The sequence below is a fragment of the Chiroxiphia lanceolata genome, chromosome 9 (assembly GCF_009829145.1).
Source record: "Chiroxiphia lanceolata isolate bChiLan1 chromosome 9, bChiLan1.pri, whole genome shotgun sequence".
Lineage (NCBI taxonomy): Eukaryota > Metazoa > Chordata > Aves > Passeriformes > Pipridae > Chiroxiphia > Chiroxiphia lanceolata.
The window spans coordinates 22838380-23080026 of NC_045645.1; the positions used below are offsets into that span (position 1 = coordinate 22838380).

The 241647-nt window shown below is 38.9% G+C and overlaps 5 protein-coding genes across 12 annotated transcripts; 3 read left to right on the forward strand and 2 right to left on the reverse strand.

The window, feature by feature from the left end:
• Nucleotides 1-4904: 4904 nt before the first annotated feature.
• CRB1 (crumbs cell polarity complex component 1) lies at nt 4905-105418 on the reverse strand. Of its 2 annotated transcripts, none has more exons than XM_032695893.1 (12): nt 105115-105418; nt 79144-79707; nt 73044-73239; nt 69862-70001; nt 68333-68515; nt 45357-46310; nt 41352-41902; nt 40792-40957; nt 37240-38146; nt 36095-36223; nt 32995-33121; nt 4905-9657 (listed from the first exon to the last, which is right to left on the reverse strand). In XM_032695893.1, the coding sequence occupies exons 1-12, from the start codon at nt 105188-105190 to the stop codon at nt 9529-9531; spliced, it is 4122 nt and encodes a 1373-aa protein (XP_032551784.1). In that variant the 5' UTR covers nt 105191-105418; the 3' UTR covers nt 4905-9528. The 2 variants fall into 2 exon arrangements, with proteins under 2 accessions (XP_032551784.1, XP_032551783.1); XM_032695892.1 differs by having other exon boundaries at nt 4905-9739.
• A 1623-nt stretch (nt 105419-107041) lies between these two features.
• On the forward strand, nt 107042-138699 carry ZBTB41 (zinc finger and BTB domain containing 41). Of its 4 annotated transcripts, XM_032695896.1 has the most exons (12): nt 107042-117044; nt 118916-119116; nt 122251-123454; nt 124626-124833; nt 125497-125566; nt 127928-128075; nt 128757-128886; nt 129238-129333; nt 129830-129936; nt 131394-131499; nt 132527-132615; nt 133374-138699. In XM_032695896.1, exons 3-12 carry the CDS (start codon nt 122332-122334, stop codon nt 134015-134017), a joined length of 2721 nt encoding a protein of 906 aa, XP_032551787.1. In that variant the 5' UTR covers nt 107042-117044; nt 118916-119116; nt 122251-122331; the 3' UTR covers nt 134018-138699. The 4 variants fall into 4 exon arrangements, with proteins under 4 accessions (XP_032551787.1, XP_032551785.1, XP_032551789.1 ...); XM_032695894.1 differs by having other exon boundaries at nt 107042-119116; nt 122219-123454; XM_032695898.1 differs by lacking the exons at nt 107042-117044; nt 118916-119116 and adding an exon at nt 121538-121612.
• A 294-nt stretch (nt 138700-138993) lies between these two features.
• ASPM (assembly factor for spindle microtubules) lies at nt 138994-166344 on the forward strand. Of its 2 annotated transcripts, XM_032695880.1 has the most exons (29): nt 138994-139301; nt 140605-140748; nt 141122-142475; nt 143378-143479; nt 144209-144355; nt 144957-145202; nt 145359-145426; nt 145963-146104; nt 146182-146312; nt 146972-147147; nt 147248-147393; nt 147472-147557; nt 148920-149135; nt 149991-150201; nt 150289-150434; nt 150536-150664; nt 151915-152109; nt 153058-157680; nt 158654-158803; nt 159132-159298; nt 160148-160307; nt 160856-161065; nt 161577-161726; nt 163595-163786; nt 164241-164433; nt 164925-165079; nt 165344-165520; nt 165764-165936; nt 166018-166344. In XM_032695880.1, the coding sequence occupies exons 1-29, from the start codon at nt 139011-139013 to the stop codon at nt 166121-166123; spliced, it is 10386 nt and encodes a 3461-aa protein (XP_032551771.1). In that variant the 5' UTR covers nt 138994-139010; the 3' UTR covers nt 166124-166344. The 2 variants fall into 2 exon arrangements, 1 of the variants encoding a protein (XP_032551771.1); XR_004358457.1 differs by lacking the exons at nt 164241-164433; nt 164925-165079; nt 165344-165520; nt 165764-165936; nt 166018-166344 and having other exon boundaries at nt 160856-161064; nt 161575-161726; nt 163595-163698.
• Nucleotides 166345-167495: 1151 nt separating this feature from the next.
• On the forward strand, nt 167496-177848 carry LOC116790687 (coagulation factor XIII B chain-like). 3 transcript variants are annotated; one of them, XM_032695883.1, is made up of 13 exons: nt 167530-167623; nt 168973-169156; nt 169288-169488; nt 169996-170181; nt 170624-170800; nt 170937-171113; nt 172284-172463; nt 172800-172892; nt 173549-173731; nt 175366-175569; nt 175956-176138; nt 176482-176723; nt 177198-177627. In XM_032695883.1, the coding sequence occupies exons 3-12, from the start codon at nt 169368-169370 to the stop codon at nt 176691-176693; spliced, it is 1716 nt and encodes a 571-aa protein (XP_032551774.1). In that variant the 5' UTR covers nt 167530-167623; nt 168973-169156; nt 169288-169367; the 3' UTR covers nt 176694-176723; nt 177198-177627. The 3 variants fall into 3 exon arrangements, with proteins under 3 accessions (XP_032551773.1, XP_032551772.1, XP_032551774.1); XM_032695882.1 differs by lacking the exons at nt 168973-169156; nt 177198-177627 and adding an exon at nt 177721-177848 and having other exon boundaries at nt 167496-167623; XM_032695881.1 differs by lacking the exon at nt 168973-169156 and having other exon boundaries at nt 167496-167623.
• Nucleotides 177849-178901: 1053 nt separating this feature from the next.
• Nucleotides 178902-233187, reverse strand: CFH (complement factor H). The gene is made up of 36 exons (XM_032696758.1): nt 232957-233187; nt 229292-229477; nt 227401-227506; nt 225986-226062; nt 224013-224207; nt 221640-221810; nt 219413-219592; nt 217717-217917; nt 216265-216438; nt 214560-214736; nt 213505-213681; nt 213177-213350; nt 210904-211086; nt 210061-210243; nt 208991-209173; nt 207548-207727; nt 206934-207140; nt 206164-206340; nt 205348-205524; nt 204171-204344; nt 203490-203672; nt 202560-202760; nt 202087-202281; nt 191887-192075; nt 190484-190657; nt 188655-188831; nt 187912-188085; nt 187176-187352; nt 186409-186582; nt 184580-184756; nt 183516-183692; nt 183188-183361; nt 181363-181545; nt 179858-180058; nt 179388-179579; nt 178902-179243 (listed from the first exon to the last, which is right to left on the reverse strand). The coding sequence occupies exons 1-36, from the start codon at nt 233015-233017 to the stop codon at nt 179227-179229; spliced, it is 6108 nt and encodes a 2035-aa protein (XP_032552649.1). The 5' UTR covers nt 233018-233187; the 3' UTR covers nt 178902-179226.
• Nucleotides 233188-241647: the final 8460 nt, after the last annotated feature.

Consider the following 241647-nt stretch of genomic DNA (forward strand, 5'->3'; position numbering starts at 1 on the left):
ACACAATGCAGCTGCAGCCGACCTGAATGATGGACAAAATATTTAATTTTCTTCCAGAACTCATTGTGTGTTAACCTCATGTTCACAAAATGAAAAGTAACTTTATCAAATTCATGGGTTTAGATTTTATTTGATGTGACAAGCAATAACAACAACAAAAAAAATCTGAGCAATGCCTGGAGTGTTGTTGTGTGTTTGCTGGTATTCAGATAAAGCAGAGTCGAGTCAGTCTGCAGATTTTCATCAGTCAGAAAAAATACTACAGCTCTTGCACTTCAAAAAGCCCGAGGCTGTCAATCCTGTTAGAAATTCTGTTGGAAACATAACAGTACTAGTTCTAAAAGCAAAGTTTGGGAAGCACATTTGGAATATGCTGTGGGCTGTATATCATTTCCTTCCTTTGGCTGCCTGTTTCACACTCCTCCTGAAAGTCAAAGGGGTGGGCTCCTGATGGTGTACTGCTCCACTCGTTTTTTATTTTTGGGTCCACTGAAACTTGGGGAACAAACAGCAACAAAACCCAACGTCACAATACTGAAAAAGAAGGTGACCTACAATGATCTGTTAAACTTGGTTTCAAACCTTTTCCTTTTAGGTCTGTTATCTGGTTTTAATTGTTAAGTCCAGCAAAATACTCAGTTTGGTGAATGAGACGCAGTAAAGATGTACTCTGCCTTGTAGAGTTTACACAATGCTTATTTGCTTACACAAGTTTTTTTTTTCAACTATATATAACTCTATGAATAACTCAACTAATATACTTTCAAGGTGGGTATTTTTGTCCTAGTACAAAATTAGTTCATTTGGTTTATTTTAAGATAGTTCCTAAATGGTGAGGAGGAGCGTTTCTGTTGTGTTCAAGATGGGCAGAGGGTGCTTTTCACAGCCTGGACTGTTGAAAAGCCAAATATTAAAAACCATCTTGTGACTTTCAGGTTTTATCCTTGAGATACTCATCTGGAGTAGGTCAACTTCTGGAGCCCAGTTTTTTTTAGAGTGGTTTAGCATTGGTGACTTAAATTGTGGTAGATGAATTCTGAGGCTCTGCCTTGAAATGTGCTTTAGAAGTCCTAGATACAGCAGAAAATTGGGGCTCCCTGCTCTCCCCATCCTGCCTGCAGACCTCTGCTCAGTCCCACACTAGTGTTGGCTCCACTTTCAGTAATACTCCACTTCATAGTATCAGCTGTTTTCTGTTCGCTGTCCCTTTTAAGAAAATAACCTGTTAATATAATACCACCTGTTTAGCAATGAGGAAGATTATGTACTAAAATGTTCAGCTGAATAATACATACAAACATCTGACATTTGGCCTGCTCTGAGAATAGGTGACATGCTTATTTAACGATTTGGAAAATGTTAAAATGGTGAGGTAGAAATTAAAATGTAATTTTAAAATATTTGTATTTAACTTATGTGATTCAGTCCTATTCTGCATTTCCCCTTGGCATGTTCGTACTGGGGGTCATGGTAGCAGTCTGACACTGCGGATACTTTGAACGATATACTGAACATTGTTGGCATTTCAGCCTAATTAATTGCATCCTATTTTGTGATTTGTCTTTGGTCCTTTGGGTTGCTGGCCTAGGATTTTTTTTTTAACCTTTTTTTTATACTCGTCATTGTCTCATTTTAAATGTCAACAGACCAGTACTTGTGTAATTGTTTTTTTCCCCTTCTTTTCTCTCCAGTATCAGAAAAATTGAGAAGTGATTTCTTTGTCTCAGGCAGGCTACACAAAAGAAGTATATCCCAAGACTGAGTGACAAACAGGCTAATCCAGTAAGTGCAGGCACATGTTTTTCTGGCCAGTAGTCACTGTTAGCCGTGGTTTTGAACTAGAATAATCTTCTCTGGGGCTGGTTTAATCACTTGGCCACCCAAAAAGGCAGATCTGCATCTTCTCCGTTGAACTCATTTCTCATGCAAAAACCTACTGGAGCCTCCTTCTCCCTGGAGTCAGGTTTAACACGGTTGTCTATGATCCTGCCACAGATCCCTCTAAAAGAAAATGCTTGGCACTGGGCTTGTTCAACTGGACCTTGCAGTTTTATACACTTCAGAAGGAAAGTGTCACCCTGCTGATTTGCTTTAAACAACCCACACTTGACATATTGGTATGCCCAAGGGAATATTTAAATCTCTGGAAGAGCTGCAGCCACTGACACGTGAGGAGGCATTGCCAGAGACAGAGGGAGAAGAGCAGAGCACCTGCATGGTCTTCTGGTTTGCTTTTTTTTCCTGCTTTGTCACTGGGATCGAGGTTTCTCCTTTTGTGGATGTTTCTTGGTCATTGCAGCCAAAGCATGAAGCAGTGTTCCCACAGTAGTGCTGCAGGCAGCTGGAGAGGAAAGCCTTGTGCATTTTCCTCTGAAATGATACCTGGGCTTCTGGCTGGTCCTGAAGGCGCACAGCTGTCCCTTGTGTGGGTATCCTCTCCCTGCTTGAGGAGACTGAGGAGGCGACTGGAAGCAGCTAAAGCTGCGTTTACTTCTTTAAGCTGTTTTGCCCTCCTAGGAAAAATACGTGGAAACATTCTGCTCATCTTCCCTTCAGACTTACACTTTTCTAGTCTGCCTAAAGATTGTGAAATCACTTCAGGGTGACAACACCTGAAATTCTGTTAGCCTTGTGCTAGCTGCATGGAAGACATTTAGTTGTTTATTTTGTGGGACAGAAAGCAGCCACGTAACCCGAGGCTGCCCTGCACTGTGACTGCTTGGGCGTTGCAAACATGCTGCGGTGCAGGTGCTGCTCATGCAGGTGACAAGGGCTGGCAGCCTGAGCGGTCACATCGAGTTAGGGTTGCTGGGCAGAGCCTGCTCTGCTGCTGTCGCTCCTCCTGAATTTCTGCTGCCAAGCAGGTTTAGCACAGGTGCCAAGTGAAACTAAGTGGGTTTAAATTGGAAACACACATTTTTGTCAGCGCTGGTTATTACAATACATGCCAGTGGAAATTGCACTTTTGCTGAAACTACAGGTGAAATCCGAAAGGTCACACACAATATTGAGCTGAGGAAAATGGCATGCTTCAAACAGTGCCATGAAGCACATGGAACCAGATGAAGGCCAGCGTAGTTTTGCTCTGATCAAAAAAAGATGATTTAAAGCCATGGTTTGGATATGTCTGCCTTGCTGGTGTTTGACAACGTTAGGTGAATTGCTGGTGAATGTAATTGCTTTGTCAAATGGCTTTGAGGAAAGAAAAATAATGGCCTGATAAAAACAACAATTAAAAGCAACTTTTGTGAAATAAAGTCAGAATACAATAAAGTTGCTATAATTGGCTGCAGTATAAAATCTCCAATACATTTTTGTCTAATAAGTATCATTTGAAAGAACACAAACCCAGGAAAATCACCATTGAACTGAGAACTCTGCCTGGCCTTCAGGACTCCACCTGATTCATAATTTATGCTCTGGCTTTTCACTGTGCAAGAGGTCTTCACACCTCATGACATGCATTATAGATGGAGGAGTTTAGGTTAAAACATGCTTTTACTGTGAGGCATGGGTTATCACCCACTCTCCGCATTAGATTCATGTGTGCAATTTAAACAAGACCTCACTCTGCTCCCAATAAATGCACACCAGATGTATCTTTTATAAATGTTAGGTTTTGCTGCATCTTGACACATGCCAGTGGTTTGAAGCCTGTGCATGCTTCAGTGGGGCATGAAAGCCCCATCCATTCATTCAACTGTGACATTTTGCAATAGGCAAAATTCTAGTGTTGTCAGCTATTCGCTGTTCAACTTTATTGAGTTACAATGCCTAATCTGATGCTCTTTTTTTTGAATTATTTTCAGAAGTGTCAGTTTTCTTTAGCTGAGAGGTGATTGAATAGTACAGGAAAAGGAACTTGGCCAAAGTCCTATGATCCATGATTCCTGGTGTTATGTGACATTACACATGTAAGGGTTGTCCTTCAGTGAGACTTGGGGCTTATGTTAAATAAAACATAGTAGAGAAATCTTGGCCTGGGAAAAAGACTTTACTGTCTCTTATCTGGGCACAAGCTTTCTGCTGTAGGACTGCATGTATTATGACCATTTAAAAAAGTTGTATTTACTATGTTTTTTATTTAATACTGTAATTTAGGTGATGTTTATTATTAATTAGCACCTGTTTGAACAATAGTCACTAGCCAGACTTGCAGATGTAGACAATGGCTTAGCTTCTCATTGACCTGAAAGCTTGATGGGCCAGATGCTTTCTCGCTTCCTCCAGGGCCAGGAGGCATGAGTTTTGGAGGTTTGGGAAGGGGAGTGTCTTCCCTGGAAGTGTCCTGGGCTGTGGTCACGGCAACCAGGCTGCAGAGGAGCTTGCAATGCAACTGCAAGCACCAGGATAACTGAACTGGTCTTAGGGGACCTTTCCAGTGGCAACTACCTGATGCCTTTGGGGCAGTAGGACTTGTGGTGTCTGAGGTGGTTGATCTTTATTGAAAAGTAACAGACTTTTGAAGTGAACAGAAAACCCCTCATAAAAATGGGACGTATTAAGTGGAGAAAATTGTTTCAGCTCTGCCATTTTTTCTGCCTGCACTGTCCACAGTGTTGGAAAGATAGCAGTAATTTCAAAAACAGAGCATCTGCTTCTCAACTTGTATAAATTAGTTCCATGAAGCTCTATTGATTTGTGCCACGTTGGTAGTTGGTCAGTGTGGATGTAGACAGTCGATGGTACACATTGCAGTGCTGAGGCTGGCAGCTCTGACCACCGCACAAAGCATATTCATCTCATTTCCAAGCATGGAAAATGTTTCTTGATCACTTGATCCCAAATGTAAATTTGAATTTTTAAACTGTAAATACTGTTCTGTCTTGGGGATAATTTCCTTTGTAATTGCATAATGAAATAATCCCACAAAGCAAAAAAAAACCAGGCTGCATGTGGCTCGATATAATCTTTATTTGTTGGTCATTTTGATCCTGTACACAGCAAAATTGTAATACGGATACAGCATCTAAACTATAAAAATACTATAATACATATAGAGAAGGAACAGTTAACTTTACATAAAATGGTGAAGGCACATAATGCAAGGTAATGCTCACTGTTTCACAGGCTGATTGCCGCCTTTTTTCCAAGGGAAAAAGGGAGTGGACCATGAAAGGGAGGTTAGTTTCATCCTTCCCCTGCTTCTGAGTATGTTGAGGGGTTTGGTGCAGAGCAGATTGTGCTCTAACATAGCACCCTGTCTTTTTTTGTAAGGCTATTAGACATGAAGAGAAATCTTAAATGTGTAAAGTTTTGGAGTATATTGAGCTTTTTTTCTTTAAGGGATAAGTTGCAAGTGATCATGAATAATTTGTTTAACTTGAAGCTTTTGAGTCAAGTAGATTAAACAAATGTAATTTTGAAATATTTAAAATATTTTATATAGAGATACCTGAACATTATTGGAGATTACCAGTGCTTTTTGGGGAACCAGAAGCCAATTTCAGTATTTTTTTCCTTATAGCAGCACAAATACTCTCCACAACTCCTGGATGTTATTGCTCCTTCCTGAACGTCTGTGCTTCTATACACATTTTGTTATACTCCTGGGCTGAGAAGCAGAAAATAGTTTGACATCTGCTATATTGGTTTTAATCTGTGGGTTAAATTTTATCAGTGATGGTATAAGACATTCTCTACATTGTATTCTCACCTGTTTTAACTGTTGTTCCCTGACTGAGATATGGCCCGGAAGGGTCAGTCTTCCTAACCATGCATTTCATGGTTGCTATAGCATGTTCTTGTGGCGACAGCTTTGGGACTTTTGTGCTTCTCCAGGCTGCCACTGAGCATTTCCAGCTGCAGCATCTACCTCCCTGCTGCCTTTGGATGTTGCTTCATTAATTCAGCTTTTCAGAAAGTGTATTTGGAACTGACATTTGTTGCCTTCTGGGCCTTTTCCTGTTTGTTTCGTATAAGATCATAAATAGAGTTTTGAATATTTCACATTTTAATCCCTATTTGAAGTAAAACATGGTCCCTCTAAGTTATCTTACACAGATCTGCTTCGGTAGGCAGTTGTCATTCCTAACTCACCGTCATCCTCCCTCCCTTTCCTGTGGTCTCACTGCTGTGAAAGTCCAGCTTCACCTTTGCTGCAATCCAGCGTTTGCCTCCACCTCCCTCAAGTGCCATTCACTTTCATTTCCTTTTCTTCTCTCATTTTTTCTGTGAATTTCCACCACTCTTATTTTTATCGCTTCCTCTCCACTGAGACTGACAGCAATCACAACTTACTCTAATCTTAGTTTAAAGGTTTTCCCCCTGCCTTCTGTCTCCTTGACTTACCTTCTACGAACCACGCTCATATTTCACTGTGAGATTTTTCCCTTTTTTGTGCTTTTATGGGTGTCTTTTTAATTCTCTAGGATCACATTCCTCCAGAACTCTCTTTGGTCTTTATAAAAAGTCTTCAGGCTTTCATCTTCTCTGCCTTTTCCTTACTCTGTACACACTTCTGGGTATCTTTTTTAGCCCTATAGATTCTATCTGCGGCAACACTTCCTGGAGTATTTTACTACCTCTGTACCGAGTGTTTTTCTACTGTCTCCAAAACTTCATCCAGAAAGTCAAACCATCGAGAAGAGCAGATTTACTCTCCATCTACTCCCTTATTCTTGCTCTATCTTTCCCTGTGAACAATAATGCTTTCCTTCAAGTTCCATTCAGACTGCCTCCATCTTCAGCTGCCTTCTCTCTTTTGTCCTTTTCCTTTGAATCACATAATAATTTTGCCTGGAAGGGACCTGCTGATGTCATCCAGTTCAAAGAAGGGCAAACTTCAAAGTCAGATCTTTATTATAACCATTTTACTGCTATTTCTGATATTACTTAATTTTTCTTGGTTTTCTTTTTTCATCTCTGCTATTCCCTGAGATCTCAATCAATTCTATTTCTCCTTTAAGCTTATTGACCAAAATACCAAGAACATAAAGCAGGTGTGTGGAAGCATCTTCTTTGTATCCAATTTACTAGTTCAGTGCTGCTTCTGCTGCTTGTGCCTAATTCTAGATTTGCCCTGGTGTTCAGAGCTTGCTGTCCCCAAGCGCTCCCCATCTCCTCTGTACTCACTGCTTGCCCTCAGGTTGTCACAGCTTCCCGTGTCTCTGCCCACTTGGCCACTTTCTAGACAGAGTTGACCTTGCCTTTGGGTCTCTCACAGCTTTTTTGTGTGAGGCAAAAGCCATGTGTTTGAGTCCACAGTAATCACTCCTGCTTCACTTGTGGTCTCTCATCCTCACACACTGTTCTTTGCTCTCTCTTTTAGTTGGTGTTTTCTGCTTCGAACTGTACGCTCTGTAAGTTAATTTCATCTTTTTTCCCAATGTTTATGTATCTTTCTAGAAATGATCACACCTAACTAACTTTATGTTATTCTCTATTATGCCTCAGCAGTGTCTCATAGGGGAAAAGCTGGGTTAAATCAAAAGTTTCAATTAAAACCTACTGCATCGGTAATTACATGAAGCTATGTTTTGAAAAGATCTACCCTGAATTTCTGCTATCTCTTATCATAATTTTAGTAACTTATTTTTCCATTCTTAGTTGTCATTTGAACTCTCTGAATTTAGTCTGCAGCTGTACGACAACGATTGCATTAATATAATAAGCTTCAGTGGTAAAGCTGTAAATTGGGCTAGAATAAAATCTGTTGTGCATTTTCGCTGTGACTACATTTTGTGCTTCTATCTCGGCTTGAATCCAACCATCTACTTACATTTTCTGTAGGCCTTTATTTTGAAAGATATTGGTGAGGACTGCAAAAAATCCTGAGTGTGCTTACTATCATAGTTACTGCTATTCATCTAATACAAAAATAAATGTGAGTGGCATTGATCTTCAGTAATCCCTTAAGGGGCTCATTCAAAATGAATTATGAATTGATCATTAATTAAAAAGATGAGTTAAATTCTTGAATACTGAATGTGCATACTCTATTATGCAACTCCTGGAATAATCATCTGGGGTTTGATGTGTCTGTCTGGGATGTTTCACAACTGCAGGAACATGTAAAGCTGATGTGCAGAAGAAGGAAATGCCATCGTGGACCTTCTGCTCTGTCGCCCCTTTATTGTGAGTTCAGTTTGTGTGGGAACAATGTTTATACATTAATTTCTTGACTACATCTGAAAATAACCTGCCTGAGTTATGGCTAAAATTTGTCCCTACATTCCAAAAAAACCCTTTAACTTGGGTGTGGTTTTGGCACGTATTTTTGGTACAATTGTTAAGGCTGGAAAATACTTCTAAGACCATTGAGTCCAACCATTAACCTACATTTTCAAATGTCTATTTCATTACAAGATTCCATTGCATCAAATGTCTATTTCATTACATTAAGTGTCAATGTAATTTATATAACATCTATGTAAATGTCTATCCCATTACAAGCTTACAAGCTTCTCCATTACATTTTATGCGTTTGTTTCTTTTTCAACAAAGCAACCCTTGTGCTGCTGAGGTTTATGAGGTAGTTAAATGGGATTATCTCTTTTAAAAGAGGAAAATTGAGACATAAAAATTTATTTTCCCATGATCATATGAGAAGTCTGAGCGTCAGGAGAGGCACCAACTTTGTTATAATTATTTTCAAGCCAGTGTTTTACCTGTAGGCCACTTCTGTCTCTTTCCTGCTATTTTCCATGAGCTTTGGGAACTGTTTCTGAGTATGCTTTTTGGCAGCCAGTGTATGTTTGCAATGTGAGAAGCAATAATTTTCTAAAAGGGGCCATCAGGTAATATTGTAATGGGAAAAAGGCAGTAGTGTGGATGCACACAATTTGTTTAGGATGTTTAGATTCCATGTCTCCTAAGAGGTCAGGTTGTGCCCACTGGATTTTTTAGGATACAGTCATTTATACTCAGAGAAATATGTGCTTTTGTGGAAACTGAAATTCATTTCACCTTCATTTCGGTAGAAGGTGGAGGGATGGCAGATAAAGAGAAAGAACTGGAGGAAAGAAAATTAAATTTGAAGCATTTATTTTGGAGAGTTTTCACACAACTTCCTTTTAATCCCTGATTAACAGATGAAAGTAGATATGCTGAGACACGGTTCTAGTACTAAACCCTTTGATAACAGAATTACAGTGTCTTTATTGTACAGGCTTGGTTGATTTGTCTGCATCAGCTTCTGCAGCAGTGATTCCTAGACAGTCAGAGAAGAGCACAAATGAGGAGCTGTTATCCGTGTTGTGTCCAAGACAGGCACTTACATGTATCCCAGGAGCCATTACTGTCTGTAATGCCTACTGCTGATTATCAAGGCTGGAGCTGCTAGTGCAAATAAAAATTGTCCTTGGACAGGTTGGTCCAAAGCAATGATAAATGTCATTGGTCACTTAAATGCTAAAAGAATTTTTGTGTTATTGAACTTAAAAGGAAAACACTGAAAGCCCAAAGTCATCGTAATATTTATAATGAGCATTCATGATATCAGAATGAAAATTAATGTATCTAACATATGTACACTGTCCCCTTTCAGCCATCTTCCAGGATGGAGGAGCGCTTTTGCTGTCTTCTAAATCAGTCTTTCCATTGGCGGTGGCTGCACCATGTTCCACATCTCCACCCGGGATCCCTCCTTTTCCTGCCGGCTGGGGCTGTAGGTCCCTTGAGTCGCCCGTTTATTGGCAGCGATGACTGAAACCACAACTGCCAAGAAGAGGATCAATAACAAGGCCAGCGTTACTGAGCCAATGGAGGTGAATATGTTCGAGATCAAGTCAGTTGTCAACTGGAAGGATTGAAATAATTCCAATATAATTTCCATCAAGAGAATACTGAGACACACTTGAGCTACCGTGGAAGGAAAAGAAAAAACACTCTATGGACAGACTCTGCACAGACAAGCTACTACTGAAGCAGTAGAGAAGTACATTAGCCCCTCCAGGTTTTGTTCTTTGGACTCCAGAAAGTTACACACGTGGTGCTGGATGTTTAGTATTCAAGGCAGAGCTGGATGAATTTCATGCAATGACCCATTTCTTTTGACAGCTTCCTTACCTTGAAAATAACTTGTAAGTTAATGTGTCTGCAGACTATAGTAGTAATTCAGCAATTATTTGTTTATTCACTTAAATAATAATACATTATTCCTGGTTTGGTTGTGAACATGTTCTTACTGGTCTTTGCTACTGCAAGTTAAACATGAGCTAATTTGACTGGATATATATTCAGCCACATTTCTATTTCTCATGCTGGAGGAGTCAATTTTATGTGAAAAAACCCCAAACATATATATACACACTTATATGTATAGATTATATATACTTATATTTATATATATAGATTATATATAGAAAATTTGCTTTCATAAATATTTTTGTAAAATGTACTATTTCTACAGGCATTCCTGCCAATAAACTGTTCTATCAGCTTGTTTGCATGATATATGTATAAAGGCTGCACGGGAGCACAGCTAAAATCTATTGCATGAGAAATTAATCAGTACATTTACACAAATATGTTTTAAAATATTCATCCAGCTCTTCTTCCACATACAGGCTTCATAGTTTCATCTACAGAAACACAAGCAGCACAGTACAGGATGAATGTAAGGATGCTCTGATTTTTTTAAAATTTTTTTTTTGAGTTTTCACGTGGCAGTGGGAAAGGTAATAATGTTAGAAGGCACAGTGCATATAACCAAATCTATCAGTTGAAAAGCTTTAGACCAGAGAAACTTTATAGTTGGTACATGAACGTTTTATACACATCTATGTGTAAAAAATGCTTATGGTGAGGTGAGCCAAAAAAGTGATGTGGTTAGTGTGGAAAAGTGGTCACTATGGACAGAATGACCCCAGCAGGAATTGAACTTCTGGGCAGATTCCGCCATCCGTCATCTTTTGATTTGTATTATGAGTGACAGCTGAACTACCCGACATGAATGTGTGCTTCAGGCTGAACTTTCAAATCCCAAAATATTTAGAAATGGAAAAGAGCAGGTCAAAGCCCATTTCCCAGTTAGATGCTCCATACTACAGGGTATTTTAGTGACCTGCTTACTCGTCATTTCTAAGGAAGGGCAGTTACAGTCCAGGGAACGACGACAATCCTGCATTCAGCAATGGGTGCACTGGAAAGTGGCTGCTGCTGGTGTGTGTACGTCACTTGGACTCCTGCCTTTGCAGGAGATCAACAATGCCACAGGGAAAACGTTAAAACAATCCTTCATCTTTTTAACTCTCTCCAACTCCACACTGATGTAAGAGGTCCCACTAGTAATAGTAAAAGCAAGTTTAGCTCAGGGATTCTCTCTAGGGCATATATGATCGACTAGGATGTTTTCCTCTGTCCTTGATGGCTAAATATATGGTCCCTATTATTTAAAAATTTTTTTTCCCAATAGAAATAGTCTAGTCCAGGTGACAGACCACATGAATCCAACTGTAAAACAAGGTGGCATAAGACATGTTGATCTATTAAATAGTACTGGATTGGGAAGGTCATTTTATCTTTGGATGGTGTTACAGATATATTTGTGATCATAGTTTTGCTCTGTACTCTGTTAGACTATGACCTTTGTTCCTCTTCTCTCAGAGATACTGCAAATTTTTAATGCAATTTTTTGTTCTCAGAAGCTCTTATATTTTCATTGTCTGGTCTGGGAAACTGAGGACTGAGATAGTCAAAGTTAACTCTATCCTAGGGTTGAACAAACATTTGTGAAAGAAATTCAGTACCATAGGCAACTGGATGGTATTGCCTTGTCTCTGGTACGTGAAATGTCTGAACTTATTCTTGTTTTCCAGTCCATGCTCTTTCCATTCCTGTTGTAAGCATGTCTGTATCTATTGAGACGTTTTCATTTATGATATCCTTCAAAATAATTTGATTTCTAAAAGAAAAGTTTTATGCAAAGAATTGGAGAGGAAAAAAAGCCTGTTACTGGTTAAAATGCAGTCACATATCTAAACCTCATTCTCAATTTAAAATCATCATAACAAGGCTTTTTTTCATTTTGCAATAGTTATTCATAACAGAAACCTTACCCATCCTGAGCCACTATGTAAAAGAAGTTACTTCACTGATTGATATCTAGACAGCTGGGGTTTTAACCATGAGCAAGGACATAAACTAACTTTATTTCTGTGTTTATGTTGCTCGTAATTTTTAAATATGAAAAAAGGGCCCTTTCTTCATCTTTTTGGGTATATTCTATTGATCAAAACCCCTCCACCATGCAAGTGCTGTCTCCTGGTTTATCAGCCCACAGCTCCCTGCTGAAGTTTACAATATAGGTGGTCCCCTTAGCAGTTGCACTGAACTGCTAACAAGAGTTGCCAGAAGGCTCTGCAGTCTGGTCCCATCAAAATCAACTGCTTCTTTAGTAATTAATGGCTGAATAGTTAAATTAATTTGGAAAATCAGCTGGCTGATCTGGAAAAAAAATCTGAAAAGCTCTGTCCCCTGTCATCTCAGAGTCTGTTCATTGCATATTTGTTGATGATGATAGACTAGATTGTAACAGGTGATCCCAAAAAGAAAAGGATTAAGCAGTATTTTTAGGAACATAGTGCTGCTGAGACAGTGGAAAGAGGGGTTTCTGTCACTGACCCTACCATGTACTTTGCATAATGGTAAGGAGCGGGCTTTTAAAATGCAGTTTGAAATTAAAGCTCCCATATCACTCTTTCAGGTTTTTCTGGTAAGTCCTTGCCTGTTGCTTCCCCCCTCGATGAATCACACAGGCTGCTATTCCCTTCCTGACATGAACTAGTTAAGATCTGGTTATTGAACTGACTGGTTGGTACATGGCAAGATACAATTTTTTGGTGTCTTTATCACAAAACTGTGGCAGAGACGTACACAAGAGATGTTCTGTGGCCTAGAGATACAAAAGCAGAAGGGGAAAGCCCAGGAAAGGAAAGAACAGAGCAAGACAAACTATTTTGTGTCAGCACAAGAAACAAACAAACAAACAAAACCCCAAACCCCAAAACAAACAAAAAAAAACCCCAAACAAAACAGAAACAAAAACCCACAAGACTGCTGATAGCCTTTCAGAAAGAATTCTTGCTAATAAATACCACATGGTGATCACAGCTATTTTTGAATGTAACTTCAGCCCTGCTTATGAATAATTAAATATATGTAGGGGAAATGAAGGAGGGTTAATTAACTGACTGGGCAATACCTTAGAGATTGTCATTACACTTTGAGCAGGAGGCTGGACTGTGAGAACTCCTGAGGGCTCTTCCAACCTGAATTATCTTATGAGCCTGTTTAAAAGGTAATTGGTGACAGAGTAGTTGTGAAAGTTCCCCTACCCCTAATATAGAGGAGCTGTCAGTAAAAGCTGTATCCTTAGTGGTAATGGATGCTGATGGCAAGATGATGTCATGTCCCATGGTAATACCAGCAAAATGAAGTCTGATGACACTAAAAGATCTATCCGCTTCTCACTAAGTTATTTTATGTAGCATGTTCTATTTATATGTCTTTGAATGTCAGCTGGAGCAAGACAAATGTATTTTGGCAAAATTAAAAAAAAAAGAAAGAAAAAATATTACTGAATTTAGTTTTCATGTAGTGAACAGTTTCATCTGCAAAGACAGGAAGAAATGCAGGAAAAATCTGTCTTTTTTTGAAGTCAAGTCTTTTGGCTTTTTACTGGCGGTTTCATTTCAAAGTTGATTAATTTTTTTAGGGTTATTCTAATTATTAAATTAAAATTATTTAAAATATTTAGATTAGAGAAAATAAATCCTTGGATAGAGTGAAACTCCATTGTAGGACTGGGTTTTGCTTTTCATTTGGTTATTGAAATAGATTTATTGTTCCACTTTGGTTCCTTGATTTGCTTTGTAGATGAACAGTTTGGATAAGGAAGGCCCAGTTCACAAGTCAAAGCTCAGAGGCATTTATCAGTCCAGTATATGTATGCTTATCTTTAAGCAAGCTGTCCCTGAAATAGTCATTTTATAAGAGGGAACATTAGGGATTTGCTATATATGAACGTTTCCATGTGTGCCAAGTGTCAAAGGCAAGTGGAATTGCACAGAGAGGAAGCCAGCCAAATACACAGGGCCTCTTCCCCCTATGAGTTTTACCTCAGCATGACTTAGCTGATCTAATCCTGCCTTGTGTCATTACAGGGATGAGAAGCAGGGCCAGAGACACCAAGGCTGAGCCAGATCAGGGAGAGAGAAGAGTGAGCTGTGGTGCTGGTGGAGAAATCCCTGCAGGTAAGAGAAGCAGGGTGTTCTTCCTCGGGATGCTGCTGCGTGGGCACGAGCTTTGCATAGGAAAGTGTGGTTTGGATGTGTCTTTGCGATGTGAAAGGCGTGATGTGCTCTGAAAGCAGCAGCATTCCTCTGTTGCTGGGCATTAAGAATTAGCCAGCTTTCATTTCAGCACTCGCACAGAACTGTGCCTCATTCTGGATTCCTTGCCAGACAGAGACATCAACACAAGATTTAAAATACACGGATTGTCAAACCCTGGAGAATTCCCTTCTCTGCCACGTGCGGGGCTTTCTGGGAGTTCTGCAGCTGCTCTTGAGCACCAGAGCTTTCACTGGGAAAGTCTCAGGATCCTGAGTCCTGACACCACTCACAAGGTTATCACTTCATTCCTGATAAGAACATCTGATCCATGTCATCCAGATTTACTGCCCCCAAATCAAAACCATTTGCTATAGTAATGAGGACTGATTGGCTTGAGTGGTCCTAGTCTATGTCAGAATTTCTTTGAAAGGTTTGGGGGCATATAGGGGTAATAGTGAGCAGCCAAAGAAAAGCCATTTACTTGATTAAAAAGCCCATAGATGTGCTGAGTTTATTTCATAGAGGATTTACTGCCATTCTTATCAGAATTTTCTTCTGTTAAAGGCTGAATTCATATATGAATCTGGGTAGTTCAAGAAGAAATCTGGTCAGTCATATACAAATCTGCTATTATGAGATGCACTGATAACCCCAGCCTGTGAGACAACAGTTTATTTTCAACAGCAGCAAAGTGGCCATAAATCTATAGATTGACTTTATTCTAATAAAAATTGAGTGGCTATATTCTAATAAAAAAGAGTGAACTCTCTTTTTCTGTGATTTTCTTTTTTCATCTTCACAAGTCATCACCTGTTCCTCTCCCTCGCATCATTTATAAGAGGTAGCTGCTCTGCTTGTCCTAAACACCAGCCACTAGGTCCCAAGAGCTGTGTTGACCTGTATGTTGGGCTGTTGAGTTGAACTTATAATCCATTTTGGACTAATTTAAGGAGAACAGATTCATGTCCAGTTGATCTAAACACTACACAGGCACTGGAAATGGCAAACTGTTTTAAAGATTTTATACACGTCACCTATTTTCTTTAACTGCTTTATCCTTTAATGGTTTCCTACTTCATGCCCATGTGGGCACTGAACTTTGAGTGTGTCTATACACAGTTATTTTTCAGGTACTTGAATAGTTTACTGCTTTCTACTCTGGTACCTCTGGCAACAAAGGAAGCAGCACTTAGTGCACCTTAGCTGATTTTCTACTGTTTGTCACCAGTGAGACCACCACTGCTTTTCCTTCTACACACCTCACAACTTTCCAGTTCATCTTGTGGGCTTCAAAAGTGGCAGTTGCATTACATAGACATTCTTCTTGTCCCCATGTGTGAAGAAAGTAATTTCTGAAAGGTGCAGTATTTGCTGTATTGTAAACCTGGTGCTTAACAAGTTTCAGAATTATTTGGTAAGAAAAGTGAATTCTCAGAAATTGATAAGCAGAAAGCAAGAGTTAAAAACAGACCTAGGAAGACTTCAGGTCCAGTTCAGGATGGCCTATAGTTGCCACATATTGGCTGTGGTACCTTCTGTATGCGAAGTAACACCCCAAGGCAAGCATGACTGCTTTTTTCCTCCACGTCTTAGGAACTTCTCCCTGACACCACGCTCACTGAGAAGAGGCTATCCTTTTTGTCCCTCACCTACCTCTACAGTCCTCTGAAAAATCTCTCTGTATGACATAAAGAGTTGTAGATCATCTTGAAATTCCATTATTGCCATTGCTGTTTCTACCATCAACCTCTGAGTTGTTTTCCTGATATCTGCAGGAAAATACAATCCCATTGGTGGAGGACCTGAATGAGACCCCAAGTCCTGTATGTACCCCTATGGATATTGCTGAAGAAAAAACTTCTGATGAATGCAGAATATCCACAGTATAATACATATAGGCAGTTCACCTTGAAGAAGAAGGATTGTAAGTAATTTATTTTTTTTTTTTCCATTATCTGTTGGATTATTATCTGAATATTTTCTTAAAATGTCTCTGAAGAAATTACATTCACAATGACCTCTATGTAGTATATATGTTTTTTATAAATTGTAGTTTGAATAGTTTGTCTTAGTCGACACATGACAGTTTTAATTGATTTCTTCCTGGAAAATGTCAACTTTTAGTTTTCTGACAGTTCTTGAAATCAAAGCAAAAGTGGAGAGAGAATTCGTGTTAGCTGCTATAATGATAAATTGATCATCTGGCTTGACCAGTTATACATCAGAAAAATGCAATCTTTGCTATCAAGGAAGAATTACATCTCTGGTGTTCTATGAGAAAATGAAGAAGATGGAGATGACTGAAATGTAGGATTTAGCTGGGCTTGCAAGGAACATACCTCATTAAGAAATTCTGACAACCTCCCTCCTGGCACATGAAACCGCACTGTTGTGACACTACAGAAGTTAACGAGGAAGTTTGTTCTAATTATAGTGGAGCAAGAAATTGGAGATTGGAGATGGAGCTCTCTGAAGTGTTGCAACTAAATTGTAAAGCGGACTTTGGTTAAACATGGGTTTTGTTCATATTAGTCTTGATCTTCCAGTCAGATTGGCATACCCAGACCTCCTCCTCCCCACACTAGGTTCCAGGACCATTACTAGATCGCTTTAAACAGTGTTGTGTTTAAATCAAAACAATTGGCCCCTTCCTCAGTGCTAGTACATGCAGTAATGTTCAGCTTACGTGACCTTCTGTTGACAATATTAGCCTTTTGGCCAAGTAGCTTTTTGCAACTTGGAAGCTCACTTTTAGAAATTAACCTTTAAAGAACAGGCTACATACAGTAACTGTAATTTTTTTAACTACTTGTGCTGTTGATGTCTGACTTGTATTAACTGTTTAATGAAAGTGGTCCAGCTGTGAAAAAAGTGGTGTTTAATATGTCTGGATGGTCTGTCTTAGGCAGATGGAATTATATTTCTGGTTTTGGCCACTATACTGTACATGAGCCATGGACCCAAAAGAGACAGAAGTACATAAGTAGGCCCTTAAAATCTCCATCAGATATTTTGCTGGATTAGTATCTCACAGGATAAAGTATTAAATGCCTTTTCTCTTAGACAGCAGTGTTGGTTACACAGAGAGAAACGACTTGGGTGGCAGTTTGGGAGACCAGCTCTCATTAACCTGTGGGCTTTGAGAAGGCTCCTTGATAGCGCTTCTGCAGCAACTGCCAGTGCTATTTTTATAAGGGTTCTCCAGCTCTTTTTAAGATCATCTCGTTGGTGCAGCACAGATTAAATGTGCAGCTCCAATGTGTTGTTATGAGATGCCTTTTAAAATTCTATCGACAGCCTCTGGTGTAGGAACTTCACCATCTGCTGCAATCTGAAAGGATAAGAGGGAAAATCTATAGCTGGTGCAAATCCAGGCAAACCATGCTGAGGAGGAGTTTGTCCCATACTTGCTATATCACTGACTAGACAAATGTTTTAGTAAAGGTGTCAGTCTCTGGGGTGCAACATCCCTTTCCAGTTTGGGAAATGCTTTGGGGCATCATATAGAATTATTTTTGTACATGGCTGACAACGCAGTGCATCAGGTGGTGTTTCTGCACAGGGAATAACTGCTTTACAGCTTTGAGGCAGCAGATTCTATATGAGTAAATCTTGGTGGTGGATTAAATCCTTCTCAGGCAAGCGTCTTGCGGGAACGAATGGATGATATTTAAACTCAAGACTGTTGCTGAAAACAGTAACTTTCTCTCATTGCCCTGTGTGTAGCTGGATTGAGTTTACTGCATCCCTGTAGTCACCACTGCAGAAATGACTCCTGAACAGGGATTTGGGAGAACACACAGTAGTGGCCTTTTGAGGAAGTCTGATCCTGCTTCATGAAAGAGTGAAGTGGGTGTAAGGGGATCAGTAGATTAAATCCCAAAGCAGAAGACAACAATAAAAAGATGCTACAGCCCTGAAGATGAGGGCAGGACAGTTCCTGAGGAAAAGAGCTGAAGAGCAGTTTAGTAGTCAGGGTGTAATAGTTAAAATAATGAGATAGAAGAATGGATTTCAAAGCTGCTTTCTTCATTGATTCCATAGGTGCTGATCAGGCCAGCATGTGGAGGATGATGTCTTGATACTCAAGATGGAGCTGATGTGAATGCCAGCATTTGGATAAGAGGGGCAGGAAATGATAATGTAGGGTATCAACAGCTAAATCAAGGGGGCAGCTAAACCATTCCTACTGCAAACTGCTGCTTTCCTGAATTTTGCATGTATATTTTATCTCTCACCCTACATTCTATTTTTTTCTGTAAAAGGGGGGAAAACTATAGAAATGTTGCTGAGGAATTTGCAATGTGGAAGCCCAAAGTCCATCTGTGTGGACTATTGTGTCTCCTCACTAATGCATTCATGTGCATTTTTTTCACCATGATTCTCCTGTGTTCTGAATTAGTAATCTCAGTTAACTTTAACTGAGTTGCACAACCTGAGTTGTGCGCAACCTGGAGCTGCTCAAAACTCCACTTTTCAGCACACAGCAGTTGGGATTAAAGATCTCTTTCTTAATTAGTGATGTTAGAGGTAGATTTTTTAATTTTTATTTCTGTAATCAGATCTTTGAGAACAGCACCAAGTACCCATCAAAGACCAGCACCACATACAAGTACAGCCACCTTCTGTGGGCTGTGGTTCCTGACTGTGACAATGTGTAGCAGGGTCTGGTCCTCTTGCCCCCAAGTCCTGGTTCTCTTGCATAGGTGCAACCTGTTCTGAAACTCAACCCTGTCTCCTTCCACTTTCTGTGGGAATAAGAAACTGCTCTGTTTGTCCAGTGATGTGTACTAGGTGGGTCAGCAGTGTATGATATAGCAGAGATCATTTTGATTTCTGTCTGATTTTGTAACTGCCAGACACTTTCCATCCCTACTTCTCTGCTAGTAAGCAAAGCCTACAATCTCAAAACTGCTCCATGAAATTCTTCTCTGTATTTGGTGCTAAGCTCCTGCAAAACAGCCATGTGTTGCTACCTAGCATTAATATTATGCTGTCAAGTGGTGATGAAGTAAGTAGCTATTTGACTGTTTCACACTGTCAGACAACAAGGTATCAAGTCAGCATCTAGCCTTTACTGGGTGCAGCACTTCAATTGCAGCCATCTCATGCTTCCAACTGTAAATATTAATGGTATAAGATAGATCTTTATTGGCTACATAATACTTGCCTTAGCACGCTATGTGACACTGTCACGTTACTCAGCTAATTATATTACTCGATAAAAACTTTGCATGTGGTTTTATCCTACTGGCTTTTTTTTTCTACCAGAAAGTTGATTAGAGACAACATCACTATGGTTTAGCTTCAGGAAAGACTTTGCTGGAGATGCATACAGCAAAAGTGTAAATGAAAAAATTATAAACTTCCATGTTAGTAATTATTCATCGAAACCTTGTTTAAACTTGATTTAGACTTCTCATTTGTTGGATTATTTTTCTTATGGCTTTTTTTTTTTTTTTTGGTTAGTGTACTTCCATCTTGTTGATAGAATCATATGAATTTGTGTCTCTCTACTTGTGAACCTTACCACTGTCCTCAAGGACTCCTGGATCAAGTACTGCATACCTAATATAGTATCTAGTTATTGTGTTGATAGCACTGGCATTCAACAGGTTTGCATCTGACTGTGAACTGGATGAAGCCAACTGTAATAATTAATTTTTGGATATCTGCTGAAGATGCAAGTGTTTTAGAAAGTCTCTTTCTATGGTATAGCTAGCATAGTACATGAGGAAAAGGTCTCTAAAATGCGGTAGAGATTTCTCTCAACTTTCTACTCCATGCTTTTACCTTACTGCCACCTAAAGATAACTAACAGAAAATACATTTTACTTCGGATTAGAGAGTTTTACTCTGATATGCTGGGAAGAAATGGCAGCCTTGTCAATGTCTTTCTTTTGAGAAGAATGCCTACACTTTCAGAAGATTTTCTTGAAGATCATACTGAGGATAGGAAAAAAAATCTGCTGACTCAGCTCACTGAATTTACCTCTGGTCTTCCAAGACAAGGCATATTGACCATGAAGCCAAATCACCCTGTTTCTAACTAGAGGATTAATTTTGATCTCAACACAGGCCGAAAGTAGCATTTTCTGCAGTGCATGGAGTCAGGTCAAAACCCATCCTGCAGGTGTAAGGTATTTCTGATCCAACCCCCCTTTGAGTCCACCTATCTCAAATACTGGAGTTCTACACAGTTGAACAGGCAACCTAAGCTGTTCGTCCTTCTCAGCTCCATCCTTGATGCCTTACTTCTTAAATAGCAGTTTTCAGTTTGGAGAACCCCTTTAAAGCAGGCCTTCTGTCAGAGAGGGAAACTGAAGCATCAAATAAAGACGCAATTAGCTAATGATTAGTCACACAACCCGTGGTGGAAATGGTAATTGAATTTAATCTGTTCATCCTGCCTAAACACTGCCTGCACAATACCCATGGTCTGTCACACCAGGGCAGTGCAGCCCTGTCCAGGCTCTAGCACTCCCTTTGCGATGAGAACTAGCAAGGTCTGGCTTAGAGTGTGCCCTCCAGTCTCTGCCTAGCTGGTGTTTGTACACTTGAGGCATGAAGCCCTGAGCAACAAAACTCGAGCCTGACAGGTAGTCTTTCATGGAGCTGTTGCAATCAGACATTTTTACTGTATGACATTTCTTTTTTGGAGTGAAGTATGACATTCTCTGTTGTTTAAAGCACAGGAATATTGCACTTGTATAGGTAATAAATCACTCATATGTACTTGCTACAGGCTTACAGTCTAAACTTAGTCTAAACTCACATTTCCACGTAAACTGACCTGTTGTTATTTATTGCCCGAGCACCAGAACAGATGCTTTTTCCCAGGCTGACTGGTCAGTCAGTCCTCTTGGGCAAATGCACTTGAGTGCACTCCTTACTCCTGTGTGCCCGAGGGCTCAACTCCATGCCCTGTGGGACTATTACAGATTAAAGACTGCTGAAGGGTCTTGCTTTGATTCTACATATTCTCAGATATTGAAAGGATCTGGCTCCATCAGTCTCATTACCTGTAACTGCCTCAAGCCAACAATGACCCCCAGTCTGTTAAAGTACCTGGCTCTGCTCATGTTACACTGTTTGGAGGTAGTTCATCCTCTGTCAAAATTCATACCGTGAAGTCTCCAGACCTGACACTTTGCTTGTGGCTGTCTTGCGTTTTATATCACAAACAAGCCATTTAATTCAAATAGTAATTTAATCAGGGATTTCCAAGATGCTTCTTTATTGGCTACGAGTTATTCTTCTGATTGATACTTACGTGCTTCCTTAAAATATTTCCAATCTCATATGTATTTCAATATCAGTAAGGTAACCATGAAATAAGCAAGTATATATAATTCTGGCAGAAGTGTCAAACATTAGTGTTTTCTCCTGGAAGAATACCCCCGCTTCTCATCTTCAGTAGTTTTGGGAGAGGATAGAAAAGCAGTGACCATGAGCTAGGAATTTTCAACTCAAAAGTTTCTTGAGGTGAAATAAGTTGTTTCAGAGTTCTGAGTCCAGGCCAGTTGCACTCTGACCAGCCTGAGTGCTTCTCCAAGGGAGTACTGAATGGAAATATAGCTTCCCTGCCTACTTCATCTAGAGAACATCACTGTTTTGGAGACTGTTGCTTACCAGCAGGTTATACCAATGTTATGACTAAAATATCATTGAGTAGATTGTGGTCTCTCTGTCCAGTTCCTAGTGAAGAACAAGATAATAACACTTCTGTACCTTACAGATGTGCATAAGCATTCATTTAAAATAATGAAGTTATTCTTACTGTGTTAAGATATAGCCCAGGTGTTCAGTACTGCCCCCATCTGTTTGATTTTTACAAATCCATTTTACTTACAATTTTCCTATTTGTGTAATTTCATTTCCCTGAGTATCACTTTATGCTCCCAGGATCTCCTTCAGAAGCACCTTTTTTGATAGTTTCCAGTAATGATAGGTAACACTGACTGCATTGAGGATTTATTGGGACTCATCTCTGGCTTCCCCAGGATCCTCAGCACCAGTGAGGTTCCTGACAATATCACTTACTGGAAGGATGGGGAAAATTTTGGATGGAGATGATAACTTCCAAAACCTGTAGAAAGTGACAGAAGACACCACTTTTTACTAGTGATGTACTAGGTCTACTAGAAAGGATGTGTTACATTTTCATACGTATAGAAACCAAACATTTTCTTTTGGCATGAATGAGTTTTGTGTTTGATTAAAGGAAACAATAAAATAAGAAAGGACCAAATGGAATTTTCCATGAGACACAGCACGGTGTCTTGTCTGGCTCTCCTGTGCAACATGCTGATCAGTTCACCAAATGGTAAGCTTTGGGATAAAAAAAGGTAACAGTTACATCACTGTGTAAACTCTGTGGAGGAGTTGGATGCCTATGCTGGCATTTCACTGAGAGTTAGGGTAGCCAAGGTAAGAGGACTAAATGTTAGGCTTTGTGAATACAAACTGAAAGAAACCATGCAAAAGATGTGATGTTGCCAGGCCTCCCAGGGCCTGGTCTCTGGTTCCTCATCGATTTTAGGTAGGGGCAGGTATGGGTTTTTTTCTGGTTTTGGGGGGTTGGTTTTGGTTTGTTTTTTGGTTTAGGTTTTTTTGTGTTCCAGGATTAGCTGGTCCCATGTGTCAACCAGGCTAACTGTGTTCAGACCATGCATCCCTTTCCTGGATAACTGGCAAAAAGTCAACAGGGGAGAAAAAGTCATGTTACAGGATGATGAGGGAAGTAACTGCACCTTTAATTTCACCTGGAAATGATTACTGCTTGGAGAAGAGGGAACAGAGGGTCCTGTCCCTTGGGGGATAAGAAGACCACAGAGTGTGAGTGCTACCAGTGCTGCACCAGACAGAAAGAGAAATATTCCATTTATTTTCTGTAATGGATACATTAGACCCCAAACTATTAATGTGCTTGAGAGTTACCAGAATCCCTACCCTAGCATTTCACAGGGACCACAAACAACCAAAGCTGCCTGCAGTGGTGTAGAATCTGTTCACTCTAAAAAATTGCAAAGATTTTTTAAAGCTGCTGATTTTCTTGTCCTTAAATTACAGCATTATCACATTTTTTACTTCAGTGCTCTTTCTTCTTGAAAAATGAATAGTCTGTTCTATCAAATATTGTTTGAATAAATTTGAGGACTGTTGTATTGCTGCACGGTTAGATTGGTAAAAAGCTCAGATATTTGTATAACAAGCCCTGCCTCTCATTTAAATGGCTCTCTGTACCAAAACACATAAATGTTCTTGATCTTTTGAAATCAGCCTGTTTTTCAGATCTTCTGGAGCAGGAATTATTTTATTTCTTTTTAGTGGAAAAAAATATTCTATAAACCTACCAAAGTGTTTAATTTTTTTCAGACGTTATTGGGAATGGAGTCTCATATCAAGAACTGAAAAACAGTCTGCAGAAGAATATACTCTACAAGCAGAGTTTATCAAGAGATACTTAGGCAGATTAACATGCCAGCTTGTTTTATCTGGAAGCATCATAATTTATGGATGTTTGATAGTAATCTTAAGCACATGATTAGTTTCCAAGGCATCAACACTACCCTATAAGAAATATTTGTAGGGGTTCAAATCAAGGACTGTGGTTCCCATCCAGACACCTGAATAATGGGTAGATTTTCTGAAGTGCTTAATCTGTTATACCTGGGAAATCTCCATAATTACCTTTTGTCTGGCATCCTACTAAGGTAATTTTTGTTCTTTCTAATGTAATGGTGGATAATGAGCTTCCTTTGAAGCCACATTGATAAAGCCTAATTGGAAGCCTAATCCAATGATAAATTCCCTGTAAAACTTCACACCCATGTTTCAGTTCTGTTGATTTTAAAGAGGGCAAACATGGAATCCCAAGATACTGCTGCTACCACACACTCACTATGAGATAAATTACCTTTTCCATTTCATGCTCCTTAACTTCTGCCCAGTTTCCTTTTCGAGAGTACTCAAGTGAAAGCCCAGACTATATTTTTCAGCTTGAAAGGGAGGTTGAATTTTCTTTTCTTTAGAAACTTTTGGTCAATTTAGCTATTTGGAATTTATGGAATTAAAACAGGTTTATGGTCTTGTTTCACTCAGTATCTATATTTTTTATATATCCATTTTTTTAATCCATGGTTTTTTTAAAGAACAAGTTTTAAAAATTACCGCTGAACATAGCATTGTTTCCATTTTCAGTGGAAAACAAACACCAAAATACAAACAAAAAATTTTTTTCAATACTTGCAGCAAAATAATTTTCTTATCAATTGTATTTTAAGAAGCAAAGTAAATGGAAACATGTAAGATTTCAGCACTAGATCACAGCAATAGTCAGAAATACCAGAATTACCAAAATGTTCATTCATGTTTAGATAGTTCTTAAAAAGAGATCAGAGTTACTGTTCATCTACAGAGATAATCTACAGAGACAAAAGTATTTGTTCCTGCTTTTTTAAAAAAAAAAGAAAGGAAAAAAGAGAAAAGTTGAGTATATTTTTTTATGTTTATAACTTAATTGTTCTAAAGGAATTTTCAGAATATCTTCCCTGGGTGCTGCATTATTTGAAGAGAGGGAAAAAAAGATGAAAGAGAAGAGGACATTGTCTCATGAGTCATATGAGGAAAAAAAAGGACATAAAATTTAGTATCTGAACAATGCATGCAGTGCATGAATGTGTTATAAAGTAAGCAATGACTGAAGTAAATGCCCATGTGATGTGAATGTGAGTCTACAGGGAAAACATCAGAAGGTGAGAAAAGGGAAGACAATGCCATTACAACAGAAAGGATGGTGTACAGACAAAATGTGTTAGTCTGAATACTAAACGTGTTATGTGAGTCCTGTACTTGAGCTGATTCCTCTACTGCAGAGTGTTATGCTGTCATATGTCATCTGGACTCCCTTTTCTGCTTATATTTACCATGCACATTAAATATTCAACTGCTTCTCACTGATGCATGCAGTAATCCTGGCCTTGTGAAGAGCTTTCTTGTCTTTCCCAGCTAAGACACATCAGATAACCTTATTGTCTTTGCATCCTAATGCTTTTGTACCTTATGTTGTGACACACATTAAATGTGTTCCTTGCAATATCCTTTTAGAAGTTTTAGTTAAATCCTATGTTTTGAATACAGACTAATAGAAAATAGCAGAGGGTATTGAGGCGTTCTTCTGCTCTGAAAAACAACTGTAAAAATGGCTTTGTGACATTTCCAATGAGTTCCAGAGCAGAGCTGCTCGTTTTACAAATCTAAAGATGTTTCTTCTTACCCCACATTTGGCCTGGCACAGGAATAAAGCTGAGCTTTCCCTGGCTCCTACTGTCAGTGGTAACAATTCTGCCATGATGGGTGACCTACAACCACATGAATGACGTGGAACCAAATAAACTCCAGCTTTTTCCCAGCTCAGTTACACTGATCCTGCTAGGCTAATAAAAATAACAAAAATTTACTACAGATGATTGAATAATATTATCATCACACTGTATTAAATTTATTGGTGCTGTACAGTTCTTTTCTCCAAATAGTTGCCATGATGAGGGTTTTCTCAAAGTAAGGTGCTACAGAGGGTAAATCAGAAATACCAGGAAATACCCTTTATGCTTCCAGCAGCAGCCTCACAGGATGGAAGTTACGGGGCCCAGACTGTTTTTTTTCCTTTCCTTAGTCTGCTCCCTGTCTAGGTCTTCGGAGTGTCAGGAAAGTTGATAGCAGAGCTATCAGAGAGAGCTTCTGCCCATTGATAGTTCTGCTATCCCAAGGCTTGCCTGGGGAGAAATGCCAGCAGGAATGTGTCATGGGCTGGCTGTGCTGACCACGGGTGCTGGAAGCTGAGGGCTTCGGTTTTGAACTGGGGTTCAGTCCTCTCTCCACTTTTACTCAAGCACTGCTGGCTTCAGTATGACGTTAGAGCATGCTCATGAGTGGTTTCAAATACCCCTGATTTCATGAGGTTGTATTATCACAAGGCAAGCACCTCAACTGCAGTGGAAATAGCTACGTGGGACAGGGAATTTCAGGAAAATGGATTAATGCTGAAAATATTACACTGTACATACTGGTCTTTTCAACAGGCTGCAAGAGCTCTGGAGAAGGCAAAAGACAGAAGATACAAATGTGCTCACTTACTAAGACATCAGTCTGATGCTCCCCAACAGCTTGACCTGATCTTGCTGCCTGGAGTCCTGGGTTGTTCGGCCGCCCTATACGAGGAGAACCTGGAGCTGACCTCCACGCATTGTGAGACCCTCTGCTCACCTTCTGTAGGTTGTGACAGATGCAATAAGCTTGTCAGTGAGCTGGGGCACCCACAGTTCCTCAGCTGGTGCTGTGGAGGTGCAGTAGGTGAGTGGCTTGTCTGAAAATCAGGGTGGCAGTACAGCTTTACTTCTGTGTTTTCTCACACTCCTGAGGCTGTCAGCTGAATATTACTGTCTTAGTGTTGTCAACATTGAGCATTCAAGCTTAGACTAAGAATAAAAAATATCATATTGCCTTAAAAGACATTTTAATATGAATTTTTTTTTTTAATTTTGTATTGTATTTTTTGTCGATATATAGCTCTTAAAGTCTTCTCTGGAAGACTGGAAGGTCTGGCAACTTCTTTGCTTACATGGAGGCTGAAATATGTATGTGAGCATAAATCTGGGGCAGAATTGTTCAATATGAAGGTGTTTCCAATATTGCTACCCTATTTTTTTAATATTGCTACCCTAATTTCACAAATTAACAAACTCTGAAGTATGACAGTGTCTTAACCATCTGCAGTAGGAAAGAGCACAAATTCAGGACAAGAACAAATCTATACTGATGACAAAGAGAACAGAGTGCTTTCAAATTTTTGCAATCTCACGACAGAAACTGATGGGAATACTGGCTCAGAACTGATGCAGTGTGGAAACTAACTTGCATGACTGTATTTGCCAGTAGATTGCTCTATAGGTCTTGAAAATAATGTACTGTTTATATTTCTGTGTATGAGGTACAAGATATGTATACATATGTATACAAGATATATACAAGAGCAAGACATACAGGTAAAGCCATGATGAGATTGGGGGAAAACAGTGTAGTTGTTACATTCCTGATGTCCACATCTTTTAGTCAAATGATAATTATCCATTAATAGCCTCATAAGTATGAATATGTAAATAGCTATTGAATGCATTATTCATGAATCACCAGGCATTAATTATTGTAATTAAGTATCATTTGCTACGCTCATATTACTAACCCTTCCAGTTAATGAATACATTAGCTAATCACTGTAGAGCAGATTCAATCAAAATTCCGTGTGTCTGTGCTATGGAAGCCTGAGAGAGTTTTATTGAATTTAGATTCAATATTGAACATACCTTACATGCTTATCAGTGTGTTTTTAATGACATTAAATGTGAATCGTAACCTCCAGTGCATGATGCTTGTCCTTGTGCCCAGGAGGATGGATTGGTACCAGCTGGAAGTGTACTGAATGCAACAGTGGTGCAGCTCTGTGAACTAAAGAGAACTTCAATTCTGGGACATGAAATCCACCACCCCTTTCAAGTATCACATATATTCACATGTACAACAGGAGAGGGTGTGCTTTGTGAGGAAGTGCTGTCCCAAAGGTGCTGCTGATGACCATGTTCAAGAAACAATTTCAAAGTATGGAGGGAGCTGTTCACCAAGTCTGTGCTTTTTTGCCAGCACCAGCAGAACACAGCACTGCAGCGTGTGCTCCTGAGTCTAATAGGGCCTTGGGGCACGCTTCAAACACAAAGTAAAATGAACAGCCAAACCCTGGTTTTTGTTTTTACTCTCTGGAAATCTATTTAAAGTAATGGTAGTCTCAGTAACACAGAAAAAAAGATTTGTTGAAGGGAGTTTTTTTGTTGCCTTTTAAGGTTATAGTTCTTAGGACCAGACTTTGGGGTTCTTGAAGTAGAAATTTTGAATAATTATTGCAAATGAAAGTTCCCTTCTTTTTAGGAGAATCACTAACTAAAGATTAAAATATGTAAGTTCAAGTGCTGAAGGTTAATAGATACAAGTAAAGTGCCCTCTTGGTTGAACTTTTGGCTGTCAGGCCAGGAAAAATATTTGCAACAAAAGAATGAAACCTTATTTCATCACTGCTAGTTTGAAGCAGATTTTTTTCCCATTTTTAGGTTCACATGCACTGAGTAAATGATTGGATCTAGTTTCTTCAGTAATCTGGGAGTAAGAGAATCTAAAAAAGCACACATCATCAAGGATATTTTCAAATACACAAACACATGGGCTCTTTCTAGTTAAAGCTGTGATAAGATACTGCTGGCAGAGTTCAGATTGTACCTGCAGAGGAGGGTCAGTCAAGCCTGTTTTGTAAGGGCCAGAAGTAGAAATGGTCAATAAAGCAAATCTACCATTCCCTGTATATACTTCCTTAGTGGAATACCTCTCATGTGTTTGCCAAACACAGTAAAGAATATGCTTTCATTCATCCCACAGCTGACGCAAATCCCTTTGCTCTCCCTTCCATCACTGCTGTCTTTCCTTTCTTTTTAGAAATCTTAATTCTGCCTCAAACCCAAACGCTGTTACTTATCATTACCCAGCTTTCTGAATGACAGTCACTGGCATCTGAAAAACAGTTTGAATTGTAGTATCATAAAGGGATCCATTAAAGATAATACCAGTACTGAGCATCACAAACCATACCTCTTGTGTCCCTCATCTAATTCTGAGTATATTAAGATGATGGTTTCCCAAGCTCTTCTCAATGCCTAAAGTGGTAGGAGTGTGTTTTTAATTTTTTCCTTTTTTTTTGTTTGTTGAATAATGAGATTTTCACAAAAGTATGAACTCAACATGGAGTTTATGTTCTAAATAAAAAAAAAAATCAACCATCAAAAGATCTGCAGTACAATTGCAGCATTGGAGATGTATGAAGATTTTGCTGTTATAACTTAATTTTAAATATGAATAATGGCCTTTTAAAGCCCTTGAATTTTAAAAAATCTTAGCAAATGGATGTGTTTACAAAAAGATTAGTGCTTAGAGTTAATATTCATCCAGCTATTTTTTAATGTTTGCTTCTAGACCTGGTTCCCTTTAGTTGTCTGACACCTGTATCTCTTGAAAAAATAGAGAAGAAAGTTATATAAATTAATCTGGAATTTGTTCATTTTTTTAACTTTTAAAACTAAAAATATCAAGTCTGTTCTCCACTGGGTGTGTTGGAAGAGCTCTGAGTGTGACAGGTCCAGCCTATGGACCGCGATAGCTCAGTGAAAAGGGGTGACCCAACAAAAACTGGGCTACAAAGACTTTGTGATGCCCATCAGTTTTCTCAGTATTGGCTGTGCCTAAGGAGGAGCCAAGCCATAAGAGTCACTTTAAGCCGTGTGGATAAAATCTGCTCCTCTGAATTGTTGCTATGGGGGCTTGTTAATTTAGTTGTGCTCTGTACGGTACCAAGAGCTACCTGGCAGAAGTGATTGCCCTGAGGGGTAACACAGCACTGCAGCTGGGGTGGTTCAAGTGGCTGGAGAGCTTTTTTGGGAAGCACCTGCCTGGCCTTGCAGTGTCAGAACTCCTGGAGAACACACCGGGGTGAGTTAGCCTCAGGTTTTGTGTGGTGTTCCTCTGAAGTGCAAGTGTTCAGAAAACATGGCACACTGAAAGCAAATGAACAGAGTCAGCAGCAGAAAATGAGGAGCAGACGTAAAGAGACAAAGGCAGAAGGTTTATTTTGTGTATAAAGGTAGGAAAGTTATGTACACGTGCACGATGTAGTTGAGGATACAGAAGTACAAAGAGGAAAGGAGCAACATTTCTGAGGTCAGGGGATGTTTCATGATGACAAGGCATTAGAGGAAGGAAAGAATTAATTTACAGGTGAGTGTATTCAGTAAAACAAAGAGTGAACTCTGCTAATATAATCTAGATTAATAACTTGCATATTGCTGTAAATTCATATAAAACCTGTATTTAATATTATATGTACACTCATATCAAGTTTCTAGTATTGGAAGAGTTTTGCAATCTCTATACAAATGTGTTCTTTGTTTTTCACATTATGCTATATAGCTATATAGCTATAGTGGGACAGATGCACTGTTGTTACATGTATTATTTCTACCTTTCTTCACCATTAGCACTAGGATGAAATTTCTGCTTAATGTAGCGTGTCCTGTAGCGTATATTCTATAAAGTACATAACAGTTCAATTTACTTATGTGGAAGCTTAATTAAGCCCAGTGAGAAAAAAAAAACCAAACCAAACAAAAATCCCAAACTTTATTGTGATTTTCTTAATTTTAATTATTTTTAAAAAATTTGGTTTAGTTAGTGGCAGCAGTCTTTTTCATTTGAATTTTTAAAATTTCTTCTTTCTTTGCCTTTAGTTAGCATTCTGAAATATGATAGCTTTCTTTTCAAGTTATTTGTGTTTAAATTTTTCATTTTTTATTTCAATAATATTGCACTGAGTAATGTTTTTGCTATGATTAAATATGAAAGCTACAGTTTGGAATAAAGTTCCCAGCATAATATGCTACTGTTTTAAATTTTTCCATATGAAAGAAAATGGACAAAACTCTAAATAAGGTAAATATTTTCATTTTGTTTTGTCATTGATATTTTGAACCCAAAGGCAAACACATAAATATTGATTTCATTTAAAAAAAAAAAAATGAAAAAAAAAAAGATAAAAGCAACTCAAAACATAAGTTTGACCCCATTATTTTATCTGGAGTAAAAAGCAATTTTCCAAAAATATATTTTCATTGGGGAAAAAAAAAAAATCCAAAATGCAGTTTGATTTGGTTTTTTTTCTTTTTGCTGGTGTTCTACAATTCCGAGTATTACATGTGATTCCCAGTAAGTAGGATAACTAAGCCCTACATCTGATAGAATATACATTTTTGTTTCTGACCCCGCTACATTAATTTCATTTTTGCTGCTGGAACATGCATTCCCATCTAGTGTTTATTGACTGCTTTCAAAGAGGAAAAGATTTTTTTGCTAGATTATTATTTTTATATATATTTTAGTTTGTTTGTTTTTTTTTTTTTAATTAAGAAAATTGCCCCAATCACTTTTCAGGTATGATAAAGACAGTAAAGAAATTATCCTTGAATACAATTATTATAAGTGAATATATTGTGCTTAATTTTTATACTAAGGCAGATGCTTGAAACAGGAATATGTGACATAGCACAAGGATGGATCACATTTTTTCCCACAAATGTGTAGAAAAGTTTGTTCAGTTTTTTTCCTCCCCCTGAAAATAGGAGTAGGCTTTTTAATAGCACAGACATTGCTGCAATTGTGCACTGAATGGTATTCAGAGAAATAACACAATTTGGGACATTTATGAAAGTGGAAAATAAAAGATAGAAGTCAGATCCACTTGCAGGGGCTTCTGCTGTATCCTTCACATCTCACTTATATACTCTTTTAATAATAAAACACCATCTTACACATGCTTATTCTTTTGAATCTTCATTCAAGGACACTATTCAAATGAGTAAGAGTACAGAATTTATGCAAATATGATAATGAGTGCCCAAAGAGATGTTTTTTCACCATTCATAAATGGGGGATTTTTGCCTTAAAGAATTGTTAGAAAACCAAAACTAAGCAAAAATTTACTTTTTACTACTGTTTTGTGTTTAAAAATATACTTCAGTTGTGTCTGCACTCTCAAAGGCAGCTACACAGATATTTTGCTATTTTTTGCTAAACCTCCTGTGTTTATAATTTTCAGGCCCCTTATTTTCATTCTTTTAAGAATCCATGGACAACCAATCAACTGAATTACCTTGCTTGCTTCCTAAGAAGGAAAAATCCCATAATTTTTGTCTGATGACACTCATCTATTATCAATAACACAGATCTACTTAAAGTTGTAGAAATCTTTAAACAAACAACAAATCTATGATTTTCAAGTCTGAGGTACTTACTGGGCCTTTCTTGAAAAGGGAACAATGGTAAAGATTGAGGTGGTTGTATTTTGTCTCAGGATAATGTATTGGAGGTGTGCAGGCTACTGGAGCAGAGGATCAGGATTAGTGATATCAGTGCAGGATTGCCACTAATTCAAATAGATGTGGGAGCCTCCTCAGCAGGTTGTCAATTGCTAATCCAAACCATTATCTAATTATCCAAAAATATCCTACACAATTTCACAGGCGTGAGACCTAACTGCCCAAGAAACAGCAATGAACGTAGTGTGTGACATAAAGATAGTGACCATCTGTAAGATTTAATGTAAAATTAGCCTTATTGAAGGCAGTGGGTCTTTGTCACTCTATTGTTGCAGTAGAGTTTGAATGCCACCATCAGTAAATCTGAGAGTTCTTGTTAACATGAATTGCCTGCTGGTGTGTCCCAATGTCACCCTGTGGCAGTGCCTGTGCAGTGAAATGCTCCAGTGAAGGTGGGATGAAACACTTTTTAATATTTACTAACATTTATTCTAAAACTAAGTGGTTAATAGAAAACCATTCAAAGAAATATAAAACAAGTTTCAAAACTCTGATATTTGTATTGCTTTGCTAAGTTATTTGGTCAAGGCATCTTCTCCTGCAGTAAAAGACAAAACTTTAAAGATTGCTTAGTAGTCTTCCTGATCACCCCACTCGACTGCTGGTTCATCATCCATTCGTAGAATAAGATAGGAGAGAAGCTGAAAGAGATTCTGCCACAACAATAAAGAGACAAAAAAGGAGAGGTCGCTTACATCTATCTCACAGCGTTCCCCAGCATAGTTCACGTCGCAGAGGCAGTGGAACTTGTTGAGCAGGTTCTGGCAGAGGCCCCCGTTCAGACATGGGTCAGAGCTGCACTCATCAATGTCCTTTTCACACCTAGAGGAAAGACTGCAAATTCTAAGCCTCCAAAATCACGAATCAAATGCGTCAGACAGACATATTTTTAATTCAAAAGCTTTTGGGGGAAGGGAGAGGAAGATGCTCTGGGGCATATTTCCACATGTGTTTATGATTTTATTAACTACCTGATTAGCCACATTCAAATCCTGAACTTCCTGTATTATTTTCAAACACAGATAGTTAACCAGGCAATTTCATATCTGTAAAGCATTTCATGGTTAATGGTGCTTAGCAAGGTGTAATGAAAGCTTGCGTATGATTTTAGAACTAACTCTGGCGCAAGTCCTGCTGACAGCTTGCTTATCCTTTTCATTGTTCCAGGAAGCTGAGGCCACATTTTCCTTCTCAGTAATCTGGATATAAGTCAAACAAATGTGTGTTTTTCCCAGCTGAGTGCTCCTGGAAATATTCACCTGCCTGTTTTTTGTTTTCCCTTTTATTTTTTTCCCCTCAGTCTGGAATATCAGTAGATTCCAGCACAACCTTCGACCCGGTCTCTCTGAGTTGGGCCCCAAAAATGATAAGAATGGTGTAGAACAGGCTTTTAAAAGCCTTAATATGTATCATCAAATGTTTTTGAGTTAATTCTGATGATAAAGGAGATTTGAGTTCTCATAATTTCTCAAGGTGACCAATGGAAGGATAATAAGGGATGTGTAAAATTATCTGAAAGCTATTAATGATTTGGTGATTTAGTCCTCTGACAATGCTCCCTTTTAATTCCCTGCTCCCTTTCATTAAATAATGCTAACAGTTAATCCTAATTTTTCCAGATAAAAATGCAGGTTTGTTCTTGAAGAAGAATGTGAGAAACTCCCTCTCAGTTATAAGGAATTGCTTTGTTCAATCATATTCATAACTGTGCAATAGAAGTTTAGTGTTACATCAGAGAAGGGCAGTTTTTTATATTAAACACTTTTACTTTATTAATCTCTAAAAATTTTTCAATGGCTTCTTTAAATGGTAAATTATATTCATGTATTTCAAACAGCTAAAGTATTTATCCAGTGTATAAAAATTGTATAGCTATGAACTTATGCAAATTAAAAAAACCCCAACAACCCCTCAAATCTTCCAGGGAACCAGGCACCTGAATCCAACTGATATTCAGGAACATTTAAAGGCCTGACTCCCTTTAGGTAATTTTGAATGTCCCAACCTGAATTAAATGAAAAATTTGTTTTCAAGAGACAGCTATGTCTCCTTTTATGAAAAGTAATATTTTCATATTTCCCTTTCTACCTGTTTATTGGGCTTTTGTGTGTGTGTGTGTGATCCCAAGTCAATTGATTGGCATAGAAAGATACTGTTTTCTCTATACAGTACATCAGTGGCTTTTTAAGGGATGAAATATTGTCTTAAAGGAAAATGCCTGCTTTATCAATCTAATACATAAATGTACAGAGGGATTTGGTTTTAATTTTCTTATTAACTGATATATTTGAATTTGTTCTGAAAAAAAGGAGTGAAATTTTCTCATTTGATATACTAAGACCTTCAGCCACAGAAGTACCACTGGTTTATGGTTTGATAGCCTGAAGGAAAAGAGGACAAACAGTCCACTTTAGACGTTGGAGAAGAATGTCTGGCTGTGATAGTCGGTTAGTGTGTGCCTCGCTTGGTACATGGCTGTGTTCAATACGAGAATCATGGGAACTGTAAAATAGAGATTATTGCCAGCCAGTGGGATGGATGTAAGGAACACTCATTCCCAGAGCTGTAGTTAGCAAGTTGCCTGGCAGGGGAAGGAAGAAGGAAAAAAATAATTTCCTTCTACCTTAAACTCCCAAGAAATATACACAGTGAAGAAGTATCTATGAATATGCTTTTACTTCTTAAAATTTCATTTTATTTTATTTTTTCACCTCTGCTGAATGTTGTGAATGTTGGCACAAAGACAACCCTGCTGTTACCAGTGCAGTGCAGATGTGTCTGCTGACAACACTGTGCGTTGAGTGGGTGGGAATTTTCATTTCACCTGTCTTTTATACCTTAGTGTACTGTTTTCACAAAATCAGTGGGCTCATAGGTTTTTGAGAGAACGAAAACCTTTTGTTGAAAACTTCTCTGTGTTACAGCTTGCTCCAGTTGCACTTTTGGATATTATACTCGGATGTAATTCTAGTTTCACTAGGAGTACGTATGGTATTTCTTTTCTCACTTTCCGAAAGATACCCTTACCTGTTCAGACCATAACAATGCCTTCCTACCTTTTTACAGACCCTAATGCCCTGAGGCTGTCAGCCCTCCCTGCTCCAGAGCTGTTTGTAGACCATTATTAAATGGTAATTAAATTGCCAAACATGCTACAAGATGATACAAATTTCACTGTGAGGAAGGTCCCTCTGTTCCAGGCTAAACAATAACACGTAAAAAGTGTTTCTTAACCTGTTCTAAAAATAATAATTCTGTTTTCATACTTCAGTATTCAGTAAGAAAGTAGTGTGCTGCAATACCACCAGTTATGTCACCTCATCCCATAGATTGTATATTCACAACACACATCTGAAAATCAAACAGCTTTGCATATTCATGTGTCAGTGTATGTAGCTAATTTATACATATGAGCAGGGTCTGTGTGTTTATGTGTCCCCACCTATAGAAAGATAACATTTTAGAGTGTCATACAAAAATTTGGCACAGAAGATAAAAAAAAGGCACAGAGAAGCAAGCATTCCGTGCTGTTTAAGAACTAATAGCTTGCTCTGGAGTTACTGGTGCTACATTGGACTGAATCTTCCTGTATTCATTTGTGATTTTTGTCTAAGTAAAACTGCTTTACTTCAGAGCCTCAAAGTCATTCAAGCAAGGAACTGCTACACTTAAACAGCTACCTTGTCTGTATTTCTGCAGGAGGGCAAAACCCCTATGGCTGTTACCCTCAGGACTCTTTTGGAACAGCTTGTGGAAGAATTGCTCCACAAAGATCTGCAGGACAAAGCATCTCACCGTTCTCCAACAAATCCCGGCAGGCACGCACAGGTCAGCTCACCGCCCAGGTCGGTGCAGTTGCCATAGTTGAAACATGTGAGGTTCCTCTCTTCGTTCCCACAAACTGTATATGGTAATCTTCTATATCTAGGTAAAGAAGAAGGCAACAGCAGTTATTTGCACTTCCCTTGTTTCTGGATGTCTCATGCTCTCTCAGCTGAAGCAGGGGAGCAGTGCTGTTACTGACTGGGGTATTGTCCAAAAGAGTGACAGCAGCAACTGAGATTTGAGACTCACAGAACATGTATTGCTGAACTTTTTTAATTTGATGAATTTAGTATCATTCTAGTTACATTACTAATGTGCCTCTATGAGATACCCGGACAGGATTCTGCCTTCTCTGAGAGCAATGGGACATGCTTAGAAGGGAGAAGTTTATGGTCTGCAGAGAAGGGCAATAAAAGGGAAGAGAGGTCAGGGAAGAGCCTGCAGTGTTTCCAGACAAGAATCTGAGATGAATAAGAAGCAGTAATGAGTGTATCAGAAGTGATGGAAAAAAAGGACTATGTGGTGTTTGCAGCCACCAGGAAAACTGGGCTGAGAGCAAGCTGAGAGGAGAAGACCCACTTAGCAAAGATGCTGTACATGAGGAGAAAACTTCTTTGCCAGCCTTTTTATTGTTATTTTCTCTTACCCACCAACTCCGAATGTCTTTATTTATAGTTCTAGAGCTCTATTGCTCTAATAAAAATATAGTTTTAGAGATTTAAAAACCTTAAAATATTTTTCTAAAAAAAACATTTATTTTCAAGCTCTGGAAGACTTGTAATCCTGTCATCAGAGAGCTTGTAGGACCAATGCTGGCAGCAGAACAACAGATCCATGCCTTGCTCCCTCTGCCCTTGCCTCATCAGTCTCTGCCTGAGCTGCCAGCACTTCAGCCTCAGTCCACATCTAATTGATCCATACAGCTTTCTGTACTGCAGAATCCTTATGCATTGACTCTGCAGCCATAACTAATATATAGTTACATGCATAACATGTAACTATATATTAGTTATGGCTGCAGAGTCATAACATGTTTAAAACAGAGACATCAGTGATGTAATAACCCTTCAGAAGAGACTTGACAAAATCATATGGATCAGCTTTGTTTATAGTACCTGCAAAATCTTCCAGTGAAGTTAGCAGCACACAGGCAGGAGTATCCATTAATCCCGTCAATGCAAGTGGCCCCGTTTGCACACTGGTGGCCAAGGCAGTTGTCTATGTCCTCTTCACAGTTTTCCCCTGTGTAACCAGGTTCACAGCTGCACTCATAAGAGGTGACCCCGTCGGTGCAGTTTCCATGAATGCAGGGGTTTGAGGAGCATTCATCAATGTTGACTTCGCAATGGCTGCCAGCATATCCATCAGGACACGTGCAACGGTAGGAAGTGTACAAGTCTTCACATGTCCCCTCGTGCATACAGGGATCTGAGCTGCAGACATCTACCTGCAAACAGCCAGTATGAGCAGCGTTTGCAGATATTTTGAGAAATTGCTCCTCTTGAGGCTTTTTAGTAGGGATGTCAGCATTTTCAAAGTATGAGAGATAAATGCCACTGATGTCTATGGTGCTCATACATCCTCGCAGACCATCCAGGCTATCAAAAGCCTTGTCAGCCACATAGATGTCTGTCTCTTCTCTTAAAAAGTTGAGGGTTCCTGCAGCAGCTGTGCTAGTTGCAGTGTCTTTTTTGTTATCTATATCCATGTGCCATCTAGAGGACTGGGACAGGGGCTCTACCATAGAAACCATCACTTGATGCCATTTCCCATCACTCACAGGCACTGAACTAGCAAGGGTCAGCCTATAAAAGCTGTTGCCGCTTTGTAATTGAAAAAGTAACTTGGAGTTGTGAATACTGATGATAACAAACTCTGGCTCCTTCTCCGCATACAACAGGATCACGTCAGTGTCCCTAGTTCGAAAGCCAAACACGATATTGGTGAGGTCTCTGCTGATTTTTCCGTTGCTTCTGTAAAATATCGCGCTGCTCCGGCCACTAAACACTGCATTAGCAAGACCTGTGCAAAGATAATAATTGAGAAACCAGGCCAATGTTAAACCAATACCTGTGGAACAATATCTCTCTGTGGTCCCTGTCATGTAAGTCCTTTTGGGTTTGCTGAAAAACAATCAAATTCCACCAGTGTTTCAGTTATCCCTGTCTGCCTCTTATGACTATGGAAATTACAGGGCAGTGCCAGCATCAGCTATACTGACATCAAAAGTGTGCTGCTTTGCATCATCTCGAGTCAACACTCTAATATACAATTCTACATTAGTGTCATCTCTGTATTTCGAAAGAAGACATACATTTGTCATTTTATGTTTCTTCCCTAAGTACAGGCATCTAGTTATTCCTCATGACAGATCTGGACTGGGTGAACATTTCTTCTCAATTCTTTTTTTTCCTAGGTGTTTCTTAAGATGTTTTAGAAAGGATTTGATTGGATCCCAATTTACTCTCACTGATGCAAAAGGATGAATTTAATTGAAGTTAGTTGACAAACAGCCGCCTCGAAATCCATGTAAGAAGAGCTATGCCTGTCACATTTAAAGCCAGCTTCTCCTGCTGTGTAGGCTCTGCCACAGCCCTGCTGACAGCAGTGAGCCTGTGCTGGTGGGACTGGGAGGGCAGCAGCACTCAACTTGCACTGCTGTGAGTGAAAATTGATGGGCTACGTTGTGGCAGTTTTATGGACATCTTCACAAAGGTATTTGACATCATTCATTAGCATGGTTTCTACTAAAATGCATTAACTCACTGGGCTGTAAATTTACACGTTCTGAGATTTATGAGGATTATAGACAGGGAGGACAGACAGGAAGGAATGTCTTCTGTCTGTATTTTAGAAAAAATTAGCTTTGAAAGATCCTAGCACTGAGATAAGATGGGTTTCTGAACTATCTGCGGGCTTAGTAAGTGTTGAGGAAAAGAACCCCTGGGAGTCCCAGTATGAAGTTATTGACTGTATATCCTGATACTAAGGCAGCAGAGGTGTAAATAAATTTCCTGGTGCATCAAATGTAGTGTCTTTCTCATAGAAAAAGTTTCCTCAGATGAAATCGTACTAAAAATCAGAATTTTTCCAAATTATTTCTGAATTTTTAAAAATGTCTTACAAAGCAGCTGAGTTTTTTTTAACTCATAAAGCTGAATTACCCCTGTAGAACTCTTACAAAGTCCTGAGCACAGCCAGCTGCCTTGATGTGCTTTTACTCTCAGCTGTGCCACTGGGCATACAATTTTGCTGTTACTTAATATTCCCCACATCAGCTTCTTGTAATGTTTTGTTCTCTTTTATGGAGTATTGTGTAATGTTTTGTTCTCCTTTATGGAGCATATGCCTTCCAAAAGGGCTTGCTAATCGTAGCCATCTAGGTGGAACTGTGGCCACAGCCTCTGAAAAACCACTTTTTTGCTGCCTTGGCTTAAAATTGTATTCAGATCAGTAGACACCAGGCTGGCAGAGAACTCACTGGCCAGGAAAGCTTTTATTACCATCTGTTGAACAAGAAGTTTATCCTGTAGCTAAGAATACAATTAGTTTAAAATACAGCTCTACCTTGCAGGAATTTTGGAATATCTATTACGGAAACTCCCCACTGTTGCCACGTAAAACAGCAAAGAAATCTTAAAGTGATGACATTGAGATATTGAAAGTGTAAATGACCTTGAGTATACCAGAAGGAAACAGTTCAGATATTTTTCCCTTTGCTGTATCTATGTTCATATTCTACCATAATATGCAATAGTAAATTTTATGAGAGAACATATATTGATGTTATCATTAAAGCCATCTATGAGAGAAGGTGCAATTATTCTAATTTCAGTTATAAAGTTGAACAAGTCCTGCAACGCTTATTCTAACAATCTTCATAAAAATAGCATCGTATTGGTCTGTCTATGATAGAAGTCTTTTGTTGACCAGCATTCTCATTCCTAAAACTCAGCCATTCTAACAGCTTCAATCAGATTGAGTGTGAATTTATCTTCCTTCACAGCTTCATTAGGGCTTTCTTTGATAGCAAAAAGAAAAAATATTTCTTCAAGATCCTTACTTGCTTTTTTTAATTCCACTCCAGAGTGGGAAGGAGAAGGAAAGAGATATGCAGGGTGGCTAATGATCTAAGGACAGCTAATGCTCATCAGTGTCCAAATAGACTGCTGTGCAGGTGCCTCTTATGAAGACACTAGTGGAGTAACTGTTCTGCTGGTATTAAGGTGACTTTCTTCAAAGCTATTGAAGTTTTAAGAAAATCAAATGATGTAATGTATGTTATGTATCTTGTCTTTTCAGGAAGATGGAGAACATCCTGAGGTTAATCCAGCACTGGATATCCTCTTCTCTCTTTGCAGTGGTAGTATGAGGGGTACACTCACACTCTGGCAATGTACTGTTGTACAACAAATTGTGCTGAATAAGTAAATATTAAAGCTCCTGTAAACATTAGTGTCTGAGTCAGGGTGTCTGTCTGGCAATTTCTGGGCTTGGTAGGGCAGACTCTTCCCATTAACCTTACTTAAAATTGACATAGTTATTATTTTAATACAGAAATAACATTTGAATGAACTTCAGAGGCAGTGAATATTTAGTTTCAAGGCAATGCTGATGAAAATTTTGCTGATCTCCAAAGATGATTGGAATAACTGAAATGTACCTACATTCAAATCCTTGGTGCACCAGCTGGCATTGTGCTTCATGAGGACAGGGCCCAAGCTCACACCACTTAACTTCCTCGCATGCCTTCCCCACTGTGTTGGGGGGGCACGTGCAAGTGAAGTCATCCCAGATTGAATAGCACACACCACCGTTGTGGCAAGGGTTGGACTACGGGGAAAGAGAAGAGATAACCTAAGTATGAATAAAGTTTGGTGGCCTCCCAACTCTAGGGATGGGGGACTGTTTGGCAAAAAGGAGTTTTCTGTTTATTTCAGATGGAAGCTGATAAAGACGAGTACTATGACAGCACAGTGTGTTCAATAATTGGTGAAAAACAGTATTTCAACCTTAAAATAGTTTAATTCTCCCCTATGCAAATACATTTTCCTGCTGATATTGATCATATGTAGCATAACTCAACAAAATCTGCTCCTTTTAGCATTTTTGCTTGTTTTCCTAGGATGTCGTTATAATCAAATAATGTGCGGAAAAATAAAAAAAAAAATAGAATAAATTCCCCATTATAAATATGTGAAAATGGTCTGAAAAATGTCATTCTTACCTTGCAGAGGTTGTCACCAGTGCAGCCTTGGGTGACATTAATAAGGGTTCGGTTGATAAGAGAATTCAGTGGATTGGTGGTGGGAAAGAATTCCAGCGGCTGGTTATTCACTCTTACATCTTGGATACAGCCTTTGAAATACCTGCCATTTCTATCAGTTTCTTTGTTGTCTGGTAGGCCTCCAATGTAAAGAATATCCTTACTTTGGATGGTTAGTAGTGGAGTAGATATAAAGCCTAGGTAGTGAGAGGATTGGAATAATTCCATCTTATTTGGTTCTATTTTTAATGTTATTAGGTAAAAGTTTCCATCGTTCACAAAGTGTTTTCCTAATAACTTAATGGAATTTAGAGCTGACATTGTGAGTTTCCCACCTTCCAAATAGACTCTTATGTAGAGGTAAGTACTGTTTCTCAAAGCCAGTAACAAGCCAGAAGACTTGCGTGTTCGGACAAACATTGATATGATGAAGTTCTCATTCTGAGTTGCATCAATGGAAAAAGCAGCATAGCCTGAGGAGTCCTCAGATCCAAACCGGCCTGGAATGTACTCTTGAGATTGGACATATGGGAGGGAAAAAAAAAGGAAAAAAAATAAAATGGTTAGGGCTAAGCAACATGGGGGCCAATGCAACAATCAAATAACTACTTATAGTAATGTTTATGTATGGTAGTAAGATGTGCCTGTATTTATGGATGAATAAAGATTTGATCCAGCTGTAAATAGGTTCTATTTGAAAATTCCTATTGGCCTCCATGGCCATAGCATTAAGCCCCTGTACAGGACCAGATGTTATATTACTGGGCATATTTTTCCCCTTTATCATGTGCTGTGTAATGCTGTGTTTTCAAGTGGTTAAACAAGGACAGATTTCTATAGTTTCATGGACTGGTCCTCAGAAAGATCATTTTGGAAAGAACCTAGCTGCTTTGATCCTCTGATGACCATGGAAGTTACTGTAATTCTGGAATTTTGTGATATTTTTTGCACAGATTCCAACTGCAGAAAGCTGATCATCCTGCATAAATAGGGCACCTACGTGGTGCTGCACAGGCTCCCCAGTTCTCTGCCAGACTTTTTGTTCCTGGGGCTCAAGATATGCTCATATACATCAACTTGTATCCAGTTATGAATCCTGCAAAGTCCTGTGAGTGCCCATCGTGCTGTGGTGTCATGGTGGAAAAATGATCCTACATCAAGTAAGCTTTCTTTTTTTTTGTGCTTATCAATTAAAATTATTAAACCAAAACCATCTGTCTCTCTTCCTTACTCCTTATTTTCAGTAATGATTTTCAGACTTGTAAATACAAAATATGTAGCCAAAACTGTATTTTATTCTGATGAATCATCTCATTAAAAAACAACAAAGTGTTTCTATTTTTGCACTGTAAGTTTTGTGATCATGTCCTCAATATTATAGTCTTCCTGCCTAAACAATTTCAAGAGCTATTTTTAATATATCAAATTCATAGAAAGAATAAACTAAGCTTTTGTTTTTTAATGCTCACATAGCTAAAGATTCAGTCCTCCGTTGTGCAGTAAAACTCCTAGAGTGAGATCTCATAGGCCAACTGTCTGCCTGCAGCACTACTTTTTAATATGACTACATTAAAAAACCCAGTGAAAATAGGGACTGACTGTGAAGCCCCAACAGACCCTTAATGACCACACTGCACTACTATGTGGTATGATCATATTATTTAGCAACAGGAATAAATCCTAACTTGTTCCTAAACAGGCAATTTCATAATTAAATTTGAACTAGTTTATTTCTATTAATAACATTTCCTATTTATCTACATCTACTTATTAAAACTCTTCCATGTAGAAATAAATACGTGTTGAAATTGGTGTTTTGAGGCATTAAGTCAGTTTATATGTTCTCTGTAAGGGGGTATCAGAGACTGAAACATTTTTTCATGAGGGTAAAAACAAAATTTCTGCTGGAATGAGGATTCCACAACTGCAATATTAGAAAGAACCATTAATCTTCAAAAAGGTATTTTGTGTTTACAATGACTTTGTTACATTTCTCTCTATTTATAAATATACACATATATCATCAATCTGATCTGTTTGATGAGATGACTGGTATCACCTTGGTTAATATTAACCTCTTGGGTCACAACATCTGGATGCTGATCAAAATGAGTCAACATCTGTTTGTTATTTTGTATATGTAGAGAAAATATTGCCTCTTGTCAATTAAATACTTGGCAGCAACTTTTCTTCAGAAAGACACCAGCATTTCTTATGTTATCCTTTACCACAAGTCTCTCCCTCTCTGCCTTTTAAGAAACCTGCCACAGTCTTTTAAATATGGCATATATCTAGAACCTATGTATCAAAATGGCACAGTGCCATGATTAGCAAGGAATATTGTGGTCAGCAGGAAAAAAAAAAAAAAAAGCATTGCTTTCTAACCATTCTCAACAGTTCTAATGCCAGTATAAGCCGCTCCTGGCCCTGACTGGTTTTAATTTTGCTTCATATAAGGAGGCAAACATATTTACCAGATGTTGTCCTATACTCCAAAGTTGCCTTCCAAATCTTTGGATAAATTACAGCTAGACTTCAAAGAAGTCTGTTACAATTACCTCTCAGACTTTGTCATTTTGCAATAAAGCCAAAAAGAAAAACTATTGAAAGGTATTGATAAGTATTAGGTATAGCATACAAAATGAAATTGTATTTAAACATTTTGAAATGTATTTGGAGCCACAGCTTTCTGCAGCAATGCATTCAATAAGCCCCTGAGGCCAGTTGTTCAGCTGATGTAAATCAATGTAGCGTCCCCGGCGGCACCGCAGCCATGCCAGTTTACACCAGTTTAGGATCTGTCCGTTCCAATCTGACCGTGGCACTGCTGTTGTGCTTAATTTTTTCCAGCCCACTTGGCAAATATATCTACGTAAATATACGTATGTATGTATATGCGTATGTACGTGTATGTATTTCCTGCTCCCTAAACATTGCCCTGTTGACCATGTGTGGATGGTTAGTAAGGGGACAGAGGGGAGCAGCAGCAAGGGCGCTGCATGGAAGAGTCCTGTGCAATTTTCTTAAACAAAACCGCTTGTTTGAAATTCCTAAAACTTTATCTGAGGAAGAATTGCAGAGTTCACCCCAAAATGTTCCTGAGAGTTGCTGTGTTTAGAGCTCCAGAGGGCTTCATCCACCAGACGCAGTGTAGCTGAGAGTTGGGCTGTTGCCCTTCCACTTTGCCTCAGCCTGCACTTGGAAAGATCATTTGTAGCAGGGAAAGTGCTACAGGCATCTACAGCTTTTGTATTCCTACCCATCACTGCCACAGAGGCTGTTTGCTGAGATGTGCTCTTCTGTTCCCTCACACAGAGACACGTTTCCCTCTGGTCCCCGTCCAGCTCCCTGGGAACTGCTGCCTGCGCTAGCAATCATCCAGCACTGTCTTAGGACAACTGAGAGATGAATGGCCCTTGTCTCCAGCCACTGAAGCTCTGCCTGCTCCTTGGGCTAATCAGATTAAGCTAATAGTATAATCTCATTAATTTTTTAAAATTGGAATCTGTCTTTTTTTAACTTGCAGTACTTTTGCTTGCCTTTCATTGCCTTAAATGAGTCTCTTTATAAAAGCCTAGAGAGCTTGAGGATAAAATTTTCAAAGAATGCATTGAAAATAAGTCTTAAACTCTAGTTGACTTGGTTGCTTTCTAAATTTTACTCAGCATGGATAACCTCCAGTGAACTACAGTTTTTCAGAGTTTATGGAGTGCTAAGACCACTAGGAAGATTTTAAAACAAGATGAGTGGAATCCACCACTTTAGCCTGACTTTTTTTGTCAGGTTGAGAAGCAGCCTTCCTGGGAAAGCAACTAGAGAATAGCAAAGGTGTGCTACTACTAACCTCTTGCACTTTCTTACCAGTTGACATTAAGCTCCGGAGATCCTAAGGGTCATGCCATTTCATCTCCAGGTAAACTGTTTCAGCACCCACTTAAAACACAAATGCCAGCAGCACTCCCTTACCTGTTGCACAGTCTGGCCCTGTGTATGGCCGGTAGCAATCACAGTGGTAGCTCAGCCACAGGTTGGTGCAGCGTCCCCTGTTCTGACAAGGGTGGGTGTCACACCAGTCCTTTTTAGCACATCCTATCCTGACATTTAAAGATGACTCAGATGATACGTTCTCTGGAGTAATAACATTCAAGTCTATTTCAATATCCTGAAGACAGCCTACAAATGAAGGTGCAGAATGTATATTATAGGTGTTAAGCAGAGAGTTGCTGCTAACGTTCCCCACTGGTAAGCCGCCCAGAAATGTGCTCTGAAATGCAAGCATCACAGGATTGCTATCTATCTTAGCAGATGTTTTATTGAGACAGGATTCTACACAAGAGCTGTCAAGCAAATTTAGAATAACAGCTCTTGCCAAGGTTACCTCCACTGAATGCCATTCTCCATCACTGACATTATGTGGAATATGCAAAAGAGCCTGTGGCTGATTATTGACTTGCACAGATAAGTGTAAGTAGCCGTTCAGTAACTCCAGCTTCGCAAATGTGCTTTTCTCCCCTCGGTAAAACAGAAAAGCTGTGGGTTGCACAGTTTGAAACTTCAGGTTTATGTTATAGAAAAAATCCTTTTTGTGGGTCAGGGGATTCTTCAACAAAAGGAAACTGTTTCCTTGAAAAGAAAACGTGGTTATGGTTTCACAGTGTATTCCAGTATACCCAGGTGAGCATATGCAGCTGAATCCGTGTTGACCATTTTTTAAATGCGGGATGCAGATTCCGTTGTTTTGGCATTGATGATCAGTACAGCCATGAAGAACTTCTGTACAGTTCCAGCCACCGTAAAAAATCCCTTCTTTGTCTGCAGGTGGGCAATGGCAAGTGTAATTCCCAGGAAAATTCTCACAGATTCCACCATTTTGGCAAGGGTTCATGTAACATTCATTGATGTCTTCATCACAGTGAGTACCTGAAGAATAAACAAAGAATTAGGCATTCTGGTTTGAATAACTGAAGCCCGGAATAACTTTTAATAACATGTGTTTTATTAAATTATCTTTTCTTAGAGGGGAATGCCTTGATAAAATAGATGATTGTCTGACAAGTATAACATATGTTAAATATTAAATTACATTCATTTGCCATGGTTTCCTTGTGCAGAGTATTATACAAACACCTTATTGATAATCACACTTTGGCGAAAAGAACCAAACAAATGGACAATTTTGTTATGGATAATGCGATGAAATTAAGATAGACATCATCAGAGGCGATCAAGAAATTGTTTCCCACATTTCCTGAGGTAGAAATTTAGAATGCTTTGTGAGGAACTGAATTAATTATCACATACAAAAAGCCAAGAATTGTTGCTTAATTCCTATCCATTATATAGTATGCTGATGAGCTGGAGTATGATCTGCTAGTCTTTCCCTCTTTTTCATGTTCATTCAAACAGTATAGGAATTACAGACTAGTATTCCTGGTCCCATATGAAACATCTTGGAGCAACAATCTTCAAGCAAGAGTCACAGGACTTACAAGTGATATATGATGTGGTGGGTCAGACTGAAAAGTGGGTGAACATGCCTGTAAATGTATGTACAGCCAGCTGGCTGTCTGAAGAACAAAATTCCCAGTGTGAGCAGGGAGATGCACAATGTGTTAATAAGAAATCCAAAGAGCTTAAACCCACTGATGGCCTGGGTAAGATGCAGTGGGATGCACCCCATCCACATTGAGTGGGCAGGAGCTGCATTTCAGGGTTAGGTGAGTACTGCAGTTGCAAACAAATGACCCATGGATCTCAGAACTTCCAAATATAAGACAGCAGTGACTTCTGCTCTGTCAGCCATGCTCTTGCTTTGAGGAGAGTTCACTTGGGATGTGAGGATCTGAGAAAAGCTGTTAGAGGAGGTGGAACCTATATGTCCCAGCAGAAATATTCCCAGTACCATGTATCTGCAGTGGAGCTTTTTAACCACTCATTTATACATAATATAAACTAAGAAAAAATGAAAGGAATATTTTTTTCAAGTGTCTCAGGGTTTGATCGGTGATGAGAGCACTTCTGTAGAAGATTGGCGATACAGACTCATATTTCTTCTTCCATATAATTTTTGGCTTCTGGTATATCTGGTAAAAGGAGAGCTCCTCATCTCAACTACTCTGTAATTTGATAGATGTGACCTAAGTAGGTCTGCTGGATCACATTTCACAAAGAAAAACAAATCTGTTCCTCTTGTAAAACTAATCTGTTTACCCCTCTGCACTGTTGTTCATCAGTAAAGTGGTAATTACAGTAACTTCTCCCTTGAGCAATCAAGTGACTGATATGTATGCAATAGATCAGGGAAAATCTGTTCCTTATCTCTCTTTGAAGTAGTCAAAATATCCAAATACTTTTTTGATAACTCGTGCTAAGGGCAGCTCTTAGTATTTCCACTTCCCTTCATAGTTATTTTAGAGAAAAAAGAAATACTTTGCAGTTAGTTTTAAAACTAGTATCATCAGCACAAAGTAAATAAATAAAATTTCATCCGTCCCAACAGCAAAACTGGTGCCTGTAAAGCAGATAATGAGAAATGCTGAGACTTAGAGTTGCAGCTACGTGTACCAGGCACCACACCTAGCTTTATGTACAAATTCACATCAAGCTTTATCTTTACAGCAAAATACAGCCATTTTTCATGGAAAATTACAGAGCAGCATTCAGCCACAACGAATTGCTTCAAATAGCAGTAGATAAGTGTAGTTACTCGGGCTAATTCCTTGCCTGTCCACTTTACTCAATCACAGTTGTAACTAGATCCATCTTGGAGAGTGGTAAGTTACAGGAGAGCCAGAAGGGAACTGAGAATTGGGTAAGATTTGTTTAAAAGATTAGCCAGAGTGAAGTGGTCATAGCATGTAAAGAAAAGCATGGTCAGCTCACTTACCAGTCTTCAATTAGAAGACTTTCCACTTGAAGCTTCATATTATCAAACACAGCTAGTGCTATCTGCCTGGTCTGGCAGTGAGGTTTTACAGCAGCAGTCTCTGTCTGTTTTCCAGCCAGGCTCATCTTTATTCCAATGTGAAATGTCTATGTATACCTTAATGTTTAGTGGCATCTGGCAGAAATATGACTCATTGGCTCTGACTTCCTCAAAGTGAAGTGCACTTCCCAAACTGTTCTGACTGGGGGCCAGAACAATGTCTGCTTTGTCCAGTTTGTGGCAATTTCAGTGTTAGCGACTTGTCCTGCTTTTGCTATTCTACTATATGAAAAGTGAAGTTACTGTGAGCTGTTTCCTGTTTTGGTCAGTGTTTCAGTACATCTCCTGCCTGATATTGCTCCCTTCTCTGCTTTGACGTGGAGGACAATGTGTCCTGAGGTCTTTTATACAACTCAGTCTTAATATGATGGCTGTAAAAATGCAGATTTCTTTGGGTTTTTGTGTCAGAGATAAAAAGTAGTCCAACCTACAAGCAGTTGGATCAGAGTTGTACTTAGCCTTGTCATACAGCTTCAGAGTGGACAGACTGTGCTTAAGGATTTATAGACTGAGATGCCCTATTAAACCTTTCATAAAAAAATCAGCATAGCGAATGGCTAGGTCCTTAACTGTTACATTTTCAGTAATGTTTGATGACTCTCTGTGTATTTGTTTATTATCCCATGGCACCTGCCATACATCCCCTTTGCTTTGTAACTTGTGATCTGAGTCACAGTTTGCAATAGTTACTTGCCTCTGGAAAGGATGATACAGATGCATAAACTGAATCCAACTTTACAATAATGTTTTAGCGTCTGTGTTTTTCTCTACTTCATCAGATCAGATATAAAATGAATGAATTTATTTCATGAGAGTGCTAAATTCTTTTGGAAATAATATATATTTCTATTTTTAATTTTAGATAACAAATTTGACCAATAAAAAAAAATCAGTGTCCAACAAAGAAATAAAATGAGCTTTATGAGGAGGTACACTTATTACTATTATTAGTGTATTCCTTGCCTATGCAAAATCAATATTATGAATGAATAATTAAATGCAAAGTGACTCTCACAGAGCCACTTAAATGCATGTAATTTCAGAAGCATTTCAGTGCTTATTTTTTAAGTAATGATGTTAAAAATATGTTGCAAGGAGTTTTTTTATCAGGTTGTGTATATATATACACAAATGTATACACATATATATATATATATACGCTTACTATTTCATAATAAGATTAGCACAAACACAAATATAGGTCACACCAAAAGACAAATAATAAGTAATTTTTTTCATATAAAAAATAAATATATCAGCTGTTCTTGCAGGCATTGTTGATATTGCTTGTTATCTGGCAATTGCTGTATGAGCAAAGACCACTGTCACTCAAGATAAAAGCACTCTAGATAAAAGGATTAGTCAATATTTATAGAACTGTATAAGCAGTTCAAATAGCTCAGATTGGAAAAGTTAGCATGTAAAAAAAAGTATTCTCAAAAGATGTAAGACATACCAAAAGTAAATGTAAGTAAATATTTCTTTTCAGTGGTTACATGCATTAGCTCAGCTAAGCATATTTGTGTTTTTAGAGCAAAAAGTAAAGTAAAATCATTCAGCATTTCCTCTTCTAAATATATTACACACTGACCTAAAACTTCAGATAATGTGAATATTTTTGTCATATTTTTATAGATGATTTCTTTTGCAGCCTGTGAAGTTTTATTCAAAACAGAGATGAAACAGTTCCTTTGACTCAGTTTTACAATATCACTCATGTGTCTCCTTTTTCCATTTACACATTATTACTATATGGTGCCTATTTTCTAACTGTTAACCTCTTAATTAAACTCTCTGTTTCAAATTTAGCAGCAAAGGTTTCCTGCAGAAGCAAGATGACAAAAGCAATTATTCAAGAATAATTCTGCTGAACACCACTAATTTTCATTTTGATTAAACAATTGTAAAAGTATTATCCAAATTACACACAGCTTTGGTTAGAAATCTTTTGCCTTTCCAACTCCCTGACACTAAATAAATATCAAGGAAGTACAGGCATAAAACCTGGATATATGCTACACATTCAGTAGTCTAAATGCACTTACAATGTCACAAAAAATTCACAGAAAGTAAATATTTACCTGTAAACATTGTCATTAAAATGATGTAAACTTGTATCCTAGTGGCACCCATCTTTTTCCAAAGGAAAATTTCCAGAAGAAAAAGATTGTTTAGCACTTAAGGAGTCCACAGAGTAAGTTTCTGTAAAATTCACAACAGTTCTTCGTATAAAAGCTTCCTTTCCAGGATTAGCTTGCTCCACTTCTGTACCTGCTGATGTGGTCTGGTGTATTTTGCCCAAGCCAGATCAACAAGGCTTAAAGTAAGTCTCATTAAACTGCTTACACAATAGATATGTATCCTATTTAAATTCTTTTTCAGTACGTCCTCCAAGTGTGCTCACACCAAACTTTGTGTTTCCTAGAAAAGTGTATTTTCAGGATACATTCAAAACTGATTTGTCACTTTTTGTTGTTCTACAAGGTGTTTTTTAAGACCTTTTTTTTTTCAAGGGGTTTGTTAATCCAGATCAACTCTGGTCACTGTCATTCAGAGAAACTGTACATCTCAATAAGCAGATTGAAAAGACCTAAAATTTGATCCTGTTTCTTTATTTTATAAAATATTTTTGTTCCATTTACTCTCTTTACCTGCTGGAAGTCTATGTCTCTAGATTTTTTTAGTGTGCTAAAGACAGGAAAAAATAATTTACCAAAGCATTTTTTTTTCTTTGGATCTTGAGCAAGACATTTTAATTTGGACCAAATTTAATTAGAGGAAAATAAAGTTCAGGAGATTTAACTACTTATTTCTGTGAAAAATTTAGCAGCAGACATTATTTTTGGCACATGTGTTTATCAATTTCTTCTTTTCCCTTATCTCGTTTATTCATTAATTAGGAAATTCCTCACCTTGTGTCAAATGTGTTCTTAGGCTGACCAAAAGACTCATACACCGAATACCATTTTGGATTCCTTTAATCTACAGTTCACAATTGCTTTAACGGAGATGCTCAGAAAATTGCTGCTTCTTCCAGCCTGGGACATAGGCATTTTTCCTGTAATACTTTCAAATACCATGGGATAAGGATGTCATCCAGACTCTTTGAAAGGTAAGTAAGGAAGCTTTCAACAAAGTTCATGCTGATAAGTTAATGTGTATGCACTTGATTAGTAGTGCTTATCAGATGTCTTGTGCTACAGCTTGACGTTTAATATGCATTTTATTTTGAATATAAGAAGAAAAATTTGGAGACTCTCAGTAATTGTCAGTCTTTTTAAAATATGACCTTGATAATATGACTGAGGTAAGATTATGAACATACAAACAGTCAACAGGTGGGGATAGACATATGTTATTACAGCTTGGTGACAACGTGGGGCTGATGGCACTCTGAGACAGAGGAACTTCATAGCAGGGAATTTAGCAAATGCCTGAAGCCATGTCAGAACCACTGGTGGGTATTTTGAACAAACCTGTCAGGAACAGACACTCTAATTACAGTAAGGGTTTGATGTAGTCTTTAATGACATTTTCATATACAAACCAAGGAGCAAAATCTACATGAAACCACCATAAAGTGGGTAAAAAATGTGTGTAATCCTGTCCAGAAAATAATTGTCAGAGGTTCCCTGTCAAACTGGAAGGCTCCATTGATTATGGTTTGGGATTGTCTAGGGTTTGCTCTGGTTGGTGTTTTCATAAAAGATGTGGATGTTGGCATAGAAAGCTTGCTTATTAAGTTATCTGATAAAACAGGGTTAAAAGAAACTTTTGGTTGTGTTAAGGACAAAATGACCTTTGTAGCTGAACATAAGAAATTGGAGAAATGGCCTGAAAAATATTGTATTCAATTTTGGAAGGGCTCACTGAGTTTCCGTAGTCTCAGGCCAGAATAACCAGCAATCAGGTGGAACAATAGTTTCAGTCTGCAAAGCCTCAGTCATGCCGCGGCAGGAACACTGAGTTCATTTTTAGTTCTGCACTGCAAGGACAATTTGGATCAATTGGGAGGAGTTCAGGAATTATCACAGATCTTGAAAATATGGCTTCTGAGGAGAGGTTAAAAAAGTAGGGCTGTTCAGTCGAAGCGCAAGCAGAGGAAATGGGACACAGTAACAGTTTTCAGTGTAAAAAAGAGAGCACACTGTTCCCTGAGACCACAGTAAACAAATGAAAAAGTCACAGGTTTGGCCCTGCGCAAAGAACATCCAGGTCACACTTTAGGATTTCTAATGGCAATAAGACAAAAAAGCCTTCACATAAGATGCCTGCTGGGAGCCATAAGGTCTATTTTGGATCCTTAAAAATTGGTTAGAGGCAAAAGTGCAGTGAGACATGAGCCAGCAGATCCTATCTTAGACACATAGATAGTCCAAATGATACCTGCATGTCAGTCCCTTCCAATTCTACTTTTTCCATGTTTCTATGCCCTCCTTGAATAAAATAATTCCCAGCAACTAAGCTGTAGATATGTCAAACTCTACTTGCACATATAGAATAGGTATCTATGCACATAAAGGTATCAAATGCAAGCAGGAGCAAACCTTGGAGAAACTCAGATTGTAGCACACCCTTCAGAATATACTTTATGGAAGACAAAGAGTTTGCAATAATGCTCCCTCCACCTATATTTTACAGTTTTGGAAATGTCTGTTACAAAATCCTACCCCAGGTTCAAACAACTCTTTTCAAGGCTCTCATTAATCCTGAGGCCAGGGGAAAGATCTGGCAGAGCACATATTCTTCAGGGCCCCAGGTCTTAGCAGACAATCACAAAAATTCTAACTTTGCCACATCTGTGCAGATAATTGCAAAGAGATAATTACTCTTTGCTGGAAGGAGGAAGTGCACGTTCATGAGTGAGTAAGCGCAAGGAAATAAATTGACCATCTCTGTGTCATCATAATTAAAACCCATCCTTCTGGGCATAAATCAGTCACCATGGAGGTCAGGAAGGAGGCTCTACTCTTGTGTGTATCAGTGTAGAGCAAGTGAGGGGTATTTAAATGGATTTTTTTTTTCTCCTATTTTTATTCTGTAAAGAACTGGCTTACATTCAATGCTGAACTTAATGTGACCAGTGATCTGATCTTGTATGGCAATTTCTGTTGCTGTCTTAGCAGAAAAGGCCTGTGTAAAATGAAGGACAGAATATAGGGCAGAGCTGGAGCACATGGAAAATGGGATACTTTTAAAAAGTGGGATAATAAGCATTTGTTAACATAGGGCTAATTGGCACATGATACGTTTCACACAGAACTCTAATTCTGTGAAGCCGTAAGACCTTGCTAGTTATTCCTATTGCAGACAAATTCACTATTCTGCTATTTTTCCTTTTGCCATCTCAAATGTATGTATAAAGTTAATACTGGCTAGGAAAAAAAATTAGAATAGAAATAAAGTTGAGTGGCTTGGCTTAATCATTAAATATGTCATTCTAGTTGAGGTATATGAAATTCATAATGTGCTACATTCAGAATGGCATGCTGTAATTCAATCTTTTTAAATGTTGCTGGCCTGAAGCTTCATAGACTAGGTTGAATTTTCAGTAAAAATGGATTTTTTTGAAGTAGTAAAAAACCCCAGTCCCTTAATCTCTTCAATCATTAAAGATTTTCTGAGAGCAAAAGTACTTGGAAATGTTTTTCCACTTGTTTCACATGTTTTGTCACACCTAAAATAGTTTTCATTTGAGGGGGAAAAAAAAAAAAAGAAGAAGAAATCATGTACATGCTGTAGGTGATTAGTTGTTTAGTGAGATCTGGTGTGTTTATTTTATTTTATAAATATTGGAAACAGCCGGCTGAGTTCAGCTTGGCTTCAGCTCCTGAGTGGACGAGCCAGTCCCTTCCAGAGCCTGCTCTGTGAGTGCTCCGTAGGCAAAGCTGCACGAGAGGTCAGGCACACACAGCCTGGCAATGGGGAGGGGCCGTGTCCTAGAAGGGCAGCACAGCAAAACTGCTGCTTGTAGCCTACACCTTCATCCCATATTTCAATTTACACTACCAGCCATGTGGATCCAATTGTAGGATTAGGGTCTGAATCTGGAGTAAAGGAAAACCTCGTTGAAGAAATATGTCCCTGCGTGGCGCTCATTTTCCTTTCATTTCCCTGCTCCTGGAGTCAGCTTTATATACAGGTAAAATGCTGTTGTATTTGACTGATGGAGGCAGGGAAGAAAATGAAATGGTGGCAGCCCAGTTTTCCCAGGTAGTATCCTTCTTGAGTGGGTTTTCTGGCTGCACAAATGTGTTGTAGCTCTGGCCAGGTTGTTGATATGAGACAGGGAGGGTAGATGAGAGGAGGGAGAGCACAATTACAGGGTGTGACAGGTTAAAGTGGAAAAGGATGATCTATGAAGGATACCATTAAGAAAGAAAAGATTTTGGAGACTAAACAGATGAAAAAGTAGAGGAAGATGTGAATGGGGAAAAGGAAATAAAAGTAAAGAAATCAATGGTACCCCCAAAAATACTTGTGTTGGCATTTCAGACAGCATTCTTGTTAGACACATGGGCATTTATGGGTAGTAAGAGGAGAGAGAGTGTATGGTTATGGCCATTAATCTGTATAGGACATGTGAGGGATGCTAAGAAAGACTGCACCTCATAGATAAGGTCTACACAGAGATCTGAGAGTGGAAAAAAGTACACCATTGCAGCAATTCCAAAGACAAAAGATTGAATAAAAATTAGAAAAAAACCAGTCGTAGTTGTTTGGGTTTTTTTGGTAATTAAATAGTCATGTGCACTGGAGCAGAGAAGTCAATTCACAAAACAGAGAATTAAGAGAGAATCATAGAAAAACTTAGGTTTAAAAGGACCTTCAAAGGTTGTCATCTGGTCCAGTGCTCCACTCATCCAGAGAAGAAATTGTAATAGCAAGTTTAAGAGAATTTGTTATTTTATACCTGATTATGGACCAGATATTTAAAAGTCAAAGAAAGTTATTTGGTGTTCTACTTTCCGGGGAGGGGTGTGTGTGTGTGTGCTCTTTAAGTTGTAAAAAGAGTACATATAATTCAGGAATTTTTCATGTTTTACCTTTTAGAAAACTGTGGCAAGACTGTCAAATTCAAAGCATTAATGATCTGATTTGCATTTTTTGTAGATTTATGAGCTTGTACATACAGATGATGTGTGTGCATTTGAACTGAAGTATATCCAGAGGGATCTTAAAACAACTAATACCTTTGAGTTGTTTAATTAGATCATACAAGGTCATGTTTCATTGACTTGAAAATCTGTTTGGAGCATATGATTCACTTTGGAATTAGAAAACAAATTAATTTTCCATTCTACAAACACTTAAGGGCTTTAAAAGAGTGGCTGTTGCTGATGAACACTTCCATTGAGAAATGTATGCTGTGTCTAGTCTCCCCTAAAAGGGATTTTCTACCTTGTCTCTTGTTGGCTGTTTTCTATTTGTTTTAACTGAGTTAGGCAAGCACAGCCACTGTGCTGTCTAGTGTGAAACGGCTTCTGCCCTGGAAATGGTGCTTTGAAAAATTTCAGTCATTTGCAAGATTTTCTCAATTTGCTATAAGTAATGTGAATCTCCACAACATGCAAAAGTGACTGTATTTACATAACTTCATTGTCAGTCCTTATTGAAACCAACTGAAAAAGCCAGTAGGCCAGAAAATCATAGTTTTAATAGGACCTATAGAGCTTAATTGAGAATGGAGGCCTGACAATAGAAAAATATAAAACTTGAATGTGTGAATGCACATAACGTGTTTATGCTCTGTGTGTTTTGAGCTGTGCATAGCATAACTGTATAAAAAGCATGGATATGATCTGTATCTGTGCTATATATAATTACATTTCTCCATTCCTACAGTACATATTTCTATGTAATTTGTTAACACTTTAAATACAAGAAAAGACAAGCCTTTTACACTGAACTATGCACTCTTTTTTTTTTTTCCTTCTTTTTAAGGCAATTACTCTACATGGTGTGTGTTTTCTTCTCTATGTAAATAGCTGTGACTTGCTGTAGAGCAGATGTAGACGCAGAAGATCCCGGACTTTGGACTGGGATCTTTCATTCCAGTTCCGTATGAATGGTAATGGCAGGAGATCATACCTGTTTTCACTTCAGCAGCAGGGTTCATTTCCCTCGTTCCCTTCAGTGTTAGTCCTTTTGTAGTTTGAAAACTCATCTCAGTGGTGGCTTTGTTTATTCAAAGTTTCATATGCTTAATTCATCTTGAAGCTGGGAAGCTTGAGACACAAACTAGCTTCGTTTTTGCTGGGTCACCTAACAGTCCCAGTGGAAATGGTACAGCATGGACTTCAGCTAAGACTGTGTGTGCTTTCCATGGTCTGCTGCCTGTCTTTTGGGGGATTTCCTAGATGATAGTATAGGAATGTGATTTAGCTAGATTAAATCTAGTTTTTCTATATCTTTATGTGTTACAGGTAACTTCTGTACCTGTGCAGACATATTCGCAGTACAGCATTTAAATAGTTTTCTTTATTTCGTATGATAGGTAGTGATTTACCATAATGTTTTGGCCTCACAAACAGGCCTGATAACAGATTCTGAACCCTCTTTGTTAAGAAAAAATAGTGCCCATAGGACAAAGACTACAGCCATAATTGTATTGATCATTATGATTCTCTGTATTAGTGTCATGTTGTTAGCACAGCCAGACTCGAAGAGTTACAGCAGTGGGAGAGCAATCTGAGTCAGATCTACCAAATCTACTTCCAGCAGTTAATTATCAGCATAAATTAGCTGTTCATACTAGGGTTTTTTCTTCTCTCCAAGACTGCTTACTGAAAGTGCAAAGTTCATTGTCAGCCAGGGAAGGAGTGTGCCTTCCTTGATCTGGTTCTCCTTACCCAACCAGCAGAAGTCCTTTTTCTTAGTTAATTCAAATATTTTTAAAGGGATCAGCACCCGGGTCATCAGTAAAAGGCTAGCTTAACTTCTTATGAAATTCTCCTTGTACCTGAAAAAATTAGTCCAGGTACTAAACAGAAGCAGGTTGTGCCTTATTATAGTCACCTCAGAGTTTATTTCAAACAGCACAAATGAGCAGATGTAAAAATACTAGACATTATCAACTGTACCTCCTATTAGCAAAGAATAAATAATTAAGAGCTAGATGCTACAGGGAACAATTAATGTAAGAGCTTTTATGGAGCATATCACATAAAATTAGTTTTGGTGCTCACTTTATCAGCTTATTTTTATTACTCATCAATGATAATTAATTGCCATCAGACTGTAAAACTCCTGAATCCAATCCAACAGAAGCATTAAAGTGATTTTTTTTTATTTATTATCAATTAAAATGGGAATTGTATGTATGTGTATACAAAATTAGAAAGAGTTCCCTACGCACCAGAGAGTTTGCACTGCCATTCAGAGGGACTGAGAGGCTGGAGAAACAGGCAGTCTTCAGGAACCTCATGAAATTCTGCAAAGGGATTCACCAAGTCCTGCACTTGGGCACAATTAAGTCCATCCACCAGTGCATGGTGGGGTCCAGCTGGCTGGAAAGCACTTTGCCATGCTCTGAACAGGCTGGGCATGAGGCAGCAGTGTGCCCTGGCAGCAAGGAGGGCCAGCAGCCTCCTGGCCTGTGTTAGGAATCATGTTGCCAGCAGGTTGAGGGAGGTGACTCCTCACCTCTGCTCAGCACCAGTGAGACCACACCAAGTCTGGGTCTGGGCCACCCAGATACAGGAAAGAAGCAGACATACTGGAGCAGGTCCAGAAAAAGGCTGTGAAGGTGATTTAAGAGATTGGAAAATCTGTCATGGGGAATTTGGATTGTTCAGAAGTTGAAAAGAAAGCCAATTTTAAAGGCAGGAGATAGCCTTCAAGGAAAAGAGATATATAAACTTCTTCCCAATTCACCTGTTCCTTCCCCTTGAAGAACTATGTATTGCCTGACCTTGCAAATGTGATTGCTCTCATGGATGGAATTCTTCTTAAGACATGTCACATAAGTGTGAGAGTCTCAGTTGTATAGATATCCTGCTTTTAAATTTAAAATGCTGAATGTTGTTAAATAATTCTTTATAACAGCTACAGATGGGAAATATGACACATAATTGTACCGTAGAAGTTAAGAATATTTGGGTTCTTTACTCCATCCTTCCCTGTATATAGGCTTGGCAGCATTAATTCAGGAAGGTTTAGAATATGTGTATATGACAGCCCTGAGGATTTCCATCATTGTGATTTTCCTTCCAACTCTTTTTTTTGAGAAGCATAATGACCTATGACAACTAAGTTTTATTCTCTGTGGAGTCTGACATTGCTTCTGTTTAATGGATCAGACAGTTTGTGATACATCAGTACTAGACACTTTCTTCCCCACGTCAACCTAGGGTACCTCTGCAATATTTCCCATCTGTGCTGACCTGTGTGATCAAGAGGTCATGTCCTGAAGTCAAACCCAGAATCGAAACACTCACTTCTACCACGGGCCAGACTATTAATGTAACCCATTTAATTCACATCAAGTTGGAACCTGACATTCAATTTCTCTCTCCAGAAGCAATTATTTTTAAAGGAACATGCCAACAATATTGCTTGGCTTAGAATAGCAAAAGTTCAAAAGGGTAAAAAACATTTCACACCATAAATAAAGAATTGATTATACTTGAAAACAAAGTTTGTAATTACTACTGACATTTCTGAGCCTAGATGAGGTGCCTTTTATGCTTTAAAAACTGATGTCACTTATGCCACCAGCATTATGGGAACCTTATGTAAGGGTCTGAAATAGTCCTGTGCTGGTATTTCAGGTACAAAGAGGAAAATATGAACATTTTGCATGATGCTTGGGTTAAATATTTACTTTTTGTCAAGAGACGGTGCAAAATTCATTGTGGATGCCTCCTTTCACCCCAATAGCTCCATCAGCAGGACCACTGACATAATAAGTAAATTTCTTAATTTGTTATTCTTCTTACGTGAAAACTAAGGCTCCAAGGTGCTAAGAAATCTTAACTAGGAATAGCCTGTCTGGGTCATCAAATTTCTCTTTTTTACGTAAAACAGTGCCATTTTTTTCCATAGCTTTTACAGCCCTGGGTGGACTTTGCATGACTGGCTGCAGACCAATATCCCTGAATTCCATGTGGAAGATCCTGCTAATCAAATTGTGTGGTGCAAAAGCTAAAAATTGACTCTAAGAATTTGGATTAGCAAACAGTGTTCAACACAAAGTCTGAGAAATAGCATCTTCCAGATCAGGCTCTAATGACAGTGTTGAAATATCAGCTAAAGCTAGAATTTGCTAATGTCTAGCAGATGCTAGACATGGACAGTATTCTGTGCTCCCTCTACTGGCTCACAGGAACAGAGGGGATACAGGGAACTTGGTTCTCAGAACTCTCAGCTGTGCTGGTACCAAAATACTGATCACAGTTCAAAAAAATTGCATATTTTCACATATTTTTAGGGCAGTTTATACTTTTTTAGTAGACTAATGCAAATAGCATTTTGCCAAGTAAAGCACTTTACTAAGGGTAAACAGCAATGCCATCCCACTGCTATGGGTTATTTGGGGATGTTTATATGTGAGAAATAGTATTTCAAAGGCATGTAAAAATTTGCAAGTGTGAAAACAGAGTAGCTAAGCTGCATAAAAACTGTAACCCCTACAACAATGAAGTGATGAATGGCATTATGCCATTTATATTTGATGCCATAGCAATTTAACAGCAGCCTGCATTCTTTGAGCAAGTTTTCTCATGCATCTTAGCTTTTTATTACAATGTAGGTCAATATTGCTTTCATAACAAATATATACAGGTTTGGCATGCAAGCATCATGCATTTCTCACTGTTACAAGCCATGCAATTGAAATAATTATTTAGTAATGAAGACCAGCATAAACTCTGCTTATTAACCATCATACTCATGGCGTGCTGCAAAGTTTGCAGTAAGGAATGAAGAAAAATCTTTTATTCCTACCACAAAGCAATCCTGCCAGAAAACTGTGCCCTTCAAAATAGAAAAGATGCAAGTTGTGGACCTTTTAACTAAGGATCACAGAAAGGCTTTCTATAAGCAGAGCAAAAAAGTGCTCTGAAGTAGTATTACGTAAGTAGTAGCATGTATGTATTTATATGTGTATTAACACATATATGTGTGTGAACACACATTTATACATACATGAATATGATTCAGACTACTAGCCCATGTACTATTTCTGACTGAACTCCTCCAGCTTCTCCAATGTCACTCCTGAATTCCTCCGTTATGGGAAGGAGAGAGAAGTAATACCTCTTAAATGTTTGGTTGTATAATTTACTGTATTTCCAATAAACTGGATTTTAATAGGGTTCACAATGGTGACATTATTAAGGCTGGTTTTGAAATCATCTGTTGAGCAAAACACTAAACTATTAAATTGGGTCATTTTGTTTATCGCTTGACATTTGACCTTAAATATTCCATAAATTAGAATGTATTGAGAAAGTAAAATACATTAGTCCCATAGCACAGGTCCTCTGTTAGTGTCTACTTGTTAAGCACTGTCTCTAGGGTAGTGAAAGCTGTATGATGTGTAGATTTAAAGAAAGTTCCTGTCTGTTTGGGGAAAAGTTGTGCATCTGCTTGACTACAATTTGACTGTAATTCAACCAGAACAATGTAGGCTTACACAAACCAGTGCTAAAAATCATATGCTGTAAAGTAGCTCCTGAGATGGACAATCAAATTCTTTAGAAGACAAGCAAAATTCTGCTGTCAGTTTTAGTGTGTGCAATACCTTTGATTTCGCCAGGGTTTGTGACCACACTTTAAAGGCTACTTTCATTAGTGGTTGTCTTTGCCATTGGATGTTGAGCATGGTGTTGGTCTGGGGCAAAACAAGCAAGAAATGAAAAGGCCAGAGAGATTCTTCAACAGGGAAAGATTGAACTGAGCAAATTCATAAGCTCAGTCAAGAGGAGAGTATAAATATCTGAGGTTTGCCAGTCAAAAATGCTAGGAGAAGTTTATTCACAGATTTAAGAAAGAAATCAAAAAGGTAGGTAGGCAATGCCTGAAGAAGGCACCAGACAGAAAATTCTTACTGGATAGACTAGATTTAACAATTAGTCATATGATGGAATGACCCACCAGGAATGAGTGAAAGGAAAATAATAGGTACTTGAAAAGGATTATCCTACTGCCAAACAACATACAACTGCCTTGTTTGTTTGTTTGTTTTTGAAAGCATTTTCTGCTGGGTACTGGTCATACAGATTTGTTAAATCTAAGGACATTTTCTGTCTCTGTGTTGCAAGATCTGGGAGCTTATGGATTAAAAACCATTCATCCCCTCCTCCTTCCCTTCAAGGAAAAAAGCTTTTCATGCTAAAAAGTGTTTATGTGCAACACTGTTTAACACAGAGAGATGTGCCAGATTCAAAATATCCACTGCTTGCAGGCTCTGTCAATCACATTGGACTACATAATACAAATTAACATATCAGTGCAACTAGAGAAAATAGATCATAGTAATAATGGGTCAGCTGTCAAATTTTAAAGAATAAAACTCTATACATATTCTGAAAGTAATATTGGTAGATGCTTCCTAATGTTTTAATTTTGTATATTTCTAACTCAAAAAAACACCACAAAAGATCTGATATTCATGCATTCTTTTGATGCTGAATAATGCACAAGTGAGGGCTGCAATCTCTTTGCATTTCCAGTTGCAACTTGCAACAAGAAGAGGAGAGAGATTTCTCATGTAATACATCTTTATCATTAAACAATATACATAGGTATATCAGGGCTCTAAGTATCATTCTCAGTGCTGCAAACCAAGTTTGGGGGCCAATTCTGTGAAGAGTTATAAAAAGCTCGAGAGCTCATTTCCTAATGGTCATGGTTCAGCTTTTATAAAATTCTAACATAGATTGTCATTACTAGTAAAAGTACTCTCCTGTCAGAAGGTTCCCTTGTACAATATGAATAATAGCAACAAGCTGAAATTTTCAATAAAGCTGAATTTTATTTCATTAAAAGGAGTCCTCTGCATAGTTAGTGCCCATGCCAGGTGTATATTTTGTTTCTAGAATCTGAAACTATTTCAGTCTCTACTTGGAGCACATTAAATGAGGTAACTGGATTTGATAATGATGTACAAATACATCCTCCATAGGCTATGAGACTCCACTGTTCGTTGAAGTAATGTCATTCCTTATGATCATATTGGACCTTATTCTATGTTTTCTGAATCAGGGATAATGCTTACACAAACATTCAAATTTTAGTGAGGTGAAACCCAAGCTGCAGAATATTGTAAATACAAAAATGTTATTAGGTGGTATCAATATCACTGAAAGACATATGCTACTCTTTCCTCAAGTGCCTCCCACTAAGTCAGAATTCTTTAACCAGTGATAAATACTAGGTAACCATACAACTACAGTCAGTGCATTTAAGCAATCACTCTCACAGTCCACTGCCATGTAGGGGGCAAGGTAAGTCATAAGAAGATTAATTTTTGCAAAAAAAATAAAACAGCTATTAGGCTTTCATAAAGCGTCTCAAGATATGGGCTGTTAAGGAAAGAGCTGTCATGAAAAACACAAGTCAGTCTTAGTTACTGTGGTGATTTATATGGTGGAAGAATGTAAAAATTACACTTTCTTTCACTAAATGGTATTTCTTACAATTGTTCAAGAGAGCCACTACCTGCAGTAGAAATGAAATTGGAATGCTCCAATGGTTCTCCAATGGTAACTGATAAAAGAATGGCAAATTCATAAGTTCTTCTCGCTATAGCCTAATTTCAGTGCTGCCCACAATATTCTGAGTTACGCTCCCTTTGTATGGCCATTACCATACAGAGTGCATGAATTGTGAACCCAACCTCAGCCTTCCTTCTGGGGACTGCCCAGAGAATGACTAATCAGACTAACCTAAACAGTGAGCTTGGTCTGGGAGTTAGGCATGGGAGAAATTTTTCGTGCTTATTGCAAAGACAGCAGTTTGATCCTCAGTAAAGGAACAAACAAGAAACTAGTGAGAACGCTGTATTTCTGGGGTCTGAAAGCATTTGCCTATCCCTGGAGTAGACCACAGACCAGGTCTGAAGGATACAATTTGTCTTTCAAAGAGAATATTCTGACCATTTCCAAAGATTAAGAAAAAAGGGGAGAAGGAAGAACTGCGATGGAAGTAGAGGAGGGGCAAACTGAGAAAGAACCAATTCTGACAGTGTGAACTTCTCCTTACCAGGATGCTGCTGATAGAAGAAATGTTAAATGGTATTAGTGGATAGAATCATTAAAAGCTTGTCCAAATGTTCTTTCAAGATCAGAGGCTTTAGAATAGATGGAAAAAGAACTTTAAAGTGCTAATTTTCTGTTTTGTGTAGGGTTTTTACAGGCAGTAAGTGCCTGCCAGGCCCTGAGGGCATCCTGTGTTGGTACAGCCTTTGACTAGGCTGGCCCTGTAACGCTGGAGCTTCCAGACTGACTGGGAGCAGTGAGAGGAGGTGGTCCTCCTCCTTCCCCTTGTGCTTTTGAACACAGGAATACATGGAGATCACAGAGGCTGGGACAGAGACAGGGCAGCACTGTAGAAATCTCTCTAGGAAAGCAATAACTTCTTTCCCATGCTCAGAAAATAGCTGCGGTTTTCTGTGTTTTGCTGCACAACTGCCCGATACCACCGAGTTGATTTTGCAAGGGAACTTTTCACAGCAGTCTAACAGTGAAAAGGGGATCCTGTACTGACTGTGAATCGAATTTAGGCAGCAAAGATGTATGTTTGCATCTCAGATATAGCCTCTGTGAGGTTCCAGAGGGGTAAGAAGCCCAGAGGAAGAGATCTCTAGACCTAACACTGTTTTTCAGCAATTTCATGTGTGTAGTGTTAGGAATTTCGCCTTAAACCAGCTAACTTTGAATGGGTACTTGATGGTAACATTTTCCTTCTTGAAACTTTGCTTACATGTGAATAATAATTAGCTAGCAGTACTTCCAGACCTGTTAATTTTGAATTTGAGTGCCTGTCTTGCTTGCAGGAGAAGCCTGAGTCCCACTGAAAAGAGGAGCTGTGCTCTTGAAAGCTTCTTAACTTGAAAATTGTATTTTCTCTCTGTGTCTTCTGCTTTTTTATCCTCATTCTTTCCTTGAACAGCCTTGTCTTATTCTGAAGTTTCAGAATGAAGAGAAAATAACCTTTTAAACTGTGATGACAGGTCATGAAATAAAATGAATTAACCTGGTTAATGGAGCAATGATTGACTACTGTGGTGTGAGCAGCTGAAGAACAGACAAGGAAATAAAGGTAAAAATAAAATGTGGAGTTTGGAGATGAGATATTTGCTATTCAACTCCTTGACTTCATTTTTGTAAGTCACATTGCTTTATATATCTAAGGACAGCAGCTGTGTGATCATTGTAAGGAAGGAGATTAAAAATAAAGAAAATATATAATTATTTTTATAATTATAAAGATATATGCATGTATTTTAGGCTTCCCAAGTTAGTGGTAATATGCCCACTGTCCTATTCATTACCCTAAGTAATATTTATGTCTGTACCATGCTGTGACAGGCCAGGGGAGAGGAGGATGTCTGGCTGAGACAGTCTGCCCTGCTGTCTGCTGGGTGGTCTGCCCATAGCAGCACATAAAGACATGCTGGGAAATGGAAGCCTGATGCCCTGTGTGCTTCTATGTTTCTGTCACCCTGACTTCAGTGCAGAATGAGAGTCCAAATGGTTCAGTTTTGAGGTACTGGCCCCATGATGTTCACAGTTCAGTGTCTGGGTGGAGATTTTCTTTACTTAGTTGAGTGCTGAGTACTCTCCCATACTGGCCATTTATCTGCCTCATCTTCTGGCTCTGGAAGACAGTTTCTTTCCCCCATGCATATGCCAGGAATTCAATACCCATACGACACCAGTCTGATCATATCATTTTCTCTTGCATTAGTCCAACAGACTGGGAAAAGGGCCAAGGAAATTTAAAAGAGAAAACCAGAAAACAAGACAAGTAAACGAAAAGGCCAAAACCCATTTAGGAATTCATAATGCCAAAGCAAGCAGCAGTGCTAGTGGCACAGCTGGCACACAGCAGATAACAAGATGCCAGCAGTGGTAAGGCACTGAGAAGCCAGCACTCGTCTGCAGGCAGCAGTCACCCTGCTACAGTCAGGTCAGTGGGCTCTGCTCCTCTTATCCTTATTCTGCTGATGCAAAATGGACAAGCTTCACCCCTGCCAGCAGCACTGTCCTACCCACCCGGGGACCAGGCACAGGGAGCAGGACCTGCCTGCCTGCCACAATCACTGCTCCTTGGGCTCGGTTCCACACTGAGCTGGATTGTGTCACTTGGTAGACCTTGCAAGTTCAGAAGCTCTTTAATTTTGACATGGTGTTAAGTTTATTACAACCTGGTGAAATGAGTCACTACCAAATCCATAGCTCTGCCTTCCTCCTTTCTCACATATTTTCATGAGCAAAGTAAAAAGTTTAACCTCTCAAATAACAGTCTTTTTAACAAATGTGCAGTGCTAGAGCAATACAATATATCCACAGTATGAAAGGACACAGTTCTAGGGTAACTACTGCCTTTAGCCAGCAGTAACAAATCACAAGACTTTAAATGAAAGCCCAATTTATTAAAAGTACTGTTGTGCTAGGGGCCAGCAGACCAAGGTAATATGAAAAAATCTGGGGCTTGCTACTGCAGAAGTACTTCGACCTCTTGAAATCTGAGTATCCCCAAACCCTTTGATTTAAAAGGGAGCTGCAGAAGTTTAACCCTTTGTAGAACTTGTGCAGAAATTTTCTATTTCAGATCTGGATAAGGCATATAACTAATGTCCTCAAAGAGTTTCTAGCCGGGATGAAGTTTCCAGACTGGGATTTTTATTTTTTATTTTGTAAGAACGAAATTGTGTAAATAATTTTATTTGCAGATTTGTTCATTTCAAGACTTTCAGCAGGGCTACAGACTATTTTCAAGTCACCTGAACAATCACTATCTGTAACAAGATGCTGCCAGATAATATCTATTCCTTTCTACCAGCGTGGTGGGGAAATTTTTATCCTGACATAGGTGTGTGTTTAGGCTCCACTATCTCCTGCCCTTAGGTCTAAAACTATAGTCCAAAAGGCAGATATTCTCAATTTTCAGTTCAATTACACTAATTTGTTTGCAATCTTATCCAGTAAGTTCAAAGACACTGTTTTGTGCTTGTTACATATTGGCAACTATCTTCAGTTTAATTACACCTTTCCATTGATTTCAATGGCTTTTAGATCAGGCCTTCATAATGCAGGGTATGTAGATTATTATTTCTGCATATTACCCCTGTCAGTGAAGTATGATTATAATGTTATGTGGATGTTTTACTGAGGAAAGAGTCATAATAAAATGAATGTGATTTATTAAATACAGTCTCTGTCCTGTTGCAATAGGAATCTGAGGGGTTATATCTAAAGCACGTGCAACTACTCAGGTGTTAAGGCTGGAAAAACTCCTGTTCTACAGCTGCAGAAATGTAGGATTTTTGGTGTTAATGAAATACCCAGATGAAACAATTTGACCTATTTTCCAGGCGACTGTTAGTTCATCTACACTAGATAAGAACCCATCTACTGAGTGGTCCTGATCAGGGACTGACCTGCTACCTTGAATCATGCTACTGCTATCAACTCTAATCTTAAATCTTCTTTAATTTTCATTAAAACTTGTGGTTTATTTACTATTTGACTATAATTGGAGAAATTACTTTTCCTGGTCAGAGCCAAATATTTCCAAGTTAGTTGGGGGAAAGAGAAGTGCCAGAGAGAGATGTGCATTGTTACTGCTACCACAGTGCCCTGCTAAAGATTATGGTTTTCCTGCCTCCAGTTGCCTGGGCACACTGTTTGGTAAGAATAATTATTTTGGGTTTTCTTTCTAATGAAAGTTATATGTCTACCATCCAATAGGTATGTGATTAACTAGAATTACTTAAGGTTTTCAAAAATGTAATTTAATTTTCATGTGAAGTCAGCAGAAATGTCAGGGTCTCCAATACTTTCAGTCATATTTTGAAGAGTCTTGCATTGTGATTGAGGAGCTTATGGATTGAAAAAAGTGATTCAAGATTAATAGATTTAAGTACGTTCTTACACTCTTTTTCTCCATACCAGTTAGAGCCTACCTATACTCCCTGAGGAGTAGGAGAACTCCATGTGAATGAAACCAGTAGAATCACGACCCAAGTTAGGCAAACAAACAAACCAGGTGAAGGCAATTGATAAGGAAATAAGAGGATAAAGGATGATGATTAAACAAGGAAATACCTTTCAGGTTGTCTCACAGAACTTAGAAGTTTTTAAATTAGGACAAGACAGGAGGAAATGAAACTGGAAAGCTGGACATCACTGGAAGGAGGTCAAGAGAAAGAATGTGAGGCATGTGAAGAGGTAAGGGTGCTTAGGACAGCCTGGGAGATATCAAAAACCTTGGTAGAAGCCTCGTGTTATGCTCTCTTAGGCAGAACAAAAGCACAACAGCAACACTTAGTGACAGGATAGGGAAGGACAGTTAAGGGGAAGGGCTGGAACAAAAGTAAACAAGTCTCAGTGCCACTTTGAAGAAAAATAAAGAGGTAACAAAGTGAAAGCTCTGGTCTCCATGTACTTTAGTACTTGCTGTGTTGGAGACAGCAGTCATGCAACTCTCAAGAAAGTTTATAAGCTGCTTAGGAGATGAATAGAATGAGAAATTGACAGCTGGTTAAATGAATCTAGCTGTTAATTATTTTTTCTCTTTCAGAAGAAACAAGCGGATGGAGTTGACAATAAAATGTTCGTTTGTTTGATTGTTTGTTTTTCCCTTGAGAGCAGAGCTACGCGCGCACGTGGAGGTTATATTTAATTTGGGCGGCAGAACGCCCCGACGGCCGGCGCTGCCGGCAGAGGGGCTCTGCGCCCCTCGGGACCCGCATCGCACCGACGGCACCGGACCGGGGGCACCTTACCGGAGAAGCCCGGCGGGCAGCGGCAGATGTAGCCCTCGGCCCGGTCGTAGCGGAAGGCTGGCGGCAGCCCCGGGACGCGCCCGTAGAGCCCGGCCCAGGAGCGCTCCACGCAGTGTCCTCCAGAGAGGCAGGGGCTGCTGCGGCACTCGGCGATGTCCTCCTCGCAGCGGGACCCCGCGTACCCTGCGGAGAGCACCGCGACAGGGCGGTCAGTGGCGTGACACGGTGAGGTTCCGACCCGCCTACCGTGAGCAGGGACACTTTCCGCTAGACCAGGCTGCTCAGAGCTCCATCCAACCTGGCCTTAAACACTTCCAGGGACGGGGCATCCACAGCTTCTCCGGGCAACCTGTGCCAGTGCCTTACCACCCTCACAGTAAAGAATTTCTTCCTAATATCTAATCTAAACCTATTCTCTTTCAGTTTGAGGCCATTTCCCCTTGTCACTACATAATCTTTCTTGTTAGGCTCTCTTCAGGTAGTGAAAAGCTAGATGATCTTTAAGGTCCCTTCCAACCCAAACCATTCTGTGATTCTATGTGCTATTCATCCCTTTCAGACCCTCAAATATACACCAAATCTACACTGTGAATAGTAGCTGAAACGTGGTTTCAGGCTTTGTCATGTGCTAAAAGTTTTCCTCAGTTCCTTGAAGGTGTGAACGTTCCCTCGAGCTCCCTGCCAGGGCTTTGGCAGCAGGACATTGCTATGGCTATTTTGCATTGGGGAGCTGAGCTGTGCTAGGCAGAATTTGTTTGGGTCTTTTTTTGGCAATACGGTGAAGATCTGTGTGAGTAACAAGGCGCTGCATTGTGGTGTGTACACACTTTCAGGTTGTAGAAAGGCAGAGGAGGGCAGGAAGTATAAATCGCTTAGTGTTTATAAAGTGTTTCATCTGGAGTTTGAAGTGCTACGAGGCTCCCCAAGTTTTGGAAAATGTCAAGGGTTCTGCCTAATTTTTCCTTTTCTATTGCACCAAGAACCGTGTAGTCCAACAACACAGAGGCATTTACTTCCCACAGTGCTGTTTGTGCTCCTGCATCCTCAGTAAGGTCACGGGCGTTAAACTCCTACAGAGACTTTTTGTAGTTAGTCCATGCGCTGAAAGAGTTGTGTAGTCTCTCCAGAGAGCAGGGTCTGTATCCCCACTGTGGGTGTGGGGGCCAGTTTGCAAACAGTTGGATACACAAGCCCTCTGGTAGAGAACACAGCCTCACTACCAGACAGAAGGACTTGCACTGGTACCATGAAGGAGACCAGTTTCCCAGCATACCAATACACCTAGTTTAATTTTTGTTCATATATAGACAATGTTTTGCATTCACAAATGAGATTTTGGCCTGGTTTAAAGGTTGTCTGAATGAAGACTAAAGAAAGGGTCACCTGCAGCTGTGATGTATGTATCACACAGGCTGAAGGATTACAGTAACCGAGAGGTGGATCCCAGCTTTGACTGATGTCCCGTTTTGACTCCACAATACTAGTGCTTTTCGTTTTGCCCAGTCCTGCTGTGAGAACTTGGAGCTTACCTGGCCAACAGTGGCATGTGTAATTGTGAGCATTGTCCTCACAAGTGGCGTTGTTGTAGCAAGGCTGTGACCAACATAAGGGAACGAGGGTCTCGCAGTGCAGCCCCATAAATCCAGTACCGGTACAGTTGCAGCTGTACCTGCAACACAGAATGCAATCTTCCCTCAAACTGGAAGTCAAGAGACCTGGGCTTTGTTCCCAAACCTGCAAAGGCTTCTTGTGCAACCTTTGCTAGCAGCTTACAGGGTTGAGTCCAGGCTCGAGACCACCATCTGGTGTTTTAGGAGAAACCACAGAAATTCGGAACCAACAAAGAGCTTTTTCCTGAAGTATGTGATTTTGTCTGGGGACAAAGAACTGCTTGTGAATTCAATTTGGTTTTGACAGACCATTTCTTCTAAGAAATATGCATCTTTCTTTTTTTCTTCCTTTAAAAAAAAATTTGGGGGGAAAATAGTTTGTATCTTTTAGAAATTATAACATTAATATTATTCACAAAATTAAAAAGGGAGGTGGTAGTAAGTGTGTTAGTATCCCTTGCTCTTGGACTGGTACAAATTGAATTGGCAGAAAAAAAAGGGAATTTCTGTTCCTCAACTAAGTGATATTTTTTCTTTCATGAAAAACAGCCTTTTATTGTTAGGTTAGAAAAAATGTCAATTGCTTGCTTAGTTCCAATAATAACAGTAATAGAAGTTCCCTTTTCATAGCAATGTTACTACAACAGTGGTAAACAAACTAGTATATACAAATTAATTAACAACATGCAGGTAATCAGTAATGTCTGGGGGTTTTTGTTTGTGGGGTTTTTTTAGGTGAGCTGAGTATTATAGAATGTATCATTCTATTCTTTGATGATCATCAAAGATGATCAACATGTACATGTCATACGAGAAGACAGGCTTTTGCAAGGTACGTGTTAACTGTGCATGCTTGCATGGTCTTGGTCTAAAAATAACTATCAGAAACAAAAAATTATTCTTATATTTTCTTTTATATGATACACCATTATTACACAATTGAAATCATGGGGAATCTTGCTGAATGAGAATTTCTCTGCTAAATATCTAAGTCTTAGCCTTGGAGTAAATATAAGGAGAGAAAGTGAAATTGTTGAACACAACATCAGAGATCAGCTGGTTCCTGCAGCCTAATGGACCGAAAAATGTAAACTTTTTACTACACTATTTAAGGGTGTACATGAGCAGAAACTTCTGGCAGGCCAGTTTATTACTAGTGTACGGATTATTCTTAAATCAAAATCAGAGATTACTTAGACCAGGTGGCATTTGAATTTAGGATATAAAAAGTAATGAGGAAGATGTGAATCAGAAAAAGAATTTTCATTCTGAGGTATGGTCTCAAACCAGAAGTCACTCTCTTCTGTATTTTTCACACACTTCTTCCATGTACCTTCAGTTTGATGCTGCTCAGATTTGTGGTGAAAGGTTTTTTTCTGCCTGTGTTCATGCTACGTTTTCACTTTGGTTCAGAATCATGGAGTAGTGAAGTATAAATCCACAACTCACTTTGTAATGTGCAGTAGAGTTTAAATAAGAAATGTGCACTTACACGAAAGTGGTTTTTTAAGAGATGAGTTCTACTTTGTTGCATTCATGAAACCTCACTGGAAGATCAGTCTGAAATTTGGGAGAGAATTTGGTTTGTTGTTTGTATTTACAGCTTTTCATGCTAAATCCATTGCCTTGCACATTTCTGTGAGAGCTGGTGGCAGACACAAAAGCCTCAGCTGCACTACAGATTAGTCAGAAAAGGAAAACTACTATTTAAAGAATAAAATTCTTCATTTACCCCAAAAACACAAAAAAGGAAGGAAATTGCTGAACACCCGTCTGTTTTGAACTGCTCTGTTGTCCATCCCTTTTCATCGCAGAACAAATATGGCAAGAGCTCCAATCATTCTCCAGATACCCTGTGGTATTCCAAGCCAATTAAAATTGATTTTACATGTACCTCAGCTTTAAAAGGAGAAAAATGAACAGGATCAGATCTGGCCTGAACGAGCATCCCAGTTGCTCACCTCATGTGTGTATCCTCAAAAGGCTTACAGGTTACACAGTGGGTCTGCTGTGAGCTACTCAGCTACAAGGTGACCTCCCTCTCCCTGCTGTCATGCTTTAGCTACACTGGGAAATAATAAATTGCTTTGTCCTGCTCAGAGCCATTCAGCACTGCTGAAAAGGGGCTCCACAAGGTTGGTGCCATGTCACCACACTGTACAAAAGCTCATTCCCAGAATTCTCCCTTTATTAAAGGCGAGCATGCCTTCTGCTGGTGTGACTTTTGGGCTGATTTGGGGGGCGCTAAAATCTTCAAAACTGCTTTATAAAAACTAGAAAATACACAATAAAGGACAAATCTTATTCTGGCGAGAGGAGCACCTGCATGAATACACTTGGGAACTTTCAGACTGAGCTTATATACCTATGTGTTTTCAGTGTGGGCATGTCATGCTGAGTCAGCAAAGCCAGTATTGGTGAGTGAATGCCAGAGCTCTGGCTGCCTGGGCTGCAGTGAGACCTCTGCAGAGGGCTAGTAACAGTAGGTGGAGAAGCTCACTTTTCTATTTTCTGTTGCCTTGCATTCTCTTTTTTTTTTTTTTATTTCTTTCCCCATACACTGCAGGTTATTTTCAACAATAGCTGTTGTCCTATATGCCTGTAAAGTTCCTGACATATTTCCTAATGATATCTATCACTATGGTTACTATTATTACAGTTTTTCTCTGCCTCTCTTTTCTAATGCTTCTGTCTGTTGTATGTGGGCAGCTGCTGTTGGCAAATTCAGTTTTATACAATCTCACATCTTTCTTGAAAACTAAAGTCTGATAAGCGTTAGAAACAGAATTCATCCCTAAATGACAATCCTCGGGGGCAGACAAACACCATGTTGTGAATTTTTAAAGTGCAAATATGAAAAATGTACTTTTTGGTCAGTCTTTGCCATAAATATTTTGTTGTCCTATTGGCTCTGGCAGCAGCCTCGCATTCTTTAATCCTTTTGAGATTTAAAGTGAAATTAGCGCAGGATCAAGGAGCGAAATCCGCAATTTGAAGCGAACCAAGCGCCCTGGCAGCGCAGGCTCCCTCAGCGTTCCCACCCACAAGCGCAGGAGCTGCCAGCACCTCACGTTGGTGTTACCCGGGGGCTGCAGACGTACCCATTGGCACCATCCGTGCACTGTCCCCCGTGGAGGCAGGGCCGGCTGGCGCACTCGTCGATGTTGGTTTCGCAGAGCTCTCCGAGGAACCCCGCTGGGCAGGAGCAGGAGAAGCTCCCCAGGGAATCGTGGCAGGTCGCACCGTTCAGGCACGGCTGTGACGAGCACTCGTCTATTTCCAGCTCACAGTTTGTACCTTCAAAGGCAAAGAAAATAAGCAACCCCAGAGGTGGGAGAGAGTTTTGGAGATCTCAGCAAGGACTGCTTGAAGAACAGTAGTTACATAATTTTTCCTTTTTTTTTTAAGCAATTACCTATTTTTAAAGGGGTTTCCTCCTCAATGTGCTTTGAAAGACTGATTTTTTCAAGGCTAAGGAGAATATACAAAAGAACAAGCCAGCTGTTATCTCAAAAATCAGTAGAAAACCCACCTTTTTATGGTAGCTTGAACACAGAAACAGGATGAGTTAATTTTCAGTTTATTCAAACCAGTACTGTTGCTGTTTACACAATACAGAAGTGACTAGTAATTTATTGATCTCATAAGAGTCCATTTAAAGCTGCACAGTTAATTCAATTCATTGGAAGTGGCTTGTTTAGCTGTGGTTTGTTGCTTTATCTGTTTTTAAGATTTAGCGATGTGTAAATAAATGGGTTTGTGGTGCAATGTTTGCAACAGGTCAGAATCTTGGAGCTGCTCTTCAGAGGTAATTGATGTAACTAAGTCGGTTCTAATATGAGTTTATTTTTGATATTTGACAGATTAAATATATACTCCCTTCTCTTACCTCTAGCGCAGTCCAGGAGACAATAGGAACATTTCATGATCACTGCCTTGCAGCTCCTGCTTTGACTATTTCAGGGGTTTGTATGCTTATGCACTTATTAATGTTTTGAGCAATAGAGTAATATTTGTAAATACTTGCTAAGTCAATTTGTTTTAGCAGCTACAATATCAGCCACAAAACAGATGCAAGGTGGCAAATTATAACGAAGAAATTTCTTTGAAGAGGACTTGCATATCTTTTATTTGGCTTACAAAGTAGCACAGTATTGTAAATTGCAAAAATAGTTTGCAGGGAAATTTCCTACTTGAAAGAAAACTGCAGCCCTGAGAATGGGTTCTTTTTTTATTTTTTATTTTTTTTGTAAGGGTGAAGTTTTCAGTACAAGATGATGGGGTAGACTTTCAAAAGATGGGAACAGACATTTGATGATGGGTATTACCCTAGCAATTTATTTAGGAGCTCACCTCTAATTCTTTCTTTATGCTGTTTTTGCCAGCTCTCTGCTGGGTGTGAAATTTGTACGTTGTTACTCAGAGCAATCTTCTTATAACACTGAGATTGATAATATTGAGCACTGTTACTTCATTACTAATTTCTTTGATGGGTTTGAATGCAGAATATTTGTTTAAAGGGAAGAAATCTCTACAGTGGATATGTACCTGGAAATATCTTAAAATGCCAAAGCAAAATTTGCTGATGTTGACTAACAAGTATTTTTCATTGTATTTAAACATTAATGTGCAAGTTCATCTTTTCAGTAGTTAAGAAATATCACTGCTGTAATTTTAGAGAATATATTCTTTCAGTTCCTTGAGACCACATAGGGAACACTGAAGGAGGGAAGTTGCCAATCCTGTGCCCCCAGTTTAAGGTTCACTGATCGTCACACCACTACTTTCAGCAGGAGCCTGCCACGAGACCGCAGCACAGGAACGCTCTCTTACGGCTTTATGGTAATGTACATTACATCCAGATATAGTAAGCAGTCCCTCTGTGGTCATTGCCCTGTGAATTCACTGTAATTATAAACAATGTGTTTGCAGAAGTGTGTCTAGTGACCGTAAATCTGCCAGAGCTTGTTAACAGCTTACTGCGAAACACTAAAAATCATGTGAACCAAAACAAGCACTGGTCGACTGATCCTCAGCTCAGCCAAATTTAAAACTACAGGCCTGAGAACAGCCTGACAATTAACATGAGAACATAGCGTTGCTGTTTTGGTTCACGTCTTTAATCTATCAAGCCCAGTAACCTGCCTTCGCAAGGTTGCCTGAGAAGAAAACTTCTCTCTGTATAATGTGTCCAGCCAATGCGATGTGCCATGCAAATGGGGGGATTCCTTCCCAGCCTCTGCTGAATTGGCTGTCAGGCTTTCTATGGTGTAGAAGAGAGATGAAAAGATTAGATCTGCATTTCACCTCAGTCTAACGTTCTGTCATAAATATGCTGTATTGCCAAATACATATGCCAGAGAGGAAGGAGTGTGCCAGCAGCCCTGCCACAGCTATTGCACAGGGCTGCACCATCATGAGCTAAGGCACCCCAAACTAGGGCAGGCAGAGCCTCTCAGCAGGTACTGAACTACACAAGCAGTTTGAATTGAAAAACTGTGAGGTTCTTAGGAGTCATATTCATAACTTTTTCGGTTTCTTTGAAGAACTAAGATTATTTCTTACACTGCTTGCTTTTCCAATGAGTCCTACTGTGTGTTTCTTTGTACAGCCCCAGTCAATAAAAAGTAAAAGCAGGGTGGGGATGAAGGACACACAGCCAATGTTTTCAAACTTTGATGCCTATGGATACAGTGTAAAAACACCTTCTGGTCAAAGATACGAGGGATTTGCAGGCTCAGTGTAGTTCCAGGGAGGATCTGCACATTCTTAGTATGGCTGGAAATTGATAAGCAGGTCACCCTTTCTGCTCCTCCTGAACTGTAGTATTGTGCTCGTGCACAGCATGCAGAGGGCTGTCCTCAAATTCCTCAGTCTGTATAAAGTTATCTTGCATGGCATCAACTGGATGAAGAGTGTCGCATAACTATTTTTGAAGGGACAGGAAGAGAGTTACATCAAAAATTGGACAGGGGGAAGAAATTAGTTTCTGGGAGCAAGGCTTGTCCTTGCTTGCATGCAGGTCTGTGCTAAGCACCCACACCTGTGTGCATGTACAGTTGTAAATTGTTATAGGTTTTACATTGCACTACGCAGACAAAATTGGAGGAGAAGAGCAAGGCTAAATCCAGTGAAAGATTTTGGTCCTGTGATGTTATGAGCTGCAACAAGCATACCCTGTATGTGTGTGCCACTGCTAATCTTCACTTTGGAAAGCCTTGGACATGTGGCAAATACCGCTGGACTCCTCTCATGTCACAGCCTTACGCCTGAGAATCTTGGCAGAGCCGATAACCTGGACTGAATCCTCTGCTCAGGCTGGCTGGGGCACAAGGTGGGGAGTGCTGGTTTGAAACTGAAAAGCTGAGGAAGGAAACAGGCTTTTCACTTTGCTGGCAATTGGATAGACCACGTTGCTTGCTATTGATACCCACAACAATATGGACATGAGCTTGTTGGGAAGTGAGATCTGTACTTGAGGTACTTCATCCCATGATAGAGGCTGCTGTGCCTCTGCTTGCCTTTAAATGCCTAAGACTTATTTATGATGCATCTATTCTTAATATTTGCATGGCATATACATTATTGATGAGAATACTGAATGAGAACTTAAGAGACCTATCAGGAATAATTTCTTCATATTCTACAGACTTCATCCCAGAGGTGGTCACATCATAGTAAAAAGTATTGCCAAAAGAACAAATCTAGCTTATTTCATCTATTTGCACTGCCACTGAAATACTTTCTCCTCCTGCTATCTTAGACTGAGACTAGGTTGTGAAGCAGCCGTGCACTCCTGTTAGTTCACACTGAAACGTTCACTGGCAATGGAGGATTGGCTTCAGGAAGGTAATTAATGCACCTAGCTGTGGGTAATAACAGGCTCTTACACCGTGCTCTGTTGGGGTGAATTAAAAGCAAGTGCAATTAGCGCAATGGGGGAAAAAATGCAATTGATTAAGGTAGCCAGCAAAACTTCAACAAACCAATTGAGCTTCATTATTTAACAGCTGCGTGGCACATGTCTTGTAAATAATTTCACACATGCAGAACATTATCATAGAAACTGCAGATTTCATGCTAAATTTTCCAATCTTTGGCTCTTGGTGCGTTCTAACCTCTTCCATTTGTGTAAGAATTATGTGTGACATTTCTCAGCTATTTTAAGAAGTGCTGCAGCATACCAATCATACAAAATAGCAGTCACAGGCCGTGAAACTAGTAGCAATTGCAGCCAGTAATTCATGGATTTGGTTAACATTGATGCTATAGAATAACTGTATGTTCTCTACCTGCAAATCAAGAGATACAACCTTTTTTACATCTTAGGGAAATGAGATGAGGCTGGATGACTTCCCACAGTAATTCATGGTGTCAGGCCAGGATAATAATGGTTGGCAAGATCCCCTGACAGAGTAAATGAGGGGTTTTATTACCAGTGGGGACACATTGGGGCTTTCATCCAGTAATCCCTCTGGCTTGTGCATTTAGCACAGCTCACAGCAAGGTGCAAAAAAACAACAAAAAAGAATGCTTCTGATAAACCATTTTGTTAAGTACCTTTTAAAGTGGATATTTTACTGCTTGGAGGAATGGTCTGCTACTCCTCTATAGAATTACCATGATTAATCTCTTTGCTACTGGAAATGTTGTTGAAGCTGTATGTCAAAAGACTGCAGCCTCTTCTGCTGTGCATTTTAATCTTCTTCTTCTTCCTTGGTTCTCTACTCATTTCTTAACTCTGCTTGTACAGTGTGTGGAGTGTTTGGTGACATTGCTTGATTTTTGGTGAGAGTGGAGAGCATTAGCCAGGGAAACAGCAGAATTTCATGATGAAAGTGGAGCGACTCCAGCAGAGTAACTTTCCTCCAGCAGTTTGTGTTGACCTAAATTTTCATTTCTTTTTGTTTGGGTTTTACTATTTCATTATGTTTTCTCTTTCTTTGTCTCTAAGGTGTATATTCTGCCTCTTTCAAACCGAGTTTCTGGATGATGGATCCAGGCCTGGACCCCACTAACAGCGCCAGTTAAACAAATACAGTTTCCTGAATACAACAGGAGGTCTGGGCTGAGTCTGATCATTGCAGAGTAACCATGCTGGTTGTTAATAGGTTTTTCCTTCCTTATGCTCTTCGGCCTTCCCCCAGTTGTGTAGTTTTCTCCTCAGCTGGCCCGGGCTCCGACACCCCGCTGGCAGCAGCGGGTGGCAGGAAGGTAACAAGCTTCCTTCAAATAACATTCTCCATGCTCATAAGGGATATTAACTGAGGGCTGGCTTCCAACGAGTGCTGTGTCAGACACAGGAAGCTGCTTTTTACCTCTGACTTCCCTCCTGCACAGGGATTTGGGGATGGAGCTGTAAACCACATCTCTTATTTCTTATTCATTTGAATCACTTGAGCCATAGATATTTTTTCATCCTCTTTTTGCTGTATGACTTTTTTTTTTTTCTTTGCTTACCTGACTGGCAATCTATCACTAAAATGCCTCCCCTTTTCTCCTTTTAATGATTCAGTGTGCTACCTCTCACAGTCCTACCCCTGAATACAGCTTTGAAATCTGAAGGGAGCTGTCTTCAGACAAGAATTATATGCTTTCCAGTAGAGGAAGTAGGGAAGAAAAATCACACCAGTACCTTAAAAATGGAGCTACATAAAATAGGATTATCAAAAAATCAGGCAGTTTGGGAACATAACACTTTCTTTTCTATGTAACTTACATAATATTCTAGTTGCAAATGAGTCCTTTGTTTCTGAGAAGGGCAGAGGAGAGGAAGTAAATGTGAAACATCTAGGTTTAAAAGTACAGTTTTTCTTATTAGATCTAATTTTTAACCCTCTCAAATATAGCTTTTGGTCCCCAGACAAAAACTACATATAGCATCCTGAAGACCTGCATTTTGAGAATGTTTCTTTTAAAAGGAAAGTTTGTCTAGCCCTGTGACATAGCTTGATGTTGACAAAACTGCTGTGTAGATGTTGGTAAATAATGAGATTTCTTTAATCCTTCCTTTTCTGACATCAGTAGTTCACAGCGATATAGTAATCCATAAGGTACCAATAGCCATTGGTGCTGAGGCTGAAGGCAAGGTGGTAATGCAGATATGGCTAAATAAATGTGTGGTTGAGGGAGTTAAACTTGGAACACTAATTCTAATGGTTCTATACAATGCAAAGGTAAAGTTGTTTTAATAGTGCTTACCCGTGAACCCAAGCAGACAGATGCAGTCATAGTGTCCTATCTGGTTAAGACATGTTGCCCCATTCAGGCACGGATCTGAGACACACTCATTCACTTCCAGGTCACAGTGCTTGCCTTGGTAGCCTGGGACACAGTAGCAGGAATATTCATCGACCCCATCCCTGCACACTGCTCCGTTGTGGCACGGTTCGGAAATGCATTCATCCAAATCCATCTCGCAGAGTGTTCCTGTGTATCCTGCACTACACAGGCAGGTGGGCCCAGTCAGGCCGTTTTGGCAGGTGCCTCCATGCTCACAAGGATTTGTGTCACATGCGCTGTCAGAGGTTTCACAGGGGCACTCGCAGGTAAAGCTGACATTCCCAGAAGAGCCTAAACAGGTCGTATTTTGGAGACAGGGGTTTGAGAAGCAAGGATTGGAGGTTTTGTTACAGAGTTCCTCCACATTGTCCACTGACACTTCTGCACAACGGCAAGGGTCGTCTTTATGACCAGTAATGCACGTAGAGTTCTTTTGGCAAGAGTGTGACAGGCACCTGGAATCATTCCTCGTGCAAAGTGACTCTAGAAAGGAAAAGCAAAAAAGCACTGGGAGTAACCAAGAGTGAAAGAAGTGTAGTTCTTAACATAACTGTGCTTCAAAACCAGCAGCTCCAGTTGTTGGCTGTTGAGATGCATTAGTGGACTAATAAATGTAAATGAAAACAATTACGAAAATTGAGTAGGTTGTAATTTCCTGTTCTCCGCCTCTTCCAACAGCCATGGGCTGGAGTGTCAGGATTTCTTAGCACTATGAGTATAGTTGCAACAATATTGGTAGTTGTCAACCGATATCCAACAATATGGAATGCATTTATACTTAGGACTTTTTTTTTTTAATAGAGAAAGGAGTTGAACCCCTTTTTTCAGTTCCATACCACTTTGAATACTTTTGTGGCTGAAGTTTTTTTGTATTAGGTTTCACAAAGCTAAATTACTCAGCTGCAGTTACAGCTCAAGTAAGCAGTTCAAACCATCATGTACTTTGATTCTGATTTCATGATTCTAAATAGTAATTTGACAGCTGTGCAGCATTTCCACCATGAATCTCCCAAACACCTGAGATGCAAAATAGCCCTCTGAGAGCCTTCCAGCCTCTGAGGCTGGAAGGACTCGATGAACATGGTGTAAACGTGTTCCTTACCCTCTGGGAATTGAGCTCCTGGCAGTAATTAAAGGCCACTTGGATTTTAGCATTGCTACTGTAAAGGCTGGCAATAGCGAAAGCTACTTCTCACTTCCCAGTCAAGGAGGGGTGAGTTACCAGCGTTGTTCAGAACCCACCACTGACATACACTGAAGCAGTTGTATCTTGGCCAAGACTCCATGAAATAAAGCTGAATGTTCCTTTCCGAGAGAAGATAGCAATTCAGAAGGGAAAGACTAGTGAGCTGGAGAATGAAAGTTGCGTTAAACAATCTATATGATAGTCCTGTAAACATCCTTTTTTCTTTGTTCAGTTTATACTTTTATTCCAGAGTCTTGTTTGGATATATGAAGGGTATGTGTATTCTACAGCAGTTACTTGAAAACAAATGGCAAAGCAGTGTATATTTATGCAAACAGGGTGTTGTGGATGAGCTGAACTTCTTAGAGAAATTCAGACCCACCTATCATCAGTCTTTCAGTTCTTCTCAGTTCTTTCAACTGAGATTCAGGAGAGTGGACACAAAAGAGATGGAGATGGGCCACTGAAAGAGAAGTGGTGAGTAGAGATGCTATCAATAACTGGAGTTAGACCAGTGCTGATAAAGGCCTGGGACAGATCCCTGGCTGGAAAGTGATAGATGTGAGTTGGTCACCTGAGGACAGCAAAAAAACAAACACTGAGGACTGTCAGAGAATACAACTGACTGGTGAGGGTGTGTTTTTATAATGTGTATTTTAATATTATATATATATATATAAATATAATTTAATCTGTTTTTTTTCTAGGAGGTGGGAGTGGAGAAGGAAAGTGTCAGAAGGCTTTACTAGCTGAGGAAAGACTGGTTATGTAGATAAGACACCAAGATAATAAATGGAAAGGTTGGAAAAGTTATCTGTGCATCACTGTTGTACTTTCTGACTTGAGATGTACACAGGAGCAACAGTGCCTCTGAGAATTAAAAGCAGCAGTCTGGATGAACTTGATGTTCATGAATAGGTACATTTACCAAGTCAAATAACTAACTGATACTTGTTTGAACAAGCAGAATAAAGATTATGTAGTAACATTGATTGTAGCAATGACACCACGATTTAAAACAAGCAGTGGTCTCAAGGATTGCATAGGAATAGTTTCTTGATTGTTTCTTTTGGGGTGTTGCATCTATAAGTAAAATGTGAGAAATATTTTTGTTTGAAACATTTTGAGTTGTCAAGCGCATATATACATCAGAGATGCAGAGGAGAAATTTCTAGAAAAATAATGGTCTTTGCTTGGTAAAGATTGTCTTTATTTAATGCAGGTTATGATAGATCTGATTAAGAAAGGAAGTTAACATTGACTTGCAGGAGGAGAACTGGAGCATTACCTAATGTTCTTCAAAGGAAAACAGGACAAAAATAGTACTTCTGATTTAGCCTGCTTTTAAAATGGCCATTCCCAAGCCTGTTAACAATCAGTTTTACACTGGGAGCAGATATTCCATCCTAATGAGGTGTCAGTTGTATTTCCTCCAGGTCTGACTGAATGTAAAATTCAAGACATTGGTTATGATGTACTGACTTGCACCACAATCAGCAGTAACATGGTCTCTTCTCCTCCTCAGCACACCCTCATGCATGTTCTGATGTCTGGTTTGCATAATTTTGTATATTAACCATGCATTTAGGTTTTTTTTCTTTAGCCTGAATAATACAGAGCTTGCTGTAATCTATTAATTACAGTTAAAAGGAGCAAAACTGTGGTCCTTAGGAACTTCTGCACCTCACATTTTCCTTGGGATTACACAACTTTAGAGAGCTTTCCTTTCAGTCTGTGTAGCTACTTAACATTCATTAAAATATATGTTTGAGAAAACATTGCAAATTTGAAGAAATTAACTATGATCAAGTTATAATGTTGTCTAGTACTGTACTGTGTAAGCTACAAGAGGTGAGGTCAATCATTCGAGTGCTTCTTACATAGGACCACTGTGACATGAGAAGCAATTTAGTTAATTATAACTGCTTTTCCAGAGATAATTTGCATGCAACAGCTCAGTTTGTTATAATGACTGTGTGTGAGATAGCATGAAGCATTTGCCAGTTTGCAGTTTTGATAGCAACATGCTAACTGTGAGCTCTGTGAGCACAGAGCTTCATAGCTCTGTGAAGCAGTAATAGTGGACGGAAAATGAGAGGAGAGACAGCCCTAAAAGCACTGTCTGTTTGTAGTGAAGGCAACCAATTTGTCTCCAAGGTGATACCACTATGGGAAAAAACATGAAACAGAAAACCTTTCCTGTTTGTTTTTTTTAAACCAGTATCTTAATTTCAACTCCTTTGGCTTTTATAAAACAAATTTCTTATGCAGAAATTGCCAACAGACAATTCAATAAGGTATCCCTAGAGGATACTTTTATCTAATTTGTACTACAAGTTTACGGTGAAGCAATATAATATTGGAGTTCTGTCTTCATTTAAAGCACTGGGCATGGTTTTATTATTTGTATAATTTTTGAGGAACGCAGGAGTTATGAAGGTCTTAGCAGAGATGAAACCACTGTTGAGATTTAGCTTATTTGTGGTTTAAAGGCTGGGACTAAGAGTTTTTGTTAGGGGTGCTGTTTTGTCTCAGCAGTAAGATTGCATCTCGAAAAGGTGATCATCAAAAGGTATGCAGTTATCATACCATAGTTATCATGGTATAGAGTTCACCAGGACATTTCCATGATGTTTTTTTTTTTTAAAAATTGTATTACTGAATGATGTGAGTGCTTCAGATAATCATTGGATCCTGGACTGCTAGTTAAACCCCCAGTTTCCACCTCTTTCAGGTAAGCTGTTTACACTACCTTCCTTCCTGCCCTAGTTTCCCTGCTGCTCTGGAGTCATATGGAAGAGCAGATTTGGGAACCCACTGAGCTACTGAGGGCTGCATGGAAATGAGAGAGGAAGAAGAGTGTAGAAGGTGGAAGCTCCCACATGCTCTGTAATGCATTGTGATGATGCAAAGTCTGCCTTAGTTTAAGTGGAGCCCTAAAGAATATTCTCTACTCCATTTGCAGAAAGAGCTCCAAAGGGTCAGAAATGTTTCAGTGTTTTGGGGAGCTTGATTTTTGGCAAGGTTGCAGCAGGATAACCGGGAAAGGCCTCATGCTCCACCTCGGATATGTAGAGGAGTTGGTTTTGTTCTTAAGCAATTAAGGTCACTTCAGCAGTGACTTGTTCTGACAGTCTTAAAACTTGTACATAACATTAGAATAATGGAAACAAAATGCTGATCGCTTTGAATTTACACTGACTGACACGTGAGGTAATTATCAGTCTCTTTATAACACTTGGTACATTAATCTAATTATGAGAGGATTTAGTGCCAAGCATTTTGCCCCATGGTTAAATCCTTGTGATGCAGATGAGATGGTTGGCAGTGAAATTATTTGCAGTAAAGCTTGCCATCTACTGGCATATCACCCGTACTACCAGAAACAGGGCAATACCTGCAGCTTTTACAAGGGCTGGCACAAACGACTAAATATAACAAATGCCAAGAAGAAGACAGCATTTTTTTTCCCTCTTGGAGAAGATTATTTAAATTCACTGATGTGATCTTGTTAGTGTACGAACAATTGAGCTTATATAGCTAATCAGCACTAAAAATGCATGATTTTGACTGGCAAAGACTTCTGAATGATCAGAAACCACTGCAATAATACAAAACAACTTTTATGATGTTAGAAATTCATGAAAATTATTATAGAAGGGAAAAATTAAATTACTGGGAAAGTTAACATAAATGGGGCAAGGGTTTTGAAATGGCAAAGCATTTTTGGCACAGATCACCTGATGCCTGACAAGGAAACTATTCTTCCTCAGTAAAGCAGGTAATTTTCAAGAGCTTGTCTGTATATCTTTGCTGAAAACTTTGAGGGTTTCTTTTCCAGATCCTGTTTGAATCAGAGACTTACAGAATTCGTGTGTACTTTTCAGAATATTCTTCTAACTTAATTAGATCAAATCTAAAGTGAATTGATAATCCCCAATTCTGAGAATCGGATTTGCAATCACAGCCACTCAAAGCCTCCAAAAAAAACCTATCAAACTGTGTTAGGCTCTTTGTGTCACAAATGTCTTTCAGCAAAGACTTATTCTTTCGAGATACGACTCTTCCTACGAGTTGGTGAAATATCATAATCAGCAGCAGCATTTAAAATTAAGTTTCAATCACTGCTAATCACGTTGTTATGAACCAGAGTTCGCTTGGCTGTGGTCATGCCTGCACTTTGCTAATCATCTCATCATGCCTGGAGGCTGCTTGTAATTTGCAATGCTGTTCTTTAAATGTGCCTTCTGCCCCTGAAGGAGGACTCTAAGCTTCACAGAAGCTTTCAACACTAACAGCTTCAGAATCTTTTACATATGCTGCCGAGATTTTCTGACCTTCTTACCAGAGCCAGTCTATCTTCTAGGGGGAAAAAAAATCTATGATAAGATAGATTTTATTGGGCTCTCGTTGATGATTTTATTGGGCTTTGAGAACTTTTTTTTCTTCAACAAAGAGTTATTACTTTTCACATTTGAATTAAAACTAGGAAACTACACCTGCTAGCACAGATAAAGCTGTTCAGAATAAAACCTGACTTTTTACTAAGTCGTACATTTTGGAAAGAAATGGATAGCAAAAATCCTTGGTCTGTGAGTTGAGAAATTAAATTTTAAAAATACTCCTAAGGGAAAAAAAAATATTAAACTGCAATAGCAAGATGTGTTCTTTAAAAAAACCCAAACCCAACCAACCAAAAAAAAAACCACCCAGAAAAACAGCCCGGAAAAAGTATGTTATGTGTAGGGTTGGGGTTTTGTGTGTTTGTTTTCTAGGAGGTTTTTTTGTTTTAATTTGCTAGAATGGCTTATATAATTGACAGCTCAGATGTGCTCAGTCACTAGAAAGATTAAATTTCATTGTGATAAATGAAGCAACCGTTGCTTCTCTTAGTGCTATTACTTCAATCTGTATTCTGTTGAATCAAAACCAGCATACAGCATTTGTTCACAGCTGAAGGCTTACATTGTGATCAAATAAGCTCACTAAAAAAGTCACAGATAACATGACAGTAGCAAGGGTTTAGATAGCCCAGTGTCTGGAGTTAGAAACAAGAACCTTCAGTGCTTGTGTTCATTACTTGTTTGAAACTTGCCCTTGGGATTTTAAAACAAGTGTGTGAATCTGACTCACTGAAATATCAAGCTCTGTGACTTTACTGAGATCTTGAAATAATTATCATTTAACTGGAAATATTAAAATATTGCCCAAGGCATTTAGTGCCGCATTGAAGAGTGCATGGCTTTGGTGTAACTAAGCATCTCTCCATTTATCTGCACTGCACCAGGACACAAAAAATACAGTTCATCATTATGACAATAACTTCCCTGCAAAGACAGCCTTAGGAAGTTGTGGGTGTGCAGATATATACTTAATCTTGATGTATCTTGAAGAACTAGGGAAGAGATGAGCACAGATGCGTAATCAGCAGTGACGGAGATTGGGATCAGACACCTTCACCATGGACTGAAAGGCAGAGATGCCACTTATGGATCAGCATTTGGCAGATGGGGAAGGAAAGGACAGGAAACTGTGCTGTTCTGGAAAAAACCAAGCCAGGTAAGGGGCTATCTTAGCCTTGAAAATAGCTTTTCCATGGAGATTCTCTGTGAATAGATCACTTCAGTTTTTGCACATAGTTTTGATTTCCAGATTAAGTCTCAGACTTTCTAAATATTACACTAACACTATTTTATCCCTTCCCATCTCCCATTACATTTGTATTACCATCTTAATTATTTAACGTAATGAGTAGCTTGTAGTTCCTGTGGTGCCATTTCTCCTCTGCAACCTTCATCTATGAGGAAAGCATCAGCCACAGGACCTGACCTGCTCTGTCCACAGCTGGAATTATTATTAGTCAATCTGCTCAATGGAAAAGCATACCTTGGGAAGGGATGAGCAAACTTTTGCCAAACAAGCCACCACTTGTTGTTGTGTCTACAAATAGTGTGGTCATAAAGAGTTAATCCTGAATCTTTAACTTCAATTGTATGTCCAAAACATCCCAGCATGTTGTTATAGAAACCACTTTCAGGCTTTAAATCTTGAATCATATTTATTACCATAGTAACCACCATTGCACACAGGCAGAAAAAAAAAAAAAGGCAGTTACACAAATACTCCATTTCTATCAAAAAAGCCAAATTTTTTTTTAAGTACATTTGTATCAGCAAAACCAAGGAAAGTAAATTAACAACTTAATTTCTGAAGCAAAATATGGGGTATTAGTATAATAGTAACAACTCAATAGCATTAAAATTTTAAACTGCTTTTTAGGCAACCCTTCAATTTTAAAGTTATTTTTGTTTGAAATTACAAGAACTGGTTATTAAATCAATGTCTCCATTTCACGATTGCCCAAAACTTTCCGCAAGCTCACAGTGATTTGGTGCTGCTCCCCAGAATGAAAGCTGCTACTGCTGGCTGTCATTGTCCTTCACTCTCTTCTAACCTTTGTGCCGTCCCACAGTTCTTACCCCACAAGCACTGCAGCAGCAGCAGCAGCAGCAGCAGTCCTTACAGTGTCAGTCTTTACAGCTGCACCTACTGACTGCACTGAGCACCACAGCAATGGGACTGGCTGTCCCAAATAAACAAAACAAACATCTTAAAAATGAGGTAAATGGATTCTTTATTTCTAAAAGTAAATATCTTTTGGTTCTCACTTTATTTTGCATCATATCCTAGTGTCTGTGGTGGGAACAGAAGGAGAAACAGCCCAGGAGTTCAACAGAGCTCCTATAGATTTAATTTTTGGAGGATTTTTGGTTGGACATCAAGGTGCAGTGCTACTGGTAATGCAAATAGACTGGTTTCTAATGTGAGTGAAAGAGTTTTTGTACTGCTTTTTACCTTTATGTTTAGCACTACAGCACTCCAGTCTAAGTCAGTAGTGCATAGGGATCATTGTGCTTTTACTGTGCACAGATATTTTTGTTTGTATAAGATGCAGGACAGTGGCTGATCAGGCAGCTGATATCCATCATGGTAAATGATGTGGATACTGATGTAGAAACTGAACTGATTTCTGCTGCAGTTGGGGAGATACTGCCTGTATTCACTAAGGAGGAAGGCTAAAACAACACCTTGGGAAGTAGATGCATGGTCTCCTTCTTTGCATCAGTGGGGGGTTTTCAGGAACATAGACGGTGTAATAGAGCATAAAACTGTAAGTTTGTGAGTTTGGGTGAAATCCAGTTGCTCCTGGTTCTGTGTGAATTCCAAATAGTGGAAAATAGGGAGCAAAGGATCTGTTTTTTCTTGGAGTGGCCAAATCTCACCTTGAGAGACTCAAGTTCTCCAGCTTCTCTGGAGTCTGAAAAGAGTTTATGGCATTTTGCCTTTGTGTAAGACAGAGGCTTCCAACTCCCACTGAGCTCCTGGCTCCTGCTGAATTCAGCCTCAGCAAGGAGCTGAGAGTTTGGCTGAGTTGGGAGATGCTGCCCCTCCTGCAGACCAGCTACTGCTGACTTGCAGCACTGAGATTTCATTTAGGTCAGAACATGCAGGCAGCTGTGCTAGCACCGTGCTCAGCTACAAACATAGGAGAGATAAAACAGTCAAAATGCTGCCAAATGCTGCTAAAAATCCCTGGAGTAGAGGGACTAAAAACTGAGTAGAAAATTGACTTCATGTCCAAATTCTCTGTCCACATGTTGTTTGTCTTTGAAAGCTATTAGAAGGCATCCTCTTCAGTCTCCTTTATCTGTGGTTCTCCTCTCCACTTCATTACTTCTTTCCTTTTCTTAATATAAAACCAGCATAAAGCAGAGATTCTGATAAACAGTAGCACATAAAGGTGATGTGATTTTAAAGTATAGCCTCGGAAGTCTGTAGCACTGACCCAGGTGTGATTTCTTTTTGTGAGTCAAAATTGGATAAGCCTAAAGCCCTAATTGTTAGAAATGCGTTATACCAACCTGTAACATGGGGCAACTGTTTTAAAGTCTCTGGGTGCAAAGTTATGTGCTGATGTATGCAGGTGTTGAGGTTCTCAGTAACACAGCTTAGAACTAAATGTTGCTGAAGCCATCAAAAAGCAGCAGAACATCAAGATCAGCTCCAGCTTCAGATTAGGAACACACTGATATGCATAGCCACCAGAGTGCATGCTGTCCCTCCAGGCTTGCTGAGTGCATAGTCCTTTCCTTACACAATTTCAGTTCATGCTATGTAACAGTACTTTCATATTAAAACCATGATGCTGCTTCTCCTGTCTCCTCAGACTTAAAAAAAGTAATCAGCCCTGTGGCAGATCAGCATTATGTTGCTGGAAATGCAATGCACTGTGATTTAAATGCCACAGGACCCAGAAGAAAACTTCAGTGTGGCTACAATGTGCAGTAAATACAGAGGAAGCAAGGCCATGCTTCTCCAGCATGACCTTTGTAGAAGAGTTCACATTCCAGCCCTTTCTGTTATGGACTAAATTATTTTCAATAGAAATCACCTACAATTAGCTCTGCATGAACTAATTACCAATTGGGATTCAAAGACTGCTTGGGAAAAGTCGCAGCTCCTGTGTTTTGGGACAGGCTGGAGTCTAGTAGGGAACTGGCGCAACCCAAGTTTCCATCTGCTGTCCTGCTGAGCTCCTGTGCTGAGGGCAGCTCCAAACAGGGCCAGGATCATAACACTGAGATTGGGGAAGAGCAGTGATGTCATCACAAGTTGCCCTCCCTGACTTTGCAGAGATAAAAATCAGTCACAGGCCCAACAGAAGGAGACTATAATGAGAACTTCTGCAGAGGGCCAGTCTTTGAACACTAGTTTCATTGAACCGTGAACAGTGAACATAGTCATGGCTCTGACACAAAGCCTGTGGTAGCTGTCCTGACCTGCAAACTGTATTGTAGCCTCCTAAGAAATCTACCGACTTGTAACAGAGGAAGAATGAATCTATTTCATGGTTTTACAACATTTTATTTTCAGAGTAAGCTCAGAAGCACACAAGAGGAGTGACTGACCCAAAGGAAGAGTAAGAGTAGGTATTGAAAACCCACTCTCTAATTAGAGATGCCTTTCTTTTAAACCTTTGTAAGATTTTTCATTGTAGAAGTAAAACAAAACCAGAATATTCATCAGCATCAGGGTATGCCCAGGACCCTTTTTTGGGGAACATGCTAAGAAATAAGCCTTTCATATTAGAGGGATATCACTAAAAGTCAATTGTTAAAGCTTAATGTGATGGCATGTTTTATAACAAAAACACTGGGGCATTAAATATCTGCTATAAGTAAAGAGGTATCCAGCAAGCTTTCATCGAAGTTAGATCGGTATGATCTAACTTTTGCCAGTAAAATGATACAAAATTTAAAACCATGAATAAATAAAACTAACCAGTAGCAATCAGTATAGAAATGTAATTCTTGATTTTTTTTTAAAAAATTTATTTCCTCATTAATAGTCGCCTTTATTCCTCTGTTTATTTAATATATGTAAGAGGTAGGTCTGACTCCTTGTCTCTCCTTTGCTTCCTAGCTCTCATTTCCCTGCTTTAGCTTTTTTTTCCCTGCCTTCTCCTTTTCTTCCTCTGAGGCCTGATCCATAGCAGACTTGGATTTACAGGGCAGCGATGGGAAGTTACAGTAACTTTTTGTGGCTGGTAAGTGAGCCTGCAGTAATTGTAGCCCCAGGACACAATGTCACTCATGCCACCAGCTCCACAGAGTAACACAGGTGCCTCCGGAGCTATGCTGAAGTGCTCACACTCCAGAGAATGATCCAAGGGACAATAATGAGGTTCTGGCCTGCTATTCTCTTGGGTAAAAGATTTAGCCACCCCTGTTGCAGTGACAGTGGAGTTTTGTGTCACACAAATCTACTCTTAAGGCACAGGGAGAGCTTGGAATGGTGGTAGTGTAGTGGCTGGGGAGTGGAAAATAAGATTAGCAAGCAGGAGGAAAGAACTAAAGCCTCCACATCTTGACATTAGGATGCTTACTCTATCTGAAGAAACTTTGGTTCCATACAATGATGAAAAAACAGAAGGAATACCCTTTTTTGGGGGAAAGGGACCTCATCACAACACCAGTCCAGACTTATCAGTACAGAGTACATTACAGGGCAGCATCCTGCCCTGCTGCTAAATAAATAAATGAGATCTGTGTGACAGTGAAGGTCTGACCAGGAAAAAAAACTTACAAAAGATTTTATGGCAGTAATGAATACACGATAAATATCTAGTGACTATCTTGCTGGGAGCAGTTTTTGCAGAGAGCTCTACGATGGGGCTTGTTTTATGATCCCAAAGGGCATCATACAACATAGTGTGCTGAGAGACTGCAGAACAGATTGAGAAGGCAGTTCATAGTACTTAATACCTCAAAGCCATTTTCTCTTAGGATTACATTTCCTTTGATCATTGGGATTATTAATTATAGATACCTTGAACAGAACAAGGCACCATTACTGTACTCCTCAAACAGCGTCTCATTTAAAAGGAACAAAATATCATACTTAATTAGAGGTTCAGCTTTGGTGCCTTTTCAATACACCTTGGTATTGATTGGACCATGGTAGCCTACTGTAGCAAATATTATTCCATTAATAATAAAAGATGCTTGTAGACATAACAGTGCAGGAAGGAAGCACCAAAATATTTGTCATTCAGCTTGCCAGAGCAGTTGGAGTATCACCATCCAATATAGCATTTAGAATAAATGTTAAAATGCTATAATCTATAGTTTAAAAGTGGTTACACTCATGTGGAGATCTCTCCTTTGTGCCATTTTTCTTAATAGTATCCAACCCATGCTTCATCAAGTGAATTCAAGCAGAAGCTTTTAAGGCTTAATTTTCTCTGTGGATGTATGGAAGCATATTGTTTTCCTAAAGAGTTTTGTAAACAGCACTTCAGTACGTCCATACTATCCCCAACAGTTAAAAAGTTGCTCAGAAGTTTAATTCAACCACAGAAACAGTTACCAAACTTACCCTACTTGTGCTGGGCTTTTTACCTGTTAACCACACCACTTGCCATTTTTTAGACTGATTGCTAGAGAGCAATGCTTTCTTTCCAGGCTCCTCTCTTCTAAGTTGTGAGCTAACAAAACACAATTTTATTTTATTATTAGCAAAGGGATCTAAAGCTCCAGTAACCTGATTTCTTTTTTCTTTGTCTACCTTTCTTTCCTGGTTCCCTGCAAAAGGAATCCCAGTTTGAATGGCATCCTTAGAAGAAAGAGTAGCTGGAGAGTTCCAGCAGTCAGCATTTCACAGTAATTCAGCACGCTCTGCTCGCTGGGAGATGGGCTGAAGTAGCTCTTGTGGTGTACCTGAACTCACAGCAGTAAGAGGGATTTTCATTTAGGAACATCTGAATTTCAGGTAGAGAATCTGTAACTGTCAGCTGTCTTCTTTGAGATGGCTTTTGCCAGCCTTGGCTGAAGGCTTTTATAAAGCAGTTTTTATTAAAAACTCACTAGGAATATGGTTTTGAAAAAGCAAGATCTTGTTTTCACTAGTCTGTAATTCTTCACAGTTCCTCAGCAATTTTCATAACACTTTTCCTTTTTGTTCTCCACATTGTCATGGTTGTCTGCTGCAGTGATTGAGTTTTCATAACTGTCAGAACAATGTCAAGACAATGTGAAGACAGTGTCAAGGCAAATATAGAAGGGTGACAGTGTGAAGGAGGGAAAGAGAAAAGAGCTGTCAGTACTCAGAGTGCTCTGTAGAGAAAATATTTCAGTGATAAAACCGTTGTCACCATGCACTGAGCAGGAGAGAGAGAATAAAGTGTAGGTAATTAAGTTACTCCACTATGAACATGTCTGGATGACAACCTGGAGTTAAAGAACTTAAAAGAGCAATTTGCAAGGATGTATTTCATTCCTAACTCTTGTCTCATATCTTCTCCTAGATGATGCTCCTGTCCTTAATACCACATTAACAGATCACCATTCTGATTTAAGCTTCTGGCATATTAAGTTGTAACAAGCACACTTTTTGAGAAAGTCAAAGAATAGGGATTAAAAAAAAAAATCTCTTTCTAAACAGCATACCTTAGTATGGAAAGGTATCACACTGCCCACCTACAGGAAGGTGAAGGGTTTTCCTACTTGATGTAATTCCAAGACACTTTATTTGGTGTCATGAGATAAGACCTCTGTTTGTGGCCCACTGATGGTGGGATTGGTCTAAAGTGTGATCTAATGTTGTTCAGAGTTCAGCACTGCAAGATGCTGTGTCCTGCTGCCAGGTCCTTGGAAAGGTGACAATTTGTCACTGGTGAAAAAGGACAGATGCACAGCTTGTATGGGGCTAAATTCTGGCACCAAAGCCCTCTACTGAAGATTCATGCAGGGTGAGGTGCTACTCACCTTTAGAATAATTTTTAGGTTTTAAAAAGAAGCGCTGATCTTGCAGCAAATCTATGAATTTGGTCTTTGTGTATGTGCTGTGCTTTCCTCCTCAGCCTTAGAGGTGGGGATAATGAAGGGGTTTCTTACTATTTCTGTCCTGTTTCTGAACATCAGGATAATCAGATATAAGATGGTCTAGATGGCGATTAGTCAATATAATTGCAGTTCTGGAAATAAATGTTTTCAATGATTTTTAAATGACTTTGTGAATCCCACTGAGCTCCTAAATAATTTCTGAGGATTAACATACCATAAAATTCTAAAAGAATTTCAGGGATAGTATTTTCAGATATAAGAATTAAGTGTTGAAATTGAAAACTCTAAGTACTTTCTATATATTGCATTTACATATTTATTATTTATTTTAAGGAAGTAGGTTGACTAGTTAACAGATTTGCTTACTTGTTGCATATGAAATAACTGAATGTAAAAACTCTTCCTATTCTACCATTATCCTCTTTCTGTATTATACCTATTTGCAATTCATGACAGCATTAAATACAAAAGCATCAAACCTGGGTGAATCTTCTAGATGAACCACAAATTTTATCCATATCTGGAGCACAGTGCTCGAAGGAAGCTGTTTAAACTGATTGTAGTCTAAGCTATGTATTGCTGAAGGTATTTTTAACCTTTACCCATTTAAGTAATTTTAACCTGAAAATAGTCTGCCATTTTGAATTGAGCGTCAGCTGGAGAAGAGTGTGTTTCTTGCCTGGGGCTCAGATGCCTCCTCCCATTACTGTTCACACCTCAGCCATCATGTGCCTCTAGTAATCTTTGAATTCCTTACAAAGGAAAGTCTGTAGGATGGCAAGTCAGTGACTTGATCCCTTCAAAAAAGGCAGTTAAGAGTTAGGAAATAAATGAAGTGATATACAAAGGGAAATCCTTACAGTTAGCAATGGAAATCACACATACAAAAAGTGCCTACATTTGTTGTAAGAATGAAGAAACACTTAGTAATGTTATCTTTAAAAAAGAAATGTTTGCCGTGTTACAGATCTCTCAGGCTCAACAAAACTCTGGAAAAATGTATATGTATCCTCCCCCTAATACATATATATATTTGTGTGTGTGTATAACATATGAAGTGAGAAACACAAGATCTAAATTTAGTGATTTGAAGAGGGAGATCACTTGGAGTGTGTTCACAGCTCTCTTATTGCAAGCAAGGTATTCACCTTGCCCTTCTCAGCACAGTGTTCTCACCTATAAAACTGAAATGCTGCCTACTTGCAGACTCTGAGGCCCAATCTGCTTATGTGTTGTAAAACATGCAATATACCTCACAAAGAAAAAAGCTGAAATTATTTTCATGGGGAAAATTTTCTCTGCACATTTGCAAGGAAGAGGAAGAATCTAAAAGAAGCTTGTTCCTCTGTACTTGCATGGCTGCTGGCTTTGAGCACGATCACACCTTTAATAAGTCAGTAAATGTCTTTGAGAGAGTCTAAGCTGATGTCTAAATTCAAACTCAATGTACAAATGTTAGTGCTAGGAGGACAAATGAGTTTTACAAGATGAAATGCTGAACTGACCTTGAACATGAAAGCAGAGCCCTTAGTATTAGTGCAGAAAAATGTTAGATTCCGAGACTTCACTTGAGAAGCAGAACTAATTAGAGAAGATTAACAGAAATGAAGCATGTAATAACTGGAATAGGGCATGACTGAGGTATGAAAGGCTGAATCTCTGGACCTCTCATCGAGGTGTCAAGATCTTAAAAACACTACACCTTTTTTAAAGACAAGTGACAAGTTTTACAGATGTCCCTGTGGTAGCTGAACATTCGTTATAACATTCAAGCTCTGTTCTGCACGTAGGAGTTTCCCCTGTGCTAAGACTGTTTTCATCCTTGATATCAGGATACATTTCTGAGCATGGGGTCTTATTCAGGGCCATGTTCACATTCCTACTACTCTTCAGGGGGTCCTACAAATATGCTCACCAAGTCTGCACTAGAGTGGTAACAGTGGCGACTTTTTTTCAGTGAATCTAGTAACTGATTTTTTGTCCTTTTTTATTTTTTTCAAATGGAGTCTGAAATATACATTGCAGTCTCTTTCCTCATACTTTCCAATTCTCAGTTTTTCCTGTCACTAACCAGCCGCCACTAACTCTAATGACCTTTTATTACTGAATGGTAATAAATGGTCCAGAATTGTTGGGACAGCACTTCTGATACACGGCCAGAAATAACTGCTTTACCAGCATTGTAGTAATGGGCTCAGCTAAAGCGAAAATTCTTCACATGGAATAGACAGGGCTGGAAAGGACTTCTGGTGATCATCTAGTCCAGCCCACTGCATCAACTAGAGCAGAAAGCTCAGCACCTATTGTCTATGATACGTCTAATTCTCAGAACTTTCCGTAATGATTTAATACAAATCTCTTATTTTTAGAAAGCCAGGTTTACTGTAAGCATGTGTAACCACATAACTGTGGTTAATGGAAGAGCTGGTGCTCATAAGTGATTGCAGAAAAGAAGCAGTCATCCATGAAGACACAGAATTCTTCAGGCTGATTCAGAGCTGTGGCATAAAAGATGTGCAGGTTTAAAAGACAGGAACATCAGTCTCTTAACTGCCCTTGGTATTGTAGTTATGGTAATAAAAGTAAGGGAAGGGTTCCTCTGTCTGTACAAAAGTTGACACAGAATGTCTGAAACTGAAGCACAATTATGTAGTGTTGCAGGTAGTTGTGTGAGTTTCCTCCAGAACATGTTTCTGTGTTAGCCCAAAGAAGAAATGATGCAATTCAGGATGCAAATACATTTCTGATGCTGTTTATCTGATACCCAAAAATCCCTGTAAAGTTTAGCAGTTTCCATTTTCTTTTAGTAGTAATGGCAAATGCAGTTTCCTCGAAGTTTAGCTTAAGAGCTGGGATATAACAAGCAAAGTCGTTGTCAGCCAATCCAAGTCTTAATGTAAGATTAAAGAACATAGTGCTGCTATATCTCAAAAGGCATAGTTCTCCATCTCCTTGAAAAGAAACCACTAGATTACAACCATTGGTTTCGTAAGCAGTTGTGCTGGTCCTCGCTGGACAAAGCACAGTAACATCTTCAGTGAAATGAGTGGACTTAGAAGTGAAACCAAAATAAATAAAACTGAAAAGAATTCCTCTCAATGCTACTTGAGGAACAGTAGAGGTTCCTACAGCATGTACATATCTTATTGCTGCAAAACCAGTGCCAGCTCAGAGATGTTCGCTGGGGATAAGCAGGACCACTGTAAGATATTTTCCTTGGTCACTAGGCAGTCAGAATGCTTACAGAGATCTGTGGGAACAGAAGATGCCTAGATGAATCTATGAACTGGTGGGCAATTCCCCAAACAAAATGAAAGATCTGAAGAGAGCTTATGGCTTTAAGGCTGTAGTAGAAGTACTGTAGTAGAAGTAGATCTGTTTTTGCTCTGCTGTGAGCAGAGAACTGCATTTTCTTCCTTTCTTACTCCTTTCCATCACTTGTCAGATCATTCGGTTAGTCTGTTCGTGGAAAGATTTTTATCCACACCCTTCAAAGGTGTTCAGTGCCAATCCTTCCTTCTCCTGTTCAATTCCATTAAAGTTTTGCTCCAAACACCTTTCAGTCTTGTCACTTCACTACCATGGAAAATGGTGGAAGTTCTGACTTGCCTATTTGTTTCTCTAGAAATCCAATGTTCTATGGAAAGAGCCTTTTGAATGTGAAAATGGCAATTGATTTTAGTCCCTTTACTCTTCTTGCACTTTTCCACGAGCTCCAAAATGGGTAGATGTTAGACTAAATTGAATCAGACATTTAAGATGTACTCAAGAGAAAACAGAACAGATAGTTCTTGTTACATCAAGCAGAGGGCGTTTTTACATGGACTGAGGCTTGCAAAATGTTCAGTACCATTAGTAGTGAGTAAAGAATTACAAATGTCAGCTGTGTTCAATGTGAGAAAAGGGATGGGTTTAGCTAGAAAGTCTGAATTGGCGAGTCCTACAAAATGTTGGCCAGATATTTTCTTTTTGTGGTTGCATTACATTCTGGTGTCATGACATGTATTGCTCCGAAGACATATACAGATAGTGATCAAAGAGGCTTGGATTATCGCTTCCACAAACACATTTTTCATATTTTCCTACATCTTAAGGTAGGAATAAGTGGAGCTTGGCATTCAGAATTCTTTTAACTTCTGCTTTTAAGGCTGAACAGGGAAAAGAAGAGCCTACAAGAGCCTTACAGGTTTTCACGGCATTGAGTAGTTCTGATGTAATCTCTGATATATCAGTGTCACTCTCACTGTCATTATCTCTGATATATCAGTGTCACTCTCACTGTCACTGTCTGTTTGCTTATCTTACTAGATTGGTCCCTTCTCTCTCTGCATCTTATTTATGAGACTATCAAAGGAAGGTAAGGGGCTGCTGGAGAAGAGCAGGTACAGTTAGGATTTCTTTACACTGTGTCAGATTATAGTGGTTTTGCCCTTACAGCTCTTGGAGTCAGCAGACTCAAAGGTGAACTACATACCATGTGGCTATACCTTGCCCATTCGAGTTTGATTGCATCTCATGTGGCCCACAATTAACATTTTCAGAATTCCATATGCAATTCTCAGCTCCAGTTTACCCTTCCACTCCCCTAAAATGGGATCACCAGCAGATTGTTGTGGTATGTTTTGCATTGCCTGTTTGCATTTAAGAGAGACACCCTAGAAAGGTGCCTGTTTAACTAAGAAGGTAAAGGTAGATGGGTGCAAATAGAACTCCTCTTAGCATGCTTTGAACCAGCTCTAATCCAGGTGCCATTTAGCTATATTAGCAGAGCACAGTGCCTAATCTAATGGGCTCTGCTCTCAGCATGAGCCTGGATTCAGCCTGGGGCTACACAGCTACACCCTTCCTTCCACAGAGGTGGCTGATGTCCAAGCAGCAGTTGTATACATGTCCAAGGTGACACGTATTAGTTCGGATGCTCTCAGAGGCTCTCTCTCCAGCTGTTAGGAGGTTGGTGAGTTATACTGCAGACTCTTCACTGATAACAGAGCCTGATCTCTTCTTTCAGCTGTGTGGACAATTCACAGTGTTCAGATCCATGGATGGTTTGCCATACTGGGAGCAGTATCACAGCTGCTTTTTAAGTGCCTACAAATTGCCACAAAGCTTAGCTAAACACGTCTGAACCTGCTGCTCTACACAGATGTCTTTTCAAGGCTAGATTATTACACTGGGAGTTTTGGATTCCCTGCTGTGAGTAATCTGTCAGTGCAGGTTACTTAAATTGCAGTTGCTTGGATCCTTGCAGACTGATGACTGTCTATCATAAAGTCCCGGCTTTGGCTTCCTGTCAAATTATGTTGCTTTCAAAGTCCTCTAGCTCACATTCAAAGAAAGAAAGAAATGTGTCACAGCCAAATTCAGAGCTAGGGCCCTCCTTGTGGAAGAAAGAGCTAATGAAGTCCTCTGTATCATCCCTGTTGGAAACCCCAACAAGGGAGAACAGGAACTGTCAAAGGAAGAGTGTGAGCAATGTATGCTGCCTCTCATGCTTCCTCTGTAGTTTCTCTGGCAGTCTGAATGTGAATTAGAGCATTTCTGGGCTTTACTTTAGAGGGCAGTCAGATTTTAGTAGTCCCAAAGTACAGGAACATAGTTGCATCTCTCAGAAACCGTCAGCAAAGGAAATTTCAGGCCACTGTGTCCATGGCTTAGGTAGGGGCAAAAAGGTTTGTTTACCCACAACCTTGATCTCAATCACTGTGATGGAGGGCACTTTGAAGGAATGCATCCTGTCTCCAAACCCCCTGACTAATGCGGTTAAAGATGCTTTGTCTGTCTCATTATTCAAGGAAAGGTTTAAGGGAACAGGATGCCAGTATGCTCAGCCTTGGGCAGGCAAGCAAGAGCAATAAAAAGAACCAAGGAGTTTCTCCCCCTGCCCCTTGAGCATTCACCCAGGCCACAATTATTCAGGCACAGCACATCCCAGCACAGAAGGATGCACCAGGCAAGTGCCCTGATCCTTGGCTGCTGGAGTGGGGGCACTGCGTGTAATGGGTTAGCAGCCCATGCCCCTTTTCTACCCACAGAAATACTTAGCCCTTGAAAAATTCTGATCTCTGTCCCCACTGATAAGATTCCAGGCAGGCAGAAGCTGCCCTAACCCTGAAGTTGCAGCAGCCTTGGTTTGTTGATGCCTGGAGAGGGACACTTAGCTGGGCCTGGAGGAGCCCTGTAGAGCTCCAGTGGCAGCTGCGTGGTGCGTGTCACCGCACGGCAGCCTGCCCGCCGAGGGGCCTTGTCAGCTGCAGTCTTTGTCAAAGGATGGAAGCAGTTTCCTGTTGACCCATTTTATGGGTGAGTAAAATATAATCAATACAAAGTAAACATAAGAATCTCACTGGGAAAAGGTTTCATCTGGGTTAGGGTTTTTATTTGCTGTTTGCTGGTGTGAGAGGGCTTTCATATGATACGACACTGGGAATGGCTGAGGAAACAAATGTACAGTGAGAATGATGAAACATCTCTAAAACCAGCGAATTAATCAGTAATACCAATCTAGAAAATAATGTGTAACATTTATCTCCTTGCTGCCTACTGTCTGTGACTCTAGCTGACTCAATTAGGTTTAAGGTTTCCCTTAGAAAATGTGAATATCAGGATCTTTTTTTTGGTTTTGGGCCACCACAAAGAGCAAGGGGAATACTCAAGGTTGCCTAGAGATTGAAGCATTGTCTAAAAGATTTTCTTAATGCTGAGATGTGAATTATAGAAAAAACCCCAATAGTAGAAATAGAAGTATCCCTGAGAGGTCTTTGGCTGCAAACCCCTGCAAGCAGGATCAAAGACACTTAGGTTGCTATTTTTCTAACTTATTTATTAGAGAAATTGCACTGTATATCAGGATTTAAGGAACATGGATTAAGACACATCCTTTTATTGCTTGGTGTCTGGCTGGATATATATGTATATTTTTTAACCTTGATGTTTTATAAACAAGTGAAGATGAAAAATAATTAAATGAAAATAAAACGTTAAACTTCTCTTAGATGAAGCAAAAGGAAGACTCCTAGTACAATGTTAATTTGTTGCACTGTATCCAGAAATTCCAGTTAAAACAGTTTCCTAGGAATCTACTGCTATCAGTTTTGGTGCAGTAATGGGTGCCTTCAATAGCCAAAGTGCTTATTTAAAATCTACAGTTAAGAGTAGGTACCTGATGTCTCAAAGAATGAGAGTAAACTATATTCTCATTGAAATTAAGGCAAGAATTTTGTGGCTAATGCAACACACAGGGCTGAGTTCAGGGCTGCCTTTGTTTTGAACAGCAGATAATCCCCAGTCGTGGTGCAGAAGGGAAGGGAACCATCTGCTCTCCCAGCCCAAGAGCTGTGCCTGAGTTGCCCTGGAGCCTCAGTGCCCTTTGGGCAAGGAGGGACCTGGGCTTCTCTGGGGCTCTGTCACCTGAGGTCTTCACAGATCGCCCCCGAGGTGGTGCTGACTGCCCTTCATCTGTGTAACACCAGCTGGGAAACAGTAGTCCAGACAATCTCTGGCAGATATTTATCTAACCCATTCATTAAAACGTTCTGATATAGAGTCTTAATTATCCTTCAGTCAGGAAAGTTCACTCAAATTTTTCCTGATGCCTGTGGAATCTATTATTTTCCATAGACTGCCCATCCAGAGGTCACAGGGAGCCACTGATCTCATTGCCATCCTTGATTGCCATTTTCTTTTGTGTAGGTAAGACTGTAATCATGTCTTCCCTCAGGCTTCTTTTCCTGTGACCCTTTCTCATAGGGCACATCTTTCTAAATGTCTTCCTATTTTTGCTGTCCCTTTCCAGCTTTTCCCTAATTGCCTCTCTCTTGCTCACAGCAGCACTCAAAACTGGATATAGCCAGCACTGAATAGAAGGTTGATTACTCTCTCGTGTCTTACATGTCATTTTACTGTCAACACATAACAGCAAAGTATTTGCCTTTCCCTATAGCTTTTCAGTAGGGAAGTACCCAATTTGGCCATAAAAATCTGAGCATTCTCTAAATAGCACTGGGTTTTTTTTCTGAGTTTTCTCTTGCAGAAAGGAAAAGGTTTAGAGATTAGCACAGGGAAAGGACTCCCTAGGTGCTTTGGGTTTATCAAAAGTGGCACAGGGAAAAAAGCTGTGGATAGATAGATAGATACAGATGTAAACTTTGTGAGGAGACACCTTTAAAAGGTTTATGTATATAATAAAACATTAGGTTCATATCCTCTGCTTGTATGACATGCTTTAACATTCCAGCATTGGTTTCTCCAGTGTACTATCATGGACATTGCATAATATATCAGTGTTTCAAGATCTGTGTGAGGTCTGTGCTGCTGGTTGAGCATGAATGATGAAACACCCTTTTGCACAACCTCCTTTCTTTCCCATCAGACTCTTTCCTAATAGGTCATTAGTCACAAACAACACCTGTTTGCAGAGACTGATCAGTGTCCTTGTTATAGAATTCCCTTTCTGTGAATATGTCATTCAGTGGTTTATCCTGTATTGTCAAAACCAATGTAATTTGAGGGCTAAATTTCCATAGATGCTGATTTCTTGCATTGCAATTTCTGAATCACTAAAGAGCATGTGGGGAAATGTTTAACCTCCAGAGGTTCTCAGTGTTGACAGTTCCCATTGTATGGAGCACACAGCAGAGAGGTGCTCTGTAACCTGGTATTCTTGCTCTGCTATTAGAATGGCAGGTGTAGCACCCCAAGGATGCCTTGTAAGAATTTGAATTGAAAGGCTCAAATAGAGGAGTGGTTGGAATGTCCTTAATGTCACTTTCACACAAATGGGTCCATCTTGCAGAAGTTACTTCCTTTTTTAAAAGTTAGAGGGTTACTGGTTTTAATTCTGAAGATTTCATTTCATTCCAGAGATGGAGATGTTATCCATAATATAATATATTAAAAAAAAGGAAAAAAAACCCCCCGTCCAGCACCCTTACAATTGGGTCTAGAAGCTGTTGCTTTTTAGCTCACTGAAGATGATGGCAAACATCTGAAAGATATTTCATTTTTGCTGTGTTACAGATGCAATATATGACAGCAGGAGAGAGGGAGAGCTGCAGGGTTCCTGGTGCCTGAGCCCAGACGTTGTGGAGTGCAGCTCTGACAGGCTCCACAACGGGCTAATGAGGAGCTGCTGAAGGTACCGGATGGGCTCTGAACTCATCAAACATGCATCCTAACAATACTTTGCTGGAAAGCTGCTTGCATCATCTGAGGGATGAGCAGTATGAGCAAAACCGCAAATCTCTTTATAAGCAGAGCTTTATTCCTGACACAGTAATTAAGGAGTAATTAGAAGTTTCGTGAGTAATGGGAACAGTCGTGGGAAATTAAGAGTTCTTGTCTACGGGGAAAAGTTGCATAGTGCCAGCATCTCAGAGGGGTGGAAAAAGGCTGCAAGCAAAGCTCAGATATGTTGCCCATACTAGCAGCAATCACAAATGAAATTCCGTTCTTAATTTATGAACATTTGGAGAAACTAGTATGAAGTAAATAATAATTTTTTTCAGCTCTGCTGAAAGGTCATGAAGTCACTAAAATGGAGAAAAATAGAATCACAGAATGGTTTGGGTTGGAAGGGACCTTAAAAATCATCTAGTTCCAATCCCTCTGCTGTGGGCAGAGACACCTTATGCTAGACCAGGCCTTGAACACTTCCAGGGGTAGGGAATCCACAACTTATCTGGGCAATTGTTTTGACCTTGAAATATTATTTTACTGAATTTTTGCTAAAAGAAAGACAAATCTGCAGTAGTGATAGATAATCCATTGTAAGACTTGTTAAAAAACGAGAAAAAAAGAAAAAGAAAATTATCAATAATTGAATGTTGAATTAAAAGACTGTGAACTTGACTTCAGACAATCACTTCCCAAACTGATGTGTAAATATTTATCATAATTTCTCTTCCTCTATTTTTCTGCCCACAGTTTCATGCTTGCAATTCCTATTAGACAATAGTATGGCAGCAATTAGTTATCAATGTTGTTCTGGATTTGGGACATGCTTCCTGCCAGCTCTTGTACGTTATTATTCATGGTCCTTCCTCATGAAGAGCTGACCATCTCTGGATGCTCCCAGATTAATTTTCTGTGAGTAGTTAATTTGCTATGATTTGTAGAAACAAATTAAGTTTACAAAACACTGTATAAACCCAACTTGTATTGAATGCTTGCATACAATGCTCATGGCTTCTAAACACTATTTATTTTCCAAGTTGTTTAGAATAAATTGTTATAAGGAAGGTCCTGCCTTTAACAGGACCTAAGATTAGAATCCTTTGGGGGAAGACAAGTCCAGTAAATTGATTTTAAAAATATAATGGCTGATACAACTTTTATAAATATCATCAATCACCTCTGTTCCATTTTATCCTCAGCTTTTCTGTCTTGGTCTTTCTCAGCATTAATTTTTAAGTAAGGAAGTAATTGTAGTCAATTTTTCTGCTTCTATTTCTGTCTTATCCATTCACTGCTATGTTTTTATTAACATAAACTGTTGACAGTTTCAAATGGTGTACAAACTTTCTCAAGAGAAAATAGCTATCAAGATCATTAAATACACAGCACTGACAGATACACATATGAGCCTGATTCTGGCTCCTGATGTGACTGCTCCAGCCTGATACATTAGTTTGCATCACAACATTTTGCAACAGCCACAAAACTACCTGACAAAGAGAAACCCCCAAGACTGAAAAGCCTCTTGTTTGAGACTGGCCATATGGCCATAACCCAGAGAAAACTCATGCCACATCTGAGATGTCATCCCAGTTAACTGGGCTAAGGAAAAGGCATAAAATGATATACAATTTATTTTCTCTCCTTTGGCATTTTGCACCTCAGAGCTCATCTGAGGTGAAAACCAAAACTTGCATTTATCTTCTTTCTTTAAACTGATTCTTGGGGGCTTTTTTCTTGTTTACATTCTAACAATGCTTTCTATGTGCCTGATGTTATCTTTTAAAATTTTTAAGTGCCTAACTTTTTATTCCCTTTCCCACAGCTTTTACATTTTGTTCTAATTTGCCAGCCTCATGTATAAATGAAATTTTCATTACTAACATCATTTCTATAACTTTGTTTTAGTTAGATAACAGATGCTGTCTTAGAGACTTTCTTATTGTTCATCCCACAACATACGGACTTTAAAAATTGCTTTTTGAAAGTGGAAGATCCTGTCTTTCTTCTTTTTTCTTTTCCCCTCAGTATATGTCCTGTTGTGAGTTAATTTAGAAAGAGCACTTTGGCTTCCCTGATTCACCTTAGCACATCCCCCAAAAGAAAATTACTAGAATATAACAATCTTTCTATGATATTATGTATTTTTCCTATATCTTCAAGTGTGGGATTTTTTTTTCTAAAATGCTGGTTGATTCAGCTGCATCTGTTTGCTTTTTAGTCTTTAATTTATGTTGGGCTGTAAACTGTCCAAGTAACAATTTGAGTGATGCAGCAACAGAAGGTGACCCAGATTACACAACACTGCATGCTAATGCCAAGTCTTCTTGTTCAATGGCAGCTGCTCAAAGCTTTGTGTTATTGCTATTCACATTCAACAGACACAAATCAAACAGCCTCCTCAGGCCCCCAGCCTGCCTATCTTCATTTTAAACATGTTCAAGAGCTACTGCTTTTCGTACACATATATCAGCCTCACCAGCTGAGGCCATCTAGCCTCCTTGGCTTGTATTTACTCTCAATCATCCGACACAATTATCAAGGAAACCCATTGTGACTTCCACTGTTTTGCACACTTCTGCTTATGTGGAAGTTTGCCGAGAACATTTTCTCTATAAAAATAGTTGGACTTTCATGCTCCCTCATAACGGAGATATTTAGAACAGCAAATATATCACAGTTGTTTAGTAACTGCTTTCTCTAGAGGCTGTAATTAAAAAACCATATATAATAAAGGAATAATACTAAAATACATTACATAAACAGCTTTAGAAAAGGATAAATTAGTCTCGATTTTAATTAGAAATGTTTGGATTTATTGCATGAGTGGTATCAAAAAGCAGACTTTAAAGTATAGGTACAGTTTTAGCAGAACAATTTATTGCTGTACATTCAATACATGAAGCAACAAAATGCTTTCATTCCTGATTTAGAAAAAAAAATAGTTTAAGCATTGGAAAAGCTACAAAACAATGAGTTCATACAACTTAGTTTCACAGACCAAATCTTTTTGGCATCTCCATCAAATTTTTAAAGCCTTCTGACAACACAAGCTTCCTGCTAGAAGTGCATGTCTAACCATCTACCCAGAGGACATGTCAGAACAATAAGAAAAAATGCAAATCTTACTTTTTAAATGGATGAGCAGCAAAAAACTGAGGTAGAAGATGAGTAGAAAGTTAATTCTTGAATGAGCCATATTCATCTTGATAGGACATTCTCCGCTGAGTTGCCTGTTGTCCAAAGGGCTGGTGCTGATCCTCACTGCTTTCTCCTCATCTCTGAAACTAAGGGCATACCCAAGGCACCCAGCCCCCTACAAGCCATCTTTGCCTGTGCCCCTCATCAGCCTGCGGACTGCAAACCTGCAGACTTTGATTCAAAAGGCACTTGTGCTTGTTAAGGTTTTACTTCGGCCGGTCCGAGTGATTTTTCAAACCTGGTGCAGATTTGTCTGCGAGCTGGACTGGAGTCTCTTCCCGGCTGTCTGCTGCGGAACTGTGTGGGGAATGGTGCACTCTGCCTGGCTGCCACCGCACCGCAGATACAGCACTGCGCGCTCTTAGCAGCTCAACAGATATCACTCATTACCTGCTAGTAACCCCCCACTACACGACACTCCTTCTAATTCATAGTGCAAACACTTGACGCTTTCTTGCACAGTCAGCTAACAAACACTCTGCTTTCTGAGTTTTTTCTGGTTCTCACATCATTAGCATATGAAGTGAAAAGATGAAACATCCCCATTCGCAGTCTTTTTAGTAGTTAGGTGTTAGCCTGTTCTCTTCCATAGTATTTTCTGGTTTTGTTGTTGTTGTTTACACTGGATTCACTAAAAAGCACAATAACTGGGAGCTGGCACAGGACCTCTGAGCATCATCAGGTTGTATTTTAATCTTGAACTGCTCATGGAGGAACCAGTCACTTACAGAATCAGGAGGTGACATAGCAGGATTGATAAGAGAAGGAGAGGAGAGCAGGGGATGGATGTTTGTTTTTAGCCAGAACTGGCCTTAAACAACTGTGACTGGTGCAAGTGTCACCAGTCTGCCTATACTCGGGGGAGCCTTCCCCAGCTGCCATGGCAGTGCAGCGCGGTGCCTTCTCACCCTTTTTCTGCCCAAAGTTGTCTCTGTGTCCAATGCCTCATCCATTGATCACAACTTTGTTCACAGGTATTAAAGCCTCAGCCTGCTCTAGCAGAAGCGAAAGTGAGGGAGGACAGCAACAGCCCCAGCAGCCGTAGTCAGTCGATGATCCAGTACAAATGCCGGCCTTCTGGGACCTCTCAAACCCAGTTTGTATGTTCACTATGGGTAAGCTGTACCACAGCAGTGACTGCTGTAGCACTATTCCAGCTCTGAGGCCAAGACAGAGATGATCTGCCCATTTGGCAGTGAAACTACTCTTTCTACCACCTTCACCTCTACCAGTCTTCCTGTCTCTTGTCATTTGCCCTCGGCTCAGTGAAGAAACCAGGCATTCTCAAGCCCAGGAACAGCCTGAAAAATCTGCTTGGCCATTGCTATGTTATGCTACTGTAAAATAGATAACACTCAATACATTGATATTGTCTTTCATCCTATCCACTTCAGCGAAATCATAACCCCCAGTTCAGGAAGCCTTTGATAATGAGTTTAACTTTACATGTACACTTAACTGAACTGAGCAGACTGAAAGTCAAGCATATGCTGAGGGCCTCAGGTGAGCAGGGAGCAGACTGTTGATATCAACATGAATTCATGAAAGCTGTTTATAATTGGTAGGTACTTTTATGTCCACTCATTCAGCTCAGTGAACTGAATAATTTTAAAATTTCTCCTGCTGCAAGGTTCTTCCTTCTTTCCCGTCTCATTCCTGTGCAGCTGCACTCATCCACTGCTGGCTTTGTGGCACATCTTTCCAGACTCCTCTTCCCCTTCTCCTGGCTCCAGCAGCTCTACCACTTCTGCTTCCCAGGAAGCCTCCACACTCCCACTTCCCTGAGCCTCCTTGCTGCACCCACCAGCGCTGGTCTCTCTAATGGCAATCCAGGCTGAATTTCCTGGCCAAATTTCATAGGCTAGGAACATTATGATGAGAAGTATTCCTGGTGGAAATTACTTAGATAACTATAAAGTTAAATATAATTAAATGGTGAATTGTAGTTTTCAGCTCTTCCACTTTTCGTAATACCTTTTGTTTTCTATTTACATTTATAGTTGTTTGGATATTTCCCTCTCCCTGTCAACTGTCTATTTAGTTTCTGTTTGAAATTATCTAGTAAAATACATAAGCATTCCAATGTGAGCATGAAAATACTACTCTGTCATCTGGGAATTCTTCTGTTGGGCTAAATTATGCAGTTGAGTCAGTGCTGATTGCCTGCTTTAAGTGCATTAGTATTCAAATTTGCCATTATATAACTTACTTAGAACAACAACATTTTCTGATATAATTTTGAACAATTATAAAACTGTTTTTATTGAAATAGTCTCCATTAACAGGAATTTGTTATGTCATCTTATTGTGGTTACAACTGCTGATTAAATTAATTTCACCTTTACTAGAGAAACATTAGTGTACTAATCTAGAAGTTTAAGGAAGAAGGCATACATCCAACAGTTGGTAGAATATATTTGATCTGAAGACCTACAGATTCATATCAATTCAAAAAAACAAATCCTTTGAATATTCAGAAAGACACAAAATTTAAGCAAATATGAAGCTTTCAATTCTGAGGAATGTATGGTAAGTACTGCAATGAAACAGTCACATCTATTAAATCTGGATATTTTTCTGAAAATGTTACAAGTATATGTAAAATCTGTACTCTAAGCAAACTTAGCAGTTCTGAGACATGAAGTTATGCCACTGGTCTGAGAACTTATCTGTCATGTGTTAACACGTGTTGACATTGGAATTAAATAACCTGCCATGTAACTCTGGTAATTATAAAAGATACAGCAAGTGTATGAACACATCATAGGTCTTTTGAAAGCTATTATATTGTAATTTGCTTTCAGGATAACCAAAAGAGCTGCTTTTTCAACCTCTTTGAAACTTAACTCTGCATTTTTCAATGCCTTTTTTCAACTGTTTCTTCTTCTTCAAGAGCCATTCATATCCCAGAATTGAATGGGGAATAAACTAGATTAATTTATCACTGATTCCTTGAAGTTGCCTACAGGATAAGGTTTGAATTTCTGCATTAATATCATTTGTACACAGTGAAACATAACATCTAAATCTAATTCCCATGCTTTCTCAGTACAGCTTAGCTTTGAAGAGATTCTGAAGTCATAAAAGTCAAAGGCTGTGCCATTTTCTCAGGGAAAAAGGGTTTGTGCTGCCATTTGCTTTCACTTAGTGGTGCCTTTTTGGTTCTGTTTGCTTCTCTGCAATAATTACGAGTGGTGTAGTATCAGACTGTACTAGTCAGTGTCATCTCTTCTGAAATATTTTACTCAACTCTGTCCTACAAGTTTCATTATCTAACATCCTTTGTTTCCTGACATAAGCACCGTTTTCAATTTTCAGATGACAGCAGTACTAATTAATTGTGTATCTTCTGCCTCTCACTGCTAAGCATGTTGTTTTCTGATTGTTCAATATTGTTCCAATTTAAAGTGCAATTTTTATTGACACCATCCTGTGCCTTCTAGGTCAAATATATTTATAGGTGATTTTCTTCAGTAATTGGTACTTCTTTTCCAGTCTGTAAAATGTTCTGGTAGTCTTAATCTAAACTACAAAATGAACAGAAATTAGAATAGTTAAATAATTCATATAAAGTGCAAAATTCCCTCACAAGTGGAAGATGTAAGTTTACAAAATGCCTTATGATGACTAACCTGAAGATTTTATTGAATCTTTTTGTTCACTGGAAGCAAAGCACTGGTAATTACTCGGGAACAGGTGGGTGATTTCATGGAAGAGTGGAAGAGGGACTGAGCTAAAGATAACATTGCCTAGAGAGGTTTGGGATATGCAACACTCAGCTGGACAAGGGTCCTTTGCAACCTGCTCAAACTAGACCTGCTCTGAGCAGGTGGTCCCTTCCCACCATATGATCCTGTGATCCTCTGAACAGCATTAGATTTCCTGCATAAGCTCTAGCCTATATTAGCTCGTTCCCCAGTTTTGAATACCTAATGCAGAAAGCCTTTTTATAAAATGGTTCTTGTTTTTATCAAGGATCTTTGATTTTCTTACTAGCATTCAATGGTGCTTCTTGTGTGCATCTTCTCTTAAGTTCTTGCTGAATTTCATCACAGATGAAATTGAGATTCTGAATTTCTCTGGGGATCTCCACTGGGAGAGCTTCATTCATGGAAAACTCTGGACCATTAGAGCATGAAGTCACTCTGGTCTGATATCATGGTTCAGGCATTAAAATACCTTCTGAAGTATTTACTTAAAACTCAGGATGATGGGTTCTAGAACAATGGACCTGACCAGATCATCCAGATCATCTCCCTGTTTATGGTACTTGTACCCTTTTCATAAAATAGGTAACTTTTTTTATCTTTAGCTTGTAGCACTTTAGGTGATTACAAATGGACAAACCAATATAATAGATAAACCAAAGTGTTTAAGGGATGGCTATAAGGTCTTGTGGATAGAGAGTTGTGCTGTAACAGGAAGTTATCTCATATTCAAAACTGCTATAGATCTATTGGCATTTTAACTAGGCCTCTTGCAGCAAGGACAACTCTGTGCATTGATTTCCCACAACAAGTTCACCGTCCACAGGAGCACTGGGCAAGACACAGTTGGAAGTTCCCTTGGCCCATACTTTTCCACAGATAAATATTTTGTGACTATATTTAACTTCTTATGTTAGTCTACAAATATTACTTCTTTTGAGCCTCTTTTTACTTCTTACTAGGGTGTGTAAATATTTGGGGTTTTCCCTTTGAGCTCTTGCTTTTCTCTTTTTATTTCCTCCTCAGCCTGAGCAGCACCTCAAAACAGAACATTCTCCTCCAGAAGACCCAGCAGAACACAAGCTTCCAGTTCTGCCCATTTTCAGATTATAAATTTTTTAATAAAACTGAAGGGCTTTATCTGAAAATGTAAAATTATTTTGCAGGATCTGCCAAGTATATTGCTTCCCTAAATGTAATACATTTTTTGAAATTATGACTACTTTTTTTCTTCTCTGCGTAGTCACTTTCCTACTAAGTAGGGGTTTCTACCTGCTAACCTAAAATATAAATTTAGCCAAAGATTGTCAAGTTAATTCACTCAGATATATATAATTTTGGATGTGATAGAAATGGTGGGAGCAATAACCAGCCTTGACTGCCAAGTGTATTTTCAACTACACTCACTTCAAGCAGTGTTTGCTTGAAGTACTTCATACTTGCTCATGGTCAGGAACTAGTTAAGGTGCATGCTGTTCAAATTATTGCATTTCTGGCAAGGGGTTTAAGTTGCTTTGTTGTGTTTTCATATGAAGTCTCTCCTGAGTGTTTTACACTTAGGAAGACAAAACAAAGTGGCTGTGTAAGGTATGACAGGATTCCCCTGGGACCTGCAGAACTCAACAGCATGTGATTCACTTATTTTAATCTTCGATTAATTTTTGTGAAATAACATATTTTTGTTGCATTTTGTGTGGCTGGGAAGCAGGGATCAGGAAGCAGGGAAGCAGGAAGCATCACCAGGGAAGCAATTCCGCTGTCAGATGAATGCTAGGTCAGACCTTGTCAATGCAGATGAAAATTGGCAATTAGTATTCTGTACCTTGCTGCTAATGAACCGGATAATCAGGAAGTTTCTGTCTGTACCAATAAGCTTCCTGTGAGTGTCAAGGTTATAAGACTGCTTGAGAAAATGAGGCAAATAGTGTTTTTAAAAAAGCACTGATATATTAAATCTAAATGGGCTGTGCATTTATTTTTCCCTCTATGCTTTTCACTTCAGAAGAGTAGACATGTTAACATTCTTACAGATCCTCTTCTAATTCTGCTTTTTAATTTCCTTTGAAGTGAGATACCACAAACCAGAAGGACCTAAACATTCATTAAATTGAAAAACCCATCTATTGCAGAGGAGATAGTTGTATAGTCAAGCAACAATCAATACTAAGTGATTTCACAAGGAATTCAGACAATTCCATCAGGCAACAGTGTAGAGGAGGAGAAAGGGTCAGAAAGGCAGGATTAGTAACCAAATATGCTTGATTTTAACACACACTTTATATGTAAACGTTTTACTTCTGGTAAATACTGTAATTGTCCTAGGGACAAGGCAGGATGCTAATTACAGTCATATGGAGAGGCTGGGAAGGAGGAGACGCTCCTGAAACTGTTGTTTGAATTTTGGTCTTCACAAATAGAGAAACCTGACAACCCACTTGGTTTCACAGGACAAGCATTGGGCTGAGGGCCAAGAAACAATTTATTTCCCTGCTTTTACTTTTCTGTGCTTGCAGTGACAAATCATTTTGAGGCAGTGAAATTTGCAATGGAAATGCAAACCACAGTAATCCTCAAAAAGTAATATTTGTAACAGACAAATACAGAAACTTCTTAATTTTTCATGATCACTAATATCCCTCAGGTTTTTTTTTGTTTTTCTATAGTCAGTCATTGTATATTGACTGTTTGTCACAAGGTTTTGAAAAGTCTCTGATGATTTGGAGCTCTTTGATTTGCAGGTTTTCAGTTGAAGGATGTTCAGACTTCCAGAAAGTGCAAAGCAAAATTTCCTTGAAGTGTCTCAGTCTGGGTCCTGGCAAGCACTAAATTCCTCTTGGGAATCTTGGCCTCTGTGTTAAAGTATTAGATAATATTATAGGAACAATAAGTAACAGTAAGTGCCCCAAAGGGATTTCAAGTTTCTACCAAGTATTGGTTAAGACAGCATTCATCTTAATGCCAATGCATTTTTCAAAGGCTGCAGTTTTGTTACAAACTAAATCCTGAAAGTTTGTCAGTTTGAATTATATTGTTCACAAGGTAAAATGAAATATTCTGGCTTCCACACTTGTGTTGATTCAGATTATCTCACAGCTATTTTAATCAGGAGTGGTGATACTGACCTCAGTGATGATGATGTATGTGATGTCACCATGTTTCCCTGCCAGTGAAAGGAAAACGCTCCCTGGATGGAGGTGGCACAATTTGATCACTAAGCATCATGTTGGATGCAAGAGGGGGAAAGAGCAGATGTTACTACTGTAACTGACTTAGATTCTGCCAGGATCCAGAGAACCCCTTAAATCACCAGGTAGTTTGTTGCTGAACTGCATCTTAATTTTTGTGTGTGGGCAGGCTGAGATCTTTGCATATGCTGAATTTCACACAGTGCTTTCCATTTTCCTGGGTATCAAGACTTCTTCACCTTTTTTTTTCTTTTTTTGGGTAATATATGGCATTTTTGTAGTAACTTCTTCCAATACAGTGGAAGCCTGGGTGATTATGATTTTTGTGCACAGGCAGCTACTGAGAGGTCTTGCCTTAGCACCCAGATTTGACTTTAGCACCAACATTCACCAAATATAGTTTTGTGGGACTGAGACTTCTAAATCTGAGACTCTGAGTTTCTGGAATACAGGAATTTCTAAGCTAGCACTTCTAATGTAATTACCACTATCAGAGAAATACCATTTTGCTGTCAGAAACTGCAACTTCAGTACCTTGGCTATAAGCAAGTTGTTTAAAAAAGATGTGTTCACAGTAGGAAACAAGGAGTTCTCACAGCAGCATGTCCTGTACGTGTTGCAGCAGCTCCTCATCCTGGCAGGGTAAGGTTTCCTCTTAGCTTTCAGCTGCACTCAGAATTGAGGATGTTAAGCACTGGTGTGACACTCCACAGGACTTTTGAAAAACTTTTAGTCCTCAGCTAAACCTATAGGGATAACTCACATGTCTGAAGAATAGCAAATGCTGAGGTCTTTCAAAACTGTAGCCCTGTAAGTTGCTAAATGGACTGTAGTCTAAAGACAGAGTTAACTCTTTTTACAGCTAACTCTTTTTAAATAAATAAGATTAATTGGAGTGAATTAAATAGTCTCTGGCAGCATCTGACTACTGAAGAATGGATAAACATGAGCCATGTTAACCTTGACCCCCTCTACTCCTGCAGCAGCAAAGTCAGGCTTCAGTATCAACTTGATGAAGTAGATTAATATAACATGTCCTTGTAAAACACCGTATTTAAATAAGATAGGAACGAATAACCTACATGAATTATGCCAAATTTTGTTATGACATGGCAATCACAATCAGCTAATTGTTCAAGAAATGAAATTAATTTTCCAAAGGCTGGGAATGTAGAACATACTGTATTTGCTCTTTTCTACATTATAAGCTATGGAAATAACTAGTCTAGCAGACTGCACTATTTGTGGTCACTCACTGTGACCCTCTAACAGCCTGGCATTTCTTTAGGATCATATCCCTCTACGTGTCAGAAGCCACGCTGATTCTGAAAATAGATGTTATACTTGTAATTCAAGATAGGAAGAAAAAAATGGCCAAACAATACCAGTGCAAATTTGATATGTTCTCTATGCATAATAGGAAACAAATTTCTCCATTCACATTTTTCATGAGAAAAAGTGAGCACAATTCTTTTGTACCGTATGCCACTGTAAATGTGAGAGATATTTTCCAAAAACTGGGCAGAAATTAAAAGCTGGATGGTGGTCTCCCTTAACCACCTAGTCTTTGAAGTGGAGCTGGCCAGAAATTTTTGGAGCCTTTCAGAAGAAAGAGGATAGGGGTTTGTAATTTGTTTTGTGTGTGTGTGTGTATGTTTTGTTGTGGGGGGGTTTAACCATCTTTTCTTTGAAAATTGCTGATAAAAAAAGTTCTGGCAATTTTAAAAGGTATAACCTTCTTGCTATTTTTTTTCCTTTGTAAAGATAAAATAATTTTAAAGTGTTTTCAAAAGTTTGAAACACAAAATTAAGATTCCTTCAACCAAACCTTTAAGCTAATCCAATATCACACATTTTTAAGGTAATAAACAAATATTAAAGATTCCAATCTGTGGTTTGGTTCAGGAAAAGGAAAATATTTTCAGAGGAGAGGAAAGCATTCTCACTCCCAGATTTACTTTGAAGTCTCTTCTCCCTATCTTGATTCAAATAAAATGCACTAGTATAAGCAGAATTTAAAAAACACTCAGAAGAGGAAAAGCAATAGCAAATCTTTAGCACATAAAGACACCCAAGTTTCTGTCAGCCCTTTCACCACTGAACCCAACAGGTCTCAAAGCACCCAGGCTGTTGTGGCTGAGGTTGGCAAAGCTGCTCCACTGTTAGCAAACAGATGGGTGGCATAAAATTCAACTATAGAAAAGGATATGAGCAATCATATCTCCTCCAGAAGGAAAGCAACCTAGCCTTTTGAAGGGTTACACTACTCTATCAATTTAGCCTAATAAAGGAAAATTAAGAACTGGTTCTCCCCCTCAGCTGTTTTTATTGGAAATGCATGTTTCTTTCTAGATGAAATAACATTAATCTTGGAATAACAACCAGCTACACCAAAAGAGATATACAACCAACCACAGTGTTCCAAAATTAACTGAAATGGGTTTACCTCCGGTGACACCCCAGGCAGCAAGTTGGTTTGGTTCATTTTTCATTTAGGAAGGTCATTGTTACAAGGTGATTGTCACAGGATTATTCCGTGGTGTTATACTTTCTTTGGAATGACTGTTCTTTAAAAACAACTTTTCTGTAGCAATTTCTCATACAAGCTTCTTGTACAGTCTGGGTGTTTATGTGTATTGGATTGCTAACAAAGCAGAATTAATTCTGCATTCCCTTTTTTTTTTAGTTAAAACATTTTTCTTTGTGCTGTGTGCTTGCACAGTGCACATTCTAACTACTGCTTTTTTGACTGGAAGTAAATTTGTCTTGCTCCAGGTTTTTAATAGTGGCCTCAAAGCCTAATTAATTTACTTACAGTCTGCCTCTTGATATCAGAATCTAATTATATTTTCTTAGGAAAATGTTGTAATTAAATAATTCAAATGTAATTAAGAAAGCAGATATTGAAAGTCACATAAATAAAAGAGGGTCCTGAAATTCTCACTTACACTATAATGATTGTTCAGAAACAGATGTAATGCTTTCATTATGTAATGATTGTTTCTTACAGTGAGTGGAGTTACACAAGACATAAGCTTCGTAACTGCAGCCTTTCATCCTGACTGTGAGTAAACAGGTAATGCATCATAGAATATGTAAATTTAGCTCAGACAAATAAACAATGGCAGTTAAAATACTCATCTAACCCTAAAACATCCTTAAATTTCTGCAGCTGTGTGTCTTTGGTGGAAAATGTATTGTAGATTATACATATCTTTATAATTCAAAACGAATAGCATCTACAAATTACACGGATAGTGATTCAGGAGAATGCAGAATAGCATCTTAAGCTCCTCCTACACCTCGAAGCACCGTGCCTCTCTAGCAGAGAGATGGATTTTGATTGCCTGACAACTGTAACCATGTCCAGGTTCATCACAAAGGGAAGGAGAAGAGCTCTGGGAAGTCTTGATAAACACTGAGCTGATTAGCCTATAGGGCTGTTTCTAGCTGTCCTTAAAATTACATAGCAGGTGTTATCCAAAGACACAAAAGCTTAAAAGCTGCTGGTAATTTATCAGCTTCATGTGCTAGCCTTCCAAGAAATTACCATTGTCAGCCTTCTAATTTTTTATCCCATTCAGAAACTTCTATGCATTATACCCTATTTCTGAAAAGTCTTCAATAGCAAATGGGTTTTTTACTCTTAAATACAAATCACTGAGCACCTTGTACACACACGTTTCTACATGTATATAGTTGTAGCTTAACCTGTGCACCAAATTCTGTGTTCTACTGGGCAATGGAAGTGTTCTGCAAGTGCTTGACTGTGTAGCTCAAATGAAGTGGCATTCACCTCATCCAGCACAAACAGATGTAAATTGGCTCCGGTAGCATGAACAGAGATGCTGCAAGCACAGCAGAGGTCTTTTCTGACCTGGCAAAGGAATTGCAGGTCAATAGGATGGACAGGTATGTGACAGAACTGCATTGTGGGAAGACATAGGAGCTGGTTTTCCCTGGGAACACAGTTTTGTTTCATATGGATTTCAAGAAGCTGTTTATGTCCAGGCATAAATAGTCTGGTTGCACTGTGCTGTACTCTAAATTAGCTAGGCTGGATAACAGATACAGGGCATTTAGCTCATCTGGAATTTGGTGTTAACATAGCTGCACTGCTTATAATATTAAAGAAGCATTTAAACTTGGTAGTTAAAATGAACTAGTTAGTTCAGGACCTCTTCCTTGTGTCATTGCAAGCAGTGTTTTTCTTAAGACCTTGGTGGGCCACAACTAAGTGCTAACCTGAACAAGAATGGACTTTGACATCTTAGTGCCTCATTTCTTCAGCTCCAAACAATCCATACAGTGAATTAGGCAACCCCTCAGTACATCAGCCTAATACTATGTCAAGCATGCTCTTAAGTTTCAAAGTAGTATGAGCTGAAAACTTTCTATATCCTTGCAAGAGTACTAGATAAAAAACGTGGGACCTTAAGTATAAATCATTACACAGCCATCACCTGAGGCCTTCTAGGCAGAACTCCTAACTTCACATTATCTATAAACTTGAAGAGATAGAAGGATCTTCAGGTTCATAATATGACAGAGAATATATATTAAAAGATTATTATTTCTTATGTAAAATGTAACTACTTTTCTTAGAGATTAAAAATAGATTAATGTTTGTGGAAAGGATGGAGAGAGCAAGAGAGAGAGAGACTAGAATGGCTCTTACTCGTATTCTGTGGCCCAACAGACAGCACCAGGTCTGACTGTAATAAAGCCCCAATTACCTAACTCTAGTGGAGGATAGCTGGCATTTCCCTCTGCCCAATGATTTAATTGGGCCTGTCAGCCAGGGATAATTGGTTTCTGGTTGACTGAAAAAAGTGACAGTGACATCAGCTCTCTGCTATCCTCCATTACTGGAATTCTTGTTGTCTCGTAACAGGGTCTCAGCACACAGGGTGCTCCGGCAGCTTTACAGGTCTCTTGTTGCACAGTGCAATGGAAACGCAGCAATGTAAAACAGAGAAATCCTTTCAAGCTCTTTACGCTATACATTTCCATGGTACCTTTTTGGGAACCAGTATTGTATATGTACAGGAAAGTCTGGTTTTGCTTGTTTTACTGAAAATGTGATAATATTGTTGCAGTCATGGTGGTTTTAAGGCCATAAACAAGGCAGGATTTATTGGGAGAGACAATAGGGAGTACCTTTTCCTAACCAGCTGATATGGCTGGAAAAATAAAGATGATTTTGGACACATGAAGCCTTCTCAAGATCATGTGCCCAAAGCTGGGGCACTGTTTTTATTTCCAGTAGTGACACACACCATCTGAACTAATAAAAGATATTACATTTCTCCCTAATTCTTGCCTTGCTTAAAGGAAAACACCTCTTGATGCTAGTGGTGTATTATTGCAAAAGGTTTAATGTACTCTGTTGAAAGGATCACTCAAAACAACAACAAAAAATGTGCTAAGTCCTTGTTTATTCTTTACACAGCTTCAGGCAGGGAGTATAGCTTTAATTTACAATAATTTTGTTACACTGCTTAAGACTTACATCAGTAGAGGGCAGACAGATATTTCCTCCAATGTTATTCTCTTTTGTTCAGCTTTCCTCTCCCTCCTTTCCCCTGGATTGCCAGGCACTAGTGGATTGTGTGGAGCAGGCACGGATGGCAGGAAAGTACATGGGCAATTTCTCTCTACCCAAGGATTTCCCCAGTGGATATATTTTTCAAAGTGTGAAAGCAACGCAGTGCACCTATGAATCTACTTGTAGAGCTAGCCTAGGACTGAGTTCACACTTAACAGACTTAGCACATCTGCAGCATTGTGACAGCACTAAGTGTCTTGTTCCTAGCCCCTGCTAATTTTACCTCAGGGCTGCACTGGATTAGCATCCCAGGAGGAAATTTGCTCTGTGGAGTCTGTGACCATACAGCTCTCTGCAACTTCCACACTGCATTAATCCCCCAGAAAGAGATGGGAATGGCCAAGATCATTGTTATTCAACCCATGTCTGCCTACCGAACACTCCAGAGAACAAAACCCAAGCAGAGGCACAGTGTCCACCCTTCCTTGCACTAAACTTCCCAGGTGGAGTGAGGCAGGCTGATACAGTCAGAGTGGATCTGACCTCCTTCTCTCCATATTTCACTTGCTGCACTTTAGAGGGAGAGACAACGGGAGAAGCCTGATCAACATGACTCACATGTCAAACATCCACAATAGTACAACCAGCCTCCAGCTGATTAGTGCCCCAGAGAGTCCTGAACTAAGAGACCTGGGTGGTCTTTTCATGGCCTATGTGAAAGAATTTCTTGGCAATGGTTCCAGCAATGGACTTTATTCAGCACTGTTGGCTAGAAAACTTGTTGGAGTCTCTAGACAGTCTTATAACCCTTTCACTTCACAGCCTAATTTGAAACATTTGTGTGTATGTGGTGATTGGCAGTAAAATACAGAAAAATCTCAGACTGGAGGAAGTATAGGCTTTGTGGGTTCCTCCCTAGGTCCCACCCATCACTGACACATCTGGGATGCAAAAAGGAAGAATGACAGAATGGGTCATGTTTCAGCAGTGTGAATCCATGGCAAATTAGCTACAAAATTCCTAGAGAGACATTTACCTTAGCAAAAATGTCGTGGCCAAAGTAAAGGTGTCTGGAAGAGGATGTGATTGTTTGTGCTACTAGATTTACAACTGGATACTTACAGTGATCATCTGTTAAAGGATATATTGGGAATAAACTGAAATTACTCAATCATGTCTTAAAACCTGCATGGTATTTTTATGTAATTTTATTTCTGTTTGGTTGGCAGCTAAATGCTTAACTTCATAGTTGATTTCCTATCTGTCTTTTGATTAAAATATCTGTCTAGTTTCACTATATCTCAGGGTTGAAGATTTTGAGCTGTAGAACAAGTATTTCAAGATGAAACTGTCTCCTCCAACACCAAACCCTCTCGCACAAAGCTACTTCTTAATTTCCAACAATTCAAGACTATTTATTTGATAAATATGTTGTTTTCTTGGACAAATCTACGCAGCTGCATTTGCAAATTCTGTACAGTCTCACAGAGGTGAGCAAGTGCTTATTCTTTGACTGATGCTGTCTCTAGTTAACATAAAAGTCAGCTTTTTAATTTATGTGGGATATTCTAAGAAAATTTAGTAATAAGCATAGGAACAAAAAGGATTAATATAGTTGCATTTTGCCTGCACCACTTTAACTGTAAAAGACTTAATGCTGAAAGAACCATAATGACCTGAGGGTTCAAGGACATTTTATTTCCAGAGTATAATTATTGCAGCAATGCCAGGCATGGTAATGGATCACTTAGCACTGTATGACTTTTCTTTGAACTAAGTCCTTCATGTATCATAAAACATCGAAAGAAAAAAAAGTGTTACCTAGGCTTGTGCTAAGCCAAAATGCCTGCTGAACTTGTGCAATTTGGCAAGTAGACATAGATGCTTTGTAGACTGCCAAGAAACCACATTGGACTCAACACAGGGTAAATAATATCAGCAACAAATAAAGGAAAAGAATCAGGTTGTTATCTAAAGAAAAAAAAAACCAAACCAAAACCAAACAAAACCTCCTCCCCATGCCCCCCAACAACACAGAAGAAACTAAGCAAGTCTCAGGGCTATTCCACGGAACACTTTCCTAGCTTGGTTACTCTTGCTGGCAAAATAGTTCTCATCAAGGCTGCATTTTCCTTATGCACTTCATTCATGAAAACTGATGAAGCACATAGTTTTATACATTCCAAATGATGCTATTTGCTATGGAAACTGTAAGACCCAGGAAGCCAATACCCACTAATGATGTCTTTATGAGCCTGCTATTCAGATTAAAGTGAAATGTAAAGCTCAGCTTTAAATTTACAGTGCCTTGCTCTCAGAACTTGCTTTTTCCATGCAAAATCAAAATGGAGAAACTTATTAAATAGAGAAACATTGTTAGGTTTATGTACAGTTAAACTAGGACTCTACAGAAATTACAGCTGGGCAAGCACAAGCATATATTTGTCTTCAGTGCAAGAAAACCATAGTAATATTGATTGTTCTATTTATATTGATGCTGTTGTTTCCCTTAAGAATAATAACTAAATGAAAGAACTGATGCTACTTAAAATATTATTTGAAATAGTTTAATATTAAAATATATTGTATTTGTAATATACTATTACAAACTAAAAAAAACCCTGAAGTGAAATAATTGTAGACTTTAATGAAAATGCAGTGTTGTGAGTGCAGGCAGTACAGCAACACTCAGGACATAACAAATGCTTTGAGAATTTTCAGTATTTTTATGGAAAAATGCAACACCTGCAAGTCACGCTGTGTTTGTTATGCTGAGTGACAACCACTATCGATTTACAGGTCATAAATAGAGAGTACGTGCAGTGGAATAAAGTTTAATCCTTCTTTAAAGGTGTCAGGAAAATAAACCCATTTTCGGTGTCACATTGTCACTAGTAATTGGTTATCTCAGGAAGGATGGAGATAGAACAGAAGGCTGAGTGTCTTCCATATGCTGTTGAACTGCACCCTGAGTAGATCTCCCCAAGCCAGGGGCACTCCTGGGGCTGCTCTTTTTGCCACCCGGGAAGCTTGAAAACAGGGAATTTCACAAGAACTTCTGTGAAGTGCTTTAAAACTCTCAAGTAGAAGACAAATTCAAAACAGTAATATTGAATATTTTCTTGGTCATGGAAAGCAAAGATCAGAATTTTTGGATTGTCCCACTGATCCAGTGTGCTGCTAATTTTTCTATGTGTATTAAATTGTTATATTTGTGGTGCTACAGAGTTTCAATAAATGATCTGAGTGCATTATTTGAAAAACCTGCAAACACTACATTTATTTCTCTTACTCTGGTCTGGATTGGAGTTGTTTGCAAGGGGTGTAAAACCACAGCTACTGTGCAGAAATAAATAGCTTGTGAGTGTTTAGGTTTGTAATGGCATGTTTTGGTTTTGCACACAGTGGAAGTCCTTTTCTCTTTGCACGTTCGTAACTTAGAATCCTAGTTCTGTGTTCAAAAATTACATGAGAAACATGTACTAGAACAAGTGATATAAAGTATTTCTTTCTAAGCTTGTATTACACTAGACAATTGACTTGTATGTTAAATTTATGAGCTACAGGAAGCACGACAACGGGGAACTTGGCAAGTCCTTGTGCTTCACAACACTCAAGCAGAAAGCAAATTCAAAGCAGTGCTGTGGAGCAGTACTCGGCCATCCCGAGTCACCAGCGCTGGCCGGCTGTTTGAGCGAGCGCTGCTGGCTTTCACACGCTATTTTTACCCGCCGGGCCGCACCTCGGCGCGGGGCCTTGTGCTCTCCGCCCTGCGCCCGCTGCCCGTCCCGCCGCCCGTCCCTGGTGCTCAGGCGGCCGCGGCCCCGCCCGCGCAGCCGCGCTGCGGTTCCCGCTCCGGGGCTCGGAAGCGCCGCCGTGACCCGCTGACGCGGGCGGCGGGGCCCGGAAGCGGCGGGAGCGGTGCGGGACCGGGGGCAGCGGCGTTGGGCGGCCGAGCGGCCCCGGGGGGAGCCCGGAGCCCGCAGGTGCGTGAGGAGAGGCCGCGGGGTAGCGCCGGGGGGGACGGGACGGGGGGGCGGGCGCGGCCATTTTCAGCGCCGCGGGCGCGGTGCGCCCTCTGCGCCCCCGCGGTCGGTGCTGCCCGTCGCCTTGGGCCGGCCCTGCCCGGCCCTGCCTTGGGCGCGGGGACAAAGGCGGCGGCCCCGGGCTGGGAGCGCGGCCGCGGGGGACACTCGGCGGGGACAGAGGGCCCCGCAGGCGCCGGGCGGGTTCGGGCCGGCCCGAGGAGCAGCTGGGGCGGCTTTGGCCTGTCGGGGTTAAGCGGAAAGCGAGTGCGCTTCGGTGTAATAATAACAACAGTGCACGCCCGCCCCGGAGCGTTGCAGGGGCTAAATGCGTCTGGCGGCCGAGCGAAACCAGCCCCAGCCGCCGCCTTAGAGCTAATAATAGGCAGTGTTGGCTCGCTGGCTGCGAGTGGGTTATGCCATGGTCTGGGACGCAAAGAGAATACATCTTAGTGATTTAACAAAAGCCTAAGTTATGCAGGATAGATAAAACTAAGACTGAAATACAGAAAGCATTAATAAGGAAGTAACGCTTACGTGCTAATTTCTATCATAATTCTTTTGCAGAGTATGAAATTACTGTTGCATGTTTTCTTAAGGTGCGGAGCAGAACCAAGTCTTCACGGGAATTCTTTGGTGATCACCTATGAAGCTCCTGATCTTGAAGCTGCACTTTTGCAATGAAGAAAAGGAGACGGCTCGCTGCAAGTCTAAACGAAAAAGTTCATCTTGGTCATGAGAAAGATACTTCAGAGCAGATTCTTGTAGTGGACTGTGCGCAAGAAATTGTCTCAAAGTCTGCAGAAATAGCTCCTGCAGATCAGATTGAATCTTCCGAAGAACTTTCACCGTCACCAGAGCAAAGGAAGCTCCTGAGTTCATTGCAATATAACAAAAATCTACTGAAATACTTAAATGATGATAGACAGAAACATCCATCATTTTGTGATTTACTCATAATTGTAGAAGGAAAAGAATTTAGCGCTCACAAAGTTGTTGTGGCTGTTGGGAGTAGTTATTTTCATGCTTGTTTGAGCAAAAATCCAAGCACTGATGTTGTCACATTAGATCATGTAACTCATTCTGTGTTTCAGCATTTGCTTGAGTTTCTCTACACCTCTGAGTTTTTTGTGTATAAAAATGAAATTCCATTAGTGCTGGAAGCAGCAAAATTTTTAGATATCATAGACGCAGTGAAGTTACTAAATAACGAAAGTGTTTCCAGTGTACAGACTGACGTGGTAACTGATGCACCTACACCAGTAGAAACACTGAGTGAACTGACAGGTAAACTGTTAAATAGCCATCAGTGCACTTTTTGTGGTCGAAGTTTCTGTTATAAGAAGTCCTTAGAAAATCATTTGGCTAAAGCCCACCGATCCCTTTCACTGGAAAGAAAACATGGGTTAAAAATGGTTGAGAAGGCCAACTTTTCCAATAGACGCTCTACGAGAAGCCGTAAATGTCCAGCTAAATTTGATATCAGTGACAATGAAAGTGCTGATGCCTCTGACAGCAATTTGGAAAAAGTCAGTTCTGACAAGGAGACATCTGAGAGAAGTGAATTTGAAGACAGTGAAAGTGAGTGCAATGTGGATGAAGAGGGACAGGAAGAGGAAATGTCAGCTGAAGATTCGGAATTTGAAGAACAAAGTGAAAAGGAACAGAATGATACTGAAGAGGGTTCTGAGGCAGTTGATTCAGTGGGGAATATTCCTGAAGGCTTAGCTCCAGTCATCATTCAAAGCAGTAGCAAAAAACTACTGCAGTGTCCCAAGTGTGACAAAAAATTTGATCGAATAGGTAAGAGCAAGTTAGGTTGATCTCGTTCCTGTTTACCATATGGTGGTGCTGTTTGTGTGGGAAATAAACCGAGCTTTTTCTTGGTCCTGGAGAATGAAGATCAGAATTTCTGAATCGTCCCACTGATCCAGTGTGCTGATGATTTTGCTGTGTGTATTAAGTTGTTGTTTGTGGTGCTAAACAGTTTCAATAAATGATCTGAGTGCATTATTTGAAAAACCTGCAAACACTACATTTATTTCTCTTACTCTGGTCTGGATTCTGGTTGTTAGCAAGGGGTGTAAAACCACAGCTACTGTGCAGAAATAAATGGCTTGCGAGTGTTTAGGTTTGTAATGGCATGTTTTGGTTTTGCACACAGTGGAAGTCCTTTTCTCTTTGCACTTTCATGACTCAGAATCCTAGTTCTGTGTTCAAAGATTACATGAGAACATGCATTAAAAGAAGTGATGCGCAGAGTATTTCTTTCTAACCTTGTATTACAGTAGACAATTGTATGTTAAATTTATGAGCTACAGAAGCTCATAAATTTATAGTGATATGCTAAAGAATAAATGGATGTTCTGCAGAGATAAAAATGAAATCTAGTACAAAGCAGAGAGCCTACTGCTTGACTTGAGGTAGGTGGATCTGCAGCGTAGGACAGAATTCTGTCCTCAGGAAAAAACCGGCAAACAGAAGAGGGAATACAAATGGTGTGAAAGAAATGAGAGAGTAGTATTTTTTTTTATGGTAGTATGTTGGGTCCCAAATACAGGTAATGTGCAAGGGTGTGTATCATTCATTCAGTGTTTTGCTATTTGAAAGTACCTTAGAAGTACCAGCTTGTCACAAGGCTGTTCCCCTTTTTGCAAAGGTACTTCATCATCAGTGTAATGGAAGAATAGTAGTATAACTTCCCAGTACTTCAGAACAAACTGTGCTGTGGGATTGAACAAGAGTGACTTGTAACCCTCACACAGATTTAACACTATGGTGGAAGTGTATGGAAGAACCTTGGATCAAATACAGTTTTTCTACTGGTGAAAACCAGTAGGAATCCTTAGATGCCTGTGGAGGATACTTAGAGCTTGACTGCATTTGAGAGAGAGATTACTAACAAACCCCAAACGTGTATATGGTTGGTGGTACCTGTTACAGTTCATGCTAACAGATTTTTTTTGTTGTACAGGCAAATACGAGAGCCATACCCGTGTGCACACGGGGGAGAAGCCTTTTGAATGTGATATATGTCACCAGCGCTACTCAACCAAGTCCAACCTGACAGTGCACAGGAAGAAACACTCCAGTGATACCGACTTTCATAAGAAGGAACACAAATGTCCCTACTGCAATAAGCTGCATGCAAGCAAAAAGACTTTAGCAAAACACGTGAGGAGGCAAGTATGAGCAGATGTGTCTGACATTTCTTTTTAAAAGTGGAGATAAATGTATATATGCACACAGTATATTCTGCATTGTTTTTATAAGCATTTTTTTCTAATATGTGTCTTTTCAGAGAGCATGGGGATTAGCATTATCACCTAATCTACCCTAAGTTTTTTGTGAGAGTTCTGCTGTAGGTTTTTTATTATAAATTTTAGAATCTTTCAGATTAATTAGCACAGTCAGAACACATCAGTCTTAATAATTGCCTGTACTGCTTTTAATTTAGAAGCAGAATAAAATATCTTCTTTGGTTTTAGATGTGAATGCTTTACTGTTGATTGATGATAGGGGGCTAAACCATTTCCATGCAGATTCTTTTAGGTGAATAATTCGTTTATGACAGGCCTAATTTTAAGGTATTTACATACTGTTTTTTTATTTCTGTCTTTATAAATATACATAAGGCATTATAAGTGAAACTGTCTTGTCAAGAGTCATATGAGATTCTACAGGAGTCCATAGTAAACACTGCTTTCCAGTTAATTGTGCAATAGAATTGTTTCAGTATTCTGTTCTGCAGGTGTGGTAATAAACTGTCATGATATATGAAGTTTAGAAATAGATATTTAGTATTTGTGTGATCTTCCTACCTTCAGCTTCTGTCTTTTTCCTAGGTTTCATCCAGAGAATGTACAAGAATTTCTTTCTATCAAGAAGACAAAGAGTGAAGGTTGGAAGTGTGATGTAAGTAATCTTCAGTACTTTTGTTGGTTTCATATAGGGTCTGTGTTTTGTGAACTTAAGTGAAAATGTGATATGTGTTTCTGTGAAATCTCAGAAGGCTTTGCAAATGATGGTATAAATTTCTTCTATGTGCTGATTTAAGGACTGGGCTTTATCTGCATATACAGCCTCTGGTCAGGTAGATAAATTTGAATTCTAAAATAGTTAGAGGCAGTATTTTTTAATGTGATCAGTTATTACTGCTATTCAGATATATCAGTTTGCAAATGATTGAGTGTTATGAATACTTTTAAAACAGAATAGTTTCTCTCCTGTTAATTATGTGCATCAAGCACTGACTATAAAGGATACTGTTCTAGGAAGGCTCTGTCAGTAGTGAGGAAAATACGAAACACTTTCTCATTTAGCTACATATGCATGTCAACAGAGTTGTAAATTTGTACTAAATTTGTGTCTAGTTGTAAAATCATAGAATACTTTTCCCCTGGAGAGGTTTATATGCGTGAAACTACATCTAGTCTAAAAAGGAGTTTGTAGAATTTCCATTCTTTATCTGTATGCTGCCAAGGAATGTTTTAAAGTTTCCAATGTGGGGTTTTGTTGTTTGGGTTTTTTTTTAAGGGAATTGATTTTGTTTTTCAGGGCAGCTGTTTTGTTTATGCAAGCTGCTGTATGCCGCTGTATGTCTGTAATATTAGATGCCCTAATGTAATTACTAACTTTGCTTTGTTTGTGAACTTTCACTTACAAACATACAGTAGGAGGTTGGGAGATACCAACTGTAGGAATTTGTAGCGTTCAGTGTCTTGATGGTGGGACTGTGGCTGGAGGTATTGCATGGTTGACCAACTTTCAGATGAAGTTCTATTGTGCAAACATGTTACAGATTGTGTTTGTTACTAGATGAGAAACATTGTAATAGTGGGAATCAATCATGTGACGTTTTTGATGTTCCTTCTGGGAAAGAATGCTTCCCAGATGAGTGATTTGGTAAACTCCACTTCATGGTTTGTGGGTTTATTTTTTTTCCTGACAGTTTTAAGTAGAAATTAAAAAAGTGAGCTGCTCTTGTAGAGCTCATGTCCTTTGAAAATGCACTTGAATTAAAAGCAGGGTTAGAATTTTAGCTTTTATAGCAGTTGGAGATTGAACAGAACCCTTGGGTGCGGTGCTGTGAGTTTGTTTTCAGGTTGTGTGGTATGTTCTGAGAGCTGAGGTGCCACAGGTGTAAGCTGCAGGATTCATTCAGGTTGTTGGTTTATGCTGTCGTCCGTGTCTGAACACCAGGATTTGGTGACCATACTTTAATCCTTGAGGAATATGAGCAAATTAACAGAAACAATAGAGTATTAATAGTAAAGAAAAGTAAGAAGGCTATTATACTTTCTCCAGGTATGGGATTTTCTTACACCTATACTTTACATTAATGAGTTTTAAACAAATAAAGCTGTTGCTTTTGATTTCCTTATTCAGGTGTCCTCTGAGAAAGTGATTGCAGGATTTAATGGGTGGGACTTGGGCAGTACTAAATTCAGCTCTTATAAACAATGTCAAGAGTTTCACAGTGAAGTTAGTGAGTGCTGTGTTGATTTATGTTGAAGCATAGGACCCTGATGATAAATTGTAATACCTGGTTTAAATGCCTAAATTTCAGCTGTGACTTCAAATCTGTAATTGTACTGCATACTTACTTCAATCACTACTAATAATTCTTGTACATTTGGGTTTTGGTTAATCTGAAAACAGTACTGAGAAGCTCACATAATTTTATCCCTGTGGAGGTTCTGTAGTTCTAAAATATAATTTGAGTTATACTTCTTTGTTGGTATTGGCATTTTCTCTTTAATACCTGCTATCATAGAATTTCCCAGAGGAAATAAAGGAACAGGTATGGTTCTAGTTCTACAGTAGCTTATACTACAACAATTTTTACCACGGTCCAACTGAGCCATTTCAGCATCCGAAACCAAGTCACAGCTATTGGCCTTTTTTTTTTCATTGGGTTATTTTCTGCTGAGCTGTATTGAAACATCCTAGGAAAAAAGTCTGTTAAGTGCTGGAATCAGTAGAAAGAAGGAGGGGAGAGGAACATGTAACTGCATGCAGGAGCTGGCAGTAGTTTGATTTAGGCTGCCATAGATCTGCATCCTAATTTATATAGTACAGTCCACTATGGGTTATGTAGAACACAGATTGCTCTGGATGTTCACTGCAAGGCTTTACAAGTAAGATTTTGAAGAATACATATTTAATCTTTCATTGGTGCAGAGAGCAGATGAAATCAACTGCTAAGAGTTTATGAATGGTAAAAAAATCTGGTTATAATTGATGTATCTTTGACAAAGTGTATTATCATTTTAGATTTGTAAGAAATCTTTCACTCGAAGACCTCATTTAGAAGAGCATATGATCCTTCACTCTCAGGATAAACCCTTCAAGTGTACCTATTGTGAAGAGCATTTTAAATCCCGGTTTGCAAGACTGAAACATCAAGAAAAATTCCATCTCGGTATAGAAACCTCCTTCTGACATGTAAACAATAGATTTAAAGTAAAACCTTCCCCCACTATTGTATGTTCTGATGAATCCGGTTTCCATCCCACCTCCTTTTCCAGTTCTCTCTTCCAGTTTTGTGGCAGAGTTGTTTAGGGGTTTTTTTGTTGGTTGGGTTTTACTTTTCTGTTCAGCGGTCTTTCTGAATCATTCTGTTGTACCTAAAAAGTCAAAATTTTGAGGAAGAAGACTTAAGGTTACTTTGGTTTTAAAACTGTTTTGTTCTTAGCTATAGAGTCAGATTCTTTCTGAAGTTTTCAAAAGACCTTTTCCTTTCCTCCTGAAGTATTCTGAAGACTTTTTTATTACTAAGAATTATTTCTGCTGGGTAGGAACTAGATTGCTGATAGTAATGGGAATTTGTTTTTTCAAGCAATCTAAGTGGGCTTAATTACTTTTGGCTATTAATTCTAGATTTTTGCTTTACAGTAATGAAATTTGTCAAAATACCAGGTGTTAGAAATAACTTATCTGAGCACAAAGTCTAATTAAAGTATGCTGACTGTACTAAACTTTAATAATTTGTTAGACGAAATTTTTGTTAGTGAAGTTTTCAGGGTTTACACAAGTAACCAGATTGTGCATCTTATTTAGTTTAGCTGGCAGTTAATACTGCTGTGTGTCTGTCTACTTCTAGGGCCTTTTCCCTGTGACATTTGTGGCCGACAGTTTAATGATACAGGAAATCTGAAGCGCCATATAGAATGTACTCATGGGGGAAAGAGGAAATGGACATGTTTCATCTGTGGAAAATCTGTCAGGGAACGGTAAGGACTTGAACTTTAGCAGAACGGAGAAATATTTAGCATACTTTGATTTTGAATATGTTTTAGCTTTGAGTTTTTGACATAAATGGGACCATTTCGGAGGGATAGTGTGTTAAAAGGTGGTGTCAGAGCCAAAGGTAGCATGTGATTTTCTGATCACCTCTAAAATTGAGGGTGACAACTGCAGGTGATTAGTTAGGAGGTGCAATTATTTTAAGAAAATCTTACCTCTCGTTCACTTCACTTAAAATTCCTGTGTTGTGCAAAAACATCTTGCATTTTTTTGGGAAAGATGTGGGAGGGACATTACCTAAAATTAAATTTGACTGCCTAAATTTTACTGTTGAACAGAACGACTTTGAAAGAACATCTGAGAATTCACAGTGGAGAGAAGCCTCATCTTTGCAGTATTTGTGGGCAGAGTTTTCGTCATGGAAGCTCTTACAGGTACAGATTTTTATTAAACAAGCTGTGAAGCTGTTTTGCTTATTTGCTGATATGTATGCATTCATGTTATCAATAAAATTTTTTGTACTGTATGTGTTTTGGTGCATTCGAACTCTGAGAGCATTAGTAAATATTGAAAATATATTCATAATCTGTAAGAAGTAATTTAATTTTTAATACATTACTGGCTTAAACACAGTCTCCTACAAATCTTGTGTCAAACTTGAGTTTCTTGCACAACTTAAAGTTTTGCATCTTTGTTATTCAAAGAGAAAGTAAGCAGAGGACTAAAGTATCCTGCTAAATTAATGACACATCTGAGAGTTCAGCTCTGTTCTCTCTTGCTTTTTAAGAGCAGTGTAAGTGTTCCTCATCTGAAAGTTATTTCCTGATACTTATATGAAGCTTTTTCTGGTATTTTGCACTGCATTAGCAGTACAGATTATGTTAACAAAATTGCATTTTTTTGGTTATGTTTATGACTATAAATATGCAGACTTCATTTAAGAGTCCACCATGACGACAAGAGATATGAATGTGAAGAATGTGGGAAAACATTTATTCGGCATGACCATCTGACAAAACACAAAAAAATTCATTCAGGTAGGTATTTTCTTTGAAGATTGTCTTCAAAATTACTGTTTTGAAATAAAACCAAATAAAAATTAATTATGGATTTTGTTTCCAGTACATGCATTGGTTTAGGCCTTATGAAAGTTCCTCTCACTATTTTTAAGGACGACTAAGTAGGGTTAATCTTATTTGTTTTCAAGGTTTAAAAGCCAAGTATTTCCTCCATGTTAACATAGAAAGCCGAGGGACAGTCAAAAACATGTAACAGTGAATTGCTTTAAAAATAATAAATAAAAAAGCAATAGTGAAAAAGGAGGATTTTTTGATGAGTTCAGATTTCTTTTTTTTAATAGCAATTGCGTGAAACATTGTTACCACAATATAGAAGAAGCTGTCACAGTCTCTGTCAAAGTTTGTACGCTGATCACTTTAATGTAAGAACATCAAAGAGGTGTTTCTAAGTCTCTGTTATGGGACAGAGGGAAGGAAGGAAGACTGATGAAATCAGCCCTGAGAACAGCCAGATGGGGATGATCAGGAGAAAGGAAAAAAAAAAAGTCTGTTGCACTGAGAGCAGAAAGGTTATCAAATATATAGGAAGAGCAAAGATTCACCAGTGACTTTTTCAGAACAGGATCCAGGGGGAATATGGCCTTCTAGGAGGCAAAATACTATGAGACAGCATGAAAATATGAAAGTGATCAGAGTGTAAACTTCCCAAGCCTTTTTTTTGAAGGACAGCTTCTTTTTTGGTATTTGAAATCATGTCTGCTATCAAATAAAGAAATCTTTGAAAACTCCAAGTATCAAAAAGAAAAATCCTCTTTTCTCCTCTATTTGCTTTTCCCCCTCTAGAAAGTTACATTCTTTGACTGTCCACACTCCTCCTACTTACATGAGAAGAAATATTCTGCCACTTTGTAGAAGATCTCAAGATGACTCAAAAGAATCAGGATACTTTTAAACAGCAGCATAAAAGGAAAAGGTAACTATGTAAATCAGGATATTTAAAAAGATAAATACTGTGGTGTAATTTTAAGTTCCAGAAATCAGTAGCTGAAAATCATTGGTATGTTTCAATAAGCTTCTCCTTTAAAACAGCTGAATTATTGAAGTTATCACATTTCAGGTCATAACGAAGGGAGTGCGTTCCTAATCATTCACTTGTACCTCTCATGTAGTGGCTGCTTGGGGAAGTGTCTCTTGACTTGAACATGAATTTCTTTTTAGGAATGACAAATGGTCATATATGATATGTATTAGTCATATATAACAAGTGGTAAAAATCCTTACCGTGGTAGAACCAACATACTTCCTGAATTTTGTTTTATGATGACAGAGAATCCTTTTCCAGGTAAGCTGTGGAAGAGCTTGATTGGTTGAACTTTGGGAACATAAATTTTTTGTATATTTTATAATTATAGCTCTTAGACATTCAATGAATTCCAAAAGATTAACCCAAAATTTATTGAATTTTGCCCTTGTAGGTGAAAAAGCACATCAGTGTGAGGAATGTGGAAAATGTTTTGGCCGTAGAGATCACCTTACCGTTCATTATAAAAGTGTTCATCTAGGAGAAAAAGTTTGGCAGAAGTAAGTGTGGGTGTTTTATGACTGCATAAATACTTCTCTACTGTAAGTGATTTTGTTGGGAGGTTTGAGCAGAATTCTAGTAGTCTGTGTGTTTGTCATGCCTGTAACCTTAGTCGCGGTAGAGATATCATTATTACAGTTTGAAGTGGATATTGGAAAATTACCTTCACAATTTAAGCAAGATATTTTCTTTGTAGCATAATTAACTAAATAAAAATATTAAAAAGGATCAAGTTTTTATCTGTCAATTATCTGTCTCAGTGTTGTTCTAAATTGATGGTTTGCTGTAATATTGTCACTGCAGCCTAGTTAAAACTGAATTATTAGTCATTGTGTAAGCACTTTGAGAACTGTGCCACACTTAAGGTATTTTATAAGCTGGCAGCAGATTAGTGGCTCTGAAAGTAGGTAAAAATTTTGAAACCTGGGTTGTGACTGTAAAATGAAAATACAGTAGGGTTTTAAAGTTCTGGAGCTCTCAATATAAGCCTTTCAGAGATTTGAAATAAACAGACCTGGTTGTTTTTCAAATTATATGTTTTAACTGTTAGTATTTATTAGTGTTGTGGAGAAGCCATTGTAGATGTGTCTGTGTTAAAAGTATAACACGTTGTCTGTTTGTTCTCTTCTGTTTTTTTTCCTCAGTAGGCAGTAGCCTACCTAGAAATTCTTCCATTCCTAGAACCTTATTTATAGCCTAATCCTACCAAAGTAAAAGCTTCTTGTGGATGTTGAGCAAAAATGGTACTTAAGGGTATTTTTGGAGTCAGAAAAAAAGTTCTAGTGGCTTTTGCTCTTTAAATACTGAAGTACCATCCTAGAGAATAAGACTGAATATTAAAAGATATCTAATTGACCTTGTTGGGATGTAGATGCCAAGAAATAAAGACATAAGTGAGGAAATTTTGAAACTTTGATATTTAGCTATTTTGCAGTTAAAGATTTCAGAAAGGACTGTGCACAAGCTTTATTGTTAGTTGGTTACAAAAAAAAGCATCTAACATGAAATATCTTTTTTTCTTTGAAGATATAAAGCAACATTTCACCAGTGTGAAGTCTGTAAGAAAGTTTTTAAAGGGAAATCAAGTTTGGAAATGCATTTTAGGACACATTCAGGTAAAAATAAAACAAACTCCAACTAAACCACAAAACACGTAGGAATGTATTTTTATGCATCAGTGTTGATTCAGTTATTTAATTCACTGTGGTTGTTGAGCATTCAGGGCAAGAGTAGGAGGAAGCACCAAGACTTTATTCATTCTCTTATGTTGGTCATTCCCAAATTCTACTCTCTGAATTTATCAGCTGAAATACTGATAATCCTCACCACAGGTTTGTAGTACACTCTCTACACCTTCCCCTTTATTTTACTGGTGTGTGTTCTTGCACAATTTACCCAGATCTTCTAAATGTTTCTGTGGTCCAGAGATTACTACATTTCAAGTGGTAATCTAAACAAGGATTTGAAATCCCTTTGGAAAGCTTTATGTCCTTTCTGTTTTACTTTGTTTTTCCTGCCTTATGTTTAGGAAAATCATTGTCCTTTTGAAATATATAGAAATACAAACTGAGATCATTTAATACCAGTATCATAACAGTTTAAAGTCTGTTCTTTTTTTTTTTAGTTTATATTCTAACATAAATCCAAAGTATTTAGAGAACTGTATGTTAGGAGAAGAGTACCTCAGTATAACTTGTAAAAAAACTTTGATGGCTCCCCTGATTCCAAAACTGATGCTAAATATACACTCTTTGTTTTCAGTAAAATTGTTTTATGCTAGGTCTCTATGCCATAATCCATGGAGGTATTTGCATATTTATGTGTGATTTGGTGTTACTCAGAACAACTAATTTTTATTTCTCTGTCTTTTCAGGTGAGAAACCCTACAAATGTCAAATCTGTAATCAGTCTTTTAGAATTAAGAAGACATTAACGAAACACATGGTTATTCATTCAGATGCTCGACCTTTTAATTGCCAACACTGCAATGCAACATTTAAACGAAAAGACAAGCTGAAATATCATATTGATCATGTTCATGGATCAAAGGCTGCAGAAGAGGCACTGGCATCTTCTCCAGAGGAAAAGCTGGTCTCCTTACCAGTGCAGTACACCTCTGATGACAAAGTGTACCAAACTGAGGCTAAACAATTTGTGGAGCAGTCCAAAGCATATCAATCTGAAGCCAAAACTTTGCTACAGAATGTATCCACGGAAGTGTGTGTGCCTGTGACTCTGGTACCGGTTCCGATGTCTGACCCACAAGCAGACCTGGTGCAGCATCCTGCTCAGTCACACAGCATCCTGCCTCCACAGCCTGAGCAGGCAGAGTATCAACGAGCCACAGATCTGGCATTTCTAGAGAAATACACTCTTACTCCACAACCTGCAAATATTGTTCATCCTGTAAGGCCTGAGCAAATGTTGGATCCCAGAGACCAGTCATATCTTGGAACTTTACTGGGGCTAGATACAACTCCTACTGTACAGAATATTTCAAACAATGAACATTCGTGATCAGACCATAACATTCCACCTAATTTACTAGGTCATTAGCCACCAGAAGGCTCATATGGCAACGAAGATTTATATTTTATATTTTATTTGGACTCATAAGTCTTCTGCATAGTTTTGGAGAAACAATTTGTTTACATAATATTTGAACATTTAGGCACATTTTAATGCATACTGAAAGAGTGTTTCTTGTGATTTTAAGAGTTTTTAAGAATCTTATAGATGGTCTTTTAAAAATAATGCTCTTAAATATCTTTTAAGGATAGTGGCTGAAAAATGTCATTACATATCTGGCTATTAATTTAAAAAAATTGCCTTTCTGCATCTCACTTTAAGTTAATGTTTTAAGTGTAATAGAAAGCATTCTGAAAGAATAAGGACTATATCAAATTCATTAAAATTTGTAAGGGCAGACAGGGCTATAAAACAGAAACTTTGAATTATGTTTCACACAGAAATTAATATATAGTTTTACTTGAAACCTCAGGCATTTTTAGAGGGTTTTAAAGTCACGTGGACTCTGAAGCCTAGCCAGTGAACACAGGCACTAGGTTCTTCTGAAAAGGGATTCTGAGATATTTTATGAAGACACTAAACAGGGTGTTTGATGACCCCCTGAGTACAGTTAGGCTGCCTAAATTGGGCCTCTTAGTTCTTCCTTGATCTCTAATATTGAATAATGTGGGAAGATCTAGACAATGGTATTGTCTAATTTTCTACCCTTAGTTCTATATAATTTTATATGCATTTTTTTCTTGCTTTTTCAATCTTGTTTGTCTTCTAAAGTGTACCCCACACTCTGACTTTGAAAGAAAAGGAAGTATTTGCAAGGTCATTTACTCTATGAACAGTCATGAAGGGTTGACGTGGTTCATCCTTGTTAGAGCATAAGTCATACCAGAGTCCCACATTAACATGCCCATTTTCAGGTTATCTGATAGAGGAGAAATTTAAAGACTGTTCCAAAACAGTACTCAATTTCTATTTAAGAAAAAACAATTAATCAGTAATTATAAATATCTTGTGAGTTGCTAATTAAATTGTTTTGTTTCTCACTTTCTTGTACTGTGTTTATAAAACCAAAGTCAAACTCCTGAGAGTATTTTATATCTAATTATTTTTAGCTTTTTATTTACTAAACATAAGGGGTTTTTTCCAAAAGAACTGTTTTGAACTACAAGTTTTGAACTACCGTGAAATCTAGTATAATTTAACCTCATCAAGCTTTCTATTTTAAGCCTTCTTTAAAAATAATTGTTCAGTGTTTTTTTGGTGAATGTGATGCCAAAGAAAGTATCTGAAGAAATTTCGTAATTACTCACAAGAATTACATCAGATTCTCATTAAGATGAGAATTAAGATTCAAATTTCCCCCCAGCTTTCCCTAGTCATAAATTATTATCTCAAATAACCTTTAAAATGGGAAAGTGGACTTATATGTATGATTGTAACTGTTAAATTTATTCAGTGACCTGAACATAAGTGAGCTGTGGTGAAGAGCTCTCTTGTCATCACAGTTCTACAAACTCTCAAGTGGTGTGGATCATTTTAAATCATATTCAGATACTTTGGTGTTAAATTCTGTTGATCCTCATCTACTTCAGTATGGAGCAGTTTGCAGGAGAGGGGCCAGAACTGCCTGAATGTTCATATTTTGAAGCTTGTACCCTAATAGATTCTTAACCTAAACACACCAAAGATTTCTGTTAGCTGTTAAATAGTGGCAGAGTTATAGAATTGTAAGTGTTATCAATATTTAAATAGGACTTAGCCAAAGAAGCACAATAGAAGTCCTAAACTTTAAAAGTTTAGTTTCTAAAACAGGACTACATATGTTTAACTGTTCTGTCTTTGTATCTCTAAAGCAAAATTTAGAGCTGTGCTCTGGGAATGTTCAGACTGACATGCTGTAAATATATCTGGTAAGAAGCTGACGACTAGCAAATACACAGCAATAACAAGGCCATTGAATGCCACCTTCTGAAAGGACGCTATCAAGTACTACCCTTCCTGCTTTCTAACTCCACCTTCATCTTCTTTCAAAATAAAACTGTTTCTGTCGTCTTTACACTCCATGGCTTGAAAATGGCTGTTTTATGTGAAGTTTTCAAGTCGACCTGTGTGTATCGTATTCATATTCTCGCATGTGCACATGGAACATGGTTTCTAATGCATTTGTAATTGTACTGTTAAAAATAACCCAACATCAATGCTGTCAGTGCAGTGCTCAGACTAAAAAGTCTAACTCTTTGTTATTTCTTGTCTTTTGTGTCCTACAGTAGAAAAAAGTATTGTAGGATTTTGACAAAACAGTGGCTTAAGAATAGTCGGTAACTGATTGTTTCTTTTAAAGTCCAGTCTGTTTGGAAGGCACTCCAGGAAAATCTGAAAATGGAAATTGGGTCGTGTTTACTTGATAATGTCCTTTTAAAAATTCTTTCATATTTGTGCCTTTTATATATATTCTGAATAATGGCTTTTTCTCTAGTTTAGTTGTTTATTCAGAAAACATTAAGGTCAATAACTTCCAAAGGGCTTGTCATGTTCTTGGGTGCCCAACAAGAACCAGACTATAAAAGGACTCGTTTTTCAGAAAAACGAGCGCTCTCTTTGTTTGGGTGACCAGAATTACTAGTCATTCCTGGAAAAAATGACCTACTAGTTCTTCGGTGTTCTTTTGTTTGCAGATAACCCTAGTAGTTAGTGGTTTTACCTGCTGGTCAGGCTGGATCATTGCCAGTTGACAGTGAAAGAAAATAGGAAAGCTTATGTGTTAGATACATAGTTTTTATTTTTATTTAATATCATGAGCTATAATTCTTATGGCTTTACATCTATTTAAAATTCATATATAAGCAAAGTAAATTTTCATGGGCTGGTACTTCATTTGGTAGGTGGAAGTATCTTGTTTCAGCTTGATGGAGGATAGTTCTTCAGAGGACTGAGTTGAAGGACAGAGATCTGTACCTTGCAGCTGCATGGGTCAAAACTCCTTAATGTCTGACACCTCCATTTTAATATGTATATGTACTCACAGGAGAATGCATGTCCTGTTGATCTGGAGGATGCATTTACAACAAAGGCTATGTTTTATCTGGCAGTCATAGGCTCAGTTGAGCATTTATTGCCAAAGAAGGAAGAAGGAGGTGTCTCTTAAAAATATTTCTAAAGGATGATTAGTGGCACATTGCAAAATGTTGGTCTTTACCACAGGCTGATCTTTGGAAAGAAGGGTGAGTCCATGTTGGTACTCCAAACTGTGTGTGGTTCTGAGAACTTGTTGCACTCATTCTTCTTAAACATTGAATTCTGTATTTTTTGCTATACAGATTTCTGGGTTACTGCCTTTAATTCTTTTAGTGGATTTTATGTTCAGTTTATTTATTTGAGCACTGACACTTTTCTTACAAAGGTATGTCTCTCATGGGTTCTTTTCATGGCTGAACATCAGTCATTGTAATGGTGATGATATATCTTCTGTAAGGCTGTGGTTTCCTTAAAACTATAGTGCTACTTTAGTCTGGACTATAATTTGGGTAGTTGTTTTTAAAGATGGGTTGTGCCAGACCATAATGACAAAAGATTTATTTGGTATCATCAAAGAGCTAAGCTCCTTTCCCTAGTAATGAATGTCAAAGAGTATCCAGAACTGAAGAATGCTTCCAAGGAGTCGCCTCACAATGTGCTTGATTGAACATGAAATGTGTTATGGACTGCTAAGGAATAAATGAAATAGGTAACCCTCAAGTTTTTAAATTTAAAATAATTCCTGTATAGGAGTTCATGAATGTAGAATTATGAATGAATTCTGAGAAGGCTGTTGTAGATGAATATGTTTTTTTTTCCCGAGAATATAAAAGATGTGAAATATTGAACATAACATGCCTACCTGATGCAGAGTGTGTTCCCCATATGCCTGAAGCTAAAGGGAAATAGAGTGCATTTATCTGTAGGTCCTTGTGACTGCTGTCACGTGGGATCTTTCTCTACAATACGGTCTCAGTGATTTGGTCATTTCATCATGTGCATTGAAAAATGTCACTGGCAGAATGTAATACGGGGCAGTTATTTTGCTTAAGCCCATATACGGTCTTTTTCGTGGTTCATAAGAAATGTTTTGGTTTAAAATTACTTGATGGATTAAAGGTAAAAATGGCAAAATTTTTTTGAACCCCCATCACCATTTTGATCATGTTTAAATGTTGGTCCTTTTATATGAAAGAATAAGGTGAAAAGAACTCAATATTTTGTCACTGGTATATGAGATAATGTGTTTTAAATGTGATATGTACAGGTCGGTATTTTAGATGGGAGTCTTTAAAGTTGTCTTTTTAGAGGAAATCCTTTGCTGTAAGGAAAAGCTAGGAAGTGTACTGTAAATGTAGAAGTACTCAGTCCTATGTGTAATTTTGTTTGCTATGGAAAAGTAAAGTTCTTTTGTCTTAACATTGTGTGCTTCACAGGATTTACTACAGGGCTGCTTGCGATAAGTTTTGATTTTTGCCCATCCTTTTTCTCTTTTTAAACAGCATGGAAACACAGTACTCTGTATGCCTCTCAATTTTAAAGCTCATGAAAGAGAAACAGATGAGGCGATGTTTTGATCAAATTTGTGCGTCTCATTCTGCTTTTGATTTTAAAATATTTTGTAAATTAAATTTATTTAGGAAAAAAAAAGCCGACAACTTGGTTTTGCTTGATTTATTAGTTGGTGGTTTGATTTTTTTTCTAACGTGAAGAGATCTCCGGGGCATGGAGCTTCGCCAAAGCCCGTTGTTTGTTATGTGATCTCGCAGCCCCACCGAGCTCTCACGGCCGTGCGCTGCGAGCTCGGGCGTTTAAATGAAGCACCGGGCGCTGATTGGCGGAGAAGCTGGGGGGCGGGGCGCGGCGGGCGCGGCGGGCGCGGCGATTGGCGGAGCCGCGGGTTTGAAGGGGCGCGCGGCGGGCGCGGCGGTTGGCGCAGCGCGGCCTGTGCGGGAGCCGCTGCCCGGCCATGGCCGCGGGCTCCGTCCCGTCAGCGGCGCGCTGGGAGTGCAGCCCCGCCGCCAACCCCGGGCGGCGGCGACGATGGGGCGCCGAGGAGGACGCGGACGAGGGCCCAGCCGTGCTGGTCCTGAGCCACTTCTCCCGGCCGCCGTTTCTCAGCTTCGGCCGCCTGCGGGTGGGCGCTTCCCGCACGCTCCTGCTGGGAGTCGACAACCCCAACGAGGAGCACACGGACGTGGTGGTCGAGCGCTTCCCGGCCAAGGGCTTCAGCATTGAGCATCGCCGCTTCGCTGTGCAGGTGCGGCGGGGAGCGGGGCCGGGTGTCTGAGCGGGGACACCCGGGCGTCCCCGAGCCGTGCCCGGCGGGGGCGGGGGGCGAGGGAGGAGCGGGGCAGGCACCGGTTGCGGCGCGGTCCTGCCCCCGGGGAGATCCACGCGTCTCCTGGGTTTTTGGGCAGCCGGCACCCGAAAGCTGCGCCCCGCTGTAGGTGGTGGTGTGGGTGGTGGCTGTGGGTGCCGCGATCGTGTCCCGCGGTTCGCCCCAAAGGGGTCCGAGCCCTCGGGGCCGGGGGGCTGTCAAGGCTGCGAAGGCTCAGTAGAGGGGTGCGTGCGGCAAGGTGCGAAAAACAAAGTGAAATTAGCTGTTCTCCGGGAATCTGGTTTTAAAGACAGAGACGGAAGAATAAGAGGTGTTTAAACAGTGGCCTGTCAGAAAGTTGGAGGATATATGTTTAGGAAAAAGGCTGAGAGAGCTTTTGAAGAGGATGCTAATACACTGTTCTGCACGTTAATTAAATGACACAATAGAGAGCAAAGAAGGCTTAAGCTAGGAATAAATATTTACGATTCTCAAGGAAATATAAAGTATGGTTAGTCCAATTAGTGCCAGTTTTTAAAAGGACAGTTTAGAAAAACATATACCTACGGTCACCTAGGCTGTCCAGAGTCTGTGAGAGAGGAGGAAACGCTTTGGAGATCTCTTGCAATAATGTATTTATAAAACCAAGCTGGAGTCTTGGTATGAAGTATTTGAATAACAGGTTCCCGTAGTAATTAATGAATAGTAAGGTCCTTGATCATTTGCAATGTCTTTATTTATTTATTTTTATTCAAAGAGCTTGTATGTCAAATGTCATCTTTGCACATCATTTGACTAAAAAATTTGACACTTCTATTTAGGGCCAGCTAAGGTCCTCAAAATTAACCTCTGATTATTAGTCCCACTATAATTCTCTCAGAATTACTCTAGAGGACTTATTTGGTTAATATATGCAAAAAATTATGTAGTTTCTTCTACTTACCTTTACTCAAATCTTGTCTTTCTATGTGTTATATTTATACATATTCTTGCTTGTTCTCCACTGTAGTTTCATTAAGAGGCATATGTCCTTTTAGTTATATGACATTTTTGGTAGTGATTGCTTAAATTTACATGTCAGAGGGGGAAAACTGGTATTTAAACATTTAACAGTTGTGTATCATTTCACATTGTCGAAATATATGTTACTTCTATATACTGCTCCTCGTTTGATTACTTGATCTTCAATGTTATGTAAGTGTACCTAAATGCTAGGTATTGAACATTTCTTTTTCTCTAATAGTCAGGACAAAGAATTTTTGTTTCTGTGACATGGACACCATTAGAAGAAGGAAAAGTCAGAGAGCTGGTAACTTTTGTTGTTAATGGCATTGTAAAACACCAAGCTGTGCTCCTCGGTGCTGCTGAGCAGCCCCCGAAGAAAAAGGTGAGTTTATGGTGTCTTAATTCTGTTACTTTGGCATAGCTGATGCAGATATTGTTTTTATTACTAGAAAATTCGGTGAAGGAGAATTAAAAATTGATAAATAATGCTGTCTGTGGAAATGACCATTGTTCTCATTTTTTTTCGTGCTGGATTGGAAAATAGGTGCTGATGCATTACAGCTTAGAGAATAAAACTAAAACATGACCAAATAAACTGCTTTCAAGGCTGCAAATAACATATTGTGAATTTTGTATTAGGTGTTCTTTTTATAGTGTTTTTAAACTTTGAATAAATATGCTAGTAATGTTCACTTTTACACATAGAAGTATTTAGGAAGTCAGCACACTAACTTTTATTTATGGTTCTTTTTCAGAGGAGTCTTTGGGATAAATTAAAAAAGAAAAACTCTTTAGAAACCTCTGCTGCAATAAAAGTTACAAAGAGTACTTCAGAAATAAAAAATGTTGATAAAACATTTCAAGTTTCTCAGAAGGTGGATAGACTTAGACGTCCACTTCAGGCATGTGAAAATCAGAGCACAGTGCAAAATAGTATGTCCCTAGGAAATGACACTCTTCTTGGCTCAGAAAATCAATTACCTCCGTCTCCTATTGCACCAGTGCCAGAAGAACATCATAGTACTGTTAGCACACCCCTTGCAATGAGAAGATCTACTACATTTGCAGATATTGCTGCCTCTGTAAATGAGGAATTATTGCCTCAGATAGACAGCCATAATGTCAAGAGATGTGTTAATGAGCACAATGAATTGCAATCTGAAAGTGTCTACAGTTCTGCTGGATTAGCACAACTACCAATTTCAGACAATGCAGAAGTTCTTAATTGTACACTCTCACCAGTTTGCACTCCAGAACACTCAGCATCTGCACCTGCTTTAAGTACAAGGAGAATTTTAAGTCCAGATGCTTTTGTAAATGGGAATTATCAAGTGGATATAGACACAATAGAGCAGCATTTTACAATTCTGTCACCTGAGCAATTTGTGAAAGACAGTTTGTCAGATAAGGAATCAAAGACTCCTAAACCTGAGGCAGCATTAATATCATCTACCACAGAGACTTACGTGGTAAAGAGATTTCTACCCTCAAAATGGAGAAAGGATGGAGATGTAGAGACAGAAACTCATGTTTGCATAGAACACAACTTACATGAAGTCTTTGAGATGCATAATGTAGCATCACTTCATGATGATAAACTCAAAGAAAATCACTGTAGTTCTCGTTCTGCAGAGGAACCTCAGACTGATAATTCTTCTCAGAGAGAACAAACAAAAAAACGTCCAATTCTTTCTGCCACTGTCATAAAAAGTAAACCTGGTATTACTGAAGAAACAAGAGCAGAAACCTGCCAGCCAAAATCTAAAAAATGCCTTAATAAAGCAATAATAGAATGTGCTAATGTGGTGCCTGTACGTACAGAAGCAGAAATATCTGAACACTTGCCAGCTGCAGGTCCCATTTCAGCTGAAAATAAGTGTCACAACAACAAAGTAAATTCATCTCCTACTGGATCAACTTCTTTGTGTCGTAAGAGGAAAAGTGAAACCTATGTAGAAAATAGTAGAGTCACAGCTTCAGTGTATGTGGAAGAAGTGGAAAGAAAAAGAGCTCTTACATCTAGCACGGGCAGTCAGACACATACGACTGTGAGACCATCAGCCTTCAAACCCACAAACCGAGAGAAAACAGGGCAGAGAAAGAAAGCAAGTGAGCAGCATTTCTTTCATTTACCATTTTCTGAAAGATGCCTTTGATTATGAAATGTGTATAGCAAACTGAACTGTCTGGCAACAGTCAGAAATATTTTATATCTCTGAAATGTGGGTCCTTGCAATTTGTTAGACATCTGCACTTTAAAAATCTGAAAACTAGGTTAGAGTTTTGGCTATGTCATTGGCTTCAAATTTACTTTATTCCTGTGTAAATTTGTTCATGACAATAACAGGAAAAGTATCTGGCAGTTCTTCAGCAGAGCCTTTGTTATGTAATTTTAATTTACTAGAAACTTACTGCACAATATTTACCTTATGTACACTTACCATTGTGAATATTTCACTCCATTGCTGTTGTCCTGTGTTTTCAAATATAGAATTGTTAAGGTTAGAAAAGACCTCTAAGATTATTAAGTCCAACCATTATCTTGGCACCACCATGTTCACCACTAACCCATAACCCCAGGTGCCACATCCATATACCTTTTGAACACTTCCAGGGATGGTGACTGTACCACTTCCCTGGGCAACCTGACCAACCTTTCAGTGAAGTAGTTCCCATGTCTTCTTCACTCTACCTGCTTTTTACTGTCTGTAATTAGCTTGTTGTCAGCCTTTTGTAGATTTTTCTAGACATGGTAATGAAATTCAAGCAGTACATTTCCTTAGTAAATGGAAGAACATACAAGAGCACTTATTTACTCTTAACCGTTTTTCCCTTTTAATTGTAGCCAAACTGGTTTGTCTAACTTTCCACCAATAACAGGAGGTTATTGATATTTTGAGTGGGTTCATGGGGAATTGCTCTAGTTCTGTGCTTTAGAAGTGACGTGAACTTTAATACAGTAACTTTCACTGACATACTGGCTGTTGATATTTGTGTGTTAATGCTTGTAGGTTGTTCAGTTCAGAAAGCATCTAAAACTACCAAAAGAATTAGTAAACCTGTCCCTGGATTGGCCCAGTCTCACCTGACATTTGTGAAACCACAGAAAACAGGTAGGCAGACTCCTGGTATTTAGTGAAACAGTATATACTGAACTGAATGTCACAAATGTGGTACTGCTAATGTCTGGTAAGACCTAACTGGTTAGAGTTGAGATGAAATGGACGATTGTACCTAAAATGAATCAATATTTAGTAGAATAATATATGTAACCTTTTGTGATCTGTTTTGACTACTCAAAATTGGTTGCAACACACAGCCAGCTGAAGGTAAATGTTACTTTCTTCCAGTTTTGCCTGTAAATCTAAAAGCTACATTGCAGCTTACTGATGGTTATCAATTAAATGCCTCTTCCATACTCGACAACGTTTTAAGACAACAGCAGAATACCTAAGAGGAAAAAATTTCTTACCAGCAAGATAATAATTTTTCAGAGTTAAGAATACTAAGTTGATCTGACGAGAAAAATGCATCTATACAATGGTTCTTCCTGATTGTAAGACAGCTCAACTTGGATTTACCCCATTGCAAATGGCCTGGGTTCTAGATATCTTGTCTTAGTTCTAGTGCTTTAATAACTCAGTCCACATTTTGTGGCTGCAATTTGTTTAGTAGTGGCTGTTCTGCAGTCACTGAAGATTCCAAGAATCTGCTTTTTTTCTGCTATAGTGCTAAATGGAATGTCAAACATTAATCCTTTCCACAATGAAATGTGTATTGGTTATCAAATATTTCAAAAACTGCGAAGACTTACAGTTTGTTTGTTTGTTTGTTTCTTAAAGTCATCCCTAGGCACCCAATGCCTTTTGCAGCTAAGAACATGTTTTATGATGAACGTTGGAAGGAGAAACAGCAACGAGGTTTCACTTGGTGGTTAAATTTTGTACTTACCCCAGATGACTTCAGTGTAAAAACAAATACCTCACAAGGTAAAAGTACAAGAATTTTCATTTTTTCTTTAATATTCTTAAACATTATATAACATACTTTACTAATATTGATGAATAGTAGTAGCACACACTTCACACTAAACCTTTTCAGAGTCATATTTTTCCCCTTCTTATAACTGTGGATGGCACACTTGCTTATGGCAAGCACAGCACACCACACACCTGCATGGAGAGTGTGCTCTACAAGGAGAATGCACTGGAATATATGGCTGCAGTTCTCCTCAGTGGATGTTGGGTGAGGAATCCCCACCTGCTGGCAAACATTGTAACTGACACTTTACTAAAATAACGGTAACCTACTTTTTCCTCTATCTTTAGCTTTAATTGAAGAAAATTAAGAGTGTACCATTGATCTTAAAACTGAATTTCTAGCACTGCTCACTTATGAAATAAGCAGTTATATTAAATACTTGACTAGTATACTTGTACATGGCAGTATATGTTTAGTGCAACAGCTGACAAGCTTCCTGAGGGATAAATCATTAGTCAGAAGGAAAATAGCAAAATGTCTACTGAGAAGTGGGCAAAAACTACCTTTATTTGAGATGTAAATAGATACTTTTTGTGTGTGTTTAAACAGTAAATGCAGCCGCTCTTATCTTGGGAGAAGAGAACCATCACAAAGTGAGCCTTCCTAAAGCACCAACGAAAGATGAAGCGTCTCTAAAGGCCTATACGGCTCATCGGAAGCTGAATAAGCTGCGCCGTGAAGCCTGTCGTTTGTTCACCTCTGAAACAATGGTCAGAGCTATTAAGAAACTGGAAGTTGAGATTGAAACTAGACGTCTGCTAGTTCGTAGAGACAGACACCTCTGGAAAGATATAGGTAGGAATACTACAACTTGGCATTCTCTCTTTTCTTGTAAGTAGAAAAAGGATTATTTGCACATTAATTTGATTTAAATTAAAATTGGTTAATAGAAATTTTTGCATTAATATGAAAGGTTTGCTGGATCTAATATTACAAGATGCTCTCTTGCAGGAGAGAGGCAGAAAGTGCTCAACTGGCTTTTGTCTTACAACCCTTTATGGCTGCGTATAGGTCTGGAGGTCAGTGCACTGTGTATAGTCTATAATCTAAGTTTAAAGGACATCTAGCAATTGGGGTTGGTTTGGGTTTCTTTGTATTTTCTCTCTTACTAATTCAGGTAGGTTCAATTCAGTTATAGCTTGTTTACATATCTTTTAAATCATTACAAGATACTTGCTTTGAAAAAGTGTTTACCTTATTAAGAAGGAAAATATTTAATCAAGGAAAGTAGAAGTTAATTCCCTGACCAATAACACAAAAGCATTTCCCTATCAGTTTCAGTCTACTAAACTGAAGAAGAATGGAGTTGTCTTAAAGAAATTCCTGATTGATTCCTAAGACGTAGATGATTATACATACTCTGAAATAAGATTTGATCTTCTGAAATGTCCTTTGGCTTTACCCTTCAGTGACTCATTTGAAAACTGTTGGATTTTTAGAGACTAATTACCGTTTACTACTTCTGAATTTCAGTAATGTATATTATTAAAAAAAATTCCATAGTGTTTAACATAATTTTAACCATTTCTGCTTTTTTCCCCTCCTTTCTTATTAGACTGTTTATGGAGAACTGATAGCATTGGAGAGTAATAGTGATGTTATGGGTTTAGCAATATTTATCCTTAATCGCCTGCTCTGGAACCCTGACATTGCAGCTGAATACAGACATCCCACTGTGCCTCACCTTTACCGAGAGGGTAATTACTGCTTTCAAAATAATTCATTTTTAGTATTTAGTTTTTAAACCATCACTTAATGGGTTCTGTCTTTTTAGGTCATGAGGAAGCTTTGTCAAAATTCACACTGAAAAAATTGCTGTTGTTAGTTTGCTTCCTGGATTGTGCCAAACGGTCCAGGATGATTGAACATGACCCTTGCCTCTTTTGTAAGGATGCAGAGTTCAAGGTAAGAGAGCTGTGATTTAGTAGCTCCCTCCAATATTATATTAAGAATCCATATAGAATGTATTTTTTTTTTATCTGACTACGTACTTTAACAAGTCCTGACTGTTCAGCCTTTTGCATGAACATTCTCAACATACCATCTCATGGTCACGGAATGGAATTCCCAAGAAAATTCTGAGGCGTTTGGTTCTGTAGGAAGGACTCCATTGTCCTGTGTTATTCGACTTCCCTCTTTGAGTCTGAGCTTCTGCATTATTTTTAAATATTACTCTAGGATGCTGCAGCTGACCTTAAGCTGCAGGTCAGTTTGATGGACTCTTCTCTTTGTTTTTTCTGTTATTTTGCTGTGATAAGAAAGACTATGGAACATCTGTTATACAAAGGCTTTGATTAACAAATGTTACGTTGGTACTGTGTAGACAGACAGATGGAGAAAAAGGTATTCCTGAATTTGGTGGTGCTTTCAGTGACATGGCAGCCAGGTATGATGACACAATTAAAGCTGTGTGAACTGGCCAAAAATAGATTTTTTTAATAATATACTAATATAAATATTAGACAAGGAAATATGAAATGCAGTTTGGGAGAAATGTATTCTGCTTGACAAATATCGCAGTGTTAAGATTATCTTATTTTTCTTTTTTTTTTCCTTAATTTTAGGCTAGCAAAGACCTTTTGCTTGCATTTTCCCGGGACTTCCTGAGTGGTGAAGGTGACCTTTCCCGCCATCTCGGTTTCCTAGGACTACCTGTCTGCCATATTCAAACTCCACTTGATGAATTTGATTTTGCTGTAACAAATCTGGCTGTGGACTTACAGTGTGGCATTCGTCTCGTGTGCGTTGATACAGAATTATTTTGAAATACTTTTTGTCTTTTATATAATACCGAATGTGAGCTCAGCAAAGGCATTAAACTGTGAAATTACCTTTGTTAGGAGAACGGTGGAGCTTCTGACCAAAAACTGGAATCTTTCAAAACAACTGAGAGTTCCTGCAATAAGTCGTCTACAGAAAATGCATAATGTTGATATTGTTCTCAATGTCCTTAAAGAGCGAGGAATACATTTGAAAGATGAAAATGGTAAGGCCTAGAAATCAGGGTTATTCTAAGTGCATCAGGTAACTAGTGCACATTCCAATCCCTTTGTTTATTTGACAGGTGCTTCAATTGACTCCAGGGATATTGTGGATAGACACAGAGAACGAACATTAGCACTCCTGTGGAAAATTGTCTTTGCCTTCCAGGTACTATTCAATTACTTATTTTGTTTGTTTGGTACCAGTTACAAACAAGCAATAATGAAAACAACCAGTCTTTCAGGAATATTTATTGTCTGTGAAAACCTCTACTAATCAAATTTTAGACTGAAATTATTTGCTTTATATGTTCAAAGTTCTGTGCAAGCTTTGGCTGAACTGCTAAGTGTTCCCTAACAGTACAGTTTGGATAACATTTTAGCTGTGCTTTTTCTTGTATACATTCATACAATTTTTGGAAAAAAGATGAACTTCTGAGTTTATGCTGTATACTGGCAAAATTGATACTTAAAAGTAAAATAATGTTAATCTCAAACTGCTGGTAAACTCCTACTAACTGAAAAGGACATTTTGAGCTTACAGTGTAAGCTCTGAAGCTATAGCTCTTCTACTTTTTTTTCCATTCATCAAGTTGACTGCTTCATATAAAACATTCTTGAAATAAGAGCGAAGATTTCTTAGGCATTACTGCAGTGGCATTTCAAAGCCACTGAAAAAAAATAATAGAGGAAGCAAAAATAGTTTTCTTAAACTGTTTTAAGAGTTAACTTGTGTTGGATGGTACTTTAAAAATAAGTATACAGCTGACAAATCCAGCTGGAAGGAACATAACATATGGAAGGTAAAATAAGATAGAAGTTGAGATGGAAATTCACCACTAAGTAGTCAGAAATATAAGTGCAATTAACTATATGTAAAGCAAGAATATGGAAGAGTATAGACACAGAACTATCAGTAAACCAGACAACATCATAAAAATCAGATGTAATTATATTCTTTCTTAACTACTTTTACACTATTGAGTAGTTACCTTCCTTGAGTTAGTTCTCCTGATGCATGAGTCATAGTTGAATTGCTTTTGATTGAAGAAATAATTTCAGTGAGTAGTGGCTTTATCCAAGCCCTGTGGATACGTTACTTGTTCTCCAAGTCTTCTCACACCCTTAACAACGGCAGCTGAAGTCCTCTCAGAATCCCTTAAATGAGGAGGAGTGGTGCGTGGGCTCAGTGGAATTGCAGATGAGACTTTGAAATTGTTGTTTCCTCTGAGACTCTGGTGAAATTACACAGGCTGTTTCAGGGAAAAGTTCCCTGTTTCTCCCAGCTATTAACTAATGAAGTAACTGTTCTCCCACAGAACAGTGGGAGGCTAGATTCTAGGAGGTTTCTTTGCTGCCATCTATGCTGGAAAGTCCAGATTATCCTCTGCTGATTCTGTGTAGCAGGTACTGCTAAGTAGTAAGCGTGGTTTCTCTTTACAATCCCCCGGCTGAAGCCTCTGCATACAGTAGCTGCAGTGCCTGACATGTCAGATTGCTGACGTGTCGTCTTCTTTTTTCTTCCTATTAGGTGGATGTTTTTCTGAATGTGGAACAGTTAAAAGAAGAAATTGAGTTTTTGAATAACTCACACAAGAGAAAAGCTCAATTAAGTGCTCTCAAGACTTTTCCAAACTCTGTTAGAGTACAAGAAGACAATGATAACTCCTCACCTCAGAGTTACAGTGAAAATGTGAAGCTCCTGATGACATGGGTTAATGCTGTTTGTGGATTTTACAATATCAAGGTAAGTAGTTTTATGTGTACTTCAACAAGTACATCCTGTGCTGTCATAATTCTTCACAGAACAGAGTTCTTCAAACTATCAAATGCGTAGTAGCAGCCAATAATAATTAGTTTTAAATATATTTCTGGACTTTGTTTAATCTGATTTGAAATAACCATCATTCTGTGAGTTTAGCTGCAGCTCTCTTTTTAAACAAATTTGAGCAAAAGGATTTCCCCTTCCAGTTAGTCTTATGCATAAAATGGCCTTTTAAAACTAGAAGGTTTTTTGCTGGAATGAGTGTATTTTTAATAAGTATTCATTGTACAAGTATTTGTTCATAGAATGTTCACTGTTTATAGGAACTATGAGAATTAAACTGATGTGAGGGATAAGGTCAATTCCTCTCCTCAGAGATGCTTGTTTAGAAAGGACATGTTTGCTTCCTCCAAGAAGGGAAGCATTGGTCAGACACGTGTCTCTGATGGGAATAGAGTCGCAGCTGCTAGTTTTTCTAAAGGGTAAAACAGAGCACTTGGGACTGATGCAAGTTCAAAACTTATTTCTGCATTAAAAACCTAGTGTAAAGGTATCTGAAGAAGTTTATTTGGAAAGCTTCTGTAGAAAGGTTGGTTTCTCTAAATGTTTCCCTTGTAGATTTACTATATAATGATTCACATCTATTTTGTTTCTGGTTTCTCACAGCTGTATGGTACAGTACAGCAAATGTTCAAAGGAAGCACTAGTTCCAAATTTTTTTTTGTTCAAAGATAATTTGCACTTGGTCACATTCAAAGGTACAAAGAACAAACTATTTCCAGTTACTGGTAACAAAAACTGAAGGAATTTGTATCTTGCTATATTTTATTTTAATAGGTTGAAAATTTCACAGTGTGTTTCTCAGATGGTAGAGTATTATGTCATTTGATTCATCATTATCATCCGTGTTACGTGCCTTTGGAAGCTGTGTGCCAACGAACAACTCAAACAGTAGAATGCTCAAGAACTGTTAGAGTGGGACTAAACTCTTCCTCCTCGTCAGAGTCAGATACTTCTCTAAATGTTATGGAAGAAATGTTTGATCACAGTGAGTTATTTGATGCACAGAAGTTCATGTTAAATCTGTTTCGTTTGTGCACAATTTTGATTTGACTAATGTTTTCTCTTTACAAAGCTGTAACTCCCTCAGTCCTATACAAGGAACTCTTGGACAACGAAAAGAAAAACTTCCAGCTGATCAATGCTGCAGTTTCTGACCTAGGCGGAATACCAGCAATGATTCATCACTCAGACATGTCAAATACAATTCCTGATGAGAAGGTAAAATGCCTTTAGAGTTGATGTAAATGTGTTCTGCCCTCCTGTGAATGTGTTCTGCTCTTCTGTATAGCCCTAACTTGCTGTGTTCTGTGTCTGTATAGATTGTTATTACTTACCTGTCATTCCTGTGTTCGCGGCTTCTTGATCTGCGGCACGAAACTCGAGCTGCACGAATAATTCAGTCTGCTTGGAGGAATTACAGGCTGAAAAGGGAACTGAAGCTACATCAGGTACTCTTTGCTTGTGCAATATTCATACCTTCTACTTTGAGAAATAAGAAATAAAGGATATAAATTCACTGGGATATACGGGTTTATTGAAATAATGTTGGCATTTAAATGAATGAGTATCATTTTTATCATCAAAACATGCGGTCTTCTTGGTGTAATTACTAACACAAAAAAGGGAGTAGTTAATTTTTAATTCCTATTCATGTCTACAAAATGAGAAGAGTAATTAAACTTCTGCATGGATTTACTATATTGGTTTAGGAGCTAAACTTCACCAGTGTTTTGAATTAAATTTCATGAGTTCTGGTATTTTATTTCTTGCTTCTCTGGTAGTTATATCAGAACTTCTGAGGGTTTTAAAAGTATGACACCATTAAGATTGATAAATGCCACCTCTGTGTCTTACTGAGATACATAATATTTGATGTTGGAACAGTGTTGAAGTGAAATATTCTAAGAATCTCTGGTGTAGCAGGGGACAGAGGTTGTATTTATGTAGGCTTTTTCATCTCCAGGTGTTGGGGTTTTTTTTACTTTTTAAAATCTACACAACCTTAATAATGATGACAGAACATTCCCTTTGCAAGTCTTTTGAAATAACTAATAGTAAAGATGCTGGTAGGGGGAGAAGGAATCAAAACCACTTAGGCATTGCCAGCATTATTTTTTAAAAATAATCTTACAGTGTACTCACATATGCTTTGCACTGTGGTAGGATAGGCTCGTAGTGGAATGATCTAAATATTGATGGTTTACATTTGTTAGTTGCTTCTTTTACTTTGACGTGCACCAGTTTGTTACTACAATCTCTGGGTTACAACAAAAACGCTGGTTAGTTTGTGCAAACAAAACTCTGAGGTAGATGGACATGAGCTGCTCTGACTATCTTTATACTTTTTATATTATTTAAAGATAGCTAGAGAGCACTCTGGCGTGTTCCATTACTGAGGGTATCTTAAACGGTTATGAATGAGAACTAAAACTGAGGCTTAAAAATGGGTTGCATAGGAATGCTTAAAAATTGTTTTGTAAAGAAGAATGATGAAGGCAGGAGGATGCAAATTTAAGTGATACCAACCTTTTACAAAGTATCCAAATAAAATGTTCTGTCTCAGAAATATTCCTTTACTATAGTGAAGAAAAGATGTGTATCAACAAGCCTAATTTTTAAGAGATTGCTCTAGATAGTTAATCACATCAAAAATTTGAGTGAAAATTCCAGTCCTAACTGTTCAGATGGCTCTTTGTAGGAAAGAGACAGAGCTGCTCGGATAATTCAGAAATCTGCAATAAACTTCTTGTCTCGTCGACACATCCTGAAGAGAGTGAATGCAGCCATTTCCATCCAGAAGCACTGGAGAGGATACTTGGCCAGGATGACTTTCTGCAATCTGAAAAAGGCAAAACTGGAGGAAGCCAGAAGTAAATCTGCCACAGTCATTCAGGTAATACAATTTAAAGTTAGATTACACAGCAAGGAAACCTCTTTGAAACTTCTGAGAAAGAGTCTTGCTGAGGACTATGTGTTCAGTTTGCAGCAACTGATGCCTTCGTGAAGTGTAATATTTTTTTTTTTACTTTTTTTTCCCCCCTCTACTTTTGAGATGTTTTAATAACTATCTTCAGGGAGAGATAGTAATACGTTATTAAATTAAAAATTGCTCCTTCTTAGTGAATATTTTGGAACACTGTAAACATTAAAACACTGGGCCTTAAACTAGTCAGTGTCAAGGGACTAATCAGGTTGTATTGGCTTTCCTCTTTGTAGCTGTTGAACATTACTTAAACAGGGTTTTACAAAAAATTAAAAATTGCTCTCCTAGTGTTGTGTTACCTGCTGTGGGCACATTCAGACTGGCAGACATTAGTTACCAATGGTAGTTGGACAGCTAATTCAGTTTCTCAAGATACTTTTGCCACTATTACCCAAAGCTAAACATTACACTCTTAAGACTTTTTAGAATGGTTGTTAAAAGAAACACTGATTTATCAAATAGTTTAAAAGGGAATCTAGTGTTGGCAGGGCAAATTTAGTCTTTTCTGAGAATTTAAGATGCTTTAAAAAAACCCAGTGATTCAAGCATTCGGTTTTTGCTTTTTGTTTTGATGTGGTGTGGGTTTTTTTAAAATCATTATTATTATGGGGGGGTTTGTTTCTTTTTTTGTTTCGTGGGTTTTGGGTTTGGATCTTTGTTTGTTTTTGTTTGGGGTGGTTTTGTTTGGTTGGTTTTTGTTTGTTTTGTTTTTAATGTAGATTTCTGGGCTTACCTTCCTAGAGATTAAGTAGGAATAAAGAAATCTTTAAAAAGTCTGAAGATGATTGTCCTCAAATTTGGGCTTAACTTGAGATACTGTAAAGAAAATACAAAATTTTCTCTTTTTTTTTCCTGCAGGCTTATTGGAGGAGATACTCTGCTAGGAAAAGATATTTACAGCTAAGATACTATGTTATTTTTGTACAAGCAAGGATAAGGATGGTGAAGTCTGTTGCTGCATATAAGCGAATTGTTTGGGCTACTGTTACAATTCAGAGTCATCTGCGTGCATCTAAGTTGGCAAAAAAAGATCGACAGAGATACAAAATCTTAAAGTCTTCAGCACTTACTATTCAGTCTGCATTCAGAAGATGGAGAAAACACAAAATTCAACAGAAAATTAAAGCGACTTTAGTACTTCAGACTTATTTCCGAAAATGGCAATCTTCAAAACTGGCTAAGAGAAGGAGGGCTACCCTTGTCATACAGTCTTGGTACAGGATGCACAGAGACCTTAAACAATATCTCTATATTAGGCAAAATGTTATCAAGATTCAGGCTTGGTACAGGTGTCAGCTGGCCAGACGTGTTTACCAGGAACATAGGGCAAAGATAGTGATAATTCAGCAGTATTACAGAGCTTATAAACTAGGGAAAACTGAGAGAGAGCACTATTTACAAAAGCGTGCAGCAGTGATAGTTCTCCAAGCTGCTTTTAGAGGCATGAAGGCACGTAAGCTGTACAGGCAAACAAAAGCAGTTTGTGTTGTTCAATCTCTGTGGAGAATGAAAAAAGAGAAACAAAGATTTCTGCGATTAAAAAAATCTGTTACTACACTGCAGTCACATGTGAGGAAATACCAGCAAGTAAAAAGATACAAAGAGATTAAAAATGCTGCTTCTGTAATTCAAACTCGATATAGGGCACATATCGCCTCTAAAAAAGCAGCTGCTTCTTTCCAGAGGATGCGTCTGGCTGTCATTGTTCTCCAGTCTGCCTACAGAGGGATGGAAGCTCGGAAAGAGGCTCAGATGTTGAGAGCTGTGATCAAAATTCAGGCAAGTTACCGTGCTTATGTCGTCCAGAAGAGATTTAAAAACTTGAAAGGTGCGACAGTAAAGATTCAAGCTTTTGTAAAGATGTGGCAAGCACGTAAACATTATTGCGCTTTAAGGGAGGCAGCACTTTATGTCCAGCGAAGGTATCGGTCTCATAGATATGCTCTTCAACTTAAAGAAGATTTTAGGAAATTGAAGGGAACTTGCATAAGAATTCAGGCTGTAGTCCGAGGCTATCTTGTCAGGAAACAAATACAGAGGTGGAGGGAGACTGCAGTATTTCTTCAGGCCTGCTACAGAATGAGAAGGGACAGGAAACGGTACTTAAGCATCTATAGGGCTGCCATTGTCATTCAACAACGTTATCGTGCATACAAAAAACAACGATGTCAGAGGCAGGAATTCTTGCAAGTTAAAAAAGCAGCTCTGTGCTTACAGGCAGCCTACTGGGGTTATAAAACACGCAAAAAGCTTAAACTTGAATATAGAGCTGCTATTAAAATTCAGACTGCTTTTAGAGCTCATGCTGCACGAATGAAACACAAAGCAGTGGTTCAAGCCTCCGTTGTGATTCAGAGGTGGTACAGAAATTGTAGGATTGGTAACAGGCAAAGACAGAACTTCTTAATGACAAGAGCAGCAGTGCTTTCTTTACAAGCAGCTTTCCGTGGCTGGAAGGTTCGAAAGCAGATTCGAAGACAGCATGTTGCTGCTACTGTGATACAGTCTGCCTTCAGAAAATTCATGGCTCTGAAAAAGTTCAGGCTTGTGAGCCATGCTGTGCTAACTATTCAGAGGTATTACAGAGCCAGTGTTATGGGCCGGAAACAACGGCAAGAATACGTTCAGCTGCGTAACTCTGTAGTGTGTCTTCAGGCAATGTGGAGGGGGAAAGCTGTGAGAAAAACAATTCAGAAGCACAATCTTGCAACAGTTATTCAGACCTATTACAGGATGCATGTAAATCAACTAAAATACAAGAAACTAAGACAAGCCACTCTAGTGATTCAGAAATACTTCAGAGCTTACTGTATGAAAAAAAACCAACGTGCAATTTATCTAAAAACAAAGGCAGCTGTGTTAGTCTTGCAGTCTGCTTACCGTGGAATGACTGTGAGAAAACAACTAAAAAAACTAAACAAAGCTGCTACAACTATACAAGCTGCCTTCAGATCTTACCTGGCCAAGAAGGAATATGAAAGACTTAGATCTGCAGCTATAGCTATGCAAAGGCGTTATCGTGCAGTTATTCATGCTAAATGTCAAAGGCAGAGATATTTGTCTTTAAAAAGAGCCATAGTCAAAATGCAGGCGATTTACAGAGGTGTAAGAGTCAGACGACAAATTCGCTGTATGCATCAAGCAGCTGTTTGCATCCAAGCCACGTTTAAGATGCATCAGATGAACATAAAATACCGGTCAATGAGAATGGCAGCAATTAGAATTCAAAGACAGTATAGGGCATTTTGTTTAGGCAAAGTACAGCGCAAAAAGTACTTGGAACTAAAGAAGTCTATCATAATCCTTCAGGCTGCTTGCAGAGGCATGAAAGTCCGACAAGACTTAAAAACTATGCATCAGTCAGCAGCAGTAATACAGTCTTATTATCGAATGCGCAGACAACAGAGGGATTTCAGAAAATTGTTGCTGGCAACTAAGCAGATTCAACAGTGGTTCCGTGCTTGTAAGGAGAGGAATGCGCAAGTTCACAAGTATATGATGATGAAAAATGCTGTACTACTCATCCAGGCTGCGTTCCGTGGTACGAAAACAAGAAGACTTATCAGAACTATGAGTGAATCAGCTGTGATTATTCAAAGAAGATTTAGAACTTTTCTTGAAAGGAAACGTTTTCTTTCCATTAAGGCAGCTGCTGTTGTAATTCAGAGAAAATACAGAGCAACAAAACTGGCAAAAATTCAACATCAAAAATATATCTCTTTCCTTAATGCTGCTGTTATCATACAGTCTGCTTACAGAGGATTTATGGTAAGGAAAAAAATGCAGCAAAAGCATCAAGCTGCTACAGTTATTCAAGCAATGTTAAGAATGCATAAAATTTACACTTCTTATCGAGAAGTCAAACGTGCTTCACTAATCTTACAGCAACGTTATCGAGCTTACAGGGAAGGGAAGCATGTGAGAGAAAGATATTTAAAACTGTACAATTCTGTTTTAGTACTTCAAGCTGCCTATAGAGGAATGAAAACAAGATGCTTCTTGAGGACAAGACATGAGGCAGCACTTACAATACAGAGAAACTACCAAATGTATAGGCAGTACCGTCATTACAGAAAACTTAAGTGGGCAACCCAGCTAATACAGAAGAGATACAGAGCGAATAAGCTAAGGAAAGTTGCAGTACAGCATTACTCTTCATTAAAGAAAGCAGTAACTTGTATCCAGAAGGCCTTTCGAGCCATGCGAGCAAGAAAACAACAGCGAGAAATGCACCGTGCTGCTACTGTTGTTCAGAAAAATTTTAAAGCCTTTAGAGAACATCAGAGATACCTCTCTCTTAAAGCAGCTACACTTGTCTTTCAGAGAAGATACAGGGCTTTACTTCTGTCAAGACGGCATACTTTGGAATATCGTTCTCTTCGCAGAGCAACTATTTGTATACAGGCTGTGTACAGAGGTATCAGGGTGCGGAACAGCATCAAGCACATGCATTCAGCTGCCAGTGCAATACAGTCAGCCTATAGAATGCACAGGGATAGAAAGTCCTATCAAAATATGAGAACTGCAGCTATTGTTATACAGAGCTACTATCGATCCTACGTGAAAGGAAAAAAACAACGGAAGGAATATCTGACAATGAAGAAGTCTGTTCTTGTTATTCAAGCATCATACAGAGGCATGAAGGCACGGCAGAAACTGAGAGTCATGCATGTTTCAGCCACTGTAATACAGTCTAGTTATCGCATGTACATACAGCATAGGCATTACAAACAGTTGTGCCGGGCTGTCAGAATCATACAGCAGAGGTTCAGAGCCAAAATGGCAAAAGAAGCTGACATGAAAAACTATGCAAAAATGAAAAAGGCTGTCATCTGCCTTCAAGCTGCTTTTCGCGCTAAAAAAACCAGGCAGTTGTATAAAGCCAATGTTGCTGCACGGTGCATTCAGTCATTCTTACGAATGTGCAGAGACAGGAGACATTTTCTTGAAAAGAAATCAGCAGTAATAACAATCCAGTCAATGTTCCGACGCCAAAGAACAAGGACTCACTATAAATTGATCCGGAGTTCAGCAATTGCTATTCAGAGGTGGTACAGATCATGTCACGGGGCTCGTTTACAGAGAGCAGAGTATTTGGCTCAAAGACAAGCAATAGTCGTTATTCAGTCTGCCTTCCGTGGTTTGAAAGCAAGAAAAATAGCAAGGCAACTACAAGCTGCAAGAAAGGTTCAGTCTTTTCTTCGGATGGTTGTGCAACGTAGAAAATATGTTCAACTTAAAACAGCAGCTATTACATTACAAGCCTACTACTTAATGCGTAAAACTCAATCACAGTATGCAAGCTATAGAAAAGCAGCAGTTGTCTTACAGCGGTGCTACCGATCCCACTTGACTGTGAAACACCAAAGAATGGCTTACTTACAAACCCGGAGGAACATTATCATTGTGCAGGCTAGAGTCAGAGGATTCATTGAAAAGAAGAGGTTTCACAAAGTTAAAGAAAGCGCAGTAAAAATTCAGGTACTTTGGAATGAATAGTCGTGGGGTTTGGGTGTGGTTTTCTTAATTTGTGGGTGCTTTTAACGTTTACTGCTCTTGCAAACCACAGTTTAAAGCTCAAGAAAAATCAATTTCTGAAGTGTACTACATGGCAGATGTATAAAGCTTACTCCCATAGTGCACAGAGATAAGGTTCTTTAGGTCAGAACTGACTTTCCCTTGTATATTGAAAGCTTAAGGAATGTTTTATTTGATTAGAATATGAATGAAAGCTGTCTTGATGTATTGAAATGAGAAGGTACTGGTAGTGAGTATGAAGTGAAGTAAATGACAAAAATTTACTTTAGACTTTCTTTAAGACTTAGACTTCTTTAAGACTTCATGTCTTCCCTTTAGGAAGACATGAATCAATCATGTTAGTCCTTCTAGGTTTATTAAATGTCCCTAGACTAATTTGAGTGCCTAGGTAACATTCTGAAGAGGAATTTAAGGACAGAAATTCCCTCAAATCAGGGAGGAAAGGGAAATGATGGTGATGATAACAATAACAAGGGGCTCTGAGCAACTTGATCTAATGGCATCCTTGCCCGTGGTATGTGGGTTGGAACTAGATGATCTTTAAAGTTCCCTTCCAACCCAAATAATTCTCTGACAATTTCTTAGGTTACTATTATTATCTTGTTGGAAAGCACATGCTGTGCTTAACAGATAAGAAAACAGGTGTGCTTTCCTTATCTCCATGTTTTGGGGGAAATTGGTAGCCTCTTGGTTATTTTTCTGAATGTTTAGCTTATGTATCCTGAACAATGTAAATATGATTACTTTGCTTAAAAAGTAAAAAAAAAAAAAATAAATTGTGAAATCAGAAATGTATTATATTGTTGTTTTTCTAACAAGTCATTGAGTACAGCTATATTTAAAAATATGGAAACACTCCCAGTCAATACCATGCAAGTGGTTAAATATTCCAAGAATTATGTCTTTTTCTTTTAAGGCATTTTTCCGTGGATTTCTTGAGAGAAAGAAATACCTTCGGTGCAAGTTTTCTGCTGTACTAATACAGCAGCACTACAGAGCCCATCGGATGCAACATATTGAACAACAAAGATACCGTCAAATGAAAAGAACTGCCATTAGAATTCAGGTAATCATAAAAGCGTGTTTTGTTGGGGTTTGGTTTGGTTGTTGTTTTTTTCTTTTTTAACTCTCTCGTATTTGTTTCTTCACAATATAATTATTTTTGCAGACATCAAGGAGAGTTGCATTAGTGGATTTTCCCTGAATGTGTTTCACTTGCTTTTGAAGACATCTTCTAGTTGTGAGAAATTAGATATTTATAATACTGTAGAAATGAGAATCCTAAAAGCTGTTCATGTTACCGTGACTTTTTTCCTTTTAATTTTGTTTGTTCCCTTAAACAAATAAAACCCTTAAGTTTTGAATATTTCTTTTTCTTTTTATATGTTTAATAGGCAGCATATAGAGGATATAAAGCCAGGCAGTGGGTTAAAAAAACGAGAGCAGCACAAGTAATCCAAGCCTGGTTTCGAGGTCACAAAGCACGAAAGGAATATGCAACTGTGGTAAAAGCTGCACTTGTTATTCAGAGTCACTTCAGGACGAAGCAGCTGCGGACCTGGTAACATTGAATTTGACATAAATTTTTCTACTTTTCAAAGCTTTTATTATATAATTATTTAGTGCTGCTTTGCATTCTGGCAAATGCCAATAGATTCTCAGGCTCTGACCCTGCACCATGCCTATAACATGCACCTCTTGGTGCGGGTGGAGTTATTCTCCTGTGCAAGATTTTCATTATGTTTAATTATTTTTCTGGAGTGGAAGCTCCCTCACAAACTTAAATTTTGTTTATTGTGGATCTAGAAAAGAGTAGGCCTTGATTTTTTTTTTTTCCACTTCTCTCTTTTTCTCAAGAAGGATGTTCTGAATGTTGTTCAAATTCCAACATAAAACTAATAAGTTGAAAAGCTATTTCAGTATACTCCGTAATGGAATAGTTCAATTAGTTTACATTTATTTTGCTGTGAGATGCTTTTATGATAAATGCTCTACTAGATCAGCCTGATAGCTCGTCTCATTCTGAACCATGTCCCATGCCGGTAGCAGCAGAGGATGCTGTTTAGGGATATGTTAACCTGACCACTTTCTGCTTTCCCAGGTCCTCCCTCAGCATCCCTGCTTGTTAAACATCCTTGCTTATTATCCTTTTATGGACCTGTAGTATGTCAGTCTGTCCAATGCTTTCAAGCTACTGTCTCCTTTGACAGCAAATTACAGAAGTACCTACTGTGGTAAAATGGAAATTATCTTCTATTCAAAATCAGTCTTCCTGCCAACATTGCTAGGTATCCCTTGTTTTTTGGTGTTCTAAGATTTGTTTGATAATGGCTCTGCTTTCACAATATCTATCTTAATAATTTTGTAAGCCATCACTGTTTTCTTATTTAAAACTGCATTTTTATGTTAGGTTTTTGGAAATGAAGTTCTGTGCACTTACCATCCAAAGAAGATGGAGGGCAACCCTCACGGCACGAGTGATTCGGAATCACTTTCTGGCAACTAAGAATGCTGCAGTTAAGATTCAGCTGGCATATAGACAGTACAGGGCTAGAAAACTTCTAAGAGAGGTATGTTTTCACTTGCACTCTGCTATGTCATGGTTGCTTTAAAAGTTTTCCATCTATTTGAGTGATTTTTGTTAATGATGTGCAGAATCATAGAAAAGGTGGGACCAGAACAAAGATTGTTCAAACCAAAACTGTTCAATCTTCAAAATATTAAATATCCTTTTTGCATTAAGTAACAGGGTTGATTCCTGGTTTTGAACAGTACCAGTTGTTGAATTACCCCTTACTATACTGATACCAAAATAAAATTTTGCCAATTTTTTGCCAAATTTTGCCAAAAATTTGCCAAATTTTTTCTGGCTTTATTACTTACAAAGGATTAAGTTCAATTGCTCATATTTGACCCCATTTAGGTAAAGACCTTCCAAATTGTGAAAGTGTATTTTGATATGAACCAGTACTTTATATGTTTGCTGATATTTCTTATTCCATTTTTGTTCTTATGATGGGGAAAAAAAGAAACAGATCTAAAAATAAATATATATATTGATCATGACACGAATGAACAAAAGTTTAATCACCAACTCGTTCTTTAAAATCTCTTTCAGAAGCTTCAGGCTGCATGTTTGATCCAAAAAGCATATAGAGGTTTCAAGGCAAGAAGGAAATTTGTTCAACAAAAAGCTGCTGCTGTAATTATCCAAAAACATCTGCGGGCTTGGCAGGAAGGCCGGCTTCAATTTATGAAATACAATAAGACTAGAAGAGCTGTCATTAAACTGCAAGCATTTATACGGGGTTATTTAGTCAGAAAAAAGGTCGGTATAATTCAAATTAAAACTGTGCTTTTGATGTAAAATATACCTCTAGAGCAGCATTAATTCTGACTGGCAAGAAGAGGAAAACCTGATTTCTTATTGTTGAAATCAAGTTCTTATTGGCTGCTTTGAGTATTGGGTGCGTCAAAATAGATCAAAACAGAGTTCGATCCTTTTCTCACAATCCTTTAGAACTAAGTAGGTTTTCATTGTTGGGTGTTTTTTAGCTTCTGAAGTGTTTTGTGGCTTACCTTTAACTGATACTTCTGCACATACAGGCTTACAACGAGATTGTTCTCTGCTATGTATTAATGTTATTGCTTACAATCACTTCTGTGTTATCATTTAGATTAGAGAAAGCTAGCTTGCTTTAGTTCTGAGGTAATGACCTCCAAGGGGATTTTCCAGCATCTAACAGTATATTGCTGTGTACTATGTTCTTTGTATAGGCAATCAGCTACCTAAGAGTATAAAAATTAATAATATTCCTTGTATTGTTTTCCTTCTACAGATTTCAGAACAGAAACAAAAAAAGAGACTACTTCATTTTACAGCAGCTGCATATCATCATCTCTCTGCAATTAAAATTCAAAGGGCATATAGGATTCATCTCACCTTAAAACTTGCACAAAACCAGATCTCCTCTATTCTTATAATACAGGTTAGTCTAAGGCCAAATGCTTTTCTGTAATGTAGTCTAATTTCTTTTCTGTGAGCTAAGCTGTAACACTAAGACACTGCATTTCCTTCGCACGTGAAAATAAAGCTAAGTTATGGAGTTACTAAATTATTATTATTAAATAAGGATGCTTATACTGAGCTAACTATATTAGGGTGGGTCTCAGCAAGTTCTGCAGCACTTTAAAGCTGAGGATGGATTGGAAAATTTGTTTCCTTCAGACCTTCAAGCTTGCTAAAGGAATCTGAGTGCTGTCTTAGCCTATTTCTTTACATCCTACTGGAAGTAGGAAAGGTCAGACACAACAACCTGTAAGGTTTGGGGAATGCAGAGCATCTCTTTACATGAACAATCTCCTGGGATACAGGGATTTATTTGGTTGGATGTTTCTAATCTTCTAGAGCTATCAAAACCTGTTGCAGCGTTTTAATATAACCATGTTTTACTTATCTAAAACGAGATCAAAAATCAGATCTGTATTGTAGCACTACCTGATTGTAAAACTTATCTTCATGTCTCCAAACTGGCCATTGGCATAGTTCCACTACTGGAAGGTTAGCATTGGTTAAATGGAGAGGCTGAAATGGGAACCTTGAAATAGCTGTTCTCTAGTCTAGGATCTTATGGCAAACTTTGCCCCACTACTCCTCCATATATACAAATCTGTAATCTCTCCTCATAAGTTAGATTTTCCCTTTAGGGCAAGAGAAAATTGGGTGGAAGAGGGTTTTTTTGCTCTGATTTGGTGCGGGGTACCCTGTCTCCTTTCCTTATATAGGGAGGAAACAGAGCTGGGAAATTAGTAAAGTGGAGTGGTGTTTTTAAAAGGTAGCCAAGAGAAAGAAAGCTTCTAGGTTGTAGTAATTCTGGACACAAGCATAAATTGGAAGGGGAGTGGCTGGAGAGCAGCTCTTCAGAGAGGGATCTGGGTGGCTGGTTGACAGCTGCTCAGTGTGGGTGTGCCCTGGCAGCCCAGAGGACAAACCCCATCGCAGAGTGCATCAGGCACAGCATGACAGCCCTCAGAAGAGCTGATTGTCCTGCTGTGTGCAGTGATGGTGTGGCCTCACCTGGGGTACTGTGTGCAGTTCTGCAGTAAAGAAGGACGTGAAGGTACTCAAATGCATCCAGAGGAGGGCAATGAAGCTGGGGAAAGGGCTGAAAGACATGTCCTCTGAGGAGCAGCTCAGAACTTTGGGTTTATCTAGTTTGGAGAAAAGAAGGCTGACCTCATTGCTCTCTACAGCTACCTGAGGAGGGGAAGTGGAAGGGTGAGGTGCTGATCTCTCCTCCCTGTAATCCAGTGATAAAACACATGGAAATGGTTCAAAGCTTTACCAGAAGAGGTTTAGATTGCACATTAGGAAGCATTTCTTTACTGAGAGGGTGATCAAACACCGGAACAGTCTTCCTAGAGAGGTGGCTGATGCCCCAAGCGTGTCAGTGTTAAAGAGGCATTTGGACAATGCCCTTAATAACATACTTTATCTTTTGGTCAGCCCTGCAGTAGTCAGGCAGTTGGACTAGATGATGATTGTAGGTCCCTTCTAACTGAAGACAATTCCAGCTATCCACATCTCTACCCTTCCTTCTCTACCTTTCTCTCCTCAGAATTCTTCCCTAAGAGCTCCTAATTAAGATTTCATTCTGAAGTCTTGCATTTCAGCTACCCCAAGGCTAATCAGAATCATAGAGGTTATATGTGTGCTAGGGACGTTTGTAATGCCTGCATCTGTCAAAGTTCATGTTAAAACACTTCCTCAGTTTTTATCAATGCTCATTTAGGATGGGAAAAGGGAATTTAGGGGAAAAGTAATAAATGAAAAAAAAAGTACTTTAATTTTAAACAGAGATGGTTCCGAGCAAAAATGCAACAGAAGAGATTTCTAAGAGATTATCAAAGAATCATTCTATTACAACGTGCCATTCGAGGCTGGCTGAATCACAGACATGATGCAGCAACCATAATCCAGCGAAATGTGCAAAGATTCCTTGCTTACAGACGTAGGAGAAAATTTGCAGTTGGAATAATTAAATTTCAGGTAAATACCTCCTGTAAGAAAATGACACTTATGTAATTCTTATTTTTATTTTCTGATTCTTCTCTCGTGGGTTTTTGGGGAGAGGAAGAATGTTTACTTTGGTTGATGAATTTATCAGTTAAATTGCAAGCCAAGTTAGCTTCTGTTTAGACATGAAAGCTAAAGGCAAACAGATTATTAAGTAATATTAAGCAGATACTGGTTGCAGTGCCTTTGCTGGGAATGTGTGTGTAAATGTGGAGTGTAAATAAACAGGTGTTTTTTTGCCTTTTGTCTTGAAAGTCCAGTATTTGAACGATTAAACACTGAGTGGTAATTGCATAAATTTCAATACCCAAGATCATTCAAATACTTTGGCAGACTTGTGTAAAACTGATTTGAAGTGGTAATGGAAGTTCTCATGTATTGTCTCTTGTTTATAACTTTTCTTTTTCGGGAAATTCCTTTTCTGTAGGCATTGTGGAGAGGATATTCTTGGAGAAAGATTAATGACACAGCAAAAACTAAAGCTTTACGACACAGTTTAGCAAAGGCTAATGAAAAGAGCAGAGAAGAAAACAAATTGTGCAACAGAACTGCAACTGCAATTGAATACCTTCTAAAATACAAACATCTGTCTTACATTCTTGCAGCATTAAAGCATCTTGGTCAGTATTTTGTCTTAATAACTGATAGATTTCCAGGATGATAGGCACTAGAGCTTTTCAGCTGAGAAGAGTTCATAATGATATTTAAGCGTTCTGCATGATTCTAAAATGTGAACATGTTTGAGACTATAATGGGGGCTTTTTCCAGACTGAAATTAGATTATTGATTTCAGAACAATATTTAAATGGCTATGTAGAAAAGGAAATCCTGAATGATTGCTCTAATTTCCTGTCAGTCCTAGTAATGCTATACCTTACATAAGTTTATTATTATGTTTACTCTCAGTGTATGTTTTCTGTGGATCATTTTGTCTGCATAGTTTTTAGTCTGGAATATCAAAACTATTCGTTTAGAAATACTTGTTTAAATCAATAAGTGAAGTTTTTACTTCTTTGCACTTCTACTTAAAAATAGAGAAAATCTTGGTTTCCAATTAAATTGCTTGAACTTCAGAGTTTTCTTTACTTTTTTTTCCCTTTAATTGTCACAGAGGTGGCTACCAGGTTGTCCTCACTGTGTTGTGAAAATATGGCCCAAAGCAGAGCAATCTTCAGTATTTTTGTTCTGATTCGAAGTTGCAACCGGAGTGTTCCATGCATGGATGTGATCAGATATTCCGTTCAGGTTCTACTTAATGTTTCAAAGGTAACTTTAATATTTTCTTTTGCAGAGTTATAAGCAGTGGGCTTATTTATTGCAGTACTTGGGAAAGGTACCTTCTTATAATGTGTTACAACTGTGTAACATACAGAAGTGATTTTTATTGCTTGGATGCCAGATTAACTACAAATTTATTCTAGAGGAGAATATGGACTTTACTTTTTTCTTTAACCTCTAACTGTTAACTTCTAAAAAGATGTTTTAGAAGTCTGTCTATATAAGTTCTCTTGTCTCTTTCTTATATAACAGTATGAAAGAACTACTCAAGCAGTTTATGATGCAGAAAATTCTATAGATACTTTACTAGACCTCCTGCAAATGTACAGAGGGAAAGCTGGGGACAAAGTTTCAGAGAAAGGAGGAAGCATTTTCACAAAGACCTGTTGTTTGTTGGCCATCCTTTCAAAGGACTCAAAAAGAGCTTTGGTAAGACTTAAATGCTTTGGGTTTAATGGTTTGATTTAACGTACTTTTCCTACATATTTTTGGTCGTATTTATAATTTTTTTTCTTTCCTTCTCTGCCATACCTATTAGGGCTATTATAACTAAACTCTGGTTTTAAAAAAACAAGCTTTTCCAAGACGGTGAAAACACTCATATTTTCTTGATTTGTGAAGCTGCTTTTGAACTTGTGGTCGTAACTGTGTGCTGTTTTCACCTCTTCTCAGGAAATCCGAGGCATGCCAAGAACTGTTCCTTGCATTCAAAGCCTGTATAAACTTACAGCTCGGAAACACAGAATGGATGCAGAGAGAACACTTGTGAAGCAGAAAACAAACACTGTCTTAGGCGGAAGTTGTTATGTTCCAGTAACTCCTTTAAGAATAAAAACAGTTTCAAAGTAAGTGCTTAAAAAATCTAGTCTTCTGTTTGTGCTGTGGCAATGTAATAGTTTACTGACAAGCCACTAATGTTTTCACAGAATTAAACCAGACTGGGTCTTGAGGAAAGATAACATGCGAGAAATCGTGGATCCTCTGCAAGCAATTCTGATGGTGATGGACACACTTGGTATTGCCTGCTACTGAAATGTAAATGATGTATAGGAAAATGTATTTGTACAGTATGTATGTGTTAGTAGTTGGCTAAATGATTTTAAAAGAAAGCAAACAAGTGTCAAGCTGTCCTTGGAAATGTATTTTCAAATTGCAGTTAATATTTTGGTAACGCTTTGTATTGTATACAGTTTTGAAACCCTGTTTTGTACTACCAAAAGCATTTTACAATAAAATCATTTCATTCGATTTTACTGGAAGTTTCATTAGTGCAGTGATACATTGTTACACAACTGTGGATATTACAAATAGCATGGGATTCTTCACTCTGAATAAGTATTGCAGAATTCTATTAAAAACAGGTTTTTGTGTGGGAGAGTAATGTCTTGTCTGATCTAGAGACATGGGTAAGAAGGGAGGCACAGGCACAGAATTTTAAAACTGGCTGTTTTGGGTGAGCTTGAGTCTACTTTTTAGTAAGGTCTTGAGGGATCATGTATGACAGCAGGAAAAAAATTATAATTCCTCTTTTTTTTTAAAACATTGCAAGATTGTGGTGGAACAACAGGATGTTTTAAGGGTAAATTTAGAAATTCTCACCTGATATTTTAGGGGAGGTGATTTGTTCTTCCTATCAAGTGCGCAATACATATAGGCATGCATCTCATTTGTTCTTCCTATCAAGTGCACAATACATACAGGCATGCATCTCATCTGGCTGAAGAGATGGTGTTCATCACAGCATCCTTTTTAATTCTGTTCACTTCTGCCTTGGAATTGTATTTTCTTAGAGAAAGGCTAAAAAAATGAAAACTGTAAAATTATACACTCTCACTCCCAAATTTAAGCATCATATCTCCAATGATGCCATTAATCAGTCACATGATAATGCATTGTAAATGAGGTTAATTTATTTTTTTTTAAATACTTGAAAAGGGCTAGCTGTGTACAACAAAACTCAACAGACAGATAATGATAGTGGCTATGTTCTTAATGTAAGACTCCAGAATTAATATCTATAGAATGCAATTGACTGGTTTATCAGGGGGTAGGCTGGAGGATGGAGGAATTGTCTAGTTCCTCTTATTTCAGCCAAAGTAAATAATCTGATAACAGAATGCCCTTTAAACTTGGAACTCAGAAGTTTGTGAGGGGAACAGTGTTCAATAAGTTTAAATTGTTCCATAAGCTTGTTGCCTGATTTCACTGTAAAATGATAAATTCTGCTCTCTTTGCTGATGGCAAACTATGTCAAATGGAAGTAAAATCCTGCAAGTCTGGTGTTATTGTATTTGGAGAACTAAAATAAATGAAAATTGTTTTTTTCAATTAATTAACTTGTTGCAAAGTACCATAGAAAAGAAGGTATTTGCTTGAATACCTTTGAAAATTCAGTTAATTATTTACAAAAGTAATACTTAGGGAGTTTTCACAGGTGGTAGAAACTCTCGATAGAGACAGTAATGAAGATGAGATTTAAAAGCTGTTTTTTCATCCTAGTCACGATGTGTTCAGGCAAACTCTTTGCAGAAGGTAAATACACTGAATTCTATTGTTATTAAAATACATTGAATCTAGAATATGCATTCTAGGTAAATTAAGTGCAGTAACCTTCATCTCTTTACTGAGTAAACACTGCTTTTTAAAGCACTGTTGTGATATGGCTGATTATTGCAATTCAGCTGTTGCTGATTCCTGCCTAAGCTTCAAAGCTGTAATATTGAAAGGTTCAGACTTCAGTTCAGAAGAGGTTTCTTTTGAAATGTCTTTGAGCTGTTCTGAGGTACTTACACAAATTGAATTCTGTACTATTAAAACATTTTATATATCAAAGTGTCTGGGTGATTGAAGTGTTCTCCCTTTGCCACAAAGCAAACCAGTGGAAGTTAAAGGGAACATGCAGAAATTAATGTGGGGTGGTTCTACATTTCCTATGCCTATTTTCAGCATTGATTAAGATTCCTGGGTTTATATAGTTTATGTACCACTTGAACTGCAGCATATTTGTTGCAACTACCTCTCTTCACTAGACTTTTGTGCTTATGCAAAGCAGTTGAAATTAAACTGATGCCCTTTAGAAAGTCAAAAAGTATGTAGGTAGCAATGTTTTAATTTCGTACAGATCTTAATTACCCTCAGGTTAGGGGTTTGTTTTGTTTTGTTTTGTTTTTTTTATTTAGATGTGATACTGTGGCTGTGTGAGGAAATTATCTGGGCACTTTCTATTTATTAAAACCACTAAATTTGCAGAAAATTCTAACAAATGTAGTAAATCCTAGTGGCATTGAGTGAGGGAGCAATAATTTTTTATTTTTGGTTCTGTGTCAGGTGAATGTAGCAGCGGGAACTTGTGGGAAAATTCTGCTCAATTACGATGAGATTCATAGGTGGCAAATCAGTTTTTAAAACTGAATTCTTTAGATTAGATTCCCTTGGAGAGAATTTTTGAGACCCAGAGGATAAAATTTTAAGAAATCCGTAAGCTTAGCTTTTTTCTTTTTTGTTTGTTAGTTTGTTTTCTGGTTGAGGTTTTATTTGTGTGGTTTAGTTTTTGTTGTTGTTTGGTTGCTTTGGTTTCATTGTTTTTGTTTTCTTAAGTATCTTAATGTCATATTCAGCACTATTTTTTAAAGGTTTTCTTCTGTTACCGGTTTGGGGTTTTTTTATTGCCATTCTGCTTGTTCTTTGCTTACTCTCCACTTCTTTCTTTTCTCTTGACTGTTCCTAAGTTCCTTTTCTTAAGCATATTTAACTCCTGTATTGTCTCCTGGCAGTTTGTCCTACTTTTCTGATAACGTTTGCAGAATTGAGGAGCCAGGGCACAGCTAATCTCGACACTGCTCTCACTGGATTTTACAGTAGGCATTGGTATGTTTGTGCAGCAAAGGATACTCATGCTTCTGGATGAAATAAAGAGTAAAATAAATGTGTCCTGCATCAGTTTTGCCCAGTTCACATTAGGAAGTTTCAATCTACAGCTGATATTCCTGTGAACCTAAAGAACAAAAGCTGATAAAACTGTAATATATCTTAATTTCATCAAGTCTTAAAAGGCTCCTCATTCTTGTAAGTATTCAGAATTTCATTCTCCTTGTTTGAAAGCCCAAATCAGTCAAACTGATATGAACGTTTTTGCATTAACTTATTTAATATCTGGGCTGCGATATTTAGTGAGAAATATGTTTATCTTTTTGCAGGTAAACCTTGTGACTTGCCACACATAGAAAATGGGAAGATTGCCCAGTACTATTACAGTTTCAAAAGTTATTATTTCCCTATGCATAAAGACAAAAAGCTTTCCTATTCCTGCATGGTGGGTTATACAACTGAAACTGGGACTCAAGATGGAAGAATAACTTGTACAGCAAAAGGATGGTCTCCAGTGCCACGATGCTACAGTGAGTTAGCTTTATTCACCTCCTTGTCCTTCTAGCAGGAAAATTTTCTTGTTGGTTTTCCTGGAAAATACAGGAACAGAAGCCACATAGCAGAAGGGATTATTTGTAAAAGCTAGGACAAGGTGAAATCAAACCTTTATGTATATGAACTACATAAGTTTATATATGGAATATTTTTACAATAATATATATTTTAAGGGCTTTTAACCATTTGTGTTCTATAAGAACATCAAGAAAGTTGCCCAGTTTCCTTAGTTTTGGAAAACTAATAAATAGTTGTCCCTCAGATGTATATCCTTTCGAGGCTTTCCTACCTCTAGATTCCTTGGTCGTATTCCATGTTGTTACCATTTGTTCGATGTATTGTTTGATGATTAAAGCAGAGTTTCTTCAACAGGTCAAGAGAACAAGATCAGATCAGTATAGTTGCAAAGCCCTCCTTTTCATTACCAGAGAAGAAAGATGTTCTATTCTTTCTTTCTAACCAAGCTGTTGTCTTTCATTCAGGAAAATGTAGCAAGCCTCTTTTGGAAAATGGCTTTTTTTATGGCACAGAAATGTACTTCAAAATCCATGAGAAATTGCAATACAAATGTAATCCAGGCTATCACACTCCAAGTGGTGGTACTGAAGATACAGTACAGTGTCAACCAGAAGGATGGTCCTTCCAGCCAAGCTGTACTGAAAAATTTGGTAGGATTCTGCATTTTTTCTCCTTTATAATCAGTTGTAGATGTATATAGTTCCACTGTCCTTGCTGTAGCTGTAGGGTCAAAGTGCCTGTATTAGGTTGTCATTTGAATACTCCTGACACAAGTTCTCAGCTGTAGCTCTTGGAAAGAAGTTGTCAGATTTCACATGCTGCTAGTTTTGTGAATTGGTTTAGATACAATTATATGTGGACGGAATCAGTATAGATGAAATCAAATAGTTTCAAATAAATCCATTGCCCTACAAACTTTCTTTCCAAATGATGACTGGAAAACTCATGTAAACAACTGCATTTGTAGTTATTGTTTGCCAAGATTTTGCGCGGGATATGACCCCTTTTAAAGCGTTCCTCAGAAAAATTTTAGATTAATTACTTGAAACGAAGAGAGCAAGTAATATTATGCATATGCTTTATTTATTTAAGAGTCATGTCAAGTGCCCAATTTACATCACGGCAGCTACTTCACAGCCCAGAAGGAGCTTCGAGTGAACGAAACGCTGCTGTACCGGTGCGACGAGGGATATCGTACGGCGGGAGGGAGCGCTACAGAGGCAGCAGTGTGTCTGACATATGGGTGGGCCCTTACTCCAAACTGCACCAGTAGGTCATGGCCTGCAAAATAATTTGGTTTGGAATGTGATTAATTCTACAAGTTAACAAAAGAGACTTGTTTTACCAGCCGTTGGAGGTGGAAAGCCTTCCTCAGCTGGTTTTCACTGCTGTGTTTTCTTCCTAGGAATAACTTGCTCCTCTTTGAGTGCAGTAGCTCATGGAGGTTTCTATCCTGTGAAGAAAATCTATGAAGAGGGAGATGTAGTTCACTTCTTCTGTGACAAACATTATTCTGTCACTGAATTTGACTTAATTCAATGTTATAATTTCGGGTGGCATCCAGACCCTCCTGTGTGTGAAGGTACCTTATTTTTATAGTTTTACTGTGAAAAACTAACACCTTCTTACATCGAATGCTTTTATGAATCCAAAATAAAAATACAGGTTTTTTACCAGTTCCTAGTCTAAACATAAACCAAGTTTTGGCCAAAGGGCAGGGACCCAGGGTAGCAGGAAGGGAGGCAGTGATAAATGGAATTACTTTTCAGTGGGCTCTAGCAACCCAGCAGATACTGCCTCTCACTGTTGTTTCTCTATGTTATGTCCTGGAGAAGCAGGAATGAACAATTACAGGGAATTTATTAGCCCTGAAGCTCACTTAACTGTGTTCAAATTACATGAAGGTTTAACCAAACATGCTTAATCCTGCCCTGTGGGATGGGAACATGCCTCTAAAGAGGAATTAAAAATAAAATTTATAACAAGTTCCTCCTTAGCTTGTGGTACTTTTCAGAGTTGTACAGCCTCACCGAACTTTACATGTTTTCAACAGAATTGACTAAAAGATCATTTGTTCTGAAGACAGAAACACACCTTTAGCAACTGCTGTCAGTTCTCCAGTCATTGGGGGATAATGGAGTCTCAGAAAAGAAACTTTCAAAAGAATGAAAGATCTAGTGAACCAGATGAGATATAGAGCAGAAAGCAGTAGAAATCAACATTTAGATTAGCTTAGACCCCAGCCCTGTATTTATTCTGATGACATAGCAGGAACTTTTCCTGAGCGAGTGCAGAGAAGGTGGGGATGCTCAGGAGGAAGAAAACAAGGCCTAAATCTAGTTGTGAGGATACACTAATTGCAAACTTAATTTGGGGATAGGAAATGGGCTATGATTATTGCTGCTTCTGTAGCATTAGAATTAATACATAACCTGCTTTAAATATTATATGAATGGAGAGTAAAGGAAATCTCTATTTCCTGAAGTCCTTTAAAGAACGTTTTATTAAGTCTATGCAGAGAAATTACAAATTTCTTTATAGCAGTACAATAGCATAGTACCTCTATTTTATATTTGTGGAGTGTAGAATCACTTTTTTGGTCTGGTCTCCCATTTTATTAAGAAAACGGGAGTAAGAAATTACTCTGGATCGGCCAAAAATGCCATTTGAGTGATCAGCTTGCATGGTGTGTAGTAAACTTGATTGTGTACATGGTTTTGGTGAGAAAAGAATATGCATTTTTTATTTTCAGATGTAAAAAATAAATGTCCTCCACCCCCACTTCCTCCTCATGGGCATATCACCACAGTTAGAAGAACATATCATAATGGAGACAAAGTTCGCATACAGTGCCAAAGGACCTTTGAAATAAGAGGATCTGAGGAAATCCAGTGTGAAGAAGGAAAATGGACACCACCCCCTATTTGTATTGGTTAGTACTTTTGTGAAAGAATGACAACTGAATAGAAATGATTCTTCAAACAGTGCTTTAATTTTCTGGAGAGCCCCGGTTTCCATATCTGCAAAACTGTTTGTTTTCCTCTGTTAAAAGGCTTGAGAGGTAAAGTGCTGCATATTTTGCAGTCAATCTGTGGTTCCCAGGTTACAGAGAAAGGATGAGCTAAGTGAGTTCATCTGACATCTGTGACAACTTCCCTGGAAGATCTGGATTATTACATTTTACAAGGCATCAGTGTCTCTTTGTTTTTGTACTTGAAAATGAGTTGTTTCTGAGAAAACTGGTTCTGTGCTTCTGCTCTGGTTACAGGAGCTATGGATAAACAGGAGTCTGAGGCCCCACCATCACTGAAGTCAGATGCAGCAATAAGGGCAAACAAAACACATGGCAATGAAGAAATGAGTAGGTGAACATTCCTTTTCTATTCAAAAAGAACTCTCTAATGCTATTATAGGCATTTTATGACTACTGTCTTTTCCTATAAGACAATTCTTTGGTCTTGAAAATGCTTGCATGTGCTACAGATGTCAGTGTAGCAGTCTCAACTAATTAAATTGTTGCTTGTTTGTAATGATTATAAACTACAATAAGCCTGTTCTGTATTTGTAATTTTATTTCATACATTAGCATTTGCTTTCAATAATTTTTTTACCCATTAATATTATTTGAACATGCAAATTTGGTGTTCCTTTGATTAACAGTTCCAGTGGGGTTTCTTTCATTCATTTTGAACCATACATGGGTGAAACATTTCAAGTAATAAATGGTGTTACAAGTAACAGATGGTCTCATCACAGAAAAAGAACTAATCTGTATTGAATGTAAATCAGAAAGAGTCAAAAGCAGACATAAATGAAGCCTGCAGAGGGAAATAAAATGCATGTCTGTAATTCAGCAACGCAAGTTTAGACTTTCTGAAAATGAAATTTGGAAAAGAAATTTTATTGCTTTACATTTTACTTGTATGTAGTTTTTTGGCTCAGTCTAGTATTGGTCTAATACTTTTACCAGTGTTAACACTGTTCTAATATAACCAAGATCTCCCTACCTCATCTCAGAAATGCAGCAAGACTGTACCTCTCCACCTGTGATTAAAAATGGTGCTGTCCTTGGTCCATTACTGGCAAGTTACAAAACTGGTTCCTCAGTAGAATATGGTTGTCAGCGTTACCACTTTTTGGATGGCCCTAGAACTGTTTACTGTGATCAAGGAAACTGGACAGAACAACCAAATTGCTTAGGTAAGTCTTGTAAGAAAAAGCAAGTTTTGTCACACGTAATATAGAAATGGAAAACTGGAAAGAACCTCTAAATAATCTTTTCATTACCGCCTTTTTTCTTTCATTTGGGTTAATACAGATTCCAGAAATAGAGGGATGAACCAAACCAAATATACCAAGGTGTCTCATGCTAGGTGTCCTCTGGCCTGTTCTTAAAACCCCCTACTAAAATAGATTCCCCTGTTTTCCTGAGTGAGCTTTTCTAGAACACAGCTATCCCTGTTACCTAGGAGGATTTTTCAATTTCTTTCTTCCATATTCTTCATTCAGTTAATTTCTTTCTGTCTTTCAGTGCTGTTCAAAACAATGTCTAGAATCCCACTAGAAATCTACCAATGCTAGCAGGAATACTGCTTCTGGTGATATACTAGAGCTGTTTGTTTATCCTTCCTTCCCTCCTGTAATGAAATAATCCTATTTTACTAACATGCTTTGTTAAATTGGCTCCCTTTTAAATTTGTAAGCTACTGTGAAAATGAAAATAAACGACCAATTCAGTTTTAATTACTTATTTCTAAATGAAGAAAATTTACCTTGTCTGGATTGAAAGGCCCAGGTCAGCATTTTTAACCTGAAGACTGAAATTTAACAAATCCCGTGAAATAATGAAATCCTGTGAGCCTTATTTTTCTCCTAAGCATCCAAATAGCCACATCATCCCTTCCATGTTTTCTGAGATTTCTTTTCAACCCTCACCTAATCAGACCAGAAAGAGCACATGCTGTAGTTAGGTTCAGGAAAATATCCATTCCAGTTTATTTTTATGCTGCAGTCACCAGACTGCCTAATACCTGAGTTCTCCTTGCCTTTTCCTCAGCAAAGCACTAGTAAGGGCCTCTATCAGCCAGTGATTCTCATGGAACTTGTAGAAATTTATAAGTGACCCTCTGTCAGGCTTTATCGAAGTGGTTTCAGAAGTGAATGAGGTTAACCATCTAATGGGAAGCTGATGTCATCCTGATGTGATCCTGGCACTAAGCTTTAAGAAACCTGTCAGAAAGTATCCAAAGCAATATTGACCTTGAATAACCTGAAAAAGCCCAAAGAAGAACACAAAATTTCCAAAATATTTTTGGAAAATCTTGAAATTCTTTTCATGGAGACAAAACAAATTAAAAAGCAAAGAAAAAGGAATTGTCAAATCACTTCTTTAGGGTAGCAGTGTAAACTTACTGTGTATCAGGTACTACCATCCTGAAAGGGCTTACCAAACCTGTCAGTCAAATCTGACAGGTTAATTTTGATGGACGGCTATTTTCATATAAAAAGTCCTTTCCAGTTACAGTAAAGAAGATTTTTTCTTTTTCAGTGGTAAACCTATGCTGCCATATCTTTACAAATGCATGTAAAATCCAAATTTTGTCATAAGCATGTGTTTCCTGTGATTTACTGTTCCCAGTTTAGACTTCCTTTTGCATGTTTTTTTTTTTGCTACATCAGCCCATTTCTTTAGATTTGTATTTTTTATGCATCAATAGTTCTTTTCTTTTTCTCGCAAGATTCAGAAACATTTTAGAACTATTGATTTGGATTTCTTTCTTTGATCCTCCAAAATGGAGCTAAGAAATCACTTAAGGTTGTTTTTTATTTCCTAGAACCATGCACTCTTAATGTAACTGATATGGACAGCAACAACATAGAGTTGAAATGGAGACAGGAAGAGTTAATTTTCCTACATGGAGATCTCATAGAGTTTGAATGTAAACAGGGATATAATTTTCTCCACACTACCATTCTGTCTCCTGGGAGGACACAGTGTGACCATGGCAGACTGAAATATCCAAAATGTGTTATGCAAGGTAAAACAATAATTTTTTATTGCCTTCCTTTTTAATGAATCAGTCTTAGCTCTGTTTAGAAACAATTTGCTTTGGCAGTGCAGGCCTACAGTCTGTTGTAAATAATACATGTTTAGGCTTCAACAACACAGATATGCACAGATATCTTGCACAAGACAACTCTCTTGTTTAATACATCCAAGCATGGGAAAATGATTCACATTCCTGTGATGGGCAAGGCTGTGGAAAGGAGGGAGAACCTCTTCTCCAAGCCCAGAGGACTGAAAGCTCTGTAGAAAGACAACTATAAAAATAAATCCTTTGTGTGCCCCCAATTTCTGGTAAAGCTGCTGCTTTGTTAGTTTCTTATGCTGAATGTTTCTCAATTGTTTTTCATGTTATTCCAGCTCCTACAGAAAAATGTGACTCTCCACCATCTATTGCAAATGGAGCTCTTATTCTCCCACCACTGACCCAGTATGACAGTGGTTCCTCAGTTCAGTATAGTTGCTCTAACTATCATTTTTTGGAAGGATCTGAGAGAATCTACTGTTCTAAAGGGCAGTGGACTTTGCCACCAGTTTGTATAGGTAGGTGTGATAAGATAAATCAGCTCCTATTTCTCTATATAATTCACAGACTCAGAACATTTGGGAAGTGACCTGTAAAGGCCATCCCCTAAAGTCCATCCCCCCTGCAATAAGCAGGGATATCTTCAGCTGGATCAGGTTGCTCAGAGTCCTGTCCAGCCTGACACTGAATGTTTCCACGAATGGGGAATGACCTCTCTGGGAAAGCTGATCCAGTATTTTACAACCTTCATTGTAAAAATGTCTTCCTTACATCTAGGCTGAATTTAGTTTAAAACCATTACCTTCTGTCTTATTGCTACAGCCCCTACTAAAAAGTCTGTCTTCATCTCTCTTCCTTTAGAACCATGTACTTTGTCAAAAAATGAAATGGAGAAAAATAATGTGCTGCTGCAAGGCTTCTATGCAAATCAGGTTTACTTTTACCACGGGGATTATGTTGGATTTTACTGTAAACAGAACCATTTTGGAGCAGAATCCGGTACAACTTTATTTCAAGTACAGTGTAAGAGAGGACAGCTGACATATCCGAGGTGTGTTGAAAGAGGAAAATAAGTCTGGACTCCAGGAAAGGCTATAGGAAAGGTATGTACATGTTCTTTTTCTGCTGTTACCACCTGAATTAAGATGGCCTATATTTTCAAGATCACTACAGTCAGCTTTGAGAAATGAGTGTTCAGTTGCATTGCTGGGTCTGAGCTGAAGGGGGAGGGAAGTGCAAGTGCTTTGTGGTGTGAGGATTAGCAGTGCAGCAGAAGGATGCAAGATTGGCATACACGTGGAAAATTTGGGATGAAGGAGTTTTACAAGGCCTACAGTGCTCAATTTGGGGATGCATCACAATCTGCAGGACTTGAGCCACGACAAGAAGACGCTGAGCAAAGTAGTGCCCTTTGCGAGGATTCTGATAGCATGAGTGATTTTGTGACTACAGAGTATGCCTAAATGGAGATTTAATTTCATGCCCTTCGAATGGATGTATAGCTGTTCTTTGACAGTGAGAAAGAAGAGGCTTGTTACTTTGTACATCTTAACAGCATCTCATGTCTCCTTTCACAGGTAAGGAGACTCTAAAGGACAAGGTTTGAGGAACAAGATAAACGAGAAAGTATTAAAAAAATTCTTTAAGGGATCTATAAGACCATTTAAAACATAATAATATGCAAATTTTACTGAGTTGTTAAAATATTAAGAGTGATAATTCAGAATATTAAAATATCCAATCCAACTACTTCGTATGATTTCCTATGACACTTATATATGGGTATCCTTAAGGCTCTGCCTGTGAACATGTGTGAGTGAAGATATGAAGAAAATTCAGGAATGTGGACAATGTTTGCCTTGCACCCATTTTAGCTGGTTTTAATAAAATAGCCACTATAAGGGTTTCTTCTGTATTTTATGTCTAAACTCCATCTGTCTGTGAAATCAGTGCATGTATGGTGTTCTGTATGGGTTTCCAAGGTTTTTGCAAGTGTTACATGAATAAATAAAACAAAAAAGAAATTAAAGCATTTGAGAAATAGATAAATTCTGCTTATTTAAGCAAAACCCTGTATAGATTGTAATTTCTGTTTTCCAGTTAAGTTCTCATTTCTGTGGTACATAACTGAGGAATCTGACTTTGGTCTTGGTATAAATTCATGGATCAGGGCAATTCCTGTAACAGTTCAAGTTTTGAGTGTTGGATGTGCTGCTTCAGACTGCCCTGTTTTAACCGACATAAGCTTGTGTCCCAGGGAAGTTTCAACAACTTATATTGGCTTTAAAATATTTCATGTAATGAAGTTGGGCCTGATGCCCAGACTCATTTCTTTTGAGAAGCTCTGGATGAAGCATAAGAATATTTGCTAAATGTAAAAATACCCTTCTCTTTAAAGAGCAAACTGGGGAAAAGAGAGAGAGAGGGATTAGAAGTCAGTTGCTGGAACATCTTTTGGAAGCAGAATTCCTTTACTCCTGCCTGCCACTTCCTCTGAATAGGCTGAATGTGCATCTGTTAGCAGAGAGCAGGATGAGGCAGACTGCAGACATGAAGACAGCATCTTGTTACTGAAGTTTGAGAATGCTTCGAGTACTTGAGCTTCATGTGGGCCTGCTGTCACTAATCACCCTTTTAGTCACACACCACATTTTTTGTATGTATTGTTTTAATGTTAGTGTAGCAGTAGAATATCTTCTTCTGACCCTTGATGTCCCTGCAACTGTCACTAGGTCAGCTGCAGCTTTCCTAACGTTATCCATACATGCCAAGTCAATGCCATGGACAGCTCAGCTTAGTCTGTTTTTGCCTCAAACTCCTGTACATTGATTTCTTTTCTGCTTCAAGATCTATGTGAAGTCCTGAATTCATCAAGCCAGTCTTGGTGTTTTTCTTCCTGAAGACCAAACTTGAATATTCTTGTGCTTGTAAGATTCTGTCCTTCAAGCCTGTAAGCTTTTCTGGATTTCTCTATGACTCCCAAGCAATCCCACCTACTAGTCTCCTAAAAAAGTCAAAATCATGCTCTCCTAGGGCGCCTGATTTGTACTCTACTTGCTTTCCTCTCTCCCCTCGGAATCATGAACTCCATTAGCACACAGTTACCACAGCAAGGCTGCTGCTGCTTTCCACAAGCACTTTGTCCTTGTTTGTGAAGAGCAGATGGAGCTGTGGGCTCCACTTACTTGCTCCTCCTGATCAGCTACTCAGGACACTCAGCTGTGACCCCAGGGTAGTTTCCAGGCAAGCATGTGGAGAAGAAAGTAGGAATAGACAAGTGCTGAGAATCAAATTACTCACAAGCTTTAATTCTTGTCTCAGTATGCCATCAAAGCCAGCCTATTTCAGGACACAATTGTTAATAAAAATAACAGTGATATCAGTATAGAGGGAATAAAATGGAAGCACAACCATTTGGATGTGGATAATATGCAAAACCAATCATCCAATAATAAAAATAATATAACAAATTCCAAGGCAGAACATTGTCTAAGCTGCAAACAGAGCACAGCAAAATGGGAAACACCAGGGAAAATTGAGCTCAAATCACTGGGTTGGCTCAGGGCTCTTGCATTTCCACAGCTGGCTCTTTCATGCCATTTCCATTTATCCAAACCACGATTCTGTGTAAAGACAAAAAAGGGGGAAAGTCATGAATACCAATCCTCAGGCACCACAGAGGCTCCTCAGAGCAGTGGTCAGGCAATTTCATCAAAACTGCCTCCTACAACTCCCACCCTGTGTCCTCAGCACTGTGCACTTACATTGACATGTAGGATATGTAATCACTCCATCCAGGCACTGTGCTCTAAATTTCTCAGCTCTTGAAACTTGTCGGTATCCGCTTTTGCATTCAAAGAAAATAAAATCCCCAGAGCGATAGGTGGAAGTTCTTGATTGGTGTGACTGTAGTTGAATATTGTTGCTTTCCATATGGTCCGTACTCACTGTACAGCTCCCTGCAAAAAAGGACTTTCATTATTTGCCTGTAGATCTCACACTGGACAACTGAGGCTGTGAAACCATTGTGCCCTTTCCCCAGCAGTCTTTCCAGCTCAGGAATGCTGGCCAATGGCTTCTTGCTGCCCCTCCCTGCCTGTAGCTTACAACAGAGTTCTGCACTCTGGCTCCTCCCCAGGCACTTCCCCAGGAAAGGGAAAGGCTTTTTGCTCCCCTTTCAGCACTAAAAATACAACAACACAGCAGCTAATCTGTGCCTGAAGAGGAGATGACTTACTGCCCGGCCTGCATCGTGGGTAATCCAACACCCCCTCCACACACTGGACTCTGTAGTGGGAAGGCTCTTGCTCTTTCACATATCCTGCTTTACAGTCAAATTCAATATAGTCACCCGATGTGGAATTCAGCTTGGTTTCTCTGGACCATTTCAGCTCAACATTGTTTCTGTCCATGTCTTCTTCTGATGCTGTACAGGCCACTTGAAAAATTGAAGAGAAGAGTGTCAGCATTTCATACAGGCACACCACTGTTTTGCCCCTAGAGCCTACAGAAGTTGTTTGCATCAAAAAATCCTTCCAGCTATTTACTCTCATCCTCTGTTACTTGCCACAGAAAAGACATTCACAGCCAGACTAAAAGGGAAAAAAGATCATGGCTGAGATGCCACACAGAGCTGTGGAGAAGCCTTTTCAGTCTGACAGTCACACAGGGCAAGAATGGTGCACAGGTGAGGAAGGCACCAGGCACCAATGAACTTGACCACTTGTTTTTTGAGATCCTTCCCTTCTGCTCTGTACTTCTCTAAATTTATTTTCTCATTACCATGTCACAGATGCACACCTGGATGTCACCAGAACTGCCACACACTCAGATCGCTCCTCCTTGTTCACAGCCTGCTGCCTGTAGCAGCATCCCCAGCTTGGGAGCCCTCAGGAGCTTTGCACAGAGGTGGAGATCCCCTCATAGCCAAAGTCCTCTCCTTGCAGACCTCCTGGCAGCAGAAAGGACTACACGAGCTAACTTTCAGAGAAACTCTTTGGGGATAAAAGAAGGGCTTGCTACTGTTCTGCCCTGCCAGCATCACAGCCCCAGCACAAATGCTGCTGCACAAGTTCTGCCCTCAGGGTCTGAGAAAAAGAAGAGAAGAGCAGTCACACAGCCTTTGGCCACCCAGCACATGCTTCCACATACCTAGGCAAACGGGGGGGCTTGACCACTGCCCATCAGTACAAGTGATATACTGAGATCCTCTCAAGACATACAGGCAACTAAGTAATAAATAATAAGTAATAAATAATGCTGATTTACAGACTATGGGATACTATTTAATGTTTCCAGTCAAAACTGAGACTCCATTATGCAATATACTACACAAACAAATAAGCACACAACTCTTGAGAGACTACCTGAAAGTTTTATATGCCATCTTAGATCACTCTGTGTAAATAAAAAGACTGCAGTTGCTTAACTACACTTTCTTTAGTAACTTATGTTCTATTGCTTTACTGCAGTTACCTGTTCATGATAATCTTACGTAAATAACAGCATCCTCCTGCTAATGATGAGTGCAAATGCATAACACAGTAAGACATAATAAAACAAATAGTACTGTTGCAATGGTAGTGACAGGAAAAGGTAATGGCTTTTCCTGACTCTTCATTCACAACATGATTTTGAACATAACATATCTGCAAATATGTAATGTTAATTGTGACAATATCTGTGATGTATTAGCTTACAGGGAATTACAGACTTCTCATAAGTAGTGTTAAAGTAGATTACCAATGCAAGAGGGAGGAGGTGACCACTGTCCATCAACACATTCTATTTCCTTTGATCCAACCAATTTAAATTCCATTTTACACTCATACTGCTTTCTGTCCCCATGTTGATACTGTTCCTCAGAGCCACCAGCAACATTTCCATTGGTAATTTCAGGGGGAGGTCCACAGCCTCTGGCCTTCACTGAAATCAAGAGATCAAATCTATGCTCTGAACTCAGTACTTTAAGCACAGTAAAGTACAATATAAAACACATTGAATTTGTTGTTTAAAGTTAAGAAAAATCAGTGGAACAGGTTAAACGGATCATTGATTTATGCCTTTGAATATCTGGATTCATGTTGGGCTGGAGATCACAAACAGATATGTGTGATCCTGGCTCACTCATGTCTCTTACTTCCATGCACTGTCAATGCCTGCTATGATAGAAGAAGTGCTTTATAAAACCAACCAAGTTTTAAGAGAAAAAAAGTATTCATCATCATCATGGCTAGGCTTCGCAAACTAAGATTTGGGAAGGGCTCTACCCACGTTTGTTACAAGGAAAAAAAAAAAGTATTACAAGGATGGCAACTTTAGTATTCTTAAAAAAAAAAAAAAATTGACAATTCTGCAAGTAATAACAACCTGTGTTCTAAAAATCACATAGCAAGTGATCTATATAGGGCATAAAAAAGGAATTCAGTTTTGATGGAGTGAATGGAACTCCTATTAAGGGAATTGATGGAGTGGGAAGAAAGGGAAGTCAGAAATATGAGGTCCCTTCATCCTCTCAAGCTTCATGAAAGCCCATGCGCCTCATGAAAGGGCGTAGCACCAGCACAAGAAACTCTTTTCAGATGCCAGTAAGTTGTATTCTACCTTAAAAAGGATAAGTACAGAGGTATATATTTTTCCTTCGGCATGAATTGATTCATCCTACTAGATGAAGCTAAAGAATTTCACAGGAAAATCCTTCACTGGATTTCTTTTGCTTGGGTCCAGTTCTGTGCCATCTCCAGCCCAGCTTTTTTTTTCTTCAATATCATGTGATTAGAAAAAAGAACATAGGATACAGTATCTGAGGGGTATCAACATTAGGCAGTGGCAAAACATAGGACATTAAGGATATAGTAAGAAAGGACATTACTCAACTGAATCACTCCTGGCTGCCATATTGCACCTTATTTATGCATATTTGAATAATAAATAATTTTTCAAACATTACAATCAATAACCTGATTACTATTTTGTGCAAGCCATTTGCCAACTCGCTTTCAGTCACTGCAGAACTTCATAACTTCATATTGCATAACCAAAGCTCGCAGAAATTCCAACACTGAAAGCTCAACTGTTGAGAATCTTTCACACAAAATAGGAAAACACCATGAAATGATCCCAAGAGGTCTAGTTCTTGGCCTTTTAGAGATAAAGGCAGGATGGTTGCTTTTTGGCACAAGACTGGTTTATAGAAAGTGTCTGCAGAAGTGTTCAGGACCAAGGCATCCTCATTCCTTGGGGGGTTGGCACCTTGTGGTGCCTCTGTCTGGGGGAGGTGGCCTGGGGCCGCTTTTGGGGGGAGTGGAGGAAAAGCCAGACTGGATTTCCACTGGAGTACAGAATGGAGGAAAACCCGGACTGGATTTTAGCCAGAGCATGGAATGGGGGGAAACCCAGACTTGATTTTTCCTGCGTACGGAATGGGGGAAAACCCGGACTGGATTTAAAAAAAAAAAAATTAAAAAAAAAAATCAAGAGTTGGACTTGATGATCTCAGAGCTCCTTTCCAACCTGGCTGATTCTATGATTCTATTTCCTACTGCGATAAAGTTAACAAAATAATTGCCTTTACACACTGGTGGTGATGGAAACCATCCGAAGGAGTAGCACTGAACAGAGGCAGGTCCCACTCTTACAAATTTGTTTGCACAGATAAATTTCACAACATCTCCATTGGGGTATTTACCCTTCTTGGGACAAAAATCTCCATTGGGCAATGTCAGCATTGCACATTCTATTACTACAAAGACAAAATATTTTAATATATAATGTGCACCCTACAGAAAGTACATGAAATGCTACTGATTAGAACAAAACCAAAGAAAGTCTTCAAGAAAAAAGGTTCACAGAGTGCATACAGAGTTAGGCTAATTAACAAACACAAAAATATTCACCGAGGCACTCGGGTGCTGGACTCCATTCACCATTTATGCCACACCTTGTGGTATCAGTTGGCATATTATTTGCAGTTTCATATCCTTCCAAACATGAATACTGAATTGTATCTTCAGGCATGAACACATTTTTATTTGTGTGGTGAATCAAAATGTCCTCTGGTGCTTTACATGATTCTGTAGAGTAAAACAAAGTGCATTTTGTTATCCAGAAACATGGTCCTTTGGAAGCATCATCCCTGTCGATATATTTGAAACATTACTAATTCTACATTGCCAGAATATTCATGTAGAATATGCAGTATGTTCACATATTATCTATTGCAATAATCTTCAGAAATATGTGTCTAGAAGTAATATTTAGCATAAATACTTCTTGCCTAGGTTCAATTATTTCCTTCTGCTACATATTATTATTATTTTTGGTGTCATAGCAAATGGTTTGTACTCCTGTTGCCGTGATCATTTGTGAGGGGTCAGAAAAGAAGCCGCAAAGTCCTAGGTAAAGACAGTGTGAAATAAAAGGACAAGATAAAATAGCAGCTAAAGTTGGTCAATATTATGAGCCTCAGCATCCCAACAATGGAAAATTAAGTCTTTTAATATATTACACCCCTGGTCAGGAGAGGAAAGAAGTTCCAAATAAAGAATCCTATTTGTCTCTAGTTTGGTCATATTTAAAGAAAGTTCTTGGCTGAATGCCTTGCTTCACAGGCATTTCTTCATAAATTGGGAGTAAATTTGAGCAAATGCACTTTTTTTCATGTAAGAATCACCAAACAGTCAGTTCGGTGCTAAAGAGATCCAAATTTTAATGCTAAAGAGATCCAAAAAGATAGGTCACCAAGAAGACTCTAGATTTTCCCCACCTTACTCAATACCTTTATGTTTTCTCTCTGTATGTCCTAGAGCCTGAGAATGATTAACTTCTGAAGGATCAGAGATTTGAGTCTCTGCCCAGTAAGAAAACTCCACCAATCTGGATGGCGAAACTCTGAGTCCACAGGACACCATTTCTATGACGGGGACAATGGTAGGGAGCTCTGATACGTTTAGGTACTCACTGATGCATTTTGGAGGTGGAGTCCAGCCATTTTCTTGGCACTGTGTCACTCCTTCGTCCTGTCCTCCTGCAGTTACAAAGCCAGTATTACATCTATACGGGGCCACTTCCCTTAAACGGAACTCGGTTCTTGACGTGGTGAAATAACCATTCTCAAAATAGTTATTCTGGCATCTTACTGAAAGAGACAGACAAAATTTCTCACAAGTGAAATACTGCTAAACTGCATGCTTATAAATCACAGTAGAAGGAAGACAAAAGAAGCAGCATTCTAGGAGTTAGACCATTTAATTTTAAGAGCACATGAAGTTTGGCTTCGGCGCTGAGCTCTCTTCTTGGGGGACACAAACAGGGATGGACAGGGGTTTGATTTGCAGCAATCCTGCAAGCTTCCCAAACTGCATGTCCACGTCTGGTCTTCACTAGAAATGAAACTCATGTTGGGCCTGCACAGCACTGTGCATGCACGGAGAGCACCTCCTGTCCATACTGCAAGGCAGGGGCACAGCACTGCAGTGTGCAGGTGTCCCCTCAGTCCTGCCACGGAGAAGTCATTCAGAGTGCACATACTGCAGGACCAAAGCAAATCTCTACCAAAGGCCCCCTTCTTGCAAAATAAAACACTAGTGCAGACAGACCCAATGTTGTAACTGATTTCCTGTCACTTGGAATACATTGTTTAAGCCATTTAATATTACCTAAACATTAATGTTTAATATATTGTTTAATACCTTGTTAATTGAATATATTGTTTATATAGAATGTTTGATCCATTGTTAATATATAATGTTTAATACATTTTTTAAATGGATGGAAATCAGTTGCCATGGTTGGCTGTTTTGGTCTTGCATTCTGAAAGAAAACATGCACAGAGTATTAAATTCTTTACTACTTATCATTCTGTCAAGGAGCGTCTTCATTTTAAGAAATTAACACTACAACAAATAGAAATATTTTCATACTAGAGAGCCAAGTAAACAAGGATATAAAAAAGCCCAAAACCCACAGCACTTTGAAGAACACTAGAGGATGTATTTATTGTTGGGAGCAGGGTGAATGATACTGTAGTGCAACACCTGCAAAAGTTTAAATTTCACAGTGATGCCCATAATTGGCTAACACTAGGAATCAGAAAATTTCATTTGTCTTGCTCATTGCTAGGTCAAAATCTCAGTGGGTGGCAATCCAAAACATTAGATGGTAAGAGTCTCTATCAGTGTGGAATTGTTGCCTAAAAAACTATTCTTACAGTCCAAGAAAAGTTATATTGAATTATTTCTTTGTCCATAGGAAATAATTGTCTAAATATTTAAAGCTCCTGTGAGATATTAGAGCAATTTCAGGCTTGGTGCAAGTCAGGAACAGAAGCTGGAAAGGAACTGGAGAGGTAACCTTCCTATTACTCCCACCTGCCAGTATGATGCCAATGGGAAAGGAAGCAAGAGGAACAAGGAGCAGGTGGCACAGAGAGAAGCCTGAAAGGAGTCTGTGCAAGGGAAATGATTGCTATTTACGACTGCACAGCTATACTAGAACAAGATTTCACTAGGGAAGACAAAGGGATTATGACTCGCATCCCAGAGCTCACATCCTATATGTGGAGGAGCCACGTGTGGCTGTTTTACAGGGGTACACTCTGCGTGTCTTATAGTGACTGACCTCAGCAGCACAGGGACACGGGAGCTGTGGAGGACAGGTGAGACAATCACAGCACTGCCCTTCCATTGTACAGAACCTTGACTTAGAGTTACTAAGCAGTAGTGATGGGTCACATGACGATGTGTTTACTGCTTTTAGACAGAAACCTCAACAAAATACAAGCACACTCACTTTCACGGATACATCTGGGATGAGGAGACCAGCCATTCCTTGTGCATGTGACGACTTTATGCTCAGCATGGAAATCATTGTTGCAGGCATATGTAGTTCTTTCACCTTCTTTGTAAAAATCCATCTGGTGTCTTGGGAAATAACCATTTATCAGCTGGCTGGTATAACATATGTCTAAAGAAGAAAGGAAGAACATTTTTCTAAAGAAGAAGGAAGTACATTTTTATATAGAAGAAAGGAAGTACATTTAAAACCAGTAATTTCTACAGCAAGAACTGAGGTAAAATAATTCTTAGGAAGACAGTTACTAAAAAACAGTCCTATACCCCTGGTCAGGAGAGGAAAGAAGTTTCAAATAAAGAATCCTATTTGTCTCTAGTTTGGTCACATTTAAAGAAAGTTCTTGGCTGAATGCCTTGCTTCACAGGCATTTCTTCATAAATTGGGTGTAAATTTGGGCAAATGTACTTTTTATCAGGTAAGAATCACCGAAAAGTCAGTGATTACCATTTACTTAATGCTAAAGAGATCCAAAAAGATAGGTCACCATGAAGACTCTAGATTTTCCCCACCTTACTCAATACCTTTATGTTTTCTCTCTGTATGTCCTAGAGCCTGAGAATGATTAACTTCTGGAGGATCAGAGATTTGAGTCTCTGCCCAGTAAGAAAACTCCACCAATCTGGATGGCGAAACTCTGAGTCCACAGGACACCATTTCTATGATGGGGACAATGGTGGGGAGCTCTGACACGTTTAGGTACTCACTGATGCATTTTGGAGGTGGAGTCCAGCCATTTTCTTGGCACTGTGTCACTCCTTTGTCTTGTCCTCCTGCAGTTACAAAGCCAGTATTACATCTATACGGGGCCACTTCCCTTAAACGGAACTCGGTTCTTGACGTGGTGAAATAACCATTCTCAAAATAGTTATTCTGGCATCTTACTGAAAGAGACAGACAAAATTTCTCACAAGTGAAATACTGCTAAACTGCATGCTTACAAATCACAGCAGAAGGAAGACAAAAGCAGCAGCATTCTAGGAGTTAGACCATTTAATTTTAAGAGCACATGAAGTTTTGCTTCTGCACTGAGCTCTCTTCTTGGGGGACACAAACAGGGATGGACAGGGGTTTGATCTCTACCAAAGCCTGAAAGGAGTCTGGCAAGGGAAATAATTGCTATTCACGACTGCACAGCTATGCTAGAACAAGATTTCACGAGGGAAGACAAAGGGATTATGACTCCCATCCCAGAGCTCACATCCTATATGTGGAGGAGCCACGTGTGGCTGTTTTACAGGGGTACACTCTGCGTGTCTTATAGTGACTGACCTCAGCAGCACAGGGACACGAGAGCTGTGGAGGACAGGTGGGACAATCACAGCACTGCCTTTCCATTGTACAGAACCTTGACTTAGAGTTACTAAGCAGTAGTGATGGGTCACATGACGATGTGTTTACTGCTTTTAGACAGAAACCTCAACAAAATACAAGCACACTCACTTTCACGGATACATCTGGGATGAGGAGACCAGCCATTCCTTGTGCATGTGACGACTCTATGCTCAGCATGGAAATCATTGTTGCAGGCATATGTAGCTCTTTCACCTTCTATGTAAAAACCCATCCGGCCTCTTGGGAAATAACCATTTATCAGCTGGTTGGCATAACATATGTCTAAAGAAGAAAGGAAGTACATTTTTCTAAAGAAGAAGGAAGTAAATTTAAAACCAGTAACTTCTACAGCAAGAACTGAGGTAAAATAATTCTTGGGAAGACAGTTACTAAAAAACAGTCCTATACCCCTGGTCAGGAGAGGAAAGAAGTTTCAAATAAAGAATCCTATTTGTCCCTAGTTTGGTCACATTTAAAGAAAGTTCTTGGCTGAATGCCTTGCTTCACAGGCATTTCTTCATAAATTGGGAGTAAATTTGAGCAAATGCACTTTTTTTCATGTAAGAATCACCGAACAGTCAGTGATTACTGTTTACTTAATGAGTAAAAGAGATCCAAAAACATAGGTCACCATGAAGACACTAGATTTTCCCCACCTTACTCAATACCTTTATGTTTTCTCTCTGTATGTCCTAGAGCCTGAGAATGATTAACCTCTGAAGGATCAGAGATTTGAGTCTCTGCCCAATAAGAAAACTCCACCAATCTGGATGGCGAAACTCTGAGTCCACAGGACACCATTTCTATGACGGGGACAATGGTAGGGAGCTCTGACACGTTTAGGTACTCACTGATGCATTTTGGAGGTGGAGTCCAGCCATTTTCTTGGCACTGTGTCACTCCTTTGTCTTGTCCTCCTGCAGTTACAAAGCCAGTATTACATCTATACGGGGCCACTTCCCTTAAACGGAACTCGGTTCTTGACGTGGTGAAATGACCATTCTCAACATAGTTCGGCCGGCATTTTACTGAAAGAGACAGACAAAATTTCTCACAAGTGAAATACTGCTAAACTGCATGCTTATAAATCACAGTAGAAGGAAGACAAAAGCAGCAGCATTCTAGGAGTTAGACCATTTAATTTTAAGAGCACATGAAGTTTGGCTTCTGCACTGAGCTCTCTTCTTGGGGGACACAAACAGGGATGGACAGGGGTTTGATTTGCAGCAATCCTGCAAGCTTCCCAAACTGCATGTCCACGTCTGGTCTTCACTAGAAATGAAACTCATGTTGGGCCTACACAGCACTGTGCATGCACGGAGAGCACCTCCTGTCCATACTGCAAGGCAGGGGCACAGCACTGCAGTGTGCAGGTGTCCCCTCAGTCCTGCCACGGAGAAGTCATTCAGAGTGCACATACTACAGGACCAAAGCAAATCTCTACCAAAGGCCCCCTTCTTGCAAAATAAAACACTAGTGCAGACAGACCCAATGTTGTAACTGATTTCCTGTCACTTGGAATACATTGTTTAAGCCATTTAATATTACCTAAACATTAATGTTTAATATATTGTTTAATACCTTGTTAATTGAATATATTGTTTATATAGAATGTTTGATCCATTGTTAATATATAATGTTTAATACATTTTTTAAATGGATGGAAATCAGTTGCCATGGTTGGCTGTTTTGGTCTTGCATTCTGAAAGAAAACATGCACAGAGTATTAAATTCTTTACTACTTATCATTCTGTCAAGGAGCGTCTTCATTTTAAGAAATTAACACTACAACAAATAGAAATATTTTCATACTAGAGAGCCAAGTAAACAAGGATATAAAAAAGCCCAAAACCCACAGCACTTTGAAGAACACTAGAGGATGTATTTATTGTTGGGAGCAGGGTGAATGATACTGTAGTGCAACACCTGCAAAAGTTTAAATTTCACAGTGATGCCCATAATTGGCTCACACTAGGAATCAGAAAATTTCATTTGTCTTGCTCATTGCTAGGTCAAAATCTCAGTGGGTGGCAATCCAAAACATTAGATGGTAAGAGTCTCTATCAGTGTGGAATTGTTGCCTAAAAAACTATTCTTACAGTCCAAGAAAAGTTATATTGAATTATTTCTTTGTCCATAGGAAATAATTGTCTAAATATTTAAAGCTCCTGTGAGATATTAGAGCAATTTCAGGCTTGGTGCAAGTCAGGAACAGAAGCTGGAAAGGAACTGGAGAGGTAACCTTCCTATTACTCCCACCTGCCAGTATGATGCCAATGGGAAAGGAAGCAAGAGGAACAAGGAGCAGGTGGCACAGAGAGAAGCCTGAAAGGAGTCTGTGCAAGGGAAATGATTGCTATTTACGACTGCACAGCTATGCTAGAACAAGATTTCACAAGGGAAGACAAAGGGATTATGACTCGCATCCCAGAGCTCACATCCTATATGTGGAGGAGCCACGTGTGGCTGTTTTACAGGGGTACACTCTGGGTGTCTTATAGTGACTGACCTCAGCAGCACAGGGACACGGGAGCTGTGGAGGACAGGTGAGACAATCACAGCACTGCCCTTCCATTGTACAGAACCTTGACTTAGAGTTACTAAGCAGTAGTGATGGGTCACGTGATGATGTATTTACTGCTTTTAGACAGAAACCTCAACAAAATACAAGCACACTCACTTTCACGGATACATCTGGGATGAGGAGACCAGCCATTCCTTGTGCATGTGACGACTTTATGCTCAGCATGGAAATCATTGTTGCAGGCATATGTAGCTCTTTCACCTTCTATGTAAAAACCCGTCCCGCCTCTTGGGAAATAACCATTTATCAGCTGGTTGGCATAACATTTTTCTAAAGAAGAAAGGTAAGTACATTTAACCACAGTAATTTCTACAGGAAGAACTGAGGTAAAATAATTCTTAGGAAGACAGTTACTAAAAAACAGGCCTCCAAGCACATTTCTGTAGCCTTCCTCCCCAAAACGACATTTGTGTGCAAACCTGAATGTAAGCTTGCTTTAATTCACTGCCCTGAGATTAATGAATCACATGAACAGAAGTGGAAGTCACTACATAAAGCAAAAAGAGCTGGTCTAGTAACCACAATCTCTTACCTACTGTTCATGTGCACCAGCTCTAGTTTGGTCTGCTATGTCTCTAAACTGTTGCTGTTTGCACAGAGTGAATTTCAGCACTTGCCTCCTGGAGATTTTATCATCTCTGTGGAAGTGTATCAGCCTCTCAAAGCAGGTCTAGAGATTTTAGCAACAGCTTGGCACACTGGCTCTATGGCCTCCTGCACCCCAAGAGCCCAGACATGGGCTGAAGGAATGTTATAGTGTGTTATCTGAGTAACTGGTCCTTTCCTCCAGGCAGGGCTCCATTCCTTTCCTGCACTGAGCACCACTCCACTGAGGGCATCAAGGAAAGATCAAGCTTTTGTAATCCACTTTCCAGTCCTACCAGTAGGCAGGAACTTTGCTGTGACTGAAGATGTCTGAGAGGAGATCTCACCTTGCTGCTTTAAATGTAAGTCTAATTCTTTTTAAATCTAAGGAGTGTATCTGGTTCTCTTGCTGATACCACGATCACTTGCAGCTTATTCCACGAGTGTGACATCTTTTCAGCTCCAAAAGCTTTCCAAAGGGACCAGGCACTGGTTCTCAGAGAGGAACCTCTAGACAAAGTGCCCAAGCCATGGAAGGGAGAATATATTGACAAAGAGTAGAAACTCTCTGTTTGTATGTGCAGCTGTGTGTGTTCAGTGGAAAGTATGTGCTTGCATGTTACCCAGAAGTCAGAGAAGATTTCCCATATATTTCTTAATCTCATGAATAGTTTCAAGAGTAAAAAATCTCCCAAATCCAAAAGCATCATTTCAGCCTTTCTCATTTCAGAGTATCCCCAGCTGACACTTTGAGCTCTGCAGAGAGGATGACAGTCTGGGTGCAGTTCCAGGGGTCAGCTAAAGCAGTCCAACTTCAAGAAACTGTTTTGTCTTGTGTTCCATCAGAACAATTTCTGCTGCACAGACCTTTGATAATTATAACAGAATTGAGTATATATTGGAAATGCACTTACTCAGGCATTTTGGCTCTGGAGACCAGCCCCTTAGAGAACACAGACTTCGATCCCAGGTCTTTCCAGTGAGGGTTGAATAACCATGGAAACAGTAGTAGTCAACACTCTGTCCAACTCTCTTCGGAAAGTGAGAGCGGATGTCATATTTTAACCTGCCGTTTTCTATAACTGGGTAGTCACATGATTTTGCTTGAAATAGAATTTAAGAGCAACAATGTCAACACATGCATGATAAAAAGTTCAGCACACAATTAATTCAGATTCAGCCTCATCATCTGGGTGTTTTCAGAAATGGACAGAACCAGGACTGCCCACCCTGGCACACCCCTCAGGAGTGAGGGAACAATTGGACTCTGCTTCTGGTGTCTTTGGCAGTGCTTATAGTTCTGTCCTTTCCCCCAGTCCAGGAAATATTCTCAGCGGACTCTAAAGGCTGACTCATGAGACTAAATGTAAATATTTATTCTACAGTGAGATGACATTGTCCTTGTAGACAGAAACTGCCAAGAATCCACATTTTGTAGGAATATGAATAGACCTTTAGAAGGACATGAAAATAGCCAAGCAAGTGCCAAGAAACCACACGGGACTGTGATGATTCACAAAACAGATTTTAGTTACAAAGACTGAGATGAGATTAGTGCCCTGGTTCTAACCACAGACACCTCCTACCCTTCCATCTGCAGGAGCTGCTCCATGCCTGTCCTTCCATTGCCACAGAGTACAACTCTACGCACTCTGTAGAGTTTGCTTTCAAACTGTTTTCTTCTCCAACCACCACCATCTTTACTGACATTAATTTCATGTGTCATTTGATCAAATTCTGTCAAATCTCCTCTCACCTTTACTTTGCCTAAACTTTCTCTCCAGGCTCAGATCACCTGTGGCTACTGCCCAGGTTCGATATGTTTTGGATATATTTACTGTGTCCTGAATGGATGGTCAGGACAAAGGGATGTTCCTGGGTATTTGTCTGAGATTGTGCATAGATGGGTGGCAGAAAAGTAGGGGGTGAATGGCTTGCCCCAATCTGCTTTAGTAGAAAGAAGCCTGTGTACCCCTCCGTGGTTCCGAGCTATGCTGGCGATGGTATGTACCTTCGGCAGGGTCTCCCATGCCAGACAGGTCAAAACTGCAGGGTCAGATACAATATATCCATGGGCAGGATGAGCCTGCTAGCCCTCTGGTAGTCAGCCTAGGAGAAGGACAACTCTAACTCCAAACCCGAGCAGATGGAGCTCATTTAGCCCCGTAAGGCCATCCATCTAAGAGAAGGACACTCTAATCAAACCTACGTCCTGAGGACCTCACTGCCACCGTCCAAGCTCGCTCGGCCCTGGCAGATGAGCCTTAGGATTAAAGGGTGGGCTCAGTTCCGCGCATACTGCGTATCACCTAAAAAATCCACTGTGCAGGCTCGAAGGTTCTGCCGCCACCACCTGCGTCTCCTAGAACGCTTCCATCAGCGCTGCCTCCATACAATCCTAAACATCCACTGGTCAGATTATGTGACTAATATGTCTGTTCTAGAACAAGTACCAATCACAAGCATTGAGGCCATGTTACTGAGAACACAGCTGCGCTGGGCAGGGCACGTCTCAAGGATGAAGGATCACCGCCTCCCTAATATCTTGCTTTATGGTGAACTTGCCGCAAGAGAGGAGCCCCGAAGAAAAGATACAAGGACTCCCTGAAACAACATCTCAGCCTTGGCCATACTGATCAACAGAACTGGTCTACTCTGACCTCCAATTGGGAGGCCAGGAGACACACCATCTATAATGTTGCTGCTTCCTTTGAGAACGCACACAGGATCACTCCCGAGGAGAAAAGACAACAGAGAAAGAATCATGCCTTGCAGAATATACCACCTAAGGAGTCTTTCTGCTGTGCCTTTTGCAACCGGATGTGTCTATCTTGTATTGGCCTTATTAGCCACCAGTGTGCTTGTAACGAATGCGGATAGAGCCTTCCCAAATCTTTGTTCAAAAAGCCCAGCCATGATGTGCAGAATGGAGCCTCAGTTCCTCTGTTTACATTAAAAAAAAAAAAGCATGAAAGATAATCTTAGTTTCTTCATCATTACTAAGAAATGTTTCCTTCTGGATTTTATATCAACTCTCTCTGATCTTTCCCACTCCTGCCCTGATTTTGATGGTATGCATTACCATCAAGTCTCAGATTTTATTTATTTATTTATTTATTTATTACTACAGCTAATTATTATGTTTCTTTAAATGCAGTTTCTTAGTAGCTTGAGATGAAGAAATTTTCTGACAGGATGTACTTCAAAACTATATGAATTACATCATGCACTCACCATATGTACTCACCAACACTGGAAGGGTTTTATTTCTATATTTGAAAGCATGCATTAAATACATACCTCCAAATCCTTTAGTGAGAGACAAGGAGATCTGCAATAATTCATTCAGGATTTACATGTGACTTGACCTCAGTTACAAACAGCTCAAGCTGCTTTCTCACCATCATTGTGCTGGTAGCAATTTCCACAAAGTCAAGCACAAACTACAAATCCAAGTAGAAGTGTTTTTCCGTCCCCGTGCAAAAATTCAGCTCTTGGAACAACTCACACAGACTTCCAATATGGTGCTGGAACTAAGAATCCTGCATGACCCATAGTAATAATTGTCCTGGATATATCAAATTTTGCTACATTCACATTCCTTTGCAACCTCCCTGGCCTAAATAAAGCATTGTGAAAACATAGTGCAAATTAGGGCAAAGTTTAGTTCAAGTTCCAGGACTTTTCTGGACTTCTTTGCAAACAAATTAAACTTTATTAGTTGTTTTGAGGCAGTATTCATTCTAAGAATTTTTAATTAAGATACGATATTCCTTTAATTTCCTGATTTTTTCAGTTTTTCAAAGTAAAATCCATTGGATTGTTTTGATTAATAAGGTCGTCATAGTCTTCACCCAAAAGTAAAACCATGCTGAACCAAGCAAAGACACACTAGCTCAAAACCACACAGCACCCTTTCCTCAACAGTCTGTGCAAAGCAAAAAAAAAATTAAACTATTGAGGATAGATTAAACAATATTAACACAAATAAAGAAAAATAAATTCAACAGAGAAACAAAAAGCATCAGAGGCTTGTGAAAAGAGACACAGTATACTAGCTACCTCTTTAAACATGTACGAAAGCATACTTGTACACATCTATCTCATTTCATAGACAAAAAACAGTCTATCAGTCAAGAGATATTTTATAAGCTTTTCAGTCAATTTACTAATTATTCCTCTTTCTCACATCATCTCACAGATTATTCCAGACAGAAATCAATGCACATTTATGGAATATTTTCTATCTTATTCTACTAATTGTTTACTGGTTTTAGAAGTTAGAATAATTAACAAACATAATTAATAAAAAATTAGTCATCTGGCTCTAGTTTATAGTGGTACGAATGTTTAAAATTTAGGCATCAGATTAATAACAGCAGTAGTTATCCAAATAAATAGGTGAAGTAATACCTATGATAAGATATAAAATACTAAAGGTGTTAAATACTGTCAGAAGAAATCTCAGTCACTGTTGTCAGAAGTTCATTAGAAAGGCTACAATGCCCCTACATATTGTTTTAAATACCATCTTCACATACATTTTAAGAAAGAATTCTGATTTTTTTTCTGTATTAAAGCTTACCTCTTTGTGCAGTACAACACATCCAACATAAGAGCAGAGCTGCATAGCCCAGGAACAACATCCTAGAGATTCAGACACTCATCCAAACACATTCAGTATTGGACCCTACTTTTTTTGAGTACTTTGTGTTATTTCCACTCCTGTTTTACTCAGTAACTCCTCCAGAGACTGATCTTGCAAGGCATTTATACTCTGGTTTCAGCAGTCATTTCCACGAAACCTCTTGCAACACACAAGTATTTCTTTTTTTTCTCCCCTCTCTAAAACTTGCTAAAGGGATAAATAAATAAAAGCCTGGTAATTTAGGCTGACACGTTCCTTTCTTGTGATCTGCTTGTTTTTTCATCATACTTTTTTTCTTTTTCTCTTTTTTTCCTTCAGATTTATCCCCTACATACTCATATAAGGTTATTTTTTCGGTATCTAAAAGCAGTTGTACAAATAAATTATTTTGCGGTTCTTTGTGTGTTGTTTGCTTGTAGTTAGAAAACAAAGTCATGTTAACTGTGTGTAAAAATGAGCTTCTCTACACATATAAATCAAGATCTTTGCTAAAAACAATCAAAATAAAAGGCAGACAAAAATATAAAGTGGCTTACTGGTCACTCACTCTTTCTTATATAAAATAACCAACTGCCCAGAGCAAAGGAAATAGACTTGATCAAATTCTTGATTAAATAAACTTAGGTGAAGCTGAAGCACTTGTTTCAGTTTCACATGAGAAATAAGATGGAGAAGGTGTGAATGAATTGCAAGATAGAGAATGAACTTTCCAAAGAGAAATATAAAGATTATGCAAAAAGAAGTATATGGCAAATTGGGCTAACAGAGGAACTTGTCACAGGTTCATGTAAGCAACAGTCTTATTAATAATTTCATGATATGTCTTGGCTTTAGAAGTGCCACTCCATTGGAAATGTAGATCATATGAAGAGAATTATTTGAGGCTGAGAATTCAGGGATAAATATGTAACAGTACAAAAGTGCCTATATGAGATGGACATAAAACATCTGCAGACCAGGTACCCCACAGTGGTGATGTCTGACTGGCATGGAGTATACACAGATCTGTTTTGTATGTGCTCCCAAAAAACCACACAACACATCCTTAAAATTACTGGCTTAGTTAGTGTACTGCTCTAGGATAAAAGTAGTGTGTCTACAGAGCAGATCTCAAATCAAACCTGAATTCCAAAACATTTAAAGCAGTTAAAACTTCTTGTCTTCTTAAAATGCAGCTGGAATTATTATTTTTTTTTTAACTTGGGCTCTGTTTTCAGTCCCCAATTCTAAGAATTTGGTCTTGCTGAAAACTGGCATTCAGCTGTTTCACCCACAAGAACTCTTCAGTGAGCATATCTCTTCCTCCCCCTTTCCTAGACAGATGACTCATACGTGGAAAATGAACTCTCACCCTGCTCCATGACCCTGTGATGATCGATCTGCATCCATTTTGCAGATACTGGTGAATACCTGACCACTGAAAAGACATTTTTTTGCCCCTGTCAAAATTGAGCTCCAAGAAAACAGCTCCTCACAGAAATTCACTGCCCAAATCTATAGTTCCTTTTGTTCTGTGGTACAGAAGCCTGTGCTGCTGCTGCAGACAGACGTGCTCTGACAGCACCAGGACAGTCCCACTTGTCCCTCTGCACCAATCTTACCACATTACCATAGGTATTCATATGCTTCTGTACCTGTGTAAAATCTTGCAGCAGCCTGCACTGGTGAGGAACTTAGGATGGTTTAACCTTCCCTGTCACAGCAGCACAGTGACACTGCTGCTTTCCAATTCCTTAACTCATATGGGAAGCTCAGAGAGCTGGAAAAACATTGAAACAGAGCGTAAAAAGGCTGCGATTTCAACCCAGACACAGTGGCTCAAACCAATTAGCTGTAAAAATACATGCTGCAGGCATGGGTTCTAAAATTTCTGCAATTTTAAATGTTGTATCCTCTGATGTCCTGAAGCTCTAACTGCTTCGGGTCTTGTCAAACTGCTTTTGGGTCATTAAACCACTTGCCAAATAATTATGGGTTTGAAACACAGTCAAAGATAACTTCAGCTACAGCTGAACCAAAACTGGAATTGAAATGGTACTTTAACTTTCCTGTCTGCTGTCTACAAATACAGGCAATGCTAAAACTCTTTGTGCATCAGCATGCAAAACCAGAACTCCTATGAATAAATTTAAGCTAAAAATTAGAAGACTCACCTAACCTAGTGAAGCAGTGCTTGTATGGATGTAATGTAGGCCTATACAAAGAAATCATCTTCAATCACAAATCAAGGGACCAGACTCAGTCCCTTCTGGTCTTGTGTTTGTGATCTTCTTAAACCATTGATTAAACTTACCCTAACTAAATGGAAATAAAATCAGGAACTTAAACTTGCTTTCCTTCCTGACCTCTTCCATGGGCTATCAATTTAAAAGTAACATCTTTAAGCGTGTCTGACTTTGTTTAGTCATCTCCAGCTTCTAACAAAACAGAGTGCACAGGCAAACCGTGCCTCAGGACCTCTAAGGTAGGCAGAAAAAAGCCATCTCTAGAGTACCCTTACTTCCTACTCATAAAAAAAAAGGCAGAAAAGTAGTTATGCAGTCAATGACAGCTGGATTTTATCTAAGGAAGCAGAGCTATTGCTTTGAGAACTGGTGTGACCACACTCACATATTGCTGTGGATGCAGCCAGACAGCCAAAATATCACCCCCAGAGAAAATATCACCACGAGAAAAAGTGCATGTCAAGGTACAAGAGCATAGGAAAGTACAGGTGGGAAGGGACCTCAGAAAGTTATCTTGTCCAATACTCCTGCACAAAGTTGAATCAGTATAAGGTCAGAATAAGTTAGTCAAGTTTTTGTTCATTCCTTGCTCAATGTGGAGGTTTAACATCAACATTCAGAGTGTTTGTTCAAACCTGAATAACTTGGAGATCAGTGTTTGGAAGCCATGTTGTGTTAGGAAGACAGATCTGAGGAAGTCAGAGTATTCCATAGGGAACTAATGATGACTAGTAACAGAAGCTTAATTAGCCACTGCTGAAATGGCATCTCTGACCAGGATAATTTCAGCATGTCCTAACAGCATTCTTCCTGTTACACTTGAGTTTAATGATAACATTCGAGCCCACAGAATTCTAGAACCAGTCACTGCCTTGGCCAAAAATCTTCATGAAAATGTGCTGTCCCACCTGTATTAACAGTGAGATTATCTTTGTTCTCAAACTTTGTTCTCACTGTGGGCTAGTTCAATCCGTTACTGTTTCTGAAGTATGAAAACACATGTTAAATTAATCAATTCAGGTGGAAAATTTAATGAGGCTCCTAGAAGATACAGTAGAAACACCATTAATTTCCCAAATGATCTGTGATTCGTAGACTTCAGAAAAGGACTACAGTAGCCTAACTACTTTGCTTTTATAGCAAAGTGTTATAATATACAGGCTTCACCCCACCTTGAATTTTGTCAAGGTTAAAAAACACCCAGGCAGAGAGATGATACAATGCTTTCTTACAAGAGATAGCCTATTCAAGTGGAGAAGCAGCTAAGAATGAAAGAAAAAAATGGACAGCACATAACAAATATTCTAAAGAAGAAAGATCTTGGACTTTTTTTTTTTTTTTAATTAGACTTTTATAGAGCTCTGACCCCAGAACACAGCATGGTAAAATTGGCAAGATGATTCACTATTTTATTTATTTACCATATCAGCCAAAGCAAAGAGCAAGTTACCTTTGAACTCTTGCCACACATGTGCATCTGTTTTGCTTCATTTAAACAAGCCTTTCTGAGAAGCACATTGTAAATGCAGAATGCAGCAAGCTGTGAAAAAGGGTAAGCATCATATTCCACTGATCCCAGCGTTTTACAGGACCTGGGACACTACACTGCAGCTCTGTAAAGAAACAGCAATCACAGAAGTTATGCTCAAGAGCTCTGTGCTAAAGAAGCAAGGAAAGATGCATTGACTGTACCAACAGCAGTGATAATCCGAGTCCTGGATCAGACTACCTGTTGGTGACCTACAGAAATCTTTGCATCCCAGCAGGAAGCTCAGGGCTCGATTCTCAGCAGGGCACATAACAATGTGATACACTCCAGGCTGGCATACTTAAGCTGATACTGTATGTGCCACACCAACTTTTAACTAGCTTTACCTTCTACACAGAAATCCAATTAAACAGAAAATAGAAGGTTTACTCTTCAATCCATGCATGCCCCTTATTAAATATGTGGTATTTAAACCACATTTAGGAAATAAATTCTTGTTTATCACTTAGCCCCTGATGCAGCAAAATCTGAATCTAAAAAACTGCACCATGTTAAGAGTCTGTATGACTTCTTTCTAGGAAGGGAGTGCTACAACTGAAGAGTTTAGGTGAAGACCTAATGATGCTGAAAAACCTTGGTATGAAGAACTGCTCAGAGACTTTTGTATCTTTAAGCAGCAATGCATTTGTCCATTTAACATTGGGAACAAGCCAGCTTGCGCTGGACAAACTTGTTTCACTTGAAAGTGCAAAACTAAGCCATTTTATACACTTCAGATACATGGTTACATCATATTAATAAGTAGGCTAGTCTCTGGGTGGAGTCTTTCCAGATGTGTGCAGTCTTCTACTGTAGGGGTCTTCTCCTCAAGCCTTCATCCCTCTGGTGGTCGCCATGGACATCTTCCTCAGTCTGACCTCTTCAATTAGGTGACCTGAATTCTTCAAGCTTGCAAAATCCTGGCTTCGGGCCTTCTATATCTTATTCAAATGTCTAGTTTACCTAATTTATTACCATGTGCATACAACTCCTTTCTATAATAAGGCCTTTGGTCCAGGGAGCAGAACAGAACATGATATTAACCACTGCTCCTAAAATTGAGGAGATAACTCCTTTAGGCCTGGCTCCTGTTTCAGTAATCTGCAAAAGCAAATCAAGATAGGCTGCAAAAAATGTAGTAATGTTTATGTTTACTGCAATTGGGGCATTAGGTGATTAGTGCGACAGTCTAGATAAAAGCAGATCTTTAAGGCCAGATCTAAAAGCATTATTCACTGTCTGTGATAATTCACTGTCAATCAAATCATATTGGCATTATGTGCTTCATCAGTCATGTACGGAATTACAATACTTTCTAGAGCATCTCCCACTTTTAGGTATTGCTCACAAATCTCAATCATGGGAATCATTCAACTTCCCTGTGTTTTCATACAGGGCCTGCGCCACCTGTTCTGTACAACAACCCCCAACTGACTGAATGCAGAACTTGACCGAACGCTTCCTACACTGCACCGGGATTCCAGAAGAGTTGGCACTAACCAGGTGTGCCCAATTAAAGGTGAGCAAGAGACAGACCCGGCTGTGCTCAGATGAGCCACCAGCAGGAACACGGGGGGCTGTGCATAGGCCACCTAAGGCTACCCAAGGTAAAACACCCCATTTTTTCCAGTTTCGGGGCCTACAAAAAAGTGCCCCCGAGGAAGCCCCAGGTGATAGAAAAGGAGGCAGCTCGGGGGGCGAGGCGGCCCCCCAGCCAAGTGCCACTCAGCACTTGTTTTTGCCTCAAGCTCCAGTACATCGATTTCTTTTCTGCTTCAGAGATCTATGTGAAGTCCCGAATTCATCAAGCCAGTCCTGGTAGATGTGTTTTAATTCCCGAAGACCAAACTTGAATATTCTTGTGCTTGTAAGACTGTAAGCTTTTCCGGATTTCTCTATGACTCCCAAGCAATCCCACCTACTAGTCTCCTAAAAAAGTCAAAATCATGCTCTCCTAGGGGGCCTGATTTGTACTCTACTTGCTTTCCTCTCTCCCCTCGGAATCATGAACTCCATTAGTACACAGTTACCACAGCAAGGCTGCTGCTGCTTTCCACAAGCACTTTGTCCTTGTTTGTGAAGAGCAGATGGAGCTGTGGGCTCCACTTACTTGCTCCTCCTGATCAGCTACTCAGGACACTCAGCTGTGACCCCAGGGTAGTTTCCAGGCAAGCACATGGAGAAGAAAGTAGGAATAGACAAGTGCTGAGAATCAAATTACTCACGAGCTTTAATTCTTGTCTCAGTATGCCACCAAAGCCAGCCTATTTCAGGAGACAATTGTTAATAAAAATAACAATGAGATCAGTATAGAATGGATAAAATGCAAGCACAGCCATTTGGATGGACAAAATGTAAATACATTTACAAAAATTGATAAAATGTGGATAATATGCAAACACAATCATCCAATAATAAAAACAAATTCCATGGCAGAACATTGTCTAAGCTGCAAACAAAGCACAGCAAAATGGGAAACACCAGGAAAAAGTGAGCTCAAATCACTGGGTTGGCTCTTTCATTTCCACAGCTGGCCTTCTTCATGCCATTTCCATTTATCCAAACCTGTCTGCAGTGTAAAGACAAAAAAGGGGGAAAGTCATGAATACCAATCCTCAGGCACCACAGAGGCTCCTCAGAGCAGTGGTCAGGCAATTCCATCAAAACTGCCTCCTACAACTCCCACCCTGTGTCCTCAGCACTGTGCACTTACATTGACATGTAGGATATGTAATCACTCCATCCAGGCACTGTGCTCTAAATTTCTCAGCTCTTGAAACTGGTTTGTGCCACCATTTGCATTCAAAGAAAATAAAATCCCCAGAGCGATAGGTGGAAGTTCTTGATTGGTGTGACTGTAGTTGAATATTGTTGCTTTCCGTATGGTTTGTATTCACTGTACAGCTCCCTGCAAAAAAGGACTTTCATTATTTGCCTGTAGATCTCACACCGGACAACTGAGGCTGTGAAACCATTGTGCCCTTTCCCCAGCAGTCTTTCTAGCTCAGGAATGCTGGCCAATGGCTTCTTGCTGCCCCTCCCTGCCTGTAGCTTACAACAGAGTTCTGCACTCTGGCTCCTCCCCACGCACTTCCCCAGGAAAGGGAAAGGCTTTTTGCTCCCCTTTCAGCACTGAAAATGCAACAACACAGCAGCTAATCTGTGGCTGAAGAGGAGATGACTTACTTCCCAGCCTGCATCGTGGGTAATCCAACACCCCCTCCACACACTGGACTCTGTAGTGGGAAGGCTCTTGCTCTTTCACATATCCTGCTTTACAACGAAATTCAATATAGTCACCCGATGTGGAATACAGCTTGGTTTCTCTGGACCATTTAGGCTCAATATTGTTTCTGTCCATGTCTTCTTCTGATGCTGTACAGGCCACTTGAAAAATTGAAGAGAAGAGTGTCAGCATTTCATAGAGATACACCACAGGTAACTGTTTTGCCCCTAGAGCCTACAGAAGTTGTTTGCATCAAAAAATCCTTCCAGCTATTTGCTCTCATCCTCTGTTACTTGCCACAGAAAAGACATTCACAGCCAGACTAAAAGGGAAAAAAGACCATAGCTGAGATGCCACACAGAGCTGTGGAGAAGCCTTTTCAGTCTGACAGTCACACAGGGCAAGAATGCAGCACCGGTGAGGAAGGCATCATGTACCAATGAACTTGACCACTTGTTTTTTGAGATCCTTCCCTTCTGCTCTGTACTTCTCTAAATTTACTTTCTCATTACCATGTCACAGATGCACGCCTGGATATCCCCAGAACTGCCACACTCAGATCGCTCCTCCTTGTTCACAGCCTGCTGCCTGTAGCAGCATCCCCAGCTTGGGAGCCCTCTGAGCTTTGCACAGAGGTGGAGATCCCCTCACAGAGGGAGGTTCAGCCAAAGTCCTCTCCTTGCAGACCTCCTGGCAGCAGAAAGGACTACACGAGCTACCTTTCAGAGAAACTCTCTGGGGATAAAAGAAGGACTTGCTACTGTTCTGCCCTGCCAGCATCACAGCCCCAGCACAAATGCTGCTGCACAAGTTCTGCCCTCAGGGTCTGAGAAAAAGAAGAGAGGAGCAGTCACACAGCCTTTGGCCACCCAGCACATGCTTCCACGTACCTAGGCAAACGGGGGGGCTTGACCACTGCCCATCAGTACAAGTGATATACTGAGATCCTTTCAAGACATAGAAGCTTGGGCATTTGTATTCCAGAGTTGTACCTTGTTGATATTCTGGCCTGGGGAAGGAAAGAAGCTCTCCGTTTTCAATAGCTGGAGGTGGGCCACATTTCCCACCTTTTCCTGAAAGAAATTGCCCAATCAGAGACAAAAACCATGAGAGTTTAACTGCCATGGAGGTCTGGTCACAAATGTGACCAGCTACCCCACAGAATATTGGCACTATTCTAAAGAACCAGAGGAAAATAGAGAGAAAATCAAATACCTGGCAGGTGAAACAGAGCAAGAGTTTCCCATTTCTCCAGCCCTCGGGCTCACAACTAGCAGTTCACCCCATTTGACCACAGCTGAAGTGCTTGCAGCTGTCTGCAGGACTTCATCTTGTCCTGCAGAACAGTGTGGCATTTGGCCCTCTTGAGTGAAGCCACCTGGGTCACTCAGCTGGTAAACTCATCTGAACAGATTCCTGGGAAAATTACTTTTTCCTGAGTGTGCCATATACATTGCAATTGTGCATGATAAGGGTACTGAAATTTGGAAAAGTAAATCCCACTGAGTCAGCCTCATTACAGAATCTCTGACAGGCAACTGTATGAAGAGAGAGAGAGAGAGAGAAATTACCTTTGCACTTTGGCAGCTCTGTCCAGGTCCCATTCTGGCACACTACAGTGGAAGTCCCAGTCATCTTAAAACCTTGCCAGCAGTCATAGTTAGCAGTCTCCCCAGGGAGATACTTTGTCTTTTTAATATTGATTCTACCACCAGCAATTTCTGGAGGAGGTTCACATGTCACATCTGAAAAGGGACACAACTACAGTCACCTTTGCAGTTGTTGAGATGTTCATCTATACAACCAAAAGTTAAAGGAATCAATCTGGTTACAATTTCTGTACAGATTTTCTGTCTCAGGTGGGTCACACCATGAAGAAAGCAATGAGGTGTGACAGTGGCAGCAGAAAATGATCTGGGACTCTCAGGAGATGGGCAGGGTCAATAAGAGTTTCTAGAAAAAGCCAATGTTTCTGTAGCTAGCTTAATGTCACAGAAGACACAGGAGCCTTCCCACATGCCCATGTCCCTCCCTAGGGAGCCCTGGCATTTCTGGAAACCACAGAGGTAACAGCCAAACTGACACTGTGCTGAAGTGCAGATCTCTGGAAGACTGGCAGCACTGGAGGAGCTTGTCAGTCTGTGCTGCTCAGGGGTGGGGGAATGCAGCCAGCTCCAAGGAGCTGTGTGAAAGCCAAGTAGCACTTGTTCACCCTGCAGCCACAGATTTCGGCAGGGCACAGGAGCACAGCCATCGCCATTCCTTGTCACAGGAACAATCTTTCCAGTTCTATGGCCCTGGCAGACCTTACATGGTTTAGATCTGGGTCTCTGCTGGGATCTGCATTGGTCAGAGGGGAACCCTGGAGTTTCTTCTCTCCCCTACTGCTGCTTCCATTCAGATACTTCCTGACAGCTTTGAACAGAAGACAGAAGCCCTTACATGTCTTTCCACTGAAGGTTGTTGAAATGGTGGACACTGGAGCAATACCAATAACATGCAGGAGAATGACAGTACAGCACATTTTTGGCCCTGCTGCTTCAAGATGTTTTTGCTGTTGATGGAAATATTCCCAGTATTTCTAGAAGCGTCAAGCTAAATTAAAGTGCTGTGCAAGCAAGCAACAGAAACTACAAAGTTGAGGTACCCAAAGAAAACAGAAGTAGAAAAGGTGAAGTCTTCAGTGTGTTTAGGTAGAGAAACAGTCCCCTCTATGCTAACAGGCAAGGTGAAAGCACAGGTTCCTACCTCTGCACACTGGTGCTTGTGACCATTCACCATTTAAACAAGTGACGAAATTTCCACCTATCATTTGAAAATTGCTTTCACATTGATAATGCACCCTGGCACTGGGCAGATACCTCTCCTGTTGAGTGCCTACAACATGACCATTGGGGATTTCAGGTACAGGTCCACAGCTAACATCTGAAAAGAGAGAGGTGCATGTAAAGACTGCAGTACAGCAATATAAGAACCACAGAACATTGCATTCCGGAGCTCCTGATGAGCAAAAATGGTTTGTGTAATGCAGATCATTTTCTACAGGTAGAAAAAGAAGATAATTTGGCCTTTATTCTGCAATGCTTCACCATGCAATATTATTTTTGCCTAAAGTGACTAAAAAGAGAAAAGAAGTCACAGAGATCAGCCGATTGTGCAGATTGGTGCTGTAAGGCATTGTGTACCAATGGGCTGGAGAGTGATGTGATTTATTTACTATTTGAAGGTAACTGTCAGCAACTGACATTTTTAGTGATGTGAAAATAAGATACATTACCCTACTAGTTTTCTCCTTTGCAGCCAAGATGCATTCCTCCATAACCATCTGCCTGCTTGATTTCAGCAGACAGCTAAGTTTCAGCTACTAGCTTCAGCCCACAAGGAAACTATTGCTTTGCTGATCTACGCTGCTTTTTGTTTCTCAAGAGTCAGAAAAAGAGGTGTTTTAGCAGCCCATTCAAAGCCTGTTGGCTCTATTGGCCTGACTCACCTGCATGCCTGAGTTGAAATTCTATTAATTCACATGCAATATTGAGAAGGACTACTTAAAAGTGGAACCTGTACCTTCACAGAAGGGCGGTGCTGTCCAATTTCCTTCTCTGCAAAGAATTTCGGGGGAACCAACAATCAGGAACCCTGCATCACACTCGTAGCGAATTGTTTCACCAGGCTCATAAGTTTCCTTGGTTCTGCCTTCAAATTGAGCATTGGCAACTTTTGGAATACTTCCACATGACATTTCTGAAAAGATAACAGAAATCTGATGCTGGTGCTAATGGGATACACATCAAAGGAGTGTACTTTTTCCACCAAACAGATACTTTAGTGAGCTATTTCAAACATCAGCATAGTCATCTGCTGACAGTGGATTATATAATTACAGTTAACTAATAATTATATGAAAGATAGCATAGGGAAGATTAAATAAGTTACTCCCCTAAACTGGCACAGATTTCAGTCACCAAAATATTTAGATCCCGTTTCTAAACGTGCCAGAGAATGTGACTATAGGCTTCTGTCCCTTACTATACTGACGTGATTTCCACCACTGAGACTCCAAAGCAACTCTTAGTCACTACTGGACTCTCTAGAAAACAAGTCCTTGGATTATAAGGATATGCCTAGGACTCACCTGGTAGAGATATGAACTGAACAAAGATTGTAAGAATACAAAGGAATATTTAAAAACTAAGCTACATTCAGAAGGTCAGTTTTGCACCCAATCAGGATTGCTCTAAAGACATTCCACAGCAAAAGAAAGCTTCAGTTTAAAAGTCTTTCCATTTTATTGCTAAATACACTTAAAAAAAAAGAAAGGTATTTTTTTATATTACCCAAGCATGCAGGAGCTAAAGTCCATTCTCCCATAGAACAAGTTATCTCAGTTGTTCCATTTAACATGTATCCAGAACGAGAAATATACTTAAATTTAGCACCGGTCAGATAAATTGATTTCCCTTCTATTTCAATTTTTAAGTTTGGATTTTCCAGCCTGGGAGCATCAGCACATTCTACAGGTTGTGGTGGCAAACATGGTCTTTCTAAAAAATGCAGAAAACAAAGACAAACAATAATGCAAGAAAATTAATATTGCAACTGCAACTAAGTAATAAATAATGCTGATTTACAGACTATGGGATACTATTTAAGGCCTCCAGTCAAAACTGAGACTCCATTATGCAATATACTACACAAACAAATAAGCACACAGCTCTTGAGAGACTACCTGAAAGTATTATATGCCATCTTAGATCAGTCTGTGTAAATAAAAAGACTGCAGTTGCTTAACTACACTTTCTTTAGCAACTTATGTTCTATTGCTTTACTGCAGTTACCTGTTCATGATAATCTTATGTAAATAACAGCATCCTCCTGCTAACGATGACTGCAAATGCATAACATGGTTAGTCATAATAAAATAAATAGAAAAAAATATCCCAGTACTGACCCACACACTGAGGTGGTGATTGCCATTTCCCTTCTATGCAGGTTATTTCTTTTGCACCGATGAGCCGGAAACCACTGGCACATGAAAAAGCTATTTTACTCCCATGCCTGTAATTTCTTCCAGCTGTTGTCTGTTGAGCACCAGACACCTGAGGTGGAGGTGGGCACACACCCTCCTCAGCTAAGGACATATGTTCGTGTTATAATAGAACATAAGATAAAGTATAGTAGTTCATCACAGATTAAAACACAAAGAACCAAGAAAACATTGATGTTGGATAACTCTCCAGTAGCTATCTCAAGCTTTAATTAATAAAACGACCATTTTGTTCTGCTTCAGAAACACCAGAGCTGACTTCAGATGCTCATATGCTTTCAGAGTCATAGAAAAGACTGTCACAGTTGCCCATACCAAGCTAAGCTGGAGCTTCTTTCCCCTTCACACATCTGCACACTCTGATGTGTTTGCCCTGTTCCTCTCTCTATGGTGAACTATTTTAGGAAAATTGAACTAACTTCTGGAATTCTTGTTTTGTTTTTCTTCAGACTTAGTTGATAGAGCTAAATGAGAATCACAAATGGAAGCAAAGAAATAGGCTTCAAATTTGCCACTCAAGGAATGAAAGGCTCTTCCTGCCACAGGAAAGAAAAAAGGAGGGAAGTAGGTAGATCTAGGAGGGAGATCTGAGGAGACTTGCAGAGCTTGGTTTGTTGCTTCTCTTGTTGTTCCAGAAAACTGAGAAGGTACAGACAGTTGGTCTTGAAAGGGAATGTTCCCCAGAGGATTGTGTGCTGTGTGCTTCTCCCATTTCCATGCATCTTTTCCCATAAATCTGGTATAGTCAAAGCAGGACATAAGGCAATGATTGTTTTACAGTCCTGCTTTCTATGGGCAATATCCTGCTCTGCCATGCATAAAGGCAGTCCTGCAGGCATTCAGCCTCTGGTGTGTGTTATATGAGGGCAGTCTCCTCTAGGTCTGTGCTTTTGAATCGGCCAACTCAGCATTTTTCTCTTTATTTCACTAGGAAGCAATTGGAAAAAATGGAAGAAAAGAAAAATCAGGAATTGAAAAGTTTTGAATGTTTACAGGAAATAAAGGAACTTTGACTGGAACTTGAGCTATGTGCTCTCTCATTTGCATCAGGGTAAAGTCCTTTTGAAGAACTGAGCTTAAATTTATCATTGCATCTTTTCTCACGTCAGAAGTGACAGTGACAACTGTTCCAGTTGTCAGACTAGAGATCATTGTCTGCCTCACTGAATTAGTGCTTCTCTAAACCTAGTTAACTGTTCAAATGATGGCTGTGACTACTCTTAACATATACATAAGCATGTAAGCATTTCTATTTCAGACTATACAGCAACACTAAGAAGCTTTAATAACAATCATTTATCATTCCTACATAAAAAGAAGAAATGGTATGCAAATCTAAAAACATACCTGGACATTCAATCTCTGGTGTCCAATTTCCAGACACACAGGTTGCCTGTTTAATATTTTTGTCAGCTGATGTACATCTGTAACGTATAACTTTATAAAACCCAGTCCTCCTTTTTGACATGGAATGTTGACCAGAGCTTACAAACTCAACACCCGTTGGAAGTTCACACTGAGGAGATGGATCTGAAAAAAATAAACAAAAAGAGCTAAACAAAAAATAGATTCAGTTCAGATAATATGTACTGATGAAGATATCATCAATTTCTTAATTCATGTCCATGTGAAAGTGGGTTTTTATTTACTGTAATTTGAAGTGATGCCTAAGACTCCTAGATTACAGAAACAAAGACTTTTTTCTCCAGCTGCACAAAGCAGAAGCTGTTCTCAGTCCCCAAGCAATTTTTTTATGTTGACAGGATCCCTTTTGCTGAGTGCAGCAAATAATAATGAAAAACCTAACCGTTTTATTCCCTAAAACTATAGAAAGGCTGTGAAATGAGCAAAAAGAGAAGGGGACCTCATCAATGTCTACCAGGATCTACCAATATCTGAAGGATATCAGGAGGAGGGAGCCAGGCTCTTCTCAGTGGTGCCAAACAAGAGGACAAGAGGCAATGAGCAGAAACTGATGCACGGGAACTTCCACATGAACATGAGGAAAAACTTTACTTTGTGGGTGTTTGAGCAGGGATGTTGGACCAGATGGCCCACTGTGGTCCCCTCCAGCCTGACCTATTCTGGGATTCTGTGAAAAGGACTAATGCACATAAAAATGGTGAGGATGAGAAAAGCCTAACACACTGTGGCTATTAACATTAATTCCTTTTATTACTTGATTTTAACGACTTTGACCTGCCCATAGTGCTTACGAAGTTGTAGGTGCAGAGTCTTTCCAGGATGAAGAACATGCTGCCATTTAAAAGAGGAGTAAATAAAAACCACTTAGTTTTGATGCATGAAACTGTAGTATGTCCGGCTACATACTGACTGCTGAAATCCTTGACATTTTGAACAGAACTGTCTCACACTCACATCTGAAATATTATGAAAATAGTATGGAAAGAGATTACCAGCACAAAGAGGTAAAGGCTTCCATTCTCCATTAAGACATTTTATTTTCATTTGCTTAGAATTGCCAGAGCCTGATTTACATCCACAAGTTACTTGATCACCATGTGAAAACTGGGTCTGATCTGCCTGATATAGAGCAATGTTCGGAATAGAGGAAGGTGATTCACAGGGCATTTTGTCTTCTGTTGAAAAGAGCAGAATTATTCCACAATAATATTGGAGTTACATATGAATAGTTGAAAGAACTTAAAAATAACTATATTTGCAATTGGAGCCAAGCCTACTCCCATTAATTGTAACAACTAAACTTCAACACAACTGGAGTATGTGTATATCTTTTAGTCAGTTTACTAAATCCCTCTCTGTCTTTTCCCCTCCTTTTCCAACACTGTAGCATGACCCACAAGTAGTTTCAGCTAACATTACTTTGCCAAACTGTTGATACATAAACCCTAAAGCGTAAGGAAACCTTCAATTAATCCAAGTCACCTGAATCCTTGATTCTCATCAGTCAAAATTATAATTGATTATGCACCTACACATTTGTAATGTACACTTTCAGTCAGAATTAGTACAAAAACTGAAATCCATTGTAGTGTCCCTTAGAGGACTGCAGTGCTGTCACCTCTGTATGAGAACAGCAGTTCCTGCTTTGGGCTGTCACTGTTGCAGTGGTAGTGACAGGAAAAGGTAATGGCTTTTCTTGACTCTTCATTCACAACATGATTTTGAACATAACATATCATATCTGCAAATATGTAATGTTAATTGTGACAATATCTGTGATGTATTAGCTTACAGTGAATTACAGACTTCTCATAAGTAGTGTTAAAGTAGATTACCAATGCAAGAGGGAGGAGGTGACCACTGTCCATCAACACATTCTATTTCCTTTGATCCAACCAATTTAAATTCCATTTTACACTCATACTGCTTTCTGTCCCCATGTTGATACTGTTCCTCAGAGCCACCAGCAATATTTCCATTGGTAATTTCAGGGGGAGGTCCACAGCCTCTGGCCTTCACTGAAATCAAGAGATCAAATCTATGCTCTGAACTCAGTACTTTAAGCACAGTAAAGTACAACATAAAACACATTGAATTTGTTGTTTAAAGTTAAGAAAAATCAGTGGAACAGGTTAAACGGATCATTGATTTATGCCTTTGAATATCTGGATTCATGTTGGGCTGGAGATCACAAACAGATATGTGTGATCCTGGCTCACTCATGTCTCTTACTTCCATGCACTGTCAATGCCTGCTATGATAAAAGAAGTGCTTTATAAAACCAACCAAGTTTTAAGAGGAAAAATGTGTTACAAGGATGGCAACCTTAGTATTCTTAAAAAAAAAATAAAAATTGACAGTTCTGCAAGTAATAACAACCCGTGTTCTAAAAATCACATAGCAAGTGATATATATAGGGCACTTTTGATGGAGTGAATGGAACTCCTATTAAGGGAATTGATGGAGTGGGAAGAAAGGGAAGTCAGAAATATGAGGTCCCTTCATCCTCTCAAGCTTCATGAAAGCCCATGCGCCTCATGAAAGGGCGTAGCACCAGCACAAGAAACTCTTTTCAGATGCCAGTAAGTTGTACTCTGCCTTAAAAAGGATAAGTACAGAGGTATATATTTTTCCTTCGGCATGAATTGATTCATCCTACTAGATGAAGCTAAAGAATTTCACAGGAAAATCCTTCACTGGATTTCTTTTGCTTGGGTCAGTTCTGTGCCATCTCCAGCCCAGCTTTTTTTCTTCAATATCATGTGATTAGAAAAAAGAACATAGGATACAATACATGAAGGGTATCAACACTAGGCAGTGGCAAAACATAGGACATTAAGGATATAGTAAGAAAGGACATTACTCAACTGAATGCCATATTGCACCTTATTTATGCATCTTTGAATAATAAATAATTTTTCAAACATTACAATCAATAACCTGATTACTATTTTGTGCAAGCCATTTGCCAACTCGCTTTCAGTCACTGCAGAACTTCATAACTTCATATTGCATAACCAAAGCTCGCAGAAATTCCAACACTGAAAGCTCAACTGTTGAGAATCTTTCACACAAAATAGGAAAACACCATGAAATGATCCCAAGAGGCCTAGTTCTTGGCCTTTTAGAGATAAAGGCGGGATGGTTGCTTTTTGGCACAAGACTGGTTTATAGAAGGTGTCTGCAGAAGTGTTTAGGACCAAGGCATCCTCATTCCTTGGGGGGTTGGCACCTTGTGGTGCCTCTGTCAGGGGGACCTGGGGCTGCTAGGGGGGGGTTGGGGAGGGTAAAGTCGGACTGGATTTTATCCAGAGTACGGAATGGAGGAAAACCCGGACTGTTTTTTTCTGGAGTACGGAATGGGGGAAAACACAAACTGGATTTCAAAAAAAAAAAATGAAGGGTTGGACTTGATGATCTCGGAGCTCCTTTCCAAACCAGTTGATTCTATGATTCTATTTGCTACTACAATAAAGTTAACAGAATGATATGGTTTGAAGCTGGCTCTCTGCCAAGTCTCCAAACCTTACCACAACAATTTCCCCCCCCCTCAAACCTCAGGGAGAAGAGGGAAAAAAAACAACCAAGAAAAACCAAAATGAGAGAGAGACAGCTAAAGCAATATATATAAAGATATTTACACTTATGTTACAGTTATATACAATTGAAATACATATACAATTCCACAAGGAAAAGGGAAAGGGAAGGGGGAAGGGAAAAAAGGAACAAAACCAAATAAAAAATATATATATATATACCCCGATCAGTAGTCCAAGATCTAGCAACTAAAAGAATTAGCAAAAGACTATCTTACTCCTCTCCTTGGGACAACAGAAAGTCGCACTGGAACGACCACCAGCAACCCCTGTCTCCCAAGGTCAGCAATGCCTTACCAGGCCTCACTCTCCAATACGACAGACTCAACAGCAGGGAAACCCGCACCTCCAAGCCGTTGGAAGGAAAGAGAGCAAAGGCCTTTCCTCCTTTCTTCTTATACCCCAGGCTTATGTAAAAAGCATAGGGAATACCGGGTAAATCTGGGCACTTCCTTGGTTACAAACTGGTCACCAAGAAAGGCCTAGACCAAACTACCACACAGAATAATTACCTTTACATACTGGTGGTGATGGAAACCATCCGAAGGAGTAGCACTGAACAGAGGCAGGTCCCACTCTTACAAATTTGTTTGCACAGGTAAATTTCACAACGTCTCCATTGGGGTATTTACCCTTCTTGGGATAAAAATCTCCATTGGGCAATGTCAGCATTGCACATTCTATTACTACAAAGACAAAATATTTTAATATATAATGTACACCCTACAGAAAGTACATGAAATGCTACTGATTAGAACAAAACCAAAGAAAGTCTTCAAGAAAAAAGGTTCACAGAGTGCATACAGAGTTAGGCTAATTAACAAACACAAAAATATTCACCGAGGCACTCGGGTGCTGGACTCCATTCACCATTTATGTCACACCTTGTGGTATCAGTTGGCATATTATTTGCAGTTTTATATCCTTCCAAACATGAATACTCAATTGTATCTTCAGGCATGAACACGGTTTTATTTGTGTGGTGAATCAAAATGTCCTCTGGTGCTTTACATGATTCTGTAGAGTAAAACAAAGTGCATTTTGTTATCCAGAAACATAGCCCTTTGGAAGTATCATCCCTGTTGGTATATTTGAAACATTACTAATTCTACATTGCCAGAATATTCATGTAGAATATGCAGTATGTTCACATATTATCTATTGCAATAATCTTCAGAAATATGTGTCTAGAAGTAATATTTAGCATAAATACTTCTTGCCTAGGTTCAATTATTTCCTTCTGCTACATATTATTATTATTTTTGGTGTCATAGCAAACGGTTTGTACTCCTGTTGCCGTGATCATTTGTGAGGGGTCAGAAAAGAAGCCACAAAGTCCTAGGTAAAGACAGTGTGAAATAAAAGGACAAGATAAAATAGCAGCTAAAGTTGGTCAATATTATGAGCCTCAGCATCCCAACAATGGAAAATTAAGTCTTTTACTACATTACACCCCTGGTCAGGAGAAGAAAGAAGTTCCAAATAAAGAATCCTATTTGTCTCTAGTTTGGTCACATTTAAAGAAAGTTCTTGGCTGAATGCCTTGCTTCACAGGCATTTCTTCATAAATTGGGAGCAAATTTGAGCAAATGTACTTTTTATCAGGTAAGAATCACTGAACAGGTCAGTGATTACCATTTACTTAATGCTAAAGAGATCCAAAAACATAGGTCACCATGAAGACTCTAGATTTTCCCCACCTTACTCAATACCTTTATGTTTTCTCTCTGTATGTCCTAGAGCCTGAGAATGATTAACCTCTGAAGGATCAGAGATTTGAGTCTCTGCCCAATAAGAAAACTCCACCAATCTGGATGGCGAAACTCTGAGTCCACAGGACACCATTTCTATGACGGGGACAATGGCAGGGAGCTCTGACATGTTTAGGTACTCACTGATGCATTTTGGAGGTGGAGTCCAGCCATTTTCTTGGCACTGTGTCACTCCTTCGTCCTGTCCTCCTGCAGTTACAAAGCCAGTATTACATCTATACGGGGCCACTTCCCTTAAACGGAACTCGGTTCTTGACAAGGTGAAATAACCATTCTCAAAATCCTTATACTGGCATTTTTCTGAAAGAGATAGACAAAATTTCTCACAAGTGAAATACTGCTAAACTGCATGCTTATAAATCACAGCAGAAGGAAGACAAAAGCAGCAGCATTCTAGGAGTTAGACCATTTAATTTTAAGAGCACATGAAGTTTTGCTTCTGCACTGAGCTCTCTTCTTGGGGGACACAAACAGGGATGGACAGGGGTTTGATTTGCAGCAATCCTGCAAGCTTCCCAAACTGCATGTCCACGTCTGGTCTTCACTAGAAATGAAACTCATGTTGGGCCTGCACAGCACTGTGCATGCACGGAGAGCACCTCCTGTCCATACTGCAAGGCAGGGGCACAGCACTGCAGTGTGCAGGTGTCCCCTCAGTCCTGCCACGGAGAAGTCATTCAGAGTGCACATACTACAGGACCAAAGCAAATCTCTACCAAAGGCCCACTTCTTGCAAAATAAAACACTAGTGCAGACAGACCCAATGTTGTAACTGATTTCCTGTCACTTGGAATACATTGTTTAAGCCATTTAATATTACCTAAACATTAATGTTTAATATATTGTTTAATACCTTGTTAATTGAATATATTGTTTATATAGAATGTTTGATCCATTGTTAATATATAATGTTTAATACATTTTTTAAATGGATGGAAATCAGTTGCCATGGTTGACTGTTTTGGTCTTGTATTCTGAAAGAAAACATGCACAGAGTATTAAATTCTTTACTACTTATCATTCTGTCAAGGAGTGCCTTCACTGATATCACTTCAATGATACTGTAGTGCAACACCTTCAAAAGTTTAAATTTCACAGTGATGCCCATAATTGGCTAACACTAGGAATCAGAAAATTTCATTTGTCTTGCTCATTGTTAGGTCAAAATCTCAGTGGGTGGCAATCCAAAACATTAGATGGTAAGAGTCTCTATCAGTGTGGAATTGTTGCCTAAAAAACTATTCTTACAGTCCAAGAAAAGTTATATTGAATTATTTCTTTGTCCATAGGAAATAATTGTCTAAATATTTAAAGCTCCTGTGAGATATTAGAGCAATTTCAGGCTTGGTGCAAGTCAGGAACAGAAGCTGGAAATGAACTGGAGAGGTTACCTTCCTATTACTCCCACCTGCCAGTATGATGCCAATGGGAAAGGAAGCAAGAGGAACAAGGAGCAGGTGGCACAGCGAGAGGCTGAAAGGAGTCTGTGCAAGGGAAATGATTGCTATTTACGACTGCACAGCTATGCTAGAACAAGATTTCACAAGGGAAGACAAAGGGATTATGATTCCCATCCCAGAGCTCACATCCTATACCTGGAGGAGCCACGTGTGGCTGTTTTACAGGGGTACACTCTGGGTGTCTTATAGTGACTGACCTCAGCAGCACAGGGACACGAGAGCTGTGGAGGACAGGTGAGACAATCACAGCACTGCCCTTCCATTGTACAGAACCTTGACTTAGAGTTACTAAGCAGTAGTGATGGGTCACGTGATGATGTATTTACTGCTTTTAGACAGAAACCTCAACAAAATACAAGCACACTCACTTTCACGGATACATCTGGGATGAGGGAACCAGCCATTCCTTGTGCATGTGACTTCTTTGTGCTCAGCATGGAAATCACTGTTGCAGGCATATGTAGCTCTTTCACCTTCTTTGTAAAAATCCATCTGGTGTCTTGGGAAATAACCATTTATCAGCTGCCTGGTATAACATTTTTCTAAAGAAGAAGGAAGTACATTTTTCTAAAGAAGAAGGAAGTACATTTTTCTAAAGAAGAAGGAAGTACATTTAATGACAGTAATCTCTACAGGAAGAACTGAGGTAAAATAATTCTTAGGAAGACAGTTACTAAAAAACAGGCCTCCAAGCACATTTCTGTAGCCTTCCTCCCCAAAACGACATTTGTGTGCAAACCTGAATGTAAGCTTGCTTTAATTCACTGCCCTGAGATTAATGAATCACATGAACAGAAATGGAAGTCACTACATAAAGCAAAAAGAGCTGGTCTAGTAACCGCAATCTCTTACCTACTGCTCATGTGCACCAGCTCTAGTTTGGTCTGCTATGTCTCTGAACTGTTGCTGTTTGCACAGAGTGAATTTCAGCATTTGCCTCCTGGAGATTTTATCATCTCTGTGGAAGTGTATCAGCCTCTCAAAGCAGGTCTAGAGATTTTAGCAACAGCTTGGCACACTGGCTCTATGGCCTCCTGCACCCCAAGAGCCCAGACATGGGCTGAAGGAATGTTATAGTGTGTTATCTGAGTAACTGGTCCTTTCCTCCAGGCAGGGCTCCATTCCTTTCCTGCACTGAGCACCACTCCACTGAGGGCATCAAGGAAAGATCAAGCTTTTGTAATCCACTTTCCAGTCCTACCAGTAGGTAGGAACTTTGCTGTGACTGAAGATGTCTGAGAGGAGACCTCACCTTGCTGCTTTAAATGTAAGTCTAATTCTTTTTAAATCTAAGGAGTGTATCTGATTCTCTTGCTGATACCACGATCACTTGCAGTTTATTCCACGAGTGTGACATCTTTTCAGCTCCAAAAGCTTTCCAAAGGGACCAGGCACTGGTTCTCAGAGAGGAACCTCTAGACAAAGTGCCCAAGCCATGGAAGGGAGAATATATTGACAAAGAGTAGAAACTCTCTGTTTGTATGTGCAGCTGTGTGTGTTCAGTGGAAAGTATGTGCTTGCATGTTACCCAGAAGCCAGAGAAGATTTCCCATATATTTCTTAATCTCATGAATAGTTTCAAGAGTAAAAAAATCTCCCAAATCCAAAAGCATCATTTCAGCCTTACTCATTTCAGAGTGTCCCCAGCTGACACTTTGAGCTCTGCAGAGAGGATGACAGTCTGGGTGCAGTTCCAGGGGTCAGCTAAAGCTGTTCAGCTTTAAGAAACTGTTTTGTCTTGTGTTCCATCAGAACAATTTCTGCTGCACAGACCTCTGATAATTATAACAGAATTGAGCATATGTTGGAAATGCACTTACTCAGGCATTTTGGCGGTGGAGACCAGCCCCTTTCGGAACAAAAACTTCGATCCCAGGTATTTCCAGTGGGGGTTGAATAATCTTGGAAACAGTAGTAGTCAACACTCTGCCCAAATCTCATTGGAAAGTAATAGTGTCTGTTGTACTCATATGCGTTACTTAACCTGCCGTTTTCTATGACTGGGTAGTCACATGGTTTCGCTTGAAATAGAATTTAAGAGCAACAATGTCAACACATGCATGATAAAAAGCTCAGCACCCAATTAATTCAGATTCAGCCTCATCGTCTGGGTGTTTTCAGAAATGGACAGAACCAGGACTGCCCACGCTGGCACACCCCTCAGGAGTGAGGGAACAATTGCACTGTGCTTCTGGTGTCTTTGGCAGTGCTTATAGCTCTGCCATTTCCCCCAATTCCATTGCAATCAACAGAAATCCAGGAAATATTCTCAGCGGACTCCAAAGGCTGACTCATGAGACTAAATGTAAATATTTATTCTACAGTGAGATGACATTGTCCTTGTAGAGGGTCTTGACTAAATTTACTATGCTGACCATGATGGGAGCCCAGATATGTGGCTCAGATATAGAAACTGACCTGTACAATCTTAAAATTGAGATAACTCCTGTTACCACTTCCATTTGTAACTTTTGGGACCCTGCACCAAAAGGTCTTCCTTACTCTTCTCATTTTTATTTTAAAATTTTATTTTAAAATTGTAATTTTGTTCTCTTGGTTCCTCAAAAGAACTGACCTTTTTCAGGGAGAAGTCAAGGATAGAAGGAGGAGATTCCCAGATGCTTTCATTCAAGTTTATCTAGATTCCTCCTGAAATGCTCTGATCCAGAGCCTACCTGCAGAGGCAGGGCAGACTACTCACTGGACAGACCATTCAGTAATGAATGAAGTGGTCTCAGAATGATACCTGAATTTTGGAACTCATACTAATATAGAGAAAACATTAATACAGATATTAACAGAGCACTTTTCAGAAACAGCTCAAATATACTTATCCAAAGGTTCATTTAGAAGACTGATTCCATCAGGGTTTCTCTCACAATCTGTTCTAAGTTTTTCTTTTATTTTCAATGACCAAAGATCAAAGAGTGTTAGATTATGAAATTAATTGCTAAATTATTTATTTTTTTTTTATACTGTGCCTACTGGACAAAACTATCATTGTAGTTATGGGAAGTTTAAGACAATAAGGAACTCATCAACCATCAAGAATACCTTGTTTTGTTATCTGACAGGTTATAACAGATAGAAATACATGCGACTATTCATAAAGCCAATTTACAACTCCAAGTAAAAATCTAAAGCTCTGACAGCTAAGAGGAAACACATCTTCCAACCATTACCTATAGTTTGTACTTAAACACTCATGATGTCCTCTTATCTTGACTAAGATGCTCCTTGGGTGTGGCACAAGTGAGCTGACTATAGCACATTTTAACAAATTCACAAATACAGTAATAGATAATACCTGTGTTAATAAACATAATGTAAATATTGATTAAACCATTGTTTTATAGGTGGTTTTTCTAAACCATCACATTAAATTTTACATCACAAAGAAAAAAAATGAGTGACTCCCATGCCTACTGCTCCTTGAGTTTTGCTCTTGACCTCTTTTTCTCTCAGATGCTTCTAACAACTCTACATTTTGTGTCTTCATCCATGAGAGCTACTTACAGACACAAGCTGGCTCGGGCACCCAGCCATTCCCGGTACATTCAGCTATGTTTCCGCCAGTCAATGCTTTAAAATGATATCCAAGATCACACTGTATCGTGATTGTATCACCCGCTCTATAGCTGCCTTTGCCAGGTCTAAAGTTCCCATGGCGAACTACTGGAGGAGAGCACACAATTTCTAAATAAAAAGAGAAAAAATGAAGAATATGTTTAAATTTATTGCTTAAGTTCTTGTTTTCATAGTATATTGACCATAACTGCATAAAATTGTTAAAAAGATGTTTCTTAGGGCAAAGAAAAGATTACATTCCTCTCCCACTCTTATAGTTCTGTAAGAGAAGAACAACAGCTGTTACTGATGTCATATTAAGTAGAAGCTTAAAACTAAATTGCAAAGGGAATGGCTGAAGGAAGAACCGAAGGAAATCAAACTGAATCTGACTAATTTTTTCCAAGAGGTCTTTCTGCAGCTGGGTAATGCTGGGCTCATTTATGGACACTGTCCCAAAGTAGGGCAGTGTCACTAGCAGGTCCTAAAGGGAGAAATATCTACACTCAACTAGGAACTGATCATTCAAATGCTGTGTGATTAAGATTAGGGACTTACACTGACACTGGAAGTATTTCAACAACTGAAAAAGGTCAAGAATCTTATTCTAAAAACCTCATGGTATCCTTAGGCTCAGAGAAGCCAGGCAAATGTATTCTTTATAAAACCGAATCTGTCCTTTAGAATTCTTGTATTCTACTTCCAATTCAGAAAAAAACACCAGCACTCTCAGGGCTGGGAGGGAATGACTACGGGTTGGTCCTGCTGTGAAGGTGGGTGAATTAGTTGCATGCATGTACTGCTGAATCATCTAGGTTCAGTGATAAGTCAAGTAGGATCCAGAACCACTGTTTGAATATGCCCCAAGTATCAGAGCCCAGTATATTGGTGTCTAGAAGAATGTTTGTTTGGCACTCCTCAAAAGCAGTATGTTGCTCAAATGTAGGCAGTACATATTAATTAGTACCATTACTAATCTTGAAGCAGAAAGGTCAAGAACTGAGTGGGCCCCAAGACTGACAAGTCTTTATTTCTAAAGGAGTCTTTCTGGAAGAGGTCCCAGGAAGGTAGGTGGTAAATAACATCCTACAATGTTGCCCTGTTGCCAACATTTTTTTCCAGTCTCAAGAGTTCAGCAATTTCTTGAAGACAATTCAAGGCACTAATAATTTCCCCAAAATTTACATCAAACTGCTTCAGCTGGGACATAACATGAATATTTCCATTTGCTGGATTTAGAGATTTAAATATAGTCTGTAAATGCTGTAACTGAATTAAACTAAAGTAAAATCCATGACCCAGAGGGCTGATGTCAAACAGGACTAGCCTCAAAAATTATGGATTTGTCATATAAACTGCCCAGAAGGCATTTGAGAGTTAAAAAGCACTAGAGAGCTTTAGCATTGTAAATATATTAATTTGTAGAGATTCTCAGACAATTGTGAAGTTTGAACACTGTGGATAATGTGGCTGTTCAATTACAGCCCTGATGACATTAAACATATCGCTGTCTTCATCCTAGACTAAGGGTCATCGACAAGGGCAGGATTCATGCATCCCATTGTCCTTTGGTCTCTGTTTATACATCACTTTATGTCCATGGTTCTTAGGGCAGTTTGAATTTCTCTGGTACTAATACTTTTTTTCCTGCTTGCTTAAATATTCTTTTTTGTGTCTGATTTTTTTCTATTCCTTTGATAAAACATTCTCACTGTGTTTTGTAGAAGGTATTCAGCTTTATCCTTCCTATCTGTCCAAATTAGGATTTTTTTTCTAACTCAAGAAATCTTTTTCATATGCTCTTCCCACTAATTCAGAATTATATAAAAATACAATATAATAACAACTATAATGCAGCTACCAATGCTGCATGAAGTATTTTAGCATCAATCTTGATTATGTACAATACTGGAGCAATTGTTGCTTTGTGCACCTCTCAATCTACACTCAAGTTAAAAAAAAAAAAACCACCAAACCTGAACTAACTGCTTTTGCTACTGCTCTCCATGGAAAATTCTTATCCAGTTGCTTGGTCCCTTTAGTACTTAATCCTTCCAGATCTTCATGGATATTGGTTAGATGTGGATGGATTTATTTTGTTATGAATAAACTGATTCATCTCTTAAATTACTCCCAAACCCAACAAACGTGTAAAACCACTTTAGGCCAGACTAACCAGTGCAATAGGGAGGTGGATTCCATCCTGTTTCAGTGCATAGTGCATCTGCTCTTCCGCCATATCTGTATCCATCATTACAGGCAAACCGCAGTATTTCCAATTCCTTGTAAGACTGCTTTGGAGAATGTACATATCCATTCGGAATTTCTGGCACATCACAGCTAATATCTGAAACAGAGAAAGACAAAAAGCCATGTGTTTTTGTCTATTTTTATTTGCTAAACTTAAAATCCTATTGTAATAAAATTTAGGTTGTTGTGGTTTTTTTTTTAAAATTTGAATTCACAAAAACTTTTGCATTTGGAAACTGTTTGAAACTTATTTGAGAGCTCTTCAGTGACCTGATTGTGGATTCCAGGTAGAAAGTAGCACAGCATCAGTTGCAAATTGATTCATGTGACAGATTGCAGGGCTTTGCTTTGGATTTTAATGGATCCCAGAATCAATATATAATGCAGAATATATTCCAAAATCAGAAACTAGGTTAGCTGAAATTTAGGATTTTCCTTTTTCAGATAATTCGTTTGTAGTTTCCAGAAAACCTAGTGCGCTCCCATAGCCAGTAGATTATTAGTTAAATCATTACATCAAGAGGAAAAAAGAATTAAAGTATCTGGAAAACTGACACTAGAATGCCTAACTATGTATGAAAGAACATCAGCAATGCCAGCTCCTTGCCAAACCCAATAAAACCACCAAGATCTTGCAGTTTCCTAAAACTGAGTTCATAAAACCAGAAAATATTCACGGCTTTGCTTCCTCGGTCACAGAGCTGAACACCCGAGAGTTCCCTTGGATTCCTTTGCTGAATTTACTTTGTATTTAGGATGAAATATAGCTCATTGGAACTGCCATTGTTTAATGAAATTCACTAGATTCTGCAAATGTTACAAGCACATATGTTTCATTCCACTTTTGATGTGGGATTATGCTATAAATGATAATAAATGGGGATTTCAAAGCAGCAAAATGCAGCGCTGAAATTGTGACAAACCATATATGTATCTGCCATGATGATATATATACTCTGCTCTTCTAAACACATGCTTCCTGAACAGATAACATATAAATAAGAAACTTGATAGTCTGAGTATTTAAGTGTTTGTTACCATAATCTTCCTGGGATTCATTCTTACATACTGATAATCCAATCCCATACTATCTCTGTTCTCAAACTGGAAGGAATAACTCCATCCACCTGTACAAGCTGCAGGCAGGGCAGCGTGGGGTCCACTGGCTGAAAAGTAGTTTTGCAGAAAAAAAAAGATCCTGATGGACAAACTGAAGAGGGGCCAGAAATGTGCCTTTGCAGCAAACAAAGAAAACAGCATCCTGGGCTCCACTGGAGAGAGTGTTGCCAGCAGATCAAAAGAGGTGATGCTTTCCCTCTACATCTCCCCAGGTCCAAACTCCTCAATAGAGGAAAGATATGGACATATTGGAGCAAATCCAGTGAAGATAATTAAGGAATTAGAAAAACTGACAGATTAAAAGAGATTTAAGAGAGTCTAGAAAAAAGAAGGTTTGGGGTGGGCGAGGAAGGGTCTTTTTTATATATGTAAATTCCTGACTTTTGTGGGGCAGGCAGAAGTAAAGATGATGGAACCAGACCTCTCTCACTGGCAGCCAGCCATACTAGGAGAAGGGGCAATGAATTGAAATACGGGCATGAATTGAAATACAGGAAATATCACTTAAATATTTTTACTAAAGGGTGTTCAAACACTGTAATGGGTTACCCAGAGAGGCTGTGGAGTCTCCATTGCTGGACATATTCAAAAGCTGACTGAACATACTCTTGAGAAACTTGCCCTAGCTAATTGCTCTTCAGAGATCCCTTCCAACCTCACCTCCTCCGTGATTCTGTGGTTCTGTAAAAACTAAACATGAACCTTCTAACTTGTAAAAACACCTTAGCGTGAAGAAAGAAAAAACCCATCAGAACTTTTTTTGTATTCTATATACCCTAAGATTAAAAATCCTACTTGTTTATTTGTGGTTCACATAGATTCAAAATCATTTCTAGTTACTTTGGTTAAATTAACACTGAAGTGATTGAATTTCTGGTAGACATATCAAAGCTATTTTCAAAGAATTTGACTGCAGTCTGGCAAAACATTCAGCTTGTAGCGAAAATGTGGAACAAACAGATGGTCTATTATGATTATATTAGCATCCAATATTATCACATTTCTCTTTCTTATCCTACTTCTTCTTCATATATGCAATGGAGTTTGTTTACAGACGAACTATGTTTAATTGCTGTGAAATAAAGTAAAAGCTTTGTAGCTTCCCATGTGGTAACCAGTCCTTAGGAGTCTGTGAGAATAAAGCTTCTTAATTACACATTGTAAGTAGTGTCCTTTTTACCTTGGCACTGAGGCACATCGTTACTCCATCTTCCATTAGACGAGCAAATTATTTCTTTAGCTCCAACAAGCTTATATTTTGCATTACATTCAAAATTTACAACTTGGCCAAAGGCATATTCTTGGTCTAGCTCAAATGCACCAGTCATAATTATTCTTCCATTTTCTGGTGCCTGTACCGGTAAACACTTTACCACTGGAATAATAAAACAAAACAAAAGGAAAGGAAAAAAAGAAGTAATTTTGAGATCTAGTCTGTAAAATAAATTGACACACGAAAAAGTGAAAATACAGAAAACTCACTGTAATTTCCTTACACATTTAAAAAATATACTCTTTAGTTATGTATTCAGATACCATTTTCAGCAGATATAATACAACTCCCTAAGGAAAAAGACAGACTGACACAGGAAGAAGCTTATAGACCAGCTCTTATCATCCTCTTGTCTACCCTTGAAGGGTAAAGACAGAGCACCCACTAAACTACATGGCCTCCTGGGGTCTCACACCCAATCTAAATTATACTTTAAGCCTGTGCATTCTATGGATGGTCAGATGAGCCTTGACTGTCACAGAGGGCCATTAAAATTTGTTAGAATTGGTTGACTTAGTTTAGAGCTGTGCCAAACTGAATTTGCTATAGACAGATATCTGGAAGAGTGCTGCGTTACAGGCTGACTAGAACAGTTCAGCTATTAACTAAAATCCTAGCTAAGGTTATCAGAGAAATTATATTACTAAAGTAAACAAACACAGTGTCAGCCATTAATTTAGACCTCTAGCATCTCCCAATTTTGTACCTACAGATAAAAGGAAGAATTAACGTATGTCATCAATATTTCGTATTGAGCAGGAAAATTACTATCAAAACTCAATCTTAAATGTTCACATAGACATCCCTGAGCAGGTAAAAAAGTGGTTTGTGTTTTGTCTACCAAAGCTCCCACTTCTCTCTGACAGCATTCACCATCTTGTAAGTCTTCCGCCTTTTTTGTGAGCCAATATTCTGTCTTCTAGGTTCCTCACATTTAGGACATTACACAAATACTTTCTTTCATAGGCAATCGTATTTCAATGAAAAGTCAACCATGAAAGAAATATCTATCTTAGGAGGACTTTAAAATTGCAGTATCTTGGTGATACATGACAAAAAAAGCTGGAAACCCTTGCTCTATACTGTGCAGACAGACCTGTATGCCTAATTTTAAGGATGCTCAAAATCCATTAAACTAAATGGGATGTATCTAAATCCAAGGAAATGTCTGAACACAGACAACAAACTCTAGACAAGAGAAAGATATCTACCTTCTTTTGTGATTCTTTACTTAGAGACCTTTTCCTGACATCAGAGAAAATGTCATTGCTGCCCACATATACTAAAAATAGACCAACTAAAAATTATATCATCAAAGATCAGGGAAGCATCATCCGAGCCATCCAGACTTTTAAGTCTTGATGTCTGAGTCTCCCTTCCTCTCACTCTAACTGACTGAACATCTTTCACAGTATGCTAATAACAGGGAGAAGACCTTGTAACAAAATCTGAGTGGTTAGGATATTCACAAGGGTGGAGGAGGGAACTAGCTAGAAACACACATGCCTTCACACTCCTTTGAAGCACAGCATCCCAAATATCTTTTGCAACCATGTTTTACAGGCAGCTACTCTATCAGGGCCTTTAGGTGAGGCAGAGCTTTAAATAATTTTGGAAGTAACAGGACTCCATTTCGTGAATGGTTTTTAACAAAAGCTTCTTGGACTAAACTGGCTGAGCAGTCATTGTAAGGGTTTCACTGCTGCCTAACTTGAATTTATACGTACGTGAATTAATACCTGTAAATGATCACAGACTAGTTCTAGATAGTTTCAGATAGATAAAAAGGCAGTCTGATAGAGAATTAAGTGCAATCGAATTAGTAAATTTTTTAAAAATAATAAATAAATGAATTAAATAGAGAATAAAACTCCATTTACCTTCACAGTGAGGAATATCATTGCTCCATCCATCTGCCTGACACTCACGGTAATTTCTTTGGCTGAGCATCTGGTATCTTACCCAACAAAAAGTAAACAATGCTAAAATACAGTTTCATTATGTGACAGAAACAACAGTGCTGCTGTTCTTGAAGCAAAGGAAGTAGGTGTCAGATGTTCCAGCACAGAACAATCAAAATGTGACAAAACAGAGTAGTTTTTTGATCTGCATGTCTCCTATTTGTTTTCCCTTCATTGCATATGTGAAAATATAAAATAAAATCAGAAAGTAGGAAGGTATTAGTAAGAAGGCTTCTTCATTACAGAGATAGCAAGCTCTGGCTACATAATAAATAATCTAGGGACAATTTGCATAGTCAGCAGCAAGGAGAGTAAAGCTCCTGTTCCTTCTCTTCTAGTATGGCCGAAAGCCATGTGACAGCATCCACACAGGACTTAATCCAAACCATATGTGTCATGCTTTTATGAGGAAGTATTATCTTAAGTTTGAGGGCAATATGGCCACAATGCCATGGCTTCTGCTTGGTCTGACTGCTTCTGCAGTCAGAGGAAGTATAGATGGTCTGAAATGACAGTTTAGAATGGAAGTTAAGGGATTAAGGAGAATATTGATTATGGAGCTCTCTTTGTGAAACTCAGACTAGATTCCAGTAATATAACGACAGCAAAATCATGGCTAAACCACCGTATCATGCTGAGAGTTGATTTGTGTTTCAAGAGGAAGGAATCCAATCGCAGGTACACTTAACTAAGCACAATACCAGGTATTCAACTTGCTGCACTTTTCATTGGAGAAGACAAATAGAGGCAGAAGGGAGAAGAATTTCTTTCGAGCGTTCAGTGCAGATACACTAATGAGTCTACCAGAAATGTCTTCCTTCAAACATTTTTTACAATACATTTTACTTCATAATGCAAAAAATGTTTGAAGCAGGATTGGTGAGTTGTGGTTCTCAAGAGGAGATTGTTATATGGCCTAATGACTTCTCTAACACAACTACACCCTGGCCTACTGACAGCACAGACTCCAGCATACTGATCTGCACTTCCATCTGAACTGGCTGGCTTGTGGAGTCATGATGTAGCTTTACAGACAGACCACTATTTTTGTTTTCTACTCAGTAGTCATGATTTCAAGTTAGACAAAGCCTTACGTACTTTAGACACTTTGGATGAAACATCAAGTGCATGAGTTCAGTTACTCCAGTAGCACCAGACAAGAGAAAGAGTTATCTTTAGTATTACTGTAATGGCAGAAATTCAAATTCAACCATAAGCAAGTATTGAATATCAGTAAGATGCTTTACCGCTGCATTACAGAGAACAAATCTATAACTGACACTATAATTAACACCTTATGTTAATTCCCATACATTGAATTAAACAAGTATTACCCATCATTACATCTGTACTCAACTCTGGCACCAAATACAAATTCACTTCCAGCGGTAAGTTCAAAGGAACCAAACTGAGTATCTCCAGGATGCCCACAGGGCTTATCTGGTAAAAAAAAAAGAAAAGAAGATGATGATGATGAAGAGGAAAAAAAAATGTACTTACACCATACATAGGAATGTGAAAATGTAAAAGACAGCATTTTCTCAGTAACTAGTAGTGAGTACAGGCCTTTCAAAAATTCAAAAATGCTCAGCATTAGTTTGATTAATGCCCCCCTTTTTTATCACTATTTTCAATGAGAACATATTGGAATATGCATGTGCTCCTTTAAAAAAAACCAAACCCAAACCCATAATTAGCTGGTTTTATACCTTTAAAAAGGCTGAGCGCATCTTAGGTTTTATGACAAATTTATGGCGAAGTTTTATGCAATTTGTGACATAAACTTGTCCACAGCTTCCACTAGAGAATCCATCCATGATTGGAAATGAAATCTGATGGGAAATGTGCTAAGGAAAGAGAGGTGATCTAAATGCACCGGAGTATTTTGATCCTTACCGCTTTTTGCTCGAAGTTCCCCACAGGACATTCTTAACTCTTTACCCTGGATTCCCAAAAGAGTGGTAGAGATGAACATACCATCCCTCTCATTCATCCCCTTTTGATGCTATAATATGAACTGCTAAATAAACTGCACAGTTAAAACCCATCAGCCCTTCTCAGAAGTCTTTCCTGGTCCCTGTTGATCAAGGCAATTTCATTTCTTAGGGTATATCAACATCCTTGGTTTTTTTCCAACCAAGAGGTGTTTCAGTAGGCCCTACACCCACTACAGCGGGATTCAGAGAAAATGGAAAACTCATGATCAGTTTTGCTGTCTACTGTGGCTTATCCTGGAAAAGGAATGTATTCCCGTAGTCTGTGGCAGAGCATCCCTTCTCTCTTCCCACCCATCTTGCCTGTGGCAGTAGTTGCTCACTGGGTGGCAGTATTTGCTAAAACATGATACTTAAAACTACACCAAATTTTGCATAGGTTCATGTTCACTGAGTAGTTAAACAAATAAATCTAAAAGTTGAGACGGTGACTAAATAAAAAATGTAAAAAAAAATTGCAGCAACTTTCTTAATTAACTCTTACTCATGATTTATATCAATCTCTGTTTGAATGACACCTGGAACTTAAATTTATATTATTAAATCAAACATTTACATTCTACTACTAAAAATTTTGTATGTTAGATATGCAAGAAAACCCCTTCATGTTTCTAAAATTCCTTTGTGTTTAAAACTCAGTTATTACAGAAAAGAAGTATCTGCTGACTAACAATAATAAACTTCAATTTCTTCAGCAATGAATTCTATATGAGGTTGTGAGATACTTCTAAACTCTTAGCACAGTACACTAGAGACAATAAATAGAAGCTCTCATCCTAATTGTGAATTACAGACTAAAAGAAAAGGCAGGGAAAATTATATCACTCATAGAACTAGTTGAATAAACTGTCTCTTGACTGCATTCAGAAGCTAGGTTAGTGCTTTCTTCTCCTTAGGCTGTAAATTTCATCAGTATTAGACATTTAGTAAAATATTGGAAGTAAGCTTCTAAGAATTTAATAACTGATCTTAATAACATAAATTGGGTTAATAAGGCTGGCCTAGAGTAAGATCTTCTGTAAAGAAAAAAAATAAATCTTCTGATCTGGAGAAAAAGAACTTCAAAAAAATGTTTCCTTACGCATACATACTTTTTAGGACGATATTTTAAAGATTGCAGAAATAAGTAAGTTACAGGTAAAGATACAATGGCAATTTCACATTGACATCACTGGCAAGAAACGTGATCTGTCAGGTCAAATGTTTGCTTGTATTTTGCATAAATACTTACTTTTGCATTCTATCACTGGAGGCTGCTGCTGCCATGCCCCATCAACGCACTTAAACATAATTCGTCCAGGTTTTATATATCCAGGTCGACAACCGTATGTTGCTTGAGTACCATGTGGATAGGGAGGTTTGTCCCATATTTTAGTAGGCACTTCCTTAACCCTCCTAGGAGGAGGTTCTTCACAAGCTAAAAATTTTAAATAAAAATATTGGTGACTGAAGCACATGTTACAAACACAAAAACAATTTTACAATAGAAAATGTAGCACAAAATCCCGGGGACATTTGTGATCAAACCAACATAGGTATGCTATTTAATCAGCACAAAATAGGAAACTGCCAAGAATCCACATTTTGTAGGAATATGAATAGACTTTTAGAAGGACATGAAAATAGCCAAGCAAGTGCCAAGAAACCACACGGGACTGTGATGATTCACAAAACAGATTTTAGTTACAAAGACTGAGATGAGATTAGTGCCCTGGTTCTAACCACAGACACCTCCTACCCTTCCATCTGCACGAGCTGCTCCATGCCTGTCCTTCCATTGCCACAGAGAACTCTACGCACTCTGCAGAGTTTCCTTTCAAACTGTTTTCTTCTCCAACCACCACCATCTTTACTGACATTAATTTCATGTGTCATTTGATCAAATTCTGTCAAATCTCCTCTCACCTTTACATTGCCTAAACTTTCTCTCCAGGCTCAGATCACCTGATATTCCAAAACTTCTTTTCTCTTGTCCATGAGATTACAAATTACAACAAATGAGACTCAATCATTTTAATTAAGGAGTTCCTCAACAGCTTGAGAATGAGAAAAGCCAGACTAAAGCAGAAAGAAACAAATGTTGGGAAGCTGTTAATGAAAGACTAAATGATTTTGTTAAGAAACAATTTTTTTAGTTGTTTATAATTATTGAACTAATTTCAGTGACTAATTTTCAGTGCCTGGGTGACTGAAACGTACTCATTTGGAAGGCTGAAGCTTTACCCAGAGTAACAGAGCCTGAACAGTCTAGCTAATTAGACGCAATGAAGTCTGGTTTCCATCTGAACATGAAAGGTGAGAATTCATCAAGAATAAATAAAACAACCTCTGAGAAATGGAGCCTTGGAAAAGAAACGAAAACTCTCTACAGAAAATAAATGGGAGAAGAATTCTCCAGCAGGGAAGGAAAGTCCTTGGTGAGTACATTCATTACGCAGCAGAGACCTGGCACAGAAGTCCTCTCTCCAGTTAGCTGTAAGGCCAAAGGTTTGAGAAAGCGGCAGTACTCTCACTGAAGCTTTCCTACAGGTTGTCCAGGTGTTTCTTGAAAACAGGACTACAGGAAAAACAACTAGAATCCTTTTTCATGTGAGGGATGCAGAGTTACAGCTGACTGAATTACACTGCACAGGAAAAAAAGATTTGTTACAAGAAAAACATGTATAATTTTAAATGTTCTGTATGGCATTTTGATAATATAAAGAAAATAATGGTAACTGTGTGATCTGATAAGTTGAGTTTGGCTGTTTCAAGTAGCCAGAGGAATTAGACAAGTTTTGGCAATACTGCTGAGGTGCTAAAGGAAGAGTTTTCCCCATGCTCATGTTTTTTCCTGTTACTTTAATTAGTTTGCTCCCTCCTCTGAATAATTACATCTGAATAAAAATTATTGCTTCTATGCACTAGAGGGTACTACCCTACTATAAAAAAGTAGTAGGGACATAGCAAGATCAAGACACATTTGCTTTCTAACAACATTTTTGTAAAATGCAGGAATAAGCAAAATGAACAGGAATCCTCTAGCTAACTCTGTCTTTGAAACGAGTTAAAAATGGCTAGTTTAACCAAAAAAGTTCTTTGTAATAATGAGCAAAGGAATTTTTCTAATTCCACATACTTTTCATTAGACCTCATTTGAATTAGCACTTTCACTTTGCAAGCTGAGAAAGCACACTGCAATGTAAGATTTAAAAAATAGGCTACTGAGTGCAGGGAGAGCTTCTCTACTCTGTTCCTCCTTTACTTCTGAGTCGTATTATATTTTTATTGTCTGTTGTGCAGAATGGGGCCTCAACTCTGTGCTTACACTAAAAAAAAAAAAAGGCATGAAAGATAATTTTAGTTTCTTCATCATTATTAAGAAATGCTTCCTTCTGCATTTTATATCAACTCTGTTCTTTCCCACTCCTGCCCTGATTTTGATGGTATGTGTTACCATCAAGTCTCAGATTATATTTATTTATTTATTTATTTATTTACTACTACAGCTAATTATCATATTTCTTTAAATGCAGTTTCTTAGTAGCTTGAGATGAAGAAATTTTCTGACAGGATGTACTTCAAAACTATATGAATTACATCATGCACTCACCATATGTACTCACCAACACTGGAAGGGTTTTATTTCTATATTTGAAAGCATGCATTAAATGCATACCTTCAAATCCTTTAGTGAGAGACAAGGAGATCTGCAATAATTCATTCAGGATTTACATGTGACTTGATCAACAGCTCAAGCTGCTTTCTCACCATCATTGTGCTGGTAGCAACTTCCACAAAGTCAAGTACAAACTACAAATCCAAGTAGAAGTGTTTTTCCGTCCCCGTGCAAAAATTCAGCTCTTGGAACAACTCACACAGACTTCCAATATGGAGCTGGAACTAAGAATCCTGCATGACCCATAGTAATAATTGTTCTGGATATATCAAATTTTGCTACATTCACATTCCTTTGCAATCTCCCTGGCCTAAATAAAGAACTGTGAAAACACAATGCAAATTAGGGTAAATTTTTAGTTCAAGTTCCAGGACTTTTCTGGACTTCTTTGCAAACAAATTAAACTTTATTAGTTGCTTTGAGGCAGTATTTATTATAAGAAATATTTAATTAAGGTAAGATATTCCTTTAATTTCCTGATTTTTTTTCAATTTTTCAAAGTAAAATCCATTGGATTGTTTTGATTAATAAGGTCTCCATAGTCTTCACCCAAAAGTAAAACCATGCTGAACCAAGCAAAGACACACTAGCTCAAAACCACACAGCACCCTTTCCTCAACAGTCTGTGCAAAGCAAAAAAAAAAATTATACTACTGAGGATAGATTAAACAATATTAACACAAATAAAGAAAAATAAATTCAACAGAGACACAGTATACTAGCTACCTCTTTAAACATGTATGAAAGCATACTTGTACACATCTATCTCATTTCACAGACAAAAAACAGTCTATCAGTCAAGAGATATTTTATAAGGTTTTCAGTCAATTTACTAATTATTCCTCTTTCTCACATCATCTCACAGACAGAAATCAATGCACATTTATGGAATATTTTCTATCTTATTCTACTAATTGTTTACTGGTTTTAGAAGTTAGAATAATTAACAAACATAATTAATAAAAGATTAGTCATCTGGCTCTAGTTTATAGTGATAAGAATGTTCAAAATTTGGGCATCAGATTAATAACAGCAGTAGTTTTCCAAATAAATAGGTGAAGTAATACCTATGATAAGATATAAAATACTAAAGGTGTTAAATACTGTCAGAAGAAATCTCAGTCACTGTTGTCAGAAGTTCATTAGAAAGGCTACAATGCCTTTACATATTGTTTTAAATACCATCTTGACATACACTTTAAGAAAGAGTTCTGATTTTTTTCTACATTAAAGCTTACCTCTTTGTGCAGTACAACACATCCAACATAAGAGCAGAGTTGCATAGCCCAGGAACAACATCCTAGAGATTCAGAAACTCATCCAAACACATTCAGTATTGGACCCTACTTTTTTTGAGTACTTTGTGTTATTTCCACTCCTGTTTTACTCAGTAACTCCTCCAGAGACTGACCTTGCAAATCATTTATACTCTGATTTCAGCAGTCACTTCCTCTAAACCTCTTGCAACACACAAGTATTTCTTTTTTTTTTTTTTCCCACCTCTCTCTAAACCTTGCTAAAGGAATAAATAAATAAAAGTCTGGCAATTTAGGTTGGCACATTCCTTTCCTGTGATCTGCTTGTTTTTTCATCATACTTTTTTCTTTTTCTCTTTTTTTTTCTTCAGATTTATCCCCTACATACTCATATAAGGTTATTTTTTCGGTATCTAAAAGCAGTTGTACAAATAAATTATTTTGCGGTTCTTTGTGTGTTGTTTGCTTGTAGTTAGAAAACAAAGTCATGTTAACTGTGTGTAAAAATGAGCTTCTCTACACATATAAATCAAGATCTATGCTAAAAACAATCAAAATAAAAGGCAGACAAAAATATAAAGTGGCTTACTGGTCACTCACTCTTTCTTATATAAAATAACCAACTGCCCAGAGCAAAGGAAATAGACTTGATCAAATTCTTGATTAAATAAACTTAGGTGAAGCTGAAGCACTTGTTTCAGTTTCACATGAGAAATAAGATGGAGAAGGTGTGAATGAATTGTAAGATAGAGAATGAATTTTCCAAAGAGAAATATAAAGATTATGCAAAAAGAAGTATATGGCAAATTGGGCTAACAGAGGAACTTGTCACAGGTTCATGTAAGCAACAGTCTTATTAATAATTTCATGATATGTCTTGGCTTTAGAAGTGCCACTCCATTGGAAATGTAGATCATATGAAGAGAATTATTTGAGACTGAGAATTCAGGGATAAATATGTAACAGTACAAAAGTACCTATATGAGATGGACATAAAACATCTGCAGACCAGGTACCCCACAGTGGTGATGTCTGACTGGCATGGAGTATACACAAATCTGTCTTGTATATGCTCCCAAAAAAACACACCACATATCTTTAAAATTACTGGCTTAGTTAGTGCACTGCTCTAGGATAAAAGTAGTGTGTCTACAGAGCAGATCTCAAATCAAACCTGAATTCCAAAGCATTTAAAGCAGTTAAAACTTCTTGTCTTCTTAAAATGCAGCTGGAATTCTTTTTTTTTTTTAACTTGGGCTCTGTTTTCACTCCTCAGTTCTAAGACTTGGTCTTGCTGAAAACTGGCATTCAGCTGTTTCAGCCACAAAAACTCTTCAGACAGCATAATATCTCTTCCTTTCCCTCCCCCTTTCCTAGACAGATGACTCATACGTGGAAAATGAACTCTCACCCTGCTCCATGACCCTGTGATGATCGATCTGCATCCATTTTGCAGATACTGGTGAATACCTGACCACTGAAAAGACATTTTTTTGCCCCTGTCAAAACTGAGCTCCAAGAAAACAGCTCCTCACAGAAATTCACTGCCCAAATCTATAGTTCCTTTTGTTCTGTGGTACAGAAGCCTGTGCTGCTGCTGCAGACAGACGTGCTCTGACAGCACCAGGACAGTCCCACTTGTCCCTCTGCACCAATCTTACCACATTACCATAGGTATTCATATGCTTCTGTACCTGTGCAACATCTTGCAGCAGCCTGCACTGGTGAGGAACTTAGGATGGTTTAACCTTCTCTGTCACAGCAGCACAGTGACACTGCTGCTTTCCAATTCCTTAACTCATATGGGAAGCTCAGAGAGCTGGAAAAACATTGAAACAGAGCGTAAAAAGGCTGCGATTTCAACCCAGACACAGTGGCTCAAACCAATTAGCTGTAAAAATACATGCTGCAGGTATGGGTTCTAAAATTTCTGCAATTTTAAATGTTGTATCCTCTGATGTCCTGAAGCTCTTACTGCTTCGGGTCTTGTCAAACTGCTTTTGGGTCATTAAACCACTTGTCAAATAATTATGGACTTGAAACACAGTCAAAGATAACTTCAGCTACAGCTGAACCAAAACTGGAATTGAAATGGTACTTTAACTTTCCTGTCTGCTGTCTACAAATACAGGCAATGCTAAAACTCTTTGTGCATCAGCATGCAAAACCAGAACTCCTATGAATAAATTTAAGCTAAAAATTAGAAGACTCACCTAACCTAGTGAAGCAATGCTTGTATGGATGTAATGTAGGCCTATACAAAGAAATCATCTTCAATTACAAATCAAGGGACCAGACTCAGTCCCTTCTGGTCTTGTGTTTGTGATCTTCTTAAACCATTGATTAAACTTACCCTAACTAAATGGAAATAAGATCAGGAACTTAAACTTGCTTTCCTTCCTGACCTCTTCCATGGGCTATCAATTTAAAAGTAACGTCTTTAATCGTGTCTGACTTCATTTAGTCATCTCCAGCTTCTAACAAAACAGAGTGCACAGGCAAACTGTGCCTCAGGACCTCTAAGGTAGGCAGAAAAAAGCCATCTCTAGAGTACCCTTACTTCCTACTCATAAAAAAAAGGCAGAAAAGTAGTTATGCAGCCAATGACAGCTGGATTTTATCTAAGGAAGCAGAGCTATTACTTTGAGAACTGGTGTGACCACACTCACATATTGCTGTGGATGCAGCCAGACAGCCAAAATATCACCCCCAGAGAAAATATCACCACGAGAAAAAGTGCATGTCAAGGTACAAGAGCATAGGAAAGTACTGGTGGGAAGGGACCTCAGGAAGTTATCTTGTCCAATACTCCTGCACAAAGTTGAATCAGTATAAGGTCAGAATAAGTTAGTCAAGTTTTTGTTCATTCCTTGCTCAATGTGGAGGCTTAACATCAACATTCAGAGTGTTTGTTCAAACCTGAATAACTCGGAGATCAGTGTTTGGAAGTCATGTTGTGTTAGGAAGACAGATCTGAGGAAGTCAGAGTATTCCATAGGGAACTAATGATGACTAGTAACAGAAGCTTAATTAGCCACTGCTGAAATGGCATCTCTGACCAGGATAATTTCAGCATGTCCTAACAGCATTCTTCCTGTTACACTTGAGTTTAATGATAACATTCGAGCCCACAGAATTCTAGAACCAGTCACTGCCTTGGCCAAAAATCTTCATGAAAATGTGCTGTCCCACTGTAGTAATAGTGAGATTATCTTTTCATCATCAACATTTGCCTCTTCTTCCACTGTCACACAACTTCTATAACTCATAATGGCATTTCACATCATGTAATATCTATAAGCACAACATAAAGGTGTGAGAGGGGAAAACTGCACAGTTTACTTAGTTTAAACTAAATCAAAATCAAACTGGTTTATTGATTTATTAATAGAACATAATTAACTGGCAATCAGTGGGATATACATTCAGGTTCCATATCAGCAATACAACAGACAAGGCACTGTTAATAGCAAAATGCTCATAAGCACCGAATAAATTTCTAAAGAACCTTTCTTCACTAATCTCCACACAAAGTTGTGCACCACCCACCTGTGGTTATACACACAGTCTACCTCTCACACATACCTCCTGGGGGAGATGTGGTTTCTTAATGTGTACCTGTGCTGCACCTTACAACCTGCTAATGCACACACCGGGGAAGAAGCAGCACCCAAGGTACTACATTCACACCCAGGTGTGAGTCCCTGCCTGTCACACCTGCACGGTCCCTGCCCGATGAAGGCACTGGCAGGATCAGGCAGGGGGGATGAGTCTGCCTGGCACAGAGTTTTTGATGGCAGCAGATGAACATACAACAAATGGTGTCAAACCCACCTCCTCTGGTTTTGACTGCTGGATCTATCTGTCACCACTGTTCTCCCTCCTGTTCCAAAGTTTCATTTGTCCCATGCAGTTCCTTCCAAATTGGCCCTTCCCTTCTTTCAGAACTCACTATGTAACTTCCTGGTTACTGTTTAATCCAGCTGACAGTTGTCATCCCTTGATTAGGATCAGCTGCGGCACATGCACTTAGTTTGGGAGGTTTGAACTCACATTCTTATCTTAACAGCTGTTACTGTTCAAGCCATTTTACAAAGGATGGGCAATGTGAGCACCCTTGCAAACAGAAAAGCAATATTAGGAATCTGAATATTCCTTCAGTTTCTTCTAAGGTAAATTAGATAACAGCATGCATTCAGGCAGGCTTTTGCAGCAATGACAGGAGCCATATCATGTCCAATTCTAAAAGTATTTCTAAACCCACTTCTGATTACTTGTATTTAAGTACCATCTCATTCTCCTGCCTTGGTTCTCTGTACTCTAAAGTGAAGTGAAAATTACTTGAAAAGGTGTTCTTTGCAAAAAAAGATGTTCTCCTATATAAAAGCAGCTGTCAGTATCTCTAATTTTAAATGAAGTCCTCCTACTCACAGCCAAGTGGAGACTTACTGGAAGGCAATTCAGAGGTTATCACCATTTTCCACCAGCTCACTCTCCCCTGATGCAGTGCTGCTATTCCTCTTGTTCCCACAGTTCCTTTTCTGTAGGTCACCACAGATGTCAGAGGACTGTGCTGCACCAGGAATATCAGTGGCCTTGAAGGGTATGCTGTTCCTTTTTGGATCTGTGCTGTAATGGCTTAGCACATAAGAATAAAAGGATCAGGTCATCTTGTGTGCCCTGTGTCTGAAACAGCCTTATGAAGATTGCGTTTGCAGTACAGAGTCATGCTCACTGGGCAATGGAAAAACATGCCCTCTACCTACCAAGATTTCACTTTAATTAGATATATGGTAAAAAAACCAAAACCACATTCCTTTTTTTATTTTATTTAATGCTTTCAGAAGAATTATCAAATTTGAAATCCCTCCCATTTCTCCTTCTGCCCTACCTTTACAGCTTTACAGTGACCTTAAAACTCTGTTCTCACTTTGGGCTATTTCAGTCTGTTACTGTTTCTGAATCACTATCAAACCTTTCATGCCAGCAGAACAGTCTGCTACTGCATAGCCATTTAAAAAAGCAGGCATCAAGTGGAAAGATAGGAGGACTTCAAGAACATTTTTTCCTCTGAAGTTTAAATAATTTCAAACATTGCAGCATTACAGTCTAGAAGGTATATCAAACAGTAAATTATAGAGATATGCAAAGTACACAATAAAAAGTAAATAGGATCAATAAAGATTTAAAGGTATGTAAAAATGGAAAGATTTGCTTAGAAATAAATAGTTCTCTTAGAAAAAAACCCAAACAACATGGAGCAGTCTGGAGCTTGAGAGCTAGTTGTAGAAAATTATGACTACCAATTTTTTTAAAGTTGCATTATGTATTGGTAGTATTCCCCCAAGGGCTCTACTTTCTTAAAGGACAGTTAAAGTTACGACCGATTCTTCCTGTTACCGGTCCAGCTATGTAGCAAATAGGTGACATAATCATTTCTTTCTGTGGAAACACTGCACAAACTTTGTGGGTAACATAGTTATCATTTATGCTGTGGTAGTACTCAGACCCCGCCCCCAGACTGCATTGTAAAATTCAGAATGAACTGAAAATGGGCCTTATCCCAACAGCCAAGAATCCAGTAAGAAGTAACAAATGTACATTTCAACTAACAAACTAAAAACCTGAAAAAACCAATAAGTTCATGTTGACTTAACTCTCTAGCAAGTTCTTTTTGAGAAAAGGATGTGAAAGAAGACAGTGGGATTGCAGTGACAATTCCCTTGCAGCAAGAGAGAAGTAAGAAAATGATGATGCTTTCAAATTTTTATGTGTGTGAACAGAGGATATTAGGGAAAGATGCAAGAAGAGTAATCATCTGGATAGGAAATGACACAAAAGAATAAGGCAAAGTCCAGGGAGCCATTGGAATTGAAATGGAAATAAATAGTTCATCTTTGATCTAACAGATTTGGTGTTATGGTTACAAACACAGAGAAGGTAAAAAAGAGGCTGCCCTTACCCCATCGTAAAATGATGGACCTAAGAAATTGTCTGTTAGATTATACGAAGTAAATGCACAAGAACTAGATATTGTGGATGTAAGGGTCTGAAAGTACAGTCTCTGTGGGCTCTATAAATGTTGCACTGTTCAGCAACATCCCTTTGCTTTCTATCAACCTCAAGAAGCACAAGTACTGGGTAAAGGTAAAACAGAAGGCTATATGACTTAAAAGTCCTTTTGCCCTCTTCCAGCTCAACACCCACGTAGGCATCCTGGCCTAGGGTCCATTACTAAGTACTGTCAGTGCACAGCGGTGATACACATGCTTTGTAGCCATATATTTTGAGAAGTCAAAATTGCAGTCAATGAGCTTACATCCATTAAGACATCCACTGATGTAGTCTTTAGTCCTGTACTTCACATCACTAAATAACAATCACAGTAGGTAAAGACAGGGATTCCTCAAAATCCACCCTTCACCAGTTTTTGCTTTCGGTTTGGTTTAGCCTCTCAGATCCATTCAGATTGCAGAATGCTGTGACTTTCAGTCTAACACACCTAATTTTGGTCTGGTAAGGCATCTATGTCCTGTACTTCAGATTTGAGATTGCTTTTGCAGTTGGTAGTCTGAAAGCCAGAGGAAAAAAAGATACTAATAAATTTCTTAAAAAAATTTAAAATGTTGTTTTCTAACTGAGGGAGTATACCTTCTTAATGTTGAGACTGTTTTCTAACATAAGGAATATTTAGCAGCCAGGACTCTTCAGAATTTCATCTAGGTACATTTTAATAGTTATAGCCATTACACTTTTTTTTCTGCAGAAGGCTCCACTTTGCAGACTATTTTGGAAGTGAAATTGCAGCTAACATGAATCCAATATTGTTTAAGTACACTTTACTAGTTTAACCCCCAAACCATTTTTGAACTGTGACTGCTGAGTCCCTAAATACTCTATTCAGCTGTCAAAGCTGCAGAACTGTCTCCCACACTTCCAGTGTTGGCAGTACTCTAGTCCCCAGTTCTAGTCATAAACCTAAAGCCACACAGACACACTCAAGTGAGAACTGACCAACTTGCAGAAGTTCCAAAAGTTCCCAACTGCAACATAAACATCCATATACTTCTTAATTATGGGGGGGAGAATAAAAAAAAGAGCACCTGGGGAAAAGCCTAAAAATGACTTATTTACTTTTTAGCCAAATAGTTTTTCAGCCTGTCTAACAGACAAATAAAAAATACACATGAAAACTCTCGAAAGAAGGCATTTCCACGTACCATTTTTGACTGCAGACTATTCCTTCCAGTAAGTGTCGTGTGACACGTCTGCTGAGTGGGTTAACTGAATGCCATCCAGCCAATATCACACTATATTCCCTGAAAGGACAATAAGTTCAAGTTACTCATATTACAGAACTGTTTAAAAGGATTTAGTGTGCATTTGCTTCATAAACGCTTCATCCTTCTCCACCTTTTGTTTAAAAATTTATATTTACCAGTGTTCTTTGTTACCCCAACCATAACCTCATAATATTTAGGAAAACAAAAACCATGGTCAGGATGATAAGCTTATCAGCCAGGGATGACAACTCTCTGAGTCATGGTATACAATTGAAAAGCAATGGAGGGAAAAGGAATAAGAACTGTGTCTGGTAGGACTATTTCAGCATCACAATGCTGTGGACCATCAACACTTTCAGAGGGTCAAATGCACCAGTTTATCATGGACAAGATTCTTCTCTAACTCCTTGCAATGAGGTTTGGCTTTGTTTTACCTGAATAAATTTAGATATCAATACCATCAGTGAAGAATGTCCCAGTGAATGTCAATAATTAAACTGATTAACAATAAAGAAAACCTTATAAACTTTTTGAGGAAAATATTAAGAACTAACCTGATAATCTGATTTACTTTATTACAGTAGACTGCATAATTCAGATTTAGATAGAGGGGTAATCTTAAAGGAAAACTAAATACTTTTTTTGGTTCTTTCTGTACCTCAGTATGATTAAGATTTATATCCAGTCACTAGCATTAAACTCAGTTACCCCTCTCTCTCCCAAACTGGAAAGTCAAGTACTTGGAGTTACCCACCTGCACCGAGCCAGTTAAAAAAAAAAAAAAAAAAAAACAACAGAAAAAAGAGATTCATTAAAGTCTATTTTCAGCCTCCAAGCCAGGGTCACAGATGCTTTTGACACTTCTTAGAGCCAGAATCAACCCGAAAGTACAAACCTACATTTTTTCTTTGAAAGAACTGAGCTGTGGCTCACAGCTTTTCTTTAACACAAACATGTTAGCAGGAACACCTGGTTTGAGTGCGGTGACCCAGTATAATAGTTCATAAACAGCACCTGTCTCCAAGCAGATGACTCAGTGTCTCCTCAGCTTGAAGACATAAATGTCCCAAGTGCTTTGAGTTACTAATCAAAATATTAGATTTAGCTAACTAAAATCCCATTTCTGTCCAACTTTATACACTTGGAGTTTTTCAGAGTAACCAGGCATCGTACTTGCAGACATGTAAAAACACATTTTATATTGCAAAGAGTTTATATTACTTAGGAGCACAAAATTAAGCTTCTATATAAACTGCATGACTATAGTCTCAGTGATGAGTTTGTTTTAATCTTTTAGCTCAACTGTTTACCGGGTTGCCCATTTACCAGTCAGCTATTACCAGTCTAAAGCGCATTTTGGTTGGAGAAAAAGTGCAAGAGCTTCTACTGC

What these genes read in the sequence shown, in the direction of transcription:
- CFH (XM_032696758.1), bottom strand. Translation starts at nt 233,017, where the DNA reads ATGTTGTTCCTGGGCTATGCAACTCTGCTCTTATGTTGGATGTGTTGT. An exon ending in TCCAGCACCCGAGTGCCTCG is followed by an intron (nt 213,351 to 213,504) that starts GTGAATATTTTT and finishes TTGTCTTTGTAG; the next exon opens with TAATAGAATGTGCAATGCTG. An exon ending in ACCTCCTCCCTCTTGCATTG is followed by an intron (nt 180,059 to 181,362) that starts GTAATCTACTTT and finishes CAATTTTTCAAG; the next exon opens with TGGCCTGTACAGCATCAGAA.
- ASPM (XM_032695880.1), top strand. Translation starts at nt 139,011, where the DNA reads ATGGCCGCGGGCTCCGTCCCGTCAGCGGCGCGCTGGGAGTGCAGCCCC. An exon ending in GTGGATTTTACAATATCAAG is followed by an intron (nt 149,136 to 149,990) that starts GTAAGTAGTTTT and finishes TTATTTTAATAG; the next exon opens with GTTGAAAATTTCACAGTGTG. An exon ending in GTTATTTAGTCAGAAAAAAG is followed by an intron (nt 161,066 to 161,576) that starts GTCGGTATAATT and finishes TTCCTTCTACAG; the next exon opens with ATTTCAGAACAGAAACAAAA.
- LOC116790687 (XM_032695882.1), top strand. Translation starts at nt 167,554, where the DNA reads ATGAAGATGAGATTTAAAAGCTGTTTTTTCATCCTAGTCACGATGTGT. An exon ending in AAGCTGTACTGAAAAATTTG is followed by an intron (nt 170,182 to 170,623) that starts GTAGGATTCTGC and finishes TATTTATTTAAG; the next exon opens with AGTCATGTCAAGTGCCCAAT. An exon ending in ACATGGCAATGAAGAAATGA is followed by an intron (nt 172,893 to 173,548) that starts GTAGGTGAACAT and finishes ACCTCATCTCAG; the next exon opens with AAATGCAGCAAGACTGTACC.
- CRB1 (XM_032695892.1), bottom strand. Translation starts at nt 105,190, where the DNA reads ATGAATATGGCTCATTCAAGAATTAACTTTCTACTCATCTTCTACCTC. An exon ending in GCTGCTCATCCATTTAAAAA is followed by an intron (nt 79,708 to 105,114) that starts GTAAGATTTGCA and finishes TTTCCTTTCTAG; the next exon opens with AGTCACTTTGCACGAGGAAT. An exon ending in CACATGCCACTGTTGGCCAG is followed by an intron (nt 68,516 to 69,861) that starts GTAAGCTCCAAG and finishes TGCTCTCCGCAG; the next exon opens with GGTACGCGGGGTCCCGCTGC.
- ZBTB41 (XM_032695894.1), top strand. Translation starts at nt 122,332, where the DNA reads ATGAAGAAAAGGAGACGGCTCGCTGCAAGTCTAAACGAAAAAGTTCAT. An exon ending in TCAAGAAAAATTCCATCTCG is followed by an intron (nt 128,076 to 128,756) that starts GTATAGAAACCT and finishes GTCTACTTCTAG; the next exon opens with GGCCTTTTCCCTGTGACATT. An exon ending in GGAAAATCTGTCAGGGAACG is followed by an intron (nt 128,887 to 129,237) that starts GTAAGGACTTGA and finishes ACTGTTGAACAG; the next exon opens with AACGACTTTGAAAGAACATC.